General features: G+C 50.3%; 2 protein-coding genes across 5 annotated transcripts; both read right to left on the bottom strand.

Moving 5' to 3' along the window:
- Positions 1–36,691: 36,691 nt before the first annotated feature.
- PHF2 (PHD finger protein 2) lies at positions 36,692–106,445 on the bottom strand. 2 transcript variants are annotated; one of them, XM_080819668.1, is made up of 22 exons: positions 106,335–106,445; positions 74,174–74,259; positions 69,096–69,210; positions 60,401–60,561; positions 58,752–58,893; positions 56,247–56,433; positions 55,352–55,514; positions 54,817–54,904; positions 54,380–54,486; positions 53,187–53,278; positions 52,045–52,134; positions 50,997–51,365; positions 49,593–49,712; positions 49,062–49,177; positions 47,535–47,713; positions 47,389–47,459; positions 46,541–46,701; positions 41,777–42,051; positions 40,482–40,577; positions 39,978–40,087; positions 39,210–39,609; positions 36,692–38,586 (listed from the first exon to the last, which is right to left on the bottom strand). In XM_080819668.1, exons 1-22 carry the CDS (start codon positions 106,430–106,432, stop codon positions 38,498–38,500), a joined length of 3,315 nt encoding a protein of 1,104 aa, XP_080675794.1. In that variant the 5' UTR covers positions 106,433–106,445; the 3' UTR covers positions 36,692–38,497. The 2 variants fall into 2 exon arrangements, with proteins under 2 accessions (XP_080675794.1, XP_080675793.1); XM_080819667.1 differs by having other exon boundaries at positions 46,541–46,704.
- Positions 106,446–115,524: 9,079 nt separating this feature from the next.
- Positions 115,525–212,317, bottom strand: FAM120A (family with sequence similarity 120 member A). 3 transcript variants are annotated; one of them, XM_080819158.1, is made up of 18 exons: positions 211,807–212,317; positions 195,309–195,555; positions 192,261–192,343; positions 176,155–176,283; positions 175,187–175,283; positions 163,830–163,927; positions 163,086–163,366; positions 154,039–154,126; positions 152,186–152,413; positions 149,650–149,824; positions 140,584–140,833; positions 134,022–134,136; positions 128,881–129,090; positions 127,282–127,465; positions 126,631–126,765; positions 124,464–124,605; positions 123,714–123,810; positions 115,525–117,426 (listed from the first exon to the last, which is right to left on the bottom strand). In XM_080819158.1, exons 1-18 carry the CDS (start codon positions 212,278–212,280, stop codon positions 117,115–117,117), a joined length of 3,345 nt encoding a protein of 1,114 aa, XP_080675284.1. In that variant the 5' UTR covers positions 212,281–212,317; the 3' UTR covers positions 115,525–117,114. The 3 variants fall into 3 exon arrangements, with proteins under 3 accessions (XP_080675284.1, XP_080675283.1, XP_080675285.1); XM_080819157.1 differs by having other exon boundaries at positions 126,628–126,765; XM_080819159.1 differs by lacking the exon at positions 126,631–126,765.
- Between the last annotated feature and the right edge of the window lie 76,041 nt (positions 212,318–288,358).

Raw genomic sequence — 288,358 nt, forward strand, 5'->3', positions numbered from 1 at the left:
TACTCTGCACGTTCCGGGGGGAGAGTCCTTGCAGCCCCTCCTGCTCCCGGTGGCCCCCATGGCTGCTGAGGGTCTCACTCTGATCTCTGCCTTCTTCAGCACATGGCCTCTTTCCTCTGCATCCGTGGCCCAGTGGCCGTGTCTCCTTTTCTCAGACGGACACGAGTATTGCATGATTAGGCCCACCCTACTCCAGTGTGACCTCATCTTAACTGACTGCATGTGTAATGACCCCACCTCTACGTAAGGCCACACCTCCTGAGGTCCTGGAGTTCCTTTGGGGTGGGGACACACTGGTGAGAGAACAGCCACCTGTAGCTTATGGGTGGGGGTGGGGGAGGGAGGTAGACCTGCCTGCCCCCCTGGAGGCTGACTCTCCTGTTTTCGGAGAGTCACGGCTGCACTTGGGCCTGGGGGAAGCCCCCGGGCAGGGTCCCAGCTGCAGAGCCACTTCGCAGGAAAGAAGGAGCCTGGGTCCCAGGAGGAACAGCTGGCCATGCCAGGGGAGGCTGGGTCCCTGGCAAGAGGGCGGAGGGCGCCAGGTGGGATCTGACAGCGGGCACTGCTTGTCCACACAGGCAGCCTTGAGCCACGAGGACGACTGCATCCCAGTGGCTGGGGGTTGCTGGGCAAGCTCCAGGGAAAGGGACAAGGAGGGGCAAGGCCCCCAGGACGGGCTGAGGTGCCCCAACATACAGGTATGCTGAAGCAGAATATTTCGTCATGACCCCTTGCTGGGTCTCAAGAGGCCTGGAGTACAGACGCTGGCATTGCCGTGACTAGCGCAGGGTCAGTGGGGTGGTGGAGGGCGTGGAGCCCAGCCTGCTGGTGCACGGACAGATGGCGCAGGGTGTGCATGGCTCAGACTGGAGCATGGGACCCCGGACTCCCCAGATACACCTTCAGAAACTACTTTGTACCAATGCTGTTCGCAGAAGCGATTCTCCATGATGTGTGGGAGGCATGACGGGTACCAAGGACCGTGCGTTGCATACCCCTCGGAGCCTCTGCGTCCCCCCTGGATGGCCGCTGCCTGGGGTGTCATAGCAACCTCCCCGCTTCTGGACACCTGTGCACGCGTCCCTAAGTGCAGAAGCGCCATCTGGCATGCTGCCACACCGGGCACACATGCACATACCTGCTACGTACATTTCTATGATACCTTCCCGGGACGCAGCTAAGTATGGTGCAGCTGTAAAAACTCGTCCTCAGCACCATGAACAGGGGCAGTTCGTCTATCCTCTGGCCAGGGGACATGTGGCTGCCCCACAACGTAACAGCCCCAAGAAAGGTCCTGGGGACACTCTTGCGCCAGGATCCTGGTGCCCATGTGCAGACAACCGGCCAGGAGCCGAGGTCACGCCAGTGAGCAGGTGCCATGGGCATGGAGGGGCAGGGCCCCGTGCTGCGCCGCCCCCTCAGCCTCCTGGCCCACTCAGACACTTGGTTCTACTTCCCTTACTTTTCACAACGGTCACAACGTTGCGCTGGCAAAGGTCACAAAATAACCAGGAAAGCAACAGGAATGGCCTCGTTGGCTGACACTGGCCCGGGCTCCATAGTGAAGAAACACAACCATATTTTTCGTGCTTGTACTTTCCATAAAACCAGCAGCCATGGCCTTTCTCTATGAGGCCCCCGGGGTCCCAGGCCTGGGTGTCCTGCTGGCATCCTGCTGTCTTCCTGCTCCGGCAAGGCTGCCCACCCCGTGACAAGGAAGCTGACTTCTGGGGACATGGCTGGGATGTGGCGGCAAGTCCAGAGGCCTTGGGGCCCCCCACATGGGAGGATGAAGGCAGGCTAAGGGCTCCAGTCAGCAGGCTGGACCAGGGCTCCTGTCCTTGTCCCCCAAAAGGCCGTGACCGTGTTGCTCCCAGACCTCAGGAGCACCGAGGACAGTGGCCGGCACAGACAGGGGCTCAGTCAGTATTCCCCACGGTCCTTGCTCAGCACCAAGGAGCTGCAGTTGCCACTGTCTGGAGGTGTCCGTGGGGAGCCCCTCCCCAACAGTGCCCTCAGATACCTGTCTGTGCAGCAGTGGCTCTGAGGGCCTGAGGGTTGTGCTGAACCTGGCATGGACACAGGGACTGAGGGCAACTCAGTGGGACCTCGCTACCTGGCTGGCCTCAGTGTCCACATCCATTGGGAGTGGCTCAGTGACCTCAGTAGGATCCAGGTCCCTCCCATGACACACAGTGCCTGGTCTACAAATAGCCCTAAAACAAGAAATCTCATCTGTGTGGACAAGTGGAGAGACCCAGAAGAGACACACAGAGGGAAGTCCACTCCAGAGGGGAGGCAGGGGCCCGAGTGGGATCTAGAAGCTTGACAGGGAGAGCAGGGCTGTAGGGAGGGGTCTTCTGAGAGGTCAGGAGGGGACAGCAGGCCAACCTAGGGGCCACACCTGTGGAAGGAAAGGGGGAAGGAGCAGACAGAGGCCCTCAGAGCACCCTGCTGATCTGTAAAGTGTGACCCAAATTCTCGGGGCACCCTGAGACAGAGAGGGTCCCATGGCAGGGCCTTGTGAGCAAACAGCCTGCCCTCCCGGGGCACAGGGAGATCAGGAAAGATGGGGGGGAGCACCCAGTGGGAGGCAGGCAGTTGCCCATGCTCCTCCATGGGCTCATGCCACCACCCCAGGGTCGCTTGAGCATCGACCTGCACATAGTCAAGACCACGGACACTCAGCTGTCTGAACTCCAAGCTGCAATGCTGTATGGCCTTCCAGACCTGGGGGTCCCTCTTCTTCCCCGCCAGCCCCCTGGTGGAACCCTCCTGGATGCACGTGGACACTGCATTACCCCTTCGGGCCCCAGAGGCCTCAGCTCTTTGGGTCAGGGCATGGTCCCTTGAGGGATGGCCTTCTTCATGTCAGTGGGTAGGTGGAGCCTCATGGAGGAAGAAGCAGGGAGAACCCCTGGAGCCAGGAGCGAGGGCAGGGGGCGACCCCCCTGGTGGAGGTGTCAGGTGAGCCTTCCCAGGTGTTCCTATTAACCCCTCCAAGGCAGTCACTGTTATTCCAAGAATGGGACCCTGGCTCTCCAGAGCAGCTTCTCCTTGAGCAGAAAGCCTGGATTTAACCCCGTCGCACAGCACCATCAGGAACCCAGTTGCTGTGGAAATGACCCTGTGTGTGCCCGGGGCAATGGGGTGGCTGGGAGGCCCCAGAGCAGGGAGATGAGGCAGAGTGGAGGATGCGTCCTAGTGGTCAGGCCCGCCTACACTGGCAGGCAGCAAAGGGGGCAGTGGTACCAACTGATGTGCCCACGGGCTCCCTGCGCAGGCACCTTCCAGCGGCTTCACACACCCGTCCACCTGCTGGTCCTGGGGGGATCCTGCGGTGGCAGGAGGGAGCCAGAGCAAGGGCTGACAGCAGGCACCCTTCTTGGGCCCCACCGCCTCGCCCAGCATGGCCCTCACCCTCATGCCTGCCTCTGACGGGCGGGACGGGATCCCCGAGCCCAGAGCCCATGGAAACACAACCCCCTTTCCAGCCACAGGCGCGTGGAGCTCTCGGTGACTTCCACAGGCTGGCTGGGCCTCCAGTCCCTGACGTGCCTCTAACCCTGGCCTCCTGGCTGTTTATCCTCAACCGCGTGAAGAAGGCATAAACCGTGGAGCCTGCCCAGGTATTTATTTTAGTTAGTGAAAATGCCTTGGACTTTGCCAAGAGCCATTTGACTTTAATTGGAAACTTTTGAGGCATTAATACCGCACCAAGGTTTAAGACGTGTCGGAGGCTCTGAAACCATCCATCACGTGAGGGCTGCTTCAGACCAGGTGGAATGAAGACAACCTTTTAGCAAATCCACCTCCCTTAATGGACTCATTTATAACTCTCGGCATCGCTGGGCAGCGTCTCTCCGGCAGAACCCCAGGAGCGCCCGCCAGCGTGTCTGAAAGCAGCCAACATCTGGTGACTGTAAATGAGGAACCCAGAAGAAACAAAACACAACATAAACAAGAGGCCGTTTGGGGAGGGCCAGCTGGACGCCCCCGTTCTGTGCTCAGGGCAGACACTTCCCTGCCATGTGCAGGAAGTGGGGGGGCACCATCTGCACTTCCTCCAAGAAATGTCCCCAACAGCTCTGTTTATGGAGGGTTTCTGGGGCCAGCCTGGTCAGGAAGCCACACCAGCTGCTCCAGCCTCGTCCCTCACACGTTCCCATGGGCGGCTCGGGCCCGCCCCATCACCAGGCCGTGGCTCAGGCTCTTCCCTATGCCTGGAGCACTCCTCCTTGTCCTCAGCTGTACCAGTTAGCTATCACCGTGAGACAAATGGTCCCAAACTTAGCAACGGAGAACAACAAAAGTTCAGAATGTCAAAAAGGAAAGAGCAACATTGAAATGACTCAAAATAGAAGCAAACGCAATTAACTACCTTCTCATGATTGTTTATGTCATATTTGATGATTGAAGTAAAAATTATAATCTAATGTGGTTCTCAGCGTATGGAGAAAAAATACTTAAGGTCTGTTCTTCAGATGGGAAAGGTAATGAATCTAAAGGGAATTAAGTTTTCTACATGCCACAATATATTCAAAAATGTTGCACATAAATTAAGAGAATACTAAAAGATGTTGAAAGAATCTACAGAATGATGTTAAATGATCATATGGTAGTTCTATTTTTAACTTTTTGAGGAGCCTTCATACTATTCTCCAGAGTGGCTGCACCAGTTTGCATTCCCTCCAACAGTGCCCATGGGTTCCTTTTTCTCCATATCCTCCCCAACTCTTATTGTTTCTTATGTTTTTTATTTTAGCCATTCTGACCAGTGTGAGATGACATCTCATTATGATTTTGATTTGCATTTCCCTGATGATGAGTGATGTTGAGCATCTTTTCATGTGTCTGTTGGCCATTTGTATGTCTTTGGAGAAACATCTGTTCATGACTTCAGCCCATTTTTAATAGGGTTATCTAGGGGTTTTTGTGTTGAGTGTATGAGTTCTTAATACATTTTGAGTAGTAACCCCTTGTCAGATATAATGTTGTCATTTGTGACAACATGGATGGACCCAGAAATATTATGCTAGTTGAAAAAGTCAGACAGAGAAAGACAAATAGATATGATTTCATTTACATGTGGAATCAAAACAACAAAACAAATGAATGAACAAATAAACACATAACAACTAAAAAGGGAGAAAGAAACTGATTCCTAGAGAACATACTGGCAGTTGCCCAAGGTGGGGGTGGGGGGAGAAACAGGTGAAAGGGTCTAAGCTATATAGACATCCACTTATAAAATAGATAAGTCATGAGATGAAAAGCACAGCATAGAGAATATAGCCAATAATACTGCCATACATTTATTGTGGAGAGCATTTCATAACATATATAATAGTTGAATCGCTATGTTGTATACCTGAAACTAATTTACTATCATACCTCGGTTATACTTCAATTTAATTTTTTTTAATTCAAAAATATAAAGTAGAGGGGAGCCTGGGTGGCTTAGTTGTTGAGCATCTGCCCTCGGCTTGGGTCATGATCCCAGAGTCCTGGGATCGAGCCCCGCATTGGGTTCCCTGCTCAGTGGGGAGCCTGCTTCTCCCTCTTCCACTCCCCCTGCTTATGTTCCCCCTTTTGCTGTGTCTCTGTCAAATAAATAAAATCTTTAATAAGTAAATAGATAAATAAATAAAAATACAGAGTAGAAATTGATGAAACAGGAAAACAATATAGAAATTTAATGGGGGGAGAAAAGCTGGTTCTTTGAGTAAACAATAAAAGATAATCCTCTAGCAAGACTAAAAATACCCAGAGAGTAGACACAAATGACCAAAATCAGGAATGGAAAAGACACTACCACTCCACCTACTAAAACCACTTACATGGTGATGGGGATTCTACAAACAATTCTAGCCTCATAAATTCAACAACTGAGAAGAAATGGAGAGAAATAACAAGAGTAATTTCTCAAATTCCACAAACTATGAAAACTAACTCAGTCAAATGAGGCAAACTATATAATCCTATAACCTTTAATAAATTGAGTTGGTAAACTGTAAGGTCCTGAGAAAAAAGTTTCCAGGCCCAGATTTTTTGCTAGAGAATTCTAACAAACACTTAAAGAAGAATGGAAACCATTTCTACTCAGTAAGGCTCAGAAAACAGAGCCGGGATAACTTCCCAGCTTCTGTTAGAAGTCCCGTCATGGCCTGACACCAAACCCAGACGAGGACTGCTTGAGAAAGGAGAGAAGGGAAACAATAGACCAATATCTCTCATGAAAATTCAGATGCAAAGATTCTCCACAAAATATGAGCCCAGTGAATCCATCTGTGTAACACAAAAGCATTATATACATTATATATTTTATATATATATATATATATATAGTGAGGTTATATATATATGTATATGTATAGTGAGATTTAGATTTAGATTTAGTTAGAATATATATATATATATATATATATATATATATATATATATAGTGAGATTTAGTCCAGGAATGCAAAGCCGGTTCGATAGTCTATAATCAGTATAGCCAAATAATCACATCAATCAATACAGAAAACAATATTTGATAAAATCCAAGACCCACTCACGATAAAATCTTAAGGAACTAGGAACAGAGGGAGGAACTCCCTCAGCTTGCCCAAGAACACCTACTACAAAATCTTACAACTAACATCATACTCAAAGTGAAGGGTTGGGTTCTTTCACCCTAAATTTGGGGACAATCACCACTGTCATTTCATATAGTCCTGGAAGTTCCAACCACTGCATTAAGGCAAGGGAGAAAGATACACAGACTGGAAAGGAAGAATTTAAACCATCCTTATTTGCAGATGATCTGACTGCATATGTGGAAGCTACAGAAAAATTTCCTACAACAAACTGAGCTCAGCAGGGCCAAAGGACACAAGACCAACATACAATAATCAACTGCACTGCTATATACTAGCAGGAAATATATAAGCATAGAAAAAATACATCATTTGCATGCCTCCAAAAAGGTATAAAGTGTAACATATATGTACAGGACCTGACAATTAAAAAATGTTCGTTGAAAAAATCCAAAAAGACCGAAATAAATTGGAGAGCCATACCATGTTCATGGATTGGAAGACTTAGCACAGTAAAGAAGTCAGTCTCAACTGATCTATAGTACTGATGCAGTTCCTATCAGAACCCCAAATGGGTTTTTGGTCCATGTAAACAAGCTCATTCCAGAATGTATGTGGAGAGCACAGGCTCCAGGGTAGCTAGACAGCTGTGACCAGGAAGGACCATGCAGGAGGAGCCCCTCTCTCTCGTTCACCACAGCAAAGGGCATGGGGTGGTGCTGGGGGAACAGACCCAGGGATCAGCAGGACACAACAGGGACCCAGCATGAGCCCCACTCAGGACAGGGGTGGTTACCAAAGGTGCAAAGAGAGGATAAACAGCCTTTCCATGAATGGCATTGGGGCAATGGGACATCCCCAGGCAAACAAGGAGCCCGACCTAAACTGCACACCTGATACAGATACCAGTTCAAAATGGATTATATATTTAAACATAAAATGTAAATTATAAAATTTCAAGGAAAAAAAAAACTCAGGGGAAAGTCTTAGGACCTAGGACCAGTGAGCCCTTAGTCTGGACACTACTAAATTGATAAATTGAACCCTATCAAATTAAAATTGTTTGCTCTGTAAAAGACTGTTAAGAGCTCTGGAGGCAGCTGGGGCAGTAGCGGTTAGAACTTGTAGGGCCAACCTGAGGGCTAGTAGCCAGGGAAACTGAAGCCCAGAGAGGAGTTGGAGAAAACCATCACAGCAACCGGCCTTTGAGAAGGGGTACAGTGGCCATACTATGGTCACATGCAGTGGGGTGTCAGGAATGTGGAGTTCCCCGAAGTTCATGGATGACAACCTTTGCGTTCTGTCTTCAGAGCACATGTAGAGGGACAGGGATCCATAGAGCCCTCCCTGAGAAATATGAAGCAAGAATGGTAACACCCCTGAGCACTCACGTATCCCAACACTACCCCACTTTACATTACATTACACCATCCCATGCTCTCCTACAGCATTGCCTGTAAGGTGTTTGGCACATAGTAGGTGCTCAGTAACCAAGGTTCCATCTCCTTCTTTCCCTGATGGTTTCTCAGAACCTCACAGCCCTAGCTCAGGGTCACCAGTTCTGTGACTGTCTATTAGGATGGTGTTGCCCACACAGGACAGAACAGCACCTGTCACTGCCCCAACCCCCAGTGTGCCCAAAGCACACGCTCCTCTTTGGCTGCTGAAAAGCCCCTTTTGGAAACTGGTACCAGCTTAAAGAATGAAACTTCCATTGTAAAATCTGGCTGCAAACCCTCGGATACTCCTGCATGGAGTGGCGGTCTCTGTCCGCTCCTTGAAACCAGGTGGGCTGTGGCTGCTTTGAACAAGGACAGGGTAAGTGACATGATGGCTTCAGAGGCCAAGTAATAGGAAGCCATGCAACTTCCACCTTGCTCACTGGGACACCCACCTTGGAATCCTGGTCTGCCATGGAAAAAGTCTCATCACCCTGAGGCCACCATGCTGAGAGGAAGCCTAAGCCACATAGAGAGCCATTGCAGTTGACCTTCCCCCTGGGGCCAGGACCCCAGTCATCTCAGCACTGCTGACAGTAGCATGCTGTCTGCAAATGGACCACCCAGTCCCACTCTTCCAGCCTGTTTTAGTCACATAAAGCCCTTTGAATCTTCCCAGCTGAAGCACTAGACACTACAGAACAGAGAGAAGCTGTCCCCACTGTGTCCTGTTTGAATTTCTGGCCCACAGAATCTGTGGGCATAATAAAACCATTGTTTTAAATTCCAAAGTTTGGGGTGGTTTGCTGTGCAACAATAGGTCATTAGAATACAGGATCATGGAGCACTGGGTTCTGGGTCCAAAGCCCTAATTTGTTATGGACTAGCAGTGGAAATCTCTGAGTTCCATTTCCCCAGAGGAAAAAGGATCTAAGTTGGTCATAGAAGATGATGACAGATATAAGACCCTGCATGCTCTCTGTCCCTTTCAAGGGCAGACATTGCTAATCGAGCACAGCACTGCTCCCACACTCATTGGCAGTCTACTCAAGTAGCCCTCTTGACTTGGACTCACAGTCAATCAGGCATCATGACACCCACTCCTAGAGTTTCCATGGTGAACTCTGTGGAACACGGGTGCTGCTCAAAGGGTCCCTTTCTGCCTCACTGTGGAGCTGGGACATCTCACATCATCTTCTGCAGTCCTCAGACTGGGATTACACTACTGGCTCCCATGCTTCTCAGGCCTTCAGACTTGGAATGAATTACATCTCCAGCTGTCCTGAGTCTCCAGCTTGCAGGCAGCAGATCGTGGGACTTCTCAGCCCCCATAATCACATGAGCCAATTCCACATACCAAATACCTCTCTTGATAGTTAATTTGAGAGGATCCTAGGCTGGTGCATACAATAACTGAACCTTGAAAAATTTACTAGAAGGATTCAACAGTGGATTTGAGCATGCAGAACAAAGAATAAGCGGACCTGAAGTTAGGACAATTGAAATTATTGTGACCAAGAAACAGAAAGAAAAATCAACAGCAAAAAAAAATGAACAGAGCATAGAGGACCTGTGAGATGCCATCAAATAGATCATCATATGCACTGTGTGAATTCCAATATTTTGTAACAAAACTTAAAAACAACCATACCCAGACACATTATAATTAGTCTGTCAAAAGCTTAAGACCAAAAGAAAATACTGAATGCCCCAAAAGAGAAGCAACTTGTCACATACAAGGGATCTACAATAAAATTATCAACTGATTCCTCACCAAAAATCTTGGACGCCAGAAGAAAGTGGGATGATATACTCAAAGTGCTGAATGAAAAAACTGTCAATCAAGATTTTATATTCAGCAAAATTCTTTCCAAATGAGCAAGAAATTAAGACATTCCCAGCTAACCAAAAGCTGAAGGAATTTGCCTCTATTAGACCTGCCCTACAAGAAATGCTAAAGGAAGTTCTTCAGCTGCAAAACATTAGCCTGAAGCTATACAAAGAAATAAAGATTCCTGATAAAGATAAATACATGGAGTTATGTTAAAATGCCAGCATTATTTCAATTTTAGTTTGCAACTCCATTATTTATTTTCCAAAGGATTTAAAAGGCAAATGCATAAAAATTATAAATCTATGCTCTTGGGTGTATAGTGTATAAAGATGTAATCTGTGATATCAATAACATAAAAGGGGGAAAAACATACAAACGCAGATATTTGTATACAATGGAAATTAAGTTTGTATCAGTTCAAATTATATTGTTGTAACTTTAGAATGTTAAATGTAAACTCCATGGTAACCACAAAGAAAATATATATAGAAAATATACATGAAGGACAATGAAAAGACAATAAAAATGTTTCACTTCAAAAAAATCAACTAAACCCAAAAAAAGTCAGTAATGAGGGTATAAGACACAAAAAGCTATAAGACATATAGGAAACAAACATCAAAATGACAGAAGCAAGTCCTCCCTTATCAGTTACTACTTTAAATATAAATGGATTAAATTCTTCAAAGGCAAATTAACAGAACAAATAGAAAGTGATCTAACTATACACTGCCTACAAAAAATTCACTCTAGATCTAAAGATATAAATAGATTAAAAGTCATAGAATGAAGAGATCTTCGATGCAAATAGTAAACAAAACAGAGCTGGGGTAGCTATTATAACACCACAGATGGATTTTAGATCAAACACTGTTACAAGAGACAAGGACATTACATTATATTGATGAAAAAGTCAATTCACCAGTAACGTAAAATAATTACAAATATATATGCACCAAATAACAGAGGTTCCTAATACATGAAGCAAGCAATGACAAATTAAAGGGAAACAGATAGCTCAACAATAACAGCTAGAGACTTCAACACTCAACTTTCCATAGTGGTCAGAACAACCAGACAGAATATCAATAGGAAATGCAGAATTTGAACAACCATAAATCAACTAGTGGTAAAAGATATGAACAGAACACTCCACACAACAACAACAGAATGCAGTCCTCTCAAGTAGACATGGAACATTCTCCATGACAGAACACATGTTAGGCCAAAAAGCAAATCCTGATACATTTTTTAAAACTGAAATCATACCAAGTATCTTTACTCATCACAAAGAATGAAACTAGAAATCAATTAACAAAAGGAAAACTGGAACATTCACAAATAACATGAAAATTAACATACTCCTAAATAACCAATGATCAAAAAAAAAAAAAGGGAAAATACCTTGAGATGAATAAAATAAAAGAAACAACATACCAAAATTTATGGGACACAGAAAGCAGGACTGAAAGGAAAATTTATAGCAACAAACATATATTCTGAAAAGATGTCAAATCAACTCAACTGTACACTTAAAAAAAACTAGAAAAAGAAACACACAATGTGAGAAAAAGGAAGGAAACAATAAACTATAGAATAGAAACACAACAGAGAAAAAAAAATCAATGAAACCAGAAGTTGGTTCTTTGAAAAGATCAACAAAATTGACAGACCTTTAGCTAAAATGACTAAGAGTGAAGATGCAACTTTCAAAATCAGAAACGAAAGTGAAGTTACTACTGATTTTACAGAAACAAAAAGGATTATAAGAATTAGTTTTTAAAAGAATACTATGGAACACCTGGGTGGTTCAGTTGGTTGGGTGTCTGCCTTTGGCTCAGGTCATGATCCCAGGGTCTTGGGATCAAGTCCTGCATTGGGGTCCCTGCTCCATGGGGACCCTGCTTCTCCCTCTGCCTCTGCGTTTCTCTCTCTGTCTCTCATGAATAAGTAAATAAAATCTAAAAAAAAAAAAGAATACTGTAAACAATTATACATCAACATATTGGAAGAAACCTAGAAGAATGGACAAATTCCTAGAAACACAGAACGTACCAAAACTCACTCATAAAGAAATAGAAAATCTAAATAGGACTGTGACCAGTAAAGAGACTGAATCAGTAATTTAAAATCTCCCAACAAAGAAATATCCAGGACTGAATGGCTTCCCTGGTGAATTCTAACAGATATTGAAAGAGGAATTATACCAATCTTTCTCAAACTCCTTCAAAAATTTAAGAGGAGGAAATACTTCCTAACGTATTTGAGGAGGCCAGCATTACCCTGATGCCAAAGCTAGACAAATACACTACAAAACACACACACACACACACACAAAAAACAACAACAACAACAAAAAACCAGAAAGAAAGAAAAAGAAAAGCACAGGCCAATATCCCTTATGAATACAGATGCAAAAATCTTCAACAAAATATAAGCATACAAAATTCAGCAGCATATGAAAATAATTATTACTATGACCAAGAAAGTGGGATTCAACCCAGGAAGGCAAGGGAAGTTCAACATACGAAAACCAATCAATGTAGTACACCACCTTAACAGAATGAAGGGAAAAACCACATGATCATTTCAATCAATGCAGAAAAATCCAATACTCCTTTGTTATTAAAAACACTCAATAAATTAGAAATAAATGGAAGTTCCTCAACATGAAGTATCATATATGAAAAAAAACCCACAGCTTACATAATACTCAATAGTAAAAGACTGAAAGCATTTCCTCTAACATTGGGAATCAGAAAAAATTACCCACTCTTACCACTTTATTGAACCTAAAAAAGGCAAGAACAAGAAGTACAAGTTGTCCAAATTGGGAAAGAAGAAGTGAAATTAGTTCTGTTCTAATATGACATGATGTACTAGGTACAAACACTAAAGAATCCATACAGAAACAATGCTGTCAGAGGTAATAAGTGAATCCAGCAAATTTGCAGTATACCAAACCAACAGGCCAAAATCAGTTGCATTTTTGTATACTAACAATAAAAAGGAAATGATAAAAATAATTCTGTTTAGGGGCGCCTGGGTGGCTCAGTGGGTTAAGCCGCTGCCTTCGGCTCAGGTCATGATCTCAGGGTCCTGGGATCGAGTCCCGCATCGGGCTCTCTGCTCAGCAGGGAGCCTGCTTCCCTCTCTCTCTCTCTGCCTGCCTCCTGCCTACTTGTGATCTCTCTCTGTCAAATAAATAAATAAAATCTTTAAAAAAAATAATTCTGTTTATAAGAGCATCAAAAAGAATAATATATGAACAAATTTGTCTAAGTATACAAAGACTTGTACACAGAGAACTACGAAACCTGGCTGAAAGAAATGTGAGCAGACATCAATGTTATGACATCCCATGTTCATGGATCAGAAACCTTAATATTGTTAAGGTGACAACACTACCAAAAGAATCTACAGATCAATGCAGGTTTTTTGTTTTGTTTTGTTTTGTTTTGTTTTCAGAAATAGAAAAACCCAGCCCAAAATTCACATGGATTCTCAAGTAAGCCCAAACAGCCAAAGAATCTAAACAAGAGGAGCCAAGTTGGAGGACTTACACTTCCTTATTTCAAATCTTACTGAAAAACTACAGCAATCAAAACAGTGTGATCTGGCATAAAGACAGACTTATAGAGCAATGGGATAGAATGGAGAGCCATAAAGAGACCCTCACATATATGGTCAAATGATTTCCAAAAAGGGAGCCAAGACTATTCAATAGGGAAAAGACAGTTTTTTCAACAAACAGTGCTGGAAAACTGCATATCCACAAACAAAGGAATGAAGTTGAACCCTTCCTTTACTCCATATTCAAATATTAACTCAAAACAGATCAAGACATAAACATAAGAGCTGAAAAGTATGAGTCTTAGGAGGAAACATACAGAGGAATCTTCATGACCTTGGGTATGTCGCTAAAAGCACAGGCAACAACAAAAAAAAGTAAGTTGGATCTGTCAAAATTAAAAACTTTTGGTGCATCAAAAGGCAAAATCAGGAGAGTGAAAAGACGATCCGCAGAACGGGAAAAAATATTTGCAAATTATACATCTCATTAGGAACGCATATCAAAAACATATAAAGAACTCCTACCACTCAACAACAAAAATCAAACAATCCACTTCGAAAACGGGCAAAGGATTGATAGATTTTTCAAAGATGTGCACATGGCCAACAAGCACATACAAAAATGTTAAACATTTTGTCGCGTGGCTCTGACCCAAACGACAGCACAAAGAACGTCGCCAGTGTCAGGCTGGGTGGAGTAAGACAGCCACAGAAGGGCACATACTCAGATTCTACTTCTGAGAAGCTCTTACAGAGGGGGGAACGCGGTCCGCAAGGGCTGGTGGGGGGAACAGCAAGTTGTGCTTGGCAGTCCCAGTTTCCGTTTGGGACAGTGAGAGAGCTCTGGAAGCGTGTAGTGGCCACGGTTATGCAACACTGTGAGTGTACTTAATGCCGTCACTGAATTGTCACTTAAAGATGGTTGAAACCGTAAATTTTATGTTATATATATTTGGCCACGATGAAAATAGAAAAGAAAGGAAAGGAGGCTCAGCATCCCAGCCAGCCTGGCTGCTCCCCAGCCTGACGGTGCCAGGCGACTGGACTTCCTTCTTCCTGATCCAGCCTGCATTCGAGTGGGTCTCTTGGGTTGGGGTGCTCATGTCCAGAGTAACCAGAAGGGGGTTTTAATCCGCACAGAAGGAAGGTGAAGGAGGCGCAAGTCTCTCCCCTTCTTCAGGAGAAGGGGAAATGCTCATCCTATTTCCAGATGGGACTCCTAGCCTTTCACCCGGAGAAGTGTACCCTTCTAGAGCCGCTCTAGAAAGAAGGGAGGTCGTGAGCAAGCAGTTACGACTAAGCGTGCATGAGGCTCACACGGCCGGGATTTGTCTCCCCCTTCATGAATGGGGTGCTTGCCCTGCCCTGCGGACAAAGAACCCCAGGCTCGGTGAGGCACTGGGACTGGCCCAGGTCTCATAGGTATGACACATGGGAGAGTCAGGAACAGACTCCATGTCTGCCTGAACCAGGAGGGAGACGTCATCGGCCAGAGGCAGAGAAATGCTGGACAGAGAAGGGGAAGGTTCAGCCTCAGGCTTTGGCCCCAGCGTACTGCACATCTTCGGTCCAGTCCTTCCGTCTCTCTGGGCCTTGTTTCCTTCATCAGCAGGAGGAGGATGCGAACGTCCGCCTTTCAGGGGCTGGTGCTTGAGTCACTGTGATTCTAGCCTGAATGACTCATTCAGGGGAGATTTATGGTGGCTGGTCTGAGTCCTTCCATGTGCTTGAGGTGAGCACCCCGGGAGAGTCACATTCTCTTGGTCTGATACATTTTCCTTCCCAAAATATAATGAAGTAGGCTCCCCAGTGGGAGTGAACACCCAGGAGGGAAGGCGAGGGACTTGTAACTGGACAAACAGCCACTTGGTGGCAGCATACAGGGGTGACTTCTCTTCCGGAAATGAGTAAGACTGAGAATTCTTTAAAAATCTTTGGAAGCCTAATGACCTCTGAGGAAAGCAGGTGGAGAAGCTGGGGAGTTTGGGGTTCCCACGGGGGAGCTGCACAAGGAAATCCCAAGCGTAAAGGTGGGCCCTGGCTTTGACTTCTCGAGGCTGTGAACTGACTGGGGCGCCCCCCAGCCCCAGTCTGAGCCCCTTACCCAGATGCCTAGCACCTCCTTCTGAGCTCTTTCAACAAAATCTTCCCACAGAACTGGAGGAGCCAGCCAGGGGTGTGGCCAGGCTTCCTAGCACTGGCCGGGGTGGGGGGCGCTCCTCCCCAGAGACGATGTCATTCCTGGAGCACGGGGGGGAGGGGGTGTTAGACAGCAGACGTGCTATGAACACCCCCCATCCCCAAGCCACCAGGCAGTGGATGCAGACGTCCCAGGAGGGCAACAGCCCCACACGTCAGGGCAGCTGAGGCTAAGGCTGCCTGTGAAGGAGGAGTTCACAGTCCTGGGGAGACAGGGACAGGCACCCCGAGAGGCCTTTGGGGAAGCAAACGGCGATGCAGGGTGGTAGCATGAGAGAACGCACCAGGGAAACTGAGGCAGAGTGGCGAGGCCTTGCCCCCATATGAAGCTGCCGCTCAGTCCACCCATGGTTGCCATGCGGGAGCCTGGGATCATGTGACCAGAGCTCCTGTTTTTTCCTAGAAATTCCAGTGATCCAGATACTTCCATGACATGTGTGCAGCCGCCAAGACCATCTCGGCTCTGTGGCTGTAACAAGCAGCCCCAGGCCTCAGCAGATGGAAGGAAAAGACTGTCTTCTCGCTCAGCCACACTCTGCGCAGTGTGGGATGCCCCTGGTCACTGGCATCACCTACTGTGACTCAGGTCCTGTGACATTCATGGGGGGACGTGTGGGGGCTGGGCCCGTGGACGCTGCTGGAGGAGCCTCCTTGTCCCAGGTGTCTCCACACCAAGGACAGAGGGCCAGCCCAGCCCCCATATGCCCAGTCCCATAAGAGATGCGTCTCCTCTGCTCCCTGCTGGGCTGACTGTGGAGCTAAGGGTGGCGCTCGGAGGGAGGAAGCCCCTGCAGGCACACAGCGAGCCACCCCATTAAAGTGCTCTGCTCAGCGTGCAGGCCATACAGAGCACCTGCAGGGGGACTGTGTCCTGGGACCGTGAGCCAGCTCTGACTGCCGGCCAGTCGCAAAGCTGGGCACCCAAGGGCACATGCAGGGACCGGCTCCTGGCGCCCGCGCCCCCTCCGCCCTTCCCGGGGCTGCACCTCTCCCAGAGAACCCTGCCCTGTGGGCTCTACACCTGCTGTCCAACACCTTCCTCGGCGCCTCCTGCCCTATCCCTTTCACCCACAGAGCAAGGACTCTGTATTTTGTGTTGTTGCTTTTTTTTAAGATTTTATTTATTTGACAGAGATCACAAGTAGGCAGAGAGGCAGGCAGAGAGAGACAGAGAAGCAGGCTCCCTGCTGAGCAGAGAGCCCAATGCGGGACTCGATCCCAGGACCCTGAGATCACGACCTGAGCCGAAGGCAGAGGCTTTAACCCACTGAGCCACCCAGGTGCCTGAGACTCCATATTTTGGAAGAAACAAGGAATGAATTCATGGGATCCCCATTTTTCAGGTACAAATGACTTCAGACGGCATGATTACCCACTTGCACAAGGCGAGTTCTGCAGCAAGCACTGGCTGATCCCCCCACTAGGCTTGGCACTGCCCCATGGCCAGAAGAGCCCCACTCCATCCTTGGGGCAGCCCTGAGGTCGGCACGCCGGCATCACCACCCCAGTCTACAGATTAGGAAACCGAGTCACAGAGGAATTAGGAGCTTGCCCTCAGCCACCATGGGTCCTGGAAACAAGGTGGGGCACGACTGCCAATGCCTGCAGCCCACTGTGCCATGACCCTTGGGGGTCATGCCCTCCCACCTGGGGCTTGGGGACCGCCCGGTTTGTGTCTCCCTCAATCCCTGGGAACGGCCCTGACTGGGTGCCCCTGGGCATCTGCAGGGGACCTTGGCTCCTGGGAGTCACCCCAGCCCCTTGCAGCCCCTGATACTGGCTGGGGGCCACCCTCACCATCCTCCTCACCCAGTGCCGAGGAGAGTGGCGCCCACCTCACTGACTGGCCATCTGAGACCGCCAGCAGGAGGAGGCCGTGCTCCGGCCAGACCTCCAGACTGTAGCCCCTACGCGAAGCCTCTTGCTGGGGCCCCTGCAACCCAAGGAGTAATGGATTTGGTGAGGAGGAAACACCATCCATTGGATCGTGTGTGTGAAGAGACACAAAACATGAATGTCCTGTTTCAAGTGTTTTTAAGTCGAGGATCATCAAGTACACCCTTGGGATTACACAGCAATGATAAAAACGACATTTTCATCCTGCAAAACTGTGTCCCTAGTAAGCACTCATGCCCCCCTCAGCTCCCCTAGCCCCCAGTGCCTAGCTGACTTTTTACCTCCACAATCTAGTTACTTTAGACACGCCCTGCAATACGTAATTTTGTGGCCGGCTTCCTTCATGAACTGCGGTGTCCTCGAGGTTCCTCCACAACATAGCAGGCAACACGATCCTCCTGCTTACGGCTGCGTGGCACTCCACTGCACACACCACGGCCTGTCCATTCATCCACAGATGTACATACACACGTGCACGCCACGGTTTGTCCTATCGTCCACGTGCATACCACGGCTTGTCTGTTCATCCACAGATACACACACACACATCACAGCTTGTCCGTTCATCCACAGACACATGAACACACATGCATGCCATGGTTTGTCCATTCGTCCTTGGATGCACACACACACGCACACACCACAGCTTGTCCGTTCATCCACAGACGCATACACAAACATGCATGCCACGGTTTGTCCATTCATCCACGGATGCACGCACATGCACGTGCACACCATGGCTTGTCCATTCGTCCACGGATGCACGCACACCACAGTTTGCCCGTTCATCCACAGACACATACACACACATGCATGCCATGGTTTGTCCATGCGTCCACGGATGCACACACACACGTGCATGCCACCGCTTGTCTGTTCATCCACATTGTAGCCATGAAGAGCAGTGGTGCCACGAACGTGCACGTGCAAATGCCTGCCCTCAGTTCCCTTGGGGGTACACCCAGAAATGGGGTTAGAGCATCATCAAACAATTCCATCCCCAATTTGTTGAGGAAGAGAAGCATGTTCTTATATGGTTTTCTAGTAATTTATACTCAATATAGGAAAATGGGAAAAACATAGTCAAGAAAAAAAGAACACCAAAAACGACTGTTTTTTTTTCAGCTTTACAGAAGAAAACTACTACTACCATGTGTGGGGCCCCCTCTGGAGGTGTGAACACGCCTCCACCCCATCCGTCCGGCTCTGCTCCCGTCTTGCCCTCCCCGCGCATGACTGCCCACCAGCCAGGCACCAGGCCCCGCGTGCCTTGCAGGTGCTGGGGCCCAGCCGCTCCAGAGTCATCTAGAGAATATATTCGAGCTGTCGTGTGGAGTTGAGTTTCTTTTGGCACATGCCGGGGACTGACAAAAATATTCACGTCAAAACATTTCTGGTGCAAAATTTATGAAAGCATTTGAATTCGGCCTGGGCATTTTTTCCTTTTTCCCTCTCCTCCTCCCCCGCCTTGTCCCAAGTTGGGGGCGGGGAGAAGAGATAGAGTCCAGATGTTGGTGAGAATGACTCCCTCCTCTCCCTCCCCCAGCCCCTCTGGCCAGAGCGACGTCGGAATCAATGGCCACTGTGTGTCCACAGGAGCACAAAAGGCTGGTGTGGCCGGGCCCGGGGCCCTCCCTGCTGGCCGTGCCCGGCCTGCAGTCTGCCCCTAACCCCGGGGTCGGGGTAATTGTCTGCAGAGGCGGCCTGGGGCGGGGGCAGTAATGATTTAGGCAGGATCTATTTCACTGCAAGCCTTTTCTACTCCGAAGACGCCTAATCGAAAGTAATCTGAAAATTAGGGAAAATAAAAACCATGCCCACCGTTACATAAATACCCATTTCCTTGCACTGGCTGCTTGAAACCACCTCATTCCAGAGCAGCGTGATGTTTCCCTGATGGGTGAGGCCGGGCTGGGGGCTTCTGATCCTCTCCGCCCGCCCGCGGCTCCCACGGGGCTCCCGGAGCAGGGGGTGGGAGCAGCCTTGGCATTGTTGCCCAGGTCCCCGTGGGGCCAGGCCCTGCAGACCTCATGTGTGGCCACGGGGTGGGGTGGGCGGGGGGACAGCTGTGCTGGAAGTGGCCTGTGGGACACCCGGTTACTCTTCCCCCATGACCGCCATCTCGTCAAGACCGTCCAGGCCACCTCTCCTCTGGGGTCACTCCTTGGCTCTCAGACCCTCATAGCCCAGAGGCCCCAAAGGCTTTTGCCAGAGCTGCTCCGGATGCCATGACAGCCCCTGGCCTGGGTCTGTGCTCGCCCCAGGCCTTCTGCCTAGGTCTGGCCCAGGTGAAAAGTCACGCTCTCAGAGCAGCCCTCCCTGACTCCCCATCACAGGATCCCTCCCTGCGAGACTGGCCTGTCCCACCTGGGGTCTTGCTTCTTGAGACATGTCCACAAGCTCCAGGGGACAGGGGCCATGGAAGCCCAATCGCCACAGTAGGCACTCGTCATGCAATAATGGGGTACAGTGGTTTACCAAAGGGGTGGGAGCTCTGGGGCCAGGGAGGAAAACCCGGATCCAGTCCTACGTATACCACCTGCCAGTCGCCTCACGGGCCATTGGGCAGGGACAGGCACAGCACAGCAGATGGTGGGACTCAGCATGACTGCAAATCCTCTGGTGTTCCCTCAGAAAGTGAGATCTCCCCTTGGATGTGCTGCTGGGCTTGTGATAGAGAACTTCCAGAAGGTTCTGGAAGGCCCCAAGTATTCAAGTCTTCCAAGTCAGACCCCACTTGGGATGTTGGGACATGCCCTCTGGGCCAAGCCAAGAGCTGTGCGTGGAGGTGGACAGGCATGCAAGCAAGGGAGGTAGTGCCTGGCTGGGACAGAAGCTTCCAGTGTTGGGTGGAGGCTGGACAAGGGGACCTTCCAGCTCTCTGGCCCCTGGGAGACGGGACAGCTCAGGGGCCCCTGCCTGGGCCACACACAACCCCGTCCTCACCACAGTCACACCCACACCCTGGGATTGCCCCACTTGAAGCACAGTCATCACCCGTCCCGATGTCCCCCACTTGACCAACCCCTTCCCCAGGCTGGCCCAGGGGCTTGGCTCAGAGCAGTCCATGGTCAGGTACACTGGGCATGGGGGGTGCTCCCCAGCCTGGCTGGGTTGGAGCGGTAATGGCAGGGGTTCCAGGAGCCAGCAGCTGTGGAGGGGGGATGACCATTAGGGAGCGGCGAGGGAGGGAGGGAAGGAAGGATCCGTGGGGAAGGGACTGAGGGAGCAAGAGGGGGATGCTGGGTAGGTGTGTACAACATGGCTGCACACCCCCTCCTCTGGGTCCCGGGAGGCCACCCACATCTGTCCCTTTCCATGTCCTCAGGGGACCCTGGCCCGTTCATGCTTCCCCAGGGCCCCAAGGCGGGGCAAGGCATCCTATGGTCCCTCCTATTTCTACTTGGAACCTGACACTGCATCCGGCGGCAGCAGCCAAGGCTGCCCAGAGCAGGGTGTGGGCTCTGGGAAGCCAAGTGGGGTCCTCATGCCAGTCCATTCCTGGCCATTCCTGTGACTCCCCCACTCCGTTCCTTCAGGCTCCCGGGGCAGAGATCAGCCCCTCAATTCCCATGGGAGCCCTGACCCCTCTCCCTGGGGCTTGCTGGGCCACGTTGTGGGAATTCCGATTCTGCCTTTGGAATGGCCCACCTGCAGTATCTGAGGCTTTGGTTAAAATGTCCATCTGAATGCCCTGCGCCCAGGCCAAGGTTCCCCAAGCGGCACAGGCTCCGTCCCAGTCCGGTGAGGGCAAAGGCACACACTGTCAGCACCGGCCTCAGAAGACCCTCCCTGGGAGCTCCGGAAATGCAAATGGCATGTCCCAGGTAAGGCCGGCTGGGGTGTCCCGGAGTGCAGGGCCAGCAGGGAGGCAGCAAAGGGCAGGCCTGGCTGTGGGGCCTGGGTGAGCTGCCCATGGAGCCCAGGCAGGGGGCTTCCCTGAGGGCCCAGGACCCAACACGAGTAAGAGCTAACTGGGAGGGATGGGGTGTCCAAAGGCCGGAGACCCATGGCAGCGGCGAGCTCCCTTTGCCCCTCCGGAAGCCTCACCTCTCCTCCGTCCCCCCCCCCCCAGTGTGGGGACCTGACGGGCTTTGGGGTGGGCGCTGTGGGGCGGGTAGGGGCCTGCGGCTGGGCAGTCGTCAGAGGGAGGGCCACGGGAAGGCCCCCGGAGGCGGCGCTGGGCTGCAATTCCCCGTGAGCCTGGTGTGTACACGGGGTTCCCCGGAGAACTCAGAGCGTACCTTCCTGTTGCTTTGACGGCAAAGGCGCATCCAGTGAGTGTTCAAAAGGGCCGAATCACGTCTGCAAAAATAAAAACCAAATGGCTGAGTAATTTCCACCAGAGGAGAACTCACTCTTGCAATTGCACGGTCTATTTAGCATGCTTTCATAAAACCTTTTAACGAATCAGCCCTGAACCCGCACGCCAGGCCCACCCCACCTGTCAGACTCACGTTTCCAAACATAGGTATGGCTGCCGGGGAGATTGGATGCAGGTTTCCGCCCTCATGGGGAGCGCAAGTCCCCGGCGCCCTTCAGGACAGGCCTGTGCACCGCAGCCACGGTGCTAGCTGGAGGGGTGGTCCCCCCAGAGGAAACCCGGGGGGGGGGGCTGTGACAGGGGGGTACGGGGGGGGCGCTCACTTGGCCTGAGGAATCATGGAGAGCTTCCCGCAGGAGGAAGTGTCTGAGCCACAGACTGCAAGGGAAAGCAGGAGTGGACAGACCAGGAATGAGGGAAGGCCTTGGCGGGGAGAGGGTCCTGAGAGAGGATTGGACACGGGCCCGCGGCGGGTCCGTGTGCCGGGCATAGAGGCCAAAAGGAGACAAGAGGAGACGTGCTTGGCGTGGAAGGTTTCATTCTGGAGAGCCAGGGGGGGCGGCCACCATTAGCAGGGCAGGACGTCGGCCTCCGAGGAGGGGGAGACGCGCCAGGTGTTTTCAGCCCACCTACCACGTGCACGGAACTCACGACACTGACCCACCACAGTGAGGCCGCAGTACTCCCGCCGTCCTGAGACGTGCCCTGTCCCAGCCCCAGGTGCCTGCAAGAGACCTGCACGCAATGTCCGCTACACCCCGGAGTGCCCGGGGCTTGGGAGGGCTTCACTCCTCGTGGTGCCAAGAAGAGTCCCACAGTCCAGACGCACTCACCTGATACCTGGGCTGTTTCCAGTTGGAGCGAGGCACACCCGCAGTGGCTGTGGCCACGTCTGTGGGCGCGTGTCTGAGGACTAAGAAGCTGGCTTGGGTCCTGGGGTCGCTGTGGGTTCGCCTTCGTGAGAAACTACCAGAACGCATACCACCTGCCAGACTCGAGTCCCAGGTGCTCCACGTTCCCTTCAAGCCACGGTGAGTGTCCTGTGACGGCTGTGACCCGGTCACGGTCACACCGCCCCACGTGTGGCTGGGCCCTCAGAACGCCTTCCTCTGAGAAAGGATTTCCAGATCTTTTGCCCCCTTTGCTGTGTCTGTCTTACTGAGTTTAAGACTTCTTTCTATGTTTCGGATATAGAAGTCCTGTTGAGATTTTTTTCCCCTCTGAACTTTGCTTGCCTTTTCTTTTTAACTTCTTACTGTAAAATCATCATAGATTCAAAACAGGTTGCAAAAAAAAACTGTATGAGGAGGAGGTACGGTACACCCTTCACCCAGCCTCCCCCAGCGCCAGCATGTGGCGTGACAGGAACACCTTCCAGAAGCAGGGGGCATCCCGTCTTCCTGCAGAGTGGCCCGCCAAGGCCAGGACGCACCCGCCTCTCCATATCCACATGTGGAAGGCCTCTGGGCTGTTTCCAGATTCTAACTATGACAGATGAAGTTGATATGAACATTCCTGTGCAAATTTCTGTGTGAAAATAGATTTCCATTTTCTGGGATAAGTGCCCGAAAGTGTAATTGCCGGGTCTTCTAGTAATTCCACTAATAGGTTTAACAGAAACTGCCCTCGTACTGCGCAGGGCGGCCGCAGGGTTCCACACTCCCGCCAGGAACGCGAGGGGGCCCCCGTTTCCCAGCCTCCTCGCTGCTCGCGGTGTTGTCACCCGACTTTGTCCTAGCTGTCCTGAGAGGTGTAAGAAGATCACATTTGCCGGCGGACGCTGATGTTGAGCCTTTGCTGACAAGGCTCACTTGCCCTCTGTGTAGTCTTTTGTCGATTTCTGCCCGAGCGTGCGCCTGTCTCCTAACGGATGGTTCGTGTTCACTCTGGGGCACCGAGACGCCTTTCTATGCTGCGGATACTGGTCTTTCCGTCATACATGCGGCTCGCAGGCATTTTCTCCCCATCCGGAGACACCTGCTCTTCCTGGTCATACAGTGTCTTTCAATGGAGGAGACAAAGTTTCTATTTTTGATCAATTTTCCTCTTACGGATCATTTTTTTTGGATCAGTCTTTTGATATGAAGCCTAGGAACGCTTTGACTACTCTAGGTGCCAAAGATTTTCTCCTATTTTTTTCTTGAAGTTTCCTGGTTTACATTTTACATTTAAATCTATGATCCGTTTTGAGCTGGTGTCCGTGTCGGGCATGCGGTCTAGGCTGGGCTCCTTGGCTGCCTGGGGATGTCTCATCACCCCAACATTGTTCATGGAAAGGCTGTTTTTCCCCTCTTTGTTCCTTTGGCAGTCACCCCCGTCCTTGATGGGGCTCCTGCTGGGTTCTTGTTGTGTCCGGTTGATCCCTGGGTCTGTCCCCCCAGGACCACCCCATGCCCTCTGCTGTGGCGACAGAGGCGTGGGCTCTCCTGGTCCTGCTGTATAACCATCGGTATTCATTCCTGGGGGCGGCCGTGACAAAGTGCCACAGACTGGAGGCTTAAACAAGAATTTATTCTGTCTGAGTTCTAGAGGCTGGAAGCCCCAGATCAGGGTGTCACAGGGAGGTTCCTTCTGCAGCTGAGAAGGGGGCTCTGCTCTCCCCTTGGCGTGGGGGTGGCGTCCTCATCCTATGTCTGTCTCCCAAGTTTCCCTGTACACCAGCTGCTGAGGATTAGGGCCACTGTAATCCCCTCTATTTCACTTGGCTTTCACCTCTCTAAAGACCTTATCTCCGAATAAGGGCACATCCTGAGGTACGGGGAGGGGGTGAGGGTGTCAACATGTGAGTCTGAGGGGAAACCAACCAACCCCTAACACTTCTTCAAGGTGTGTGCCTTTCCATGTGAATTTGAGAATGGGCTTGTCTATGTTTCCCAGAAACCGTCTTAAGGCTTTGATAGGAATTGCACCATATCTACAGAGAGGTCTGGGAAAGACTGTACCATGCTGGGTCTCCAATCCCTGAGCGTGGTGTCGCCTTCTCCATTCATGGAGATCATCTTTGGTTTCTTTTATCCACATTTTATCATTACCAGCATTTCAGATCCTGTGCTCCTTCATCAAACTTATACCTAAGTATTTTATTCTCTTTGGAGTGAGTATAAATGGTATCATGGTAATTTCCATTTTCAGATGTTCATCATTACCGTAAAGATATACAGTTGACTTCTGTATTCCGACCTTTATCCTTTGACCTTGCTGAACTCACTTTTTACTCAGAAGGGCTGGTTTGCTTTCTGTAGACTCCTTTCAATTTTTGATGTAGACAATCACGTCATCTGCAAACAGGGACAGTTTAATTTCTTCCCCTCCAGTTGTAGAGACAGTTGAGGGAGATCACCCCTCTAATTCTTAGTTTGCTGAAGTTTTTGTTTTTAATCATGAATTTGTGTTAAATTTTGTCAAATGCTATTCCTGCCTGAATTGGTATCATCGTATGATTTTTCTTCTTTAACCAGTTGATATGGATTGTATTGACTGATTTTAAAATACGGAACCAGCCATGCATTCCCTGAATTATCCTGCTATGAGTGTATGATTTTTGTTTCACATTGCTGGATTTGATTTGGTCATATTTTGTGGATGGTTTTTGCTTCTAAAATCATGAGAGAGATTAGTATTTAGTTGTCTTCTGGTACACTTTCTGTTTGGCTGCCAGGAAGCTCCTGGCCTGGTAAACTGTGCTGGGAAGTGTTCCCTCCTCTTATCTGAAAGAGATTATGTGCAAATGATGTTAGTTCTTCATTAAATGTTTGTTAGAATTTTCCAGTGAAATCATTTTGGCCTAAAGATTTCTTTTTCAGGAACTTTTAAATTACCCATTCAACTTACTCAATGGTTACGGGACTGGTCAGCTTGTCTCATTCATCTTGCTCGGACTTCAGTCATTTGTGGTGTTGAGGAATTGGTGCATTTATTCTAAATTGTCAAATTCATGATTATAAGTTTTATTCAGTATTTCTCTGTTATGTTTCAGTGGCTACAGGACCTCTCGTGATGCCCTGCTTCATTCTTTCTGTCAGAGATGTGGGTCTTCTCTGTGTGTGGCTTAGTCAGTCTTGCTAGAAGAGCTTCAACTTTAATTTTCTGTATTATTTTCCTCTTTGCAGTCTCATAGATTCCTACTCTTACTTTCTTTTCTCTAGATTGCCTTGGATATATCTCGCTCTTCTTTTTGTCATTTCTGGGAGTACAAACGTAGATTATTTCCCTGAGGACTTTTCTCATTCCTAATGTAAGCATTTCGTGTTACAGGTTTCCCTGTCTGCATGGCCTTCCCTGTATCCTGCAAACTTCGGCATGTCACCTTTTTATTTTTCACCTAGTTCCTCTCACTTTTGTATTTTCTTTGAGACTTCCTTTTTGTGGCATGGGTTACCTAGAAATGTACTGATTACTTCCCAAGTGTTTGGACATGTTACTTTTGTCTTCACCTTATTGATTTCCCAAATGAATCAATTATGGTCAAAGAACATGCTCTATGTGATTTCCATTCTTTCAAACGTGTTGAGGTTTGTGTTCTGGCCTGTTCTGGTAAATGCCCACAGCTGTGTGAAAAGGATGTGTATTCCACCATATTGAATGACAGCTCTGTGTCTTGCTGAGTCTCTTTCTCCTTCGGCTCTTCTGGGTTTCGCTCCATGGACTTGGGAGATGTGCTGTTTGGTGCATAAACATTTAGGATTGCTGTATTTTTCTTGGTGCATTGGTGCTTCTCTCATTATGTAATGTCTCTCTTTGTCCCTGGTAAATTTTCCTGCTCTGCATGCCACTTTAGGTGGCACTGATATAGCCAGTTATCTTTTTTGTGAATTAATGCTTGGAATGCATATATCTTTTCCCATCCTTTTATTTTCCACTTATCTGTGTCATTATGTTTCAAGTGAGTTTCTGGAGAACAGCCGGAAACTGGAATGGCTTTTATCCATTCTGCCAATCTGTGTCTTTTAATTGACATATTGAGATCATTTTCATGGAAAGCAATTATTTCTATATCACAGCTTAAGTTTGTCACTGTATTATTATTTTCCATTTGTTCCTTTGGTGTCTGTTCCTCTGCTTTTTTTTTTTTTCTTGTTTTTCTGTGGGTTACTCGAACATTTTTGAGGGCTCCATTGTGATGTTTTATGGTAATTTTGAGTCTGTGTAGCTTTGTTAATGGTTGCTCTGGGTACTAACACGGACATTAGTCATCACAGGCCAGTGGTGGAAATATTTTACCAGATTGGGTGAAGTGCAGAAACCTTATTTCTGTTCAGATTTCCTCTCCTCTCCCAAATTTTAAAATGCGATTTTCCTAATTGTTTCCTCTATACACATGGAGCACCACATCCAAGGGTGCCTGATGAATGAAACCCTTGAGGTGAAGTGATTACTTCTTGTTTACTTGTATTTTTGCCTATTCTGTCATTCCTCCTTCCTTTCTGAAGGTCTGGGCCTCCTTCTGTTGAAGAGCTCCCTCACAGGTGTGCCAACAACAAACCGTCTCTGTCTCTAGCCCTCTGAGAGAGAGTCTTTCTTTCCCTGAAGGAAAGTTTCACTGCCACTAGGATGCGAGGTGGACGGTCCTTTTCTCCATGAGCTCCACTGTCAGTCAGGAACTCTGCTGTTGCCTGAGGAGGCTCTTCTTGGCAGACAACACGCTATTTCTCTCTAACTTCTGAAAAAGACCTTTTCTTTGTATTTTCACAAGTTTAGTTCCAGTGTATCCTGGTTGGTGTCAGTTTCTTTGGGTTTCTCTTGCTTGGCATTTGCTCAGCCTCTTGGATCTACAGGTTTATGTCTTTCATGTGGCTCGTGTTTGCATGTTCTTGTCAGAAACTTACACATAGCAAAATATTTTTATTTTGATGATCAATTTGTCAGTTTTTAGTGTTACGTTTTGTTCCTTTTGTGTCTAAGAACTCTTTGCCTATACAACTATGTGAAGAACTCCGATGCTTTCTTCTAGAAGATGTGTAGTTTTAGCTTCTAAGTTAAGTCTCTGACCCCTTTGGCCTTAATTTTTATGAATGAGATAAGGCCCAGGGTTTAGATATCTAGTTTTCCAGTAACATTTCTTGAAAAGACTCTTTTCCATGTTGAATTGCCATGGCAATTTTGTGGAAAATCAGTTGGACATATATATACATGTAAATTCACTTATAGACATTTCATCCAGTTCCATTTTTCTGTATCTGCTACCTTGTTTTGTTTACTTAGCTGTAAAATAAGGCTTTATAACTTTATGTCAAGTTTTGAAATCAACCAGTGTTAAGTCTAATTTTGTTTGTTCATTCAAGTCTTTGATTTCTCTCAGCAGTTTCTGTAGTTTCCAGTATATAAGTCTTGCAAATATTCTTGTTCAATTTATTCCCAAGTATTATACGTTTTTACACTACTGCGGCAAGTACTGCTTTATGAATTCACTCTCTGGGGAGCCTCTGGGTGGCTTGGTGGGTTAAAGCCTCTGCCCTCTGCTCAGGTCGTGGTCCCGCGGTCCTGGGGTCGAGCCCCGCGTCGGGCTCTCTGTTCAGTGGGGAGCCTACTTCCTCCTCTCTCTCTGCCTGCCTCTCTGCCTACTTGTGATCTCTGTCTGTCAAATAAATAAACAAAATCTTTTAAAAAAATTCACTCTCTGGTAGTTATTGCCAGCACATAAAAAATATAGTTGATTTCTAAACACTGACCTCGTATCTTATGACCTTTGCCAAACTGTCCACTCATCATTTTTTCCTCTTTCTTTTGTTGGGCATTATACAGGAAACTGATTTATGATCTGGGTCTCCACTCAAATGAGTTCCAGTAGCTGTTTTATAGATTCCTGAGGGATTATTAAGGTACATGATCTGTGAATGTTCTCTGGTCTGTAGACCTTTTATTCTCTCTCTTGCCTTATCACAGTTGCTAAGTACACTCCTGAATGAAAGTGGTAAGAGGGTTCCATTCTGTTTTGGGGGGAAATACCCCTTCTCCTCTCTATAAATAGATGTCCTTTATCAGGACATCCACTGAAGACATTACCTTCTATTTCCAGTTTCCTGAAAATTTTTTGTCCTCAATGGGTACTCAATTTTTCCTTTTCTTTTAGTCTACTGAGATAATCATATAGCATATAGTTTTCTTCTTTATTCTTTTAATACAGTGAATTACATTGATTGATTTGAGAATATTAGACCAACATTACCTTCCTGAGATAAACCCCACCTAAACAATGATTTTTTAACACATATTGCTTTGTATTTGGTTGCTAATACTTTATAGAGAATCTTATGTCTGTATTCATAAAGGATATAGAGTTTATAGTTTTCTTTATAATTTCTTTGTAATGTCTCTAATTTTGACATCCAGGCAATGCTGGCCCCCAAAAATGAGATAAGAAGCATTGCCTCATCTTGTATTTTTTGAAAGAGTTTGTAAATCTTTTTGAAATGTCTCTAGAATTCACCAGTAAAGCCATTGGGGCCCGGAAATTTTTTGTGGGGAAAGGCTTTTTAATTACGATTTCAGAGTTTTTATACTCAGAGGACTAATCTGATTTCTTATCTTGTGCAGCTCTGGTTATTTATATCCTTCAAGGGACTTGTCCATGTTAGATGTATAACTTATTTCATAAAGTTGATCATAATATTCTTTCATTCTTTCCATGTCTGTAGGGTCTGTAGTAATGACCACTTTTCCATCTATAATTTTAGGACTTGGTATCTTCTCCATGTTTTTTCTTAGACTGCCTAGCTAGAGGTATATCAATGTTTTTGATCCTTTCAAAGAACCAATATATGGTTTCACTAACGTTCTCTATTGTTTGTCTACTTTCTACTTCATTGCTTTTCCCCTCATTTTTTGTTTAAATTCAATTAATTAACATATGATGTATTATTGATTTCAGAGATAGAGATCAGTGATTCATCAGTCTTATATAATACCCAGTGCTCATTACATCACATGCCTTCCTTAATGTCTATCACTCAGTTACGCCATCCCCCCTGCTTCCCTCCCTTCCAGAAATCCTCAGTTTTTTCTTATGATTAAGAGTCTCTCAGGGTGGGGCGCCTGGGTGGCTCAGTGGGTTGAGGCCTCTGCCTTCGGCTCGGGTCACGATCCCAGGGTCCTGGGATCAAGCCCCGCATCGGGCTCTCTGCTCAGCGGGGAGCCTGCTTCCCTTCCTCTCTCTCTGCCTGCCTCTCTGCCTACTTGTGATCTCTCTCTGTCAAATAAATAAATAAAATCTTTAAAAAAAAAAAAGAGTCTCTCATGGTTTTTCTCACTCTGGTTTCATCTTGTTTTATTTTCTTCTCTTCCCCTATAATCCTCTGTTTTGTTTCTTAAATTCCACATATCAGTGAGATCATGTAATTGTCTTTCTCTGACTTATTTCGCTTAGCATTATACCCTCTAATTTCATTCAACTTCATTGCTTTTTTCCATGTGAATATATAAGGTAAAGCTTAAAGCAGTCTATTAAAGTAAAGTTAAGAATTTAGAAAACTTGCATCACCTGGGTGGCTTGGTTGGCTAAGTGTCCAACTAGTGATTTTGGCTCAGGTCATGATCCCAGGGTCATGGGTTTGGGTCCCACATCAGGCTCTGCACTCAGCAGGAAACCTGCTTGGGATTCTCTCCCTCTGCCCTTCCCCTACTTTCTCTCACTCTCTCAAATAAATAAATCTTAAAAAAAAAATTCAGAACTCAGTCAACACTAGTCACATTTCAAGTGCTCAACTGCATTATATAAACATTTCTATCTTTGCAAATGATTTCACTGGACAGCTCTGTTCTCGGGGGTGGGAGGTCTATTCCTCAACTGGTTCCATCTCTCTTAGCAAGACATTTCTGAAAGCTTCATGGGCAGGCCAAGTAGTTCTCTAACCAATCCTGTTCCCCTGATGAACATAGCCTTGGCTTCAGCTCAGGCCTTATGGCCATCTCCCTTCATCCTGGTCCCTCTGCTTCCTCCCAGCCCTAACTGTCTGTTCTCCACCTCTGCTTCCAGAAGGAGCTTCCAACACAGACATCTGTCCCTGAACCAACCTGCTCAAATGGCAATGCTCCCATTGCCTGGAATCCCAAGAACTTCCCAGTGGGGCATGATCTCTCTCCCTCATAAGCCTGCATGACGGTTTAGATAGGCCACTGAGTCACTGGTGTCACATCTCAGTCATCTACTAGTCTGTAGGCAGACGGAAAGAGGGACAATGCTACCAGCCTCAGAGGTGCTTGCTCACTTCTCTTGGGCCTGGTCCATGTCCTAAGCCCCAGAGCTCAGGCTCCCCACAGCCACCCAGGAAAACAGGTCCCTGCTATTTGAGACCAGCTGAGTTTGGGGTGTGAGACAGAGCATCCAGGAGGGCATGAGCTTCAGGAGTATGAAGGATTGAGGGCACTGGTCTGGAATGGGCTCAGGGACTAAGACATTAGGACCTAGAGTCTTGTACTTTTCCATCTGGGCTTCCAGGGACCCTAAGCCTGCCTGGACATGTCAGCCCAACTCATTACAGAAGGAGTGACTGGCACCTCTCCCTGCCGACCTAGCCATGCCCCTGACAGCCTGCCCTTCAGCCCCCCAGCCATGAATCACAGCGGCCTCACAGGAGGAAGCAGCGATAACCCGAGGTCCCAGAAGGGCCACCCTCTGTTCTGTCCTAATCTACCCTGCAGGGGAGGGCTCAACACAGCCCCTTCCACGCCTGTCACCGGCCTGTCTGCACAGCCCAGCCCCATCCCGAGCACCACACAACCATCTACCTAGAGCCCCCTTCCTCACAATCCCCCTCCCCACTTTCCCATCTCTCTCTCCTCCCAGGTGCCTGGTTTTTCAGCCCACCTGGCTCTCCCACAGCCTGGCAGCCCCTGAGCCCCAGCGCCCAGCAGAGGGTGGGGTTGGAAACTGTCCTCAGGAGGGACATGGGCTGGGACAGGACCACTTTGATCACCCAGCAGATGCCCTGAGAGGATGGAGAGATGTGAGGAACCCCACAGACACTTAGTGGGGAGCCAGAGAAGGTGACTGAGCTGGACAGCAACCAGAGAAGACAATGTATGAGGCTGAACGTGGAAATCAGAAGAAAGGAAATCAGAGACAGAGACAAGGCAGGGCCAGTGTGGGGGGAGGGTCCTGGGGGGCCTGAGGGCTGCTGGTAGGGGGGGTCCCAGGGAGGTAGGTCTGGTGTGGGGGGAGGGTTCCTGGGAGGTTCCTGTAGTGGGGAGGTCCCAGGGAGCCAGGGCTGGGGGGGGGTTCCTGGGGAAAGCTGAGGGTGGCTGGTGTAGGGGGTCCCAGGGAGGGCTAAGGGGGGGCCGATGTGGGGACTTCTGGGACAGCTGAGGGAGCCGGCAGGTGCTGTGGTCTAACAGAGCCAGAACTGACCCAGTCCAAGAGTGCAGGGAGAAGAACAGGTGAGAAGGACCCCCAGGATCCAAAGGACAAGGAGCGGAGGCTTGGAGCAGCTGAGTCGACGTGGCCGCCCTAGAGGAGGGTCCATTTCACAGGGAGGAAGTTGAGGCCCACAGAACCACGATCCTCCCTCTCCTTCCTACAAGCAGGCACATCCGCTGTTTGGGAAATGCAGTTTGCGGGGGGCCAGGAGGGACTGCAATCTTGAAATAACCCTGGCTGGAGCTGGGGGGAGGCCGCCGGGCGCTCAGGCGGACGATTAATTACGAGGATCCCTCTCTGAGCCGGGTGTTTACGTGCATGCTCGTCTGTTTGGGGCCTGCAAATCCGTGTCAGATGTTAATGGAACAGCATCATTTTTCTGCCGAGGTGGCATCCCCAGGGATGTTTGGATGAGGCGGCCGGCGGGACTCGGCCTGGGAAAGGCAGGCCAGCGGCCCAGGAGGGAGGCCATCTGTCAGGCTGCCCGACAGCCCGGCCACCCCACCCAGGTCCCTCTGTCCACCAGGCTCTGGGGATGTGAAAAGTAAGGATCCACTCAGAGAAGGAGGAGACTGCGGGGCGGGGGCGAGTCTAACTGGTCATTGACACAGCAAACACAGGCCCCTGGGCCATGCCGGGCCATGTAAGGCCACCTGCATCCCGCTGGAACCGGACCCCAGCGCGGGCACTCTGCTGCGGGCTGTGGCAGCGAGGATGGAGGGCAGGCTGGTGGGGACACACTCCCAATCAGCTCCAGCTGCCGCCCCCCCTCTGTCCTTCTGCTCGCTGTCAGCCGAAGGAAGAGGCACAGAGACAGGAAGTGACTGGCCAAGATCACATGGCCAACAGGCCCTTGGCGTAGGCAGGCCAGTGGCGCCTCTGTGTGGGGAGGGAGCTGAGGCCCTCCCTGAGGTCCCACAGCCAGGCACAGGGTGCCCCCCGACGGCTCCTCAAGCCAGTGATATTGCTACTCGTCAAGGCAAGCATTTTGGGCCAAGTTCTGGAAGGGATGAGACCTTGCAGGAACCCTGGTCCTGCCAAGCTCTCCACCTACACTGTGCCCCACTATCCTTTAGGAAGATCACTCCTGCCCCAGGGTCTTTGCACAAGCTGTTCCCACAAAACCAACATGTACCTCAGGTCCTCTGCTCAAAGGCCATCTCTCAGCCCCACAGTCCAAGCCTCCCATCAATACGCTGAGGCGGAGGCACAGTGGTAAGCGATTAGCAGTGGGAAAGCTTGAAGCACCCTGCCCAGCACACAGTAGGCACTCAGGAAAGGCAGCCACACTGGCAGTATGGTATTTGATAGGAATTTTACACCACTGTTATCACCGGGAATTATTGTCACGCAGACTTGCTTTCACAGGACAGGGAACCTGCCTGGATTTTTATGCCAGTAGCATCCTTTTTTAAACCCTGGACAGGTTGCCCTCTTGATTCTCCTTCGTACACCCAAGGAGGGCAGAGACCCCCTGCAAAGGATCCGCCTCAGTCTCCCTATCTGCAAAGAGGGCTCTTTGGCTAGGGCTGTGCAGAGTGGGATGGGCAGGGCCCAGAGGGGGAGGCAGGCTTGAAGATCCTTGCGTAGCCTTCAGAACTAGAGACCCTCATGGTGGAGGGGAGAGCCAAGCGAGGGGATGCCAGGTGCCACAGCATGGCCTGGCTGTGCTGCCTTGCCCAGCTTTGAGGCCCCCTGCTCCAGCCGTCATCAGATGGCACCCCACCTTGCCCCAACTTCAGGGCCTTTGCACAGCAGCCCCCTTCTCTCTGCCCTGGCACAGCTCCTCCCCCAGGACCCAGGAACTGTCCTGCCTGGACCTGAATCCCAGCTCCACCAGCTGTGAGACTGTGTGCCTCAGTTTCCCCAGCGTAAGATAAAGACAGTGCTAGGACCTTCCACAGAGAACAGCTGCAAGTGTGAGCCCACCAATACATGGCTGGTGCTGGGACAGGCCCTGGCACACTGGCCGCTTATGCAGTTTAGGACGACGCCGACAAGACCGTGCTTCCCCCTCTTGCCTGCACTGCAGCACGCTGACCACTCACTTCTCTGGATCGGGGGCTGTCCCCTAGGCCAGGAGCTCCAGCGCCAACGCCACCCCCTGCCCCTCGAACACCAGAGATAACCGAGTTCCCGCGTCCATCGCCCGCGGAGGCTGGTTCCCGGCCCTCCCCTGCCCCCTCGTGGTCACTCTCGGTATTTCCCCAAGGCACCAAGGGGGACCCTTCTTTACTGCTCATTTTGGGACTGGCTCCTCCCGAGGCTCCAGACACCCAGGGAGGCAGTGGTGCAAAGCAGACCAGGTTGACCCCAGTGCTGAGGTCCCGCCTGCATGGACACGACTCCCAGGGGAGAGGAGCCCTGGGGGAGGGCGGGAGTCCCACGGGAACGTCTCCTGCCTTGGGGCCTCCGCTCATGTTGCTAAAGACATTTTCGTACGCCCACCCTCCGCCGCAGGCGCTCCAGGAAACCGCTCAGAAGCCCGTCTTACCTGGTGGGTGAGCGGGTCCGGGTGCTGACAAGACCTGGGCTCTCCTCCAGGCGGGGCAGCGGGCCCCTCCTCTGAGCTCGGTGACCTCCTCAGGAAAATGGGCTTCTTGTGGGCCTCGATGATGGCTCCAGAAGGTTCTCAGCACAGCGCCGGGCACGCAGCAGGTGTCTGCGCCCACGGAGTGCAGCTGAACTCCGAAAGCCGAGTTGGGGAGCAGAGTGTGTATTTACAGGAGGCACGGGGCGCGCGACATGGCCCCTGCGCCGCCAGACGGACCCGGCCCACTGCAGTGACCAACAGCTCGGACGGCTCGGACGGCTGGCGTGCAACTTCGTGTTTGCTCTTGCGAAGTCCATGGCAGTCAGGCGGCTCTGTCCAGGACGGTCCTGCCTGGGGCGGGGGGCTCCCCGGGCCCACGTTCCGCTTATGCTGGCCGCGCTTCCGCCAGGCCGCTGGGAAACGGCGGGCCGGGGCCTCGCGTCAGAACGTCGGTGAGCGCGGCCGCACGCGAGGCTCTAGAGGAGCGAGAGGACCCGCCCAACCTCGCGGTGATCCGCACGCACGCACCTGCCCGCGCACGCACGCACCTGCCCGCGCACGCACGCACCTGCCCGCGCACGCACGCACCTGCCCGCGCACGCACGCACCTGTCCGCGCACGCACGCACCTGTCCGCGCACGCACGCACCTGCCATGTCCCAGCCACGGCGCCGGGGGTGGGGCCTCTAACCTCCGGCCGGTGTGGCCGGCGCGTGTGCGCCCGCGTCAGAAAGCCCCGGAAGCCAGTGGTGAAATCTGGAGGGAAGCTCGGTGGCCAGCCAGGCCAGGCCCTCTGTACGAACGGACTAAGCGGGGTCCCTGGGGGCCCCGTGGACGGGCTGGCCAGGCTCCCCAGCCGGCCCTGCTAGGAGGGTCGGCTGTTGGGTGAGGAGCAGGTCTGCAGGCTGTGCTGGGAGCTCGCTCGGCACCCCCCTCCCACTTTATTGTCTGGGGCTATCAGCCACCTACGGAGAAGGGAGAAGACCCCGGGAGGCCAGAGCAGCACCCAGCCCCCGCCGTCCCCGCACAGGCACACCCCCAGAGATGCAGGCCCGGGGTCTGTGCTCAGACACACCCAGCCAGGGACCTTGTGCGGACCTCACACAGGCAGCCGGGGCCCTGGTGAGGGCAGAGGGCAAGGCCTGGGCACCCAGCAACAGGGTTCCCCAAGGGCAGCCCGGGATGGGGCCTGGGGCACAGAGGATGCTGGGTGGCCCCTGGGAGCCTCTCCCTGGGCCTCAGAGCCCAGATCCCAGACAACCTTTGAAGGTCCAGTCCCAAGAGCCGCACAAATGGGCCGGGATGAGGCAGCCGCAAGCAGGATGAGCGTCCAGGCAGGGGGTGTGCAGAGGCTGCCACTTTGTGTGGGATCCAGCAGAGGGAACTGCGGGGTCAGGTACTTGGGGAGAATGCCACGTCCAAGGGCCCAGAGATGTCTGAGATGTCCAACAGAGGGGTAGCCCCTTCCAGGCAGGAGGATGGGTGCCTGGAGCACAACCCTGACCCACCCTGAGCTCCCTTGAGGTCCTGGAGGTGCTCAGCCGCAGTGCAGGATAGAGGATGTCTGCCTGGACACCCAGTAGGCTGGAGGGAACCAAAGCTCAGACAGGAGGGGCGAGGAGGGCACCAGGTGCTACAGTTCTGTACTTCGTGACACACGGCACATAATGAATTCTGCCCCGCCCCCCCAACCCCCATGCTCTCAGCTGTGCCTCTGGAGGCTCCCGGTGGATAGATCCAGGCCTCTGAAGGCCGCCTGTCCCCGCGGGCTCTTCGGGCAGCTCCTGCAGGCTAGTGCCAGGCGCTGCAGCTTTGGGGTGCAGGGCAGAGCACGCTTTCCGAGGGGATGCTGGCCCCCGCATCCCTGGCCTGGGTCTGCGCCCCCAGCCCCTGGGGCTCCCTCCCGCCACCCCCACAATGGGAGCCGCCGCTGGCCGATGAGCAGGAATGACACAGACAGGGTTCTGTACAAAACCTGAAATATTTTTACTCTTTTAAAACTTTGATCTAAGCTGCCTTAGACCTTAGGGACTCGATACAAGAGTAATATGAATTGGGAAATAAAACACTTTAATAGCCACGGTAAACTTTGTTAGAAATGTACATGTTGCCAAATAATAATAATAATAAACTTTAAAAAATAAAAGAGAGAGAACAGCTGGATGGCCGGGTTAGATTATATAAATGTTCAACAAGGACGGGAAAGGAAGCCTCGCGGACGCCAGGACGGCACAGTGAGCGCAGCCGGCGCCCGGCGAGCTCGCCAGCCAGCCTCGGGGCCGGGCCTCGCAGACACGGCCCCCGGGGACAGGCGTATAAACAAAGCTCATAAGAAATGTACAAATATAAAAAGCTACAAACATTAATAAATTACAGCATCACAAAACACAGAAACACTTCACAAGGTGCTAAGTAAAATAACTGCATCCCCACCCCCTTCGCCAACGAGAAGGAAAGAAAGAGCTGGTGTCCGAGTCGAAGAGCCCTCTCCCGTCGCGTCTGGAGCGGGTCTCGCGCACGGCTGCTGCTGCAAAGACAGACAGAAGGCTCCACACACACCCACTTGTTTTTCAGGCAATACCTTAGTTCCTAAAAGAAAAAAGTAACACCAACAGGAACAGTAAACAGAAAGAAGGAAGGCAAAAACCAAGTGTTCATCATACTCGGCAAAAAACTCGTATAAATGTTAATGACGGACTCTCTAGAAAGAAATTCCTAAAGATACTTTTACTCTTATAAAAAAGAAGTTATTGAAAAAGCTATTTACACGCTACATTCTATGAAAAATATGCTTCAGGAGATAGATCTAAAATTAAAATACAGGATTGCCTGAGAAACAACTCCAGCCCCTCTGTGTCGACGGGCGGACATTCGGTCCAGGGTCCACCCAGGGACTCGACACCAAACACGGACAGATGACAGACAGACGTGCCGGGCCCCGCGTCCTCGGGCCGCCCCGCCGCCATCCGCCCCGCCAGGCGGGGTGTCTCAGCTGAGAAGTGCTTCTCGGAGTGTAGCCGGTGGGGCAGCGGGGGCCCACCCTCATGGCTTAGCCCGGGCCCCTAGGCCCCACGTCGTGGCTGGGCCTGACCCTTCCAGGGGGACCCCATCACGGCGCCCCCACCCACTACCACACTGACCCTGCTGCTGGCCCCAGCATCCCAAGAAAGGCCCTGGCCGTTCGGGGCACGACACCCACCATCCGGCCCGCCGGCCACCGGCCGGGGAGCACAGAGGCCCCTCTCCTGGCCGGGCCGCACGCTCTCTGGACTGTCTGAGAATCACTCGGGAAGAGTAGGGGGGCACATAAGACCCCACTTTCTCCTCCTCTTCCTCTCTAGTGTTCTTTGCCTTTTTTAAGCCTCTGGAGGCTACCAGCCTGTGGCCAGCTCAGACTCTGGGCCTGGTGAGCTTTGGCTCACTCCTCCTTCCTCAAAGGACTCGTGCTCCCAGCAGAGCTGCAGAAGCCCTGCGATCACACCCACGCTCAGGGGTGCCCGGAGGCTCTCCTGAAACTGGAATGGTCCTCAAACGGGCAGGGCTGAGTTTCGGGAACTGGTCACTCTAAGCAACTTGAGAAAGGATGTCTGTCCACATCAGTGAGCTCCGCCTGCTGAAGCAACAGATGCTCGTATGGGGGGAGTGGTGGCCGGGAGGGGGCCAGGCCCTCCCCGGGGTGAGGCAGCGTGGCCACCCTCCTGGGGGCTGATGTTCTAGCGGGGCTCCGGGGGTCCTGAGCGGAGCGGAAGGATCCTGGCTTTCCAAACTTTAAAGGAGCAGTTTTCCGTTCCGATGAATTTTCAAAATCTTCCCAAGCCTCTGCTTGGCGGTGGCCATGCCCTTCTTTGTACGTTTTCCTGCAGGCAGGGAAGGAGACGGGAAAATGCCAGGTGAGCGAGAGACCAGAGGAGCCCCTACCAGACCCCCATTGTCTCCGGAAGATGGGCCTCTGAGACCTGAGCCCCGGCCCCTCCAGACCCTGCGGAACCACCAGTGGCCAGAAGAGTGCCCTGCCTGGGGCTGCGCGGACAGGGACAGGGGACAGCATCACTCCAGAGGGAGGGCCACCCTACCACCTGGCAGCAGGAGCCACGCTCCTTGTGTCCATGGTCAGCTGGGTCTTACGGCCAGGATGCAGGCAGATCAGGGGCCTGGGAGAGTGAGGATCCAAGGGACCTAGTCAGCAGTCCCACCGCCAAATTGCGTAGGGGAGCCTGGATTCCCCTCACGCCCTGCCCAGAGAACCCTCAGCAAACAGCTAACTGCACCCCAACTCCAAGCCAGGCTCCAGCGCCGAGGCCACCAGCCCAGCCTCTGCCCCATGAGGGACCGTAGCTTTTGGTCTTGAGAGGGACCGTTTCTTCCCCACGCTGGCCAAGCACGTGGCTACAGACACAGGGCCGCGGTGGGACAGAGCAGGCCCGCGGTCCCTGCAGTGCTGACCGGGAGCAGGGCTGCTCAGGGCGCGCGGGCACAGTACCTTTGGCAGCGGTGTTGTTGGGGGATGACGCAGAGGGCCGCCTCTGCGTGAGGAAGACCCCGGGGGCCATGGGCTGGGAGGCGCGGCCAGCCTGGGCCCCTGAGAAGGCTCCGGCTGCGGTGTACTCGTGATCCGCCAGGCTGCTGCTGTGTGCCTCGGGCGGGGGCTCGGGCGAGCTGCCCTCCTGTGAGGCCTGGCTGCTGGCCGTGCTGGTGGAGGCCGGGGTGGTGGAGGCCGGGGTGGTGGAGGCCGGGGTGGTGGAGGCCGGGGTAGTGGAGGCCGACGTGGTGGAGGCCGATGTGGTGGAGGCCGACGTGGTGGAGGCCGAGGCCGAGGGGGAGGGGGTGTTGGGAGCCGGCTTCCTTTTGGTGTTCTTTTTCTTCCTGCTTTTCTGCTCCTCCTTTGAAGGAAGCATAGGAGCCAACTTCAGATGCCAAAGAGCTGGTCCCCAGTGGCAAAATGGGATGGGCCCACACCCATTCACCGCAAACCCCAGAGAAGCGCCGGGGCCTGTGTGCAGACCAGCATGCCCCCTGCACGAGGGCACGTGTCCTCTGCCCCCTCACCCCCCTCGCCCCCCCCAACAGACTCAGAGCTGCAGGGGGACCCACTGCCAGCTCCCACCTCCCCAGCTGCCCACTGCCAGGGCTCAGCAGTACTCAGACGTCCCCAACCCTGTGACAGCTCCCAGCCTGGGCGGGCTGGCCATAGCGCTGGAAGGAGCAGAGGCATCTGGGGAGCCTGAGCCCAGGCAGGGCCCCTCCTCACCTGCTGGGACAGCTTGGCGGCGGCAGCTGCCAGCCCGGTCTCGATGGAGGCTACTCTGGTGCCCTCACGCACAGGCCTGTCCTGCCTTGGCACCGACGGGCCGACCCTCGCTGTGGGAGAGAACACCACCCTGCCTCGAGCAGCCACCCATCCTCTGAAACACCCCCCAGCCTCCTTGACCCTGCCCCAGTCTGTCCCTGAGTCACGGGGAGGGTCAACATGAGCCCCAGTGGGAAGGGCCCCCATGCCAGCAAGACGGGAGAGCAGGCAGGGGGTCACACAGACAGTGGACCAGACCTCCACCCCACAGGCTGCCATGACCCAGCCCCATGCAAAGACGGGACAAACTAGGTGAAGGGCTGGCCTCCTCAGAGCCCTAGTCAGGCTCCCGCAGGCAGCCAGCCCCACCAGCGCCCCTCACAGTGCCCTCACAGTGCCAGGGGGCCCACAGCTCTCAAGCCAGAGGAATGGGCAGGGGATGCGCTGCCCAGCCCCCGGCACTACCTGTGGGACTGTAGGGAGCATCGTCAGAGCCTTTCCTCCGCTTGGACCGGGACTTGAAGACCGGACTGTCCTCGTCAGACTCCAGGGAGGGGTAAACTAGGGGGGCAGGGGGAGAAAGGCCTGAGCCGGCGGTGCCACTGGGGTGATGGGGGCTTCAGGTAGACCACACGCACAGGCACGGGCACCCCAGGGACGGCAGGGACTGGTCAGACAAGAGGCCCTGGCAGCCCCCACAGGTCCCACCCCACCCTGGCTGCAGTGTCCACTGTGCTTCCTTCTCTGCCGCTGTTAGAGAAGAAAACATCCCAAGTCCATCAGAGGCCGCTGTCCCAGCAAGTCTCCGATGACGGAGCCCCATCCAGGAGCCCTGGACAACTCCCAGGTGCCTCCACTACAGCTGTGTCCTCGCACCCAGGGCCTGCCAGCCCCCCACAGGAGGCCAGAAAAGGGGCTCCCTGCTGTCACTCCATCTGTCCACCAGCTGGGGCCAGGCCAGCCTCTCCTTAGGAGAGCGCTCCAGGGGTAGGAGTGTGAGTGCAGAGCATCAGGACCACACCAAAGGCAGACCCTGCACCCTACACATCCCCGAGGGGAATGTGGGGCACCCTACACATCCGCGAGGGGAAGGCCGAACACACAGGCAGGTGCACATTCCCGAGCCCTGCATGCAGGGCCCGGAGGGCTGGGGTGGGGCGTGAGGGGTCATGCCCCTCAGGGTCCCTGCTCTGCCCCCCTCAGATGTGGGCCACTCTGGGCCTTGGTGTTGTTATCCACACAGAGACACGCAGGGCAGATGGGATCTCAACGTGTCTGTGAGTATATGGTCATGTGGGGGATGGCTGGGCCGGTCCTCAGAAGGCAACATGGGAATGGACCCTCAACCCAGCACGCCCCCTCCCAGGTCCCTGCCCGGGGGCTCCACGGCCACGGGCACACAATGCCCCCTGCACCCGCATTCACAGCAGCAGTGTCCACAGTGGCCAAGAGGAGGAAGCCACCAGGCGTCTCCCGGCAGTGGACATGGGCACGTGTGGGGCCGTGAAGAGCCCGTGAAGGACCGCCTGCCCCCAGGACCCGATGCACGCGGATGGGGAGACTCAGGGCCGGGGCCAGGGCGGATTTCCTTCTGGGTGGGGACTACTACACGCCCTCCACCGAGTTACATGCTTCCTCGGGCCGACTTCTCCATGTCCTAAAGAACGGCTAGGGTCTCGGCACAAGGACGAGCCCCAGAGGCCCCGTGGAGAGGCCCCAGGGGGCCGGCCAGAGCCCGCCCGCACCCCCACAGGGCTCACCGTAGTCTGAGTCCTTGAAGCAGGCGTCTAGGTGGTCCTGCTCCTCTTCATAATCGTCCAGGTCCACGCTGTTCTTGGCCGCCCGCTTCAGCAGCCGCTTGCCCGCACTCTTGCCGCCACCCCCGTTCTTCCGGGCACCGTGGGCCACCAGTGAGCTGCCCTTGGCCTGGCCGGCGCCCCATGTGGTCTGCAGGCAGGAGTCAGAGGCCTGCAGGTTGGCCATGGACAGCATTCCCTGAATGGCTTCCTGCGTGCTGGGGGAGGCTGGGGGCTGGCTGGAGGCACAGAGAGATAGGCACTCAGCCCATGGCCCACGGCACTCAGCCCACGGCCCACGGCACTCGGCCCACAGCACTTGGCCCATGGCCCACGGAACTTGGCCCACAACCCATGGCACTCGGCCCACAGCTCATGGCACTCGGCCCACAGCCCATGGCACTCAGTCCACAGCACTCAGCCCACGGCCCATGGCCCATACCCCATGGCCCAGCCCACAGCCCATGGCCCACAGCATTCAGCCCACAGCCCATGGCACTCAGGCCACAGCCCACGGCCCATGGCACTCAGCCCACAGCACTCGGCCCACGGCATTCAGCCCACAGCCCGTGGCCCATAGCACTCAGCCCACAGCCCATGGCACTCAGCCCACAGCACTCGGCCCATGGCCCATACCCCATGGCCTGGCCCACAGCCCACGGCATTCAGCCCCACAGCCTGTGGCCCATATCACTCAGCCCACAGCCCACGGCACTCAGTCCACAGCCCATAGCCCACAGCACTTGGCCCACGGTACTCAGCCCATAGCCCATGCCCCATAGCACTCAGCCTACAGCCCACAACCCATGCCACTTAGCCCACAGCCCATAGCCCATAGCACTCAGCCAAGCCCACGACACTCAGCCCAGAGCCCACGGCATTCACCGCATATAGCCCAAGGCACTCAGCCCAGAGCCCACAGCTCATGGCTCTCAGTCCATGGCACATATATTCTGCCCACAAACCCACGACCCATAGCATTCAGTCCACAGCCCATAGCACTCAGCTCACAGCCCACATCCATAGCCCACAGCACTCCATCCAGGCCCACAGCCCATGCACCCTCCCACCAAGTGGCCAGAAGAGAGCTTGGGGTACAACATAGTGGTAGCTGATGACTCCCACTTAGAAAAGGCCGGCTCTCTGCCCCCACACTCTACAGGGACAGAGAAGGGCGTGCAGAGGGGACATAAGGAGAAGTGAGGGAGAGGAAGGGGGCAGAGAGAGAGAGATGTCCATTCCTGTCTCTGATCACAACTACTCTCTCCCACCTGTTCCTTACCGGATGGCCACATGATAGCTCAGATCCTTTCCCAATGCCACCTCGGGCTGACCTGACCCCAGCACCCACTGCCCTCTGGCTCCAGGCGCAACTGCCCCCAGTGCCCTGCCATGCCCTCTTTGCCCGCCCCACACCCCCCACCACCTCCTCCCAGCTATACCAGCTCCCCTCCCTCCAGGACCCAGTGAGGTTGTGTCACCACCTGGCCCCATACTCTCTGCTGGCCTGGGCTCTGGGAAGGGGAGGCAGGCCCCCTCCCCACCCCCGTGCACAGCAGCGTCCTGGATATGGCTAGATGGAGAGAGCTCTCCAAGCCCAGGCCCGGGCTCCTCCAGAAGCTTCACTCTCCTTCTCATCCCAGCGGACCCTCCCATGGGATCCTTCTGGGCCTCCTCGGGGGACCTCCTCAGCTTGGCCCAGGAAGCTCCCAGTGGCCCTGGCCCAGCAGGCAGCTCCCCTCGGGGGCCGTTTCTGTCCCTTGTCCTTGCCCATCACCCCAGCCTGTGGGCCACTGGGAATAGGACAGCCCACCCTGGCCTGCAGGGCCCCCAGCCAAACCACTGCATCGAGCACTCCTAAGCAGACCCTCCTTCCACTCCCTGGACCCCTAGGAGACAGGAGCAGGAGCCAGATATGGGGTGCGGGACCCATAGGCCGGCTTAGGCCTCCTCCCCATCACAGACCCAAAAGGCCCAGGGAGCAACTGCAGGCCCCCATCCTATGTCTGACCTCCAGCAACCCCCCACCCTGCCTGCCCCATGTGCCCCCCCAGGGGATCAACCAACTTGCAGGGCTACTGTGACCCCAAAGCAATACCCAAAGTGTCAGTGCACACAGACCCTTCTGGGAGGGGTTCTGCAACATGTACATCTCATCGGCTCTCACGCCACGCCCCCCTGACCCCCACCACCAAGTGCTGGAAGCACGTTTAGTAAGACTGTTAAAATGAAAGGGGCCATGTGTCCCCACTCAGAAATGAGAGCTTCGCAAGCCTGGGGCTGGAGGGCTGGGGGAGACTGAGTTGGCCCCCAGGGAGCACAAACACAGAGCATCCCCCCAGGTCCTGGGGGCCCCGTGAAGCAAGCTGGGACAGTAGCTGTCCTGCCGGTCATACCTGGGGTCCAGGCCAAGGACTCTGGCCTCCTCCCACAGGCAGCCCTCCACAAACACCACCTCCCCAGGCCCCATTCCAGACACACTGGACCACAGTGTTCTGGTTTCTACTGGAACCAAATAGGACTGCAGTTCCAAAGCCAGAAGAGTGGGAAAATCAGTCTGGGCAGACCCCCTGCAGAGTCGGGAGCTCCTGGCCCCTCTGCCCCACCCCCATGATGCAGCCTGCCCCGTCCAAGCCGCGCGGCCAAAGGGCTGTCCAGGTCTGACCAGGAGCACACAGCATCTCATTGCTGCACCAGACCGCCGACCTGCACGGAAACAACGGGAGCCCCCAGCTGGCCCAGCACCCACGACGCTCGGCTCTCGGGCGTGGATGTGGCCCCACCAAGGCTGGGAAGACACCAGGCTTCCCACAGGGACGGGAGGGCAGGGGGCCAGGACACCCACCGCGAGCGTCCCTCCCGCCCCCCGAGCCGTCGTGGTCCCAGCCCAGCTCCGCTACCCCCAAGAGGAGGCCAGTGGAGCCCAGGGCCGCGCGTGGCATGGGCCGCCGGTCTATCCACACTGGGCCGGCGAATCAAGGAGCAAAGTCGAAGCAACACACATGGAAAATAATCTCTTAATCCTCCAATTATCATACCAAAATCCTCTCTCCTCACCCCCAGCAGTAAACACTCCACAAACCATCCACAAGAAATTAACATATTTCCCTCCATTTTTTTTCAGCTGTTCTTTTCACAACAGCGAAAACTTAAAACAGAGCAAATGGACCATCAAAAACTGACCTGCTCTCCAAACGGGAGATTGGGGAGAGGAACTGCCCGAGGCGGGCAGCAGGGGGTGGGCCTGGCCGGCACGTGTGCACACACGCGGGCGGGTGTGAGGGCACATGTGCGTGTCTGCAAAGCTGTGAGCAGCACACCCACATGCCGGCCACCCTCCTCCCTGGGGCTGAGCCCATGCCACAGGGCCTCTCCTGGAAAGGGGGTCACAGGCCGACTGCCCCCAGCACCGGGGCCTCAGGCCAGGGCCCTGGCATAGCACATCTGCCCGAGAGGGGCCCATGTCTGCACATGGACAGAAAGCCCTGGGCACTGAGCGGGAGCGCACACCCAGAGGGCCACCTGGAGGGCTGCCAACACCCCCAGCCCCCTGCCGCAGCCCTAGGGAGAAGGTGTCTCTGGCTGTCCGGGAACCCTGCCCGGCGCACACCACAGACATTCCCGAAAGAAGGCGAGCCGTTTCACCAGCAGAAGCCCTTCACGACACGGCCTAATCCGCCTCCCTGGGCTCCAGTGTGTCTGACGGCGGCTGGGTGTGTGGCCTCCTCGCCAGATCGTGCAGCTCTGGGACCTCGATTCTGGACACAGGTTTGGAGGCAGATTGAGGGGGCCGAGCGAGCCCCACCTTCCTGTGGCAGGTCACCCCTGCCTGACGTCACTGCCCAGCACGGGGGGCCTTCTGGAGTCCCCACCCCGGGGTCTGTCATCAGGCACACAGGGGATTCTGGTCCTGCCTGGGCCGCCTCCTGGCAGCGTGCCCTTGACCCAGCTGTCCTGCGTGGGAGTTGCTGCTGTCCCAAGGACGAGCAGGGCAGTAGAGGTCCCCTGTTGGGGACGCCCTGACCCCTCAGTTATGTCTGTGGTACTTGTGAAAATCCCCTATAAGAAAAAACGACCACAAAGCTTAAAAACCAAGTTTAACTGGATGGAGAGAGACTTCAACCGGGACCACCACCACAGAAACGAGCAGAGGCCCTTCATCCAACAATGCGCGGAGGGGTCCACCATTTCTCTCCCATCAGGGGCCTGGGCTGGGCAGGACTGGGCCGGAGGGACCCTGCCACCCGGGCCTCCCCGGCTGCAGTGAGGGGGCTCCCTGGATGCACCCGTGGCTCGGGGGCCCTCTGGCTTGGGTGTGGTCACCTGGGAACCCAGCAGATCTAGCCCCACCTCTCGGCTCTTCTGTCGCCAAGTTCGGAGGTGACCATCTCCCTTCCTGCAGGGTGAGGTCTCTGCCGCCTTGGGTCCCAGAGACACCAAGTGCCCTTGACCAGAGCCCAGCCCTGCTCCTCCACAGACCCCCAGGGAGGGAAGCCCCTACAGACGTCTCTCAGTCTCCCCCCATGTACGCGTCCAGGAGCTCCACAGACCCTGGGGGCCAGCGGACCCAGCCCCCACTCAGTGCCCTGGCGGTCCGGCACCACCCCTGCTGGGGCAGAGTCCTGCTCTGGCCGCCCTGACTCTGGACGGGGGCCCAGGTTGCCCCCTCATGCCCACTGCCACAACCACCACGCCCTACCTTGCACATTGCCCGGGCCCTCTGCACACCTGTTGGGGTTGTACTCAAGCGCTCCGACCTCCTCGCTGGCCTGCAGCAGGTCCAAGATGCCCGCCGCCGAGCCCACACCCTCCTTCTTCACTTTGGCGTTGCGGGCGGGCTTGGTGTCCGTGTCGATGTGCAGCGAGCCCTCGTCAGAGGAGTCGTCACTCTGCTGCGGGGATGAAGCCACAGGTCGGGGGCAGTTTGGAGGAGAGCTACTGTTTCCCTTTGGCCATAAAAAGACGTTTCTTCAAGTCTGTTAAGGAGCTAGCCCTCGGAATGAGCATCGCGGGCAGGGCTGGAGCCAGGGCTTTCTGCTGGGACTGCCAGCCTGCCCCAAAGGGCAGAGCGATCTTCACACCCTGCCCTATTTCCCCATGAGCCCCAGTTCTGACCACAGATGCAAGAGGAGCTGTGTGGCTGGGCAGGAAGCAGATGGGAGCTCATGCCCACGCTCGGGGACCCCACTCAGGCCCTGGCTGCTGGCTCTGAGGGGACCCTGGCCTCCTTGGAAACAGCCTCCGTGTCCTGGGTTGGAGGTGGCCTGACTTTAGCCCCCACAGCACAGAGCAAGGCCAGGCCCCGCATCTCCCCATTCGTTATCTTCGAGGGCGGGATGGCCACTCACTGAGAGCCACAGACTTCCGTGTGCTCCGTCTTCATCCCTCCTCTGTGGGGCCCATGGCCAGAACCCAGGCCACCCTCCCCATGAAAACGCCTGAGACAAGGCAGAAGATGACCCCTTTTGCAGCCCCCACGCGAAGCCGTGAGCCATGTCCCACTGCATGGCAGGACTGCCCGAGAAAGGGAAGGACACCTGGCTTGGCCTCCCGGGGCCCGGCACCCACGTCCTTACCTTGTAGAGTGCCGAGTCCAGCTTTGGCTTCGTGGCGGGCGTGGGCAGCGGCTCCTTCCCGTCCAGCAAGACTGAAACACAGCAGACGTGCGTCTGGCAGAGGCTCGGGAGGACGGCCCGCTCCCCACCCTCACTCCCTCACTCACAAGACAGATCTCTCCTGGGGGCGCTCCTCTTCCTCCTGATGGGAAACTCGTCGATCTTGAGCTCCCCGTCGTCCGACACGTACTCGTACTCGTCCCGCACCGGCTGGGGCTTGTCCTCCTTGAAGCTCTGCACGGCCCCAAACACGCCTGGGCTGGGCTGCGGCTTGAGGGCCTTGGAGCTGGGGTGGCGCGAGTGAGTCATTCAGTGCCCCCCCCGCACTCCATCCTGGGCGTCAGAGGACCAGCCGCTGGCCACACACGTCCCCATCCCACAGCCTCCTCCCAGCCACTGTGGCCCCAGCGAGGACGGCGCGTGGCCCCGGGGTGCATGCCCGGCCCTTTCTTGGGCTGTTAGAAGGCGTGCCCCTCACCGCCCCCTGCCCTGGGGTCCGGCACCAGCTCAGTTTCAGACGGAGCCGGAGCCAGCGCCGATGGCCTGGGCTCCCCTCATGGCTATTTCAGAAAAATAAATTCTGCTATCTTTCATATGGGCCTCCCTGTCAGCGCGAGGCAGGGCTCTGGCCGCACCCAGCAATGGGGACAGCAGGCCAGGACAGGGCCTGCATCAGCTCCCAACGGGATGGCTCCCACTCCCAGGCAGCAGGCAGCCCTGCGGGATGTGGACTGGAGCAGGAGCACACACAGCTGTCACCAGCTGCTGCCAAATGCATCCTCAAAGCCCCCTGGGGCCCAGCACCTGACCTTCAGATCCATCAACAATGTGCTTAGGGCCACGAGGTCAGGGCAATGGAGCCCTCGGACCATCCCCATCCCACCTGCTCGCGGAGCAGCCTCAGCACGATGCCAAGAGGCCTCCGGTATGACGCCCCATCGCACCCAGCTCTGCAGGGCCCCATTTCCCCACCACCTGCAAGGAGGACACTGGAGCCCATGGCAAAATGCTGGCCCCCTTCCCACTGGGATGCGCCGCTTCCCCGCCAAGGGGCACCCACCCCAACTTCAGACTCAACAAGCAAGTGCATGAGGGACCACGGCTGGCCCGGGCTTCTCAGCAGGCGAGGGGTGGCTGGCTTGCCAAGCTGGTCAGCAGACACACACCCATTCCACAGCCTAGAACGCAGACGTGCCCGCTCCCACACACACACGCCCTGCCGGGCTGGGTGCTCCACCTCTCAGCTCAGTGCCCCCTCCTCCAGGGAGCCCTCCTGATTTCCCAGGCCCCAGAGGCCCCAGAGATTTTTCCTCCACAGCCCCCACCTCAGCCATAATTTTGGGTACATTTGATAACACCGGGTTCACACTGATCTCTGGGCCCAAGGCCAGGACCCTGGCCCACCCTACCCAGCCCAGGACAGCAACTGGGCTAACAGCCACCGAGTCACGTGCTTCCCCTCTGCGCCACCCCCACCCTCACCCACCAGAGCTATCAGCCTGGGAGGCAGGGAAGGGGTCTGCCTGCTCAGGAGGTGAGCCTCGCCTGGGAAGCCCTCTGTGAGGGCATGTGTGTGTGTGGGGGGGGTGCACGTGTGACGGGGGAGGGGCACGTGTGCATGAGGACGCACATACCCCAGCAGTCTCTTGTTGAAGGAGAATGAGAACTTGGGGTCCTTGCCCCCTGACAAAGGGCACTTCTCCAGCCTCTGCTCTTCCTCCATCTTCAGTAGGGAGTCAGGTTTGCTGTTCTGAAAAGCAAACCCAGGACCGTCCTTGAGCCCCACACAGGCAACCAGTGGGCAGAGGTGCTGGGACGGGCCAGCCTCCTCCCTCTGACCGTATCATCCTGGAAACCCCCTTCTCTGCAGCCCCTGCAGGGTTCGGCTCCAGGGAGTGTGAGTTCAAGGCGGGCTATCCATCAACTCAGTGATGCACTTGGCCCCTTCAGCCAGAAGGCACCCGACCCTACGGACGATGGCCCCACAGAAGCCACACTTACACCCACACCTTCACTGCCTGCCCTGGGGAAAGGAGGAAACACGCCTCCACTCATACCACCAAGCCCATGCACACCCCTACACACCCCCTTCTGGAAGAACACAGCCCCCCAGAGGGCAGGTACACACACACACACACACACACGCACGCACGCACATGCCTCACCTTGTACTTCCACTTGGCTTCTGACTTGCTCTTAGTTTGCTCTCGGATTTCTAGCCTCTCCATGTCATTCTGCGAGCTGATTGCCTCCTTGTTGGGCACACTCAGGACACTCTTTGTGGCCTAGGAAACAGCAGTCATGACCCAGCAGTGGACGTGGGAGGGTGTCGAGGATCCCCGAGGCTACAGGGCAAAGCAAGAGCCACACAGCACAGAGCCCCTGCCTCCTGCAGGCTCACATGCAGCAGCCCATCCACCCATGCATCCATCCATCATCCATCCATCCATCCACCCATCCACCATCCCACTCATCCATCCATCCATACACCCATCCATCTATCATCCCATCCACACTTACCCATCCATCCATCCACCCATCCATCCATCCATCCACCCACCCATCCACCCAACCCTTCCATCCACCCATCCATCCATCCATCCATCCACCTACCATCCATCCATCCATCCATCCACCTACCATCCATCCACCCACCCACCCACCCATCCATCCATCCATCCACCCACCCATCCATCCATCCATCCACCTACCATCCATCCATCCATCCATCCACCTACCATCCATCCACCCACCCATCCCTTCCACCCACCCACCCACCCATCCATCCATTCACCCACCCATCCATCCATCCATCCACCTACCATCCATCCACGCACCCATCCCTTCCACCCAACCACCCACCCAACCATCCACCCACCCATTCATGTACTCTCCCCCCCTTCTTTCCTTCCTTCCTCTCTCCCCCTTTCCTGCCATCCGTCCATTTGTTCATTTGTTCGTTCATCCATTCTCTTTGCCTTGAGGATGAGAAAATTGATGTGCCCCCGTGCAGCCCTGTGATGTTGGCCCTAGTGAGCCTGGTAAGCCAGGGCCACCACTGACCCGCCCCCAGCCCCAGCTAAGAAGTGGGTAACAACCTCCTACTAGCAGGAAATCACTCAGTGAGGCTCGGTCTTGGGCTCATGGCCCCGAAGCCCACACTTTAGGGCCTCTGGTCATACTGGTAGGTCCCCAGGGCCAGGTCCGCCTCTCTCACCGCCTGTCGGGGCTCAGGCCCCTCAAGTAACTGCTCACATCATCAGTCCCCTTTCCGCCTCCCTACTACCCTCCACTGGGCGCTGGCCCACCTTCAGATCTCAGCCAGTGCTTGGGCCCCAGAGACGATACAGCCAGCTCGTCCCCACAAGCGACCCTGTGTGGTGCCCCCCCGTCCCAGCACAGACCCCACTGCCTTCCCTGTGAGGCTCTCTCCCCGCTGCGCCAAGCTCCCTGGGGCACAGCCCACCCGCCCCAAGCCTCCAGCACATGGACTCCGCAGCCGCAGCTCCACCCCACAGGGGAGATGTCCGCGGAGCTCTGACCGCAGGTGGCAGGGCGGGGCGACCTACCTTGCCCTTCTTGGGAGGCTCAATCTTGGTCAGCGCCTCCTTGGTGTGGGCCTCCAGCAGGTCCAGGTTGGGGATGGTGGGCGAGGCCGCGCCCCTGCACTTCTTCCCTTTCTTCTTGCCCCCATCCTTGAGCTTCAGTGGCTTGGGGGGCTTCGGAGGTTTGGGGGGTTTGGGGGGCTTGGGAACTTTGGACGGCTTGGGCATCTTCATGGTTTTGGGAGTCTTTTTTTTGGACACTTTCTCCAGGAAGGACCGAGGAGGGCTCGCCTCAATAGGGGACGGGGGCTCCTCTTTCTCCCGATCCCCGAAACAGACTTCATCTGAGGAGACTGCGGGGGTCACTTCGGGTCGGGCGGCCTTGGAGGCATTCTAGGGAAAGGAGAAGGAAAGGTGGCCAGCCGCCTCCCTCCAGCAGGGCCTCAGCCCGGGCTGTGGGAGACGCTCCAACAGAAAGGACCTCCGCCCACACTGTCATACAACACATCTGTCTACACCACCCACTGGACACGCTCACATCTATCCTACAGCTCCCGTGTGACACGCTCACATCTGTCCATACCACTGTGTGACACATTCACATCTGTCTGATCACTGTGTGACACACATTTATCCTATAGCATTGTGTGACACGCTCACATCTATCTACACCCTCGCGACACACTCACATCCGTCTACATCGTGTGACACATTCATTTACATTACCCGTGTGACAAGGTGCCATTTGTCTACACCATCAGCCACTTGACCCCTCTACCTCCTTGGTGGAGACCACCATTCTACCCCATGGCACGAAGAGGCTGGGAGCAGTCAGGCTCACACAGGCAGGGTCTCCGGCGGCTGGAACCGTCCTGCCTCCAGACCCCTCCCCACCCGCCTGGGGAGCTCCGGCTGGGAGGCCACGGGCAGCCACAGGTGCCTCGGAGTCCCCATCACGCCAGTGACACTGCCTTAGAGGGCCTCGGGAGGAGCCATCTCAGACACGGCTGTCCCTGGCAGGCAGGCAGAGGGTCCCCTGGCCCGGGCGGGCAGTCCCCCCGGTCAGTCCTACCTCGCTAAGGCGGATCTCTTTGGCGAGGTCTTTGATGAGCTGGGAAGGTTTGAAGTGCTCTGGGAGCTCGTCCTCATGCTCTGCCAAAGCCTGAAGGGCAGCACACGTGGGGCCAGCAGTCAGCTGCCCAGTCTGAAGCCGACGTCCCCCCATCCCAGGCCATGCTGCCCCAGCCCCTTGTCACTCACAGGGTCCCCAAGCAGGCTCGACAGCCAAGCATCCTGACTCACCCACACTGTCCCTCCAGGTCCTCTCCTGCCTAACAACCCAGGACCCCTGCAGCCCAGACGGGCATGTAAGAAGGGCTGCCGCAGGCAGAGACTGGCTGCATGGGTCCTGCACTAGTCAGCCCCTAGCTGGACATCAGCCCATAAGAGGGCCCTGCCCCCACCCCTCTCCACAGGGGGAGTAACAGAGTCCCAGAGAGAATGAGGTGCCTCAGGCCACCACCAGCTGGGCAGTGACATGGGCCATCCTCTCTTGCCGGGCACAAGGCTGCTACCATTGGCCACATGGCTGAGGTGAGGGAGGAGGGACACCAGATACGGTTCCAGGCCTTGAGGCCAGATATGTGGCTATAGGACAGCCTTGGGAGGTCACCAGACAGCACTGCCGGAGGGCTCTGGGGGGGACAGGACGGTGCTGCTGGGAGGCCATGCTGGGGACAGGGCAGTGGTGCTGGGGGGACCATGGGGAGGACAGGACAGTGCTGCTGGTGGGGGACCGGGGGGGCACTGGGCATACCATCAGGGGTAACTTGGGGGCTAAAATGCCATGTGCTACGGGGGCCACAATGGGGAGACACAGTACAAAGGGAGGCCCACATCAGAGAGTAAAGCCCACTTCTGAGCTGAGGCCTAGGCTAGTCAGGGAAGCCAAGAGGCTCTTCCCTGCCCTGCCCTGAACCTAACCCTGCCCCACCCCTCAGGTGCACTGAGCGCCCTCTCCATGCCACACCCTCCTCGCACGGACTCTCCAGGCCCCCTGGCCTCCATCCCTCAGGCCCTGATCTGCTTCCCAGCACCCTGTCCCTGCTACGAGTGGGCAGGGGACACCCAGCAAAGGAAGGACCAGCACTGGGGAGGGCTCCCCACCAGCCACGCTCCCCTCCAGTTGGGGACACACCTGGCCCACACTCCTACCTGCTTTTTCGTCCATGATCTGAAAGCACCATTGAGAATTTTAGCTCCTTGGACTAAATGAGGGGGCAGCTGCTTCCCAGACTTGTGAGAACCTGGCGGGAGGTAGAGGGGTTGGGTCAGGGGAGTGTGGCCGCCTGTGGGCGACCTCACATGGCGGGTAGGGGGCGGGGTCAGGGCTGGACCTCCACCCACTGCCACCTGCCCAACTGCCAACGGTCCCTCTTGGAACCTCGGGGCCCTGTCCGAGACACCCTGTGCAGGGCAGGACAGCCCTCCCACTGTCCATTCGCCGGGGCCCCCAGGCAGGCAGCCCAGCTCACCCCCTGCCTGTCCCCTGGCCCACCGGAGTGAGGGGCCACGGGTGTACCCACTCCTCATGTGCTCCTGCACAGCTGTGGTGGCTGGGACTCCCACTGTGGCCACCGGGACAAGCATCGCCCCTGAGACACCCTTGGGGGCCGGGTGAGCCCCGCAGAAAAGGAACAAGGCGCCCCCCTTCTGGCCAGGAACTGCAGGCAGAGCCGCCAGATCTCTCAGCCGCCAGGTCACCGGCTGCTTCTCTGGGCCCCTGGCAGAGGGGCGGACCCAGCGGGTCAGCGGTCAGCCTGTCAGACTGTCCCGGGGTGTGGCTCTGCCGTCACTGCTCCCATCCCACCTCCCTGCCATGAGCCCCCAGTGCAGCCCCCGTGGGCTCCCTCCTAGGCACGCCCTCTGCCAGGGTGAAGCCCAGGGATCTCAAGATGGGGACGGACAAGCCTAGATCAAGCTCTGTCTCTTTAGCTTTCCCACCTCAGGCTGGAGCCGGTGTACAAAGAGCTCCAGACCAGGTGGCCTCAGCCTGCAGGGGGAGCGCAGCCCGGCCCCCGGGAGCCACGCACCCACCCTGAAGGCCGGGGAGGAGGGCGGGCATGCCACAGGGGTCCCTCAGCTTGTAGCCAGGGCCTCTCGACTTCCCCAGGGAGTCCCACCAGCCACCTCATGAGGCGACACACGCCAGGCCTGGGAACACACGTCCCAGCCAGTATTCCTAACAAAAGACCAACAGCCCCACGGGCGCCACCCAGCCTCATGCTGCACTGCAGGGCTCAACCCGGACCGGGGTCTGGCCACATGAAGGCCCAGCCATTACCTACCCCCATGCCCCCGAGCTCCGCATGCAAACCAGCCACTCAGAGCCACCGTCACACCCATACCTTTGAACGCCTCCAGCAGGTGCTTTCCCATGTACCAGCAGGCAGTTTCAAAGTTGGGAAACTGAGTCAGGCTGCCCAGTTTCAACCTCCTTTCCACTTCATATGCTCTGGAAACCATAGCAAAGAATTGTCCAGGGCATTCGGCTCTGAGCAGGTGACACTAAAGGTGAACCCACGTCATAGCCACGACAAGGCCACACCAGGCTATGCCACTCAGGCCTCCCCTCTGCGGCAGGGTGGAATAGGGGACCACATGGGAACGAGTGCCCTGTGTGAGGGTGAGCCTGTGGGCCAGTGCCCAGGAAGAGGCCTTTCAACTCACCCGTCACCCTCTAAGGGCCACAGAGGCTGCCCAGGGACCAGGTCACCCAAGGGCAAACTCGGGGGGTGCCACCACGCCGGCCTGGCAACAGGGACCCCAGCAGGTGTGGCCCTACCTCATCTGCATCTCCACGCTCAGGCTGTGCAGGAAATGTCCCGCGAAGGCCAGGCAGTCCACAGGAGTGAGCGTGGCATAAATCCAGCCTGGAAGGCAGGGGCGTGGTTACCCCTGACCTCGCCCTTAGGGCGGTTCCTAACTGCGGCTTGGGCTTAGGTCATCCCGCCTGCCCTGGGGCCCCTGTCCACCCTGGTTGGCTGCCCCCACACCCCGTTCCTGCCCTGTGATGGGGAGCCTGAGTCCATGCTGGCTTTCCTGCCTGGCACCGACCCAGGAGCTGAAGAAACCCGCCCCGCCTGCCCCAGGTCAGCTGCCCAGCAGCCCCGACCCCCACACACAGGGCTAGGAGACAGGGCAGGGTGGCCACAGACCAGGGGGAATGGGCTCGCCCCTAGACTATCGCTGCACACAAGCCTCAGCCAGGAGCGTCCCCCTCCTCTAGTACCACAGGTGACGGCTGAGCGGGAGGCCCAGGGCCAGGGCAAAGGCGGGGAGCCTGGCGGAGTGGACGGGGCGTGGGACAGGGCACTCACCCGAGGGGATGAAGAGTGTCTGGCCCTGCTTGAGGGTGCACTTGTAACATCTGTCCACCTGGTCGGCAAAGAACATCTCGCTGTGGTTCGCAGCCGACTGCCAGCGCTCGTACAGGGAGATGTTGGCTGAAGCCGGCTTGATGAGATAGAAGATCTTTTCCCCCTGCCAACAAGAGGCCATTGGCAGAGCCCGACGCAATGCAAGGACACTGGGGGTCCCCGCGGTGGGTCCAGGCGCACCGGCCCTTCCCTGAAAGGTGGGGCCGCATGGGCTTTGCAATGCATAGTTTGTGAGCAGGGATGAGTGTGGCACAGGAGCCCCAGCATACCACACGCCGTGCTCATGCGACCCTGGGACTGTCACGTGTGCCACGGGGCAGCAAAGGTGGGACCAGCTGTCTGATGAATTTCAAGAAAGCTCTGCTCCTGAGAGCCCTGGGGTCAGGGCTGCTCTGCCCTGCAGGACCCAGGGCCAGAATCATGAGCCGAGCTGCTCACCGCATGTCAGGCTCGGGCAGGTGTGGGGAGACCCCAGTGGGTGGTTGAGCCCAAGCCTTAGGATCCCCTTGTTCGTTTGTCTTCACATCTCCCTTCTTTCCTGGCAGGAGCTTCCAGCCCTGCCCCCACACCCGTGTGGACCCCTCTTCCAGGAAGTCCTCCCACCACCATATTCTCCTCTTTGGGTGTGCATACCACAGAGCCCTGGGCTGCACTCCAGTGGGCCGCCTCCAACTGCTTCATGAACCCCCCCTCCTCAGAAACACGCAACATGTGACCCCACCCCTCTGCCTCCCGAGGGCCAGTCTCCGCGTCCCTCCTGGAGAAGTTGAGCGCTGGCCCAGCTGGGCTCGTGGGGACCGCAGGTGGCCCTACGCGTGGAGCCGGGTGAGCCTACCTTGAGCACGTGGTACCAGGCGGAGGCGCCTCCCGAGTCGATGTGGAAGTCGGTGTAGCTGTCCTTCACACAGATGAGACAGTACTTGGTCACCTTGGGCTTGGCCAGCAGTGCGTCATCGGGCCAGCAGTTCTCCACCCACGACAACTTCTTGACAATGTCAGGCGGCTCCACGAAACTGGACATCCTGGGGCAGACGCAGGAGGAGGGGCACCAGTGACGGGACATCCACCGGGCCACCTGGCGTGAAAGGGGCTCCGGGGTCATGTCCCTCACCTACTTCTCCATCCCGGGCCACGTGGCATCACTCTTGCTCTACAGACAAGCAAACTAAGGTTTCCGGGGGCAGAGGGAGCCTGGCTGCCGGGTGTGGCCATGGCAGGATCTAACACGGGTCTCCCACGGGGAACCAGAGACCGCCACTCCCTGGAGAGCTGGAGGCGACTGTCCGGGCACGGGGGGCGGGGGGCAGACAGCAAATGGCATGACTCGCACACAGCCCAGGCACTCCCCGGCATCGCTCACTGAGAAAAGCGGCCGCTCTCCAGAACGGGCCAAGGGGCTGGGGATCACTGGCAAGCCAGCAGACTCTTTCCAAGGAGAACACAGGAAGGCAAAGGTGGCCTTTCCAATGAAATGTCACCATCCTGATTAAAACGCATGGTGCCGCATCACCACTGCACAGCCCGCAGTCCCTGGCAATGAGAGCCCGGTGTCCTCGCTGCCCCAGGCGGGACAGAACTGCACAGCCCTGCACTGAAGGCCATGCCTGCAGGACAAGACGGTCCTGAACTGCGGGCCTGGTCCAGCGACCCTGACCTCAACAGCCTCATCAGCAGACCCTCTTCCTTTAACTCTCCACCATGTCCCCAGGTAACATCCCCCTCCCCGCTCCCCAGCGCCCTTCTTAACCAGTCCAGGCTCCTGCTGCCCCGGGGCCCTCTTGGTTCTCTGCACACCACCCATCGGGGATTCCCACAACAGCCACGAATGTCCTCTCCCTGCTTAATGGCCCCTCGGGTGCAAAGCTAGCCTGTTCTCCTGCCGCCAAGGCTAGTGGCTCCCTGCAGTCTCCCAGGGCCAAGGGGTGGTGTCCCAAGGCCCCCAGACACCCAAGGCCACCGTGGGTGCTGTGCAGAGGTAACCATGCATGTTCGCATCACTGACAGCAGGCACATCACTCTCCATCTGTCACAGCAATTGCCTCTGGGGCCAGGGGACATGGGAGTCACTGCAGGACCCCTGAGGCCGCATACCCTGAGACCGCCACAGATGATCCGTGTGGTCAGGCCCAGCCCTTGCAGCCCCAGCTGACGTCCCCAGGGACAGACTGCACTGATTAAGTGGAGGCCACCCTCTCCCTCTCTGGTGGTGTAGACCAGAGTCCCAGCTGCTCAACAGCCTCGTGGGAAGTGTGCGTGACCCCCATGGTCCTCTGGTCAGGCCTGAGGACCCTGGAGGCACCGCACGTTCTCTGCCAGCAAAGGGATGGCCCCGAGAGGCCTCAGGGAAAACCCCAAGCCAAAGCACCCAGTCCCCTGGCTCTGCACCCCACAGCTCTCTATGAAGACCCAGGCTGCTCATAGCCCAAGCTGACAGCGATGTTCCCGAGCGTGCTCTCTGGGAGCAAAGCAACATGCCCATCACAACTCAGCCTGTGAGGAAATCCTTCCTGTGAACTCTCAGGCGGTGGCTTTGTCCTGATACCATAAGCCATCCTATTTCCTTTTATGCCTTTGCTGTCAGGAAGCTCACGCAGAACCCAGCAGCCAGTTGCAACATCCTGTAGGGGCTCGTGGCACAGCTCTGTATTCTCCGTCTCCGTGAGGCTTCCAGAAACTCTCCTACCTGCCCTTCTGCACATGAGCTATCTGGCTATGCCCTGAGCTTTCCAGAAGTCAGCAAGACAGGAAGGACCCAAAAGTGAAATCACTTGTAAACGAAACCACTGTCACTGAGTCGGGCCCTGCAGAGCACAAAGGGCCCAGCTGGAGAGCCCCAGGGATTTGGCCGAGGGGTAGGAAAGGGGGGGCCATGCCACACCGGCCTGCCTCCATGACCCAGAAACCTGGACCTTGGTGGGCCCCAGTCAGCCACGGAGCCTCATGCCGGACCCTCCGCCCTGAGAAGAGCCGTGAACTCGGCGGGCCCAGCCGGTGGAGCTCGGGCTGAGATGGCAGGAGGGGCCGGGGCACAGCATGACCCCGCAGGGCTGCGGGTGTGAATTTGAGGCTGCGTCCGTGGACGTGTGCAGGCCCGTGGGCCAGTGGGTACATATGTGTGCGCACGTGGGGACGTGTGTGGCTGTCTGCACAAGGGCGTGAGCATGAGTGTGTGCATTCGGGAAGAATCGACACCACGCTGTTAACTCACAGCTCTTTCCGGGGAGGGGGATGGGCAGCCGGAGGAGGATTCAGCCCCTGGCTGCTCATTTTCTGTTTGAATTTGTCACAGTGCCTAAGAAGAGACCCTGCCGCAGGCGGCCCGGGGCTGGCAGGCGCCCACCTGGTGTCGGAGAACTCGAGGCTGGTGAGGTTGAGCACCCGTTTGCGGTTGGTGCTGTAGTAGTAGTCCACGAACTCCTTCAGCTTCATCTTGCAGTCTTTCTGCTTGGCGACATCTGTCACGTCCACGCTCCGCTCCGGGCCTGCAGGCAGGGCAGGGGGACGGTGAGCGGGGCAGGACGCGCCGGGGAGGCTGCCGAGCAGGGCTGGGCCTGAGGCTCCCGTGCCGACATCCGCCGACACGGGCTGCCCCCGCCCTTCAGCCACGGCGAGGGCCCCAGGGCGCAGGAGGCCGCTGACAGGCGGGCCCCGTGAGGGTGGCCGTGATAGCGAGTAAAAACACAGGACGCGAGGCACCCGTGAACTTCAGACAAGCAAACGACAAATATGTTGTTAGTCTGAGCACATCCCAAATAATGCCCGGAATGTGCTTATGTTTTAAAAATTAAAAAAATCAAAAAACTATGTTTCTAGGGCACCAACTTGTTCTGAAAATGGGTAAGTAAAAGGAAAAACATTTTTCCTGCATTTCCTGTAGTTGACGAGGAAAAGATCAGGTTAAGAATCGCCAGTGACAGGAGGCTCCAGACAGCCCAGGACCTGACGAGGGCGAGCACATCCTGTCTGACTCCTAAGTACTTGTGGGACAAAGATGCCCAGAACTCACGGCCTCGGCCTTCCCGACAGTCCGCTGGGGCCGCGTGGACCCCAGCTGTGGGCACAGAGGAGCTGGGCCCCCGTCACCGCTCAGGCACCTCCCGAGCCCCCAAAGAAGTCCCGCTGTCCACCTGAAGGCAAATCCGAGCATCTGCCCAGGCGGGGCGGGAAGCACTGGGGACACAGGAGCCGGTTACAGGACACCAAGGGCAGGTTGTGGGGCGTTCTAGACCAACAATGTGATCCTCCAGCAACCTCAGGAACAGAGAGAGGCCGAGGGGCATAATCACCAAATGCGGTGTGCGATTCCTGCTGCCCGCCCAGAAGGCGTGCACTGGACCCAGGGGGTAACTGAGGCAGGGCTCTGGTATGAGTCATCAGTGCCATCAGCGCCACCAAGTGCAGGCCCGAGGCCCTGAATGACACTGCTCTTACACCATCTGTCAGAGGCAGGGGGTGATACGGCTGTGGGCAGGATGACACCGGCTCACAGGTGGGGAGAGCTCAGGGAGTGCTCGGCGCCAGGCAGGCAGGCCCTAGACCCTAGCTGTCACTCCAGGGGTGCGGCCTCACCTAGGCACTGGGCATTTCTCCCTCCCTGCCACCGGAGGGGGGGTGGGGCGCAGGCATTCTCAGGGTCTTCCCTCCTCTTGCCCTGGCCACCCTGCCATCCCCGTGAACACCCCGAGCCCCAGCCACCACGAGGGCCTCAGAGCCTAGCCATGGGGGCCGCAGTCACATGGGCTCCGCACCTGCGGGGGGAGACGGCCTCACAGACCAGGGCCAAGCACACACAGGCACTGTCGTCCACCCACAGCCGCCCCAACAAGGGCGTCCACACTGGAAGGGCCTCCCAGCCCCCATTTTGCAGCCAGAATAACTGAGGGGGGACAGCCAGGGTCACACTCCATTTAGTGGGACATGCGTTCTAACTCCCAAAGGGAGCACGTGGCACAGGGACCAGCCGGGGCCTTCGGCAAGCAGGCCACTCACCCACGTAGTTCTCGACGTCGCTGACATAGAAGGTGGGGGCCGGGACCGCCAGGCCCAACCCGTCTTTCTTGGGGACGAGGATGGGCTCAGCGAAGCCGTGCTCCTCCATGTAGCCCAGAGTAAGCTGGCTGCCTGGCACGCGGACCACCACGTCTTCCGCGCTGTGGGAAAAGTGGGGGTCGGGGGTCATGCCGGCCAGCGCCCCGCCCCGCAGCTCCAGGACAGGCCTGGCTGTGGCCTCGGGGCCGGAAACACAAAGCCCCAGCTCCTGCCTCCCGCATGTTGGGAGGAGGCCTTGCCTGCAGCCCCACACCCAGGGCTCCCAGGGCAGCCACAGCGCTCAGACAGGGCCCTCAAGGTCCAGGAGGCCCAGGATGGGGACATCTGAAACCAGAACTCCCGCCGTGGCAGAGAATGGCAGAAGTGTGAGCGAGGTTCTCCCTCTCCTCTCCTGCTCTACCTGCCCACGCTCTACTCCCCGTGACTCCTCCCTAGTGCTCGATGTCACACCCTGCATAGGGCTGGGGTCGGGCCTGAGGACACGGTAGATAGAGACAAACCCCTCTTCAGGGAGAGCCCACCCCCGAGAGAAGCCAAGCATAGGGGCAGCTGTGTGCTGGGCACTGCCCGGGGGACCAGGGACCTTCGGGACCCAGCTGGAACAGCACCAGTGGTGAACCTAGGGACCCTAGAGGGGCATGTGAGGCCGTAAGCCCACAGCTGAGAGCAGACAGAGCTGGGGCAGGCTGGGGTGGGAGGATGGTGGCAGGAGTCCGGGTCAGAGCAGCCCATCCAGGCCTGGAGGGTCAGCAGGGAGCAGCGCAGACCCTGGAGTGGGCAGAATGTGGCCAGGGTGAGCAGGGACGAGGAACCCGGTGGCTGGGGGCCTGTCTGTCCTGGTGGAGGGCTTCCGCCTCATGCCAAGAGCACCGGGAAGCCACGGCACAGCTTAAGCAGGGCAACCATAGCTGGCGGTCAGTCCAGTAGTGGGAATGTGCAGGCGGCAGCCCAGAGCTGAGCTGACACAGACTTGGGCTGAGGCAAGTGTCAGACTTGCCACAGAAGCGCCCATCAGACAGATGGGGCAGGAGCTCAGAGGACTAGAGTCTGGAGAGGGAGGCTGAAGCCGCTGTCCAAGGGGTAGTCTGGGAGGCCAAGGAAATGGACGTGAACTCTGAGTGCAGAGAGACAGCAGGGACCAAAGGGAGAGCAGTCAGCAGGAGAGGAGGCTGGGCAGACGGCGGTATCATAGCTCCAAGGAGGATGGGGCTTGAGAAGGAGCCCCAGGGCCACGTCCCACCAAGGGGCCAGTGAAGGTAAGGATCGAGGAGACCCCCGGGGTTGGAGCACGTGGTGACAGGCCATTAGGCATGGACCAGGCGTGAGTGGCACGTGAGTGAGGAGGAGGAACGCAGTGAGCAGCTCCGAGAGCACGAGAACAGGGCATAGTCCGCTGTGGGAGGCGCCGGACAAACCCGAATCCCCTTGTGTCACACAACCCCATGCACCAGGCAGACAGAACGATCCTGTGGGGACTTGCTGCCGTGGGAAACCACGCACTCTGAAGGCCCCGCCCCACAGACGGAGGCGGACCACGGGCGCACCAGCAGAGCCATCTACCAGCGCGCGGGTCCGTGCACTGAGGACAACAGACAACTGGGAAAGAGGGTTTCAGACAAACACACTGAACACATTCACAGGGTAATGGAAGGATGGGGCAGAGAGCAGGGAGGGAGGAGAAACAGAGCAGGCAGCATGGACAATGTGTGAGCAGAAATTCTAGACACGAAAAACATTTTTGAAAAATTTAAAAAACTCAACGATGCATTCAATGGTAGCTGCCTGGAAAAAAAATGGTGAACTTCATGAAATATCTGAAAAATAAGATAGAGAATGGAGTAGAAGTGCCATTAAAAAAGAAAACAGAACATTTTTTGGAACTGAGGTCAGATATAATTCTTCAAATTTCAAGAACTTACTGAGTCCTGAGTAGAATTAATAAAAACCAAATGCACATCTGGGAGCACTGTAGCATATCTGTGGTACATCAAGGACAAAGGGACAATCTTAACGTTTTCAGAGAAAAAAACCAGATTATTTACCAAGGCAACCCAAACAAACAAAACACCAGCCACTAGACTGACAACAGACATCTCATGAGCAACTAGAGATGCCAAAAGACAATAGAATAGTACCTTCAAAGATTGCAAGGAAAATAAGTTTTACTCTTGAATTTTGGATCCAGTTTAGAAAAATCAGAATCATTTAAGAGTAAGGATGAAATGAAAACATTTTCAAAATGGAGACTATTTCTATAAGCCTTTACTGAACCACCAAAGGACAATAATTCAACAAGAGGGAAATCAAATCTAGAAGAAAGAAATGGGACTCAAGAAATAATGGAAAATTGTACCACGGATTTCTTACAACCCCTATCAAAATACCCATAGACTTCTCTGCAGAAACTGACAAGCTGAACTTGGAATGCTGAATGGAAATGCAAGGCACCCAGATGACCAAAACAGTCTTTTAAAAGAAGAACAAAGTTGAGGACACTTACCAATTTCAAAATTCACTCCAAAGCTACAGTAATCAAGACTGTGTAGTGCTGGCATGAGAAGAGAGAAGAGACATACGGATCAGTGGAGCAGAATCAAGTGTCCAAAAATAAACCCAAACATCTATGGTCAACTGCTTGGCATCAGGAATGCCGAGACAACTCAATAGGGAAAAAGTCATCTCAATAAACGGCACGTGGGAGAACTGGAGGTCCACATGCAAAAGAATGAAGTGCGATCCCTACCTCACACCATATACACAAATTAACTCAAAGCGAGTTGAAGACCTAAATACAAAAGCTAGAACCATAAAACGTTCAGAAGAAAACACAGGCATAAATCTTCATGACCCTGAATTTGGCAGTGGTTTTTCAGAAGCCAAAACCATGAGCAATAACAACAAAACAAATAAATTAGACCCCATCAAAATTATAAACTTTTGTGCTTTAAAGGACACCATCAAGAAAATGGAAAGGCAGCCCACAGAATGGGAGAAAATATCCAATAAATGACAAGTATCCAGAACTATTACAACTCAACAAGAAAAAGACAACCAATTAAATTAGACAGGGTTAGAGTAACTCGGAGTTGACTTCTGGAATCTACTAAGAGCTTGGACATGGTCCCTCCTCTTCTCACAACAAGAAAAAGGCTGAACAAACTGAAAATCAATGAATTTTCCTAGATTCACAGAGAATTAGGGTTATAGGGCAAACAGCCACCCCCGAAATCTGTGGCGACAGGCAAATACAAAAAATCACAACTGAGATAACCTTACCTGAAGTAGAAGCTGCTGGAGGCAGTTAGTGGGAGGAATACTTAAATGGTAATTTTTTTTTTAAAGATTTTTTTTTTTTTTGACAGGCAGAGATTACAAGTAGGCAGAGAGGCAGGCAGAGAGAGAGAGGAGGAAGCAGGCTCCCTGCTGAGCAGAGAGCCCGATGTGGGGCTCGATCCCAGGACCCTGGGACCATGACCTGAGCTGAAGGCAGAGGCTTTAACCCACTGAGCCACCCAGGCACCCCTTAAATGGTAATTTTTGATAAAGTACATAGGTTGAACGTGAACTAGCTTCAGAGTTAAGAACTCATGGGGGCTCCATCTCAGAGGAGACCCACACTTTCATGGGTTTTACCTCAGGATGCTCCTACTTCAGGAAGGGCTGGGGGAAAGTGACTATGTTTTTCCTCTAGAACAAAAGTCTACCTTCCAGGAGAACTGACTTAACCAGGCCCTCATCTGATGAGGGGAAGGGCCAATGGCCTCCACCAGCCCCCACTAGCTTCCCGTCTCAGGAAAGCAGAGAAATGTTTCCAAAGGTAACAGCCCAGAGCCTCAGGGCCCACTGAAGCACTGAGGTTTACTATTCAATTACAGAACACTTCCCCTGCCCAAACCCGGACTGCCATATGACAGCAGAACAGTTGAGCGTAATTGAGAGACTAATTCCATTTAAGAAGGAGTTGTTAGGGAAGCCCAGAGAAAACAGGAGAGGAGGGGAAAACAAGGAAACTACAAGAAAGTGATGTGTCTGGCACCTACAGTTGTAGTGGACATAGCCCAGTCCCTACAGGTCAACATGAAACCTCACTCTAAATGCATGACCACCTCAGCTCATTTGACTCAACACATCAAATGTCCAGCTTTCAACAAGAAAACCCACAAGGCACACTGAAAGGCAAGAAACCCACAGCATGAAGAGACAAAGCAAAGCACCCCCACCAGTCAGAATGGCTAAAAACAAAAAGACAAGAAATAACAGGTGTTGGCGAGGATGTGGAGAAAGGGGAGCCCTCATGCACTGTTGGTGGGAATGCAAACTGGTGTAGGCACTGTGGGAGTCTGTATGGAGGCTCCTTAAAAAATAAGAAACAGGGGGGGCGCCTGGGTGGCTCAGTGAGTTAAAGCTTCTGCCTTCGGCTCGGGTCATGATCCCAGGCCCTGGGATCGAGCCCCGCATCGGGTTCTCTGCTCAGCAGGGAGCCTGCTTCCTCCCTCCCTCTCTGCCTGCCTCTCTGCCTATTTGTGATCTCTGTCTGTCAAATAAGTAAATAAAATCTTTAAAAAAAAAAAAAAAAAGAAGAAGAAACAGGGATACCATACGGTCCAGTAATCTCACTAATGGATATTTACCAAAAGACAATGAAAACACTAATTCAAAAAGGTGCACCCCTAGGTTTATAATGTCACTATTTACAAGAGCCAAGAGATGGAAGCAGCCCAAGTGTCCACCCATTCACGAGTGGGCTATATACACACTGGAATATTACTCAGCCATAAAAAAGAATGAAATCTTGCCATTTGCAATGACACAGATGAAGCTAGAGAGCATTGTGCTAAGAGAAATAAGTCAGAGAAAGACAAATACTGTACGATTTCACTCATATGTAAAATTTAAAAAACAAATGAACACAGGGAGGAAAAGGAAGTGAGACAAATCAAGAAACAGACTCTTCACTATAGAGAACACACTGACGGTTGCAAGATGGGAGGTGGGTGGGGGAAATGGGAGAAATAGGGGATGGGGATCAAGAGTTCACATCCGGATAAGCACTGAAGTGATGTATAGAATTGTTGAATCCCGGGGCGCCTGGAAAGCTTAGTCCATTAAGCACCCAATTTTTGGTTTCAGCTCACGTCATGATCTCAAGGTTCTGGGATTGAGCCTCACATGGGGCTCCTGGCTCAGTGGGGAATCTGCTTCTCCCTCTCCCTCTGCCCCTCCCCACTGCTTGGGCACACATGGGTGCTCTCTCTCAAATAAATTTTTAAAAAATCTTTAAAAAACTAAAACTTCAAAAAATTACGATTCATATGTTAGGAGTGCTAGTGGAAAAAGTGGACAACGTGCAGAGAATGGAAGGGCAATATAAGTAGAGAAATGGACACTCTGAGAATAAAAAAAAATGACAGAAATAAATTAAAAACTGTAACAGAAATGAAGAATGCCTTTGCTGGGCTCATCAGTAGTGGACATGGCTAAGAAAAGAATCCATGAGCTAGAAGTTAAGTCAATAAAATCAGCCCAACCTGCACTGCAAAGAGGAAAAGAATGAAAAAGGCAGGGAACAGGATATCCAAGAAGTGGAGAACTTGCAGAAAGAGTGTATGATGGGAGTCCCAGCAAGAAAACAGAGAGAGGAGCAGAAGAAATGTTTGACATACTAATGGTGGAGAATTCTCCAAAAATAATGACAGACGTGAAACCACAGATCCTGAAAACTCAGACAACACCAAGCAGGATAAGTACCCCAAACTATTCCTAGGCATGCCATAATCAAACTACAAAAAATGAAAGACAGTATCTTGAAAAAAGCCACATGAGAAAGATCTACTTCTGCCATGACAGTGTGAAGGGTGCTGACCCACACTCCAGTGAAATTGGTAAAAATTATTTGGAAAAACATTCAAGACCTCTGGGAATGGTTCTAAGAGCAAACATCAAATGAAGAAACATCTAGTCAAGAAAATCTACGCAAACTTGGTATGAAAGGCAAGAGCATGTAACCACTCCTCCCTTCACGTCCCTGGCTTGGCAAGGAGACTCCTCTCTGGGAAGACTACAGCCAAGGACACATGAATGCTAGATGGGAGGGCTCCCCAGCTTCCAGACAGAGGGCTTTCCTCCTGGAGGAACAGGATGGCCGTCTTTCTCATCCTGCCCCAGTTGTCTATTGCTGATTCTAAGTGTTGGGTGAGGACAGCCAAGACATGGGGGCTCCCTTCTTCCACCTGGCCCACAGGTACTGAGACCATACCCTGAATGGGGCACCCTGAGACTACTGGGGCCCTGGTCCCCCTTGCCCAGCCTCTTCTATTCAACATTCTACTAGGAGTCCTAGCCAGAGAAATTAGGCAAGAAAAAAAAAAGTAACACAGATTGGAAGGGAAGAAAGCAATGATCTATTCGCAGATGACACGATCCTGTATATAGAAAGTTGTAAGGAACCTGCTAAAAAGCTACTCGAAATAATAAACTAGCTCATCAAGGTTGCAGGATACAAGACCAATATACAAAAATCAACTGTATTTCAGTACAGTAGCACTGACATAAAATTAATAATACAGTTCCACTTAAAAGACATCAAGAAGAATAAATTATTTAGGAATAAATTTAACAAAAGAAGTGTAAAACTTTTGATGGAAATTTAAAAGATCTCAATAAGTGGGAAAATGTCCATGGGTCAGAAGACTGAGCATTTTTCAGACGGCAATACTCTGATTCTACTGCTTTACAGATTCACCATAATACTTATCAGCGGACTTCTCTGTAGACTTGACAAGCTAAAACGAAAATTTGCATGGAACTGCAACAGACACAGAGTGGCCAAAACGATCTTTAAAAAGAAAAAGTTGGAGGACTCAACACTTCTTCATTTCAAAACATACTGCAAAGCACAGTAATCCGGACAGTGTGAGACTGGCCTAAGGGTAAACAGAGATTAGCGGAGCAGAACTGAGTGTCCAGAAATAAATGGATACACTTACAGCTAAGGGCCAAGACAATTTAATAGAAAAAGAACTGTCTTCTTATAAATGGTGCAGGGAAAAATGGAGAGCCACATGCACAAAAAAAACCCCCAAAAAATTAGATCCTTATCACACACATATGAGGAAATTAACTCAAAATGTATCAAAGACCAAATTGTAAGACCTAAAAACTATAAAACTCTTAGAAGAAAACATAGGGATAAATCTTCACGACCTTGGGTTTAGACCTGGCAAATGAGCCTCAGCTATGACAACAAAAGCACAAAAAACAAAATAAAAAAATGGATATACTGGACTCCATCAAAATGACAAATGTCTGTGCTTCCAAGAACACAACTGAGAAAGTGAAAAGTCTACAAAACAGGGTAAAGTATTCACAAATCCTATCTGTTAAGAGACTTCTAAAATATGGAAAGAATTCTTATGACTCAATAATAAAAAGCACAAAAAAGTAAAAACAGGCAAAGGGTCTGAACTGACATTTCTCCAAGGAAGACCTACGAATGACCAGTACGCACATGAGAAGATGCTCGAAGTCACTCATCATTAGGGAAATGCCCATCAGAGCAGAGTGAGCCAACACTTCACACCTGGAAGGACGGTTAGAATCAAAGCGCCAGCACCCCCTGCTGGTGGGATCGGAAAGCGGTGTAACCACTTTGGAAAACAGTCTGGCAGTTCATTCCTCAGACAACGGAATGCAGAGCTACTCCTAAAAACATGAAAACATATGTCCAACAAGATCTTGTACAAGAATGTTTACAGTGGAAATATTCACAGTAGCCAAAAATCAGAAATAACCCAAATGTGTCTGCTGGTGAACGGATAAACAAAATGTGGTCCGGCCGTACAACAGAATATTAAACAAAAGCTCAGGCTGATGAAAACGGTCTACAATTGGCTGGTGGCGGCGCCCACATCTGTGAATACACTAAAGACCACTGAATCGGGGGGGCCACAGGGTATGGGAAAGGGGGGGGGAAGCCAGAGGAGGGAAGGACCTTCTCCACACACGGTCACAAGTAAGAGTCACACTAGAACAGAAATCGCGCGTGCAAGAAGACAGGGGAGTGAAATGTTTGAACTGTTAAAAGGAAAAACCCCACCATGTAGGATTCTGTGTTCAGTGAATTACTCTTCAAAAGTTGAGGGAAAAAAGACATTCTCAGACAAACAAAAAAGTCTTCCAGGTGCGAGGGGCCAAGGGGACCCAGAACTCCGACCCCAACCCTGCCCTCCCCCCTTGCGCGGGACACAGGTGCGAGCAGGGAGTGCCCTGAGACGGGGGCCTAGGGACAGCCTGCCAGGCCCAGGGGCACAGAGGAAAGTCCAGGCCCGTGGGGGCTGGGAACTGCCATGCCCAGCGGGGGCTCTTAAGCAGGACCCCAGACCCCACTGCTTGACTGGACATAACCTGAGGACAGCAGCCTCTCCCTCAGGACGGCTCCGTGCCAAGGGCCACAGCAGGTGGGGGAGCTGGATGTGCCCAGAGGGAGGAGGTCCCCAGCACCTGTGTGCGGAGGTGCTGTGAAGGGAGAGGCCGGGCCCCAGAGCCAGGGCTGCCTAGGGTTTCGGGGGGCTACGCCAGGACCCTGGAGGGAAGGCCACGCCCCTGACGCCCAGAGGGTGGGGTCGCTGCCGCCCACCTGGGGAAGGTCCGACTCCGCAGCTCCTTGATGAAGAGTTGGCTGCCATTCTGCACGGGCTTCACGTCGGGCGTCTGCCCCGGACCATGTTTGTGCCAGGCCCTCTTCTTCTTCACTGTGGGGAGACAGGGCAGCTCAGGGACCCAGCCGGGAGGGCAGCCAAGGAGCTGTCAACACCCCAACACTCAAGGCTCCCTACAGGCAGAGTCCTCGCGGTCCCGCAGGGGTCTGGCCCACCCGCCTCCCTCACTGCCCGCCCCCAGCCCCATGATCTCTCCACCCACCCCGCCCTGCACCTGCCAAGCCCCTGGCTCAGTGACCACACCCAGAGCTAGGGCGGCCTGGGACCTTGTCCACCAGCGCCCATCCGCTGAGGGCGTGGCTCGTCAGAGGCACCTACCGGGAAGTCCCACCAAGGTCGGCCTTTGGGACACCTCCCCTCTGACCTCGAATATCACAAACCCTGTCACCTCCCTGCTGGGACCTCTACTGTCCCAATAGCCTGCAGCTGGGACAGAGGCACAGAGAGGCACAGGGAGCTCCCGCCCTCCTCACCCCCGAGCTGTGTGCACCTCACCCTCCCCGGTGTGTCCACCCCTGCGTCCCACCACCCTGCCTGCTCCCTCCGACTCCCATCTCACGCGTGCTCCCAGGACACTGGGCACCGCACATTGGACTTTCTAGAGACAAGTGTGTACACGTGTCCCTACTGGACCGTGACATGTTTGCAGGCACAAGCACAGGTGCGTGTGCACACACGTACACACGCGTGCGCATGCACGCACACACACGCACTCTGGGCCGCAAGACCAGAAGGGGAGGGAAGTGATTTCCTCGTGGCCCTCATCCCCCGCTCAGGGCAGCCACTGGTGATGGGGAGTGAGGACGCACTGGCGCACACACCTGTCCCTGGAGGCTCCGGGGCAGGGTCTGGAACAGCCTGGGTCAGCCTGGCTGTGAGGGACTGCCGCTCGGCCCTCCGGATGCCCTTCCTTCACAGACAAGGACGGGGAGGGGCTCTCACTGTTCCCCAACTCCCATCCAGGCACAGACCCCTGAGACTGTCTCCAACAACGACGCGACATCTCTGTCATGCTTGGCTTGCCCTGGCCAGGGTCTGAGCGGGCGTTACCGAAATCTGGCAAGACCCCGCCGAGGGAGGCCCCCGACCTGAGGCTTCTGGTGGTATCAGGCACACATGGGGGCTCAGAAGGGCCCAGGCGCCTGCCCAAATCTTTCCTGCCCCACCATCCTGTCACTGTGTGACCTTGTGCAAGTCACTGGGCATCTCTGTGCTGTATCTTCAACAGAGAGGAGCCAGTCCCAGCCTCCCGGACTCCTCCTGAGCCACAGGAGGCAAATGACATGCGGCACCCCACCTGCGCAGGAGCTCTCGGGGGGCACACTGTGCAAGCACGGCCCCTCCTCTTGGCAAGGCTGCTTGGGCTGCAGGCCCTTGTTCACAGGGCTCAGTCCTGCTCCAGGCCCCCAGGTTCCCCCAGCTGCACCCACTGCACCTGGCACGGCCCGGCACCAGTGGGCACAGGGCGGAGGGAGGGACGTTTGTGAATGGCAGGTCTCCTGGGCGCTGCACGGGCCCCTCAGTGCCCACTGAGCAGCCCAGCTCTGCACGGGGGTCGCCAAAGCTGTAGGTGGCCTGGGAGTCGTCTCTGCGCCCCAAAGAGCCCAGCAGGCTCAGACGGGGGTGGGGGGCATCACCCTGATGACAGCCCAGGTCACCCGGACCCCGAAACCAGTCTCCACGTCCTCAGCCTTCTCCCAGGCCTGCAGCTGCCTCAGGACACGAGCCCGACCCCACACGCAAGGGGCTCTGGAGTGCACACGGAGCTCCCCGCTGCACGGCCACAGGAGCGTCGTGGGCCTTGGCAATCGGCGGCCCATGCCTGGCAGGGCCTCCCTGCCTGCCCCCGGGGGAGACGAGCCAGACTCTTGGGGAGCCCACTTACCAGGGTTCCAGCGTATCCAGGGCCTTGAGGAAGAGGAGGGGGAAGCCAGGCCGCATGCTGGCAGCCCTGAGCGACACCGCATAGAGGGGAGACCAGTGGAGACAGGCGTCCCCATGAAGTCTGGGGGGGCAGCAGAGGTCCTCACGTGGGCCCCCCAAGGTCCTCCAACACTGGCCCCCGCATCGCCCCGCACTTCCCGAGGTCTCCACGTGGAAGGCATGCAGAGCCCCAAGGATGCAGATGCCTGGCAGGAGGGCCCTGGCCAAGGAGGCCATGTGGGGAAACTGAGTCCTGGAGGGCGGCTGGGGGATGGGGATGCGGGTGTAAAGGGCAGTGTGGGAAAGCAGCAGCACCCCCACATACCCGCCAGGAACTGGACCTGAGAAGCAGGTGCTGCCTGCGGCTGGCGGCCTTCCTGGGCCCTCACTTGGGACGGGGCACCGCGAGCACCTCAAGGACACTACAGCTAACGCACGGGGCGACACAGATCCATAAGGGAGGCAGGCCGAGCATCATGCGGCTCCCCGGGCAGCCCTGGCTGGTGCGCTCCTTCCCTCCCCAGGGCCCAGAACACGCTGAGCCCCAAGGCCGAATGTCCTCCTGCCTGTGCGTCCCCTGACGAGGCAGCCTAGAGACCTCAGCCCAGCAGGAGGCCGGGGCGTGGGGGTGACAGGTACCCCCCCTGTTGCAGCTGCCCTCGGGGCATCACAGCTACAAGGGCCTCAGGGAGGAGGGATGTGGCCAGTCGGGAAGAGGCCTCTGAAGCAGGCCTGCTGGGGTCAGAACTGCTCTTGGGGCCGCGCTGCCCGAGCCTTCCCATCGGTGGGGACTCCTTGCCGAGTTTCCTGGGGACCCCCAAGCCCCAACTCTGTGTAAATTGTGAACCTGTGGGCCCCCGTCCTCATCTCAACGTGCCCACCACAGATCCACAGGGGGCCCCAAGCAGCCCACGGGCTTAGGGGTCCCCTGGGGACATGACACCATGCCGGTCCTCACCGTGGAGCGTCTGACTGCAAAGAACCACCAAACGAACCAGTGTGTCACCGTGACACAGCCCCACTCCAAGGCAGACTGACACACAATTGTGTGCCAGCTCCCAAGCCTCTGACCCCAATGGCCATGCAGCCCCCAGTAACAGCAGGGAGCCCCTGATCCACAGGATTTATGAAGCATGTGTGCACAGCCACACACACGTACACATATAAGCACCAACCTGTGCACATGCGACACTCACGCACACGTGTCCATGCTTGTGTACGCACATGTGTACACATGTCCACACTTGCACACACGCACCTGTCTATACACACTCACGCACATGTGCCAACGCTCGTGCACACGCACCTGTCTACACACGTGTCCACGCACCTGTCTACACACACGTGTCCACACTTGTGCACACACTCCTGTCTATACACACAAATGCACACATGAACATCTGTGCACACACATGTACACAAACACACCCAGCCAGGGAGGGGCTGCCGGCCCCCACCAGGCTGCAGTCCCCACATGTCCTGGGGGTGGCTGGCCACAGGTACCAGGAAGGGTCACCTGTACTTGGCTTTGAGCAGCAGTACGGGGCAGCAGGGACCCCCAGCACAGGGGCGGGGGTCTCAGTCAGCAGACTAAGTTGGGGAACAGCGGACAAGCTCATGGTCAGGGAAAGGTGCTTCCGGGACGTGCAGAGATGCTGGAGAAGTCACACGGTGTGTGACCACCAGCGCCCACCTCAGCACCCCCCTGCAGCCCTACCTGAGCCCCAGAGTGCAGCCCCACCCTCCATCAGGACACTCAGTGCTGTTGTGGGGACAGGCCGGGTCTCCTGGCTCCAGCCCCAGTCTGTCCCTGGCCCTGCCCTAGGGCTGCACGGTGGGACGCCAGTCCCACCTGCTCAACCCCGCTGGCCCTGAGCTTTCCCGTGGCTCAGAAGGGGTTACGGCAGCCATCACCGGCGCGAGCCCGTGGCCGGGCAGGGACCAGAGTGGTCTCTGGGTGATCACAGCAGACCCGCCCTGAGCACAAGCACTGCCGGCCCCTGGGGGTACGAGGGAAGGTAGGAGCCCACGAAGCTTCCTGCTGGTCTCAGGAATTTGGCGATGCTTTACTGCGTGCTGATGCCATGCCACGGTCTGGAGGATGACAGCCGAACCAGGGCGGCCACCTAATCATCTAGTGATGGCGGCACACGGGCCAGGCACACAGAAAGCTCAGCGAGAAGGAGCGGTGACAGCCCACTGGCCTCACACAGCTTCCCGGGTGGTGGGATCATGGCCAGCCTCAGTCCACCGACCAGGGGTGCAGGCACCCTCCCTCAACCCCCACTGGACCCACAGGAGTCGCCCCACAGGAGCTGTGGGGGTCGTCCAGCCTCTGCCCTGTAAATAGACAGTAGGAGGGAGGCTCCCCTTGAAGGAGGGTGACAGGACTTCTGGTGGCCTGGGGCCAGCTGTGGTTGCCCCCCCAGCCCCCCACACAAACACTCAGGGGTCAGCGTCCAGACTGCACCTTTTATGAGCACCCAGGCCCCCTAACCCAGGTCAGAAACCAGAGGCCACATTAACACCCCCGCGCCATCTGCCTTGCCCCCAGGCCCGGACCCCCGCCAAGGTACCTGCAGACCAGGGCATGCCCCATACGTGGGCTCAGCCTTGGAACTCGCCTCCTAGGAGGGATATGAGCCCCCAGTGGAGCCACACTGGATAAGCCTGTTCCCAAGGAGCCCCTCAGGGTGCACCGCACCCCCAGGAGACCAGCAGGCAGTTTGAGATGGGGACTCTCCCTGCAGGTGGTACCAAGGAAGGGACAGCAGATCCCCAACATGGAGTGGGTAGCAGGCAGTGGGCAGGGCCGGGCAGCCTCCCAGACAGCCACAGCACAGTGTCCCCATCTTGGATGGGTCTGGCCCCTGCAGGTGCTGGAATGTGAGGCCCCTGCCCAGGCCTGTGAAAGTCAGAGGCCTTAGCCCCAGCCCTGGACAGGAGCCCCACAGGAGGGGCTGCAGTGATGCGTCCACAGGGACAGTAAGCAAGGCCAGCAGCGGTCCCCAGGCACCAGGGTGCAAGTACCCATGCACCTCCCCCAGCCAGCCAGGCCAGGCCCTGTACTTACAGGTAGACTTCCCGTGGGTTTTCTCGCAGTTCGGGCAGTGGTATATGTCGATGTCTGGGGCCTCCTCCTCTTCTACTCCCACACAGCTGAAATGGAGGAAGCATAGATGTAGCCGGCGGTCAGCAACTGCTCGGGGCGTTCCCCTGTGGAACCCAGACAGCTGCCGTCCACCTCTCAGGAGGGGGCACCATGCGTGCAGGGGGAGCAGAACCTGAGCCAGGACAGCAGCCCACAGGGACAGGAGGGGGCATGAGGAGGAGGGAGGGAGGGAGAGGCAAGGAAGGCCTTGCTGTGCATGACCTGGCTACGCAGAGGGCCGGGCCATCCAGCAGGCCCACCTGCATGACGGCCATTACTGTCCTGTCACCACAGAGTCGGGGAGGGCAAGGGGTCTCGGAGAGGGGCTGCCCCCACCACGTCACCTGGGGCAGCTTAGAGCTACGAGTCAGGGCTCTCCTGACCCCTCGAGGGACCACTGAACCAGGGGGCGGGACCACGGTACCAGGACAACCGGATATCGAAAGAATGAAGTTGAATCCTTACCTCACACCATATACAAAAACTAACTAAAAATGGATTAACCGCTGAAATATAAGGCCTAATGCTATAAGACACTAAGAAGAGGACACAGGAGTACATCTTCATGACCCTGGACTTGGCCATGGATTCCCAGATAGGACACCGAAAACACAAGCAACAAAAGAAAAATTAAACTGTGTATCAGGGAAATGTAAAACGTTTGTGCAGTAAATGACACTAGGAAGAAAGTGAAAAGACAACACGGAGAATGGGAGAGCATTTGCGAATCACGTTTCTGACGGAGGCCTAGTGCCCGAAGTGCATACGGACGTTCTCAGCTGGATGATGGAGACACACACAACAGCATCTAAACGGGCAAAGGACTTGAACAGACTCTTCTCCCAGGATGACGCAAAACAGCCAAGAGGCTCTCGACAGATGCTCTACATGCTTAGCCGTGTGGATGTCCCTGGAACGCACATCCGAACCAATGAAACACCACCCCACAGCCGCCAGGACGGCTACAGTTTTTACAAGAAAAAACACCAGAGACTTGCAAGTGCTGGCCGGGATGTGGGAAACGAGAACCCTCTTCCATCGCTGCTGAGTGTAAAAGTGACGGTTTCTCTGGGAATAGTCTGACGGCTCCTCAGAAAGTTAAGCAGAGACCTACCCCGTGGCCCGGCAATCCCACTCGCAGGCACGTTTCCCAGAGAAGGCAGAGCAGGGCCACGGACAAACCCCACACACCAGTGTTCAAGGCCACATCACCACGGCGACCAAGAGATGGAAACCGGCCAGCGCGCACCGTCTGATGGAGAGCCCAGCCACCTGTCCACGCAACGGAGCGGCCCCCAGCCTGAAGAGGGGGCGGCGCGGACACCTGCCACAGCACGACGGACCCCGGCCACCCAAGGCCACATACGCAGGGCTGCATTCACGCAGAATGCACACCCAGAGGACCCGCCGCTGGAGCCAGGGGCTGGGGGGGATGGGCAGTGACTGCGGAGGGGGCCTGGCGTCTCCTTTCGGACCCAGGTGGAGGCCATGCTTGCACTACAGTGTGGAGGTACTAAGTGCCAAGGAAGGCTCACTTTAAGATGGTTAGTTTTACGTTATGTGAATTTTACCCCAATTGAAAGACAAGGAATGTGCCCCGTGACGGGGGCCCCCGGCCCCACTGCCACTGAGCCCATCCTCGCTAAGGCCGGCCGAGCGCCTGTTCTGCCTGCGGCGGCAGCACAGACCCGACTCGGACCTTCCTGCGACAGCCCTGCTGTAACGGGAGGGTCACCACTCGCCTGCCACGCGAGGGCAGACGAGTGTCTGGACCCCAGGCGTCTCCTCACTGTTCCCTCGTCCCCTGGCCAGGGTCAGCCACCGCCGCTCCGGGCCCCTCGATGGAACACCGCCTGCCACGGCTGCCACGTGCCACGGTCCCAGGAGCGGCGCTGGAGCCCACAAAGCCTCCGGCACGCGTCTTTGGAAACACGAAGTTCACTCTTCTTCTCGGAACGAGCCCCGAACCAAAGTGCGGGCCGCCTGAAGAGGCAGGTGTGAGAGACAAAGCCATCAGAAGCAGATGCGAGGGTCTACGGGTCTGCTCTCGCCATGCAAAGAGACTTTCTAAACAAGCAAAGGACATCAGAGAGAACCCTGACGGACAGAAACAGGGCTCCCTCCGACAGCAAGTACAGGAGCATCCCCCCTCCTGCAGGAACCATGCATGAAGGGCATCTCCCCCTTGGAAGAACAGGGGAAAGCCCAAAGGGGCCCAGGCCTATGGAGAAAGATGCCCCACCCCACGAACCGCCCAGAAAAGGGAGCTAGAATCACATTACTGCATCAGTCACTTGGCAAAGTCACCAAACCAGGCATGATGAGCTGTTAACGCTGCAGGTGGGAGGCACCGTGAGGACAGCAAACACCCGAGCACCACTGCTCTGTCCTGAGAGCTCCACATCCTCAAAACCCCACCACCCCTCCCCCACCCCCCGCTCCTCCCCACCCACAAGGAGGAGTAGCCACTCACCCAGGGCTAGTGCACCCGCCTGACTCCTCCGCTCCCTCCCTCCCAGCCCCCTACACCCCTGCCTGCCACAGGAAGGGCCCTGCTTCCAGGCCTGCTCTGCACCCTGGGCCCTGCGCCAGCTGGCCTCAGTGTGCCCAACCATCAGAGAGCACGCTGGGGGAAGCCCCCATCGCCCACACCCACCCGGAGCTGCGCACTATGGGTGAGAGGCAGAGCCCTGCGTGCATTCAGGACCCACTGGGACTAGTAATTGGACCCAGAATCCACACCCCATGTCCACACCCTGTGTTCACACTCCAGGTCCACACTTCTTGTCTACACCCTAGGTCTACACCCCAGTTCCACATCCTGCATCCACGCCCCACATCCACCCTGTGTCCACACCCCACATCAGCACATATTCCTGCCTGGCCCAGCCACGGGGATCCCAGGGACACACAAGGAGGCAACGCAGCACACGGGATGTCTGAGGTCCGAATGTCAAACTCAGCCCCACAGACTGGGGCCCCTTCAACAGGTCAGGGGGCAGGTGCGCAGTGGCGCGCAGAGGGAACAGCGGCTAAGTCCTAGGCCAGGTGAAGGGAGGAAAATCAGCATGCCCGAATCATCCCGCATCCAAACACCCCTGCCGGTCCCACATGCAGGACACGTGGGGAAGCTGAGGCCCAGGGTCACAAGGCGTGCATGCCAACACCCCTCCCCAGCTCTGGGTGCCCCTTCGGTACGCCAGCACTGGGGCATGCAGGTCTCACCAGAAACCCATTTTGGGCAGGGAGGCCTGTCTAAAAGGGACAGAGAGCGGTGGGGTATGGGTCCCTCGTTCTGCCCAGGACACCTCGGGGCCAGATGCCATCCGTTCCCCCACGACCGACCGGCGTGTGGGCCCGGACTGCCTGGGCCGCCACCCTGACAAGGGCCACCGGATGTATGGAAACTAAGGTCCCAGGAGCAGCCCCCAGCTGTGCTATGTGCGAGGACAGACCTCCTGAGTCCCCGTGTCCCGGGGCCCAAGGACCCTGCGGTTCAGTTTGACCTTCTGGGCAGGGGGCCCTCAGCCACAGCAGCCCCTCCACCCACACAGGGGAAGGCCTTGTGCTGAAACCGCTCCCTATTTACGTTTCTATCCCCAAGTTAAGGCTTTCCCAGTGCCTCCTGAGAAATTACTTGGGAAATCACCCAAAAGACTAGAAGAACAACAGTCACGGGAAAGTCAGAAACATTCCCCCCGCCCTAAGGCCAGGAGCAAAGTGCCTGCGTCTGGAGGAGACGCGTGGGGCCCACACCCTGGGCGCGCCCGCCCCCCCGCCGAGGCCCCAACTGTTCCACCAGCCACCGAGTACCGAGTACAGCAGACAAAGCGAGCCCAGCGCCCTCACAAATCACAAACGGACAGGCAGGTGATCAGAGAGAACCCTAAAGGCGTCCATGCCTGAGGGCGGCACGCGCCCTCCGCGGGAGCCCTGCCCAGGGCCACCTCAGCCCAAGCACCAGTCTTGCCGATTTGGGGGTCACCTCCCTATGGAGACGACAACTGGGTCAGGACAAGAGCGGGGCCCCCAAGCACATCCCCAGACAGAGGGACGGACGTGACGTGGGCTCATCCGCTCATGTCTCAGCAGGACACCTGAGGCCTCGCCCATCCTCCACCGTGGGGTGTGCGGGTGTGCGGGCCAGGAGGGCCCAGAGGATCACCTGGCTCGGCCTTCTCCATCACAGGCAGGCGTGGGGAACAGGCCCCAGAGCAGCCCCACACTCCAAGCCCAAGCAGGGGTTCAGAGTCACCGGCTGAGGCCCAGGGACAGATCCAGGACAAAGGGCGCTGACAGGCTAAGAGCCAGGCCTGACCCCCCATCCCTATTGCCTAATCCTGTCCCTGCATCACCACGTCTGCATGAGGCAGTCACCACAGAGATGGAGACCAGGAGATAGACCAGGCAGAGACCGTGACCCCAGGGGCTGGGAGCCAAGTGAGAGGAGCTGTGGTGCCTTAGGGAGCAGGAAGAGGAGGGGGGGGGGGAGGAAGGGAACCGGGAGGGAGGGGGAAAGACAGAGGGGAAGGGGAGGGAGATGGGAGGAGAGGAAGGAGGAGAAGGAGGGAGAGGGAGAGATAGAGGGGAAGGGGAGGGAGGGAGAGGTGAGGAGGGAGGAGAATGAAGCAGGTGCAGACATGGATCCCGGAGTGTGAAATAAACAGTAGAGATCAAGGTGGGCACTAGGCCTCCTAGCAGACAACCCAGGACAAAACTGCGCTGTGTACTGCGCATGTACCTGCGTGCATGTGTGTGCATGCACCAGTGTGTGCACGTGTATGTGTGCATGCCTGCATGCGTGAGCATGAGTGTGTGCGTGTGTGCCACATGTGCGTGCATGAGTGTGCGCGTGCACGTGTGCCTGTGCTCCTGTCCGAGCTCCTTCGACCACTGGCTTGGAAGGTGAGACCCGTGGGGAGAGGTCATGTTTTCAGGAGCGCACAGCCAGTGGGGCTGGGGGCTGGGCTGGGCTGAGCCCGCAGTAACCTGGCATCCAGCACTGAGCCAACCCCACAAACATTACAGCTCATGTAAGTGCCATGAGCCCAGTAAGCAGAAAGACAGCAGGTGGAGTGCGGAGGGACAAAACGCCACAGAAACTGGCCAAGCAGGAGGGTCCTGAAGGGGTAGGGGTAGGGGTGGGGGCACCACAGCATGAGGGACCTAGAGTGGGGGAACCACAGCACGAGGGACCTGAAGGGGCAGGGGTGGGGGACCGCAGCATGAGGGACCTGAAGGGGGGACGTAGCACAAGGGAACGAGAAGGGAGACCGCTGACACTCGCAGAGGCAGCACGCGCACGAGTCACAGAGGCCGCCACAGCGTATCTGGCAGGGGAGGCCCAGGCTCCTGGCCCCTTGGGCAGAAGCCACATCCACCTCGGAGCTGCAAGGCCCCTGGCAACAAGGTCTGGGGGCCCATGGAGGAAGCGGCTCCTCCAAGGTCATCCCGTGGGAATCCCTGCTCTGCCCTCCAGCCAGGCAGGGCTTTCCGGAACCCCAGGGGGAGGACCCTGCCCTCAGAGGTCCCCAGGGCCCAGGCTCCCGCCCGGCCTGGACACCCCACACCTCACTGTTCACATTGGGAAGCATGTCCTGAATCCCCAATTAAATGGCAGCGTGGCTTTCCCTTTTATTATTGTCAAGAGCATTGATTTAACATAAACTACAACTTCTATAACCCTGTTCTGACATTTACTTATGTTTGAAGTTCTAGGAGGAACCTCAGAAAAAAAATAAAAAAGGAAGTGACCCCTTCCAGAGGGGAGGGACGGGCACCGCCTGCCCTCCGAGATCCCAGGAGCTCAGCGGTGACAGCCGGTCTGTCACAGCAGCAGGACCTGCGGGCCGCCACCTCCGGACTGCTCCACAAGTGCCTCAAGCTGTGCTCAGGGCCGGCGTTCCACACCTGTTGCACACCTATCGTAAGGCAAAGTGTAGGAATGTTCACAAGCTTAATGTGCACAGGGGCCATCTCTGATGACTTGAGAGAGCAAAACTCAGGAGAAGCGACCCCTCCCACCAGGAGGCTGGACACCCGGGCCCTGCAGCTCTCCCACAGCTGAACGTCCTGCTGCCACGAACCCCGGATGGTACGCGTGTTCGAGACTTGACGCTAAGGCCCACACACGCGAGCCACACCCCGGGCAGCGCCCCACGTGAGTTTTCTCTCTCCTCCCCTCCGTGCCTTACTAGGCCACTGGAAACCAGCGAGTCTTCCCTTCGTATAAAGCCCAAAGTCCTGCTTTCTTCGGAAGGTCACGGTGGCTTCCAAGTGCACCTCCTTAGCTCACCTCCTCCCATCTTTCCCAGGTCCTGGTGCCCCATGGAGAAGGCGGCCTGAGCTGTCCACCCTGCGGGGAGCCTGCTGCAGGGGGAGGCCGGGCTGGCAACAGGGGCGGCAAGGGGCAGGCAGATGCTAGTCCGAGTGGCCAGGGAGCACGGAAGGAATAGTGGGGGTGCCCTCCTCGCCCATCACTGGCCATGGCGATTCCCTCCCTCCTTCTGCCCTCTCCCTTGCCAACCTCACCCCTACCTTCGGGCTGCCCCATTCCCCCATTCCTGCCCTGCTGGTCTCCGGAGGACGCCCAGACACCAGTGGTTGACACACTTCACATGGAGCAGCCATGGGGACACACGGGGACAGCGTGGTCATCACTCAGCTTCAGTGCAGTCACTGGCCACGTGTCAGACTCAAGAAGGTCCCTGAGACCCTAACTGTGCCAACAACAGTTAAATCCCGGAGTACCAGCCACCGGCCCAGGCACCACATGAGCTTCTCCACGCGACAGGAAAAGCCATGGTGTTGGAAGTAATATGCCCCAGGCCACACACAGGGAGCAGCCCTTCCCGAGCACGGGCACAGGTGACACATGTGGGCCCACTCAGGATTCTGCTGGTGAGCCACCGTCCATCCAGTTTGCTGATTCCACCCTGAGAGCCTCAGGCCCCAAGTGCAAGGGAGATGGAGGCCCAGAGAGGACCCCATGGGAAGTGGGTGGGGATGGGCACACCAGGCCCCGGAGCCTCTGCAGCTGCCACCCACCATGCAGGGGGGCAGAGGAGGCACAATGACGGGGTGGGGTACAGAGAGGACCAGACCCCCAATGCACCTGAGCTCCCAGAGAATGAGTCACAAAGAGGACTGGAAAGAAAACAGGGGGAATGGCAGGCTTGACCCAGCCAGGAGAGCCTGTCCCCTGCACATGTGCATGGGGTGACGGGACACTGGCCATGGCCCGGGCCTCACTCCCTCCTAGAGGGTTGCCAGTCTGGGGACCCGGTGCCCTGGGACCCTCAGGGGTCACACAGACTGTGTAGTTCCCACCTGGCTCTTGTGAGGATCTGGCCACAGAAAATGATGGGCCTCTGGGGACCCAGGTAAAGTCTGTCTGCTGAGTCCAAGATATAGATTCATAGGAAAAAATGTGATTATTGTCAGAAGCCACTAGGCTTTGGGGTGACTGTTACACACCCACAGATAACCAGGATTCCAAGGAGGAACTGCATGCTCAGAAGAGATGAAAACAGGCTCTGAAACAAGAGCAACTGTTCTCCCGGCCCTTCTGGCAGGTGAGTTCCAGAGGGGCTGCGAGCATAACCACGGCACCGTGTCGGGCACACAGGATGGTCTTACGAGGCCAGCTTCCTGCCTGTCATAGCCACTATCCTCATCACCATCATTGTCATCATCACCCCTCAACCTCAACACCACCACTGTAATTATTGTCACCATCATCGTCACCATCACCACCATCATCACCATCATTGTCACCATCACTGCCATCACCACCATGCTTGCCACCTCATCACCATCATCATCACTGTCACCATCACCATCATCGTCACCACCATCAACACCATCCTCATCACCATCATCACCATCATTGTCACCATCACCGCCATCACCATTCTTGTCACCTCATCACCTTCATCATCACTGTCATCATCACCATCACCGTCACCACCATCAACACCATCCTCATTACCAGCACCACCATCAACACCATCCTCATTACCAGCACCACCATCAACACCATCCTCATCACCTTCACCACCATCACTACTACCCTCGTCACCATCATCATCGTCATGACCACCATCCTGGTCACCTCATCACTGTCCTCATCACTGTCACCATCACCATCATCATAACTACCCTCATCTTCACCATTCTCATCACCACCATCCTCATCACCATCATCGCCATCACCACCATCACCATCACCATCCAACCGTTATCATAGTCGCCCAAGGACCCAAGTCCCTCATGTGAACTTAACTGAAACAACCTCCTAAGGGTTGCCTTCTTAAAACCTTACTCCTAAAGCATTTAAAAGCACAAAACCGCACCCGCAGGTCTAGTTTAGCTAGGTGTTTGGTGGAGAGAAGCAAGTAGGCCACACAGGCTCATGGTTCTAATCAACCAAGGTCTCCTCAGGGCCCAGAGAGGACCAGGGAACCTGGTCCTTCTCACGCCATGCAGAGATACACCCAGTAGAACACCTCCCCATGGCTCTCCGAGGGTGCTCTGCCACCAGCCTCATGGGTGCAAGGATCCAAATAATTCCAAACAATGAAGAGCAGCCCCAGGAGTGAAAATAGCAAGTACCAAACCAATGACTGCTTTCTGCAGTGTCCTATGCGCCTCAGGGAAACCTCAGTCCCCATGCGGACTGCATGTCAAGGATATAGTATACAGTAAGAAGACTCGGGAGGGGAGTGGTGGTTGGGGGAAAAACACAAAACTATGTCTACTTGACCAGGGATTTAAGTCATGACTTTCAGTAGACTCTACAGACAAAACATAACTGGCTTTTAAACATGGAAGGAGAAGAAGCACTTGCAGTAAGACATGAAACCCAACTTTAACAAGGTTTCCACCCAGGTGACTGGGTGGCTCAGTAGGTTAAGCCTCTGCCTTCAGCTCAGGTCATGATCTCGGGGTCCTGGGATCGAGGCCCGAATTGGGCTCTCTGCTCAGCAGGGAGCCTGCTTCCCCCATCCCCCTGCCTACCTCTCTGCCTACTTGTGATCTCTCTCTCTGTCAAGTAAATAAATAAATAAAATCTAAAAAAAAAAGAAAAAAAGAGAGAGAAGATTTCCACCAATCGGTCATACAGCCTAAGGGCTGCAGGGGACTTAGCCTGATGCACAGATAAGCATCCTCATGTGTCCTCAGCAGAACACACTGGCACAGCCTCTAAGGTGGGAGCTGCTGACACAGAAAATACGCTACCCTTGTCTGCAGCTCATCTGTAGGAGAACCAAACTTCTCCTTAGAAACCACGCAAACAGGAAGAATGGAGTGAAACATTTATAGTTTTGAAAGAAAAAAAAACCAACTTAGAATTTTGTATCCTAAAAATTTATCCTTTGGAAGTAAAAAAGAAACAAAGACTTTCTCAGACAAACAACCAAGGGAATCTGTCACCAGTAGGACAGCCTTGGAAGAAATGTTAAAGAAATGCCTTTAGAGAGAAGGAAAGAATATAGGTCACAAATTTGGATCTTCATAAAGAAAAGAAGAATGTTAGAGAAATTAAATTAAGAAAACATGAAATATTTTTCTTATCTTTACTGATATAACAGATAATAGTTTGTGCAAAACAAAACAGCAACAATGTACTTGATTATAGCTTCGGAATAAATGACATGAATGGCAGCACTTGTATAAGGGACAGAGGAAGGATCTGGGAATGCTGTGAGGAGCTTGCACGGTCCTCAATAGCGTACTTGCAAGTGGGTCTGGCTTAGCCATAAGTATATATATTGCAAATGCAAGGGCAACCGTTAAAAACAAACAAACAAATAAATAAATAAGTAAATAGTTTAAAAAGCAGTATTATTGATATACTAGAAGAGGAGAAAAAAATGAAATCATGCAAAATGCTTGATTAAAACCAGAGAAGGCAGAAAAATTGCATTAGACAACACCCGAAACAAAGAACAGGAGCAGCAAAGAGAAAACAGAGACAAACGTGGTAGACATCCACCCAGCATATCAGTGATCGCCTTAAACACCAGTGGTCTCAAATATAAATTAAAAGACAGAGACTCTCAGATAGAGAATAAAACCAAGACCCAGCATACACTGTCTATTAAAAACCTGCTTTAAATATAAAAATATATAGACTAAAACCTGCTTTAAATATAAAAAAATAACCAGACTAAAAATAAAGGCACAGTGTGGGGGAAGGGGAAGAGAAATTCTTTCTACACTGCACTTTCTACACAATTCTGCTGTGAACATAAAACTGTTTTTAAAAAAAAAAAAAAAAAGATCTGTTAAAAAAATGAATAGAAATAAAAAGTTTTTATCTGGGGGGATAAAAAGGGATGAAGAAAGTTATACCATGCTTATGCTAATCAAAAGAAAGCCAAGTAACTATGTTAATTTCAGACCAAGTAAACTTTGAGGCAAGCAAAATAACTGGGATAAACAGGGGAATTACATAATGATAAAGGAGTTGATTTTCCAAGAAGACATTAGAATCCTTAATGCGTATGCACCTAATAACAGAGCATCAAACTACATAAGGCAAAAACTAATAGAACCACAAAGAGAAACAGACAAAGACACTACTAACGGCAATCTCCACATCCTTTATCAACAATTAACAGATTCAATAGACAAAAATCAGTAAGGACATAGTTGAACTGAACAACACCATCAATCAACTAGACCTAATTGATATTTATAGAATACTTCATCCAACAAAAGCAGAATAAACATTCCTCTCAAGCTCACGGAGAACATTTGCCCAAGAAAGATCACATTCTGAGCCCAAACCCTACCTTAACAAATTAAAAAGAAATTGTGCAAAGGATACCGTCACACCACAATGGAATTACATTAGAAATCAATAACAAAAAAATATTTGGAAAACTCTAAAACACTTCGAGATTAAATAATACACTTCTAAATAACATAGAGCTAAAGAAGTTTGAGGAGAAATTTTTAAATATTTCTAACTAAAATGGAAATGAAATACTTATCCAGATTTGTTGGGCTCACTGAAAGCAGTGCTTGGAGCGCGATTTACAGCACTGAATGCATATGTTACAAAACAACATCTAAAACTAGTCATCTCCACTTCCACCTGAGGAAACTAGTAAAAGAAAAGAAAATCCAAAGTAAGCAGAATGCATAATAAAGATGAGAGCAGAAATCAATGAAATTGAAGACAGCAAATAAATAGAAAAAAGTCAAGGACAGCAAAAGATGATTCTTTGAAAAAGTCAGTACAGTGATATGCCTCTATCCAAGTTAACAGAAAAAGATGAAAATATAAATTACTAATATCAGAAATGAGAGAGACGCCATCACTACAGATCCCACAAACATTAAAAGGACAGTAAAGGAATATTATGAACTCTATGCCCACATATTTAATAACCTAGGTGAAAAAAATCTATTCCCTGAAGGATTCAATCTACTGAAAACTCACATGAGGAAAAATAAATAATCTAGTCCACATCTATAAAAGAAACTGAACCAATAATTAATAACTTTCCAAAACAGAAAATACCATGCCCAATGGGTTCACTGATGAATTTTACCAAACCCTTAAGAAAGATATTACCAATTTTCTATAATCTCTTCCAGGAATTAAAAGTAGAGGAAATACTTCCTAACTCATTCTATGAGGCCAGTATTACCTTAATACCAAAGCCAAACAAAGGTATTGTAAGAAAGGAAAACTGTAAACCAATATCTCTCATAGACATAGAAGCAAAAAGGTCTTCTACGAAACATTAGGAAATTGGGGCGCCTGGGTGGTTCAATTGTTGGGTGTCAGCCATCAGGCTCCCCGCTCAGCGGGAAGCCTGCTTCTCCCTCCCCATTCCCTCTGCTTGTGTTCCCTCTCTCACTGTGTCTCTCTCTGTCAAATTAATAAATAAAACCTTTAGGGCGCCTGGGTGGCTCAGTGGGTTAAGCCTCTGCCTTCGGCTCAGGTCATGATCCCAGGGTCCTGGGGTCGAGTCCCGCATCGGGCTCTCTGCTCATCAGGGAGCCTGCTTCCCCCTCTATCTCTGCCTGCCTCTCTGCCTACTTGTGATCTCTCAGTCAAATAAACAAATATAAAGAAAGAAAGAAATAAAGAAAATACCAAACATCTATAAATAAATAAATAAATAAATAAATAAATAAAATCTTTAAAAAAAATATTAGGAAATCGTGGCACCTAGGTGGCTCGGTTGGTCAAGTGTCTGCCTTTGGCTCAGGGATTGAGCCCCCATCTGGCTCCCTGCTCAGTGGGGAGCCTGCTTCTCCCTCTGCCTCTGCCTGCTCCCCCTGCTTGGGTACACTCTCCCTCTCTCTCTCTGTGTCAAATAAATAAATAAAATCTTTTTAAAAATAAAATAAAAATAAATAAAATTCCAATCAAGTTATTTCATGGATATCAACAAATTGATTCTAAAATTTATATGGAGAGATAAAGACCCAGAACAGCCAAACACGATGTTGAAGGAAAAGAACAAAGCTAGAGGACTGACACCACTCGACTTCAAGACTTACTAGAAAGCTACAGCAGGGGTGCCTGGGTGGCTCAGTGCTTAAGCGTCTGTCTTTGGCTCAGGTCGTGATCCCGGGGTCCTGGGATGGAGCCCCTCATCGGGCTCTCTGCTCAGCAGGGAGCCTGCTTCTCTCTCTCTCTCCCACTCCCCCTGCTTGTGCTCTCCCTCTCTCGCTGTGTCTGTCTGTCAAATAAATGAATAAATAAAGTCTTAAAAAAAGAAAGCTGCAGTAATGAAGACAGTGGGGTTTTGATGAGAGAACAGAGAAAGAGATCAATGGACAAGAATGGAGAGCGCAGGAATAGGCCCCCACAGAGACAACCAAGTTACCTCTGACAAAGGAGCAGAGGCAGTGCCACGGAGGAAGACGGTGCTGGAACAACCGGACATCCACACATGCGTGCACATGTGCACACACATACACATGTGCACACATATGCACACTCATACACCAAAACTGGAACAACCGGACATCCACACACACGTGTGCATGCATACACACACAAAGAATGAAAACACAGATCTAACAGCTTACAAAAATTAACTCAAAATGAATCCTAGACCTAAATGTAAAATGCAGAACGATAAATCTCCTAGAAGATGACACAGGAGAAAATCGGAGGGTGCTGATGCCTTTTTAGGTACAAACACCAAAAACACGATCCATGAAGGAAAAAAACTGATAACCTGAACTTGATTGAAATTTTTTTTAACTTCTCCGTGAAAGACACTTTTAAGGGAATGAAAAGATAAGCCACAGACTAAGTGAAAATCTTGGCAAAACATATACCTGGTAAACGACTAGTATCCAAAATATACAACTCTTCAACACACAGTAATAAGGAAACTAACAACCCAGTTTTTTTTTTTTAAAGATTTTATTTATTTGACAGAGAGAGAGAGCACAAACAGAGGAAATGACAGGCAGAGGGAGAGAAAGAAGCAGGCTCCCGTTGAGCACAGAGCCCGATGTAGGACTCGATCCCAGGACCCTGGGACCGTAACCTGAGCTAAAGGCAGAGACTTAACCCTCTGAGCCACACAGGTTCCCCCTAACAACCCAGTTTAAAAATGGGCAAAGGATCGACAGACACCTCCCCAGAGAAGACATACGGACAGCAGAGAAGTGCATGAGAAGCTCCACATCACGCGTCATCAGGGCAATGCAAGTTCAAACGAGATTCCGCTGCACACCTACTAGAACAGCCGAACTCCAGGGCCCTGACACGACCGAGTGCTGGCGAGGCTGCCGAGCGGCAGGAGCCCAGTGACGGCTGCAGGGACGAGGACCGCGCTGCGGCGTCACAGGACAGCTTGGCAGCACCTCACGAAACCAGACACACTTGGGGCGCCTGCATGGCCCGGCCGGTGAAGCATGGCTCAGGTCACAATCCTGGGGTCTCGGGATCGAGTCCCCATCGAGGCTGCTCCCCCTCCCTCTGCCTGCCGCTCCCCCTGCTAATGCGTTCTCTCTCATGCTCTCAAATAAATAAATAAAATCTTTGAAAAGAAAAAGACGAAACACTCTTACCAGTCGATCCACCTAGGCAAACCCTAGGTGTTGATCCAAATGAGCTGAAAACTTAACCGCACCAAATCCTGCCCACGGATGCTTACAGCCGCTCCATTCATCACTGCCAAAAGTTGGAAGGATCCAAGGCGTCCTTCCGTGGGTGGCGGACAAATGAACTGTGGTCCGTCCAGACGAGGAAATATTACTCAGCACTAAAAACAAACGCGCTATGAAGTCACGAGAAGTCGCGGAAGGAACTTAAATGCTCATCACTAAGGGGAAAAAGCCAGTCTGAAAAGGCTGCATGATTCCAGCCGTACGTACGACATGCTGGGAACGACAACTACGAGCCAACGGAAAGAGGAGTGACCGCCAGGGGCTGGGGACAGGGAGGGATGAGGAGGCACAGCACAGAGGATTTCTAGGGGGTGAAAGTACTCTGTAAGACACCACAGCACATTTTCAAAACCCACAGGATACACACAGCGAGAGTGAAGCCCGAAGCCGACCGTGGACTTGGCAGAAAGGACAGTGCGTCCAGCCTGGTTCATCACTTGTAGCCGATGTATCATGCCCGGCGAGGCTTGTGGACACTAAAGGGCTACGCGGGGACCCTCTGCACGTTCCTCTCCATCTTCCTGTCATCTAAAACCACTCTAAAAATAAAGTCTATTTTCTTTTAATCAGAAAGGAAAAGTTCCACACGTCTTTGAGAATCATGAGGGTTCTTATGCTGGAGAAAAGCGGCCACAACAGGAAAACCATGTGATGGGAACATGAAGAAAGCCTGCGGCAACGACATCTGTCGCAGAAACCACTCGAAGCAAGCACACGACGAGCACACGGAGGGGCAGGCATGAGAGGCCCAATGACGGGGTCGGGAGGCTCCGGGCCGCTCCACTTCCGAAGCTCACAGACGCAGAAAAACGCCGGCACTCGGGAAGTAAGGCCTCCTGCTCCCCACAAGCCCGGCCGGCCCCAGGATTTCCAGACACCAGGGGTGGCATCAGGGCCTCAGGCCCTCAGCTGCCCACCGCCACCCACCATCCACCTGCTGGTCTGATCCCCGGAGCACCACCTGCCTTCTCCCACCTCCGAGGGCTCTCCTCATCTCGAGGTCTTCCCCTCGGGGCTCCCGTGCCCTGGCATCTGCTCCCCAGATCAGGGCTGGGGGGTCCTCCCAGTCAGCAGAAATGTCCCCTTGGCCAGCGGGTGTCCAGATGGACCACGAAGAGCCAGGCAGGGTCCTATGAGTCCTGCGCATGCGGCCGGCCCACCCTGGACCCGGCCACGTGTTGCTGGGGCCCATCAGGACCACAACCAGCTGAGGGCTGGGGACCCAGAAGTGGCCAGCCTGCGGCCTGCCGGTGCTGACTAACGAGGTGACTGGAGCTGGGCTCAAAGTGGGTGCGTGTGCCGGACCCACGCAAACCCCCTGGGGAGGCCGCCCGAGAGGCCTTCCTGCAGGACGGGGCCAGGCTCCAGGAGAAGGCCAGCCTGAGGGCAGGGAAGGCTTCCTGCTCCGTGCGGTGTGCAGGTCGGGGCAGGCTGGACAAAGGAGCGGGGGCCTGGCCCGGGACGGGCCAGCAAGGACTCAGGGAGGACCCCGCACGGCCCAACTCGGGCTGCGGGTTTCCACTTGAGTCTGCAGATTACGGGGCATCCCAGGCCCCCTGAGGAGGGCCGTGCAAGCCGGCATTGTCACCAGAAGCTCAAGTGACGGCTGGCTTGGGGAAGCTGAACTAACCGTCCATGACCTCAGCTGTGTGGACAGGAAGAATCCAGCATCAGCAGCACTGGGGGGGGGGGTGGTCATGGACCCTCAGAAACAGCTACAGGACAGGCTGTGTTCCCTGCCTGCGAATGCCGTGTGCTCTGCGGCTGGAAATGCCCGCCCCAGCTAGGAGCCAAGTGTCCCTGCCCTTCACTGGCCAGCCAAGCACTGACGGGCTTGTTGGGGGGAGCGGTATGCACAGCTGGGCTGTGCCCCCCCACCCCCGCCGTGTGACCCAGGGCACCAGTGCCATCAGCCAGCCCAGGGGCCGCCGGGGCGGCAGCAGGCCTGGACACCTGTATCCACTCCTTGCTCCCTTCCCACATCTGTGCTCCCCACCAGTCCAGACAACACAGGGGTCCCCTCCCAGATGAAGAAGCCCAGGCTCCGGGGCAACTAGAAGGCTCTGTCTCCCTGGGGTCCCAGCAGTCCCTACAGCCACCCCTGAGCAACACCACAGGAGGGGACCCAAACCCTCTCTGCTGACTCTGCCCCAAACACACGCTCCCAAGAATGTAGGACGATGTTTCCCAGTGCTTCTAGGTCCCCACTGTCCCACACGGGAGGCCTAAGGGGTGCTGCCACCAACGAGCATGTCCTGGTAATCTGAGGCCAGGGGGAAACAGGAAATGATCGCAGCCTGGGGATCCGTTTCTGGCTGCGTCCTGCAGGCTGGGTCCAAGCAGCCCTCGGGATGGGTGCGCTACGGGGCCTCATTCCCCAGGACACTGCCTGCTGGCCGGCACAGGGCTCGACTGGGACTGGCAGAGGCCGGTCCCCTAGAAGACCTCCTCTGGCAGGCACAGGGGAGGAGCCAGGCCAGCAGAGGAGTGGGGGAGCCCTGGGGGGCCATCCCAGAGGTGCCCCGCCCCCGGGAAGTGCCCCTGAGGGGCAGGTGTGCCACAGACCGCACTCCCCAGCTCAAATTTCCAAACTCAGGAGATGATCTACCCTGAGGGAAAGCAGGACTAAGCCCTCAGCGTGTCCCAGAGCCACCTCACAGGGAACACAAGGTCCTTTTAAACGCCTGCGGGGGCGAAGTGGGGGGGGGCACTCACACTCAGCTCAGCGGAAGAAATGACCAGACAAACCTGCAAACACAAGAACTTTTGGAAATGAACTACGACACTAAAATCTAAAACTCCACGAACACTTTAAGCAACAAATTAGACACATTTGTTTAATACTGCCGTCCTTTAATACTGCCGTTCAGACAGGGTGGACCCGAGTCTTCGGGATCGCACTCTCAGCACATGGTAAAGTGCTGGCCCAGGCCAGCTCGCTCCCGGAGGTGCAGGCTGGGCAGGGCTGGGCAGGACGCCTGAGGTAGCCAGAGACGCTGGGTGCATCCCCCACCACGGAGAGCCCCATGCCTGGATGGCCAGGACACACAATTCTCAAGCTTCGCCCCCACTCCCCCCACCACCCCCCGCACCCCCTCCCCAAGAAGCAGCGCACAGGCCTTGCTCAGGTCCTCCCTGGGCATGGCCCCGCCCTCTGGGTCCTCTGGGGGACCAGGCAGACCCTCCTGCCAGCACACAGCTACCCCTCCCTAGAGCCAAGCAATCCCAAACACTGACTTTGTCCATCCCTAATTGGCTACTTTCTCCTTTACCACATCAACACCCTGAAAGAAACACCAGACCCTCTGTGTGCTGGAGCAGTGAGGGGTGAGGGGCAGACCCCCCACCCCCACCTGCACCCCCACCTGCTCGCAGTGGTGCAGCGCAAGCAAGGTGAGAGGCGAGCCTGGGCTGACCATCAGCTGCCCTCAAACCAGGAGCCCAGAGCTCCCCTTGCTGGGCTGTGGACCCCACCGTTGCCGCCCCCAGCACCACTCCCTTCGCCCCATCACAGCTTGGTCACTTGCAATTAGTCTGGGCCAACCTGGGTCCCACAGGGTGCACTGCTTAGGAAGGGCCTGCTCTGGGGACGCATGGCCACTACGGCCAGGCCAGCGCCGTCTGACCACTGCCCATTCCTGGCACCGGGAGTTGAAGGCGCTGGAGGGTGTCCAGCGGGTCGGTTCACTGAGGCCTATGCTGAGGGGCGAACGGGCCACACAACAACACGGACGAAGAACACACAGAGTAAAGCCAGTTTCCAAGGGCACAGGTGCGAACACACAGCAAAGGTGGGGGGCTCGTGTGGAACCCCCAGTGCTGTGGGGGCAGGGCGAGGCCAACAGGACGGCACGCAATACAGATTCCCAGGGACGTGCCCTCCTGCATCACCCGGAGGCGACCCTAAAGCCCCTGCACGGGACCGTGGCCCTGGGCCCTCCCCTGGGCTCCAGGTGGCCGAGTGGCCCAAACACCCACAGAGCGCACCTGCAGCAACGTCCTGGGAGGCCATCTGGGCCAGCATGGGGACCGTGAGACAAGCCTGACACCCGAGCACCAGACAAGCCACGCGGTGGCCGAGCGCGAGCCAGCCTCGAGGGGGGCCCTGCGCAGGACAGCCAGAGGACACCCACCTCCTCTCAACCCTGTCCACACGCTGGCATGTTTCCTTCAGGTGTGTTTTGTTTTCACTAGTGCACACCAGCTCTGACTTGCACTTTCCTTCCCTCGAACGTCACAGCAGAAACCCTTTCCCCTGAACATGCTTCCTGCGTGTCACTGCGGTCCACTTCAACATCCCCCGACCCGCTCGCCAGCTGGCCTGGGGTCCTTCATATGTTACATCAACATTCAAAACGTCTACGTTTCTGAAACCTGCTCCAGTAGATTTTTAACAGACGTTCCAGATAAAGGGCGCGCGGTCCCTTTAAGAATCAGAAGCCGGTTTTGGAGAGTCTACTCCAGCAGTTTCTAGGGAAACCAGCCTCCTGCAGATGCCGAGCAGATGCCTCTGCCGGGAGCTCCCGGAACTGCAGCCCTCTGTTCCCTAAAGCCCTCGGAGACCCACAAGTGGGCTGGGAAGATAAGGCTGACAGCAAAAGCAGTCAAGGACATATTAACAGAAACAGGACTCCAGAGCAAGGGAGGTAAGGCCCGGTCCTCAGTTCCCACGCCACCACCGGGGGCTTCAGCCCGGAGGGTGTGTGGGGTGGCCCCAGTGGCCAGCTCTGTGCTTGACTGCAGGGAGCAGCCCTCAAGTGACAGGCGGCTTGGTCCTCAGGGCAGCTGGGCCTGTGGGAGACATAGGTGCACCTGGAGGTCCTGTCCCACTGGAACATTCTAGAATCTGTTCTTTGCCATTCATTTTTAACCACATGTGACAAGAAAAGCAAAGACTGGGATATGGCAACCTGGAGGGCCTTACCCCCCCCCCCACGGTGAACTCCAGCGGCTACGACTGTGGGTGTGGGGCGTGGAGCAGGCACACTGAGATATCTCAGCAGTGGCCGGAGTGGCTGGTGGCCGGTGTGGCTGGCGGCCATGAGCTCAGGGAAGGACACGGGCCGCACTCAGCCGCCTCCAGCCCAGCACTGTGTTTGGAACACTGAGCATCAGTGTCCCTCTGTAACTCGGGGACCCTTCCTGACTCACGGAACGGCCCCGAGAGTGAGAGGAGACACACACAGACCACAGCCGTCACCATGTAGAGCGTGCTGGACCCGTGGAACTCACACTGAGGGACACCAGCAAGCACAGAAATAGGCGCGCACACACATGCACGCCCGTGACTTCCAGCGCACACGGCATGCATCCAGCCCTGAAGGGCTCTCTCCAAGCGATGCTAAGGGCAGGTGCCAGGTGCCGTGGGGCCTGTCTGTAGGAGGCTCTTCCTCCTCTAACTAGCAGTGCTCTGATGCAGGTGGCGGCTGCACACTCCCGGGGATGGGACCCTCTTGCACAACAGGTATCCCACAGGACCTTAAAAATGAACCCAAATCCCCAAACCACAGAATGTCAAGAGGGAAGCCCAGGCAAGGGGACAGGCTGCCAGGCGCTGCATTCCCTCCCCCTCGGGTCTCTGGAGGCCGCCGGCTCCCAGAGAGGCTGGCAATACTGGCCTCTGGGGGCCAGCCAGGTCCCTGGGTCATTCAGAGGGCCCGTGGAGAGGGCCTGGGCAGATAACCCGGACAGCCATCCGACCGCTTCCTCCTGCCCAGCTGCCACAGTGGCCCGCTGCAGACAGACGTCTGCCACATGGGAGGTGTCCCAAGTGGGGCTCAGGGCTGCCCGCACTTAGACATGTGCTGCTTGGGACTCGGGCCTTTCTCCAAGGTCAGCACCAACCACAGGGGTTCCAGCCCTTCTGTGAGGGCGCCCCCAGGTCTGGAAACAGCGCTGGCTAAGAGAGGGGCAGACAGCTGTGCAGTCTCCCTCTCCCGTAGCAAAGAGGGGCTTTCGGGCTGGTGCTCCCCAGAGACCACTCACACACCTCACTCTAGGGCAGTGGCACCTGCTCCGAGGCAGAGCCTCGGGCCTGGGCTGCTCTCTTGTTGGCATTTCCAAGGACGTTCCAAAGACCAGTCTAATTACATCCTTCTTTTCCAAACAGCAGATTGAAATCTAATAAACAACATGAGTTTGGGATCTGGAAGAATCCTTGAAGAAAAAGCACCACGACCGTCTGCGGTAGCCCGTGTAACAAGGGCCAGGTGCAGTGTGCCCACAACCGTGCCCCAGGAACCGCCACCATCAGGCTGCCCGTGTCTGAGTGAGGGCACAGCTGGTGGTGTGAAGGCGCCTGGGGAGCACATGAGAGTCAAGGCACAGCTCCTCAGTGGGGCACAAACCACGAAGGGTCTGTGGTGTCAGGATCACAGCACAAAGGGGCCAGTCTGAGAAGCCAGCTTGGGACCAGGAGGCTGAGGAGGCTGGATAGTGGGCAGGTGGGGAGGCCCAGGACAGAGAGTGGCTGCTGAGGGAGCTGTGACCAGGGCACGGTGGTGACACGTGGGGGTGACAGTCAGGGAAACAGGAACAGGGGTACACACAAACTCTATCATGTCTGCAGTTTTTCTGTAAACCTAAAACAAGTCTAAATGAAGAAAGTTTACAGGGGCAAAAAAAGCAAATGAGGCCTGACCTCACAACAGTCCTCAAAAGGCAGGAAGAGGGGATATTTAGTAAACAGGCCAGCTTTCAACCGTTGCCAGCCCTGGAGGTCTGGGGGGCTCAGGGCCACGGGGCAGGAGGCGGGAGGGTCGGGACGCCCCAGCCATCTGGGGAAGGCTGCCTGACACTTCACTTCTCAGGTCCTGCTCTCTCTGGCTTTGTCAGAAACCCCACCGTGGCAAGCAGGAAAGGCTCTGGGGCCACGGGCTCCAGAACGGGCAGCGGCAGACGGAGGGGACAGTGGGAGAACACACCCCACACAAACACGACATCCCCACCCTCCACACTGGAGCGCAGCGCACGGCCTTCCAGACCAAACTGACCACGACAAAAAGGCTCAGGAAACAGTGGCCCAGCGAGCAGGGGGACCAGGACCAGCACAATCCACCTGCCTGTTTCGAAATCTGCAGCCCCGCCTGCACGCTCCGGCTCACGCACTTCAGTCGCGGAACTTGTCCGACATACACAGCTGCTCCCGGGCAGGTAACCGTAGACCTCAGGGCAGTCCCTGAGCGAAGCTGGGAGAGCTCAGGGTGAGAAGCCAGCTGAATGTCAACCAGGAGGCCTGCAGACGGGACGCGGGCACGAAGCCCCAAGGGGCAGGATGAGCCCATTCGGCCGGAGCGCGACAAGCAGTGTCCTGGGACAGCACCGTCCCCAGGCGCCTATGGACTGAGGGGCGGGCGGTGGCCGTACGTCCTGTACAAACAGGAGTCTCTCTCATGTTCTCAAGAAGCTGGAACCAGGCTGGTTCCAGGGAGAAGGCAAGCTTTTCATGACACACTCTCCGCTTCAAAACACCACGTGCTAGTGCTGCATCTGCAAATCCATCCCCTCAACCCTTCCTGAACGAATAAAGGCAGTTATTCCTCATCACGGTAAATAAATACAAGTCAGAAATCCGTTTCCCACCTGATGAAGTTCAGCTGGCGGAGCCCCCCCAGGCCTGTGACCCTAGCGTGTTCCCACACCTCGAGGCGGGCACCCCAGGATGGGGGCAGAGGCCGGAGTGCTGCTCCGCACAGGGCTCCCCGAGCCCCCGACTCCCACCCTGCCCCGCGCTCAGAGCACGGCCAGCCAGCCCTGCCCCGGCAGACACGGTGTCTCCCGAGGTGTCCTGTCTCGGGTCAGTCTCAAATATTTAGGGTCTTTCCTCAGCCTGACCCCAGCTCTGCCTGCCTCCTAACCCCAAGGCTTTAGCCAACAGTCGAGGCGGGGACCACAGGGCGCCCTCCCATCCTACCAACTCCCACCGACCAGTCTGGAGGAGCTCGAGGTGGCCATGGAGGAGAGAGAACGCACGGGGTCGGGGGGAGGGGGGTAACACGGGGTGGGCCAGGCGGGTGGGCAGGGCAGTCCCATGCTCCGGGCCGCACCCCACTCCAGACTACGGGCCAGAGGGGCCCCCTGAAGTGAACCCTGCCAGCCACTGCTGGCACTGCCCTCAGGGCTCCCCAGAAATTTTACAATGAGGTAGGGGGAGACAGGAAGGGACACAGCGCTCGCCCACTGGCCGAGGTCAGGCACAAAGCAGCTGTCCTTTGAGGGGGGGAGGCAAGTGAGGGGCCCTCCGAACCCTAGTCCCGCACCCAGCTGCTGAGATATGGCACGGCCTGTAGGCGCGCGGTCATGCCTCTGCCTTATGCACCCCGGGCCCTGAGCGGGTCACTCACACATCCACCTCCACATCCTGGGCCCAAAACTCACACACCTGATCCCGGCACCGGCAGCACACAGCACAGACGGAGGGGACCCCAGCCGCTGGGGGAGCTGGAGAGCTCGCGCATACACCCGCAGCAAGCTGGGGCCTGTTCCAAGAGCATCCAGACTGGGATCCAAGGGTCACCGCCCCTCCCCCATTCTTTCCCCAGAGCCCCCTTCCCTCCCCCAGGACCCCCATCTCCCCCCAGGACCTCACCCCCCAACTCCCCACTTCCTCCCCCCAGGGCTCCCACCTCCGCACTCTCCCTCCCCACCAGTGTTTCCCCCATCCCTGCAGCTGTCTCCGATCTCTCCCCATCTTGCCCCCCCATCCACAGCCTGCAGCACTAGGACAGGATCTGGTTAACTAGATGGACACTAGAGAACATCCCGCTCTGTCCTGATCCCACTGAGTTGAGAATAAAATGGGAACTCCCGTCCCTGGCCCACATCCCAGGGCGCCTCCCCACCCATATCCCCTCCCAGACAGGGTACTCTGGGGGGCCTCTGACCAGAAGCAGGCTGCCCCAGCACGAGGGTGCCCAGCACTGCCTGCAGGGCCTAGAACGAGCCCGGGGCCTGAGGTGCCCACTTTTGACCTGACAGCTGCCTCACTTGGCAAGCGAGCAGCTGCCCCAACGCCCATCGCCTCCAGCGTCTGAAATCTGGGGAATCCTCGCGGCCTGCAGCACAAAACGAGCATGGCTTTCACCGGCTGGAGCGCAGCGGGGGCTGGGTGGCCCGTGGCCGTGGGCCCTCTCCCAGCCAGATTCTCCTAAGCAGACCTGGGTCCTCAGGAGTCGCTGGGAGTCACTGGGAGAACAAGGGACCCCAGTCAGGAAGTGCCCAGCACTGGGTGCAAACCAGTGGCAGGAAACGCCCTCACCTCCCAGGTGTCCCTGTGGTCACAAGCCTCTTCAAAACAGCTGGGGAGATTGGCACAGGGTGCCAGACAGCTGGGAAAGACACTCCACAAACGCCAACAGGAACCAACCCTGGAGCTTCCAGACTCCAACAGAAGGTTCCAACGTGGCCCCATGTGGCATGCCCCTCCCCGAAGGTCTGGGAGCTTCTCAGGAAGCCCCACGGCACCCTCCCCAGGCCTGTTCATCCAGGAGGCAGACTACATCAGGCTACAGTTTCTGGATTTTTCCAGGATGTCAAATGTCATGCTGCAGGACCCCCAGCCTTAGTCACTCCTGCAGGGAGATGGGACCTGCACCCCCGAATCCGTGTCCTCTCTCCAGCTGGTGGCAGGTCAGCCCAGGAAGATGGTGAGTTGGGCCTGGACAGGAAGGGCCCTGTGTCTCCAGGGATGTGCTACCATTCCCTGGAAGCACTTTCTCGAGACCCTCTGCTCAGCCCAGCCTCCCGATATCCGAACCCAGACTAGGTCTTGACAGGGTGTCCACGGGGAAGCAAAATGAGGGCCACAGCAGGCAAGTGACAAGAAGAGCTCCGAGTATCGGAGTTCCTGTCATCGGGCTAGGTGCACTGTGGTCTGGGACTGCTGGCCACAGTGGGGATGGAGGGTCCCCAAGCCGCAGACTGGCCCCAGGGCACTCTCCAGGCACCATCTGGACACTCACACTTGTCCACGCTATGTTAGGCACGAGAAGGAATGAGGGCCACCTTGTATCTCCGTGTGAAGCAGAAAGCGGCACCCCACTCGGAGGACCCAGTCCGGGTGCACAGGGCCAGAGACCATGGCCACAGCTTCCCGGGGATGCCGGACACCCCAGCACGAACTCACGGTTCCGTCAACAGCCCAGGCTACTGTCCCAGGGGCTCCCTCACTGTCCTCATGGCCCACTCCCCCCAGGGAGCAGAGCAGAGCCATGCTGCAGGCATAGGCCTGCCTGCCTTCTGGGGTCCTGAGCAGCACCCCCGTCTCTGGGGGCACGGCACTGCTGTCCTACCCATCACACTGTGGTGTCAGCCTCAGCGAGCTGGTCTTTCATGCCTCGGTTGGCTTCCCTCCCAGTCAGCACTGCCCATCACCACCGCTCCGGGGGCACTCAGAAGGTCAGCAAGGCCGAGTGCGACACGGACCCAGCAGCAGGCCTCGCCTGCCCCACCACGGTTTCCTCAAAGGGGAGGCCAAAGGAGGTAGAGACCCGCACATGCGCCCCTCCCGCCCCCCCCCCGCAACAAGTGTCTGGAAAATGCCAGGATATGACAGAGGCAAGGCCCAACAAACACGGTGACAAAGGACAGCACCCCACCCCATGTGTGTGGACACATGGGCACAAGATGTCCACAGGCGCGCCGCTACATGTGTGCGTGCCCCAGCACACCCACGAACACCTGCGCCCTGCACACACCTCATTCTGAACATTCAGCTGCTAAAAGGTGATTTCTTTAAAAAGGGTATAAAAGTACCAGCAATGAATGATCCAAAAAGTAAGTTCCAGAAATGGTCCCACCTACCATTGCACCCAGAGGAATAAGATGTGTAACAATAAGCTTAACAAAGGGAAGAAGGATTTACAAAATACCGCCGAAGAAATCAGACTAAGTAAACGGAAAGACACTCCAAGCTCAGGGATCAGAACACGCAACGTCGTTCAGATGTCAGCGCTACCTACGGCAGGAACCTACAGATTCAGGGCAATCCCCGTCAAAACCCCACCAGCCCCTTCCCAAGAAACAGGGGCCGATCCTTAAACCCCTGTGGGATAGCAAGGCGTCCTGAGAGGCTGAAACAGGATTTTAAAAAGAACAAAGCTGGAGGTCTCACGCCTTCTGGTTTCAAAACCCACCACAAAGCTGCCATCCCCGACACAGCACGGCTCTGACATTAAGGAAAGACACACGGACCACGGAACAGAATAGGGTTCAGAAAGAAATACCCGTGCGCGAGGTCAAATGCTTTTCAATAAGGCTACCGACTTTCAATAGGGAAAGAACAGTTTCTAAGCAAGAGGTACTGGGATGACTGGATGTCCACTTGCAAACAAACGCAGGTGATCCCTGCCCCAGATCACACAGAAATGAACTAAATCAGAAACCAAACAGGAGAGCTAAAATTCTTAAACTCTTAGAAGAAATCAAAGGGGCCAATCTTTGTGACCTTGGATTTGACACTGGATTCTTAGATACGACGCCAAAAGCGCAGGCAACAGAAGAAAAAGGGTAAGTTGGATGTCACCAAGATTAAAACTTTGGTGGATCCACAGACACAAACACAGAAGTGAAAAGACACCTCCCAGAATGGGCAAATACTGGCAAATCATGTATCTGATAAATGTCCAAAACATATAAAACACTCTTACAATTCAACAATAAAAGGACAAATAACCAAATTTAAATATGGGCAAAGTGTCTCAACAGACCTTTCTCCCATGAAAGCAGACAAAGGGACGACGAGTACATGAACCCACACTCGACATTGTCACCCATTAGGAAAATGTGTATCAAAATGATAATGAGATTCAACTTCACAGCCACGCGGAGGCCTGTGACTTAAAGAGTGGGAAAAAACGGGTGTTAGCAAGGATGAAGCCCTATCAGACGGCTCCCACGTCGCCGGCGGCTCGCGGAACAGGGCAGCCACTGTGGAAGCCAGTTAAACACAGAATAACCACAGGACACAGTAATTCCCCAAAGAGACAAAAAGAGGTCTTCAAACAAATATCCGTACACGAGTGCTCGCGGCAGCGCCGCTGACAATGGCCACGGGAAAACCCCAAGTCCGTCGCCAGGCGAGCGGGTACAGAAACGCGGTCCGCCTGCCCGGTGGAGTACTTACAGCAACATCCGTGAAGCCCGGACACCCGCCACGACACGGAGGGCCCTAAAAACCACGCTACGTGTTAGAAGCCACACACACAGGTTCCACGCTGTAGGGCCATTTGTCGGAAACGTCCAGAACAGTGAAATCCACTGGGGCAGAGCAAACACGGGGACGGCTGTCCGGGGCTGCGGAGGCGTGCGGGGGGTGTGGAGCTGCTGAGTAAAGGGTTCGGAGTTTTCTTCCGGGGTGATGAAAATGTTTGAGAACCAGACCGAAGCAACACTAGATACCATAACCCACGCACTTTAAAATACTCACGGTCACGACGTGGACTTTCACTCCCAATTTAAAAGAACAAAAGATAAAAGGCCAGTTCTCCGCTCGCTCGCCGGGACGAACACCACAAGGACCTTTCAGTCCTTATGTTCTGCGATCACAGCCAGCCACTGGCTGGAATCCCGTGTTTTCTCGCAGGTGACCACGCGCACTGGGGGGAAGTGGACAGACTCTACAGCACGGTGAGGGTCTCCCACACCAAGCCAAGGAGCTGAGGACCAAGGCGGATAGGAAAGAAGATGGAGCGGGAGGGAGGGGGGCAGAGGTGGAGACTCGGCTGTGAGCAGGGCGGTGGGGCGCCAGGCACACCTGGGACTTGGTTGGGGTGGGGGGCTGCCAGGAAGAGCCCAGCTTGCCCACCTGGCGGCACGAGTGAGTCCCGGCCGCAAGGGCATTTCCTTCGGTGCGGGTCTGCGAAACCGTGGACATGAATGGGGTTGTCGGTGCCCGGTGGTTTTTCCGGCCCTTGAGCCAAAGGAACCCAAACTGAACGTGTGCACCTGCTGGTCGAGAGGAGCCAAGTCCCCGTCTCTGCTTGAAGTGAGAGGACGAGGTGGCCGGCCCCATGACCAGCCAGGCCACCACGGGAACCAATGAGGAGAAGGAAGCCCCATGCCAAAGAGCAGCCCCAGGGGGGCCCTGCAGCCACTCGGCCAGTTAGAAGCCAACTGGGGGCTTCGCTCTTCCCACACCAGGTGTTTTAGGAGCTGGATTCTCCCAGCACAGCCCCATTTCCTGGCCGACACTGACGCTCAGTGCCCTTATTCTTTTGGGGTACAGCCCTGCCACATGGCCAGGCGCCGTGAGTGCAGAGGCGAGGGGATGGCCCCAGAGGATGGGGTGTCGAGGCGCCGTCCGCAGCCAGGCCCGAACCCGAGCGACCCCGACCGGTGCCAGCCGCGGGACTGAGGCTCACACCCAGCACACTTCCAGCTACTGCTTCCAGTTAAAAGCAAACATTCTGGCCATCTCAGTGAGCCCAACTCCAAGCCTAAGGACCAAGGGACAGGGGCCTCCTCTCTGCCCTCTAGACGCAGGAGGTCTCCCCAACCTTCTCAGCGCTTCTTAAACTCACGCACAGAGAATTTCTTGTTCTAATCCATCGCCTTCCCCACAAACCCACCAAACGCACCTCGATTCCACCTTCTCCCACATTCAGGAATCTGGTTCAAGGACTTAACAGCCCCCTCCGGTTGTGCGTTGGCCCTCGTGGGCCTTCCTTTCCCTCCAAGGACACATACTCCACGGGCCAAGAGGGCCGGCCTGGAGCTCTGCTCGGTGTCACCTGGCACCTATGGGGGCCGAGGACCCCAACACGGCTCTGCCCCAAGAAGCTTATGGCTGGGTGGGATGGGGGGCATAGCCAGAGCCCACACAAGCCAACCAGTCCCGGGAAGGGGAGCCCAGAGACAGGGCCCTCCTGTGACAAGGAGCCCAGACAGAGGGAATCCACACCAGAACGCACCCCAGCCCCACCCCTGCTGTGCCCATCATCTCCCATCTGGGGACTGGCTCCTGGCCCCTCCGTCATCCCCCCTCCTCATCTCCCCACCCCCCCAACACCCCCCCTCCCCGCCCCGTGTCTCCATGAGAGCCAGAGGAGCCCTATCAAATTCACCCTCCACTCCTGGGCTCGGAGACTCAACAGGCTCCCCCTTCTGGATATACCGGAGGCCATCCCTGATGAGGCCTCCTTGTCCCATGCCTGCTCTTGCCCCCATGGGGCTTCCTCAGGACGGGACAGGGCCCCCCAGGCTGCCACGGAGCTCGTCATGTGCAAGTCTGACTCTGGTGGAAGGAACCCCAAGAGGAGACAGCTCTGCCTTGCAAGCCCAGGAACCTCTCCAACCCACACAGAACACGCACCCAGAAACATTTACCAAGAAATCAGTGAAACTTCTGTCGCCGAAGGGCTCGCACTGTACCTCCAGCCTCCGAGCTCCTTAAAATCAATTTTACCGACTGCCTCCAAAGCCCCTTGGAATCGACAGAACAGGTGACTGAAAGAGGACCAGAAAGCTTTGGGATGTCTGACACTTCAACAGAATCATTCCTGTCGCCCAGAGACAGGGACTCTCTGCACCCAGGTGGTGACAAGGGGAGATGCTGGTCACTACAGCGACCAGCCCCGGCAGCCACATGCCTCGCTGCAGGCCGGGGTGGAGGACACACGGGGTCTGGTGGAAGACACAGGCCACCCAGTGCCTGCCCCACCCAGGAGAAGGACAGTCCCCAGTGCCCATGGGTGCCACACCTGCCCATCAGACACACAGACGAGACAGTTCGGAAGGTGGCTGGCCACAACTCCATCCCTCCCTAGTCAAAGCCAGCTTCCCAGGCAACGCCAGTCGGTGCAGGTGAAGACCGGCGGGGCTGACAAGGTGCTCCAGCCCCAGGGGATGGGGTGCCACCCCGGCTCCTGCCTTCCTGGCTAACCGCGCTTCCAGCCCAGCCCAGCCCAGCCCAGCAGAGAGGCCTCCCTAGGGACCAGTAGGATGGCAGCTCAGGGTGCCTCAGGCCTCCTGCAGAGGCAAACGCACTCTGGGAGCAGGCTCTGCCTCTAGAATGGGGCTGCCCCCAACCACGCCCTGGCCTGGGGACACTGCTGGAGTCCTCCCGGCAAAGACTGGGCCACTAGGAGTGTGGGTAACCACAGAGACCCTTCCCAGTCCTCCCAAAATAAGGTGCCCTGGAGAGATGTGACGGATCACAGGTGGGACAAGACTGAGCCTGTTATTTTAACAGTTATGTTTACTTTTACAGGTACTGTCTACAGCGAGTTCCACTAATGTGCTATTTCAGGGATGATACGAAGTTTCCTTCTCAAAGAAATATTCAGGAGACTGAAATGCACCTTGGGGTCCTGGAACAGGAAAAGGACAGCACAGGGAACACCTGCCCCAATAACTTGCTAGGGCCTGCAGTTTGCTTAACAGCCCCACGCCTCTTTCTGCCTCAGTTGCCCTGTTTGTAGCATGGTCCGGGAAGGGGCTGCCTTCAGAGGAGGCAGCGTGACATGTATAGGGACACTGAACCATTTCTGTAACTGAACCATTTCTGTAGCTCTATAAGCCCAAAATTCTCTAAAATAAAAAGTTACAAAGTATTTAAACTTAAAAAAAAAAAAAAAAAAGAGTCAAGGGGCGCCTGGGTGGCTCAGTTGGCTAAGTGTCCGAGTCTTGATTTCAGCTCAGGTCATGAGTTCAAGCCTTGTGTCGGGCTCCACCCTGGGCATGGAGCCTGCTTAGGATTTCCCCCACTCCCTCCCTCTCTCAAAAAAATAAAGATAAATAAAATAAAATAAAACAAAACAAAATAAAATAGTCAAGCTGTTGAACACAAAGTCCCCCACAAGGTGGGACGTGGATCTAAAAAGTCTGGGTCAGCCAGGACTACCTGCAGATGGGACAGCACAGGGATCATCACGTCGCACACCCTCCTGGTACAGAAGAAGGGTCCATGCAGGGATGGGGAGGGAGGGTGCCCAGGGCTGTGAGGGCCACACATGGCCCAGGCCTGACCCCAAACCGGCGTGCCCCATCTGGGCACCTGCCCTGAGCGACCTGGGAAAGCTACAGCCTCAGGGGTCCCTCCTGCAAGGGGCCCTTGATTAGATGCACAGAAAACATGCCCACGGGAGGGGGAAAAACACAGCCCCTTGCAGACCCCAGGGCCCACCCCACATGGATGGAAATGAATCTGTGATGAAACGGCCTGTGCCTACGCTGGATCAAATCAAAGACTTCCACTGAAAACTGAGAAATAAGGAATAAGGCCTCCCCAAACGTACGTCTCCCCAACTCTGTCCTAGCCCGTCCGCCAAATGCCACCCACCAGGCACCAGCCCTCAGCCCCTCTCCCCTGCCTGCCCTTCACGGCTGGGTTCCCCCCCACACCCAATCTCAAAGTCTAGCTCAGACCTCGCCTGCCTTCCCAACCCAGTGGAGTGGGCCCCTGGGCAGCCCAAGGTCCTCCCAGGCCCTCCCCAGGCCTGGGCAGGTAGGGAGCTCAGCAGGCTCCAGGTGAGGTGGGGGAAGAGAGGGAGGACCCCTCCCCACCCCCCAACATGCAGGGCGTTCAGGGTCAGCTTCCCAGCATCTCTGGAACAGAGCAACCCTGAAGGATCAGATGGCAGCTTTCACCCTTGGTCCGGCCATGAACTTCAAGGGGATACCAGCTGGTGGGTGCACAGCAGCACAGTTCGGGAGAGTCCCATGTTCAGGCCCCGGGGGCTCTGCAGCCCTGGGCATCCACAGGCAGGAAGGCAGCCTGTTAGGCCCAGGGGATTTCAGGAGTTGTGCCTGCTGGGAACAGTCCCAACCCCTCCTCACCTGGTCCCTGTCATAGGCACTGAGCTGGGACCCGGGCCTGGCGCTGACCCAGCTGAGCAGCTCCTGTCACATCTGGCTGCCGGGGGTCCCCAACATGGGAACTGGCAGGGCCACCGGCCCATCTACCCTTAAACAAGCAGGAGGTTCCCCTCTGGGGGCTCGGGGACCACCCACGGCACACACGGCCCTTCCGCCCCCAGCTCCTCTGGCTTTGGGTCCAAGGGGGCAGCCACGGAGGGCACACAGCCCTGGCCAGCCCCTGGCCAACCCCTGGCCAGCCCCCGGACCCGTCCTGTCCAGGCCCAAACACGTGAGAACCTGTTGGAGCAGTTTGGGCACCGCGGGCACCTCCTCTTCCTCCTCCCCGTTTACTTCTGGTTGGGAAGGGGCCTTGCTTTGAAAACTAGGCACAGGGCCAGGTCACGGCCACGGGCCAAGGCCCAACTCTACCTCCCCCCACCCCACGGCCCCCAGAGAGCATAAGGTCAAGTCAAACCCTGGGCGTCCCTGTCTGGAGCAGAGAAGGGGGGAACCGGGCACCATGCCGGCCGGGGAGGAGGCGGCGGAGCCCCAACACCCCCACCCCCACCGACGCCGTTCTGTCACCCACCCCCGCGGGGCGGAGAGAGAAGGGAAGGGAGGTTGGGGGGTGGGGGAACCGGCGGGGGTCCCCCCACCCCACCCGGCCCTGACCGCGTCCCGGGGCTCGGGGGCCGCGACGGAGGGTGGGCGCGCCGGTCGCCCCCCTGGCCGGGCCCGCCGGCGTCCGGGCCGCCGCTCGCGCCTCTCCGGGGCCCGCGCGGGGAAAGTTCCTGCAACTTCGCGGGGGAGGCGGCGGGCCGGGCCTGGGCCTGGAGCCGGCCTCCCCGCGGCCCCCGCTGTCAGCCGCCCGGCCCGCGGCGCCCCAACTTCCCCGCGCGGCCCCCGGGCCCGCTTTGTGCGGCGCGCGAGGGGCGCCCGCCCCGGCCCCGGCCCCCGCCCCGGGCACAAAAGGGCGCGCGGCCGGCGGGCGGCAGGCGGCGGCGGCGGCGGCGGGGGCCTGCGGCGGGCGCGCACCGGGGCCAGGGCCGGGGCAGGGCTGGCGGGGGGAGGGAGCCGCCGGGCGGCCGGGGGGCGGCCGGGGGCCGGGGCCGGGGCCGGCGGGCCGCGCGCTCACCTGCCGTGGAACCAGTCCTTGCAGGCGTCGCACTCGATCATGAAGCGGGTAACGTCGTAGGGGAGCCGGCACACGCAGTACACGGGCACCGTCGCCATGTTCGCGCGCCGCCCGCCCGCCCTCGGCCCGCGCTGCGCTCCGGGTCGGGCCGGGCGGGCCGGGCGGGCCGGGCGGGGGGCCGCGCCGGGCCGGGGCCGGGACGGGGCCGGGGGCGCACGACAGCCCGCGCGCACCCGGCCGGCGCGTCCACACAAAGCGGGGCGCGCGGAGCAGGGCCGCGCCGGGAGCCGCCCGCCGGCCCCGGGGCGCAGGGCGCGAGTGTGCGCGGGGCCGGGCCGCGCGCGGGACACAAAAGGGAATGGACGCGCGGGGGCGGCGGGCGGGGAGCCGCGGCCCCACCGAAGGGACCCCCGGCCGCCGAGCGGCCTCTACGTCAGCGCCCCGGGTGGCGCCGCCTCCGCCCGCCGGCCTGGGCCGCCGCTCCCGCCGAGGGAAGGCGGGCCGGGGACCGCGGGGAGAAGGCGGGCCGGGGACCGCGGGGAGAAGGCGGGCCGGGGGACCTGCCGGGGAGAAGGTGGGCCGGAGGACCCCTCTGGGGGAGAAGGTGGGCTGGGGGGGCCTGCCTGGGAGAAGGTGGGCTGGGGAGAAGGAGGGCCGGGGGACCCCCTGGGGGAGAAGGAGGCCTGGGGGCACCTGTCGGGGAGGGCCAGGGGACCCTAATGGGGGAGAAGGCGGCCCGGGGGATCCCTCTCGGGGAATGTGGGCCAGGGAGGAGAGCAGGGGGTCCCCCGTGGGGGAGATGGGCTGGGACACCCCTCTGGAGGAAGAGGTAGTCTGGGGGACCTGCCAGGGAGAAGGTGGGCAGAGGGATCCCTTGGGGGAGAACGTGGGCTGGGGGGCCCGCAGGGGAGAAGGCGACCAGGACCTCTGCCTGGAGTAAGTGGGCCAGGGAGACCCCCTGTGGGGGAGGATGGATAAGGAACCAAGTCAGCACAAGGTGGTTCAGGGAATGGGGGAATGCAAGGGAAGGGGGGGCACCACGAAAGAAAGTGAGCTGAGGATACAGGGGTAGGCAGGCCCTGGAGACCCCCCGGGTATGGGATGAGACCCTCAGGATGTCCTTCCCATTTAGATGGCCAAGGAACAACTACTTGGCTCAACTCTCTTCTTACCCAGCAGAGGGACAGGGGGCAGATGGGGTTTTCTCTCGCTTTTCCTGCCTTCTCCTTTTTGGGCTGGGTACAGCCAGTCGTCCCGTACAGGATCCTTGACTCTCCTGATGCTCAGCCCCCAGAGGAGGACAGAATTCAGGGGAGCCAGGAGTGCGCTGGCACAGGTCAGCTCATAAAGACCAAGTGATTATGTGGAGTTGGAGCCCCGCCCCCATCCCTGGTCAGAGCCTCAGGCCTCCGGTCCATGTCAGCAATGCGGCTATAGGGCAGCCGGAGCTAGAGGGGTGGGCAGGAGGTGCTGCTGCCTTGCTCTGAGCCCTGCAGCCTCAGCCGGGTGGTCAGGGTCTGGGATGGGGGGCCTCTGAGGGCTCCTTCCACCCACCTGTCCCCTGTCCCCTCCCAGCAGCCTGCACACTCCTCTGGGGGTGCGGGAGCAGAGGGGCTCCTGATGTGCAGTAGGGAGCCTGCATGTGTCCCCGTGCTCTGCCCCCTCCTCCTGGGGGAGGCTGGCCACCCGAAGCCCAGAATTCCAGCCTGGACAGAAAGCCTGGTCCAGGCTGCCTGGCAGCAGCCGCCCTGACAGGCAGGTTAGGGCCTGCAGCCTCTCAAGGCCACCTTTCCTGCCTGCAGGCCGCTCAGTGGAGGTGCTCCCCCATCTTGAGCCAAAACCCGGCCCAGCGTGGCCAGCCACCCTTCCCCAGCAGATGACCCCCGGACCACAGCTCAGCAGTGCCGGCGGCAGGGCCTTAGCTGGAAGGCTTCAGCATGAGGAGTGAGAGTGGAAAAGACACTGGGCGATGGGGGGAGGGGGGAGGAGGGGTAAGCTCCCATCCCCCAGCCCCTGTGCAGCAGCTCAGTGCCTTCCTACCTGAATTGCAGCTGTCACCCTCCCCTCTGGAGTCCTCCTCCCCAGACCTGGTGCGGAAGGCTCTGGGAAGCACTGTCCACCATTAACACCCTAGTGTGAATTAGTGCAGATGAATGGTCCTGGGTCTGCAGGGGGCCCAGGGCGCCAGCCTGGCACCGCTGAGTGACAGCCCCCCCGCGGCAGTGCTGTGGTGCTCACTGCCCACCTCCACCCCCCTCTCGGTCCAGCGAGGCCGGCCCTGTGCTGCAGCCCTCCAAACAAGGACAGCACCCGAGCATTTAGCTCACCAGGGGCTGGCTTAGCTCCTCACAGGCCCCAGCAGGCACCCCCCCCGCCCCGTGCTGCCTGGGCAGCACTCGGCATCAGCCCTGGACGGCCGGCGGCCCCCTGCTCCACAAACAGGTACCCAGATGGGTGCCATTCTCCGGAACACCAAGGCGGCGGGAGGGAGGAGCAGGCCCGGAGCTCAGACTTCCGGGGGCCTGAGGTCATTCCGCCCGCTCTGCCCTCCCCGTCTGCACGTGTCCACTGCACCTGGAAGTGTCCGCAGAGATGCTTTCCTGTTACCCGAGGCTCTTCCGAGGCTACGGGCTGACTACAGACTCAAGTAAGCATCCTGTGGGTCCCAAATTCTCCCTGTGGGCACCCTCCAGAAAGCCCACCTTTTCCTCCTCCCTCTCCTTCATTTCCTTAGGTGTGCACTGAGCACCTGCTGTGTGCTCTGTCGAAGCTCCTCTTGCTGTAAGGGGGATAGTGACACATGCCCCACCGTGCCCTGGGGAGACCGGGCAGCAGGTGGGGGGGGTGGGTAGGGAACAAGGGCCCTTTAAAGCGACCTGGGCTCAGAGGCCATGCAGAGAGGGGAAGTGCACAGGGCCAGACTCAAGGACCCAGGAAGCAGGGGGCAGTGGCCTTAAGATGCCAGTGTCCCTTCTGGCTGCCCACCCACACTCTGCCCCTTCCATGCAGTCTGCCCTTGGCCTCGATGCCCACCAAGTGCACACCATTCCTGGGGGGGCAGTCCATGTGAGCGTCAAGAGCTCCCCACCTGCCTGCGTGGCCGGGCCTGTGGCAAGGCCGAGAGGGGGGCTCCCAGCAGCACACACCCCGCAGCCAGCCTCAAGGGTGGGACCTGTTTTATTTGCCTTGTTTCATTTTCCTTGTTGCCCAGTGGACACACAGCATGTTTCAGGTCACGCTGATTTCCCTCCCTGTCCACAAAGTACCCTGAAGGCTAGCACAGACTTTTCTTTTAATGGTAGCAACATACACAAGATAACCTTTACCATTTTGCCCAAATCTAAGAGCACAGCTCTGTGGCATTAAGTATGTTCACGCTGTCGTGCAGCCATCATGGTGCACCTCTGCAATCCTGGCCCCAGTAGACGGGAGTCCCCCACCGCCCCTCCCCCAGCTCCTGGTGCCCACTGTTCTGCTTCCTGTCTTCGAGAGCTGGACTGTTCCAGGGACCTGCGTGTCAGTGGACTCCTGCGGAGTTGGACCCTCTGTGACTGGCTTACTTTACCTGGCACGGTGTCCTCCAGGTTCAGCTGTGCTGTAACAGGTGTCAGGATTCCTTGCTTTGAAAGACTCAGTACTGTTCCATTCCGTGTATAACCCACGTCTGATTTGTCCATTCACTGCCGGAGGACTCTTGAGTTGTTCCCACCTTTCGGCTGTTGTGAGTAATGCTGCTATGAATGTGGGTGTGCAAATATCTGTTCATGTCCCTGCTTTTACTTCTGGGTGTATACGCAGAAGTGGGATCGGTGAACCATGGGGTAGCTGTATTTCTAACTTTTTGAGAACCCTCCACACTGTTTTCCAGGGTGGCTGCACCTGTTTGCTTTCCCACCAACAGTGCACGAGGGTTCCCGTTTCGCCATATCCTCACCAACCTTGTTGTTTTCTGGTTGTGTGTGTGTGTGTTCATTGTAGCTGTCCTAATGTGCGGCTCACTGTGGGTTTTGGTTTTTTTTTTTAACTGTGAAGTAAAGATTTTTATTTTGATTCAATATAATGCTAGCTTTTGATAGCAAAAACTTGTTTTCAGTGCCACTCCCTGATCATTATGGGTTTGATTTGCATTTTAAATGTTGGGCCATCTGTATGTTTTCTTTGGAGCAATGTCCATTTGAGGATTTTCCTCATTTTTTATTTTATTTATTTCCTCATATTTTATTTTATTTCCTCATTTTATTTATTTATCCCATATTTTATTTTATTTTTTATTCCTCATTTTTTATTTTTATCTGGGTTTTTTTTGTTGTTGACTTGTAGGTGGTCTTTGTATATTCTGGGTATTAATTCCTAATCAAAGAGACGATTTGCAAATGTTTCCTTGCATTCTAGCAGTTGTCTTTGCACTCTTTTGATCAGTTGTGTCCTTTGACGCACGAACATTTTTAATTTTGAGGAAATCCAGTTCAACTCTTTTTTTTTTTTCTTTTGTTGCCTGTGCATTTTGATGTCATATCCAAGAAGTCATTACCAAATCTAGTATCATGAAGATTTCACCCTGTGTTTTAGGTTTGGGCTTTTGATCCATTTTGAGTTAATTTTTGTATTTGGTGTTAGTAAGGCTCAGGGTCCTGCTTTCGCATGTGGACATGCAGTTTTCCCAGTGCCACGTGTTGAAAGCACAGTTCTTTCCCCCATTAAATGGTCATGGCACCCTTGTCGAAATCATTTGACCAAGTGGGCAAGGGTTTATTTCCGGGCTTTTTATTTCTTTCATTGGTCAGTATGTCTAGGTTTATGCCACACTATGTTGATTGCTGTAGCTTTGTAGTAAATTTCAGAATCAGGAAGTGTGAGGCCTCCAACTCTGCTTTTTTCAGGATCATCTCAGTTCTTCTAGGCCCCTTACAACTATCTATGAATTTGATAATTGGCTTCTCCATTTCTGCAAAAAGGGCTAAGATCATTTCGACAGGATTGTGTTGAATGTGTAGGTCATTTCGGGTACTATTGCCATCTTAGCAATGTTAATATTCTGACCCACGAACACGGGAGGTGTTTACACTTATTTGTGTCTTGTTGCCTTCAGCGATGTTTCAGTTTTCAGCTCATGAGTCTTGTCCCCTCGCTGAAGTATATTCCTAAGTATTTTTTTTTTTATGTTGTTGTAAATGGAATGGTGTTCCTGATTTCCTTTTGGGATTATTTTTTCTTAGTGTATGGAAACAAAACTGATTTCTGTGTGTTGATTTAGTATTCTGCAACTTTGCTGAATTTATTACTTTTAACAGTATTTTGTGGAATCTTTAGAGTGTGTAAGTCTTGAGATTGTATATAAAAGCATGTCATTGGTGAACAGATAACTTTACTTCTTTCTGTTTAATTAAGATGGTTTTTTTTTTTATGCATGCCCAATTTCTCTGGCTAGAACTTCCAATACTGTGTTGAGTAGAAGTGGTAAAAGTGGAATCTTTCTTGTTTCTGATCTTGTTTTGTTTTGTTTTTAACTTTTTCACCATTGAGTATGATGTTTGCTTTGGACTTTTTGTATGTGGCCTTACTATGCTGAAAAAGTGTCTTTCTATTCCTTGTTATTTTTATCATGAAAGTGTGTTAAATTTTGTGAAGTGCTTTCTCTGCATCAGTTGAGATGATCCTGTGGGTTTTCCGCCCTTCATCCTGTTAGGGCGGCATCTCACAGGGCTTGATCTTGAGACAGAACCGTCCTTGCATTCCAGGAACTAATCCCACTCGGTTGTGGTGTACCATCTTTCTAACTCACAGGTGCATGCAGTTTCCCAGTATTTTGCTGAGAATGTCGCATCGGGGTCTTGAGGGTTCTTATTTCCATAGTTCACTTTTCTTGTAGAGTCTTTGTCTGGCTCTGGTATCAGGGCAGTGCTGGCTTCAACACTGCTCCCTCCTCCTCAACAATGGGGAAGAATTTAAGGATTGGTATTCATTTTTCTCTAAATCCATGGTAGAATTCACTGGTGAAGCTTTTCTTTATTGGGAGGCTTTTGGTTATCGATTCAGTCGCGGTAATAGCTACAAGTCTGTGAGATGTCCTGTTTCTTCATAATTCAGCTTTGTGGGTTGTGTGTGTCAAGGAGTTTGTCCTTTCCACCCAGGCTGTCCAGCGTGTCAGTGCGCAACCAGGGCAGGTCTTATGGCCAGGAACCAGGCAGACACATTCCACCGCTGAGGAGCTCGTGTGCCAGAACAGATGACAGACGAGAACGGTCTGGAGGGTGGGAGAAGTCAGGAAGGAGGTACTAGTCTGGGGTTGGATGTGTGCTCTCAGAACACAGGAAGCCATCTGGTGAATGCCAAGAGAGTTCTAAGAGCAGGCCCTTGGGAGACCTGGACCAAACTGATCTGCTCCAGAATGCAGTGAGATGAACAGTGACCCATGGGCACTTCGGAAACCTTCTGGGTTTTCCTGATACTGTGTGAGAGTGCCCTTCTTTCTGAGCCTCTCTAGGATGACCCTGTGATGTTTGGAAGCAGTGAGCTTGTAGATAAGAGCTTCTCAGCCCAGTGACTATCTAATTTCCCATCCAGAGGAGGGCTGTTCATAAAACACCAACACAGGGCAAACGGGCTGCTCTGGGAGAGCCAGCCCCAGGTGATACTTACACAACCTATACCTGGATCAGTCAGGTCTGAGGAGCTGGATCTGCACAAATGCCAGGACTGGCCGCGGTGGGATGAGACCTGGGTCGGTCTGCTGCAGTACCACCAGTGGCTTGCTTCATGAGCTGCTGGGGCCTGCTGGGCACAATGGGCCGAGGCCATCCCAGGTGCCGGCCCAAAGTGGCTAGCGCTCTGCCTGGGTCATTTCCACCCAGCCCCCAGGTTGTCCCTCCTGGGGTCCCCGAGACATCACCTGCACAGTCCAGCACACAACACAGGGTGAAGCGCCTGGTGCAGGTCCATGGGGTCCCTGGCTCTGCTGGGGAAGCTGTGAGGACAGGAGCAGAGGCCCAGCCCGCAGCAGCCAGATGCCCCCCCATGGGGAGGGCAAAGCAACCTCTGCAAGTCTCACTCCACCAAGTGGGGAACAAGGAGCAAAGGGGAAAGGGCGGTGAATCGGACATTGTGCAAAGAATTCACGGCAGAATAAGATGGCAGGAGAGAGCCGGTCCTGAGGGGACCACATCAGGAGAGAGCTGGTGTCCTCATGCCCACCCACAGAGGGTGCTGAGAGGGATGTGTGCCCTGGCCTGGGTTTTTAGAATAAAAAAAGCCAGGATATTAACAATCTGTTGACTGGAGCGTGGACAGACTGAGGTCACATTAATGTACAAATGGAGATGTCACCCTCACGGACAACTGAAGCAATGCAGGTGAAAACCAGAAACCCACTTTCCTGCCCCAGTGGCCAAGAGCGGGGCTAGTCAGTGCTGAGGACCAACACGCCCTTCGCTCCCCTTGGCTTTCCTTCCAGTGAGAGGCTAATCCCCCGGGGGCTGTGCACCCACCTGGAGACTGCTCCCCATCTCCCAGGTGCCAGCAGCACCCAAGAACCCTGTGTAGTGGCTTCTCCCCTCACCTGTGGGTTCTCTCTCCACTGATGCCTGCCCTGGACCTGAGCCCAACCTTGCTCTGCAGACAACGTTCGTCCCCAGCCCCAGCAGCCCTCCCTGCCACAGGCCCTTGCCCTATATGTTCCTTGTGTTCTTACCTGATACAGCCTCACATACACATCCCTGGACTGCACCCTGGACCGAAAGTGCCATGAAGAGCTGGCCCCTGCCGCCCTCTAAGTCTGGTACTAAGTCTAATTCTGAACACCGGCACAACCATTGTGTGGGGCCTACGTCGCAGCTGAACGTAGTGGCGGGAAGACACTGCGATGGTGCTGGGTGGTGCTGGGCTCAGTGCTCGGCTCGGTGGTGCTGGTGGCGGTGGACCTGGGCGCAGTGGCGCTAGGTGCAATGCCGGGCAGTGGTGCGAGGGGCAGTGGTCCTGGGCACAATGGTGCTGGGCGCGGTGCCCCGCACGCAGACCCCTCACCAAGCGTGCTTGGGAGCTGGAGTCCGCTGTAAAGTTCCCGCAGACGTCTGTGGGCTGCGGAGAGGGACAGATGCAGGTGAGCCAGGAGGCGAGCATCGCGAGTGATTTCTGTTCCTTTCTGTCTAGCTGCCCTCTCGGAAGTTACTACAATAAACGTGTTACTTTTGAGACAAGCAAACATGATCAACAAAAGCTCTTTTTACAAAGAAAAACAAGTGTTTGACCTGCCCCAGAGCAGCGGCTAGGCCGTGGGGCTCTGCGCCCTCGCAAGCCGTCCTCACCCTCACCGGCGCCGGTGCCCGCGGTGGCGCTCGGCCCAGCCAGCCGCGGGGCGGGGACGGTGCGCGCGCAGCGCCCGCGCGAGTGGGGCGGGGCCCGCTCCGCCCCGGCACAAGCCAGAGGTGCTCACGGCCCCGCCCCGTCCTGCGCACAACGGAAGTGCTCACGGCCCCGCCCCGCCCCGAGCACAGGCCGGAAGAGCTCGCGGCCCCGCGCCGTCCCGAGCACAGGCCGGAAGTGCTCGCCGCCCCGCCCCGAATACAGGCCGGAAGTGCTCATGGCCCCGCCCTGCGCCGTCCAGACCATAGGCCGGAAGTGCTCGCGGCCGGGCCTAAGTACAGGCCGGAAGCAGCTCAGGCCCCGCCCCCGCGCACAGGCCGGAAGCAGCCCAGGCCCCGCCCCCGCGCACAGGCCGGAAGTGAACAGGTCGTCCCCCCTCGCGAGTAGCTGGTGGTGTGGACGGCGTTTCCCCAAGTGCTGGTTCAGGCTTGTCCTCAGCGCTGCCGGCTGAGCGACCCTGGAGAGGCCACAGCGGCGGATGGGCAGAGCCGCGGGGGAGCCGCGATGATGCCTGACGTGGGCAGTAATAGCAACAGCAGCAGCACTCAGTGCGCTGTCTTTGGTCTCGAGCCTGCGTTCCGACCATCGGCCCGCGTGTCTTGTGTTGTCCGCGGGGCTCGGATCGCCACCCGCCCCGAATCTCGGGTGCTCGCGAGCCTGCGGTCCGAGGACCAGCCCGGTGTGTATTGTCGGCTGGGCTCGGACCCCCACCCACCCCGCACCCTGGGCGCCCCCAGCCGGCGGTCCGACGACCAGCCCGGGTGTGTGTATTGTCCGTGGGGCTCGGACACCCCACCCCGGCCCCCGGCTGAATCTGGAAGCCACGCTGCGTTTATACTAAAAGAATAAAGATTTTTATTAAGCATTGTAAGTTGCATTCAATAGCCTTCGGTACAGCACGCCACAACCCACCTACAATCAGTCAGACCCAACAGCAGTTCATTCTTGCACAATCCATGAGTTAGGGCAGAACTCCCTTCAACTTACAGTAAGATCCTACTCAGGTCTCGCGGGCAGGGATTGGGGAATTACATCTCATTTCTGATCACTAATGTGTGATGAAGAGCATCAGGAGAATTATATGAAAACGAATAAGAAGTGATTCTGATTTCAAAGTACATTGTTTGGAAACAGTAACAAAAACATCAAAATGATATAAGTATACCTGCTTCTACTAAATTCTTGATGGGAAAGTTCTCAAGAACAAGCAATTTGTTTCCTGCTACAGAAAGGGGGGTTTTTTTTTGTTTTTTTTTTTAAAGATCAAAGGGATTTTTTTTTGTTTTTCACAGAATTTCATATTTTGCTAATATGAAGGCATAAAACAGCAACAAAGAACAATAATGCATACAGCAGTGAATACACCAGGGTAATGTTGATATTTGAAACAGCTAGATAATTTTTGGGGAGTTTTTAGAATAAATGCAACAGAGGTCAATAATCACAAAATTTTAAGGTTAGAGCAAGATCAGTCAATGACTAAACAGAGTTAACATCTTTTATAGGACTATTACTGATTATTAGCATTTTGTTTTGCAAATGGGCACATACTGGTAAGAATGGAAGGACAATAACATGCATAATATTAACTACACACTTTAAAAATTATGAACCATGCAGAAGGTTAGCTCAAGTAGTAGCACTAATGGTCTACGTCCGATCAAAACCACATAGTTCATTGATCACAGATGCATGGTATTAAGTCACGAAAAGTTTCAGAACACATTGTGTTGATTTTGAAAGGTCATTTGCATCTTCTATGATTTCAACTTTATCTCCATTTAACTTGCTTGTAAAGTAAGTATGATGTACTGCATATTTAAAATCAGCAGAACGGCAATATTACTCTATAATTTTTTAGTTTTGATAGTTGCACTTTTTTTTTTTAACACAAAAGAACCACATCAACAGTGATGAGATTTAAGTAAGAAAGAAAAACCGTGGTGTGCCTTATTTCTTTCATAATCATAAAATCAAAGCCTTAGACAAAGCTTTCTTGTGAACAGTAATGCAAAATCAAAGATAATGGCATACATATGGTGCCAAATGCTAAAAATGATATTTTAAGCTATATATACTTAAAGACTGCCAAAATTTGTTTTCTTTATAGTTCAAGAAACACAACTATAGGCTTTTGTCATAACCAGTTTAAACTTTGTGTGTACTTCATTTTAAGTGTGGGAGTCAAATGCTCTTCATTTTCTTTCTCTCTTTTTGTTTTATTGTAGCATTTTGACTACAACTGGTTAAAACTAAAAATGTGTTGTTTAAATCTCTGATATCAAAGAGGGATCCGAATTTCCAAAGTCCTCATTTTTCTCTTACGGAAAGGAAAAAATGTACATAACTGTAGGCTCTCTTTCTCTCCAGATATTCCTGAATCCTACCCTTCCAGCATCCTTCACCCTCTATAAAAATAAGTTTACTCTTCTTTCTTTAAGACAGCAGCGTCCAGAGCGTCAGCCCTGCGGCAAGCACTGTCTGTACTTAGTGCATTTAAGTGAGGATTTGTATTGCACGTCTTAGAGTCATTGTTCAAGGCACTTTCCGAGTGGCTGGGGGCCCTGGCGTCGCCCGCGCTCCCGTTCATCTGGGGAGCAGGCTTCTCCTCAGCCACCGCTCCGTTTTCAGCCAGGGACCCATCTGAAGACACGGCGGACGACTTGGATTCCCCGGATCTTGACTTCAGTTCTTTAGCCACTTCCTCTGCTGAAGCAGCATAGGGAGGCTTGCCCTGGTCAAAATCAAGGACAACAAGCAAGAGAGCAGCTTTGATCCACAGCGGGAGAGGAGGAACGCCCACGAGCCCAGACGGCGCGGCGCACCCCGCCCGGGCGCGCTCCTCACGGAGTGTCCGCTCTGCCCTCGAGCGCTCGGCGGGCTGCGCCGTCCGCGCTCGCTCTACTCTTCCCTCCGTCCGCCCCAGCGCTCTCCACAGCCTGTCCGGAGTATCTGCTCTACACACCTGCATACTCCGGCCTGTACCTCACGACGGCCGCAGGCTCCCCGTGTACACTCTAGTCGTGCACATTCCATACTCTACAGTCCCTACCGGCTACACTCCGTCCTCTCTCGAGTCTGTGGCCTCTACAGTCCACACTCGAATACACTCTGTCTTGCTTCTGCCTGACCTGCTGCGGGGAGAAGCTCGGCTCGGCAGGTTCGTCCTGGAGCCCCTTCCCTCCACATCTCTGTAGGTAATATCCTGACCTGCAGGAGGCCCCCACCCGAGGAGCTCTTCCCAATCCTTCTGGATAGTACCAGCTGCAGCTTACCACCACCCCTATACATCCAGCTGAAGTTTCAGACCACGACTCCCTCCATGTTTACCAACTCACACGTCCGCCTGTCACAGTCTGGGGGAGGCCCGCTTCTACAGGGAAATGGAGGCAAACCTAAGTCCTCTCAAGGACAAGCCCACAAGAAGCGAGTCTAAGCTGATAATCGCCACAAAGGTTTGATACTTGTCTCTTCTGAATGGGCCTCTCTGCTCCTCTTAACGGATTTAAAAGTAATTCTGGAAAAATATGTACTTTTAGAGTGATTCAGCTCATGTCCTGAAAGATAAGACCTCTTGGTCAGGGACAAGGAAGACACCCGAGATCTTCCAGGTGCTTACATCTTAGACCGCGGGTTTCTCAGCCTGGCACCGTGAATTTTGGACCTGATTGTACTGTCATGGGCTGTCTTGTGTGCCGCAGAGTGGTGGGCATCGCTGGCCTCTGACCATCAGAAGCCAGAAGCACTTGCAAACCGAGCTGGGGGGGGGGGGCACATCATCAGGGCCGAGAACCACTGTCAGAGGCAGACTCATTGATGAAGAAAACCTTAATGGTCTTTGCCTTTGAACGGTCATTTTTCAGTGAAGAACAGGAGACCCAGGACCAGAAAGCTGCCTACAGAACTTCCAGCTCTGCATTCCTTCCCTTTCAACCCCAGATGGCAGTGTGTCTGGTCTCCAGTCTTTCCCACTCTGAAAACCATGTCTGCCTGGTTGAAAAGAAAGGCACCCCCTCCCCAGCCACGCAGGGCTGGAGGTGCCTGTCGCCCTCGCCTCCACCAGTGCTTCCAGTGTTGGTTCCCCTCTGGGCTCAAATCCCACGGGTCTTCTCACTTTAGTGTTCAGTCCCAGAGTTCAGAAATACGAATGTGAGCTTTTCCACAACCCAATACCACTGTCATTTTGTTAGAACCTTGAGAAAAATAATACAAAAATGTAAGAGGGTAAAGCGGGGAAAAAGGTAACATCAAAGATTTCCAAGTACGTGCTTTCAGACCTCCAAGGGCTCACTCTCTGAGGGAAACATCCACTTGCCACTAAACAAACACCTCCAGCAGTGTCGCTGGGGCTGGCGGAGGCACCACCCCACGGCAGGGGACCCAGCAGGGGTCTGCGTGTTGGGGAAGCCACCACAGTCCCTCTCTGCTCCTGGGGGCAGGAACAGAGGATGCTGGCGAGGGAACATGAAAGCGGACTGTACCTGTTCAGAATAGACATCTGCTCTCTATACAGCCAATTCTTCCCATAAGCCTTGGCCACCATGAGCCCCTCCCACCCACGCCGCCACAAAGGGCACCCCGAGCACAGGGCACATCCCCAGAAGGCCAAGACCTGTCCTCTGGCTCCAGCACAGAGCAGACCAAGAAAAGCCCGGAGGTGAGGTGGGAAACAGGCAGAGGATCCAAAACAGAAGCAAAGGCTGCTCCAGAAATGGAGACCCGACTAGAGAGACACAGTAGCACGTGGACATCGTAATACATGAAGATGGTGAAGAGAAAGAAAAGCTTAAAATCAGAAAGAAGGGGCGCCTGGGTGGCTCAGAGGATTAGGCCTCTGCCTTCAGCTTGGGTCATGGTCCCAGGGTCCTGGGATCGAGCCCCGCATCGGGCTCTCTGCTCAGCAGAGAGCCTGCTTCCTCCTCTCTCTCTCTGTCTGCCTCTCTGCCTACTTGTGATCTGTCAAATAAATAAATAAAATGTTAAAAAAAAAAATCAGAAAGAAACAAAGACAGGGAAACGCGGATCAAACCACACTGAGATACCCAGCCAGAAAGCTAACTTCAAAGACAGTAAGAGGAGCTGGCGAGGGTGCAGGGAAATCCACAGCCTCACGCACCACGGGCGGGAGGGGAAAACCAGGCAGCCGGTGTGGAGTCTAGCTGTTCCTCAAGGGCATGAATGCAGAACGACCACGGCACCCAGGAATTCACTCCCAGAGGAATGAAATGTGTATCCGCACAAACACGTGAAGGCAAGGCCTGTAATGAATTATACTGCTGCGTATCTGAAAGCTGCTAAGAGGGATCTCAAAAGTTCTCATCACAAGAAAATCCATTTTTGTAACTATCTGAGGTAATGCAGGTTACCTAGACTTACTGTGGTGACCACTGTGCAGTATATACAAGCATAAAATCGCACTCTGTCCGCCTGTGACTGATACAATGCTACACGCTGATTACATCTCAATAAAGCTGGGTAACAGCCTCCATGTCCATCAGCTGGTAAACGGGTACACAAAATGTGTCCCATCCCCACGGTGGAGCATCGGGAAGCGACAGAAGGGAGAGACGAGCTGGTGCGCACCATAACACGCACACAGAGCAAGGCCACAGCCATGGAAACCAGATCCGTGGCCGTCAGGGGCTGGGAGGTGGCTTTGTAAGGGGTTTCTTCTTGGGTGAATGTTCTGGAATCAGCAATGTTGCTGCACAACAGTAAGAACAGATTGCACTGTCCACCTGAAGCAGGTGAGTTCTGTCTCAAAAGAAGACCTCAAAGGGAGTGGAGAACATGCCAAACGCTGACAACGGACCCAGGACAAGCTCAGTCGGAGCGCCAGAGATGAAAACCAAGCAAGGAGAAACAACAGAAATGAAAAAACAGGAATCCAAGAAAACTTTCTGATGTAAGACACGATCTGAAACCCCGTTTGGAAAAGAGCATGGTGTATGCGGAGCACACCAACCCAGAACGACCAGCAATGGGGCCGCATCACTAAAGCTTGGCAGAGCAACAAAAACAGTTTGGGCCTTTGCACCAAAACCGCGAACAACTTCCAAGGGAAAGACGATTCTTTTACTGTCAGTCTTCAACGCAAAGCTTTATGAAAGAAGAAAATGAGAGAACATCCATGAGACACCTGAGTGGGAGGTAAGAACCACTGCTTTCAACTGTTAGGAAAGCAAAGTGCTTTCAAACGTCCCCTCATCTCCATGGGGTCCCCTCTGGGGTCTGCTGAGGAGAGCCTCGAGGGACAATGCTCGCAGGCAGAGGACACGCTTCCACAGAAGCTGGGCAAATGAGGCACAGGTAGGGTGGCAAGTCAAGACTGTGTGCTGGGATGACCTAGTCGGTAACAGCCCAGCTACCATCAGAAATGCGAGAGCTGGGGGACTGAGGCACTGTGCACACAGCTGAGACAAAATCAGTGACAAGTCCAAGGCCATCTAACTTATCAACCCTGGGTTCTCGGGGTGGAAGAAGAGACATACCGATACCAACAGTAAAGTTTAGGTCAAATTCCCAAGGTCTTAAATTTGAATCAGAAGAGTCCATATAAAGCCTGGAAGTATTTTACTGAAGAAAAGCAATGGCATACACATGTGTGTGTCTGTGTGTGCACGTTATACCGGAATGCATGGCAGCGTAGGTGTGTGCGTGTCTGTGGGCATGATACATATGAGTACACGTCCTTCTTCTAGCTCTGTTCACAGGAAAAGCCCAGAAACAGTGACTTGGTGTGAGGAGAGACAGAGATCCACATGCAGATGTAACATGAGAGATTCAACACAAGTCCTGTAAGCAAACGCCCTCGGTTTATATTAGAAACAGTGTGGGGCGCCTGGGTGGCTCAGTGGGTTAAGGCCTCTGCCTTGGGCTCAGGTCATGATCTCAGGGTCCTGGGATCGAGCCGCACATCACGCTCTCTGCACGGCGGGGAGCCTGCTTTCTCCTCTCTCTGCCCGCCTCTCTGCCTACTTGTGATCTCTGTCAAATAAATAAAATCTTTAATAAATAAATAAATAAATAAATAAATAAATAAGAAACAGTGTGAATTCAGGAGGATTGTATCTCAAAAAAAAAAAAAAAACACCAAAACAATAAAAAGCAGGCATGTCACTTGTGTGTTTCTGCACGAACAAACAGGACTGTGTGTCTAGGTGAGGAACAGTGACCGAGCCATGGCATCAGGGTCCATGGGCACCCAGACAGTGGTCTTGAAATGCCATTTCCCACTAAAGAGCCCAAGTAACTAAAGAAATGTGGTGCTGGGCCAGGTGATGCCCTCAAAGGAAGCCACCACGGACCAGATGCCATACCAAAGGCCCATGGCCAAGGCAGGCAACGTGTCTGTCCTGCCAGGACTGTCATAATCAGGTACCAAATAGGAGGCAAGGGGAAGAAGCATCTCTTTATACAAATTCCCCAATAAACAATGAAAAAAGAAATGATGGAGTGAGAACATCTTCCTTTTGCAATTTCCAGTGAATGAATGGATCCGGTCAGTGGCGCATCAGTACAATAGGTCCTAACAAGCAGACATGTGTGCCCCTGACAGAAGTGCATGTGTCCACCTCAGTCTTGTCACAGGGACAGAGACCCATGACTGGCACAGCACCCAGATCCACTACCAGGATGCAAGAAGAGGAGGTCGGGTCATGGGGAGCCAGCCCCTCAGAACACACCCGGCCAGACGCAGAGTCTGTGGGTGACACACTGCATCGTCCCTCCTTCAAAAAGTGAAGGAAATAGGCAGGGAGGGAGGGAAGCTGGCGGATTCAGCACACCATGGAGACAAGGAAGAGGCTATGCCACACAGCTGTCTTGTGCTGGCTCTGGTGTCTGTGTTTTATATCAAAAGCCCCATAACCAGTAGGGCTGAAGGCTCCATGAGGGCTCTCTGCACAGGACAGGCTCTGGGTTGGAGCACAGCAAGGCCAGGTTCCCCTCCCTCTCGTAAACCTGTTCAGAGGCTGAGTGCTTTCCACTCAGAAGGGTGTCTCTGAAGACAGAGGAAGGTTGGGGTGGACCTGGGGGGGCCAAAGTGAGCGGAGCACACTCCCCACCCCGGGGGACACTGCACGGCAGATGGGCTGCCTGGACCCTGCTTCTAGGGAGGGGCCGCCTTTGTATCTGACTTGCTAAATGTATTTAATCAAAACAGAAATTCCTGTTGGTGCAGTTGGTTGGGCATTTTGGTTTCAGCTCAGGTCATAATCTCAGCGTCTCGAGATCAAGCCTCGTGTTGGGCTCTGTGCTCGGCAGGGAGTCTGCTTGAGATTCTCTCTCTGCCCCTCTCCCCCAAAATAAAATGAATCTTAGAAAAAAACAAAGAGAAGTTTTTACGATGCTGAGGTCAGCCGGTAAAGGCAGGCGTTTTAGTTTCTCTTGGCCAATTAAATTTCCGCGTGTGATTATTGGTACACGAGTCACTGGAGAGTCCTGAGGTTTGCGTGCACAGCATGGACAGAAAAGCACACTTTGATGAAATGCCGTAACTCGAGAAGTAGGCTGACTGGCATTTCTAAAAGATCCTTCTCAACAGGAAATTCATCAGGATCTAGGTTCTAAAGTGGTAGTATCCAAAGCAGGAAGAAACCCCAGCTCTTTCCTGGAGACATGTTCATGACCCTGTCCCCTCAAAGGCTGAGCCTCTCAGGGAAGAGCTAGTCAAGATGGTCCAGGAGAAGAAAAAGATACCAGTTTTCTTTTTAAAACCTAGCTGCTATTTACCTAAACAACGTTTTATAACATAAACGGCCGCTAACACCCTAGGAATGTTCCCCATGCAGCTGTGACTAGGAGACCATACTCCTCAGCACTGTGGCCACCGCCGCCGGCCCAACTGGGCTGAAGAGTCACAGCCCGCAGGCACCTCATGCGCTCAACAGCTGCAGAACCCCCCCACCGGCACCTCCCCCCCCCCCCCCCCCCCCGCCGCCGGTCTGGACGCAGGCTCCGAAGGACTAGCCCGGAAGCCCGGGCCCTCAGAGTGCGCCACCGCCCCTCGCTGCGGATTACCTGAATCACACCCTGGTTTTTATAGCCTCTGCCGTAGTACCGTCCACCTCTTCCAAACGTTCTGATCACCGGGGTGGAAATCACTCCCCTTGGACGCCTGAACAAAGAGAAGATGACAGAAGCACACAGGCTTGAGTCTGCTGAAGACAGCTGACACGTGTACAATAATGTCGCTCTCCCGCAGCAGCACTGTCTAGTAAATCACGGTCATACCACAGACTAATTCTAACATTCCAAGATATCAATTGTTTGGGTCCATATCCAGTGTATTCGATTTGAAAAACCATACACTTCAAAAATGCTACTTTTTAAATACTAAAAAATGGTTAATTAAATAATGTGTTGATAATTACTTAATAATGGTTGAAAGAACTACCTAATACCATATATAATGGAATCCTATGTAACCACAAACAGTGACATCAATGAAGATGTATCTAATGATATAAAAATGTTCCTAGGAAAGTCCTAATAATTGAAAGAAGAGGCTAGGGGCGCCTGGGTGGCTCAGTGATTGAGTCTCTGCCTTCGGCTCGGGTCATGGTCTCAGGGTCCTGGGATTGAGGCCCGCATCGGGCTCTCTGCTCAGCAGGGAGCCTGCTTCCCCCCCCTCTCTGCCTGCTGCTCTGCCTACTTGTGATCTTTATCTGTCAAGTGAATAAGTAAAATCTTAAAAAAAAAAAAAAGAGAGAGAGAAGAAAGAAGGAAGAGGCTGTTTTCTATTAATACAAATACACTTTCAGAACTTACCCCCGTGCTGGTCCTCCAACAGAAACCACCTGCAGGGGGAAAGGCCCTCGGCCCCCGCGGCCCCGTCTGCTCCCAGCCCAGTGGCCGACCACAGTGCCGGCTATTTCTAGCTTCCCTCCCTGAGAAGGTATAGGCTGCAGTCCTGCATAAAAAATAGAACAAATCTTAACAATCACATAATTAAAAATTGCAAAAAGGAACAAGCAAGCACTTTCTTTTCAACTGTGGCTTATATTTCAGAGAAAGGCCCCTTCCCTTGCTTTGGGAAGACTTATTTATGACATAAAGTATTAATGCACCCATCATTTGATTTTAATGGTTTTAGCTGCTGTTAAAAATACACCTGAGAGTAAGCAAACGTGCTGGCTACACAGAACTAACAATTAAAAGGAGTTACAGATGCAAACTGTGCGAGGCTTTTAGACTGAAATAGGCTCAGTAAACCGCTGCCGCCGGGCGGTCCCCGCGCGCTGCCTCCACTGCAGAGGTGGTCACCTGCAAACTCGGAGCGTTTTCTCTTCGAGTAACTGCTTCCAGGGTTCCCGCCTTCACCAAACATTACGGAAGCTAACCAGGGAATGCGGCTTTAGTTCTCACTGTACTGTTAAATCAGAATTCCCTCATGTGGGGTCACAAACATCCACTGTATTCACTAACTTCTATTAGCTGTGTATAGCCTGCATTTTCTAAGGTTTTCTGACTAAAGAAAGAAAATTCTCAGTTAACTGAGAGCAAAACTTCTGATAAAAACCAAACAGAAACTCAAGCTTCTGATTTCCTGGCAGATGGAACGGACCCTAATCCACTCTCTATGATCCAGATTTTCAACACGACAACTAGCTGCCAGCCAGCACTGCCCAGCAAGCACATCTATGACAAGCCTCATGTTCCTAATAGCCACACTGAAAAAATACAACAACAGATGAAATAGGTTTTGATAATATGTTTTATTTGACCCAATATATCAAAACACTATTATTTCAACATGTAACCAATATAAAAACTATTAATTAGCTATCTTGTATTCCTTTTTCCACATGAGGTCTAAAACTGGATGTGTGTTTTGTGTTTCGGGCCCAGCTCAGATTGGACAAGCACAGGTCAAGCGCTCAAGAGCACGGTGGCTGCCGGTCACTTCGCTGGACAGCAGAGCTGAGCTCAGACACAATTTGGGAGTAGTCAGGAAACAGGTTCCTCTTGCCATTTCAGCCCAAGAACTACTTCTGACCTCACAGTGTCCACAGCCACCACCCCACCCAGAGCTGTATCCCAACTGCACACTGATGTGAGTGTCCAGACAAGGGGTGCAAGGAGCTGAAGCCAGTGGCGAAGCACCGAGCACGCGTCACTGCACGTTGCATGGCGTGGGCAGGAAGAAAAGCGCCGGTGGGAGGCAGGAGAGGGGCATGCAGGGTTGGTGAGGGGGAGAAATGGCCCCAGAGCCCCTCTGGGGGTTGGGGGATGGGGTCTGCGCTGGCCTGCGAGTCTTTACTGCTCCAGAAGAGGTTTCCCTCCAGCCCCAAGGAGCTGAGCTGGAAAAACATTCCTGGGCGGGAGAGGAAGACTTGCCTATCCTGAAGTTATTTGAAAATGTATCTGAAGGGCCCTGTGACGTGGATGGGATGGCCGGGCCTAACTCTGCAGTCCCAAAATACAGGACATGTGACACAGCTACGAGTCACAGACTCTAATTACAGCAAAATCATAAGACATTCTTTCAAAACTAAATGTTAAGACTTTTTTCTCTCTTGTAAGGCTAACACATACAAGAAGAGAAGCAAAGGGAATTTAAAATAAGTGTATCTATGTACGTGGTTACTAGAACTTGCTTTAAAAACGTTTCCTACGGGAACAGTCTGTGGAACGTTTGTGTGCCAGGAGTTCTGCTACAACCTCAGAACCTTCTACGCCAGCTCATCCCCTCTCGTCAGGGGAGTAGCCCACCAACGGGCACCGCCAGGCAGCCTGTCCCAGCACAGGAGGTGACACTGGGGCCAGGCACACATGGCCGCGTGGACACCCGATGGCCCCACTGCCAGGCCGAGACCTGGGGGCAGACGGGGCTGGGAGGGGGCCTAGCAGAAAGGATGCAGTGTTGGGCCAGGACAGCAGAGGGGGACCAGGTGGGGCAGCGAAGCTCTAGGAGAAGGCACGGCATAATTACCACCCTGCGACTTGCTAGTCCTGCTGCTGTCACCGCCGGAGAAGGCTCCGCAGTGTCCCGCTGCCGTTGCCACTCGGAAGGCACGGTAAGCGCCTGTCGCTACAGTCTCCCCATAGGGGCCTCCAAAGCCACAGACTCCTGTGGGACCCGGGTGGAGAGAGACGGAGAAGCCATGAGGAGCGGGTTCGGAGGGAGCCACCGATGGGCCTCTGGGCAGAGTGACCCTGTCTCCTTCAGCTGCTGCTTCCGTACCATCAGCTGCCAGGGAGGGGTCTCCCAGCCCCTCTTGCCAGCAATGAACAACTCTGAAGTGTCAACCATGGGGGCTCAGCCTCTGGCCTGGGGGGTGGTGGGGGTGGCCTTGGCAGAGAGGACTCCTCTGGCCCCCAGACTTGAGCCGACCAACTGTTAACACCTAGTCTCTCCAGCAGCCTCTGTATCTCCCTCTCTCCCTTCCCCATCACGGCTTCGGGAGTCGAGTCTGCACCCTGTCTATCCTGAAAAGCTGATGCTGCAAACGTCATCGTAAGCCTGATGATTAATTACAAGGTCCCAGTGCAGCAAGATGTGGACCAGGGCTACACAGGGTGCCCGTGGCATGTGTGCCTGTCCCCTCACACCGCCAGTCCCTCCCGACAGTGCCTGCACACTCACCTGCAAAGCCCCGCCCTCGGCCCTGAGCTGGGGGGACGGGCCCGAAGTGCCGGGGGTACACGGAGGCAGGGTAGAAGGGCAGCGCCGTGGGTGGCGGGAAGGGAAGTGGGTGGCTCTGCCGGGAGAGGTTCAGCCCTTCCAGGATGCTCTGCCGCATCTTCTCTACCTTGGCAGCTTGCTCGGCCTGCAAGTCAAGTGCCGGCATGTGAAAACGTGGTTCACGAGGCTTTGCTCGAGTTGGAATGGACACGACAAAGTGAGACACACTGACGGCTAGGATGCATCTCCACACTTCCTCCCAAGTCACAGTCCTGGTCTGCGGAGCCATGCTTGGTACAGAAGGCAAGCAAGACGGAAAACGCAAACAACGAATAGATCCCTCTCACTCCCATGACCTCAACCCCAGACAAACATCAACTTAAAAACTTAAACCCCAGCTTTGCTGGCTCATCTCCAGGTGAGAACCATTTCCTATAGGAGTTCTTAACTGAAAGTGTAGTTTTGGTCCTGGAAACCAGTGGTTGAGTCCAAACAGTGCAGACGATGTCTGCGGACCGAGCGCTTGGCCCGGCGTGTGCTGCGCGTGACACAGAAGGCGACAGCTACCCGCACAGATGCACAGCACACTGCCCGTGTGCATCAAATCCACTGTGAGAAAACACCTACAACGTTCACCTGGAGTGTCTTTTGTTAATAAATATGAAAAGACATAAAACGACACTAATTCTTAATCCGAGAATCTGAAAACCCATGTATCCCATCAATCCGTCTTTAGACTGAGCCTGACTTGGGAGCCACAGCAGCTCAGGGAGAGCATGTAGTTAGAAGCCTGAAGCAAATGTGAGGCTCTTTCACGCAATGGGACAAGATCACCTGACGGCTGACTTCACCAGGATTTCCAACAAGCATGGTCCCTCCACATTCAGGGGCTGCACGTCTGTGGAGTCACCTATTGCTGAAATGTATCCTGTAACCCCATGTAAGTGCTCATGGCATTCTCGCGGCGCTCCGCAGACCCGTGCAGCGTGGGGCGAGGTGGGAGTCGCTGCCGAGGCTCTGCCGTCCTGTTTCAGACTTTACACTGTAAACAAGTGTCCTGTTCACCATCTACTTAGTGCCACGTTTTCATGTTTCTGTGGGTGACTCTGCTGTTGGAAATGGGCCTGAGCATCGTGCCGGGTGCTGGCTCGTGTCCCTAAGTGCCAGGCTGTGGGATGCGCCTTGTGGAGAAAGCCAGTGTGCCACGTGCATGTTCAGGCTGTTACCGTGCTGCTGGCCACGAGGACAATGTGAGTAAGTGAATAATGTATGTCCATCGAGATGTCGTGCCAGAAACACACAAAACAAGGCAGGGTACTGAGCTGCTGAGAAAGGTGTGGCCAGACGCCGGGAGGAACCCAGCCCCATCTGTCCCCCAGGAGCAAGCTTCAGTGTGTGGTGACTTAGCGCTCAGGTGAGTGCAGCTCGGCACCCGCAGCCGGCACGAACACTTGTGCACACGTGGGGCCAGGCCCAGGCTCACTAGCCAGCACACGTTCCCGCATCCCACTCCGAGGTGGCCAGCCGCTCCTCCCTGCCCCCCGCTGCTCCTGCACTGACCTGACCATCACAGAGGTCGATGAGTGGGGTCTTTTCCCGGCTTGCTTTGAGGAGTTTGGACTGGAAGAGCTTCCCGTCAAAATACATCCAAGGGCAGCAGTGCTCCCAGGGCACCGGCTGGCCACACGCGTCGTTTGCAAACAGGGCCATGTCCACACCACTCATGAAGAGAGCTGACAGCTGAATGCCTCGGGGGTCGAGGTTCTCGATCTTAAAATGGAAAAGAGTGATTTCCATGGAGTAAGAGCACCACAGTACCTGCTTCTCACAACATCTGACTAAATCTCTCCACAGTTAATGTGGACACCCCTCCACCAAATGCCCCCTAAGCACACCTGTTACTACCTCTTAGTGACCCTAGCGCTGGGCTATCTGAACACAGACGTTTTATGTTCCTTAACAGATCAGCATTTAAGAAACTGCCTATTTCAACGTGGAATCTGTAGAGTGTTGTACAAGTGCAGAGACACCACGTTGCAGCTCACATGACCCAGTAACAGATTACTGGGAGTCTCCTTAGCGCTCAGGAAGGCCACAACTCACGCATGAAAACAAGTCACACTGCAGATTCTACAAGCTGGTAACGGAGGAACAGAAAGATCATAACAAGGAGCAATTCTAGTAAGATTCTGCATTTTCCAAGTCGTTATATTAAAAAGCACTCCTTATAATTTCATTCTAAAACCTATACTTCATGTTTACATCATTTTATACGTTAATGTTTTAGATAGCAACTCATTAATGAGACTGTCGAATGTTTCGGGAGAAATGGATAGCTTATAAATGGAGAACACAACAACAAAAACACTGTGTCTGGACCATGCAGACTATCTCTCCTGGCTCCCCCCACTGGCGCTGCCGCCCTCCTGTACCCACGCACAGCCCTCTCTGCTCGCACCTGGTGCACTGGGCAAGGAACACTGACAGATACAGTCAACTCTTGATTGTTTACGAAGGACCTGGTTTGTGGATTATCCGGAACCGAGTTCTCACTGCCTGGCTTCTGTCTTCCTGCCCTGCACATGTACTTTGGAAGGTGATGGTGTCCCAAGAATGCAGTCTTCACGGGGCACCCACCTAAGCAATGCCTAAATGTGGCAGGTGCCCTGGCTTTGCATGAAAAAGGAAAAAGGCCATTCCCGTGCCAGATATTGATGAATGTATGAGCATCTGTTATTTTGCGCTCGGTGCCAACATCCCACAATCAGCTAACGCTGTTTTCCAACCTCTTTTTTTTTTTATTTTTCCAAACCTGGAAAAGCCTATCCCGGCTCGCAGCCCAACCCCACCAGCCCGTGCCTTGGGTGCTGCTTCTCCAAGCCTTCAGCCTCACTGGGACGGACACTGTGCTGGGCTGAGGGCAGGCGGGGCTGGGGGATGGGACCACGAGCATTTCCTTATGAGAAGAAAACAGAGAAACAGAGGGGAAAAATGGAGAAAGAATTCACTTGAAGTGAAAAGTCCCTTCTTCTCTGAGAGTCTCACACGCCTTCTAGAAAGCTGACCCTGGGAACGTGGCCTCGCATGGAGCAGGCCAAGGGGAAGCCAGGGGTGGCCTGGAGGCTGCTCCATCACCCAGTGCCATCCTGCAGCCCGGCAGCGCCTTCTGGGGAAGCCGCTGCCAGCACCTGGTTTCCCACGCCAGCCCTCACATGGAAGACGGAGCCCCCTGCGTGCAGGTGGGCAGACGTGGAGCGCTCTCCCAGGGAGCTGACGGGAGGCGTAGGGAAGTCAGCCTCACCCACACACACATCCACCTGTTCTAAACGGACTCAACATCAGTGAAGGAACCATTTGTATGGGTTTCAAAAATGATTATCGAGTCATTTAGTTTTACTAATGACAACTACCCTAACTTCACAGAAAAAATTCCCAAAATAAAAGCTGCTCAAATAACGTAAATAGAATCTCAACTGGCGTGTAGATCTTGCCTCATCCAAACAATTTCTAAACTACCTCGCAGAGTGTTTTCTATTTCTCTCTCTATACGCTAATTACACAAAAACCACTATGCATCACCCACAGGGACCGCGACACACATGTACTGCGTGCCGCTGTGTGCACTTTCACGTGCATTACCTCGTTTACATCTCGACCACTGTGCGACACACACACTGCTCCTAGCACTCCACTCCACAGAGGGGGACACGCAGTCACAGAGCGCTCAGGGTCTTAACACCGGTCACTGGTATCACCGGAGTCTGGGCCCCTGCTTGCGGGTGAGGCTGTGATACCTGTATCCCAGCCTCGCTCTCTGACCCAGGAAGAGAAAATCATCTGCAGTATCCAAAGTCCCTCAACTAGAGAAAGTGACACAGTTCCCTGACTTTCTAGGAAATACAAATATGGAATTCACTCTCTGTCCAATTAGCTCAAGAGCCAAATGCCGGGGAGGCTGCCCGCCCAGCATTTCTCTGCTGGGCCGCTGACCCCTCCTTTGACTGACCACGCTCACCTGCACACACCCTGATGCTTTCAGGAGCCACAGGGCCCTGATAGGGTCTTAGAGCTCCTACTCCTCCATCTTTTATATTGTGCACTGAGTAGGTGAAACTGTTACAAGAATTTAAAGCAATTACAGGGACGTCAAGAGCAGGGGAGAGACGAACTGGACAAATATTGAGCCTATACAAATGTCCTTCTCCCGACCCTTTCCTTGGTCTCCTCCAGACACAGGGTCGGTGCTGATTAACCTTCACCACGACCTTCACGCGGGTACCCTAGGAGAAGCACCTAAAAAATACAGCAGGGAAAACAAGGTCCATGGATCCCTGTCATGTCTGCGATGAGCCATGCCGGACACGCAGCTGTTCATGGTCATGGCGGGCAGATGGAGTGCGCACAGACAAGATGCACTCTTCCAAGTCATTCTGAATTAACGCTTTCAACATCTTTCCCCACCACACCTCCCATCAGAAAACCCAACGAGAGGCCAAAGTCGGAATTGGGTCTTGCTCTTTTCTCCTCCTCTTTATTCTAAAAAGCATAGAATGGACAAAAATGAGCGAAGAAAAACAGGGTCTGGGCAATCCACAAACTGGACAAAGGCCCCTAAGACAACCACCAAAATCAAGAGTTGACTATATCCCAAACAGGGAAATGGCATTTCATGGAAAAGCATCATCCTTGCTTTTGATATATATAAAAAATTTAATGTTAAATGAAAAAGCAGTTTAAAATTTACTTTTCTGTCACTGAATTTTGGGACTCTCAGCTCTGCCTAGGGATTTCTGTAGCATTTAAATAATGACTATTCCTGCCAGCTCTCAATCTGATAGCTGAGAGAATCCTCAATCTTAAAAAATAAATAAATAAATAAAAACCTACCTAGCCCCCACCGGCCCCATGAATGCTGTTTCCCCCTTCTAGCTCTCCGGAACCTGGGCTGCTTGTGAATGAACTACCAGAGGTGCAGGCCATCCTCGAAGGGAAGGCGAACCTCCAGACCAGCAAGAGCCAAAGGGATAGTGGCGGGCCTCAAGTCACTGCACATAAAATCGGTCTTTCTAAACACAGCTCTCGAAACACCTGGCTTCAGAGGAAGGATCAGGAGAAAACCATGAAAGCACTAAGATCTCAAAAGAACCAAAATGAAAGCTTAGAGTGTGGCTGTCTTTCAAAAGTTACACCCTGTGTGTTGATCCAAAATGAAAAGGATATGGGAGAGAAGATGAACTTTGAGGAAAAGCAACTTGATGGTGAGTAAGGCTTGGTGGGCATACCTGATACCTGGCGGTCTGATTTTCAGAACTGGGATGTCAATACTGATGTAATAATCTAAATAAGAGAAACAGGAAGTAGAGGTAGAGGGATGGCAGCACACGCTAGTCAAAGTATTCACAACACCCCTGAGCACAGGCTGGGGACGAAGACAGAGCTGATGGCACCACCAGCCGGGGGCACGGGAGCGAGAGCCTGCGCTGAGGGCCAGCCTTTCGGGGACACCCAGCCAAATACTCTAGAACGAAAACTTAAATTCGAAAACATTACAAATGAAAATAATTTCTGTCTAACAAACAGAAAAGCTTGATCTGCAAAGTAAAGAATATAATTTGGGGCAGGTTCTAAGTTTTGTTGTCTCATTTAGCTCGTGCTGAAGTCATCAGAAGCTTAGGGTGACCAAATGTGACCTGGGCTCCGCATGGTCGAGGGCCACTCAACACCAAATTACTGAATTTAACTCAATAATTCAGGGGAACCAGACATTGATTGGGCCCCAACTGTGGAATACTGAAAATCTATACAGTGAGCCTCGAACACCCCTCCAGGGAAAGAATGCCTTCATAAAGAATGGCAAAAAGATCTAAAAGTGAAGGCAATTTGTCAAAAGAGATTATCGGATTACAAATCAAATATTAAAAAAACAAAAACAAAAACAAAAAACAAAACAAAACAAAAAACTATGTCAAAGAAAAAACATACCCTGTACATTAAAAATAAAGGCAAATCCACTGATTTAGCTAACTCTGGAAAGTCTTAAACTTTCTAAAGTTTAGCCCAGACATTACAGAAAGCAAGTACAGCCGTGCGAACACAGCGACTAACCCAAGTGCACTGAAAAGATAAGCACCCCGAAAAATCAGGGGACCACTTGGAGAAAATTAACGTTGCCAAAACAATAAAGAACAAAAGGAGTTACTGGAAGGAAAAATTAAAAGGAATACGATGTTAAACGCTAAGTAAAAGGGGTGCAGGGATGATGGTGTAACACTGTTCTTCAAGTGGCTTTTAAAGGGGTTTACAATTGAGGAGGGCCAAGACTACTTTTTAGAGAAAATGAATGCTGTTATTAGGAACAACAGAACGAAATGAGGAAAGAATCCTGGCCAGATGTGAGACAATCCTGAAGACCAAGCCCTCCCCAGGGTTCAGGGTCCCCACCTGAAACAAGCAAGTTCACTTCCTGATGTGAAAATAAGAGTAAACGCCCCCTGGTGACGAGGGAAAACCTCCATTGGACAGAAGTAGACTTGACCGTTTCCATCACCGGGAAGGATACTGCCTCTGCCCTGAAGGCTCCCAAGTCTGCGGCTCAGTTTTCTAGTCTAGCGCTCTGAGCGGCTCCGCCCGGTGAGGTCAGCCCTCATCACAGAACTCCAAAGCAACACTTCCCAACACAAGGAATGAGGCTTGTCCATTACCTTGAGCTCCTGCAGCTGGTCAGGCTCATAGAGTTTGGGGGACAGCGCCTGAGCCAGGAAGGCGTCCAGCTCCTGGCGACGCAGGATCCGTGCTCCAGGCCACTGCACCATATACCTACAGGTGGACAGAGAGGGTCTGGTGTCAGGATGGAGCAGTCACTGGTCACACGCACAACCTGGCGTCCAGGTTCTAAGGACTCTCAGATGACATGCGCTGTGGAGGGTACCACCAAGAGTTCTCCCCCAGTGTCTATGTGCACTGTAGGACACCAGCTACAAATGCATGTAAGGCACCTGGGCTTGACACAATGTTTGCTTTCAGAGTGATTAAAACAGCACAGCACATCTGCACGTGCTGCAAAGCCACTGCTCGGGGATTTCTGACGCGGCTTCTCTTCGGTATTCAAACCCTGAAAATACATTTCAAGCACTAATTTACACGATTTATTTATTTCAATTCAAGACCAGACACCTGGGAGGCAGACTCGAGGTACAAATAAAAAAGACACAGCTCCCGGTGAGGAGCGAGTGTATGTGAGACACGTGCACAGAAGAGGCTCGGGCCCTGGCATGTGGGCACCAGAGGAAGGGACAGGCAGGGGCCCAAGGGTCCAGAACTGATGTCACGGACTCCACCACCAGAGCCCACAACCCTTGGACACCCTGGCCTCTGGGGGGCAGCCCTGGTGTGAGCAGCTGGAGTGAAATTGACTTTCAAATTTGAAACATCCATCCGTGCTGTCTGCCTGGGATCCACCAGCATCCACGGTCTTCCTCCTTACTTGCCTTGCCACATGCCCTGCCTCCGTGACAACCCCAGGCCACCGAGCCAAGGCATGGCTGCCATGGCCCCAGCCCAAGTCTCCCCGAGAGCCCAATGGCCCCAGCCCTGCACCTGGCAAACCTGAAGGATGACTCAGTCAAGTTGCTGCTGGTCGCTAAAAATAACCTGGGGTGACAGACCCCTCTGTGACCTCTGACGGGCAATTAAAACACAGCCACAAGAGCCATGACATGCACAAAGCTCTTCCCAGGCCTGTCTGCTGAGGAAGTTCTCTCCAAGCTAAAAATCTAAGTCAATAAAAGCAGGAGCAAGTTGGTGTGGAGCCCTGAGTCAGTAATAATCAGTATTTGTCCACGGGAATGTGCATGAATAGGCAAAGCAGGAGGTTCTGCCCAGTAGATCAGGAGAAGTATTTTCAATGAAAACCTCAAGAGAACACCATAAGTTCTCGGCAGGTGCCAGGCACTGGTCTACACGGGCACATCCCACCTCCCAGCCCCACGGCCCTGGCAACCCCAGGCCAGGGGCCACCCTGCCCCACCTCAGAGATGGGGACCCACGGCAGAGCTTCCACGTTCTCAGAACAGGACGTGGTGTGAGGAGGAAGTACGGGTAATGTCCAGGCAAATGAGTGGTAGACACTGCATCTGTGGAAACTCAGGTTAGCGGGGTGTCTTTAACAGACATGTAAGTATCACTTCATGGAACTGTCGATGGCCACAGTGACAAAGGCCGAACCCATACAGCTGTAGGGACAACAGTCTGAGTCAGCGCTTGATGTGAGACACAGCAAGTGTGAACAAGGCCCCCAGTCCAACAACAGTGGCTGTGGGAAACACTGGGGTCTGTGTATGGCCTCTTCCTGCATATCGGCCGCACCTGGATGGTGACGAAACGCGCAGAACACGAGAGCTGTTGTCTCGAACACATGCACATGGACAGCACTGGCTCAGGATGTGCTTGGTGCTGTGCAGCCTTCCGGTGTCACCCTGCACGCCCACAAGACATGAATGCCTCCCCCCGCACACCCTCCCATGTTCCTTTTAAAATGATGAATGAGAAAAAAACGCCGTCCCGGGTGCAGGCTGGTTTTGTTAGCAGCAAAGACTCCTAGGAGTCAGTTTAGCTGAACAACAGTGTTTTTGGTTAGAATACCCGTATCTCCTCCGTTTGGCTTTCCAGTCCCATTTACACAAAACCATCGTTCACCTCTTTCTGGATGCACAAGGGTGCGACGCATGAGCGGAAAGGTCGGACTAAACCACACCACACAGGCCATCCCCACGGCATCACGGTCAAAAGTGACGGTGACGGGCAGCGGCCTGGCCTGCCCCGCTACCTGCCACACTGCTCCACCCAAGCAGACAGTAGGAAGCTATCTTCGAGGCCAGGCAGGGGCAGGTCCCAGTGCGACGCCCCCGGGAAGGCTATGATCCCCAGGGTGTGGACACAGGTACCACCAACTGCCTGCGTCTCGCTCCAGGGCTTAAGCCCTCCATCCCCTTATCTACCTACTGACCTGAGTCCCACCAGGACGGAACCCAGCCTGGGGCTCAGAACATGAGCTCTCTGGGATGAGGGCCGTCTGTCTCAGCTGTAGACTGGGAAGGCCGCCTACTGCCCTATTCTGGACACTCGTTCCACCCCCACACTGAACCTCGGCTCAGGTCTGCATCCCACCTCCACCCTACCCCCCTTGCAAGGATGGTTCTAGAGATCTGGCTGCTATCCTCCCACTCACCGCTGCTGTCACAGTGCTGACTGCCCCAGAAGGGACACAGGCATCAAGTCCACAACCACCACCACATTGCCGGAGCACCTGCCCAGAGGCAGGAACAGACCTTACTGCAGAGAGACACTGGTACACACGGACCGAGAAACAGTCCAGTCGGGGGCAGACAAGCAGCAGCCAGTGTCCGGGAGCTCGTTTGTATGGACAGCTTCCTGGAGCTGCCACCCCATTACTTCATGTGCTGTCTACAAGATGGACTATCTGCAGACAAGCCAGTGTTCGCTCCGCATCAGAGGAAGCCTGGAAGCTTCAAGGACTAGGAGAGACTTGGCAGCTGAATGCCAGCACGAGTTGAGGTCACCTGCTGCTGACACAGGACATCCCTGGGACAACCGGCAAAATCTCAGAAAAACATATACATGAGCTGTACTAAGAGGAGTTTTCTGATTTTGACAATGTCTTTGTTTTTAGAAACACACACCCAAGAGCTCAGGGGTAGAGGCCCACAGTTTCCACTCAAGGGCCAGGACACATGGACAGAACAAGAAAAAACTGCTGCAGTAAAATGAGCATGTCGGCAGTCTGGGTGAAGGACCGCCACAGAGTCCTCGAACTCCTCTCACAATCTGCTCAAGTCTGAAGTTATGCAAAACAAACAAAATCCAAAAAGTAAAGACAAAGAAAAAAGAAAACTAATGAAAGGGAAACCCCGTGGCTTACCACCAGCCCTGCCCCGAGCAGCCACCACAGCCAGGGGTCGGCAGCTGCACTCCCGCGGCCTCGGCAGTGAGCTGGCCTCACGCCTACCAGTGCCTGCTCACCGCCCGACGTCCCCGCCCACGGCAAACTAACCCTCTCTCCTTGGATTTGCAGACCATTGGCCTTGAGAGTGAAGGACCAGACTCCCTGGAGACAAGGCCTCACCACATTCGAAAACACCTGCCACAGAGGACAGCAAGTCCGTAAGGGTCCCATGGACACGGAGCCAACGGCCTGGGCACTGCGTCCCCCACTCGCAGCCCCGTCCCCATTTCCCGCACCTCCCCCTCCAACACCCTCCCGCTAGGCCTGGACAGGGATGGTGGCCTTCCAGACATTAGTCGACCCTCTTCCCCAGTTGCCAGCTTCCTGAATAAAGCAACCTCTCACTTCCCTCACCCATCTTTCGAGTGTTGATTTTCAAGAGGTGAGCTGCCATACCTGATTCTATCTGGCAACAGTCATCCGCTGGGCACCCACAGGGCCTCACTGCCTCCCCTCCCGGGACCTAAGCCCGAGCCCAGGGCCTCAGAGGCACCCATCAACCCTGACCCCTCCTCCTGGCTCCTCCATGCACCACCCCCTCCAAAATGTGAGGCCTCCGACTCAGCCTACCCCCACGACCCGAAGTCGTGCCATGGAGCCAAAGGGGCTGTGCAGTGTGCCGAACACCTGCCTGTCCCCAAGCCTAAAATGCAGAAGGTAGAACAGACTCTCTTAGTGGGAGTGGACCAGGCTGTTTACTGGTGTCCTGGCCCCCAAGCCCCCAGGTACTTGCCCTGTGAACCGCAGTCCCTCACCTCCACCTGACTGTCTCCTCAACCAGCTCCACCTCCTCAGGACCTGAAACTGTGAGAGGCTCTCCGCACCAGAAACCTCAGGTGTCCGCCCATCTCCACAGCCAAGCAGGTCACCTGCCTCCCACCAGAGTGCTAGAGCCTCTCATGACAGTCACATTTAATAATCTTCCCAAGTTCTAAAATGAGTATATTTTCTATAAACAATCACACACACACAAAAAATCAACCATAAAGACTGTCTTAAAAACGGGGACCAGGACAATCCTGAAATCTGGAAGACTTTACAAAGGCCTAAGAGTGATGGTCAAGGAGGGGCCACGGGGACAAGGACGGAGACCAGGTGAGGAGGGTGGCCTCAGGCGCAGCAGGCGGCAAGACAGCCTCTCTCCAGGATGGCGGACAGTCAGCTCTCTGCTGGGGTAAAAGGCCACACACCGATTTAAACTTGGAAGAGAGAAACACAATCAACTAAATTTATTCTTGCTAATTTGATCTCAGAACATCCAAAATCATCACTGATATAAAGAGGTCCATAAATGAATTTTCCATTCGAGGAAAAAAGGAGATTTGAAACAAAGATCTAGTCTCTCCCACAAAGCAATCCTCCGTACGCTTGTGTCAGCCAACCTCAGTCTGGTGAAGCAGAGGCTTCTACATGAGTCACTGACCTTAAAGCCTATGATGAATGTAAGAAATGTCAGGAACCGAACACTCGACTGAAGCTCTGTCCCATGATCTGCCCAGGGGGAGAAACAGGGGAGTCGGGGGCCAGGCAGGAGGGATACACAGGGCTGGGCCCGCAGGCTGAGAGGCCGCCATGCGGTATGCGAGGGCCTGGGAGACCTGACCGTCTGTACCCATAGGAAGGAGGGCTACCTGGAGAAAGAGAAGAAGGAAGGTGCTCCCAGGATGATGGAGACCCGTCAGGAGAACACACAGCCCAGCTCGACACAGCCCCAGCTGGTGACAACACAGCACCAGACTTAGCGATGGCAGGAATAGCCCGGGGGCCACTGAAGAAGGCAGAAGCTGGGAGTCCGCGGAGGTCTGAGGAAGGGTGGAGTGTTCACACAAATAGCCTCCCATGAAACAAAGGCCCCACCGCAGAGGTCTGCCGACACCCACCCCGCCTCATGGTTGGGGCGCAGGCACACAGCCCGCAAGAGACCACAGCGACAGAGGGGCAGCTGGACCTCCCAGCACTTGGCAGAAAAAACAACAGGACTTTACCTCCAAACACAAAGAGAGGGTCTTAAATGGATTCTGAAGTTAAGACAGAAATAAGGCATGATGTTGATTGATTCTGGTGAATACATTGTGCTTCTATCAGCAAATGTCCTTGTTTGTTCGAAAACCACACTCCAATATGTGGGTTAAAAAAAGGCTCTATTTTGCCCACCCCCCATCACCTCCCACTCTGCAACCACCAGTTTCTACTCTGTACTGGGGAGTCTGTGTGTGGTGAGCACTGGAAATGCACGTGACTATTGTATCAATATGCTGTACAACTGAAACTAATGTAATGCATATTATATAATTCAATTTAAAAAAAAATTAAAACTCTTGGGGTGCCCGGGTGGCTCAGTGGGTTGAGCCTCTGCCTTCGGCTCAGGTCATGATCTCAGGGTCCTGGGATCAAGCTCCATGTCGGGCTCTCTGTTGGGCAGGGAGCCTGCTTCCCTCTCTCTGTCTGCCTCTCTGCCTACTTGTGATCTCTCTGTCAAATAAATAAAATCTTTAAAAAAAACTAAACTCTTAAACAAAAAAAGCTCTTTATACAGTACTTGCAACTTTTTCCCAAGTTGGAAATTGGTTCAAAAAAACCCCTCAAAAAAGTAATGAAGCTAACTGAGGTAATGCCAACACAACTTCACTCCCAGCACCAATGGTGCCCTCATGGGGCCTGTCGGCTGAGGGCACGGCAGCACGCAGCGCCCAGATCCGGGTTTTCGATCCCTCTCCAAGGGCAGGAGCCAGCCCCCTGGAGAGGACAGGATCCGGGGCAAAACAGGGAAGATACAGGATGAGCCCCGGCATCTTGTGGTGCTAGAAAGCAAGAGTGTGCTGGGGGAGAAGGGACACAAGGGCCCACTGAATGAGCCCCCGAGGCCTGAGCTGGAACAATCTGAGCCACCAAATAAACAAGGACACAGCAGGAATAAAACCAATAACACAAGTCCATACCAATCTGCAAATGATTAAAAGAGGTACATTCTCCCTACAGAACTCCAAATAACACATAACACAACATGTACAGCCTTCAAAATCGCTAATATTTAAAGGACAGAGTATGTTTAAAATCAGTATGATATTTACACACAAAACACTCACCAAATGCACCCATTCCATAAATATACCACGCAGAATCAACCCAAATGCACAGCGCATTTCCATCACAGACATGACTACGAGACAAGGACAACTTCATCGGACACAGCCATGCACGTTCCACACGGAAGGCACCTGGGGGCGCCCGGCCGCACCTACCGTAGGACGCAGCACAGCACCGTGAGGTGGGTGGGCACGCTGGCCGGGTTGAGCATGGCTGGCGTGTCTGACCTCATGCAGGCCAGGAAGGCCCTCATCCTGCGGTTCTTGTCCTCCACCGCCTTCCCCAGCCACAGCCTCTTCAGGTTGGGGCAGGTCCACTCCCTGAAGGCAAGCGCTTCCACCAGCTCCGGCGTCTGTGGAGACTTCCCTTTGTAAGCTGCCCACTCTTTAATGATCACAGGTGGAACTGGAGGAGGGAAGAGCAGAGGACCATTTACGACCAGCTCAGCCACCAGAAGCCAAAACAAACCCAACCCTCCAATAACTACAGTCTGAAGAAACCATCGCTCACACCACACACTCTCTCATCAGCAAGCCACCGGCCACCAGTCCTCAGGTCTAGAACGTTCTGTCCCCTACGCACTTTCATGGTTCAATCAGATTTCCATTCAGGCCACGGATAAGTTTCTCCTCAGTCAAATCATGATTCGATTTCCCCATATAACTCATGTATAAATCAAGGATACTGGAAAACACGAAGTCTGTTAAGTTTTAATAATAACTCCTAAAATTCACAGAAATGTGTGATTACCACGGAAATCCAAAGGAAATCCAATTTAGATAGCTAATCTTTTCTATACAGATATCTTCACGAATCAGATTTGAGAAATAACCTGCACTCGGTGCCAGTCTGCTGAGGGCACCCTCAGGCACCCCTCTAAACTGTGTTTTGAGATGAGCAAGACCAAGTTTCCTGCAGTGAGACCCCAAAAGCCTAAGGCGGCAAACTGAGGCAAGATTCAGTGTTTTGAAATCCCAGGTGGTATCAGCACACAATAATTCTATTCAGGAAGACTGAAGACAAAGAATAAAATTCCCCATTTCACCTCCAAAAAAGTAAGAAGGTCTACACTATCTAATCCAAAACAACGGCCTCTTCTCCTTAGCTGTCTTACTACTATTCGAGTCTGTTAATTCCTAAAGCACCAACAAGCACCTCTTCCCATGTAAGTTTGAATCCAGTAAGATAAAATGCGACGGGGGAGTTGCAGCGAAGACATGGCACGCCACCACAGGGACTGTGTTCCAGTGTCTCCTCACGGCACTGACGGGACAGGCCGATGCTGGGCTCTGGGTGTGCATTTCCTAGGCAATGCCAGCTCACTTGGGCCCAAGAGTACCGGAGTACAAGTGGGGCCCAACCAGAACCAAGATGGCACTGGAACTCCACTGTCCTCTTCCACAGGCTCCTTCTACCCAAATGACAGCAGCCCAGATAGGCTCACTTTCCCGAAAGTACCTCCTCCCAAGGCAGACAGGAGACTGAAGGCCCACATTCTGACTGGTGGAATGACCAAACGACCACCTGCAGCTCCACCCCGTCCCACCTGCACAAGGTCCTGGAGAATGTGGGCAGCCAGACACCCGGACACACAGGACGTCAGCAACAGGACAGCCAGCTCCGCACACCCAGCCGCAGACAAGGCAGTGCACAAGGTGTGCTGCTGCGGAGCCCTGAGACCCCACCCCCAGGAGCAGGCTGCTGGAGTAGGGTACAGGTCGAGATAGCTCCCCAGAACTGTCTTCTTCCAAAAAAGTTACTGTTCTGTCACTGGGGAAATCCCTTTCATTCACATTTGAGTATCTTAACATTTAAGCACTAAAAAAATCTAAAACGCGTAAAATACTTAAAGTCCATCAAGTGCAAGCAGATACACACGTATATATAAACACATGCATCTTTGTAGTCATCCATGTTTTGAGACGCCAGACACGCACCCACGCAGTCCCTGTCCTAGGACTCACAATCTAGCTCCACGCCTGCCAAGTCTTGGCACATGCAGCACGCACACCAGGCAGTATAACCACAAGGCACCCTCGGCCCAACTAGTATCAGAGGCTGGCAGTCGTCAGCCCCGAATAAGCAGGCCAAGGCTGGTCACAAAATAAGCCCTTAAACAGCAGGCTGCTGTGTGTGTCTACTGGTTAATCCACAAGTACATTTCCATGCCAAAAAAGCAAAAACGCACAAATGTACTTTGTAACATGTTCATTTTGGCGGCAAAATATTAAAGGTACTGGTTAGATTTTATCTTTGGTTGTAGGATTAGCTCATCTAGGTTCTTTCACTTTCTCCCCACCACACATGCACACCTACACACATGCACGCATGCTCACATGAGGTGGCTGCCTGGCGCCAGGTCCCCGATCTGAGTCCACTCTGGGAGGCATCCCCACTAAGTCCATCTCCACTTCTGACCCCGCTGCTCGCTAACACCTACCAAGGTCATTTTACTTTATCGTGTCTTGCTTTCATCTGGAAATAGGTTTGGGTAGCACACTCTTGTTCTTGAGGCCCAGGCCCCACATGGAAGGCGGGTGGGGGACATGGAGCCAGCCTCTCACGCCCACCTGTCCCCACCTCATCCCCCAGGCTCCGAGACAGCGGTGCGCACAGAGGGCTCAGAGGGTCCCACATGTGTCCCAATCTCCAGGAGAGCTGCTGCGCGCACATCCTTCCAGCTGGCAGCGGCTGCCGGGAACTGCCTGGAGACACTGCTGGGGACACACTCTGCACTCACGAGGAGCGAGGGGGGGAGGGGCTGTGCTCCCTCTGAAAGAGGGGTCCCGTGTATTCACTTCCTCTTGTTGTTCTAAGTACTTTTGTTGCCCATCTCTACTACTCATGAACAGCTCAAATCTAATTTAGGAAATGCAAGTGTAGGAACACAAAACTTTGTTCCGAGAGCAAAGCATCTCCCAACTTGTTTTATCTTTAACATGTGTGTATCTGGTTCTGGAAATCTTTCTGCATACCACTAATAGTGGTGGAACCCACGGCCAATCACCTCATATGTATTTACTGAGCACCTTCTATGTACCAGGTAGGGGTGGGGAGCTGGGGAGGCCGGGGAGCCTCAGGGGCCAATCCCCACATGCCATGTCACACCCAGGGTATCCTTAAACCCTGAGGCCCAGCCCTGGGGCCAGGTACCACGGAAAGGGGCCAAGGACTCACTGGAACGCAATCTTGGGAAGGAAACATAGGCACCTCCTGCCTGTTAACATGGCTACAGGCTACAAGCGTGTGAGGTCGACCACAGTTAACTTGTGAAAGCCTAGTGTTGATAAAGGACCCCAAGGATGTCAGTTTCCAGGGTGACATGCGATAGCCCATGTGCACATACGCGTACATGCCCCTGCCCGGGAGGACAGAGGGCTCAGGCTCTGTGACTCCACTCACAGGGACAAACAGAGGCAGAGGAGCTAACAGCACATCCGCTGGGCTCCTGTGTTTGCAAAAAGCACTGGTTACGTGGGGATCACCCATGGGGAAGCTGGGGTATTACACACCCCTTGAACACACACATGTAGAACTCAGACAAGAGCATGGCCATGACAAGCCCATGTTGTAAGACATGACCTCATGCCCAGAGGTCAGCAGACCCAGCTGTGCCATCAGCAAACACTCAACTCAGCTTTTCCACCAAGAGAAAAACTCACTCTTTCAGGCAGACCTGCAAACACTGAACAGGAGACTATCTTCCTTCTCTTGTGTTAAAGCAACATTTACATCGGCAAAAACAACTCCAGGGTGTTGGTTTTCTGTACTGCTAGAGGCTACGTTTATGATGCACCTTCTTTACCAAAGTGCCCCTTCAAAACACAGCCTGGGACCCACTACATGTTTACACTTAAGCTGCCGGTGAGAACCCAGCATTTCCTTCAAATGGGAGTCATTGTCTTTGGTGTCACATGGAAACACAGGGAGGCCAGCTACCTTGCAAATCTGCTATAACTGACTGGGATCCATCCCTGACCAGGAATAATGAAAATGGTTCATTTTGTAAGCCAATTCCAACCAACCGGAGGTGGCTGCTGACAGAGCCGCGTGATGAAGAACACCTAAGCCCAGGGTCGGTGCACCGTGAGCACGAGCCATGTCCGCTACAGGCTGAGGGTGCGAGGGGGGCACGCACACATCACGGATACGGCTGAGGGAGAAGATGGACACAAGCTGCTCCCACGACGTGGCCCACTGGGCCTGCAGCCTGTGAGCAGATATGCGTGCGTGTGCGCACGTCGGGAGGAGGAATGCTACACTTGCTGAGCCTCACAGTAGAGAAAAACAACACAACCACACAAGTGAAAACAAAATCTGGTTCTTCGGTATCTACACAGAAACAGAACACTGGGCACAACGGCGGCTGGGCCTTCCTTCCCACAGGAAGGAGACGCATGAGGCGGCGGGGTCCAGCCGGCTCTCCACTCCCCTGTTGTGAACGCGTGTGTGGGTGCCCTCTCCGCAGGCCCCAGAGCCTGGTGCTCCCAACACATCAGAACCCAGGAGGGCAAGGACCTACGATGGACGTGAAGGAGGCCCACAGACTGCCGCATGGAGCTGTCTGCCCGTGCAGCTGCCCCTCAGGCTCAGCTGCTCGCAGGCCGGTGAGGAAAAGGCGGTAGCCAAGGCTACTCCTGGAAAGCTTTGTAGAGTAAGGAAATTCAGATAAATATAAACAGCCTTCACAAAATCACAGGGGAAATGTGTATGATAACCAAATTTCACACATATTAAAACAATACACTAATATGGGTCATGTTATTCTGTTTTATAATATAATCCATAGTGAAACAATTTAATTTTACTCCTTTCTAATTAGCAGAACCAATTACTTGGCACAAACAAAATTTCTAAAGTAAAAAGCAAACTGGGCCACGAAAAAATCTATATTCTCTTGGCTTTTCTTGACTATTTAGAAAGTGGAGATTTTCATCTTTTGTCTATACCTTATGTCCCTTCACTGTGTATAAGCCTGTTTCTTTTACCTAATTTTGAGGTCCTGGGGAGTCTTGTTGAAGAAAACAGAGGCCAGTTTTCATAAGGGAACAATAATTGGAAAATGCGCCCATCACTGAGCTTTACCTCCTGGACTTCTACCTCTTCTACAGTGGCCAAGGAGCCTTGTTACCCTGCAGTCCTTTTGGAACCAGGCCCCCTTTCTTCCCACCCCTCCTGCTGACCCTGGGGTGCTGAAGGGCAGCTGAGGGGAACCCCGGGGGGCAGCAAGGCTGGAGCCACCAGCAAGGTGGGAGCTTCATGCTCCAAACCTCCGGCCTGGCGACTGTCCCTGGGCCCCGCCCAAGTGCCGGCAACAACAAAGACAGATCTCTGCACCCACCTCACCCCAAAGCAACTGTCTCTGTCCCCATTCAGAACCCGGGGTTAATCGCTTGGGCGATCTTCTGCGTGGGCCCCCCCCGTTGGTGACTTTGAGCATCTTATTGTCCTATAAAACAAGCTTCTGATGGATCTCCTAACAGCAAAACAATGGAATCCAGGGATGGATGCACGGAAAACAGTCTGCCAGCACATAACTCAGTAGGACTTTCACAGGCCAGAGTTTTTAAGGATCTGAGGGTGGATATCCCCCACTTTAACCATATGACTTTAAAAATGAACCTTTGCTAAATCACACAAGCACTAAAGCACTCATTATAGACTATGAAACATTTTATCCTGTGTCTTGATTAAGAGACTACATTTCCGGGGTGGCTGAGTGGCTCAGTCAGTTAAGTGTCTGACTCTTGATCTTGGCTTAGGTCTTGATCTCAGGGTCATGAGTTCAGGCCCTGGACTGGACTCCACACTGGGCCTGAAGCCTCCTTAAAAAAAGAGAGAGAGATACTACATTTCCAAATGGATACATGTCTTCAATGTGGTGAGAGTTCAATATTTTTAAACAACCCCTTAGACTTCCATGTGCCCTCTGACTGTTTCTCTCTGACAACAAAGCCCTCCCAGGGATCCCCCAGCTGTCACAGTGAGCGTGTCAAACCTGCATCTGTACACCCAGCATGCTGACACCATGCTGGGCCCGAAGCCTCCTCACCTGCTTCAGACGGCTGGCTCACCTGGGACCCACGGCGCAGACCTCGGGGCCAGGTGGCATCTGAGAAACAAACCTGTCCCAAAGACCTCATGGTGCACGGTCAGTGCTTTATGACTCTCATGCAAAGTGCCACTGACTTCATTCCATCCACAGATGGTCTAAGAGTGGCCAGGGGTAAATCAAGGTTTCAGCAGACTCAACTCTCAAACCCTGCCGACCAGGAACTTTGGAGCAACTGCTGCCAGCACGACCACGGCCATCCTCACCTCATCCACAGCCCCAAGGACTTCCTCCCTAAGAGCACTGAAATGCACTATCACTTACGACCTGGTTCAGGCAGGAAACCCATGGCAGGGGCATCTCACATTAGCACCGAGAGTCAGCTGGGATCTAAGAGCGGGCCTCAGTGAGCAGTCCTCGGAGAACCACCGTAATGCACTATTCGTGAGAGATGTAAGGTCACCAATGCGCACGTTCCTCCCTCACACAAGGTTTGCTCTAGGAAAGCTGCCAGTGTTCCGGCTCAAGGCTCCCAACAGCGCCTAAGGACACAACTCCACCCTGTAGGGAGCGGGCTCTTGGTTACCATGATAGTCAGCAACTAAAGGCAGGCATTACTGACCTAAAAACCTTTTCTAACGCTGTTTTCCCCTCATTAAGACAACCAATGCATGAAACAAATTCAAGCGTATCAGGTCCCCAAGACCAAACAGACCTGGATTCTAAAGCCACTCATTACAGAGCTAACCACAGTCTCTTAAACCGTGGACTCAGAGGTCAAATGGACACATCTTTCCACCTAGAGGTTCACCGTTACCTGTAATGCACGTGAATCACACACTTCTCTAGGTGCCACTGACGTCCCAGGGCTGGTTCACAGCTCCCTTCCCTCTGTCTCAGTTCGGCTGCCTGTCCCTACCCAACCCACTCCCCTGAACAGAAACGTCCTACCCTCCCCCACCCTTCGGTGGTTTTCCCGTGACGGACAGAGAAGTCAGAACCCACTTTCTTCCATCACCTGAGCAAAAAGACCAATGCGCAGCACCATCCTCCCCCAGAAACTCAGGCAGGGGGCACCTGGGTGGCACATTCAGTTAAGTGTTCAACTCTTGGTTTCGGCTCAGGACATGATCTCAGGGTTGTGAGATCGAGCCCCGCATCGGGCTCTGTGCTTAGTGCACAGCCTACTCAAGATTCTCTCTCTCCTTCTGCTCCACCTCCCCAGCTCCCTCTCTCTCAAAATAAATAAATAAATCTTTAAAAAAAAGAACATATATATACACACACGGACTGGTTGAGTTTCTTTTGTATATATACAAAAGAAACTCAACCAGTCCACATGCTCCCATGTACAAGAGCTTTAGAAAAGCTTGGAGTCTGTCTGTGCCACTTCTCTCTCCCTCTTCACCATCCTGTCCCTACGCTACCCCACCTGTCCTCTCTCTGCATGCCCAGCCCTGCACCACAGTGCACTGCTCTCGTTTATGCCCCGAGGGTGCTGGTTTGTGCAGTGAGTGCCATCCCATGACCCCTGCATCCCCTACTGCCTGCTCAGAGGCCAGACAGACATCTGCACCGCCCAGGTATGGAACAAGCACCGAGAGGGTGAGCATGCCGTGTGCCACGGGGGCACCGCACACCTGCAGCAGGGCAGAGACCAACGCTTACTTCCTGCCGTCCCTGGCACCTGCAGCTCACCCGTGACGCAGAACTCCCTAGATGAGAGGAGCACACACTGCCCACCACTGGGGGTGCGCACGGAGCACAGCCCACCCGGACGGCTCTACAAAGCTGTGGCTGCTGCAGACGGCACCCATCCTGGAAAACTCCCAGGAGCGTGCTAAGTAAAGATAACTGTCTCTGGAATATAACCAAACGAGAAAAAGAACAGCCTTCACCACAAAAGCCAAAACGGTGCTCCAGAGCCAAGGACATGGCAGAAAGTGGGGCTGCCCAGAGCTCTGTGGCACCTGGCAGTCTAGGCCAAGGCAGAAGCAAGGGGCCATGGCCCTGGAAGGGAGGTCACAGCTGCAGGCCCGGGCCAGCCAGTGCCGAAGAGTGGCTGACCCTGTGTAAAGTGAGAAAGAGGATGTGTCCACCAGGAACGTCCTGGCCTTGCAGCGTCCACTGACAACACTGAGTGTTTCCACGGAGCCTCCAGCCCCAGTCAAGGCGGCCGACGATCAGCTAGAGGCAGCCTCAGAGTTCAGTGGCCACCCTCCAGCCAGGGCACTGGCAGGCACTTCATTCTAAAGCTTACCAAACCACGTAATCAGAAACAGAAAAAATCAGAACCTATGGAACAAGCTTTCAGAATTGCTAGAATCTCTCTAGTTCAGAGTCCAAAGATAAGACCTACTGTCATATGTGTCCCTAAGCCACCACGCCTGCACCAAGCCACTGCACACGCAGGGGATCTGTCCCTAAACAGTCTTAGTTGAGGGGATGATCTGGTCTACGACATCCACAGTTCAGGATATTCTTATTTTAAACTGTACGTTTTGGGAAACTTTTCTGTATTTTCTAACAGATATACAGTGACTTTTACATTTCCCACATTAGTAGATAAAATAACCTAAAACAAAAAGACACGGTTCTCCCCAAATATTATGCTGGCCATTGGAAGATGGAAACGCATGCTCTGACCTCAGCTTTTGCCGACATGTCAAACAGCACCTTCTGTCTTTCCACTTCCCCTCCACCCCAGGGTCGATCAGCTGGAGTCCTCGAGGGGGACGGTGACCAGGGCCCTGTCTGCCGCAGGCCGTGTGCACGCACACGCCACCCGCACAGACGCAGCCACACGCAGGGAGGGCCTCCCCAGGAATACAGACTTTGCAGCGCAGATGCACTCGCGGACACCGGAGCAGACGCCGCTGTCGCCCTGCCTGGGACGCACTTGCCACAGGAGAGGCTGCCCATCCGGACCATTTCCAGATCAACATCCAGTTTAAAGTGCACACGTTTTACCAAATACACAGCACGACTGGAATGTTACTGAGGAAAACAGCCCATGGCTGGTCCTCCTGTCCTAAGGGCCCCGTGGAGCCCACTGTCTCGCGTGGGGACACTCGGGTCAGATTCAGTCACGATCCTCTAAGGCTTTGGAAAATGCACAAGAGATTACGAGGTACTGAGGAAAACAAACAATGGATTTCACAGTACATACATTCTGGTGGAAGTCTGTTCTTTCTAAAAGCAAGTCTCTCAGTTTTCTTTCTGCTTTCTGCCAAGCTAAACAGCACTCCGTAAACATACTGGCGAACTGGCCTATAGAGCAGGGCGGCGGGAGGCAGGTCTTTGCTGGCTTCATCTTCAATAGAAACAGCAATTTTGATTTCACCCTTTGCATGGAAGAAAGCAGAATAATATTGCACATTTTTCATGTTGAATTTACAACAAACTCACAGAAATATACTGCATTATCTCCAGTTAATGACATTGCAATTCTATTCCAAATCAATTGCTTAACCACTTGCGTGCAGTGGGGTGTCAGGGCGAATTTATTTAGTGGGCTGTCAAAACATGCTCAAAGAGCCAAAATAAAATCTACATGGTTTCATCTTTAAATTGGAACCAAGAGCATAAGGAAACCACATAGACGACCCCGAAGTCGTTGAAACAATCTGGACAGGTAACAGCAGACAACAAATAGACTAGAAAATGCTGAGAACTTGCAAATTTTACTTAAGAGTCAAGATGGTCATATGCAATGAAATTCATAAATTTTAATGACCTATGTGAAATCCAAGAAATGAGTGTCCTGAAAACAAAATGGTCAAATTGTCTTTACCAAGCTCTTCCATAAAACACGAGCACGTGCATACATGGTCTCCCGAAGAGCACGCCCTGCAGCGCCCCTCATTCTGCACGGTTTCGGCACGTGCCAGGACTGGGGGGGGGCGTGACTCCTGAATGAGGGGCACGCACAGCCGCTGGGGTGGCCCTCGAAGGAAGCCCCACTCTGCTCACAATCCACGGCCAACACGGCACAAGACAAGGGGCTGCGCGTCTGCACCTGAGGCGGTGGCAAGACCTCTGGGGCCCCGTCTCGGACATTCTATGGCATCAAGGTGCATCTCAAGAGATTTTGCACAGAACTTTATTTAGGGATGTTCATGACATAAGAGTATACATATGACCTTCAACGTCTGTTAAATTAATCACTACTTACTCTTTCAATAACTGCATGGCATTTGCTCTTTCTTCATAGATCTACGTGAGAGAGAGTGCAGTGGGAACTCTCTCCCGGTCCCTGGCTCGGCCAGCTGCCTGCGTGAGTGTGAAGCCTTGCCTCACCACAGGCGTGTCGGCCTGACAATTTAACACCAGAGCCACGTAGCTCACAGCAAACAGCATGTCTGACACTCTAAGCTTTCCCTAACGTACAGAAAAATAATAGAAGCATTTTAAAATTGAAGAGATAATCATTTACTTTTCTCAACCATAGTCACTTTACCAATATTTGCCCTTGAGATGAGGGAGTGGTGGAGGAGGACAGGCCATCTGTCGCTCAGCTCGCCACTGAGCAGACCACAGTGGGCAGGGCAGAAGCACAGGGGTCTAGGACCTCGCAGCCCACACAACCCCACAGGGAAAAGGTGCAATCTCCCCCGAACCTGGGTCCCTTTAAACTCAGCAAATCCTTCTCCCGTGAGAGGAACTTTCCACTTACCCTTACTTATAACATGCGATGCCGCTGAAAAATAAAATGTTTACCTCACAACCATAATCTGAAAAGTGATACCATACGTGCAGACCCATATCACATTGTGCATGACACCTGGAGGCGACTGTGGTTTAAACATAAAACTCGTGGTGCCCTTGGACTGACACGAGGGAGCGATGCTCGGGTTAGCCAGCTAACGGTCGCTGTCCAGCTCGGGGTGCTGTGGGGCAGGGGGCTTGTGTACTTACTGACCCCACCGTACAAACCACAGACGGATTGCAGAAGCAGAGAGAAAAATGTCTGATTATCTGTGGTGGTGCAGACACTGATGAAAACATGTTAAAAATACATGATGGCAATAAACCCATCCACATGAGAAATCTGGTCACCAAAGTTACATCTTAAATCTTGGGTGTAGGGCCGTAAACATCAACAGAAAGACTACAAGTCACTGAGGAAGTTTAAATGGACACATAGATCCATTCAAGACACCAAGATTCAAAAACAATGCCACACTGGCTGTCCACTGAAGCATACGTTTGGTAAGACACTAATAAAGTGAAATCCTGACACTACGTAAACACAAAATCGCATTTTCTGACTGTTAGCATGTCACACAGTCCTGTGTTCGATTTTCTGCTGAAGGGCTCTAAGAGCCACACTCGACAAGTCCAAGGATGCCGAGCGCTGTCTGCCACTCCGCAGGGGCACTCTAGGACAGAGGACAGAGAAGACAGGCAGGGCACGTGACAGCTCATTAAACCTGACAGTATGGCATAAACATGGTACAAGAAATTTTAAAATTAGAAAGTAAATAAATAAATAAAATCACAAGTCAGAAAATTAACATGATGTGCCACTAACTAGAAATCTCAAAACTATTTTCTATCAAACTGAAGGGGAAAATAAGGCTTTCCCACGTTCTTCTCTTACTGCGTTTATAGGTACGCATTTTCGCCTTTTCTCTCAATGTTTACGAAGGCGGAAATGCACTCCATTTCAGGTGCCTGGTCAGACAGAAAACAGCCACCCGTACCTTCGTCAGGACGTGGAAGATATAGGGGTACATCAGCCCCTTCTTGTGCCGGTGCTCTGCCACTCTCAGTACCTCAGGTGCCACCGGGGGCAAGGGCGGTGTGGTGATGTCCATGTGGTTGCGGGTGGGCATGGACAGGAGGCAAGGGATCGGCTGCACAGTGCCCAGCTGGCTCCCCTTTCCTTCAGCAAGCTGGCTGCCTGAGGAGGCAGTGGACGAGCCTTCCGTCTGCAGAGCCACGGGCGAGAGGGGAAAACAGGTCAGGTCATGTTTCCACACAGTCCTTTCGCTGTGTGTCCCGTGCAGAGGACCCTCCCCAAAGACAGGGAGTGGCAGTGGCCCCCTGAGCCTGTGTGAGGGTGGGCCCCACCACAACTACTCCCAGGGGCCCCTGTGGGCAGGAATGGCATTCGATGCTTGCTGGCCCCCCGGAAGCCACCGTGTGCTCTGCTCTCTGTGTGAAATGGGAGGGGATGCTCAGAGAGGCTGTGTCACTGCCCAGGAACTCACTCGCAGCACAGAGGCTCACACCCCTCCTCACCACCACTGCTGGCATTTGGAGAACAAAGACCCAAACTCAGGCATTCCCTCTCATCATCAAAAAGTCCCAAATTAAGTACACACAGAGAACTGCTTACTAAAAATTAAAGAAAGAAACAAGCTAATTCCATTGAAACTGATGATCAGATCTATATATGATGACAAAGAAATATGTACGTAGAACAGCATTAAGTGAAAAATACCCATCCTGTAACAACCAATCACCAAAACATAGAACATGTACGAGCTGCAGAGGAGGAGTGGTCCCCACGTGGGGCTCAGGGATGGAAAGTTGTAGGCAGCAGACTGGGGAAAGGGAAGGCAGAGGGATATCCTTCACCTCCTCTTTATGAATTTTAGCAAAGTCCAAAGTGTTTACTGAGATCAATTATTATTTGCACAATTAACGGTTTTATTCTTTCTCATGACAAATGCTGGAAATAATAATTCCCCATTACTTAATTTCATGCCAATCTAGGGAACATACATTTCTCTGTTCTGAAACAAGATGTGTTCTTTACAGTATGTACTTATGTGCTTAATTTTACCCTTTAAAACACAAAGTACCAAAACTGATCTTAAAAAAAAACTCAAGGATAATCCACAAGTGTTTTCTATACTCTCCATTCACAGAATGTAGACACAAGCAGCTGAAAATTTTGGAAAGTACTTTGCAAAGAATAGGCAACCACAAAGCATTTGTTACTTCTTCACGAGACAATCCTTCAACAGAAGGAGTATTCCAGAGTCTTAAATGAATTTCCGACACGGTGTCCCCATATGTAGAGACAAGCCCTCTTCCAGCTAGAGATGTGGTGCATCCTAAGGAACCACACGCCGGGGACAGGCTCTACAGTTGAAAGGTATTGCGAGGGATCACTAGTAACAGGGAGAGGCAGATAAAAGGGGGAATGGAATGTACTTTATTTTCATTTTTAATCTGTACATTTGAAGTGATTCCTTATTCAACCCTGCAGTCTGTGCCCACAGACGGGGGTGCTTTCCAGAAGGTTCCACCCAGCCTGGGAAGACATGAGTTGTCTCCCTCCCCTCCCCGTGCATCTGGGACCCCCTCCCCTGCACCAATGTCTGGGACCCATCTCCCCGTCAACGTCCTCAACACACCTCCCCCGCCAACATGTGACCCCTTCCCCTCCCATTCCCAAAGTGGGTGACACCCCCTTGCCTTCCCACCCTCCCTGTGTCTATTACTCATAACATGCTTTAAAAAAAACAGCACTTTGCTTTGAACAAATTCCTAACATCACATGCTCAAAGAGTCAATATCTGAAGAATAAAAGCCGACCTACTACCTTTGTTTGGTCTCCTGGGTCTCCCCGCGCTTGCGGCTCTGAGTGGCTTCCCGTCTTCTCCCAGCCTATTTTGTTCCCACTGATATGGCTAAACATAAACAAAAGGAACACGGTCAGATTAGCGTCTGCTTTCCCCCACACCAGCCCCGACAAGCCGGCCTGCACTGAGCCTACAGACTCAGCTTTCCCGACCTGGCCGCCCCCAACAGACCACCTCCAGAGAGAACCCTGCGCTGGGAGCACATTCTGCCTGCTCAGGCCAGCAGTGACATCACACTCCAGAAGAGAAACACAGAGCACTAAGCCAGCACAGGGCCCAAAGACGGCCAGGGATGGCCACAGAGGGGTCTGATGCAGCCCTGCCTTGCAGCAGGCTCAGCCGTCACGAAGAAACAGGATAAAACAAGCCCACTGAACCGACGGCTATCAGGCAGGGGAGGATTCAGTGTTATGCGGATCAAGTGTTACTCATAATTCATACAGACGTGTCAGCTACAAGGTGCCGAGAGACGGTACACGGGGCGCTCAGCACTATTCTTGGAGAGGCTGCCGGAGCGCAGGCGAGGGTGACTCATCAGGGAAGGCAGAGGTGGGTTCAGAGAACAGATGGACGGCACAAACTTCTCTGGGAATGGCCTCAAGTGACAAAGTGGTAACTAGGGTGTGGGAAGGGATGGGGAAGAGCAGGAGGGGCTCACGGGCCAGACTCATCAATCAGCGGCTGGAAAACACTGTAGGTTGTGACCCGTTAACAGCTCAGTTAAGACAATTCAACGGGCTTAACCAGCACTATTTTAGAAGATTCTATTTATTTGTCAGAGAGAGCAAGACAGCAAGAAAGAGCAAGCATACAAGCAGGGGGAGTGGCAGGCAGAGCGAGAAGCGAGTTCCCTGCTATGCAGGGAGCCCAATGCAGGGCTCGATCTCAGGACCCTGGGATCATGACTTAAGCCAAAGGCAGACGCTTCACTGAGTCACCCAGGCACCCCAACCAGCATTTTTAAAAACATTTTAAAATGGAACAGAATGCAGTAAATGTGAGACACATGGCATTATCTCATACGTTATTTTTCCGCTTGTTATCATAGACCACAGCACCGAAGTTCACTGTGGTCCCGGGGCAAACTTGTGAAGAGCGCTACCCTGGAGGGAGCTGGGAGTCTGGAGGCGCCTGAGGCACAGCCCTGCAGACAGGGGCTTTCCGTCATCCCCCCCCCACACCAAAACCAGTTTCTAAAGCCAGTGCTGGCCATAAGGTCTGCCAGGGAAGACTGCTTTTACTGGACTTGCCTTTCTAACTGACCCACGGGACAGATGGAGAGTTGTCAAGACCCATAATTCTCCTGGGACGCCTCGGCAGCTCAGTCGGTTAAACGTCCAACTTTTGATTTTGGCTCAAGTCATGATCTCAGGGTCCTAGGATGGAGCCCCTCATCAGCTCTGCAGTTAGCAAGGTGCCTGCGTCTCCCTCTGCCCCCCTCGACCCCACTCGTGTGTGTGATCTCTCTCTCAGGCAAATAAATAAATCTTAAAAAAAAAAAAAGGACCCACTATTTTCCTATCTTCCTCATTTCAGTCATTACCAAAACAAAACAATGCAAAAAGGAGAGAGGAGGAGCAGGCTGTCCATCGTAAGCCAAGAGTCGCGCCCCACATTGTTCCTCTCAGAGCCCATTCGGCTCCTCAGTCCCAGCATGGGATGGGGCCCCGGGATGCTGCCCGGTGTGTGGGTTCCTGGTCATCTGCAAGGACTCAAAGCGCTGCTCTGTCCGGGTCTGCTCGTCCCCTGCGCCCTCTCTGACCACAGCTCTGCCAAACCACAAGGAGCCCTACTGATGAGGAGACGGCACCACGGTACATGCAAGCAGTCCAAGAGCCTAACGATCATTCTGTTTCAACCTGAGACCAAAGCAGCCACGGCGAGGGGCTCAGGACGTGAGTCCGCAAACCTGACACCTGAGTGGGAGTCAGAGGGGACGGTCCCACCACACACACGTCTAGCACGTGCACTCCAAGCACTGGGAAGGGAAGGCTGGCCGCACTCAAGTGGTCTAGAACATAGCATGAGAAGAGCAGCTTATGTAATTTTTCACTAAAAAGTCAGTGACCTTTGTTTAGTGAAACTTTGGAACAAGTTATTTAAATCCTTAAAAGTTTCATAAAGAGATGTAACATCTATTAATTACAATTTTAAATAATTAAGTACAACACACCTGTAAAAAACCACCAAGTTACAAGTGAACGGCTTAATGGACGTCCACATTCTGAGTGGGGTAGCCCCACTGAGACGGGGCTGACACGCCGGGAGGTCTCTCCTGGCCCCACTCCAGACCTCCTCCCCAAGGACAATGGCTGTGAGACCGCTAACAGCAAACATGGCCTTCCCTGGGCCTCGAACGCCACAGAAACATATCCGCGCAACTGCCCAGCGGTTTGGGCTCAACCACGCTCCTGCCCGCTGTGCTGTTCAGCCCCACTGCTGGACACATTCTGGGGACAGCAAACCACAGTCAGGTCTCCAGTCCAGCCCCCCAAACACCCCAGGAGCTCCCGCCCTGGACACGCAGGGTCTCCTGCGGCGCCCGCCACAGCCCTTCTCCGGATGTGCCGACCCCCACACGGTCTGGTTTGCGTTTCCCTGATGACAATGGAGATGAACACTTCTCCACATGTGACGTCTTCTCTCGGCGCTGCTTGTACAAATAACGCACATACTTTGTCTCCACTGCAGACAGTGTGCAAAATGCTCTTCTTACAGACTTCTAGGCAGTCCTACGTTGTGGACACCAGTCCTCGGTAAGGCAGCGGAGTCTCGCACCCTGGTGGACTTCAGCCCTTCTCTTCGAGATAAACAGGTCCTTGTTTGTGACGTCTCATCACGCAGGCCTTAGTGGCAGCATCACCACAGCACAGGCTTCTCTAGCCACCCGGTCCCTGCTCTTCTCATGGCTGTGTCCCTCCTGGCGTGCGCCACATTGGCACTGAATTCCTGTCCATCTCCATCACTCAAGAATACATTCCATGAAGATAAGCGCTCACAGCCACCACCGACCGGGAGCCCAGCTGCTAAAGGAATGAATCATATAACCGCAGCCTAAAGGTATGTGGAGAAGACAGCATAAACCGGACTTCTCCATGCGACACAAAGCTCAACACGGGGACTCGTTAGGCATACAGCCCCATAAGCACGCAAACCTCACGATGGGTCCCAGGCCAGCGAGCACCCGGGCAGAGTGGCAGGGAGACCATGCTGACCGAAGATCGCACAGAACCTACATTTACAAACACTGGTTTTGTTGTATATGGATAATTACCAAAGTAACAGTAATGTCATAATCTAGACGACCTTACAGACTCCTAATAATCATACCATAAACCTGAAATTCTGCCTGAAAAGCATCTTGACAATAGCCAGTTTCTCTAAAGTCCCGAACACTTCACTAGGATGACTATGTCGCTTTACAACTTAAATCAAACTCTTGACATATGACAGACGCCTTGCCTTGAAGAACACGCGCTTTGGTTTCACTCCTCACAACTGCTCAGAACGGCACCCTATCGCGGGCCATGCCCTGCAAAGACCTGTTGGCACCCACACAGGCCACAGGACGCCTGCATGCTCATGCCAAATCCTGCTGACAGGAGTCAGTCTCAGGGAGAAGGGACCCATGCACGGCACAGGTGCTGCACACAGGCTGAGCTGCAGCAGGCCTACCACACCCCCAGAACGGCGGCGAGGACGAAGGCCGGCACCGCACGCAGGGGCTCTGTGGGCCTCACTCTGCAGCTGGACATTTGGGGCTATCCTGCACTAGAGCTGGTGGGAGACGGCAAAGCGCTCTTCCCACTGTGCTCCCTCCTACGCGCGGGTCTGGTTGGTGGGGTGGGGGTGCTGGGGTGCGTGTGCACACCGTGGGTGAGGGCGGTGGGCCCACCACACTGACTTCTCACTCACGCCTCCGCTGCACGGGCACATGCTGTGCTGATGGGACACTGACCACGAGCTGACTGACATGTCAACAGAAAGAAAGAGCAAGGGCAAATGAAACCACACGGGAAGCAACAAAACAGAGAGAAAGGTGAGCGATCAACCCCCCCTGAAGAAATACCCAGTGTGCGCGGGAAGTCACAGACGGGGTCCCGGAGTGCAGCCGGCCTGCGACAAGCATGCGTAGTCCGTTTTCACGTCTGTGAGCACCCCGGTTCCGGGTGGAAGGATTCTGGATGCGCACCTGTCCCATCCGGACCTGCAGAGCTCTGAGGAAGCCCAAGGCCAGGGACTCCCACCGCAAAGCACGGAGGGCAGGGCTCTGCGACAGGGGACCCGCGAGTCGGACCCAAGACACTGCCGCAGGCGCAGTCTCCTTATGCTCCGATTTAAGCTCCTGTCACATATTCAGGTTTTCTCACAAGAAATTGGGAACAGAGGAAGTGGTGGTCCAATTCCTACGCAGCAGTGAGACGGTGCTGGCATCCGTGTGCGCCTCTCGTGCACTTGCCAGGACTACTCACACCTCTCCCCGACGAGGGAGGGCTCCGACACCAAACGGAGGCAGACGAGCGCCACACAGAATGCCCACCCGGGTCTTTGCACAGCCAGGACACGTGCAGACCCCCTCCGCTGATGGCACAGAGGATTACTAGATCTTACCGACATGGAAGAGTACCTCAGATTGGTTTCCACAAGGAGAGAGAAGGTATGCTACTCTATCGGGCACAACACAGAGCACAAGGCTCCAGCCATAGTCAGCCTGTCTGACTATGAACCACCCGTGTCTTAGGGAAAGAGCCTGAGAGGACACAGGGTAGAAGACGAACAGCCCAAAAAAAAAAAAAAAAAAAAAAAAAAGCAGACGACGAACAGCCCGAGAGGACCACCGCTTCGTGGCCAAAGGTGCCCTGAAGGACACGGGCCACTGGTTTCTTCAGCACTTCACTGACACGGACTCAGTGCCCCAAGAGGGACACTGTCTATCCCTCACTGCACTTACACACCAGCTGATGTGGTTCCCAAACAACCCAGACACCTCCCATCCACGCCCGGCCCAGCGTGACCCGCCACGGGAAGTCCGGGCCTGAGTCCCCATACTGGTGCACAAGCCCTCGGCACCGACAGGGACCTTCCACGGCCCCGACCAGGTCCCACAGGGTCCAGAGCGGGCCGGCAAGCTCACCCGACAGATGCTGCTTTGACCTGATAAGTGGGGTCAAAGGAACACGTGCACAGGAACATGGAACAGCAATCCCCCCCTCCACCGACGACCCCATACAGCACAGAAATTACATTCCCGTTCTCTCCTGACAGACTTCCAGACATCCATTTAAAAACGTCAGTGATTACAGCCAAACACTGAGGCGACATGTGGAGGGAGCACACACAGGCACACAGGTGCACACACACCCTCATGTAAGCATGCTGTGTGTACACAAAGGAGAGGAAGGAGGACAAGCTGCTGTCCCTGAGACCAGGTCCCGCGAGCGGGGAGCCGTGTCAGGACACACACTGGAAGATCTTCGCCCATCTTTGTAGAGCGCTGTCTGTCCAGAGGGCTCACGACAGGCTCCCTGGACCGTATTTTCTGATGTGTCAGTTCTCTAACTTTGCGCTGAGATGGAAATTAGAGATACATACACAACAAAGAGCTAAAAACTTTAAATTAGCTAGCAAACTCAAATCAGATTCAGGATCCAAAAGCTGATGAATCTATGAAAATAGTGTAAGATTAACACTCCATAAGGATTCAATTGTATTTCTAAATTCAACCAAAATAACACTACAAAGATCTGACAAAGGCCAGGAAAGAAGGAAAACACGTGCATTACTGTTTATAAAGATTTGCACCAAGAATAGAGCAAAAGGACACACTAATGATACTCTAAGAAAGCAGAAAGCAGAAGGGAGAGCATGCGGATAGAAAGCAGTACACTTCTTTCTTTGGTCACTTGAAAATGATAGTCAGGGTCTGGAATAACTGCTACAGGTACCGGCCTCCGGCCTCTGACAGACACACAGGGCCACAGCCAGACAAAGCTGCGAGTCTACAGCCAAGGGAGTGGGGGCAGCAAAGCCAGGACAGCCACGGCGCTGGCCACGGCCAGAGGAGATGCCCAGTGCCACAGTGTGCACGGCAGCCTCGGTGGCCCCAGGACTCCTCGGCCAGCAGAGACTCAGACTGGAGGGGTCATGAGGAGCCGGGTGAGCAACAGTACTGGACTCCCACTCCAGCTCCAGGGCCAAAAGGCCGTTGAAGTACTCAAGCAGGGTTGATGGGGCAGGCTCTCCGAGCATGCCTGGCATCACACACATGCGTGTGCACGGCGCGTGTGCCGCCACGTGAAGCTGAGCATCACCAGGAGGCATGTTCCTGCCTCAGGATTCCTGAGACACCCTCTCCTGTGAGCGTGTGCTCGCGGGGCTCCTGCTCACCCCTCTGTCCATATTCAGGACACAGAGCACACCTCACACCCACCTCAGGGCAGGGAGCCGCACCCTGGGGAACGTGCCAGGAGAGCCAAAATCTTGCATCTACTGAACTTTATCTTCAAATAGAGCCTGGGTGGCTCAGTTGGTGAAGCGTCTGCCTTCAGCTCAGGTCATGATCTCGGTCCTGGGATGAGTCCTGCACTGGGGCTCCTGCTCAGCGGGGAGTTTGCTTCTCCCTCTGCCTGCTTGTGCTCTCTCTCTTAAATGAATAAATAAAATCTTAAAAAATAAATAAACAAAAAATAAAAATATATGTTTTCCAACTTTGTTTCATAAAAATGTTAAGTCTTAACATTCCTTTTTTTCTAAAGTTAGGGTGAACATCCTTTTATGTTTCCTGACCATCTGTGTTTCTTTCGTGAACTGCATGTTTATGTTACTTAAAATACTTAAAATACTTGTCTTTTTCATTTGTAGGATGCTTTGGGGGAGGGGAGAGATCACTTCATTCAGTAATCATTCTGTCTCCTATCAGCACCATCCTTTAAAAACATGCCACCAACACAGGCCACGCCAGCCTGACCCCATGCCTGGTCTGTGCTGCGGGCTGCTGTGCTCACGGCAAGCGCTCAGGGGGTGCCTGGCTAAGTGCACGGCCTTCCCTTCAGAGCATCCTGAGAGTAGATGTAGGTCCAGAGCTCCCGACTCAAGTCCAAACCAAGGTAAAGCAGGTCACGGCTTCCTGCTCCAACCCAGTGTTTGGGCCAGCAGGGTGACACCCTGCCCCGGGCACAGCGAGTGCACGCACACAGCATGCTCGGCAGGCCGGCGTCCACACCCAGGAAACCCAGGAACACGGGCCAGAGTCGTCACGAGGGCTGGTCCCAGGTCCTGCTCTGCCTGGCGTATGGCCCCAAAGCCTCTCCCTACCCCCACCCCACCGTTTTCACATATCTATTGATCATGATAACTGGGGAGTGAAGAACACTAAAGTGCTGACAGGCCCACAAGGCTACCCAATGTCTGGATTCGAGGCTGGGGGTGCTCAGCCCTCTTCACCACATTTCACATCACCCGACATGCGAGCCCACTTTCCAGCAGTTCCTCCAGAGAGTACCGTGAGAACGCCGAGGTGGGGCAGAGCCAGACAGGCGATGAGGTCTGAACCTTTGGGAACAGGGCAGAGCTGAGGGCACACAAGGGAAGCAAGGGGCCCTCCAGCAACTACCACCCCCACAGAGCCAAGCTATGTGGGGGACCCCCATAGGCAGCTCAGGGCCCAGGCACACAGTACAGGCCCTCCTGCTTTGGTCCTTGCTCCCAGCTCTCTAGGAAGAGCGTCTCTCGCCAGACCAAGCGTGTGCCACATAGACATAGTCATCATGCTGGTGCGAGGTGATTTTCCATAGAAAACATTCAGTGCCTTCGAATTCCAGAGGGGAAGAGCTTCCGAGACATGACCAGCTGTTCTCATTTGCACACGCACGAGCCTGGGCTCGTCACACTCAGCAGATCTTCACTCTACTCCCTTTCCAGAAGGTAAACTTGGAAGTGTAAATGTAAAGGCAGAACTTGTTATTCGCCTCAGGATTTTAGACTTGTAAGACTGCAACAAGCATTTACATCCAGAGTTATGCTCCACTACTCCACGGAGCACACACGCCGTGCACGGCAGCAAAGCCCTCCGTAGCTGCCACCCAAGGTCAGCGGACACTTGCGCCCACTCCACAGATGAGGAGAGGGGACGTCCTGCCTCAGGCTTCACGCCCAGTGAGAATTTGCAGAAGACGAGAAACCATCTCCATTGACAGAGCACCCAGGAGCCCTGGCCACCCAGTCATGAGCCAGAGAGCAACGAGGAAGAGGACAGCAGCAGAACGGTAGGCCGTTTCTTCCATTTGTGAATCAGGTTTCTTAAAACGTAACGGTCGGTATTTGAGGGGAGGAGGAAGACAGTGCATTTAAGACTTTATTGATCAGATTCTAACAAATCACGTATTTGAATATTCATTTACTCAGGGACACACGTTTAAAATGCTGCTCTCCAGTGAAAGTTCCAGCCCGGACAGCCGCTTTCTCTGCTCTGGCCAGGTGAACGGCGTGATTTCAGGAACCTCACAGGCTGCTGAGCTGAGATGTGACTTGCCAGATTCAATTCAGGAGAGGAGGAGATCCACAGTTTCCCTCAATCCAGGAGCCAAGACGGAAAGCCACCAGCATCTAACTTAAAATGCTTTCCGAGGGTGGGACTGGGGTCTCAAAGCCCAGGGGACAGTAAGGGTCGGCAGCACTTGACCAGATAACTTCACCATATCTAAGGGTCACATAAACCAATTTTCCCAAACCTCCACCCCAACAGAGGAGTGGCCCAAGGGCACAGCTGGAACGGTGCAGATTTTCAGCCTGGGAAGCCCCGAGGAGGCGTATAACCTCCACTCCTCCATTTCCAAGAAGTCCTAGTCTGTGCACAGTGACGTCCCCTTCCTACAACAAATGACACCTCTGCACACAACCCTCGGCCTCGGGAGGACAGAAGGCAGCTTCCCAGGGGACCAAGCTACCTGATGGGCCTCGAGTCGCTGATACAAATGCACAAGTGCCAGCTGCACCACACCCCACTCACTTTGCAGCTGCTCCACTGCCCTCATCGTTGTCGGAAGACGACGACGTAGAAGACCCTGGAAAGTATGCTGAGTCCACGTGGTTGGGGCTGCCGCCTGGAGCTGGATGAATTGGGGACGACCGTTCGTACAGCGGGGTATGCTTTCCTTCGTGAGGAATGTTGCTGTAGGTGCTGTGCTCAGTCAGACTCTTTCCACTCGTTTCCAAAGTGAGGGCCGGCTCAGCGAGGCTGTACGGGTGTGGACCCTGGCCCGCGGCACCTGGGCTGGGCACCTGTGGGGCCTGAAATAGAGGGCAGGTGTTATGTGCGCACCCGAGGCCTATAGGCCCAGGTCCCATCAGCGCTGCCTGGTTTTGTTTTGTTTTGTTTAAAGATTTTATTTATTTATTTGACATATAGGGATATCAAGTAGGCAGAGAGGCAGACAGAGAGAGAGAGAGAGAGAGAGAGAGAGAGAGAGAGGAGGAGGAAACAGGCTCTCTGCTGAGCAGAGAGCTGGATGTGGGGCTTGATCCCAGGACCCTGGGATCATGACCTGAGCCAAAGGCAGAGGCTTTAACCCACTGAGCTACCCAGGCGCCCCAGCGCTGCCTGGTTTTAACTCAAGGAACACTGGCACCTGCTTCACATATTAGCTCAACAGCTTAAGAAATTATTTTAGCTTTTGCTAAAATCTGATACGTGCACAGCACCTCCTACAACCAGGCAGGCAGACCCGCTGCAGGAGGTGGGGGAGGGTCTTACCACAGGCTTGGCTTGCAGAGGGGTCTGTGGAATGTTGAGCATCTGGGGGGGGACATACGGTGGCACGATCCCAGGCATTCCGAACGGATTTGGTCTGGCTGTTTCGTCGACAAGGGAAAAAAGCGGTACACTGGTTAGCAGAGGACATGCCCCGGGACACCACAGTGGCCAGCACATGCCCCCATCTGCCCTGTCCCCCCTCAGGTGACAATACACCACTGATCCCTACCTTCAAAAATTCATGTTTCACATGAAAAAATACTTCATTTTATGATGATCAACTTTATACACTGGAGCTAGGATTTTAACTTCCAGGCATCTGGGCCACCTTCTCTCTCTGTCCCTGTCAGCTTCTCAAAGCCCTAAGACTGCGATGTAGGGACAAAGCAGGGACAGATACTTCCCCTCATGTAAGTGAGGCAAGGGAATCTGCCTACTGAGACTAAAACTCAGTTCTTGGCTATTAAACAGAAACAGTGAAGTGTGGAAGTTGCTGCCAGAACCTTTCGGTTTTCCACTGCTAAGCAAAACCATGATGGGGCTGCGTGTACCAATGTGTGTTCCGGGGCCAGTCACCTGGCTCTCTGTGCTCTGAGAACGTGACTCCCTAAGCCTGCTCTGACGTACACTGTGCTCGCTCTGCTGCCCTGTGCTGATGGGAGCCAGAGCAGCCAGAAGAGAAGTGTGTGGAGAAGCGGCTATGGACACACGTCAGGACTGGGCTAGGTACTAAATCGGGACACACAGCCATCAGCTCAGCCCATGGACCTGCACGCCCAAGACCTCAGTGCTGTCACCTGGCACATGTGGTGACTGACAGGTGGTGCTGGGGACTGTGGCCTCAACATCAGAACACTTCCAAATACCATGAACTAGTTACTAATGCAAGAAAAATGGGAACGAGACCCTTTGCAGCTTTGCTCCTCCGTTGAACATTCAGGTACGGGGCGCCTGTGAGGTCAGGCTGCAAGGCCAGGCCTGGGGCACCTGAGCCCCAAATGTTCCCACAACCCAAATGGTGGGAACAAACAGCAGACCTGGGGGCCACCAAGCTACACGATCTCCTCCTTAGGCTTCTTTTAGAGAGTGAACAAAACCAAGCCTAGACACCCCTGAACGCCAACATCCTTTACCAGGAAGGGTGTTCCTCTAACTTCAGAATCTGGGCAACTCCAAGCCAAACAAGGAGCCCACAGACCACCACCTCTCACCCCAACAACTTGCCAAGATAAACACATTTAAATTTTAAAAAATAATAATAAAGCATCCCAAAACCCAAACCTTCCCTCTCATTCTCTGAAAGAAAACTCCCACTGGTATATAACCTGAGCTCCGAGAGCCACCCAGTCCTGGTGGAGCAGGGAGAGAAGGGCCACACACAGCTCACTTCTCCCCACCCAAGAGAACCCATGTGCCTGGAAGCCACAGCCCACTGCACAAGCCCATCTCCAAGTGCCCAGCAAACAGCCAGCACCGAGAAGCTGGGGGCACAACTTCCACAACTGTGGGACAAGTAGCTGGGAATGATGACGCTGGCACATGTGCACATGCACTCACACGTTCACCCCACACATGCATGCATGCACACCACACACAAACACGCACTCACATGCACATGCATGCATACTGGCCACACATACATGTGCATACACACGTGTTCACTACCTTCACCATACTCACCCCACACACACATGCTCACCACACACACGTGCACACACTCTACACATATGTACACACAGTCGCACATGCATGTTCACCACAAACGTGCACTCACCCATACACGTGCACGTGTCTATTGCACACGTGTGCATTCACCCCAAATATACCTGCACACATTTACCACACGCACACATAAACACAGCCCACATATACACACATGTATGTACATGCAAACACACAGGGAAACATTCCTGATCAAACAGTTCTGACCCAGGGGATTGGAACCTCTGAGTGTGAGACACAAGACACTGGTTGTGTGCCTTCTCAGGAGATTCTGAATCATGGCCAGGACACCATGAACTCCATTCAAGCTCTAACGCTACAATTTAATCACCGTGAAAAGAGCAGTTTACAACCTCTTGTGGCTGACCCGACCCATGTAACTTCTGAGTAACTGCACAGAAAGTCGGCCATGCCAATTCCCAGCATTCCAGGGAAGGGGATCCTTTTGTCTCTATTTTTGGCCATTACGTGCTACCAACTTCCTGAAAAGCACAAACTTTCCTTAAAAACAAAAATAAACTATAACTTAAAAGCAAAGATTTCCAAAGTAAGGACAGTTTCTAAAATCACACTATAATCACTGACCTCAAACAAACCTTTAAGAACCTACAAAGCTACTTGCTAATCTATCAGAACCTGGTCCAGTAAGTGAATTAACCTGTCTATACTTCTGGGAAGGCTGGAGGACGGCCCGATGAGCCAGGCCTGCCTCGGGATGTGGCGTGCGTCCCTGTGCAGGAGTTCTGGTCGGCAGCACCCCCGAGCCAGTATGCAGAGCACAGTGTACCCCGTGACAAGGCCGCCTTTCTCGGGACCTACCCCAGCTCGTGCGTGGAGGTTAACACCGCCAGCCTGTCACTCTTCTTTCACAGACACTCTACTAAGAGAGAAGGGCTGTCAGCCAACTACGCCGACGGAGACAGACAAGTGGAAACAGTGTTTAAATACTATATGAAAAATATTTCCACAATTAAAAAATTTTTCAAAGACTTCTTTGTGCATAAGGAGAAAAGCACACGCACGACGCGGCCTGACAGCTACACTAAGTGAGCAGTGCTGCGGGCGAGCCACACCCGCACCCCTGTGCTCCGGCGGAGCTGTTCAGCCGCTCCCTGAAGCAAGAGAAGACACATGTTAACGAAGGATGGTGTTGACCAAGAAGCCCCGCTTAGAGCCAGTCAGCCTACCCGTGGCCCGGCCCGCCCAGCACAGACTCATCGACCACCAGGCATGGCGCTGCAGAGACATTAGGCCAACCAAAGAAATGACAAAGTCATGAACTCTTAAAAATCTCTAATGCCAAGGGATGCATGATTTCAAGCACAAAAAACAGCTCTGACAATTCAGATTCAAAGATAAGTCACTATGTTCCCTACCACCAATACTAATCTTGAATACCTACAAAAAAGATCAAATTTTCCAATGACATTAACCGTATTGAAACGGATGTATTTATTCAGCACTGATATTCTACAGAAGTTAAGACAGAAAGCCACATGGAGAATTTTATGTCACTTGCTTCCATTGTCTTCCAGATGAGTAGCTTCCGAAAGGCAGGCCACAGGCCAAAGACCGTGAGGGCAGAGGCAGGATGAGTGGAAGTTGGCCAGCTCTGAGGGACTGAACCCAGTCGCTTTCCAAGAGCACCAGCTCCCAGGGGCTCCCAGAGCTGTGACACACAGTCAGGGCCCCTGAGAGGAGCCAGGAGCCACCATGTGGACAAAGAAGCATGGGCAGGAGAAAGGCAGGGCTGAGAATCAAGCAAGTAGGTACCTGAACGAACCACAGACCTCGAGGAAGCACACTCACGCCAGCAGGAGTAAGAATTCCGGGAATTGGGGCAGTTCACCGCAACGAAGACAGCCTTCCTGATCGTGGGACCGTGGGCACAGAGCGTTGCATGGCCGGGAGCCAGCGGGCTGCTCCCCAGCCCCTCTGCTGCCCCGGGGTCTGGGCAGCGCACGTGGACCTCACAGTATGGCATCACTCAAGCCCACAAAGTGCCTGAGTCTTCAAGAGCAGGAGTCTGATAAGTGATGGGTGTGTCCCAAGTTGTATGCAAATCTGTCCAACTCCCCACTCACCCACTCCAAGCTAGAATGGTGGGGTCCCACAGCAAAGGCTGCTGTGCACACGGGCTGGCAGAGATGGGGGCAGGAAGGAGCACCAGTACCTCACCAGGCTGCCCACATGGCTTCAGGAGCCCAACACAACAAATCAGTCTCTGTCCACTGTGGATTTCAGAAATGCACAACCTGCAGGGACAGTCCCCGCCAACTGAAGTGGCCGTGCCCTTCTGTCACCACACCCTGAGAAACCGCCAACAGATCTGACCATGCGCTGGTCATCCTGCAAAGACACACCTTGTCGAATGGCTGCCGAGTTACCCCAAAATGACTGCTCACGTTTTTTTTTAGAAAATGACCTTTCAAAAAGCCATGAGACCAGACAGCCTATATCACTTCATAGTACAAGGACTAAAATAAACTCACAAAAATCTGAATGAAAGGTCATGGGAACAGATGTCGAGCCTGAGGATGACGCTCAGGAATCGGAAGGAAGGGAGATGAGGCTCCATGTGAGAGCGCCGTGGCTTCTCCCTGGGGGCCTGACATCACTACCATGTGCACCAGCTTGAGATAAAAATGGGAACAGACGGACACACAGACACATCTCCAAAACCAGCAAGGGCAGAATAATGTGTGTAACACAGCCTCTCATGAACAATGAAAACAGCACCACTGATTACTGCACACATATGAGGTAAGAAAACACGAAGACCTATTTGAGGGGACAAATGGGACCTCAGAAAAGTCTAATGTCTTTCTTTAAATGAAGAAAGATGTGAAACAAACACTGCCGTTTGCTGACCCTGTTTCGTGGGCACACTGCTGCTTGTAGCACTGCTCTCTATACTGACGGTTATATCGCGTTTTTCCACAATAAAAAAGCTTAAACAGACACCATGGAAATGGTGGCTTTAGTAAGCGAACTGTAAGGCCGAACACCATGTACACTTTAAATGCCAAATTTCAAAAACCTACTAATAACATGCAACAGCCGTATAATGTGGAGTATCTGGACCAAAAACGTAAAAAGCTATCATTCCAACGGCCGAACAGCGGGAATACCGCAGACGACGAGCACAGGCAGCAGCCAGGATGACGCAGCACCTATACTGTGGCCTGGGGCAAACCCGATAGGGCGAGGATGGTGATGGGCCTCCGGCGCGGGCAGCCGAGTGGTAGTAGGCAGGCTGTCGGCAGCGTGCGTGGCCGTCCGGCCATGCTTCCGCGGAGCCAGCACCGACAGAGCAGGACGAAGCAGCACAGGCAGTGCTGGTCCTCACTTGAGCTCGCTTGCACGAGCATCCACGAACCTGTCATCACCCTCTGCTCCGGGCAGGCTGTGCGACCACTGCACCCGCAGTGTCCCACCTGGGCAACCCTGCTCTCCTGGAGATGGCCCTGTCCCGTCAGCCAAAGCAGCTTCACAGGAGCTGCGTCCTTCCTCCCAGGCTGTCTCTCCATTTCCGGGGTGACACCTGATGATATGCCCTGACAGGCTGGGAGGCACCCTGTGGGGAGGCAGAGCTGTATTTCCAGAGAGCCTGTTAACCTAGAAACCCCAGCGACAGTTGATAGGACAGTCTGGTGACACAAGTGACACAGGCTGTGTGGCCACAGGCTCCCCTTTAGTCACCAGAAAGGGACGCCTGCCAGCACAGCCAACAGCCCAGAACCAGGGAACACGGACCAACCCTCGTCCCTCCTTGCATTTATACCTACACCTTCCTGAGCCCTGGCCCCGACAGCTGGGTCCAGAAGGCCGGTGACAGGGTCCTCCTTCCAGCTGAGACAGCAATCCAGTATGCTCTCCTGTGACCCGGTCTGGTAGAAGGGGACCAGTGAGGATGCAGGCACCCAGGGGCCCCTTCCTATGGTAGCTGTTGGTCTGGTCTTGGCTTCCTGGGAGCAGCTCCCGTCCCCAGGCAACCTGTGCACCAGCCTGTTCCTGCAGGCTCCTCCCCAGCCTTCACGCTCTGGGGCCCGGTGTGTTCTGAAACCCTCTGAGCTCTCTCAGTGCCTTGCCAAAGTCCCCACATGTGTGCCAGGCACCTCCAGACCCCTATTTCTGACAGTGCAAGCCCAGTCAATCCCTCCTGCTTTAAGCCCTACCCTTCACGAAAGCCACGAAAGTAGGCTGCCACCAACACCCATCCAAACCTGTTCTGTGCCTGTAGGGGTGGCAGCAGCTGCAGCACTAAAAACCGTCTCTCCTCGGATTCCCTGCACCTCGCTGAGGACCATGCAGCCACAGGAGCCACAGAGTCCCCTCCTCACTCTGGAAGACAGACGTTCCTCCACACTGCTCCTGTCTCCCACCCTGACCTCGCTCCTGCCTCCACCTCCTCTCCGACCGAGCCACGAGGGAAGCCCGCCTACTTCTACATATCCACTTAGCACTAGGGGTACAGACACGATAAAGAAAAGGGGACAATGGACACAGAATTCAGGGAGCTGGTGGGCAGGGAAACCTGAGGGGGAGATGTGGAGAGGGCTACTGGTCATGTTCCACTGAGGCTGGCTTCATTAATTGTACGCAGGCTATTGGTCATGTTCCACATGCCCTGGGTGTGCAAAAAAGTTACCAAGTAACAACTTCTAACACTATAAACCCTTCAATGAGCTTCCAGAGCCCCTAGAGTAAATCCAAAGCCTCAGGCTGTGTTCGGATGGCCACTGCCCGCAGCCGCACCAGCACCCCTGCCTTCCCCTGCATCCTGGTCTCCAGCCACTCCCTTCCACTCCTTCCACGGCCAGAGCGGCCACCTCGGGGTCTCCTCCACGTGGAACAGACTTCCTCCCCATTGTCACCTCGCTCAACTCCTGCTCTACCCTAAGGCCTCAGCTCAAACATTAATTCAGTCAGGCAGAATCAAGTCCTGATTTAATCAGTACCAGCTCACTGTCCCGTCTTCCTGGATCTGCCCTGTACTGTTTGAGTCCACGTCTCAGTCATGTGCAAGGCCCAGGACGACACGTCTGCTCTGCCACACCATCCAGAACCTGGCAGGTGCTGGCATGGGCCGGACACAGAAAGGTTTTTGGGTTTTTTAACTAATAGATGATGTTTTCTGAGCAGTTTTAAGTCTGTAGAAAACCTACGCAGAAAACACACCCCTTGCATTCATAGGATACATGGTCAACCAATGGCCTAATTCTGCGACATGACAATTGTGAAGGAGAGCCCACAGTTCCCAACAGGATTCCTCTCGGTGCTCATTCTACGGGTCTGGACGAATTTATAAAGACACATATCCACCACTATAGTGTCACACAAAATAGTTTCATGGTCCTAAAAATCCTCCATGCTCTGCCTATATTCATCTCTCCGCTGACTTTCCACTGGCCCCATGGTTGTGCTTTTTCCAGAACGTCATGCAGTTTGAATCACAGAGTATGGAGCCTGGCAGAGTGGCTTCTCTCACTGAATGTATGCAAGGTCTTCATAAGTTGAAAACCCTTTTTTTTTTTTAGCATTGAATAATACGTCATTGCCTGCATGGACCGCAGTTTACTTGTCCATCACCCACTGAAGGACGTCTTGGACGCTTCCACATTTTGGCAGTGATGACTAAAGCTGCTGTAAGCATCCCATGCAGAGTTCTGTGTGGACGTAAGTTTTTAATTCCTTGGGGTAAACACGGAGGAGCGTGGTTGCTGGAGCACATGGAAAGAGCGTGTTGTGTTTTCTGAGACACCATCACACTGTCTCCTGCAGCAGTAGTGCCAGTCTGCGCTCCCCACAGCCGAGACCGCACGCCCCCACTGCTCTGGTCCTCGCCAGCAGCCGGTGGTGTTGGCATTCCGGATGCTGGCCATTCTGACGGCCTTTGTGGGAGCTTGGCTACTTCTCACTGCAGAGGCCAAGAGGACAGCGTATGCACCTTCAGAGTCACTGGGCCTCGGTTTCACCTGGGCAGCTTTTTACAAGTACACCAGGGTGAGCTCAAGCCCACTGTATCCATTCACGGGCCTGAGGTGGGCCTCCGGCACCCGGGAGCCACACAGAGCCGACAATTTTCCATTCTGCCCCTTCTTATGTGTGCCTCGCTTCAGACTGGGACTTTGTGGACGTGGGAGGCATCGTGTGCTGGGACAGAAAGCACAGAATTATAACTGTCTCTAGGTCCCCGGTCCCAACACGGTGTTTCTGATGCAGTAAATGCTTTCCCAGTGAATACTAATCTCACCTGCAACTGATTTTAAAAACCCATCTCAAAACAGGTCACTTCCAGGGGTCTACTGTGCAAAGACAGGAGGGCCTGGCACCCATTCTTTACCCTGAATAAGACCATGCACCGTGCAGACCAGGCCTCCCAGCACCGTGGAGCAACAGGGCCGACAGGTGTGCAGGTCACTTCCACACCCTCCACATGGGTGCAGGGAGCAGAGGCTCCCTCGGAGCCACAGAGGCCCAGGGGCTCAGAAGACACACCCACAGAGCAGCCCCGCCAGGGCCAGTCCCAGACCAGGCCAGGAAGGCGCTCCTCTGGAAGACACAGATTCCTGAGGCCCACGGAAGATGCTGAGGTAACAGTTCTGCCTAGAACCGCGGCTCCAGTCAGGTTTAGAAACCCCCGGTTAGAGTCAACTCTCCCAATTTTTACTCCCAAAAGGCTCCAAGGGGCTAATACGATGCTTTAAAAGCCTTTAAAACGACACATACTTCAGTTTCTAAAACAATTCATAAGACAAGTTCTAACGAACAAGAAAGTATGTTCCAACCCTGGCAGTCAAATGCTGAATGCATCTTCCCAGAAGGCAACATAACGGACCCAAGTCAGAAAAGACCGCTTAGGACCTACCTACTGCTCACAAAAACATTTTTACGGGAAATGTGTCTCAGGTTCTCACACAGGATGCCAAGAAAGCCTCTCCCCAATTCCACTTTGCTCCTTCTAGGCTCTCCATTCCCCGCTCAGCGCCATGGTGGGAGCGGAACAGCACATACAGGCAAGCGGGATGGCCACCATCTCCACATTCCTCTGTTTCTTTATACTTGTCAGGAAAATAACGAACGCGATTTTACACGAATCTCTTTCTGCCGGCTCCAAATTGTGTATCTGTAACTTGAAATACACCTTCTTCCCAGTCTTGACCCGAACTCTGACCCAGGTCACCCCATATTCCAGGCCACACAGCTGTCGGCCTGCACTTCCAGCCGCCCCAAACTCTGTGCCCAATGGCTCAGGTCTCCACCACAGTCAGCAGCACCAGGAGACCCTGCAGAAAAGGCTTTAATGAACACACGGTAGTTATCGCCCATACGGATCTGCTTAAAAATACTGCCCCAAACACCACAAATTCTTCCCCAACCCACCACCATTCCCCAAAACCCACAGACAGGAAGTGAAACTAAATTCCAGGAGTGTCACCTTCATCCATAAAATACTTCCCTCACATGTTGTTTGACGATGTAAGAACACAAGAGCACTTTGTACAACATTATAAGGTTTTAAGAAGCTCAAATTTAAGAAGCTCAAATTTAGGGGTGCCTGGGTGGCTCGGTCAGTTGAGTGTCCGCCTTCAGCTCAGGTCATGATCTCAGGATCCTGGGATCGAGCTTCCCATCGGGCTCCTGTTCAGCAGGGAATCTGCTTCTTCCTCTGCCCCTCCCCCTGCTTGTGTGTTCTCTCTCTCTCTCCCCTGCCAAATAAAATCTTCAAAAAAAAAAAAGGCGGCAGCAGCTCAAATTTAAAAATGCATTTAAAGCCCATCTCATCTCATCTCTTCAACATATTACCAACCCTGTTAGCAGCTCAGACCAGTGCCAAATACAGCCTCAGGCTCTTTTCCACCCTGACCTTACTGCTTGTCTCCTCCTGAGTAGAAGTTCTAGTCCCCAGTGCACTACAGTGACTATTTCAACTAACATGTCACACAAGGACCAGGTGTCACCTCAGACACACGAGGAGCCAAGATGCCCTCCGGGAGCTCCTGCCAGGCTCTGTGGCTACAGGCTGTTCCTTGCCTTTCCCAGCCACTCTCCCTCTGAGAACAAAGACAGCGTCTGCCCTGTGACAAGTGGTCATAGAGCATGTCACATACACCCATCTCCATAACCAGGAAGCCTGAGGCCGGAGGCCATAGGGTCAGGATGTCCACCCCTGGTGTCAGACCTTGCCTGTCACCTGTCTCAACAGTGTCCACTGGGTGCCCCTGCCATAGAAATAAAGCAACACACACGACCTGCCCTGCCACATGTCCCTCTGCCTAGCACAGTGACCTCAAATCACGATCTTCTCACGGTCCCAGTTTAATAGCTTTTCCTGGTTCAAGTCACTTAGTCAAATACTTTCCCAGAGGGGCACAAGGGTGAAGGTGGCAGGTGGGGCCTTGGTTGCCCCAGACCTGACATTCCTGTGGGAGGGGTGGGAGGCAGTGTACAGAGAATTAAAGCCAGGTGCTGAGACATGATGGCCTGTGGCTGATGGCCTCAGACAGGTGACAGTGAAGCCAGGACCTCAGGAACTGGAGGGTCCCAGGCACAGGAGGTCAGGAATCACTCTTGGCTGCAGGGCGCTGAGGCCCTAAGATAGGAGCTAGCACGGCACATCCCTGGTGAAAGTCAGCAGGGCCTGAACAACACAGGGTCGAGGCTGCAGGACCAAGCCATGGGGAAAGCAGGGGCACAGCTCAGAGTTTGTCCCAAGCATGAACAGACTGCACATGCCAAGTAGTTTTCAACAGCACCATGGCTGTGGGGGGCCAGAGTACCAGCTGTGAGCCCCAACCTGTCAGAAGCCCCGACTGTGCGTCCTAGTGGCCAGGCCAGTGAAGCCACCATGCCTGCAGCCCGGCCCTCCTTGGGCACTGGGCACCCACAGAGACCACCACCAGCAGCCAGCACTCCTCTGTGACCTGTGGGCCCCACACACACACTGCAGCTCTATGTCTGAGTGAGCTGATGAACATACCACATGAGGGACAACTCTCTGGGACATTTCAAACCTGGGACTAACCTTCTGAAACCAGTACAAAGTGGTGCTCTCTAACCACACCAGGAACAAGGAAGCAAACACAACAGAAACAACAGTGGGCAGCATGATCTCTGAGTTTCATGGCTCCAGACGCAGAGAGGCGATCAGGGAGAAATCTGGCACGTAGGCTCAGGGCTTCACAGCCTCCCACGAGAGCACCACCAGACAGGCTTCAAGCAAACAGCTTATAATTACTTTTATTCCCCAATTTCAAATCTCTGAGTTAAATTTGGTCTTTTGCAAACAAAATACAAAAAAAAAAAAAAAAAAAAGGTAGCAAAGGAGAAGACACCTATTCACTTTTCTGAGTTGAATTTAAAAAAGGGTCTGCAGGTCCAGAGGCCTCCCCGCAGAGCATCCCGTGGACATCCCCTGGCCCACCCCCAACTCCAGAAGGTCGGTTTGTCCTGCTCCTCAACCCTTTCAGGGGCTACTGCGAGTCTGCCCAGGAGGCACAGCTCCACACGCTCGAGCCGGCTGCAGAAACCTCACTTCAGATGAATAAAACTACATGACCACTGGGCCCACGTTTTCATCTCTCTGGTGACTGCATGGTCAGCGTCCATCACAGAGGCTTGGATTTACTTACCTAAGTAATGTGCTGGGTGAAATGCCATAGGCTTACTAGTCGCTGAGTAATATCCAATTGCTCTCTTAAATCGAATAACTTTGTCATCTGTTCTAGACTGAAATAAACGTAGGAAAACCTTTGTAAATTGCATGCCACTGGTCGTGTGCATGAACATACTTTCACAATTCAGCACATGTATCATCTACAGCTTTTCAAGTTAGAGAAGAGTTTAGAGTGACATTAAAATCTTCCAGGAATGGTGCCTGGGTGGCTCAGTTGGTTGGGTGATTGCCTTAGGCTCAGGTCATGATCCCAGAGTCTGGGATCAAGCCCTGCTTCAGGCTCCCTGCTCAACGGACAGCCTGCTTTTCCCTCTGACCCTCCCCCTCCTCGTGCTCTCTCACTCTCTCTCTCAAATAAATAAATAAAATCTTTAATAAGTAAATAAATAAACAAACAAAACTTTATTTTAAAAAATTATCTTCCGGGAAAACCAACACATCAGATACTAATCCTCTCAGAGTGACGTGGGTAACACAGACTGGCACCCACGAGGAATCCCAGCCTTCTCTGGGCCACATCCCTGGTGCTGCCTGGGGAAGTTTTCTGTCTTATCTCCAGCAAGCAGGACAGTGGTTTCAGCTTTCCAGAGAGACATGGGAGGTCACACCAACCTCATGTCCTCTATTAACCCCGACCTGCTCACATTTCCTACTTTACGAAAAAAAAAAAAAAGGAAGAAGAAATCCCTGACCATCACCTGAAGGGATGGATAAGTCATGTTCACGATTCCACTTGGCCCATGTGATAGGTCTGTCTTCTCAGGAGAAATGTTATCGATCATGATGGAGAACGGAGGAGCGCAGACCTCCCAGGCATCTACCTCGAGCCCTCCCGGTGCAGCCGCAGGGGAGGCTGGGAGCCAGGTGCCGGGCCCCTGCCACCCCCACCCCCACTGTGCAGAGTGCTCCGAGCCTGCGCTGTACCTGAGAATGCTGGAACACGTCTTTAGCTACGGCATCCAAGTCCGAGGGGTCCTGGATGTTGCGGACGTAGTCGGCCACAGCCTTGATCACCACATCGCATGGCGGCAGGACTAGCTGGTGGGCCCGGACCTGAGAAACAAGTGCACAGGTCAGTAGGTGAGTCCCAAGGGCAGGGCCCAGAAGCTGCATGCCCTATCATGACCCCTCTGTGAGTCCTGGCCCCAAGACGCTGGGGCTGGGGCTCAAGCCCTGGCTCCCCATGGGTATTAAGTACAGCTCAGCCACTTCCACTGACCTAGGTCATGGAGCACCTGGCAGTCCTGCGTCACTTCTGACACGTCTGCAGCCTGCTCACCGTCAGTCCTGGACCGCAAACCCCATGCCCCACAGCAGCGAACATGGCACAAGAAGTCATGGGCTGCAGACACTTCCACTCTTCCTATGCCAGCCAACAGAAGGCCATGACAGGTGGATGCAGCCCAGGCACCAGAGTGCCAAGAAAGCCAAGTCAGCTCTGAACGGAAAGAAAAGATGGACCCCTGACTGCTGATGCTGACGGTCGTGGCTAGTGGAAGATACATGGAATAAGTGTCGGAGTATTTCATTGTCCCAGAATAGCTCATTCCACGAAAAGGTAAGTAAACGGACTGTTTTTTTAAAAAAGGTTTTATGCTCTTTAATAAAAACTAAAACACTATGAAAAAAAGATATAATTTCAGCCATAACTAGAGTTTTGCTCTTTTCTTAGAAACAACAATGAATCAGGCCCAACAATGAATCAGGCCCAATTAAAAAAAGTCAAATGATTGCAAATTTCCCATATAGCCACAAAGATCACAAAGAAAACAGGGCACAGAACCCAAAAAGCCCTCTGCCTCCAGAGCTGTCTGCTCCTGTCTGCCGCCCTGTGACTGTCCAGGTGGGCCCAGTGTCACCTCAGGGTCTTCTGGGGTGGATGGGGAGCAGGGGAGCTGGCTTCACAGATGAGGAGTAAGGAAGGGTCACAAGCCATGGACTGCAGTGGCCCCCGAATGTGGAAGAGGCAGGAAACACCCTTCCAGAGCTTCCAGAAGGACTGTGGCTTTTAGAATGTTACAATGATAAATCTGAGTTGGGTTTTTATTTTTAAGATTTTTATTTATTTATTTGACAGAGAAAGAAGGATCACAAGTAGGCAGAGAGGCAGGCAGACAGAGAGAGGGAAGCAGGCCCTCCGCCGAGCAGAGAGCCCGACGCGGGGCTTGATCCCAGGACCCCAAGATCATGACCCGAGCCGAAGGCAGAGGCCCAACCCACTGAGCCACCCAGGTGCCCCATAATCTGAGTTGTTTTAAGACATGCACACACACACACACAAAGACAGAGAAAAACAAAGAAAAAAATCAGAAAACCTGAGCCTGAGCATATGACATAGAAGACCCACCAGAAAACAGACACTGATACTTTTAAGTCACCATCAAGATTTTCAGATGTGCAGACTACATTCTCTCTTTTCACAGAAGGAACAGATTTTCTTTCTTTTCTTTTTTTTTAAGATTTTATTTATTTATTTGACAGACAGAGATCACAAGTAAGCAGAGAGGCAGGCAGAGAGAGAGGGGAAGCAGGCTCCTTGCTGAGCAGAGAGCCCAAAGCGGAGCTCGATTCCAGGACCCTGAGATCATGACCTGAACCAAAGGCAGAGGCTTATTAACCCACTGAGCCACCCAGGCACCCAGGGAACAGATTTTCTTGAAGCACCATTCCTCGTGTCCGAGTCGCAGTTCTCAGCCCCTGTGTGCCGGTCATTAGTGCTCATGAAAGGACACCCCATCACGAGGCCTCTAGAGAGCCACACACATCTATGCGCGCACATCCCAAGCTCAGGCCCAGAAACCCAACTCCCCCATGAAGACAAAAGCCCACAGGGGCACACGTTCCATGGGGACGAAGCCTGGCAAACACCACGTGCCAGTCAGTCTGCGAGGAACTCAAGTCCCATCTGTGCTCCCCCTTCTGGGTGTCTGGTCCCATGGCCGGGCAGGAGCAGGGCCAGCTGGTGGCAGCCCAGGAGGGAAGAGTCAGAACAAAAACCCTGCACGGTCCTCATGGAACAGGGACGGGGCCAGGGACAGCCGTGCCTGAGGGTCCAGGGCCTCAACTCCCGGCCTCAGCAGTGTGGGCCTGGCTGACCAGGTGTGCCCCTGGCTCCCTGAGAGCCTACGAGGCCCTCAAGGTTTCACGCCATACTGGCAAGGCTGGCTGTTGTACGAGGAGTTCAGACACAGAACAGAGTGATAACAACATGGTGAGAACAGAACCTATAGGATATAAAATGGCCAAGTTTGAAAAGGGCTATCCCCCAGGGCAGGGAGCTAACAGGCGGAGCACCTCTGCTGGGGTGCACAAGCTGCCACTGGGACTCTGCCGATGATGGGTAGTCACTCAGGGTCTGTCCCGCCTTGAGTGAAAACGACCATCTGTCACTTTCGTTCCTGTGGACATCCCTGCTTCACTCCCACCCTGACTGCTATGCTGAACAAGCCTTGAAGGAAACGGACGCTACCAGTGAAGGCTCCTGAGCGCCAACCCCCCAGCCCCGAATGGCACCGAAGTCCCCAGGGCCCTGACTTCCTCACCCCAGCCGCCCCTGGCCCTGCAGCTTCATTCAGAATCAAGCCTGACCTAAACCACCTCAGTGAGAAACCGGGGACAGCGGCAAGGGCCAGGGGACAGCCTAAGCGCACTCATAGCTCGGGGTACATCCCGAGGGCCTCGGTGCACACAAGAGGCTTTAACTCAGGAAGAAAGAGTACACAAAGTAATTTCTACAACTCAGACGGCACTGTTAGAACCTCGAAACATTTGGCAAAAGATTATACACGTTTCAAAACGATTTACCACAGTATTCCTTTCATGAGAAAGATTCCTGGTACATTCACTTATGCCTATATCTGCAAACAACCAATTTATTAAACTTCTGACATTCCCGACAACTTTTAATTTGTACTTCTTTAAAACCTTGCCGCGCTGCACTGGGGAGGAATCGAGTATTCCTGCGATCTGGGAAACAGAGCTGAGAGCGACAATCCGGAGGAGAAAGCCAACAATCCCTGAAGATCCCAGCCACCTCGAACACCGCCCGTGGCTCTCCTCCACACACACCACACGAAGGAGTTTCTCTGCCGACTCTCGGCTGGTACAAAACGATGACTTGCTGTCCCTCAAAAAGCGCAAAATCCTCCCGAAGATGCTGGAGGAGCACGGGGACCCCCCGCCCCCCAGCCACAGAAGCGACTGCAGGGAACTTACAGCAATCCCTCACTGTCCACTCAAAAAAACAAAATCACACTCAAACCCCAACTCAAACTTGCTCCTTGGAGAGAGGCTTCAAGGTATTTTTCCGGAAGTCCTACTTCTCCCTTTTTTTCTTTTCTTTGAGCAGTTGTACTTTTATTTTAGCCCAAAGCTTAACAGTAGGAGAAAAAAACAAAACTTAAATTGCAATATATCTAAGTTAAAGGTTGAAAAATGTACTTTTTGTCTCCAAGGATAGAAAGTAAATTCTGTTTAATTAAAAACCAAATGTTTGCTATCATCTGCCTTTTTGGAGCACTTTGTAGCAATTGCAGTAATTGTTAGTTACACACTTTGCAAGTAAAAAGACAAAATCTGTTAGTGGAGAGGACCTCCCAGTGTGTGCAGCATCCCAGTGTGCAGACAGGACAACTGGTGGCAGACAGACACAGCCTGGTGGGAGCTGGCAGGCACAGCCTCAGACGAGGCTATCAGCACGGAACCCCATCCTGCTCCAAGGTCTCATTTCCTACTGAAGACCATGTGCTGCTATCTCCTGTGGGTCATGGGCAGGTGGTGGCTGCAAAAGGCACTCAGCCAGGTGGCCCCCATGATGGCCCTTCCTGTACCCTCCGGCTTCCCCTCTGGGACCCCTCAGACCCGCAACCCAGCAGCCCCCCCCCCATTTTGCCAGCCGTGATAATCCTGTTCCATGTGCCTCTCTTGACACCCTTTACCTTGTATTTTCTTCTGCACCCTGGCCCAGTGTTGGAGCTGTCACGAACTCGGTGTGGTGTGAGCACAGGACAAACCCACTCCGCAGGGATGTGACCAGGTCCATGAAAGCCCCAGCACAGCCAGCACCAGCCGCCACAAGCAGCAACAGGCTCCCACTCTTTAGGGCCCCATTCCCATCCATACCTAGCAATTCAAGGGCCACAACGCAAGTTCACGTCTGTCTCCCCAAGGAGACAATCTCTTCCCACCCCTAAAGGTGAAATAATGCGGGTCCTGCCACAGAATCTACTTGTGGCTGCCACGTTCCAGTATTCCACTACTTCCGTGATTCTGTCGCCTTCCCTTGGCTCCGTTTCAAAATCAAAAACTTGTCCACAAATTAATTTAAATGGCACAATGCAGTTACCACATGACATTTTAACTGTGAAACCCACGACGCCACAGCAGCAAAGGATTCCACTAAAATCCAAGATTCTCTCCCAGACAGTATGGAGACTACGTCAAAGGCCCTTCTAAAGCTTTCTAAAATGTGCCACAAAAAAGGATAATTTGACAGGGTCTTAATGTTCACATGATGGAATAAAATGTTTCTACTAAAACAGCAACACCCTTCCTGAGGCAATGACGCCCTGGCCGGGGAGCATCCTGTGAGCCACAATCGCAGGGACGCATTGGCCTCGCAGACCTGGGGCGTCCCACGTGGACACAGCGGCACAACCGAGGAAGCCAGGGGAAGCTGGTGCGCACACGGAAGTCGTCTCTTCCATGAGGTCAAAGCACTGGCGCACGTTCCACTTCCAAACAGATCTGTTCCAGCTCTAAGTGGTGTCAATTCCATTTTCAACACTTTTGTTGGCTTTTTAAGACAAAAAAAAATGGGTGTTCTCCAAATCAATAGATCACATTTTTATGTTATATAATTTTTTACCTCCTTTTTAAAGAACAGATATTCTCACTGAGAATTTGTCTTCACTTCAGTACCCTCCTCTTTAAGCCTCAGGCCGGGGTACTGACAACAACCAGAACACATTAACAGCGTTTCATGCCTGCCGCCCCATGAACAGCACCCAGCAAGTGCATCTGCGTTGCCTCTTTTTTTTTTTTTTTTAAGATTTTATTTATTTGAGAGAGAGAGAGATCATGAGCAGAGGAAGGGGCAGAGGGAGAAGCAGGCTCCCCCCGAGCAAGGAGCCTGATGCAGGACTCGATCCCAGGACCTCGGGATCATGACCTGAGCCAAAAGCAGATGCTTCACCAACTGAGCCAGGTGGCCACCCAGGCACCCCCCGCAACTTTTTTATAAAGATCTTACATGTTGCATCTTTAGGAAAAGAGCATCAGGATACTGACACACAATTTAGCTGAACATATTTATATGTTCCTTATAACATATAAGGAACATCCTTAACACGAAAATTCAGCCCCCGCACACACCCAGGGAACCAGCCAGTCAAAAGCCGGGTAAACCGCATTTGGAAGTGCGTGCACACCAAAAGGGACGTTGGCCAGGCAGGGCTCCCAGCCTGGGGAAGGGAGCCCACAGTGAAGTTTCACCTGCTGTTAAATGATCTTTCTCCTGTGCCTTTTCTTCACACAGAATAGATCATCTGGGGCCACTTAAGTCTTTTTGTTCATGTTGACTGGAATCTGAAATCCTCAGATGCTTGGGAAGACATAAATGGGGCCCCTGCAGCAGCGACCGTGTGGGGACGCATACGGGACCCACCGTCCATCACACCCCCACCTGCATGAAGGAGCTGCACGCCTGACTTCAGTGACATTTATAAAGCTGACACTGGAAGGGAAGACAGATGCACAGAGCCAGACCATGTCTGACTTCACAGCACATCAGTTTATGGTAAACAATACAGTTTGTGACTTGAAGTATTTTCTTTACAAAGATACTTAGGAAATAGAAATGTTAGAAATCCAAATGCTTTAAAATGAAGCAAAGTTAAAAATAAGATGTAAAGTGTAACAGATTCACATTGGTTTTGTTTGAAAACCACTGCAGTTGTATTTTAATTCTGCTGACAATTATGTCATCTTAAGTACATCAAAGTTCACTGGTATCTTATTTTGCTTTTAAAAATCTTATAGTACACTCTTAGGGATTAAATAATAATATCAACATTTTCAAAACACTTTATATGAAGTTTTTACATAGGAAATTACAGTGCTACTATTTTGGTTAGTCTGAAATAAATTTTAACTAAGTGAAAAAAGAACAAAAAACCCTTACGATCTCTTCCAGCTTGTATCCAAACTTTGCATAAATGCTACCCACTCATCACGGACATTTCTGTGAGCGCAGGGCTCTTCCACTCTTTATCCTCTCGTCTAATGAACTGCTCAGCGCGAGGCTATGAGCAAGCTGGAACGCGCACCACTCTCACGTCAATGACTGGGACAGCGCAACCGTCACGGCCACTCAGTCCCCCTCAGGCCGGTCGTCAGCGCATCTGGCTTGAGCTCTCTACAGGACTCCCCGCTAACTGAACAAACACACCACAAAACCAGGATTCTGGAGCTTGGTGCTGCTGCTCCCACACAGCCTCCCAGCCGCTCACTGGAACACGGGTGAGCAAGACATAAGTTCCACACAACGGCTCTGCTGAAGCAGAACCTGACCCCTCCATCACCATTAGGAAAGCCACAAGATGTGATGGCAGCAAGTCTGAATTCTGGCAGTGACAGGGAAGGAAACCAGAAAGCCACTTCGCCAACATTCATTCACTCGCGCATGAACACGGGACGTCAGAGGCTCATGTTCTTGTTGGAGACAAACTGCTAACCCAGGAGGGCCCCTTGGAGGGCCGTGCAGAAGAGCATCGCTGCGTTTTACCCTCACGCCACTACCGTGTGGTCCACTCTGGACATCCCGAGGGGACAGAGGGCCCTACTAAGGTGCTCACTTGTAGGACCACCCAGGTGAGCAGCGCGCCCACCGCCCCAAGGCAGACCATACTCCCACCTTCTAAGTGACACCGCTCCTAGGGTGGAGATGTCAGCAGGGATGGCTGTTTCTGAGAATGAGAATACAGGGCGGTAAACCCACTTAGACAAGTAGGAACACCTTAACCAGTGTGCAGGTGGAGCGTCCTGGTGGAGATGCCTTGGCAGATGGTGGGCTATACCCTGCAGTCAGGGAAGGGGTCTCATGGTTGAGCTACACTGGACAGAGATCAACACAGCGATGGCAGCTGAAACCCTAAGAGCAGATGAGATGTGTCGGAAAGCCCGAGGCCGCAGCAAGATGTGAATGGACCACAGGGAACACACACCCAGTGTGGTGGCCCAAATTCACTGCAGGGTTAAGCCGCTGGGCATGTTACTAGAGGCCACCCTCCGGAGATCTACAGAGGAGCAGTGGGGCTGGGGGAATGTGGGAAAGACGGAAGCACATTTACAAACTGAGGGCTATGAGAGCACAGGGGTGACAGGGCAGGGCCCCAGACATGTCTGGTGACAATAGCTTGGCTCAAGAACACAGCACAGACCAGTCTCAGACCAAAGAAGGCAGTGGCAATGGGCCTGGCCAGGGAGAAGAGGCAGTGGGGAGGGGGCTGCGGGGACAGGAGCCCCAGCGCTGGGACGAAGGGTCTGTAAGTGGGAGCAGTGTGAGACCAGGAGAGCCCAGAAGACAGAGATGAATGTTCGTGACACATTCAGGAGGAGGGATTTTACCTGCCGGCACGGGCAGCCTGGTTCGTGATGGGGACCCTAATGTTTAAATCTGCTTTACGGAAGCATTTTATACGCAGTGAAACCTGTCGACCTCAGGCACACAATCCACTGAGTTCTGAGGAAGGCGCACCTTAGCAAAGCCAGCACTGCCATGGGGAACAGAGCCCAAGATGCCCCCAGTCCCCAGCGCCCCCTCCCAGCCAGCCCAGGCAGCAGCTGCACACAGCGCCCTCTCTCGAGTTCTACCCTCCCTGGAATCTACCCAGAGGCGGCCTCAGAGATTTCCTTGTGTCTGAGATCTCGCTGAAGAGAAGTTTGTTCCCTCCCCACTCCCGGGCCTTCCCGTGTGACTCTATTCCACCAATCATTCACTGGCCGGCCAAGGGGTGGTTCTGAGGCCCCACATAAAGCCACAGGGACACTGAGGCCTAAGTGTATGCGAACACACAGTTTCATTTGGGGCGAGTGCCGCCAAGTGGCCATGTGGCTCACAAGGGAGTTGTATGTTCAGTGTTGTGAGAAGCTGCCAGGCTGCTCTCCAGGTAGCCACTCGGGCACACTCCCGTGGAAGCCACCTGGAGAGCGACAGGCTGTGCCATCCTGCCTCCTCCCCTGGCTATGGATGGCATTCCCTAAGTATGTGGAGGGCCTCTGCGCACCTACTGAACAGTCCGGAAAATGCCTGTTCAAACTGTCCCCATCCCTTTTTTGCCGGGTCCTATCTTCTTACTGTGCCTTCCTTTATAAATTCTGGACACGGGTCTGTTAACAGAAATACACTCTGACCCCCTCCCTCAGCCACTTGCTTTTCATTCTTTTCACTAAGAAATCTTTGCCTCAATCAAGGTCGTAAAGATTTCTTATGTTTTTTCTAGACTTGATTTTAATATTCTTTTCATTTTTGCTCATGGATATCCAATTACTGTAAAAACTATCCCTTCCCCATTTTATTGGGGCTTCTAACACGAAAGCCCTCCAACTCTGTTCTTCCTTCTCCACATTCTTGTTGTTATTCTAGGTCCTTTACAGTTCCACATGTATTTTAAAACAGTTTTCAATTACTTAAAAAAAAAAAAAGCTTGCTAGTGTTCTGATAGGGAAGGAATAAAATCTAAGTAAGTCTTTTAATCCATGAATGCAGTGCTTTTTTCCATCTGTTTAGGTCCTCCTTTGACCACAATTGTAACTCACCGCCTGCTCAGGTGGGCAGTTCCCAGGTGGGCAGAAGAGATGGTGTGGCACCATCGAGGGGGGAGGGTTTGCTAGGCAGGGGGTGGACGTGAAGCCTGAGGCAGGTGGTGCTGGCATAACCAGCTTGAGAGGGCACCCCGGAAGGGAGATACTGAGAGGAGGGGAGCAGAGAGCCCCCGGAGGCCCAGGAGCAAGTGTCCACACTGAGAACTAGCACCGGCAGAAGGTGGTGGTGACAGAGGGTGAGGGCTAGTGAAGTTTAAAGTTTACGAGCAGAGACGGAGCTCTTCTGGGAGGACACCCAGGGCAGGCCTCTGGGCCCAGGAGGCCGTGGTCCAGCTGGGCCAACCGCACACCTGACGGGAGGTGAAGGACGTGCAGCCAAGCTGTCCAGTAGCCCCAGTGTGCTGAGCTCACATGGGCTCTGGAAGGTAAAGGAGAAGACTGGCAAGGTCCCCAAGGCTTTCCCAAGTGACAAAAACTGAGTACAGCCACTAGGAGCAGTAAGAGGTGGTATTTCGATGGCTTGACTCTTCAAAGAGTTACCAAAGAGCCAGATCAGGAAAGAAAAGCACAGCCCACAGAATGGGGGAGAGTATTTGCAGATCATGTGTCTGCTAAGAGACAGAATCTGGAATACAGAACAAAAACACACACACACACACACACACAAAAAGCCCTTACAACTCAATAATAAAGACACAAATCACCCAACTTAAAAATGGATGAAGAACTTGAACAGACATCTCTCAAAAAAAGCTAAACGAATGGTCAGCGAGTACAGGAAAAGATGCTCACAACACCATCATTCATCAGAGAAATGCAAATCCAAACCACCTCACACCCACTGGGGCAAGTGAAAATCCAACAGACAACAGCAAGTGCTGGCGAGGACGTGAGGAAATCAGAACCCTCCCAGGGTTCTGCTGGGAGTGTGAACGGTGCAGCCACCGCAGGAAGCCTTCTGGTCACTCCTCAAGGAGAGCAGGAGCAGCAACTCTGGCCCGAGGCACCCATCGGAGAGCAAGGAAAGTACGTCCGCACAGACATGGGCGCAGATGCTCACGGCAACTGAACTGTAGGCACAACCCGAATGTCCACCAGGTGCTCGTTTCGGCAGCACATATACTGAATGTCCACCAGCTGATGAGTCCACCCCCAGGGAAACAGTGTCCTCCTGGCAGGAAGAGGAGTGAGCGCCAACAGCTGCTCCCCCATGGATGAACCGTGCAGAGTTATGCTCAGTGAGAGAAGCCAGACACAAAAGGATATGTACGTCTACTTGTATCAAGTGTCTAGAAGAAGTACTTCCAGAGACAGATGTAGATCAGTGGCTGCCGTGGGCAGGGAGGTGGAAAAGCAGGCAGTGACTGCCAACGAGCACTGGGTTTCTTTTTTTTTTTTTCTTTTAAGATTTATTTATTTATTTATTTGACACAGAGAGAGAGATCACAAGTAGGCAGAGAGAGAAGGGGAAGCAGGCTCCCTGCTGCACAGAGTCCGATGTAGGGCTCGATCCCAGGACCCCAAGATCATGACCTGAGCCGAAGGCAGAGGCTTAACCCACTGAGCCACTGAGGCACCCCCGAGCACTGCGTTTCTTTTGGGGTGATGAAAACATTCCAAAATTAGACAGTTGCACAACTCTGTGAAAGCTAAAAATCACTGAACTGTATACTTTGAAAACACAGATTTTATATGACATATGAATTATAACTCAATAAAACTGTTACAAAAAGAAAAACAAGCTTTCTAAGCAAGTGGCACTCGTGGAGTAACTACAGGGCAAACCCCGGCTTCATCACAGATCTCTCTGGTCCCGTACTCAGCTGGTCTCAGGAAGGGAGAGGTCTCTGGTTGAGCAGCTTATAGCGCTGGCCGTGCAGAGGTCGCCGGCGGGGCACAGGGTGTGCGTATGTGTGCGCGCACACGTAGGTCACATGGTGTGTGTGCACATGCGTGGGTCGCAGGCTTGTGTGTGTGCGCACACGCCCGCACTCATGGGCTCTGACATGAAGATATTAACAAGCACCCACTTTCCAAGTTCAATTTTTCATTTTCCCTGTAAGGATTCCACATAGACTCAAACTGAGCAAAGAAGAGAACTTCTGAGCAGAGCAGGTTCTGATGACCTACAAGCAGGGCGCCCAGCATGGTGACTGTGCACGCAAGTTCCGTATAGACAGCTGCACACATGCTGCTCCCATGCAGATGACCGTGATGTGAGCAGGATACACTTGTAAATCCTGGAAGACCTAGTACCAGCCTGCCAAGAGGGGCCATCCCCCTGGAACAGGGCTGCAAGCAGCTCCCCCCTCCATGCCACACGATGGGTGATGCTTTCAAACTTTAGGCGCCTGATGTGATTTATCTCCAGAGCAAATGAGAGCTTCTCAGAACCCTAGGATAACTTCCTCGTAAGTTAACTTAAGTTACTGTGAAGGTGCAAAACAGGAACTCCTTCTCTGAAAGGCCCACCACGCCCAAACCGCCCTCCTTTGCAATGCCTCTCAAGGTGGAATTCAGAGTAAACAAGCCCAACCTTCTATTTATGCAGAATTTATACCCAACCTACTTTAAAAATGATTTCAGAAAGGACCTGACTGCCAACCTTGTTCTAGTAAGGTTGCACAGTATGTTAGCTGCACCATAAAACCTCACCAGGCCTGAAACGCTACTGCTCCACGCCGGTGTGAAACCCACACGGGGCCAGGCACCGCACCGAGAGGGCCCAGGCTGGCCAGACAACTGGCCTCCTGGTGCTTCAGCAAGGAAGACAGGATGGGGAGAACTGCGGAGCCATACTTCATCCCGAGGGGCCTGCCACGAGCCCCACTGTGTTCCAGCCTCGGGAGCGCTACGGTTGTGTGCGCTGCATGGTGAGACACAGACGGCCCCTCCGTCCACCCCATGATCCAGGGGACCTTTCCCGGCCACTCTTCCAGAACCAGACTCCCACCTCCCTGCGGTCGACTGCTTCACCCTCTCCTTAAAGACCCCTGTACAAAGGATTACTCGGTGACTTTTGGCAGCAGACAGTGACACATAAAAAATATGAAGTTAGAGATAACTTTGAGGAAAATTCTAGGAACATTTTAAAACTGGGTGTTCCTGGTGTGACCTGACACATCATCCTGGTGTCCAGCCATCTCAGTGACAGGTACTGCTGATTAAAGGTAGGTGGGGTTACAAACACAAGGAAATATGAATCAGAAAGGGAGGTGTGCACAGGCTAACCTGGAGGGAGCTCCGAGAAGAGGCAGAAGCCGAGGAGCTCTGGGGGTGCGCCAACAGCCACCCAGGGAGCGGGGGTCGGGGAACACTGGCACTCTGCCTGCTCACAACAGGGGCACGGCTGGAGCACAGAACAGAGACCCACCAATCATGTGGGAGACCAGTGCGTGCAGGAGGTCTGGGGACAAGAGAGGCCGTCAAAGACTTGCAAAGGGGCACACCCAAGCAAGAGGTGGACAAGGGACTCTGTGGCAGGAGACGCTTGGTGGTCACAGCACCTAATGGGGATAAAAACTCCAAATAAATGAAACTAAACACAAAAACCATGAAAATGAATACAAAGACCTATAACTAATGGTCCAACCTAAGAACATTTTTTAAAATTAAAACTCGGGGCGCTTGGGTGGCTCAGTGGGTTAAAGCCTCTGCCTTCAGCTCAGGTCATGATCTCAGGGTCCTGGGATCAAGCCCTGCATTGGGCTCTCTGCTCAGCGGGGAGCCTGCTTCCCTTCCTCTCTCTCTGCCTACTTGTGATCTCTGTCTGTCAAATAAATAAATAAATAAATCTTAAAACAAAACAAAACTAAATGCTTACCCAAAATAAAAATTCTAGCACTTACTAGGACTCAAAATCATACAGCAATAAAAATCCAAAAAAAGGGAACGCACTCAGCATGTGCTTATGGCCAGGAGGTGCTCCCACCGTGGCTGACCACCCCACGTCCCGAAGGCCCTGCCCCTATTACTAGAATTTTCTGTCACATAACATGCTGTCCTGAACACATATGAAGTATTTTTTACTTCCAAATCAAACCTAAGACATTTGATGCCACCTTACCAGCACCTCTTTGCATGGAAACTGAAGAACTAAAAAGCTCAACACCTCCCTGGCTACCTCATCTCCTCTTTTCTGCCACCCCTGTGAGATTCTAGGTTCTAAGTGTGTGCAGCACTACCCTCCCACCCCAGTGGGCACAACCCTGATGAACAATGTGGCACATGGAGTCTGTTCCCCTCCCAGCCCACTGTCTGTAGGTATCACCCCTCGACATGGCGGCCTGCACTGCTCTGCACCCACAGGCCCAGCCCAGATGCACTTTCCTAGCACACGCAGAGCTGTGGATAAGGAGGTCACCACAGAGGTGAAGACGATGGTGCTCCACAGCAAAGGGTACTCTGGGCTCATCAGGTTAGGAGTTCACAGAATACCCACCTCCTGGAAACAGCAATCCACTGGGAATGACTTTGAAAAACGCAACACGGTAGGACAAGAAAAGGCCAGGAACATCTGCACTTGGGGACATGAATCAGATGTCCGTGAATGCTGTGTATACTATAGACTGTCAAAAATCATAAGAAAGTGTCAAAACAACAACTAATCAAATTTTTAAAACATGTGGTTACTTTTATGAGCGGGGTGAAGCAAACAGGATTAAGAACAGTGCAAGGGGGGGTGCCTGGGTGGCTCAGTGGGTTAAAAAACAAAAAGAACAGTGCAAGACAGCAGGGATGTTCATGAGAAAGGACCCCATCACGTCCAACTTCCCCACATCTGCCACGATACTAAAATGTCGCTGCACACAGGACATGTGCACAAAAGGCCAAAACATAAACACTGTGCCACATCTGAACAAAGCCAGATGTGCCTGCTTTTTAGAACATGACTTTGAAACACTTAGAACTTACCAAGTCATTGAAAAATTATTGTAGATTGCTTCTCCATCATACCACAAAAACCCCTAGCTGATATTTACAATACATATGATGATAATACGAAAAACCTGATTGGATCCTGACTTAAAAAACAAAAACAAAAACAACACATACAGCATAAATGACTTGCAGGAACAAGTGAAAAATGTGAATATGAACTTGACCTTACAGAACGTTAGGAACTACTACTGACGTAGTTGGTATGCTAATAGTAGGATCAGTAGAAAGAAATCAGCCTATTGTTAGGGAATCGGGATATAAACTGAAGTTTTCACAGGTGAAGTGTTAGGATATCTGCAAGTTACTTCCAAATAGTGGAGTTAAAAAACAAAGATGGGGTGCCTAGGTGGCTCAATCATTAAGCACCTGCCTTTGGCTCAGGTCATGATCCCAGGGTCCTGGGACTGTACCCCACATTGGGCTCCCCGCTCAGTAGGGAGCCTGCTTCTCCCTCTTTCTCTGTCGGACGCTCCCCGTTTATGCTCTCTGTCAAATAAATAAAAATCTTTAAAAAAAAAAAAAAGTAGATGTAAATATACCTTATGGCAAAATGTTAACTGCAGAATCAAGCAGATACATGGATGGACACTGTATATTTCAACTTTTCACATACTTAATATTTTTCTTAAAACCAAGTCGGGGGCACCTGGGTGGTGCAGTCTTTAAGCATCTGCCTTCGGCTCGGGTCATGATCCCAGGGTCCTAGGACTGAGCCCTGCACTGGGTTTCCTGATCAGCGGGAAACCTGTTTCTCCCTCTCCCACTCCCCATGTTTGTGTTCCCTCTCTCGTTGTGCCTCTGTCAGATAAATAAAATCTTTAAAAATAAATAAATAAACAAACAAAGTTAGGAAATGCACATGCTAATGACATGAGTGACCTGCCAGATTGAGCTGGCTCCCACTAAGCCCACAAACAGTGCTGCTGTCTAACATCTGACACTGACCAAGACTAGCTCGGCTGAAGTGCACATGTGGTCTGGGGTCCCAGGAGCCTCTCTGCTGCTATCCAAAACTGCCTGAACCTTGTAAGAAGCCAGACTTCCCTTCGTTTCCACCTACAGAAGCTCACTGCCAGGCAACCCTGATGAGCACAACACCTCATCCAAGTGCACCTGCCTCCAGGCTGCATGTCCGCAGGGGGACCACAGGACCATAAACTGCAGCACTTCATCTGCGAGGACATAGGAATGACACCAAGGCCAACAGTAGGAAGAAAGCTTCTCTCCTTCAAGGATGAAAAACATGAAGAAAACAAGTAGTTCCCAATGAGAGGAGAAGCTGAAAACCCCAGGCCCAAGAACTGTTAGAACGAGGAAAGCTTCCCACCAGCCAGCATGCTGGGAGGGAGGGGAGGCAAGGAGCTGGAGGAAAGAAGCAGGAAAAAGATGTGCTTGAATGATCCGGCTTCTCCAAAGTTCACTCAAAGTTACACAAAATCCACTCTGAAACTAACCACCACGGAAGAAGGTTTACAGCGGGAGGGTCAACCTGACAGCAGACAGAATTTCACAGAAATGCCTCTGGGAACCATTCGGAGCAGCCCCTTCACTACAGGAACTGAGGCCCAGGCTGCCCAACTGGCTTCCCACCTGCCCCCGACAATAGTGACTGTGGTCACAGCAAAAGGGACTCAAAATCCCAGAAGGCTACTGGCCAGTACACACCAGGCGTCCTCATGGCCCTCCCACTTTAGAAAACCGTGCATGTTTCTGATGCTCCTCACTTTCAACAGGAAGGCAAGAAAGATAAAAAATATCAAGTGTTAATAAACCAGTACAAAGGGAACATTTCTCTAATGAACTTGGTCGGTTCCCCTCCATCACCCAAACACTAAAACCTTAATTATTAATTAGACTTCAATAATTTTAGAAAATTATTGGACATTATGAAATTTATCAAAGTATGCTAAGTCATGATCCAAGCAACAGCTGACTATATTACCTCTTGAAAATACATTTGTAAAATGATATAAAAAACCTTTAGCTAAAAGATTTCCACCTACCTAGGAACACAGCCTCAATTCCTCTAAGGAAACTTTAAAGGGCGTTCATAAGTGTTCATAAGACAGCATAAGTGTCAGGAACAAGATGAGGCAGGTCTGTGGGTTTTTCAAGGCAGTGCTGATCCTGAAGTCAGGGGAAGCATGGTACCCCTAACTCTGTGGCCTATTTCCTTCTACAACAATGGAACATCATTCACATTACTAAAGAAACAGCAAACTCAACAGCTGATGGTCACCAGTGTTGGAGATGAAACGAACTTGTACCTTCAGTGAGGCTAGTGGATGCTCTGGACCAAGTAAGCTCCAGTGGAAGGAAGCCAGGTCTTCGTCAGGCAGAATGTGATTCCCTGCAACACAGACACGGCATGGTGAGAAACACTGCGTCAGTGACATGGGCGTGCTGACAACACTGCACATCATCATCCGCGGGCTCCCGAGGGGCTTCGTTTAAGACTCTGTGTACCTTAGGACCGCCTCCTTTCACACACCACATAGAGCTTCCACACAAAAACTGGAAATACCTCTTCATCTTTTCATATAAAGCCACACAGAGCAGGCAGACCTCTTGCCGCTGCCTCAGTACGACGCACATTTCCTGGACAGTTCCAACAGCATTCCAACTGAACCATCTGCATGAGACAAGTGACATCACTGGGCAGCGTTAAGGTCGGTCTGACAATGCTGGGGTATCGGGACACAAGCTTTCGTTTGCCCACGAGACCCTAGGCTTCAAACTGCACCCTGTCAACTAGGTTCCACAGGAGAGGCAGACCAGACCGCACACTTCCAGGATCTCTCTAAGCAAGGTTACGTGACTTGTGACATGGGTCACACCTCTCCCGTCACTTCCACCGTCACCCACAGACGACGAAGCACAGGCCACACCAGCACCAGGAATGCCACTTGGCTGGACGCCCTGTCACCAGGGCTGCATCAACAGTAAGAACTGCACTCGGCTGAGAAACTGTGTTTTGGGAAACACTCTCCCTTCACTGCAGCGCTTGGAGGCCAACATACTAACATCTCCAGTGTGTCAGTTCTCTCGATGCAAATTAAGTGTCAACTTCCTGAATAATTCTCTGATTTTTATATCATGATTTAGTCCCCTCCACACTGAGAAGGCAGGTTCATTAATTAGCTACTAAGAGAATGCAAAACAAAGTGAGTTCAGGGCGCCTAGGTGGCTCAGTTGGTTAAGCGTCTGCCTTTGGTTTGGGTCATGATCTCAGGGTCCTGGGATCGAGCCCCACATCGGGCTCCCTGCTCAGCAGGCAAGTTCTCCCTCTCCCCTCTGTCCCTCTCCCCTGCTTGTAGATGCACTCTCTCTCAAATAAATAAAATCTTAAAAAAAAACAAACAGTGAGTTCTTAGTAACTAACTGATTAATCTTAATATTCTAAACATGCAACTACTCAACATGTGAACACTGAATTGCCTTGACGCCCAGAGGAGCAAAGTTATGTCCTCACAGTCTTACTGAGCTTTGCACTGCCTTCCTGAGTTCACAGACTGCACAGAACTTTACTGTGAGGTATGATGCATCTTAGATTTTTTTTGAAGCTTCTATCTGAAAAAATATGAAGCCAATTCCAACATCAGTAATAGTCTGTTAAAATTTGGGTCACATACTTAATTGAATATTCTGCCCAACCTCTCTAAAACAAAATAACTCATATAGCTACAGTCCCATTACAAAAAGGAAAAGGAAAAGAAAAATAATCTTTCTCCTTTGAGGACACTGAAACTTTTACACTAAATCTAAAACAAAAATGTCCGTCCAATTAAGACTTCTTAAAGAAGTTCTAAGCCCTAAATTCGTTACTATTGTTTTTCACTCATTTTAAGACTTCACAGGGCAATTTAGCTACAAGAGTACAGAGTTTACACTGTCTCCTAAGAAATAGATTCAATATTCCTTAAATACAATAAACAAATATCCTCCATATCTCAGATTAGCTGGGGAATCCCAATATTCTGAAAGCATACAATTTTCCAGTTCATTTAAGGTCAATTAATATGCCAAAGCCATTTTGTGTAACATTTAAGTAAATAGCAAACTTTTCACAATATCCCCATTTACATAATCACTTCAGAGAAAGTACATTTTTTAATATTTGAAAATATGAAAGTATATTTAGAAAATTGGTTTTAATTCTCCAAATCCCAAGTCATAAGAGTTCCCTGAGAAAATGGACAGAAAACAGCCACATGCTGAATAACACAGAGTTGAGATGTGATTCAAACAAGGATAATTTGCAAAATGAGAACTGTTGACTGACTGGTGGTTACATGGAGTGAAATGCTATCACCAAATACAACACAAAAAAATTGTGACTCCCTCGGTGTAATTTCTGTGTAAAACTTTTTGGAATGCTTATAAAATCTGGTAAGTAGAAACTTCTAAACACAGCCCACAACATGACTGCCATCGTACACACTCCAGAGAAGACAAATGGAGAACACGGTAAGATCTCACTCACTATCTGGAGACCACGGAGCATTTAAATGGCCTGCATGTCCCTAGCAGCCTCCCACCTGTCACTGCGGCCACTAGGCTGTGATCCCAGGAGAGCTCGGCTTGGAGAATGCCCATTCACGCTGTGGGCACAATTCTTACAAAACCAGCCACTACAGCTGGCTGTCTCAGCAGCTTTAAACGTGCACGCTATAAGCACAAGACCAGGAATGGACAGAAAAGAAAGAAAAAACTGCAAAGTGCATATTAAAGTGATACATGAATATCTAACTATTGGAAAGCCATTTTTACATGAAATGAATTAAAATATAAAACTTCCATCAAAACAAGATTTCATCTTTTCTAGGAATCCAGCATGAGGAATTCCTCCAAGGGAGTTTCTAAAGACATTTAAAATGCAGGTACTGGTGGTGAGCTCTGTTTGTTGTTTTTCTTTCCAAGCAGTGAGTGTCCCCAACATGCAAGAACCTATGACAGAGCCAAGTTCACAACACATTTTCTTCTCTAATGAACACGATTTATGACAAAGGATTAATTGTCTAATTTTCATAGTAAGGATGTGACTAACATTTGTGATTTTAAAATATAATTTCCCCCACAGTATTAGTGAATTTATTCACAAAATTAGTTTTCCGCCCCGGGTGGAACAACACATAAATGAGTACTTATGAATAAAAGAAGCACATTATCAGCCACACCAAAAAATAATACTGGGTAAGGAACACCACCGAGGAGGGGCACACTCCACAACACTCCAGCACTGACATTTAAAAATACCAGTGTGTTCCCAGCGTGGAACCCTATCAAACGAAGCAATTTTCACACTGCCCACCTACCTAACAGAGCAGCAAAGATAGGGAAGCGGTTTGGGTTCAGGTCCAGCTGCTTGGCGACCTCATGCATCAGATACTGGCTCGTGGTGAGACTTTTCCCGTTCCGGCTCAATTTGAGGGCGTGGGCACTGAAGTAGTAAGGGATGTTGCACAGCGCGTAGTCGGAGTCGTAGGCGACCAAGCCATGGAAGCCGTTCTCTCTGCAGAAACCGATCACCTCCTGATGATGGTCCTCAATGCTCTGCGCCACCTGTGCAAGCGAGAGGAGCATGTGGTCAGAGCCACGGCGCCCAAGCCGACGCCTCTGGGAGGACCCTGCAAATCCCAGATAAAGAAGCACCCAAAAGCGCCAAAGAATCAAAGAACCATAAAATGGGTGTGGCACACCGCTCACGTGAGCAAGCTCTGTGGGAGCCATCTCCAGGGCAGTGACGATAATCCCATCCAGACTACAAATTAACTGCCCGTTTCTTGTCAAATTCAAAGACTGCCCTGCCTAAAAATACACAATGTCAGCTGATCCCCGAAATAGTGTTCTGAGGGAAAAGAAGGAGGGGAAACGGGGACAGAAGAGGAAAAGAAACAAGTGTCAAAGCAGGAGACAGAAGCCAGCCACGCTGGTAAAAGCAGATAATTTCTTGCAAGTAGAAATATGTCAAATAGGTAAAGTAATCAAAAGGATTTTTTTTTTTTTACACAAAGGCCAAGCATTACCCTTCACCCACAGATCTCCTAAGCACTTAGCATATGGGGACAGTAGTAAGGGTGAACGTTTACCCCGAACACCACTGCCACATGGTTATCCTGCGCAAAGGACCAGCCATGGTGGTGCAGCCCCAGGCTCAGGACCACAGCAGGGACCAGGCCCAAACTCAGTGCCTGCTTAGTGATGAAGACGACAAGCCGCAGCTTTCTTCCTTGTCCCGGCTCTCCCAGCATGAGTGGACCGCTGCAGGTATCCCGGAGACCCAGGGATCTCGGGGACTGTAGCGACCTAAGGGCAGGCAGTGGGCAATACCCACGGAGAGGTAAAAGGCTCTGGGAATCTACTTCCAAAAACACACCAAGAGGCATGTGAAAAACACTTTCCTAAAATATATATAGTCAGAGACAATCAATTCTTCTCCTGCTGTTTCCCAAACTCATTCAACCAACTGAAATCTGGCAGATTTTCTGTTTCTACAATAGGTAAGGTATTTGAGAAAACAGAATTTTAAAACTAAGTCAGGTGACTCGGCAAACGGTGGAAAGTTAACTCCCCAAAGAGCCCTGAAGTTGAAAACCACGTGCCCTTAAACGTTAAGCGTCTAGAACTATACTGCCCAATGTGCGGCTCTGTTGAATTGAAATAAAAACTAAATTACATCCCAAAAGTAAGTACGAGCGTTCAGGGGTCACCGGTGGGGCACTGTGGAGTTGCTCCCATTTCTTGCAGAATTTCACAGGCCAAGTGGACACCATATTTTGTTGGAAAGTTAGTTATAATGAAAGCTCACATAGAAACAAGGCAAACCCTTTGAAGATGCATATTTAAAGGGAAAGTAACTTCCTGTATTCTCTTTATATTTTTATAAAAACATTCTACTTCATAAGAAAAATATAAACATTTAGTCAATTTATTTCTATTTCTTAGAATAGAAGAATGCACTTTCATCCCTTAGTCTAAAAACACTGTACCCTTCACTAAAATAGAAAAGTATAGTTTAAGAAAATTCTGAAATGAGGCCAGCTCCATTTCTCCCAGCCCAAGTCCCCAGCCTCCCACCACTTCAGAACACTGAACTTCATAACGACAGCAACATCTTAAAGCATTTCTAAATCACCAACAACCCCTGGCTGTCATCCAGACATCCTTAATCATAAATCTGCAAAATCTCCCCAAAAGCCCTGAAATGAGAGGGGACCGTGAGTAACCACCCCTCACTCCCCACACCTCCCAGGAGTTCCAGAAAAGGCAGCGTGGCCACTTGCTCCAGAGCCAGGCGTCCTGTGGAGATGGGGCAGAATTAAGTGTAGGAGCTGCACACTGTACACTCAATCTGTGTATTTTGTGAGAGTTTATTAAACCACTCTCCGAGGACACTGAGGCCAATGCTGTCATCCTCCCTGCGCGCCCCCGTGCCAGTCACTGGGCTGCACGCCTCCCAGCCCCTCAGGAAGGGGAGCTGGGCCAGCCCTGGGGAAGCACAGGGCACAGGCCCAAGGTGAGCACGGAGGAGAGGTGCCGTGGTAGATTCAGAGGAAGCAGAGACAGGGTCTCATCTGGCAGTTCTCAAGGAAGGCTTTGGCGTCCTTCAACAATCAGCACTGTACTTCCAGAACTGTAAAACGTTCGTGCTCTTTGACCGGGTGATCTCACTCCAGGAAATGAAGCCTAAGAAACCAGGGCACTGGTAACAAATGCTGGGGCATCAGAAGGGTCAGAGCACGCTCCCGTGGGAGAACATAAGCTAACATCCAGGAGCTGGGTAAACACAGCAGCCCACAGTGATGTGCAGAAACATGGGGAAAGCTTTCGACATAACACTAAGCAAACTGCTCGGAATCAATCCCCTGTACACAGAGCCTCGCAAAGCTGCATCTGTGGGGAAACACTGAAAGGGACAAAGCAAACGCCAAGAGTTGTGTCAGGATGGTGCAATTATGCTTAATGAAAACTTCCTTAAGAGAAAAAAAATGAATAAAAAAGCTGAAGCAGCACTAGGATAATCCACACCCACACTGGCCCCTCGGTGTCACCACACTGGGGACAGATGCTCTTCCTTCCCCAAGGATGACAAGGCACGCACTTACTCACCTGCCAACCAAGGGTCTAGCCTGGCATCTGGCACATGGTAAACTCCAAAAGAGAGAAGAACACTGGGGGCCCCATTACAGGTCTCCAGGAGTCTTTAAGCTACCCGCACAGACAGGTGAGGTCTACTCTATCCAGCAGAAGTCGGCAGGCAGAGGGCCTCACAGAGGGCAGACGTGGGGCTCTCCACCATCGCCTCCTTCCGCCATCCCAAATCACAGTTCCCTGTTCTTTCAGAACATCTGGTTTCAGTTGGCATTAAAAAGCAAAGTGAATGAGCTTTTATTAATCCACTAAAACACTAATTTGCAAATGATAAACAATACCTTAATCCTCCCTCAAAGCACACCCAGCATTAAATAAATAGCTGCCCCCTAGAATTAACGCCTGAAAACAAAAGATGGAGGAACCAAGCCCCGTGAGCACGGACTTCAAGCCTAGAGGCAAGGTGGGCTGACCTGCGCCCCTGTCTTGCTCATCTTTCCCACCTCGGTGCAGGCAAAGGGGACAGAAACAGAACACCTAAGCCCCCATTCTGGCTTGACGCCCACCTGCCCAGCCAGGACTGTACAATTCATGGGTCTTTAAGTTTCCTTCAACTTCCAAATTTCCAGTATTCTCTCCCACCTGTACCAAAGGAAAGGCAACATGGCCTTAAAACCATAAGGTAACAGAGACACGACCCTCCCCTGGCAGGCAGGTAATGGAAGTGGGGTGGGGTAATACCACAAAACCCTGAGGCCAGAGTTCGGAGCTGGGGGTCTAGGTGGTGGACACACATGACTCTACACACTGTCCAAACTCACACAACTGCATGTCTCACACGGAGAATGAACTTTAATGTATGCAAATTAAAAACAAATCAGCCAGGACACCACGGGGGCCAGGAATGAATGCAGACTGGCTAAGGTACAGAACTGTACTAGAAAAGTCTGAAAAGACCTCTGAGTAGGGTGGGGTCTGCTGCCCTAGGTAACTCTGGAACACAATGTTTTGAGTGGCAGCTCGGACTCCTGAGGACAGGCACCACACAGATGCTGACCTCTCCTGGTAATGTGTATCCTGAGGGTGCAGGGGTGCAGGTGACAGCACCGAGACCACTTCATGAATGGTGGACAAGCCAGGTGTCTCACTGTCAGAGAACAAGGTTACACATGGGCAAAGGCATGAGGCTGGCACGACCTTTTGGTGTCAGCTTAACCATGGAGACATCCTTATGAACTGATGTGTAGGTGACAACACAGGCACAGAAATCATCAGAGGTGACATGTGCACACACACAGACAGCTGAAAAGCAGCGACACCCCAGGAGCAAGAACACCTGCACCCCAATGTGGTCTCTAAATTCCGTTCTCCACGAAGTGGAACCAGGGCCCTTGAGAAAAATGGGTGATGCCAAGGCAGGGAAATCCAAGACAGCCCTTGAGCATGTCTCTGTAGTGCCAGAAAGGAAGGTGCCCACAAAATGAAGGAGGGGTGTGTGAGGACACAGGAACCCCTCCAGAGACTCCCAATGGACAAAGCTGGAAAAATTTATGCAACAAAATAAAGAACATCATATCAGGGCATCACCCAAAGTATAAAACAAATACCTGAGCCCATATTAGTCTAAACAAATGATTACATAAACACAGTCTGCCCTACACAAGAATTCCAACAATAATGTGAAATCCCTCCCAGGAGCTGAACCTCACCACCACAGTCCCCCACAACGGGCGCGAGCCTAAAGGACCACTTCCGAAGCAGGAAACCAGCAACAGGATGAAGTTGTGCCACGGAGCAGATAGCAGCAGACTCCAACACCGTGCGGTATGGCAAAGGGCACTGCACCCAAAACACAAGAAACCATCAGGCAGCCCAAACTGGAGGCCAGTCTACAAAATACCTGCTCAGTAATCCAAAGTGCCAAGGTCACCGAAGCAGCAGAGGCTGAGGAGCTGTCCTGGACCAGAGGGGCCTGAGGAGATGAGACACCTGAAGCCGCAGGGCCCGGAGATCGGGCCCGGAGCCGAAAAGAACGCCAGTGGAAGGAGGGATGAGAACTGAAGAACACAGTGAGGCTCACGACACTGCACCAGTGCGAGCTTCTTAGTTTTGATAACTGTGCTCGCTCACAAGCTGTCACCATGCACGGAAGCGGAGTGAAGGATATTCGGGAACCCTCTGTACCATCTTGGCAACTTTTCTATAAACCTAAAAATTATTCCACAGTAAGAAGTTTATTTTAAAAAGAAAAAAGTCAACAGTCTACAAGACACCAGCTGGAAGACTATTTTAAGCTACTTCACCAGGTGAACACAGCATTAATGGGCATGAACAGCACAGTCTAAGATCCTATTATATGAAAACACATCTCTCCGCAGATCGTGGGGCTTCGGTAAATAGGAGAGCCCACCGCAGGTGAGACGGGTCCCTACAGACCTGTGAATAAATGAACCAGTTCCGCTTGCCAGAGGGCCCAGGGACAAAGCCTCAAGACGAGCACTACAGAGCCCGCTCAAAGAGCAGGTGCTGGGACTGGGTCGGCACAAGATTTGCTAGGGGACAGGAGAAGGGTCTAGGCTGCCTCAAAACAGGACTTGAAAAGCAATGATTTAATTAAAGATAAAAATTAAATGTCAGAGTTAAGCTCCAGGGAAAGAGGGTCTGACAGGTGCTGGCTGTCCTTCTCTTTTGAGCATCTTCTCTCCAGGACAGTAAGCCCTCTGCTCCAGGGCTCGTCTCCCACCTCACCTGCCCGAGGAGCACCCTGCTTCTCCAATTCCCTGGCCTCCAGCTCCAGGTGCAAACTAGGCACAATACAACAAAATTGGTACCCCTGGTTCTTAATTCTAATTTTAGAAGTGAGGAAAAACTATGACATATGATACTGGGATGATTATTTCAAGCTAAAAACGTGAAGCCCTGAGATCTACCTTCCTACCAGCAGTAGTAGAGGGGTAAAGCCTCCCTCCCCAGAGAGCCAAACCTAGAATTCTGCACGGCCTCAGTAAGGAGAACCGCAGGCTGGATACCATAAACCACGGCCACCATAGAGGCGCTGGGCCTTCGCAGTCTCCCTGCGGCTACCACTGCTCAGCAGATGCAGGGGTGTGCCCGAGTGCCCCCCGACACACAGCCTGAGAGCCACCTCTGGCTCCTGGCTGCAGGACTCATGACCACACCACACAGCAGAAACACCTCGCCTGCCTCCATACCCACCTGGCCCCAGAAACACAGGCCACCGGCATGGAAAGGCCTCGGCAGCGGGGACACCGCAGGAGCCTCGGTGACTGTCTGCTACTGCGTGCCGCTCCAGACCCCTGCTGAATCTTCTCAGCTCACACATGCGTGAGTGTCACTGAAAATTTCAGGCAGTATTTTCACGAGGAACAGTGACTAAAAATTCCCCAAGCTTACTGTGCAAATATGGCCACTTATTAATGCTGACTACTATTATGGGGACAGTCCTGTCGGATGACAAGGCCATACTGTTACCCCAATCTCTAGGGGCAAGGCACTAGCACAGGAAGGTTTCTGTCTCTGGTGCCAGGTGGGTGAACCCCACTGCCCACTTCAACACTTTCTGCACTTCCACTTCTTCACCTGCAAAAATAACGCCATCCCTACCTCACAGGACGGCTGCGACGCTTAGTGAGCTGCTGCACGTCAACAGTTTAGTCCATCAGTAATAAACGCTGATGAAAGTCGGCCACCATTTGTCTTTAAGAAAGCTGCACGAGAAAGGATCTGCTTCTTCATACTTTTCAAACATATGGGACCTGAAACACTATGAGTTGTCATAAATAGATCTTCCAACATCAAGAAAAAAATATTGTGTGAGGTTTTTCTTTAGAACAGTTTTACACCAGCTCAGGGAATGATATGACACGCCCGCCAGCCAGCCATGAGATTTAAAAGATGTAAGTTAACCTGAACAAAAGAGGATAGGAGTCGACCTAAACTCCTTTTTTTTTTCTTTTCTTAAGGGACACCTTGATCTTGAACTCTAGTGGCCAGGTCCTGGGTGGGTGAGATTAGGCAGGCTACTCACTCCTGCTCTAGTCCAACAGAGGAATGAGGACATAAAAGTCAACTCCAATCTGGTGGCAGATTCTTCTTGTTGTTGTTGACTTTAAAAGGGCAATTTAAAGTTAGGACATATTTTAGCTATGTCTCTAAAAACTAAGCCTCTCCCCCTCAGGAAATCTGGAATCAGAGCTAAATAGCTTCTTACCTTACACATCTCTTGCCTAGTCTTTAAAAACTGGTTACTGTGGTCTTAAAAGCAAGGAAAAATAATTTATTTTAAAATAAGGGAGTGGAGGAGCACCTGGGCAGCTCGGTGGGTTAAGTCTCTGCCTTTGGCTCAGGTCATGATCTCAGGGTCCTGGGATTGAGCCCCGAATCAGGCTTTCTGCTCAGCAGGGAGCCTGCTCCCCCCTCTCTCTGCTTGCCTCTCTACTTGTGATCTCTCTCTGTCAAATAAATAAATAAAATCTTAAAAAATAATAATAATAAAGGAGGAGATGGGGAACCTGGGTAGCTCACTCATTGGGCGTCTGCCTTCGGCTCAGGTCATGATCCTGGGGTCCCAGGATTGAGCCCCACATCAGGCTCCCTGCTGGGCAGAGAGCCTGGTTCTCCTTCTCCCACTCCCCTTGCTTGTGTTCCCTCTCTGTCAAATAAATAAATATATTTATTTTTTTTTTTTTTTTTTTAAAGATTTTTATTTATTTATTTGACAGACGCAAGTAGGCAGAGAGGCAGGCAGAGAGAGAGGAGGAAGCAGGCTCCCTGCCGAGCAGAGAGCCCGATGCGGGGCTTGATCCCAGGACTCTAGGATCATGACCTGAGCCGAAGGCAGAGGCTTTAACCCACTGAGCCACCCAGGCGCCCCTAAATAAATATATTTAAAACTAATTATATAATTAAGGGAGATTATTGACTTCATTAATCATAAAGGAAATGCAAATCAAAACCCCAATGAGATAACATTCAACACCCATAAGGATGGCTACTATAAAAAAATTAATAAATAAACATCAAGAAGCAGGTGTTGGCAAGGATGTGAAGAAATTGGAGCCTCATACATTGGTGGCAGGAATGTAAAAGGGTATAGCTACTATGGCAAACAGTACGACCATTCCTCAAAAAATTACCCAGAGAACTACCCTGTGATCTAGCAATTCTACTTCCAGATATATACCAAAAGAACTGAAAGAAAGAACTCAAATAGATATTTGTACACCCATTTTCATAGTAATATTATTCACAACAGCCAAAAAGTGGAAGCAACCATCGACAGATGAATGGATAAAGAAAATATGTATAGGGGCACCTGGGTGGCTCAGTGGGTTAAAGCCTCTGCCTTCGGCTTGGGTCATGATCTCAGGGTCCTGGGATCGAGCCCCACATCGGGCTTTCTGCTCAGCAGGGAGCCTGCTTCCTCCTCTCTCTCTCTCTGCCTGCCTCTCAGCCTACTTGTGATCTTTGTCTGTCAAATAAATAAATAAAATCTTAAAAAAAAAAAAAGAAAATATGTATAGACACAGTAGAATATTACTCAGCCTTGAAAAAGAATACAATCCTGTTACACAACATGAATGAACCTTGAGGACACTATACTAAGTGAAATAAGGTGGTCACAAAAGGACAAATGTACGATTCCACTTAACATGAAGTCCCTACAGCAGCGAAATTCTGAGACTGAGTAGGTAGTGGGCACCAGTGGCTGGGGTGGGGTGCGGGTTAGAGTTTAGTGGAGATAGTTTCAGTTTGGGAAGGTGAGAAAGTTCTGGAAACAGATGGTGGGGACGGCTGCACAACAGTGTGAATGTACTTAATGCCACTGCACTGTACACTTAACAATGGTTAAAACAGTAAAATCTGTTATAGTTTACCACAATTTAAAAAATAAAATTAAGACTATATAATAATAAAAAGAAGGTTGCGCCCCATCTCCCTGTCTTCTTAGGAGGCCTAAGCGCTTGGCTCCAAGAGGTAACTTCCTACTTGTCAAAAGACAGAGGTTTTACTTTGTCCCTCAGATGATGACATTAGTGAGCATCATTAGCACAGACTGTGGCTGCCAGGCTATATAACAGGCTGAGACTTCTTTTTTCTTTGCAATCTTTTTAATAGATTGCCTTAATGCCATTGCTTATTCAATAATAAAACAATTTTCTTTCTCCACTCAAAAAACAAATGAGAGGGGAGCCTGGGTGGTGCAGTTTGGGTGTCCAACTCTTGGTTTCAGCTCAGGCCATGACCTCAGAGCTGTGGGATGGAGCCCTGTGATGGGCTCCACACTCAGCAGGGAGTCTGCTTGAGATTCTCTCCTTCTCTCTTGGCACCACCCCACATGCACGCCTCTCTCTCTCTCTAAAATAAATAATCTTTGAAAATAAAAAATAAATGAGTGGATACCATAACAAAATGCAAATTAAACTTTATTAACTTGAAAATTAAAGAAATGACAAAAGGAGAAGAGGGAAAACCAGCATTATTTGTCCTCAGTGTCTGGTTAGCCTACTATATTACTCTCCTCATACTTCGCTAATTCCGAACAACGCTGCCCTTGTTAGAAATCTAATTACAAAACACAATACATCAAAATTTAAGTTTCAGAATTTATGAAGCTGAATCTCAGATTGATCTAATTTATTTCAAGATGGCGACACCTGCCAAGTCTTCAGGGAACAAGCCCCCTGTCCTCACTGGACTGAGTTCCTTGGAGGATTCCACGCTTTCCTGTTACATTCACTCCTCCATGCCTGGCCAGTAACCCGTACTCAATTTTTGCTAAAGGGAGGATGGGTCATTGCTGGGAACCAGTCAGAAAAGACAGCATCATGAATTTAAGGTGACAAAATAAATCTTACATAATGGCCACTGATCCAGGTGTTGAAAGAAAACAATTAAATGTGTCTGTCTATATAAATAGAACAAAGCAAATATCTGATTTAAAAATTCAGCACCTATACGACACACACGCAGGAGGAGTAAACTGAGTCCCCGGCCTCCAGAAGCTTCCAGTTAGCTGGGGGTGCACACCCCAGCAGCTAGAACAAAGTGGAACACAGGAAGCACCGAGGCACTGGCGCACCGTGTGGATCCCTGGTCCACCTGTGGTATCGTCAGAAGAGGCTCCATGTGGGCCGCCTGGCTGGCTCAGCCAGTGGAGCCTCTGCCTTCGGCTCAGGTCATGATCTCAGGGTCCTGGGATCAAGCCCCACATTGGGTCCCTGCTCAGCGGGGAGTCTGCTTCTCCTTCTTCCTCTGCCCCCACCCCTGCTCGTTCACTCTCTCTCAAATAAATCAATAAAATTAAAAAAAAAAAAAAAAGAGCTCCATGGAGGAAGCTGACGCCTGAGATGGACTTCAAAGTGTGAGCAAAATTCTGACCAGCAGAAGTGGTAGTTCAACAAGAAGGAGCAACACAGAGTGGGGGAGCGGGGAGTGGAAGGGCTGCAGCGCTGACCAGGTACAGCAGAACTGTGCGCCACGCAGTCAGGCAGAGGGAGCACACATCAGGGGGGTCTGAGCCCCTCACAGAGCATGGATTCATGGTTTTGTTCGAGCTGCTGGCAGGAATGACTAACCGAGGAGCCCGCAGGCTGCACTGACAAGGTGTGCAGAAGAGTTCCACCAGTGAGGTAGCAGGTGTGCGGTGCAGACAGATGCAGAAACAATTCTGGCGGCGGCCCACACTCAGGCACTGGGGACCAAAATGGTACCCTTGGTTAAGTCTAGCAGTGTACTTTTCGTTCTAGTTTATTATTCTATATCATTTTTTCTAAATGCTGGTAAATACCCAATAATTTGGTTTCACAACCACCAACAGGTTTGCACAATCACTTGTTAGGCCTATTGGCTCCACTTTGGTGAGTTTACACGGTAGGGGTACTAGAGTAAGGAAGGGCACATGGGAGACTGGGCTTGCAGAGGGACCGGCAGGCTGGGCGATAGACTGCGGGTTGGGGGGGGCAACACGACGACATTATGGGGCCAGGGAGTGTAACCCTGAAGTAGATGACAAGGCTCAAACCAGTGAGGGCTACAGGCAAAATCAGAGCAGCCCAAGTGCACAGAGGATGAACGGAAACAGAATGAAGACCAGCTCAGAAGGGGCTGGGCTATAGAGGGGAGACATTTGAAAGTCTTAACAGTGAAGTTTCCTGCTAATTACAGGGTCCCGCTCTGGGGTGGTGAAGCACAAACACAATGGCCACTCAGTGTGAGGGACAGGAGGCGGCAGGGCAGTGCTGAGTGGTCAGCTGTGTACTAAATAGGGGGTCAGCAGACATGGTGTCAAGCACGGAACACCAGCAGCCCGTCAAGCTCCTGTAGGCAGGCTGTGGGACTGGTCAGAAGCTGTGTGCACACGTGGACAGCAGTAACTTCAAAGAGGTGATCCTGGGATTATAAGAAGGAAGAGTGCATTATGGAGAACAGTGGCAATGATGGGAAGACTTATTTCGGTAGCTCCAGGAAATGGAAGCACTCTGATCATGGAAAAGGGTTCAATAAGGCAGATGAAGAAGAAAAGCTGGCTTTGATCAGTCTAACTTCAAGAAAAGGGAAGAGATTTAGATAAGGTGAATGAGTGTTACAGAAGTCAGTGTGGAAATCACAAATTGGAGGCTCTAGAGCGGAATCCAACCCACAACTTATTTTGTTTGGCTTAAATAGTATCTTTTCAATGGGATAATTTCTAATAAAAACCTGGATTTCTGGCTTTCTTGAAAAACGTGAAGACTGGTAATGATGGCTCTGTAGTCCTGTAAGGTTTTTAAAACATCTTTTTAAAAGATCTACCAAGTTTGTGTGTGCACCAGTAGCAGGAGGTTGGATAAACTATGGAACACTATGCAGGCATTAAAAAAAATTAGAATTATATAAACATAAAAAGATTTTTTACATCCTTACTTAAAAAAGCAAATTGCTGAATAATGCATTGTGTGATCACATTAATGTTAAAAATTAAAACCATATTGTGATAGTATATAATATATTCTGTAACGTATCATACAAAACATACGTAGGCAGCTGCTACAGAAAACAGCATAGCAATTCCTCGAGAAATTCACCATGGAATTACAATGATTCACCAATTCCACTTCCAAACATCTCCAGAAGAACTATAACTCGGGCTCGAACAGAGCACACCCAAGTTCAGAGCAGCATGATTCATTATTCACAACAGAGAGAAGGGGAAGCAACCCAAGCATCCATGGACAGATGGAGGGATAAACCAAATGTGGTCCGTGGAATATTATGCAGCCTTTAAAAAAGGAGGGAAACTGACACAATGTCACAACATGGATGAACCTTGAAGACATCAGGCTGAGAAAGCCAGTCAAAAATTGGTACACTGCAAGAAAATAAATATTTTAAAATAAGTATTTTAAATGGATGGCTGGTTTTGGCTTTAATGTGGTCAATTTTGAACCTAAGTATTCCCTGGTCAATTCAAGGTCTTAAAGGACAAGGTGTAACTAGTTTACGGCCTCTCCTGGACAGAAACCGTGCCACTCCCACTGTAGCTGGAAAACACCACAGAGGCACTGTGCTACCCAGATCTGACCTGGGAGTGAAGTGCAGGTAGGCACACCCCTGAGGCATTCTTACACAAAGCAACTGAACTTTGCCTTCAGCTTGCCACTTCCCTCTTGAGAAGGTTACTGGTTACTTGTCCCCAGATGTTGCCCACTCAGCAATCCTGTCCTGTCCTGTCCCATAACAAAACCCCGTGCAGGCCAAATGAGACAAAGCTGTGAAAGGACCCAGCGAGGGCAGGCACCCCGTAAGTCAGTCCCTGCCCCATCAGGTACATACACATCATCATCCCAAAATCCAAAGCCACAGCCAAATCTCACAGACTTCCAGTGACATAAAGCAGGACAACGGCTTTACTATGTCAGACCTAAGCAAATATGCCACAGCACCAACTCAGGGTAAGATCTGAAGGTCTTGGGGCGCCTGGGTGGCTCAGTTGGTTAAGCAGCTGCCTTCGGCTCAGGTCATGATCCCGGAGTCCGAGGATCAAGTCCCGCATCGTGCTCCCAGCTCCACGGGGGGGTCTACCTGTCCCTCTGACCTACCCTCTCATGCTCTCTCACTCTCCCTCTCAAATAAAAATAAATAAAATCTTAAAAAAAAAAAAAAGATCTGAAGGTCTTCATTATAAACCCACACACCGACTCAACCCTTGTGGCAAGAACATTTAGGAAAGCTCCAGGGATTTAATGCCACTAAGATTTTTAAATAAATATCAGTCCCTCCCTGAAGTTTCAAAGGTTGTGATGACTCAAAGCACACAAGAGGAAACACTCCCAGTAACTGGCAGAGGCCAAGCTCAGGCCAGGCAGTTCAGTGACCTGAACAAAATTAGCAGATTCATGGGCCAACTTCAAATGGTTAAAGAAATATAATTATTACTGTAACAAAAAAATTACAATTATCACTCTACCAAAGACACATTCTTCTAAGTCAAAAAAGATTTCTCCAACCCAAGCTCACAGGAAAGTAAGACTTTCTGCCAGTTTACAGAAGCCTAGAGAAGGTCAACAAGATGGCAGATTTTTTTTTTAATATTTTATTTATTTATTTGACAGACAGAGATCACAAGCAGGCAGAGAGGCAGGCAGAGAGAGAGGAGGAAGCAGGCTCCCTGCTGAGCAGAGAGCCCGATGTGGGGCTCGATCCCAGGACCCTGAGATCATGACCTGAGCCGAAGGCAGAGGCTTTAACCCACTGAGCCACCCAGGCGCCCAAGATGGCAGATTTTTATAAGACACATGCCTCAAGGACCCAACATAACACATAGTAACATTTCATGTCCATTTTGTCAATTCCTTTGTCAATTTTATATAATACTGTAGGAAAAAAAAACTACTGATTATCATACAGTAAAATTAACTTTTATTTACTTCTTATGTGTGGTTCTAAGGTTCTAAAATTGCATTCCCACCATGGCCATCAGAGTACATAACAGTTCCATCACCCCAAAAAGCTCCATCCCCAGGCCCTCCCCAGACCCCTGCCCTCTGGCAACCACTGACCTGGTCAGGAGAATGTCACAGAAAGAGTATCACACCTTTGAGCCTGGCTTCCTTCACTCAACATAAAACCTTAGAGATTCATCCCTCTAGTTGCCTGGACCAGTACTTCCTCCCTGATACTAAGGGGTAGGACGACAGGGTAGGGACAAACCCGTTTGTTTAGTCACCTCCTAAAGGATATTTCAGCTGTTTCTAGTTCTAGCTGTTATGAATACAACTGCTGTGCACACTGGTACAGTCTTTGTGTGAACAAAAGTTTCATTAGGTAATTACCCAGGAGCAGCACTGCCAGAGCACATGGTAAATGCATACTTAACTCCGTGGGCCAGCCTGCATTCCCACCAGCCACGTGGCCCGCTTCCGGCTGCTCAGCATTCTTGCCAGCACTTAGCATTGCTGGTAGTGCTTGTTTTAGCCATTCTAACAGGTATACAGCGATATATTATCATGGTTTTAATTTACTTTACCATTTTAATGAACATCTTTTAAAAACGGTACACACTGCCTCATTCCCTTAGGGAATGCTGACCATAAATCTCTGACTCAAAATCATCCTTGTAGAATAAACACTGTGCCACCCTCAGGGGCTACTCAAATACATAGGATTGTCTTCCTGATAGGCCCCAGAATTATGTCTGGTTTTTACAGCTTGTTCTTTTTTTTTTTTTTTTTTTTTTTAATCTTCTCCCTTACAAAGTGTCGCTTCTTGCTATTAATGGCGCTCCTGCCTCTGGCCGACTTTCCCCTGCACCCTTTTCTCATGCTTAGTTTAGAAATGCATTACCAAGCTTCTCAGAACCAAATCTGAGAAGGAGAGGATTTGATTCTACAGTGAGGAAAAAGAAAGCTTTTGTTTTTTTCTTCTCAGGTCACTGTACCAAAACTTCCTGACCTCACGTTTGGCTCCTGAGAAACTTCCAGTAGCTAAATTTCTTAGATGTTTTCCCAAAAAGTGAGGATGCCAGGTTAAGTGAGCACTAGGTAACTGAGCCATTACTGTATTAATCTGTGCAACTAGCACTATGCTATGCTTCTACACCAGGGGTTAAAGCCTACCTAAAGCAAAATAGCCCTACAAAAAATCATCTTGTGTCTGGAAACCTAAGTGGGAGAAATCATCTTAAATCCAAACACTCACACGTTGGTCAAAATCCTGAGTACCTAGTGCGTAAGCCACACATTCAGAGAGGCGCAGAGATAAACATAAAGACACTTCTTTATAGTTAGGAAAGAATTCAGCAGTTCTTTCAAAAGATACAAAGACTGTGTACACACTGAATCTAATCCTTCATAATATTTAGTGTTCCTTTGAAAGTCATTTGACCAGAAAGCTCATCCTGTCTTGTCAGTGCTAGTCTCCACCCCTGAATACCTTTTCAAAATATTCTGGAGGTGGATAGGCGCTGGGAACCAACACTGCCTTACTTCACAGGGAGCCCGGGCTCCAGGGCAGAAAATGCCAGCAGCTCCAGGCTCTCACACAAACTCCCAGGGGACGCTTGCTGTGCCTGTGCCAGGCCCACAGACCAATCCCCGCTCTCCCAGCCAACACGACCGGCAGACTTAGAAGGCCTGTCACCAATTACAACAGGATTGGGGTGGGACTTCCGCTATCACATTAGGCTTACCCACCACCATCTCAGCTCAGGCAGGCAGGAAGAGTGAATTTCACAAACTTTGGGCTCAAGCACTTTCAAGCAGAAATAAAGGAAGGGCAAACAAGCTGGAAGTCACAGTGGCAAGAGCCAGAAAACCAAAACAGCCCCCTAAGTTTTTAACAAAAAACCAGTGAAAAAAGAAGCAATCAAAACTTAAGTCGAGGGTCATTGATTTGCATGTTATCTCTGCAGTGGCTGCTGGGTCCTGAAGCTGTCCTTGGCCCCAGCTCAGCGAGGAGCCCTCTGCCAAGGGGACAGCGGACCGGCCGGCAGCAAAAGCTCTGATTACCTGGGTGCACAGCCTGAAGTGGCGGAGTCCTCCCTGTGCAGAGACATCAATCCCGAAAACTCAGATTCACTTTCCCCTTTGCCCTGACTCTGAGCTACACCTTTCACAGCAGACACAAAACCCAGACTTGAAGTCACAGAACTAACAAAATTCCGTCATGCCAAATCTTGCAATTCTGGACATTCTAACTCACACAAAAATCGGACAATTTCTCTAAACACTGTCATCTTAGAGGGAACCTGGACACAGCCCTGTGTTCTCAAAAGGCGGGCCACCTCGGCAGGCCTTGGGCAGCTGGCCCCCCCGGCTGGGACGTGGTGACAGCAGCGCACAGTTGCCGTCACCCCCGCTCAGGACCCCTTCCCGTCGCTGTGCAGCCCACTCGCTTGCACGGAAAACCTGTTGCTGTGCGAGCACTGCCACAGGGGCAGGGAGTATCCGGAGCAAGTTCAGGCCGGCGACCTGCCCGCCTCGGAGGGGGAGGGCACCCGCGCGATGCCGGGGCGGGGGCGCCGCGCCCTGCACGCCCCGGGCCAGCCCGGTGCGCGCCCGGGGCTCCAGGCCTGCCGGGGCTCCAGGCCGCGCGTCCATCTTGTGGCCCCCGGCCCGGCGCCCCCGGCCCCCGCGCCCTCTGACCCCCGGCTCCGGGATCCGACGGGCCCGGGCCCAGCCCGCGCCCACCCCTGCCCCCCACCCCGGCCCCCGCCGACCGCACCTTGACGTGGAAGCGGATGAGCGCCAGGCGGATGCAGTGCGCCATGCAGACGGGCGGCAGGAACCAGACCTTGGGCGGCGGGGTGCCCTTGTTCTGGACATGGCTGACGATCTGCTGCGCCGTCTGGCGCTCGTTGCCCTGCCGCTTGACCCACTCGTGCAGCCGCGCCTTCTCGAGCGCGCCGTTGAAGAAGACGAAGAGCTCGATGTTACCGCCGAAGCAGGCCTTGGCCAGCGCGGCCAGGTAGCCGAGCATGTGGTTCCACTGGCCGCCGCTCACCCAGTCGGTGTAGAAGCCGCCGTAGAGGCGGTGCAGGCAGTTGTCGGCGTCCACCAGCAGGCGCAGCGGCGTGTGCGGGGGCCGCTGCCGCCCGCCGCCCACCAGGCTGCCCCGGGCCAGCTTCTGCAGCTCCACCGGCACCACGGCGCTCGGGCAGTGCTTCTCGATGTAGTCCTGGAAGCCCTGCACGCCCATGGCGGCGGCGGCGGCGGGCGCGGGGCGGCGGGGCGGCGGGGCCGGGGGCGGCGGGGCCGGGGGCGGCGGGGCCGTGGCGCGGCCGGGGCGGCGGCGGGCTCTAGGGGGGGCCGGGGCGGGCCGCGGGCGCGCTCATGGCCGCTGCGGCCGCCATGTGCTGCCGCCTCCCAGGGCCATGGCGGGAGGGACCTGCGCCGTGCGCCGCTCGAGGCCCGGGCCAGGCTGAGGCGGCCTCGCGCGGGCGGCGGCGGCGGCGGGGCGGGGCGGCGCAGGCTGACGCACGCGGGCCGGCGGAGGGCGGAAGAGGCGGCGCCGCGGCCTGCCGGGCCCGCACCCAGTCGGGATCCCGGTCCTGGCAGGGAAGCCCACCCGTCGGTAGAGGCAGCGCGGCCGGCTCGAGGGAGGGGGCGCCGGGTGGTGAGGGTGGGGGGCTCGCGGTGCTGGCTGCGGATCCCGTCACCGCGGGGAGACCCCGTCCCCGGGACGCGGTTAGACTGAGGAGATCCGTCCTCGTCCCCGTCCGCGGGTCCAGTCACCTGAGGAGACCCGGTCCAGTCCGCGGGTCCCGTTACCTGTGGAGACCCCGTCCCGTCCGCGGGTCCCGTCACCCCGAGGAGACCCCGCCCCATCCGTGGGTCCTTTCACCCCGAAGAGACCCCCGTCCGGTCCGCGGGTCCCGTCACCGCCGGGAGACCTCGTCCTCTTCCGCGGGTCGCGTCGCCGCGGGGAGACCCCATTCTCGTCCGCGGGAGCCTGTCAGGCTGAGGAGATCCGTCCTCATCCTCCGTCCGTGGTTCCCGTCACCCCGAGGAGACACCGTCCCCGTCCGCGGGTCCCGTCACCACAGGGAGACCCTGTCCCCGGGAGCCGGTCAGGCTGAGGGGATCCGTCCTCGTCCCCGGGTCCCGTCATCCCTGGGAGACCCCGTCCCCTGTTCTCGGGTCCCGTCAACCAGAAGAGACCCCGTCCCGTCCTCGGGTCCCGTCATCCCTAGGAGTCCCCGTCCCCGTTTCCCGGGTCCAGTCACCCCGAGGCGACCCCGACCGGTCCACGGGTCTCATCACCCCGAGGAGACCCGTCCCCGTCCCCGGGTCCCGTCAACCCGAGAAGACCTGTCCCCCATCCTCGGGTCCCGTCACCCCGAAGAGACCCCGCCCCCGGGAGCCTGAGGAGGATTCGTCAGGCTGAGGAGATTCAGGCTGAGGAGATTCGTCCTCATCCCCCATCCGAGGTTCGCGTCACCCCGAGGGGCCCACGTCCCTGGGGTCCCACTATCCGGAAAAGGCGGCGCGTCCCGACCCCGAAGCGGGTCAGCCCGCGGAGGGAAAGGGGGCAGGCTGGTCAGGCTCTCGGAAGCGGGGGTGCGTCTGGGAGGGAGGGGCAGCAGATGGCACTGGTCCTTGCACTGCCGCGTGTCGTCAGGGGTGGCTGCCAGAGTGCTGGCACTTCGGTTAGCAGGGCACACACAGCCCCTCCAGACTCCGGTCGTCCCAGGACTGGGGTCCTAGGTGTGGGCAGCGGATGGGGGTCGCCTGGCCCGAGCCCAGGCCCCGGGCCCTCGGGAGGGCGGCGTGGGACCCAAGGCTTCCCCACGGGCACCGCCGCGCAGCCCTCCCCACGCCGAGCCCGCTTCCACGCGGACCCGCGCTGCGGCCCAGGCCCGCCGGCCGCCCGGGCCGTCCTGTCGCGAGGCCGCTGCGCACCCCGGAAGGACCACGGGCCCCTCGCAGCGCCCACTCTAGTTAGCTCCAGCCGCGAGCCGCCCTGTCGGGCTTTCCCGGGGCCGGGCAGCCCCTCCTGAGGACAGCCCGTTCAGCCTTGCTGCTTTGGTGGCATCTGCTTTGGTGCCTTTGCCGCAATTGCTTTCAAAATGAGGTTAATCCTGTACGTAAATCATGCTTCAATAAGACGTTTTTTAAAAAACAGATTAATGTGTTGCAGAAGGAAGCGTTTAGAAACTCAGAACTCTTAGGAGTTTGCAAGTGGCATTTTTACTTACCTCCAGCCCTCCCATCTGTTCTTTTTCTGAAGAAACCTCCATGGAGGAGCGGGCCCAGACAGCAGGTGCAAAGCAGATGGAGCCTGCGCCCAAGCCGGCTCCAAGAAGCCCCCATACTCTCTGTCCCTGAAAAGGCAAGTTGAAATTTTTCATGTCTTTTCTTATAACTTCACCTCAAATACAAGCCAGTGTGATACATATAGAAGTAAAATGTTCTTGGTATTTTGATAAGTATGTTTAATTTTTTTAAAACAGACTGTGTAGCAAGTTAAGCCACTTACCCATGCACAAAATGAGTTAAGAAGCCAGGATTATGTGTTACTTAGAAATGCGATTAGCCATTTAGGGCCACATTAAATGCTGACACTCCAGAAATATCCACATTTCCTCTGTAACCCACTGCAGGCTCACAAGATTAAGAAGAAGAACAGTTTTAATCACTCATTGTATTTTCATTTATAGCATTGCATTCTGTATATTTACATTCACCATGTACTGTTGACTAATGTACTAATATTATTAATGGCTGCCAAGATATTTGGATGACCAATATTTTATGCATCCTCAGCTCAAATTCAGGGGCTGGTTGAAGTTAAAATTTTTAAAATATCATTACTTTTGGGACACCTGGGTGGCTCAGTGGGTTAAGCCGCTGTCTTCGGCTCAGGTCATGGTCTCAGGGTCCTGGGATCCAGCCTGGCATCGGGTTCTCTGCTCAGTGGGGAGCCTGCTTCCCCCTCTTTCTCTGCCTGCCTTTCGCCTACTTGTGATCTCTCTCTGTCAAATAAATAAATAAAATAAAAATAAAAAATAAAAATATTACTTTTACAGTAAATATCTGTATTTAAAATTCAGTAAAAAGTTATAAATATATTCTTGGGTTCACAGCACGTGACAACTAATGATGGGGAACTTTCATTTCCAGCGACTTTAACCTTGGACGATTCACTTAGAATGTATGATAAAACTTTTAATTTCGCCAAGAGATTGCCACACAAGTGAGGAAAAAATTTTTAAAAATGCTGAAAAGGGGGCGCCTGGGTGGCTCAGTGGGTTAAAGCCTCTGCCTTTGGCTCAAGTCATGATCCCAGGATCCTGGGATCAAGCCCCACATCGGGCTCTCTTCTCCATGGGGAGCCTGCTTTCTCCTCTCTGCCTGTCTCTCTGCCTACTTGTGATCTTTGTCTGTCAAACAAATAAATAAAATCTTTAAAAAAAAAAATGCTGAAAAGGACATGGTCCTATGCTTCACAAAAATTACAAAATGAAATCTCGGGAAAAATGTTGTGATTAATACACAAAGAGAACCAGCCCATGGTGTGCAAAAATTATCAATCGGTGGAAAACCAATCACAGAAATACTATTTTCAGCTCGTTTACATTTCAACCAATCTGTTATTGATCAATTCATCTATAACTCAAAGTAGGAAAATATTGTCTAATTTACATGACCCTTCCAAAGTAAAGTGCTTTATAGTAGAATAACACCTTTAATTAATATTCTACTTAGTTGAGGCTTCTGCTTCAAGGAAGGTAAAAGGGAGCTCTGCTCCCACCCCTGTTATCACTAGCATGTATTGGGAGAACAGTAGGCTGGAACAGCTAAGCATGGAATCCGTGACCTGAGAAAAGAAATAGATTAATCCCTGCTTGGGATTTGAACCTATAATGTTTACCTTGCACTAAGGCTCTAGTCTGATTAATTGTCAACTTAAATAACCTGGGAGAGCACACAGATATCTCTGCAGTCTTGAAGATTTTGTTGTTGCTATTGTGTTATTCTGGAATTAGAAAGTGCTTTCGTTTTTAGTCATGTGGATTAAAAGTCCTTTTTCTTCACAGCTGTGGATTTATTTTCTCTCTCAACCATAACTTTTATGAACAGGTATACAGTTATAGTTTTAAATCATAACTCACTGGGAAAGTATAAGCAGATTTCTATAAATTCACATTTCTGGCAGTCTTCAAGTTCAGCTGGAGTTCCCACATGCCTGGCGACATTTTAAATAGTTGATGACCATCTCCGCTGAACGGCTACTGCACTCTTCCCTATCTACAACAGTTATTAGTCTCTTCTTTCTGAAGTCTGCAAAGGACTGACTGCCTGTGTCCCCTCCCCACCACTTGTGGAAATGCATGCCCGTCTTCCTCACACTTCCTGGGCATCTAAGGCCTCTTTCTCCCGACATTTGTACTTCCTAACGTAAGACACTCAAGCATCACACTCTGTTTTCACTCCCAACTCACCACTGGGAGCTGCTGAGGAGGAGGAGACAAACATCCAAGGAATGCTTTGGAAGACAATACTCAGTCGGCATATAGTCTCTTATTTGAATAAAACGCCTTCATAGTCATCCCTTAAATGGTTCTGATGGATTCTTCAAAATTCTTCAAGATTCTGATGGAATCTTCAAAATTCTTTTTTTTTTTTTGTAAACTAAATTTTATTTCTCAATATGATATGAATCCAATTCCCATTCACAGTACAAAACCATTTTAAGATTTAATTATTTAGAGTCTAGTTATCATTAAATGGTCTGTTACATTTGTGCAAACCATAAAAAATGTTTCTGGAAGGAACACTTCTCTCATACCAGTATAGGAAGAGCACCCAGGCCTGACCAGTCTAGCACACATGAACCTCACCTCCTCCAGGGACGCTGTAGCCTCAAACACAGGAACACACAGTCATTCTTTGGCAAGTGACTTGAGGTTCCCCACATGGACTCTGCTGTCTAGGGAAGAGATCAGAGTTGCCTGAGGAGCTATAGGAGCACAAGTGCCTTGGGAAGGCAGGGAGAAAGTTCTGCCTTTAATGCAGATGTCCTCAGGGTGGAGCAATAGCCTGAGCTTGGGAAAGAGCTAGAAGCAAAAAACAGCTGCTCCTTCTCTGCTCACCTCTGCCTGCTCCCATCCCTCCCTGCAGCAGGTCCTAGATGGGGGTGCATATAGCACCAGCCCTAGCTGAGGGGCTAGTGCATCCGTCTCCTCATCAGTGCAACTGGGAATAAGGATTTCAGCACAGATTTGTTTTGTTAAACTAGGAAACCCCATATATCAAAATAAACAGAAATAAAATGAACAAAATAAAAGATTAGGGATGCCTGGGTGGCTCATTCGGTTAAGCGTGTGCCCTCAGCTCTGGTCATGATCTGATGGAGTCCCGCATTGGGCTCCCTGCTCAGCTGGAAGCCTGCTTCTTTCTCTGCCTGCTGTTCCCCCCACTTCTGCACTCTCTCTCTCTTTCTCTCTGACACATAAATAAAATCTTTTTAAAAATAGAAAAGATTATAGACTCAGTAATCTTTTTTTTTTTTTTTAAAGAGAGAGAGAGCAAGCATGCACAAGCAGGAAGAGGGGAGGGGCAGAGGGAGAGAAAGAGAGATTCTTAAGCAGGCTCCATACTTAGTGCAGAGCCCAACATAGGGCTTGATTTCACAATCCCAAGATCATGACCTGAGCTAAAATCAAGAGTTAGACACTTTAACCAACTAAGCTACCCAGGCGCCCCTAGACTCGGTAATCTTATCCTAGCATTTACTTTTCTTGAGATGTACTGTTCAGTAGAACTTTCTGTGATGGAGGAAAACTGAACTGTGACATCCACTATGGTAGCTGCTAGCTATATGTAGCTATTGAGCACTTAATGTATACAACTGAGGAACTAAATTTTTTATTTCATTTCGTTTTCCTTAAATAACTGCATGTGGCTAGTGGCTACTATATCAAAAGATCTTAATTCCTAAAGAGCTGAGCAATTGCATCACCCTTGCCTCATATTGGCTTACATTTAATGAAATTTATTCAGTAGATTACTTCATAACACTTCAACTTAACATCACATTTGTTCAGTGCTTTATAGATTATAAATGGCTTTCTCAAAAAAGTTTTTTCGGGAGCGGCTGGGTGGCTCAGTCAGTTAAATGTCTGCCTTCAGCTCAGGTCATGATCCCAGGATCCTGGGATCAAGCCCTGCATTGGGCTCTCTAGTGGGAAGCCTGCTTCTCCCTCTCCCACACCCCTGCTTGTGTTCTCTCTCTTGCTGTCTCTCTCTGTGTCAAATAAATAAATAAAATTTTTAAAAACTCTCTTCAGCTCTGATGGATAGCTAGCTACTTGCAGAAATATAGAAATTATAAGATAAGGGCCCTACCCTGCAGTTTTAATTTCCCAGCACACACAAATTCTATCACATAGTTTGTAGAGTTCTTACCACCTAGGACATATACAAGAGATGCCTTTCCAGTATGTAGTCTTAGGAATACTTTGTTCACACCAGATGCCATACCCAAGTTATTGCCTGATCAGCACAGTATACATCAAGACCAGCTTCCTGAGGTCCGAGTAGGTCTGTGAGTGCAGCCCAAGCCTGTGTTAACCATTGTAGCAGACCTCTCTCTCACATTGCTCACATTGACTTACAACCAATTGCACAGCCCGGTCAACTGAAAAGACTGTCTAAAACCCTAGCCCTGATGGGCAAGATAGCATGTTACACTGTATAGGTTTTGGCTCTTATGTCACAAGCAGAAGAAACAACTCTCTCTTATATAAGCAAAATGGCATATATTATAAGGATGTTAGGAACTCATAAATCAACAAAAGTTGAGGAACCAGGATTAGAAGTGGGCAGAAATGAGGGAGGCCAGGCACTAGTACATTTAAAAATACCCCTGAGGTGCTGAAGATGACATAAGGAATAGCAATATTCCCTTGTCCTGTGGTCACTTGCTTAAAATTCAAAGTTATAGAAAAAAAAGTGTAGAATAGAATAAGCTTAAGTAAAATGTCTCCAGTCTCACAATGAAAAGAATATGGCTCCTTCAGTTTTATTATGAAGCAACATGTACCTGGACTGATCACCTCACCAAAACCATATGCAGCTTTGAGAAAGATATCTATGTGCCTTTAGGAAGGGAAAAAGAATGCTGAATGTCCAAAATAGACATGTGTCAATGATATACATGATAAGACCCTTCCTGTACACTGTCCTTAAAGGACACAGATACTATAAAATCATGCCTTCTAAATCTTAAGCCAGTGATTATATACTGAATCACCACTGAGCCACATGTCTGAAGAACTGGCCAGTTCTAATTTGATCCATCTGTCTTTTTTTAAAATTTATTTAACTCATCACAAATTCGCTTAATTAACTAAGAAACTAAGACCTGTATTTTATCACAAAAGTTCTCCTAAGAAACATCATGGAACTCCTTTCAGCTATCAACATATGCTATATTTCCATGACATTTCCATGACCTATAACTCTAGCAATCCTGTGATAAATAAGGTTAACTCTTAATATTTTAATCCATCAGATACTTATTAAGCACTTATATTTTTAATTTTGTCAAGTACCTATTGGTACTCAGATTTATATCTTCCTCTCCTAGTCTACTAAGAAAAGATAGAGATAACTTGTATTACCAAGAAAGATACTGATTAGTACAAATTAGTACCGTTAGTACATTCATGTGAGAAAGACACTAATTTTAAAGTGGAGCTTCAGCCTCACTGTCAGCCAAGATATACTGACAGGGACTGACCACCCTCCTGCCTGAAACAACAACAACAACAAAGAGACAAAATAAGTGAGACAACCTGAGACTGAGCACTGTGTTGGGCTCCACACTGGTTGTGGAGCCTGCTTAAGATTCTCTCTCTCTCCGTCTGCCCCTTCTGCTCACCTTAGCACTCTAAGAAATTAACTAATTAATTAAATGAGACAATGTTTCTTAAACATTGAAGATCAGTCAATGATGAACAGAGATTTTTGAAAGATGGGAAACAAAGGGTGTGAACCCTACAACTGACCCAGCTCACTGCCTGGTAGAAGGTTCAGGGCCATGATGTGAGGAAGGCCTGGTAGCCTCCTCAAGTCAAGGGAATGGAACTGGGAATCTGAGTTGGACAAAGTGGCTAGGATTTGTAGGGCAGAGTACTGGAGAGAGGAATTCTGTAAAGAGAGATCTGCAGATGATCCTCCTGAAATATCCACCTGAGAACTGATTAGTGCATGCATGTGAGCAAGCTACCCAAAGCAGAGGAAAAAATGTTTGGAAAGGATGAGATGGTACAGTGCCCATTTTCAACAGATTGGAAAATCACATCATTCAAAAAGTCATCAGCTAGAGTACTAAAAAAGGTCTTCCCTCAATAGTTAGATAAAATTAACCTAGACAAGGATTCTGGGAAGATGGTGGAGTAGGAAGCACCAGGAATCTGTCTCCCATTTAGACAAAAATGGCACTGGCAGAATCTGTCTGATGTAACTATTTTGGAACTTTGGAATGTGTTGAAGCATTGCAACTTCCAGAGGAAGGCTTGGATGGTAAATTTTTGTTAATTTTGGTCAGCTCTTAACACAGCAGCAGCTACCCATCCCCACTCCCAGCACCATGGCAGGTAGCTGTACACATGATCCTTGAGCTGTTTACATAAAGTCTCCAGGAGCAAGGCTAGGAAAAAAGGACACTGTCTGCCAAATATTGGTGATCTGTGCTCTCACTGCTGATTGCTGCTTCTGATCACAGAGGTGCAAAGACATGGGTAGCCATTATTGTTGAAACTTTCCCCATTGCAAACCCCTCCTTACCCCCCCTCCCACTGATCTGACTTCCAGGAAATGTATAGGGAAGTGTCTTTTACTCACCCCTTCATTTTTCACCTTTCCCCTTTCGTAAGCCAGACATTAAAGGCTGGGTATTCAAAAACAGCTGCATGTACAGAGAAAATTTAAAAGTGACTGCACTTTCCCAAGGAAAGTCTCAGAAAAGACCTAAGAAGACATTGTGTTTACACCTTGGGCTGATCTCTGGTTGTTTGAGAAAACCTCAAACAAACAAACAAAACAAATACAATAACAACAACAACAACAAAAAGAAACCAAAAAAACCTTGGAGGTGGGGAGAACCTGATTGCCAGACTTACCACATTATTAGATTTAAAATTCCAGTGTTCAACCAAAAACCACACAAAGCACAGAAAGAATTGGAGAAGTATGGCCCATTCAAAGGTAAAACCATTCAACAGAAACCATGCAACAGAATAAATGCAAATGATGCATTTATTAAACTTAATAAAAGATATACGAAACAAATACTTTAAGACAACTGTCTTAATGTGTCCAGAGAACTAGAGGAAGATGTAGGGAAAGTCAAGAAAACAAGGTATGAACAAAATAGGAGTATCAATAAAAAGAAAACCTAGGAAAGAGACAAATTCTGAAGCTGAAAAATAAAATAATTAAAATTTTAAAATTCACTAGAGACATTCAAAAGCCGATTTCAGCAGACAAGAGAAATAATCAGTGAACTTGAAGATAGAACAATGGAAATTATCCAGGCTGTAGAAAGAAAAAAGACTGAAGGAAAGGAATGGAACCTAAGGGAAATACGGGACAACACAAAATGTACCCACATACTCATCATGGGAGTCCCAGAAGCGGAAGAGAAAGAAGCAGAGAGAACATTTGAATAGTAGCTGAAAACTTCTCAAATTTGATGAAAGATATGAATATAAACATCCAAGAAGCTCAACAAACTCCAAGTAAGATGAAGTCACACACCCATGCTGAGACATTCGAACTTTCAAAGGACAAAGGCAACAAATATTGAAAGCAGCAAGATGTGATGAGCACTGGGCTACACACAACTGATGAATTATTGAACACTACATCTGAAACTAATGTTGTACTATATGTTGGCCAATTGAATTTAAATAATAAATAAAAGAAAGCAGCAAGAGAGAAGCAAATCATCACATACAAGAGATCCTCAATAAGATTATCTACAGATTTCTTACCAGAAACCATAGAGGCCATCGGACAGTGGGCCAACATATTCAAAGTACTCAAAGAAAAATAATATCAGCCAAGAATCCTATAGTCAGCAAAACTGTTCTTTAAAAATGAGGGAGAAATCAACACATTCTGAGATAAGCAAAAGCTAAGGGGCTTTCAAGAGCACTAGACCTGCCCTTCGAGTACTGCTCAAAGGTATCCTGCAAAGTGAAACAAAATGATATTAGACTGTAACTCAAAGCCATATGGAGAAATAAAGATCTCAATAAAAGTAAATACAAGGGCATCTTAGTGTTATTGGGCTCCTGGGTGGCTCAGATGGTTCATGTCTGCCTTCAGCTCAGGTCACAATCCTGGGGTCCTGGGATCAAGTCCCGCATCGAGCTCCCTGTTCAGTGGGCAGCCTGCTTCTCCCTCTGCCTCACTTTCTCTCTGTCTCTCATGAATAAATAAATAGAATCTTTAAAAAAAAAACATAGTGCTATTGTAAGAATGGTTTGTAACTGTAATTTTTGTTTCCTACATTAGTTAAGAGACTGATGCATTAAAATAAAAAAGTTTTTAATGTAAAAGCTAGTACTTGGTTCTTTCCACAGTTTGGCGACCGTGGCCATTGCTGCTATAAACATTGGGGTACAGATGGCCCTTCTTTTCACTACATCTGTATCTTTGGGGTAAATACCCAGCAGTGCAATTGCAGGGTCATAGGGAAGCTCTATTTTTAATTTCCTGAGGAATCTCCACACTGTTCTCCAAAGTGGCTGCACCAGTTTGCATTCCCACCAACAGTGTAAGAGGGTTCCCCTTTCTCCACATCCTCTCCAACACACGTTGTTTCCTGTCTTGCTAATTTTGGCCATTCTAACTGGTGTAAGGTGGTATCTCAATGTGGTTTTGATTTGAATCTCCCTGATGGCTAGTGATGATGAACATTTTTTCATGTGTCTGGTAGCCATTTGTATGTCTTCATTGGAGAAGTGTCTGTTCATATCTTCTGCCCATTTTTTAATATGATTATCTGTTTTGTGTGTGTTGAGTTTGAGGAGTTCTTTATAGATCCTGGATATCAACCTTTTATCTGTACTGTCATTTGCAAATATCTTCTCCCATTCCGTGGGTTGCCTCTTTGTTTTGATGACTGTTTCTTTTGCTGTGCAGAAGCTTTTTATCTTGATGAAGTCCCAGAAGTTCATCTTTGCCTTTATTTCCTTCACCTTTGGAGACATATCTTGAAAGAAGTTGCTATGGCTGATATCAAAGAGGTTACTCCCTATGTTCTCCTTCAACGGATGAATGGATAAGGAAGATGTGGTCCATATACACTATGGAGTATTATGCCTCCATCAGAAAGGACGAATACCCAACTTTTGTAGCAACATGGACAGGACTGGAAGAGATTATGCTGAGTGAAATAAGTCAAACAGAGAAAGTCAAGTATCATATGGTTTCACTTATTGGTGGAGCATATCAAATAATATAGAGGACAAGGGTAGATGGAGAGGAGAAGGGAGTTGAGGGAAATTGGAAGGGGAGGTGAACCATGAGAGACTATGGACTCTGAAAAACAACCTGAGGGTTTTGAAGGGGCGGGGTGGGAGGGTGGGGGAACCAGGTGGTGGGTATTAGGGAGGGCACAGATTGCATGGAGCACTGGGTGTGGTGAAAAAACAATGAATACTGTTACGCTGAAAATAAATAAAAAATTTAAAAAAAAAAAAAAAAAAAAAAAAAAGCTAGTACTACTGTACCATTGATTTGCAACTCCACATAATCTTTTCCATATGATTGAGGAAAGTAATGCATTTAAAAGAATTATGTTTTGGGGCAGGCAATGTATGAAGATGTAATTTTGTGACATCAACAACTAAATGAGGCTGAAGTTTTAAAAGAGCAGAGAGTTTTATTGGAGTTAAACTGTTATAAACTACAATTAGAAAGTCACGACTTTAGGATGGGGAATGTAATCTCCATGGTAACTGCACAAAAAGAAATACAGAATTCAAGAATTTTACAACAACAAAAATCCAAAACACAGAAGAAGGAAGCAATGCAGAAAATGACAAAAAAAAAAAAAAGTCCAACCCTATAGAGCATATACAAAACAGGTACCATAATGAAAGAAGTTAAGTGCCTTTCTATCAATAATTACTTTAAATGTAAATGGATTAAAGTCTCCATACACCAGAGACTAGAAGAATGATAAAAACACATATTCTAACTATATGCTTCTATAAGAGACTCACTTGAGATCCAAAGACACAGCTTGGAAGTGAAAAAGTGGAAAAGATAGTACATGCAAACAGTAATGAAAAGAGAGCAGCGGTGGCTATACAAATAGCAGACAAAATAGACTTTTAATCAAAAGGTATACTTTCCTGCTTTGTCAAAGATTAGTTGACATATAGTTGTGGGTCCAGTTCTGGGTTCTCTACTCTTCCATTGATTTGTGTCTGTTTTTGTGCCACTATCATACTGTCTTGATGACTATGGCTTTGTAATATGGCTTGAAATCTGGACTCATGGTGCCTCCAGTTTTGTTTTTCTTTTTCAGGATTACATTGGCTATTTGGGATCTTTTGTAGTTCCATACAGATTTTAGGATGGTTTGTTCTAGCTCTGTGAAAAATGCTGGTGTTTTTCTGATAGGGATTGCATTAAATGTGTGTATTGCTTTGGGTAGTACAGACATTTTAATGATGTTTATTCTTCCAATCCATGAGCATGGAATGCTTCTCCATCTCTTATCCTCTTCAATTTCTTTCATAAGTGTTCTTTAGTTTTCAGAATACAGATCTTTTACCTCTTTAGTTAGATTTATTCTTAGACATCTTATTGATTTTGGTGCAATTGCAAATGGGATAAATTCCTTGATTTCTTTTTCTGCTGCTTCATTATTGGTGCATAGAAAAAGACAGTCTCTTCAACAAGTGGTGTTGGGCTTAGGGCACCTGTGTGGCTCAGGCAGTTAAGATCTGCCTTCAACTCAGGTTCAGGGTCCTGGGATTGAGCCCCACGTTGGGCTCCCTGTTCAGTGGGGAGTCTCCTTCTCCCCATTTCTCTGTTGAGCCCCTGCAACTTGTGCTCTCTCTGTCTCTCTCAAATAAATAAAATCTAAAAAAAAAAAAAAAAAAGACCAAATGGTGTTGAGCAAACTGGACAGCAACATGAAACAAAATGAAACTGGACCACTTTAGTATACCATACACAAAAATAAATCAAAATGGATCAAAGATCTAAATGTGAGACAGGAAACCATCAAAATCCTAGAGGAGAATACAGGCAGAAACCTTTGGACCTCGGCAATAGCAACTTCTTACTAGACACATCATCAGAGGCAAGGGAAACAAAAGCAAAAATGAACTACTGGGACTTCATCAAGTTAAAATCTTCTGCACGGTGAAGTAAACAATCAACAAAATTTAAAGGTAGCCTATGGAATGGGAGAAGGTATTTGCAAATGACATATCAGTTAAAGAGTTAGTATCCAAAATCTATAGAGAACTTCTCAGAGTCAACATCCAAAAAACAAATAATTCAGTTAAGAAATGGGCAGAAGACATGAATAGACACTTTTCCAAAGAAGACATCCAGATGGCTAACAGACACATGAGAAGATGCCCAAGGGGCGCCTGGGTGACTCAGTGGGTTAAAGCCTCTGCCTTCAGCTCAGTTCATGATCTCAGGGTCCTGGGATCGAGCCCCACATCGGGCTCTCTGCTCAGCAGGGAGCCTGCTTCCTCCTCTCTCTCTGCCTGCCTGCCTCTCTGCCTACTTGTGATCTCTGTCTCTGTCAAATAAATAAATAAGATCTTTTTAAAAAAATAAAGAAAAGATGCCCAATATCACTTACCTTCAGGGAAATACAAATCAAAACAACCTACACCTGTTAGAACGGCTAAAAACTTTTTTTAAAGATTTATTTATTTATTTACTTATTTGAGAGAAAGAGACAACGAGCACCATGAAGGAGCAAGGGAGAAGCAGACTCTCTGCTGACCAGGGAGGCTGATGTGGGGCTCGATCTCAGGACCTCAAGATCATGACCTGAGCTGAAAGCACTCAGCCAACTGAGCCACCCATGTGCCCCCAGAATGGCTCTTAGTAACAGCACAAGAAACAACAGGTGTTGGTGAGGATGTAGAGAAAGAGAACTTTCTTACACTGTTCGTGGGAATGCAAAGTGGTGCAGCCACTCTGGAGAACAGTATGGAGGTTCCTCAAAAAGTTAAAAATAGAATTGCCCACCAATTGCACTACTAAGTCTTTAACCAAAGGATACAAAAATACTGATTCCGAAAGACACATGCACCCCCATGTTTAAAAAAAATTATCAACAATAGCCAAATTATGGAATGAGACCAAATGCCCCTCAAGTGATGAACGGGTTAAAAAGGTGTGATATATATACACAAAGGAGTATTATTTCAGCCATAAAAAAGAATGAAATCTTACCATTTGCAATGACATGGATGGAGCTAGAGACTATTATGTTAAGTGAAATAAGTCAGAGAAAGACAAATACCATATGATCTTGCTCATATGTGGAATTTAAGAAAGAAAACAGATGAACATATGGGAAGGGTGGGGGGAAGGACAGAAGGAAATAAACCATAAGAGACTCTTAACAATAGAGAACAAACTGAGGGTTGATGGAAAGGGAGGATGGGTTAGATGGGTGAAGGGTATTAAGGAGGCCACTTGTTCTGATGAGTACTGGGTGTTGCATGTAAGTGATGAATCACTGAATTCTACTCCAGAAGCTAGCATTGGAATGTATGTTGACTAAGTAAAATTTAAATGAAAGATGAAAGAAAGAAAGAAAGATAGATAGATTATATGCTAATAAAAGCTTCAATATAATAAGAAGATATAATATTTATGTACCTAATAACAGATCATCAATATCTATAAAGAAAAAATTCAGAGAAATGAAAGGAGATATAGAGAATTCTATGGTAATGAGTAGAGACTCCAATATCCCACTCACAATAAGGGACAGAATAACCAGACAGAAGATAAGTAAGAAAATAGAGGACTTAATACAATGTATTAAATAGATCTGACAAACACAGAATACTCCACCCAACAAGAAGAATATACACATTCTTCTCAAGTACACTGGAGACATTTTCCAGGACAGACGATATACTAGGCCATAAATTCAGTAGATTTTAGAAGATAAATATCATGCAAAGTATCTTCTCCAACCACAACAGGTTAGAGATAGAAATCAATAGTATAAGGAAAATTGGAAAATTCACAAAATGTGGATTATATAAACATAACAACACACTTGTCAGCAAACAATGGATCAAACAAGTCACAAGGGAAATTAAGAGACGTTTAGAGAGTAATATAAATGAAAACACAACACACTGAAACTTATGGGACACAACAAAAACGGTATTAAGGAATTAGAAAATATAGGGGCACCTGGGTTGCTCAATTGGCTAAGGGTCCAGCTCTTGATCTCATCTAAGGTCTTGATCTCACACTCATGAGTTTAAACCCTGCATTGGGCTCTTCAGTGGGCATGGAGTCTACTTTAAAAAGAAAGAAAGAAAGAAATGAATTACAAAATTAGGAAAACCAAGAGTAGTCTCAGCAGAGGAAGACAGTGATGTAGTAGGATGGCCCTAGGCTTGCCTCCTCCCACAAACATAACCAGATAACTATCAAATCATCCTAAGTACCCCAGAAATCCAGCTGAACCCTGAAAGAACAAACTCCACAACTAAAGGGAGAGAAGAGGCCACATCACAGAAGGTAAGAAGCATGTAGATATGGTTTAAGGGAGAAACAGATAGCAGATGCTCCAGAGAGGAGAGGAGGGAGCTGTGGTCATGGAGAGAAGGGCAAGGGAGAGAGGAGCACAGAGGGGAATGCACAAGAGAACATTTCCCCAAAACCATTAACTTGGAAAATGAGAGGGTCTGGATTTCATGTGTTCTTGGAACCAGTGGGGCTTAAAGCCTGGAGTTTTAAAGGTCAGTGAGCTTGAATGAGATAGATCCCTGAGGGCAATGGACTGCTCCTGGAAGGAAGGCAAACAAACAACCCAGGAGCAGACAGCATGGAAACAGCGATCTGAAAAGCACCTGGTGCACACACTGGGGAGATTATTCACTCTTCTTGGAGTGTTTCCCTGAGAGTTAGCATACACAGAGATGCCTCTCCGTGAACAAAGGGGAAGACTGGCACCATCTTCCTCCCCCACCTCTCAACATAAACACAGAACTACCAGTGGGAAGCACTTCGGTGCCAACACTGGCTGCCTAACTGGTTTACATCAAGTCCCACCCACCTGTGCTCTGGCAGGACTGCCCTTCTTGGTCAAGCTTGCCTCAGTCCCAGTGTGGCAGACTCCTCCCCCCGAAAACCAGCACAAACCCCTGCCCACATCTCTCCTCCAACCAAACAGTTCTGTAGGGCCTCAGTTCTGGTAGAGGTAGTCAGATCTCATTTCACAAGAAGACCAGAGCACACCTAGTTAAAATTCACAACATTCAGAGGGAAGCAAACTATAAGAGTCTATTAACCACAGAGAAAAAACCAAAGGTTGATGGATGGAGGTGCGGGGGCAGGGTGGGGGGTGGGCTAAATGAGTGATGGGTGTTAAGGAGACCATTTATTGTGATGAGCACTGGGTGTTATATGTAAGCGATGAATCACTAAATTCTACTCTGAAACTAATATTACATTATATGTTAACTCACTTACATTTCAATAAAAACTTGAAACAAAAAAAGAAAGCAATCCTATTTACAATTACACCAAAGATAATAAAATACTTTGGAATAAACCTAACCAAAGAAATGAAAGACTTATACTCTGAAAACTATAAAATACTAATGAAAGGAATTGAAGATGACACAAGGAATGGAAAAACATTCCATGCTCATGAATAAGAAGAACAGTTATTATTAAAATATGTATACCATCCAAAACAATCTACACATTTAATGCAATACCTATCAAAATACAAACAGCATTTTGCACAGAACTAGAACAAACAATTCTAAACTTTGTGTGGAACCACAAAAGACCCTGGATATCCAAAGCAATCTTGAAAAGCAAAGCTGGAGGCATTACAATTCCAGACTTACAGTTATATTACAAAGCTGTAGTGATCAAGATAGTATGGTACTGGCACAAAAACAGACACATGAATCAATGGAAGAGAATAGAAAACCCAAAAATAAACCCACAGCTATATGGTCAATTAATCTTTGACGAAGAAAGAAAGAAAATCCAGTGGGAAAAAGACAGCCTCCTCAACAAATGGTGCTGGAAAAACTGGACAGCCACATGAAAAAGAATGAAACTGGACCACTTTCTTATACGATATAAAAAAATAAACTCAAAATGGATTAAAGACCTAAATGTGAGACATGAAACCACGAATATCCTAGAAGAGGACACAAGCAGTAATTTCTTTGACATTAGCCATAGCAACTTCTTACTAGATATGTCTCTTGAAGGAAAGGAAACAAAAGCAAAAATAAACTATTGGGACTACATCAAAATAAAAGGCCTCCCCACAATGAAAGAAACAACGAACAAAACTAAAAGTCAGCCTGGTAAATGGGAGAAAATATTTGCAAATGACATATCTGATAAAGGGTTAGTGTCCAAAATCTATAAAGAACTTATCAAACTCAACATCCCAAAAATAAATAATCCAGTTAAGAAATGGCAGAAGAGGGGCACCTGAATGTCTCAGTTGGTTAAGCGACTGCCTTCGGCTCAGGTCATGATCCCGGGGTCCTGGAATTGAGTCCCGCATTGGGCTCCCCGCTCAGCAGGGAGCCTGTTTCCCCGGCCCTCTCTGCCTGCCTCTCTGCCTACTTGTAATCTCTGTCTGTCAAATAAATAAACAAAATCTTAAAAAAAAAAAAAAAAGAAAAGAAATGGGCAGAAGACACGAATAGACATTTTTCCAAAGAAGACATATATGTGACCAAGAGACACATGAAAAGATGCTCAATATCACTGATCATCAGGGAAATACAAATCAAAACCACTATGAGATACCGCCTCACACCTCTCAGAATGACTAGAATCAAAAACACAAGAAACAACAAGTATAGGTGAGGATATGGAGAAAGGGGTCATGTACTGTTGGAGGGAATGCAAACTGGAGCAGCCACTCTGGAAAACAGTATGGAGTTTCCTCAAAAAGTTAAAGATGGGGGTGCCTGGGTGGTTCAATGGGTTAAGCCTCTGCCTTTGGCTCTGGTCATGATCTCAGGGTCCTGGGATCAAGCCCCACATTGGGCTCTCTGCTTAGTGGGGAGCCTGCTTTCCACCCCCCACCCCCGCCTGCCTCTCTGCCTATTTGTGATCTCTCTCTGTCAAGTAAATAAATAAAATCTTTTTTAAAAAAGTTAAAAATGGAACTACCCTATAATCCAGCTATTTACTACTAGCTATTTACCCAAAGGATATAAAAATACAGATTCAGAGGAGTACATGCACCCTGATATTTATAGCAGCATTATCTACAATACCCAAACTATGGAAACAGCCCAAGTGTTCATCAACTGGTGAATGGATAAAGAAGATGTGAGAAGGGCACCTGGGTGGCTCAGTGGGTTAAGCCTCTGCCTTCGGCTCAGGTCAAGATCTCAGAGTCCTGGGATCGAGCCCCGCATCAGGCTCTCTGCTCTGCAGGGAGCCTGCTTCCCCCTCTCTCTCTCTGCCTGCCTCTCTGCCTACTTGTGATCACTCTCTCTGTCAAATAAATAAACAATATCTTTAAAAAAAAAAAAAAGAAGATGTGAGATATGTGTGCGTATGTGATCAAATTGTGTGTGATTTGATTATGCCATCAAAAAGAATGAAATCCTTCAAATAAATAAACAAAATCTTTAAAAATTTTTAAAAATAAGAATGAAATCTTACCATTTGCAATGACACAGATGGAGCTAGAGAGTATTATTCAAGTGAAATAAGTCAGTCAGAGAAAGACAAATACCATAGGATTTCACTCATATGTGGAATTTAAGGAACAAAACAAAAAGCAAAGGAAAAAGAGAGAGAGAGACAAACCAAGAAACAGACACTTAACTGATTACCAGAGGAGAGGTGGTGGGGGAGTGGGGGAAATAGGGGATCAAATGGGATTAAAGAGTGCACTGGTGATGAGCACCAGGTGATGTATGGAAGTGTTGAATCACTATGTCATACATCCAAAACTAACATTACACTGTATGTGACCTAACTGGAATGTAAATAAAAACTTAAAAAAAAAAAAAAGCCTCCTACAACTCAACAACAAAACACCCAAACACAATTCAAAAGTTAAAAATGATTTGACTAGATTTTCTCCAAAGAAGATGTACAAATGGAAAATAAGCATGAAAAGATTCCACGTCACTTGTCATTCTGGAAATGCAATCCAAAACCACATTGAGATAACCACACTAGAATGGTTACAATTTTTAAGAACGGAAAATATTACATGTTGATGTGAATGTAGGGAAATCAGAACTCTCATATATATCTGGTGGGAATCTAAATGTAGCAGCCACAATGGAAAACAATTGTTGGTTCCTTAAAAAGGTAAAAATAGAATTACCATATGACTCAGCATTCCACTTCTATGTATTTACCCAAAAGAATTCAAAGCATGAACTCAAACAGATATGCCAATGTTCACAATAGCATCATTCAAAAGAGATAAAAGGTGGAAACAATACAAGTGTCCATCAACAAGTGAAAGGATTGATAAAATGTGGTAAATAAATACAATGGAATATTATTCTGCTATAAAAAGGAATGAAGTATGGAAATGCACTACAATAGAGACAAACCTAGAAAACATTACGCTGGGGCGCCTGGGTGGTTCAGTGGGTTAAGCCTCTGCCTTCGGCTCCGGTCATGATCTCAGGGTCCTGGGATTGAGTCCCGCATCGGGCTCTCTGCTCAGTGGGGAGCCTGCTTCCTCTCTCTCTGCCTGCCTCTCTGCCTACTTGTGATTTCTCTTTCTGTGTGTCGAATAAATAAAAATCTTTAAAAAAAAAAAAGAAAACATTATGCTAAGTGAAAGTAGGGAGACATAAACAGATAGTTTAAATTCCTCTTGTATGAAGTATAAATAATGATCATATATAGAAATTAAATCAGAGGTTACCAGGAGCGAGGAATTGGATGTTATTGCTTAACAGTACAGTTTCTTTTGGGGGTGATGAAAGTCTTAGAAGCAGACAATGGTGTTGACTGCAGGTACCATGAATGTAATTAAAGCTAGCCAACTGTACACTTAAAAATGGTTAAATGAAAAATGGTATATGTTATGTATTTTACCATACCACAATTTTATTTTTTTTTTAAAGATTTTGTCCATTTATTTGAGAGAGAGAGAGAGAGCATGAGAGGAGAGAGGTCAGCAGGAGAAGCAGACTCCCTGCCAAGCAGGGAGCCCGATGCAGGACTCGATCCTGGGACTCCAGGATCATGACCTGAGCCGAAGGCTGTCGCTTAACCAACTGAGCCACCCAGGCACCCCACCATACCACAATTTTAAAAAGTTATATTGTAATGTACCAAAACCATTACAATTCAAGCTGTAAGTGGATGAATCATATGTGAATTATGTTCAATAAAGCCTTTTAAAAACCACAAGGAGATCCTACCTGAACATACCTATTAGAATGGCTAAAATTAAGAGTGCTTATTTCTAAGTGCTGATGAGGATGTGGAGGAACAGGGACTCTCACACTGTTGATATGAAAATAGTCTGGAACTTTCTTTAAAAAGTCTGGTAATGAGGCCCCTATAAGTCAGAGAGTGTGTCTGTAATTCCTGTTTTTTGTTTTTTGTTTTAAAGATTTTATTTATTTATTTGACAGACAGAAATCACAAATAGGCAGAGAGGCAGGCAGAGAGAGAGAGGAGGAAACAGGCTCCCCACTGAGCAGAGAGCCCGACGCGGGGCTTGATCCCAGGACCCTGGGATCATGACCTGAACAGAAGGCAGAGGCTTTAACCACTGAGCCACCCAGGCGCCCCAATCCCTGTTTTTTTTTTCCCTAATTTTTTTTCTCTCTCAGTCCTGACCTGAACTTTACCCTAGTCGTGGAGAAACACTGCAGAGACCAAAGAGATAGCAGTAAGGTCAACCCTGAGAAAAACCTTGTCTCTTTAGCCTGGAAGCAGGAAAAACTGACCTTGTGGCCTGAAGAATGTGGAGGAAATGTATGCTTATTTTTTTCTGTTTTCTCTTATTTTTGTCTGAGAGCTGTTCCTTTTGGCAAAATCGTGGGGCATATTGGCAGGTAATAATCAGAGAGAAACCTATCTTTCTAGCCAGAACACGAGGAAAATGGTCCCTGGGAGCCAGAGAGTCTGGGTGACATCCTGGAGAGGACAGAGCTGGAAAGGGGGGTCTCCAATTCTGTGTATGAGCAGACATATGTCCACACTCAGCCCAGAGCTGCATGTGTGAGGCAAAGGAGCAGCACTTTGAAAATTAAGTGACACTGCAGCCACGACCAAGAGAGGGCAAGACAGGTTTGTATGTGTGAGGCTAACCTAGTGATTGCCTGCTAAAATGAAAATAGCCACATCCTCCAGAGAATTGTTTAGACTTCTAGCACATAGAGTCTCCCAACTTAAAGAAGACAGTTTTTGCTTTGCACAGTAGTATGAAACTATAAAAATGACCAGGCAGGTATGCTAAAACTGTGTCATACAATCTTTAATCAATGAGTAAAATTATGGCTTTCTGTGATTTCTAGAAATTTTCATCAAAACCTTAAAAACATATACTCAGTTACAAATGTGTAAGGAAATAAACAAAATAATAAAATTAATATTTATCTTGTACCCCACAATTGTAAATATTAGCAACACAGAGAATTAAAGTGCTTTTCATCTTTGTAAAAAGTATATCAAGCGTCTTGAAAAAAAAAAAAGTCTTTTGAGCAGTACTTGCCTTTTTCATAAGTTGTAGGGCTTATTTGACAACTTTTCACAAACCTTTCTAAGTCTGGATCAACTTTCAACATTTTCTCCTTTGTGCTTTTAATGTCATGAAAGATCTCCAAGTGCCTTGACTGTGTTTTTGCTGGTTCCCTTTCCTCTGGGACATCTTCACCCTTGTCATCACAGCACATTTGATAAACCTGCCATGACTCATGCTTCTGACTGCACATCTGAGAGTCTGCAATACAGCATGCTAACATGTTGCAGTAAGGTACTTCTTCAATGACCCCATTTATGTTGGATTGCAAGTCCTGCTTTCACTGGTCCACTTTGTAAACTGTCATGTGGATTAACCACTGGAGACAAGGAGGCAACACAGCTACATATTTTGCTGTCTGTGCATGAACTGAGCTGTGCAGTGACCAGCCACCAACAGACTCTGCAAGAAGTGACATCACTGGTCACTGAGCAGGATGCCATCTATTATTTACACAGTGACTGGTGGACTGAATGTTGTCAAAAACTGACCTCTGTTCTTCAGAGCCTAAATACAACACAAAGACAGAGTTTAAGATGAAGAGAAACAATAGCATTATTGCTTTGCCAGCAAAACAGGCTCTAGGCAGTTTCAGGCCTTCAAAACTGGAAGCCTGCCTGGAGGAAGGGGCTACAGGGTTTTACTGGGAAATACAGTCTAGCTGGTTTTGACAGGAATTGTGTACTTGCTGGCAGCCTCATTCATCCTGTCTCCAGGGTGGTGCCGGGTTCCTGCAACAAAAGTCTATGAAGGGAGATGGGGAGATTTGCAGAAGAGAGGGAGAAGGTTGCTTAGTTTGAAATCAAGCTTCACTGAAGCTTTAGTACAGCTATTTTGGTTTTTGTTTAACTTCATGCTTTTAAGTGGTTTCATGAGGAGCTAGAGCAGCTTGCAGCAAGCTTGCATTTTATGTAGTTACTCAGTTAATACCTGGTGGTAACTGAAACTTGAACCATGTACTTGGGATACTACTGCCAGCTAAAGGGTGGTACCTGACACTTCACAAAGTGTCACTTCTACCATATAATACTCATGAGATATGAGTCACTAGTACTGGATTTCTCCCAAGGGGGTGGGAATTAGGCTGCAAGGTAAGGGACCTGTGGATGTATTTTTAGAACCACGATATTCCTAAAATATATTTTCATGGCATGTAAAATTCTGGGTTGATGTTTTTTCTACTGATACTCTAGAGATATTGTTTCATTGTGTTCTATCCTACCTGATTTTTTATTAATATCCCTGTATTGAATATGTTCTTTTGTTTCTCTGGTTATATTCAGGATTTTTTTGTCTTTGGTTTTTATCAATTAGATTATGACATACTGGGCATTTTGCTGGATTTTGCTGAGTCTCTTGAACCTGTATATTTATTTTGTTCACCAGATTTTAACTTTTCAGCAATTATTTCTTCAAAATATTTTTTAAAAGATTTTATTTATTTGAGAGAGAGAGAGAAAGCACAGAGGGAGAGGGAGAAGCATGCTTCCTGCTGAGCAGGGAGCCCGATGTGGGGCTTGATCCCAGGACCCTGGGATCATGACCTGAGCCAAAGGCAGACAGCCAATCGACTGAGCCACCCAGGTGCCCCCTCTTCAAAATATTTTTTTCTGCACCATCTCTTTCTGAGACTCAAATGACAACATTAGAATTTTTTCTTCAAGATTTTATTTAAATTGAAGTTAGTTCACACATATTATTAGTTTCAGGGGTAGAATTTAGCGTTTTAACAGTTACATATAACACCCAGTGCTCACCACACCGAGTGCCCTCCTTAATGCTCGTTACCCAGTTACCCCATGCCCCCACCCTCCTCTAGGAATCCTCAGTTTGTTCCCTAGAGTTAAGAGTCTTTTGTGGCTTGTCTTCCTCTCTGTCTTTAAATTATTTCATTTTTCCTTCCCTTCCCCATGTTCATCTGTTTTGTTTCTTAAACACTCGGCTTTTGATAATATCTCACAGATCCTGAAGCTCTGTTCATTTTGTCTTATCTTTTTTTCTGTGTTTCTCAGATTGGTTAATTTGTATCAATCTGTCTTGAATTCATGACTCTCTCTTGTGTTACATCCATTCTGCTATGAAACCCATCTATTACATTTTTTTAATTTCAGAAATTACATTTTTCTGTTCTAAAATTTCCACTTGTCATATCTATGTCTCTGCCAAGAATTCTTCCCATTTACCTTAAGAACTTATAATATTGTAATTATAATAGCTGCTTTTATCTGATAATCCAACATCGGGATTGTTTTTGGCTCGATATGTATTGTCTTTTCCCTTATAAATAAGTGATCTATGCCTGGTTCCTTGTGTGTCCAGGAATTTTGTATTATATCTTGGACGTTTTGAATACAGTGTTGTGAGACTCTGTAACCTGTTATAATCCTCTAGAGAACATTGATTTTAAGCAGGCAATTAACCCAGGTAGATACAGGCTGAAAATTATGTCTCTCCTTCCCTGGATGGTAGCTCCAATGGCAGCTCTGGTTTCAAAGCTTTCACTTGTGTCTTTGGGTCTGTCCATGCGTGTCCAGCTTAGGTCTGAGCCAGGACTTGCACCCGTTCATGCGCAGCATTGAGGGCTCCTCTTCTCTAGCTCTCTTCCCTAATTCCCCAACATACACTGTTTGAATCACAGGAACTTTGGGGAGTTTTTGGTGCCCACCATGTCTTTTCATAGTTCCAGGACTGAGGTCTCCCTCAAACAGGGCTGAGAAAGAAACAAGAGCAAGCTATCTAATCTCTACCTTTATCTCCATCTCTAATCTAATCTATATATCTATATATCCACCTGTGTGTCCATCTATCTATGTGTCTACCTACCTTCCTATTGAAGGGAGAGAGGTAGGGGGAGACAGAACACTCAGGGATTTCCCCCTGAAATCTCTGGCCCACAGAAAAACCAGTTTCCTGGTCCTCCAGCCAGAAAGACAGGGATTTTATCGGAGTTCTTGCAACACATCTCAACTGGGGATAGTTCTGTTACTGGAGCCACTTTCATTTCAAAGCTAGAAGATTTAACAATATTGGGAACCTCATTCCTGTACAGGATGTTTCTTCTTGATTTTTGATTCACACTGCCCAATTTTCCTGTCATTATTTACTTCTCAGAGTCCACTGGCAGTTGAATTTTGTCCAGAAATTAATTCTAATGACTGGGAGAAATACACTGTATTGTGCTTACACTATCTTGGCCAGCACAAGAAGTTGCAAACTCTTTAGCTCTTACAAAATTTAAGCTCTAGTTTATTAATTATTTTTTAGATAATAAAGTATTTTTTCCAAGTGGCTTCAGCATTCTTTTTTATGTCCTTCCCTGGCAACAGGGATTTTTAGAACACTTTGTCTGGCAAGTGAATCCTCAATGTTGTTACATTTTATTACTAAATGAGAGAATACCAGACTTTCCCTTTGCTTCCTTTGCTCCCCAGTTCAGTTGAACTTAACTTAGCATTTCCTAAAGATGCTTCTGAAAAGTTTTTGAAAAGTACGAAGTATCGTGTATTGCATTTCCAAGTCCCTAACTGGCTTCTGCTGTATATTTAAATTCAAAGTGAGACATATGAGGAGTAATTTGTCGCTACACTGTTTATTCAAAATGCTGTTTATATGAAGCAGACTTTGGTAAGAAAAGGTATCCTGGAAGAGTTTTTGTAATCAGCTTAAAATCATGTCTGCTTTCTTTGGTTTAGATGTAGAGAAAAAAGATTTAGCTTATTTCAATGAAAAGGAATCTTTTTAAGCACAGACTGTTTTAAACTTGAGTCAAACAAGTTACATAAAAGGAAACATTTGACTTTAAAACATACATTTTCTATCTTGCTGCAGTTAAAAGATAGACAAAATTATACAATCCTTCAGTAATACAGCATAAGAAACGGTGTCTGTGGTCGTTTGATGAGTAAGTGTGTGGAGGTTCTGATCAACTCTTTTGTAGTGTGGCATAGAAAAGAGGAGCTCGTTCACCTGTTGCTAAGCAACAATGCTTCCTAGACCAGAACTTGTGGAAACCGAAGACAGGGCAGGGGTATGAATTGTCCAATTTAACAAAGAGAAAGAGAGGGTGAGTATACAAGTGAATAGAGATCCAGGAAACCACTTTTTGAAAACTAAGCAAAGGCAACTCAAGTGAATATTGGAGAAATAAACCCAAAGCCCAATTCTCTAGTTCTTCCATGCACAAAACACACACTGAACCCTAAGGAGTTCTGCATGTATAAGGGCCAAAAGATTAACTTCCACATAGTTCAATGAACTCAGAGTAAAAAATAATAATGAAGACAGTTTTTTATTAACACATCTGAGGCATTTTGCTAAAAATGCCACCTTTCATATGTAGTAAAAGAAAGTAACACTATAATTTTACTAATAGATTGTTAAGTTTCAGATATGAAGCACAAAGGATTCAGCAAAATTGAATGGTAAGGTTAGTATTCTTATAGATTTAAAGAATTAGACTTTCTTTAAATTGCTATAGAGAAAAGTGTTTAAAGAAAAATAATCCTGTTTTATCTCAGTTGTGAAGAGATTAAAAGTTCTAGCTGTTTTTAGGAAATCTTAAATATAGATGTAAATATAGATTCTTTATAGGTGGAACCGCCACATAGCTTTGGCCCATAGCCTTTCTAAACTTAAAGAAAATATTGAATTAAAACCCAGAAGAATAGTTGGAATGGGAAACACCATTATCCCAAGTCCAGTGACAACCAAGGAATTTTCTTTTCTTTTATTTAGTTTTGTAGTTTTATTTTAAATATTTTTTCTAACATTATTAAGGAAAAATGGACACATAAAATTGTAATATGTTTAAAATATTCAATGAGATGGTTTGATATACATATACATTGTCGAAGGAGTCCCACAATCATATCCATCACCTCACATAGCTCCCTTTTTGTGTGTGTGAGACAATGCTTAAGGTTTACCTTCTGAGCAAATTTCACATATATAACACAGTATCATTAGCTATAGTCATCATGCTATACACTAAATCCTCAGGATTTACTCATCTCCTAACTAATATTTATATCCTTTACCAACTTCTCCAACTTCCCTACCTCTTAGTCCTTGACAATCACCATTCTATTCTGTTTCTTTGAGTTCAACTTTTTTTTTTAAGATTCCACATATAGGTGACGCCATACAGTATTTGTCTTTCTCTGTCTGGCTCATTTCACCTAACATAATGCCCTCTAGTTTCATCCTTGGCAGCGTAACATCTCACATTTCCTTTGTCCATTTCAATTCTTTTTTTTTTTTTTTTTAAGATTTTATTTAGGGGTCCCTGGGTGGCTCAGTGGGTTAAAGCCTCTGCCTTTGGCTCGGGTCATGATCCCAGAGTCCTGGGATCAAGCCCCACGGCGAGCTCTCCGCTCAGCGGGGAGCCTGCTTCCTCCTCTGTCTCTGCCTGCCTCTCTGCCAACTTGTGATCTCTGTCAAATAAATAAACAAAAGCGGAGAGCCCAACGCAGGGCTGATTCCAGGACCCTCGGATCATGACCCAAGCGGAAGGCAGAGGTTTTAACCCACTGAGCCACCCAGGCGCCCATCCATTTCAATTCTTGATGGACACTTGTTTCTATACCTTGACTATTATAATAATGCTGTAGTGGACATGGAAGTACTGATATATCTTTAAGGTATTAATTTTGTTTCCCTTGGATATATTTCCCAAAATGGGAATCCTGGAAAATATGGTAGTTTTATTTTTATTTTCTTGAGGAAGCGCCATAATGTTTTCTTTTTTAAAAAAAGATTTTATGTATTATTTATTTGAGAGAGAGAAAGCAAGAGAGGGCATACGTGAGGGGAGGGGCAGAGGGAGAGAGAGAATCTCAAGCAGACTTCCCGCTGAGCACAGAGCCCAGTGTTGGGCTCAATCTCATGAACCATGAGATCGTGACCAGAGCTGAAATCATGACTTGGAAACTTCACCAACTGAGCCACCCAGGCACCCCCTCCATACTGTTTTCTTTGGTAACTGTATTGGTTGACATTCCTACCAACAGTGTACAAGGGTTTCCTGTTCTCTGCATCCTCAACAGAATTGATCTCTTGTCTTTCTGATGATAGACCACCTAACATAATGTGAATTGATATCTCCTTTTGATTTGCATTTCACTGATTAGTGCAGTTGGGCACATTTTCATGTACCCATTGGCCATGTGTATGTCTTCCTTGGAAAAATGTCTGTTTAGGTTCTTTGCCTGTTTTAATTGGATGATGATGATGATGATGATGATGATGGTGATTACTATTGAGTGGTGTGAGTTATTTTTATATTTTGGATATTAACTCCATATCAGGTATGAGGTTTGCAAATATTTTCCCCCATTCCATCGGTTGCCTTTTTATTTTGTTGCTTCCTTTGCTGTACAGAAGCCGTTTAGTTTGATGTAGTTCACTTGTTTATTTTTGCTTTTGTTGCTTGTGGTTTTGGTGTCAAATCCAGAAACTCATTGCCTAGACCAATATCAAAATCTTATCTCCTATAAACATAAGATTTTCATGGTTTCAATTCTTACATTCAAGTTTTTAATCCATTTTTGACTTGACTTTTTATAAGATAGGGATTCAGTGCTATTGTTTTGCATATGGATATCCAGTTTTCCCAACACCATTTACTGAAGAAGCTATTCTTCGCCTGTGTATTCTGAGTGTCTTTTTTGAAAATTAATTGACCCTATATTTCTGAGTTTACTTCTGGGCTCTCTATTGTGTTTCATTGATTTTTGCATCTGCTTTTTGCAAATACAAAACTGTTTTGATTACTGTAGCTTTGCAATATACCTTGAAGCAGAAGGAGTGATGCCTTCAGCTCTGCTCTTCTTCTCAAGATTACTTCAAATGTTTGGGGTCTTTCCTGGTTTCATATGAATTTTAGATTTTTAAAATTTCTATAGAAAATGCCATTGGAATTTTGATAAGGACTTCTTTGTTAAGAATGGGAATTTATTTCTTTTGTTAGGGATTGTAGATTGCTTTGAATGGTATGGATATTTTAACAATATTAATTCTTCCAATCACAAATACAGAATATCATTCCATTTCTTTGTGTCTTCTTCAATTTCTTTCATTGGCATTTTATAGTTTCAGTGTACAGATCTTTCACCTCCTTAGTTTAAGTATTATATTGCTTTTGATCCCACTGTATGTGGGATTATTTTAATTTCTCTCTCTAATAGTTTGTTGTTAGTGTATAGAAACACAACTGATTTTTGTATATTGATCTTCTATCTTGCAACATTATGGAGTTTATTAGTTCTAACAGGTTTTTGGTGGAGTCTTTAGAGTTTTCTATATACAAAATCATGTCTTATGCAATCAGAGACAATTTTACTTCTTCCTTTTAGATTTGGATGCCTTTCATTTTTCTTCCCTAACTTCTCTGGCTAGAACTTCCAGTACTATGTTGAATAGAAGTAGTAAGAGGGGGTGTCCTTGTCTGGTTCCTGGTCTTAGAAGAAATGTCTTTAGCTTTTCACCAAACTGTAGGCTTCTCATATATGACCTTTATTATCTTGCGATACATTCCATCTACCTAATGTACTGAGTTTTTATCATTAAAGAATGTTGCATTTTGTCAAATGCCTTTTCTGCATCTATTGAGACAATCATCTGATTTTTGTTCCTTATTTTGTTACTTCTATTGATTTGCATACCTTAAACCACCCTTGCATCCCAGGGTTAAATCCCACTTGATCACAGTGTATAATTCTTTAAATGTATTGTTGGATTTGGTTTCTTAGTATACTGTTGAAGATTTTTTTTGCAACTATGTTCAACAGAGATACTGATCTATGATTTTCTTTATTATAGTGTCTTTGTCTAGTTTGGTATCAGGGTAATGCTGACCTCATAAAATGACATCAGAAGTGTGCCCTCCTCAAGTTTTTGGAACAGTTTGAGAAGAATTGATATTAATTTTATTGTCTTTGGGCTTCTTAAATCTAAATGTCTATTTTCCCCCCTTGGTTTAGAAAGTTTTTAGCCATTATTTCTTTGAATAAGCTCCCTTCTGCTTTCTCTTCATCTTCTCCTTCTGGGACACATATCATGCATGTACTGGTCCATTTCATAGTGTTCCATAAGTTCCTTAGCTACCTTCTTGACTTTTTATTTTTTTCTTTCTTTTTCCTCCCCTCCTTGATGAGTGATCACCATTGGATTATCTTTGAGTTCACTGACCCTTTCTTCAACTTGATCTAATCTGCTGTTGAACATCTACTGAATTTTTTTTAAAGATTTTATTTATTTATTTGACACAGAGAGAGAGAGAGAGAGATCACAAGTAGGCAGAGAGGCAGACAGAGAAAGAGGGGGATGTAAGCTCTCTGCTGAGCAGAGAGCCTGACAGGGGCTTGATCCCAGGACCCTGAGATCATGACCTGAGCCAAAGGCAGAGACTTAGCCCACTGAGCCACTCAGGCACCCCTCTATTGAATTTTTCAATGTAGTTTTTATCCTTTAGTTCTATAGTTTCTGTTGGTACTTTTTAATATTTTCTATATCTTTATTTAAATTCTCACTTTGTTTAGGCATTGCTCTCCTTACCTTGATGAGCATCTTTATGACTGTTAACTTAGACTCTGTTAGGTAAACTACTTATCTCCATTTCATTAAGGTCAGTTTTTAGATATTTCCTACTCTATTATTTATAACATATTCATTTTGTTTCTTTTTTTTTAAAGATTTTATTTATTTATCTGAGAGAGAGAGAGTTAGAAAGCATGAGAGGGGAGAAGGTCAGAGGGAGAAGCAGACTCCCCATGGAGCAGGGAGCCTGATGCGGGACTCGATCCCGGGACTCCAGGATCATGACCTGAGCCAAATGCAGTTGCTCAACCAACTGAGCCACCCAGGTGCCCCCATTTTGTTTCTTCATTTAGATAGCAGCCATAACATGTTGGGTGCTAGATGCATGGACAAGCTTTTTCTAGGGAGAAGCTGGAGGCTTGGTTTTACTGTTGGGATGAGCCAGGAGAAGATGAGGTTGACCACCAGTTCTCTCAGTTTCCTAAGTGATCTGAGGGAGCTCCACACACAGGCAGATCAGAAGCCTGATCCTCAGTCAGCAGCTTAAAAAGTATGCAGTCAATTCCTTTCCAGGGAGAAATAGGGAGATGAACATTTTTGTCAGTTCCCTCTGCACTGAGCCCACGGTTATAGGTGCAGGCAGTACTCCCATGGCCATTTAAAAACTACTTCTTGGAGTGCCTGGGTGGCTCAGTTGTTAAGCATCTGCCTTCAGCTAAGGTCACCACACCCTGCATTGGGCTCCCTGCTCTGCAGGAAGCCTGCTTCTCCCTCTCCCACTCACCCTGCTTGTGTTCCCTCTCTAACTGTGTCTCTCTCTGTGTCAAATAAATAAATAGATAAAATCTTTTTAAAAAACTTAAAAAGTAAATAAAAGCTTTTCTTTATACCTGAAACTGATATGATCTTATATGTCAGGTAGAGCTCAACAACAACAACAAACTTCTTTGTTTTCTATGGTCCTGTGGGATTCATGAATGCAAGCCCTGTTGGGTATCAGAGCTGGTGATTTGACGCCCCATATCTTAGGTGGTAACCTTAAAAGTTAGGTGCTTAAAGTGTGATCCAAACTCTTCACTCCTCAGGTAGATGCTGGGAGTTGTGGGTTCCATCCTGACTATAAGGCACTGTGTTAGGAGTAGGGTTCATGGCAAGAGTGTGTCTCATCTTTTCCTACCCATTTCAATGTGGGTATTTTCTCAATATCTTGATATGTAGGAGTCAGTCAGTTAGTTTCTGAATTTCTCCTAAACGGAATTTCTTTGTGTGTATTTGGTGCTTCAAGGGAGGAGGAATAATCAGGAGCTGCCTAGGACACCATCTTGGTAATATCCACCTAATAATTTTCAAAATCTCTCATATCAAGCCCACAGAAATAACTATGTATTGTAACATAGCTTACTATACTCCTTTTGTCTCTCCCTGCTCCATTCATTATCTATCCTTCTCTACTTTACTCGGTGCATCTAGGGCTGACCTTTGTGGACTGCATTGCATGGCTTTACTTCCTTGCTTTGGTTAGATTTTGTAAAAAAAAAAAAAAAAAAAAAAAAAAAAAAGTCAAAGGGAAAGAGGAAAGAGATGGCAGCGTCAGTCTCCCCTCCTTCCCTATCTATCAGGGACTGAATCCCACTCAGATAGTAACTCTCCCCAATAGCTCTAGCACTCACTGGCCAATAACATTATTTTCCACCCTTGTCCTTTTGGGCTTGGTTTGGTAACAGCTTCCTACTCTTACTAGTCCCTGAGTTCCTCAACATCCTTTTTTCACTTCTGTAGCACTCACCACACCTCACTAAATAAGCCCTGAAATTCTCTTCTAGATCCCAGAAGAGTATACCCTCTGTTTAATGAAGATTGACAAGAATATAAAGAGGATTTAATTATTACATAAAAATAAAATAAATAAAATAGTAAATAAATGATATAAATAAAATAACATGTTATTTAATTTTTCATAAGAGAAAGCTACAATTTTTTGTTTATATTTTTTTAAATGTAGGAAAAAAATCCCAGAAAGCACAATGAACCAATCAAATTACATTATCAATTATGAGGGGAAAATAATCAGGTCTATTAGTTTTTTTGATATTGGTTATACCTGTCTTTCAAAGAAGACATACTCATCTATTATCTCTCCATTAAATAATTGTGCTGAAAAATTTCATATTGTATTGGTTTTTGTATACTGTACTAAATATAATTACAGACTATTTTGCAAATTATATTGGAATGTATAGATGTGGATTTAATAATGAATACTACAATAATTACTTTTCATTTTTTCCAAGTTTTTTATTTAAATCCCAGCTAGTTAACATACAGTGCAATATTAGTTTTAGGTGTAGAACTTAGTGATTCATCACTTATATACAATACCTAAGCGCTCATCACAGCAAGTGCCCTCCCTAATACCCATTGCCCGTCCATCCGCCTGTCCAACTCTCATCCGGTAACCATCAGTTTGTTCTCTATTAGTTAAAACTCTGTTTCGTGGTTTGCCCCTCTTTTTCCCCATATTCATTTGTTTTGTATCTGAAATTCAGCGTATGAGTGAAATCATATGGTATTTGTCTTTCTCTGACTTATTTCATTTAGCATAATACTCCTTAGCTCCAGCCATATCATTGCAAATGGCAAGATTTCGCTCTTTTTCATGTCTGAGGAATATTCCATTATATATGCGTGTGTGTGTGTGCATATAAATGGTATATATATGGCATATATATGTGGCAAATATATATAATATATATATGCTCCATACATTCTGTATGTACGTGTGTGTGTGTGTGTATATAGGGTGTGCACATATATATGTATAGGTACATATATATGATGTGGAGTGTGCATTTATACATTTTTGTGGGTATTTTATATATATATATGTATATATATACACATATATGATCTTCCACATCTTCTTTATCCATTTATCAGTCAATGGACTGATTTGTGGTGCATATATCCATTTGAATCAATATTTTTATATTATCCTTTGGGTAAATACCTAGTAATTCAGTTGTTGGATTTTAGCATAGTTTCATTTTTAACTTTTTGAGGAACCTCCATATTGTTTTCCTCAGTGAATGCATCAGTTTGCATTCCTGCCAACAGTGCAAGAGATTTTCCTTTTCTCCACATCCCCACCAACACCTGTTGTTTCTGACAGGTGTGAGGTGATACCTCATGTAGTTTTGATTTGTATTTCCCTGAAGATAAGTGACATTGAGCATCCTGTGTCTGTTAGCCATCTGGATGTCTTCTTTGGAAAAATGTCTATTCATGCCTTCTGACATTTCTTAACTGGATTATTTATTTTTTAGGTATTGAGTTTGATAAGTTCTTTATAGATTTTGGATACTAACCCTTTATCAGATAAGTCATTTGCAAATTTCTTCTCCCATTTACTAGGTTGCCTTTTACTTTTGTTGATTATTTCATTCACTGTACTTTTTATTTTGATGAAGTCCCAATAGTTTATTTTTTCTTTTGTTTCCCTTCCCTCAAGAGACAAATCTAGTAAGAAGCTGCTATGGCCAATGTCAAAGAAGTTACTGCCTGTGTTCTCCTCTAAGATTCTGATGGTTTCCTGTTTCACATTTAGGTATTTAATCCATTTTGAATTTATTTCTTTTATGGTGTAAGGAAGTAGTCCAGCTTTATTCTTTTGCATATTGCTGTCCAGTTTTCCAAACATCATTTGTTGAAAAGAGTGACTTTCTCCCCTTTGGATTTTTGTTCTTGCTTTGTCAAAGATTAATTGACCATATAGTTGTGGATTCTTTTCTGGGTTTTCTATTCTCTTCCATTGACCTATGTATCTGTTTTGTGCCAGTACCATACTATCTTGATCACTACAGCTTTGTAATATAACTGTAAGTCTGGAATTGTGATGCCTCCAGGTTTGCTTTTCTTTCTCAAGATTGCTTTGCATATTCAGGGTCTTTTGTGGTTCCATACAAATTTTAGAATTGTTGGTTCTAGTTCTGTGCAAAATGCTGTTGGTATTTTGATAGGGATTGCATTACATATGTAGATTGCTTTGAGTAGTATAGACATTTTAATAATATTTGTTCTTTCAATCAATGAACACAGATTGCCTTTGCATTTCTTTGTGTCCTCTTCATTTCTTTCATTAGTGTTTTATAGTTTTCAGAGTACAGATCTTTTACTTCTTTGGTTAGGTTTATTCCTAGGTATTTAATGGATGTTATAAAGAGAGACTTTTTAAAGCAGCAAGAGAAAAGAAGGCAGTTACATACAAGGGGAATCCATAAGGCTACCATCTGATTTTCAGCAGAAAATTTGCAGGCCAGAAGAGAGTGGCATAATATATTCAAAATGCAACCAAGAATACTCTGTCTAGCAAGGCTATCATTCAGAGTAGAAGGAGAGGTAAAGAATTTCCCAAACAAAAGTTAAAGGAGTTCCTCACCACCAACTTTATAAGAATTATATTAAATTGAATTATTCGAGTACAAAAAAAGGCCATAATCAGGAGTAATCAGGAGTAAAGAAAATTATGTAAGGAAAAAAAATCACAAATAGATACAAACATAATAAGTGTACTAGATTAATCACTTATAAAACTAGTACAGGGGTTAAAGCACAAGAGTAGTAGAATCAATTATATTTATAAAAATCAGACAAATGACTCACAAAATCAAAGGATCTAAAGTATGACATCATATACATAAAATGTGGATGGGGAAGAGTAAAAATGTAGTGCTTTTAGAATGGATTCAAACTTAAGCTACCATCAACTTAATATAGACTGGTATATGCATACAGTGTTATATATGAACCAAATGGTGACCACAAATCAAAAACCTGTAGTAGACCTACAAAATATTAAGAGAAAGGAATCCAAACATATCACAAGAAAAATCACTCAAACCACAAGGGAAGAGAGCAAGAGAAGAACTACAAAAACAACCATAAAGCAAGTAACAAAATGACAATATATACATGCCTATCAACAATTACTTTAAATATGTATGAACTAAATGCTCCAATCAAAATACATGGAGGTTGGGGCGCCTGGGTGGCTCAGTGGGTTAAGCATCTGCCTTCGGCTCGGGTCATGATCTCAGGGTCCTGGGATCGAGCCCCACATCGGGCTCTCTGCTCAGCAGGGAGCCTGCTTCCCCCTCTCTCTATGACTGCCTCTCTGCCTACTTGTGATCTGTCTGTCAAATAAATAAATAAAATTTAAAAAAAAAACAGACTCATCAAGAAAAAAAAAAAGATGACATAAATAAATAAAATTAGAAAGGAAATAGTAAGAACTGACACCACAAAAACCGGAGGATTATAAGAGACTGCTATGAAAAATTGAATGCTAACAAATTGGTCAACCTAGAAGAAACATAAATTCCCAGAAGCATACAATCTTATAAGAATAAATTAAAAAGAAATAGAAAAAAAAGTGTGGGCCATGTGGGTGGCTCAGTCAGTCTGCCTTTGGCTCAGGTCATGATCCCAGGGTCCTGGGATCAAGCCCTGCATTGGGCTCCATGTTCAGCAAGGAGTCTGCTTCTCCCTCTCTCTGCCCTTCCCCCAACTAATGCTCTCTCTCTTTCTCTCTCTAAAATAAATAAATAAAATCTTAAAAAAACAGAGAAATAGATGGGGTGCCTGGGTGGCTCAGTGGGTTAAAGCCTCTTCCTTCAGCTCAGGTCATGATTCCATCTTTAAAAATAAAAAATAAAAAACAGAGAAATAGAAAATTTGAACTGATTACTAGTAACAAAATTAATCATTAATCAAAAAAATCCCAACAAAAAGCCAGGATCAGATGGCTTCACAAGAGAATTCTACCAAATATTTAAAGAAGAATTAATCCTTATTTTTCTCAAATAAGTCCCAAAAATAGAATAGGAAGGAAATCTTCCAAATTCATCCTATTAGGTCAGCATTACCTTGCTACCAAAACCAGATAAAGACTTCACAAAAAAAGAAAGTAAAAGGCCAATATCCCTAATGAACATAGATGTAAAATCCTCAATAAAATATTAGCAAACCAAATTTACTAATATGATTAAAAGGCTCATTCACCATGATCAAGTGGTATTTATTCCAGGGATGCAAAATTGTTCAATATCTACAAATCAATCAATGTAGTACACCACATTAACAAAATGAAGGATAAAAACAATTTCATCTCCTCAGTAAATGCAGAAAAAGCATTTCACAAAATTCAACATTTGTTCATGACAAAAACTGTCAACAATGCAAATTTAGAGGGAACATATCTCAACATAATAAATGCCATTTATTACTAGATAGCTTATGGTTTTCGGTGCAATTGTAAATGGGATCAGTTCCTTGATTTCTCTTCCTATTATTTCATTATTGGTATATAGAAATGCGACAGATTTCTGTTTGTTGATTTTGTACCCTGTGACTTTACTGAATACATATATCAGTTTCAGCAACTTTTGGTAGAGTCTTTTGGGTTGTCTATATAGGGTATCATGTCATTTGCAAATAGTAAAACAATTACACCAGTGAGAATGGACATCATTGTGTTGTTCCTGACCATAGAGGGAAAGCTCTCATTTCTTCTTCACTGAGGTTGAAATTAGCCATAGGTCTTTCATATATGGCCTTTGTTATATTAAGGTATGTTCCTTCTAAACCTACTTTGTTGAGGGTTTATAAAGAATAGGTGGTGTGCTTTGTCAAATGCTTTTTTCTGCATCTATTGAGAGGATCATATGGTTTTGTTGTTTTTGTTTAGGATCATATGGTTCTTATCCTTTCTTTTATTAATGTGGTGTATCATCACATTGATTGATTTGCAAATATTGGACCACTGGCAACCAGACGTAAATCCCACATGATCATGGTAAATGATTTGATGTACCGTTGGATTTAATTTGTTAGTGTTTTATTGAGAATTTTTGCATCCATGTTCATCAGAGATATTGGCCTATAGTTCTCTTTTTTAGTGAAGTCGTTATTGGTTTTGGTTTAGGGTAATGCTGGCCTTGTAGAATGAATTTGGAAGTTTTCTTTACATTTCAATTTTTTGGGAGCAGTTTGAGAAGAATAGGCATCAACTCCTCTTTAAATCTTTGGTAGAATTCCCCTGGGAAGCCATCTGGTCCTGGACTTTCATTTGTTGGGAGCTGTTTTATTACTCATTCAATTTCTTTGCTGGTTACAGTCTATTAAAGTTTTCCACTTCCTGTTTCAGTTTGGAAGTTTGTGGGTTTCTAGGAATTTATCCATTTCTTCCAGATTGCCCAATTTGTTTGCATATAGTTTTTTTTTTATATTCTCTTATAATTTTTTATATATCCATGGTATTGGCTCTGATCTCTCCTCTCTCATTCATGATTTTATTTCTTTGGGTCTCTTTCCTTTTTTCTTGTAAGTTTGGCTAAGGGGTTATCAATTTTATTACTTTTTTCAAAGAACAAGCTCCTGGTTTCATGGATCTGTTCTACTGGGGTTTTCTTGTTTGTTTGTTTCCATATCATTTATTTCTGCTCTAATCTTTACTATTTCCCTTCTTCTGCTGGCTTTAGTATCATTTGTTGTTCTTTTTCCAGATCCTTTAGGTGTAAGGTTAGGTTGCGTATTTGAGATTTTTCTTGTTTCTTGAGGTAGGTTTGTATTGCTATATACTTCCCTCTTAGAACTGCTTTTGCTGGATTCCAAGGTTTGGGACCATTGTGTTTTCATTTTCATTTGTTTTTATGTATTTTTTAAAATATTTTATTTAGGGGCACCTGGGTGGCTCATGGGGTGCCTGGTTGGCTCATGGGGCACCTGGGTGGCTTAGTGGGCTAAAGCCTCTGCCTTCAGCTCAGGTTATGATCCCAGGGTCCTGGGATCGAGCCATGCATCAAGCTCTCTGCTCCGCAGGGACCCTGCTTCCTCCTCTCTCTCTGCCTGCCTCTCTGCCTAGTTGTGATTTCTCTCTGTCAAATATATTAATAAAATATTTTATTTATTTATCTGAGAGAGAGAGAGAGAGAACACAGAGGGAGAGAGCACAGAGGGAGAGGGAGAGGCAGACTCTCCACTGAGCAGAGAGCCTGATGCGGGACTGGATCCCAGAACCCTGAGATCATGACCTGAGCCAAACACAGATGCTTAACTGACTGAGCCACCCTGGCAACCCTGCTATAATTTTTTAAAGATAATAAGTGTCTTGGGGCAACTGGGTGGTTCAGTTGGTTAAGCAACTGCCTTCAGTTCAGGTCCTGATCCCAGGGTTCTGGCATGGAGTCCTGCATCATGGTCCCTGCTCAGCAGGGAGCCTACTTCTCCCTCTCCCTTTGCTGCTCCCCTTGTTTATGCTCTCTCTCAAATAAATAAGTAAAATCTTTTTAAAAAAATGATAATAGGGGCACCTGGGTGGATCAGTCGATTAAGTGTCTGCCTTCTGCTCAGGTCATGATCACAGGGTTCTGGAATGAGCCCCTGATCAGCAGGGAAAGGGTAGGCTGTTTCTCCTTCTGCCTCTGCCATCCACCCACCCCCACACTGCTTGTGCTCTTTGGTTCTCTCTAACTCTCTGTCAAATAAATAGAAAAATCTTTTTTAAAAAGATAATAGATGTCTTTGGGGAGGTAGTTAAATGGTATGCTTAAGAAGAAATTTATATTATTTAATATTTATATCTTAATATAATAATGGCTAAATATTAAAATAAGACAACATTGATAAATTACACAATGGTTTTCTTTCCCTACAGGAATATTTCAGTGAGTTTTCTGACCAAAAAGGAATTCCTTGGGGACAATTTTGGGAAGCTCCACATCACTACATGAGGTCACCCTCCTCATTGGAAAGCTGAGAGATAGTTCAGGGGCTTCTCTCCCACATAATTAAGGTGGGGTCCCCACAACTAATAGTTTTCATCACAAATGATGTCCCCTCACCAAGAGATGAGCACAAACTAACAGCTATTATGGTGGAAGAGGAGTAACTAGAGACAATTTATGACTGGTGCCTGGGAAGTCACAGGAGGCATGTGACAGGGGCAGCATTGTGAGAAGCTGGATCGTCTCTTCTCACAATTGGTAAAGAAGCCCCTGCTTGGGCCTAGAGAGAGAGCAGTGAAGAGGCCTATTTCAGAGGAATGCAGATGTTAAGGAAATTAAATAGCAGAGATGACATGTCACCTGATAATGTGGGTTCCGGAGTAGAAAAAACAGGTGGGTGGGGAATGATGGGGGTGGGTCAGGAGACTCTGTGAAGTCAGGGAAGGCCTCTCTGAGTGGGGGGTCACATAAGCAGTGAGGGCACCTCAGGAAGAATTCTGTAGAATGAAAGATACAATGGGTGGCGGCTCTGAAGTGGGCAAGGAGGGGTTGGGGTAAGGACTGGTTGGGAGCCAGGTCTGGAGCTCAGAGGAGCAACCACAGCTGCAGCTGTAAGTGTAAAGGGTCATTGGGGAGTGAACCTGCTACATAAGAGAAGATGTCTATGGACTGCAGATTCCAGTGGACAACTTCAATAGGCCTGTTTATGGCCACAGCCATAACCTCATTAGGTTTCCCTTTGTCAACAGTGCCACAAAAAGTGTCAATGGTGACCTACCTCAGTCTGTCACCACATACTGGGCCTTAAGTTGTACAAGATCTCCTTGGGGAGGAAAACCTCAGGTATGCACAGAGCCTGAGGAGAGCAACAGAATGTGGTCTGGATCTCCCAGAGAGTCATGGTGCAGGAAAGAAGTGCTTCACTTCTCCTTGGCCCTGGGAAGATGATGCCAACTAAGGTTTGAACTGGAGACTCAGCCTGTGGTTGGGTTTTTAACTCTGGGTTTGCCTCCAGGTCCCCTGTCAGGTGACTTTAGGACAGTTAGACATCCTTCCAAGTCCTCCTGCTTCCGAGGGTCATTTTGAGCCCAAATACACTACAGATCCACTATTGAATTCATCACTCTCTTGCTCAAGGCTGAAGTTCTTCATTCTGCTATTTATTATCTTGCAAATGTGCTTGTTATATGTTTTTATTTAAATATTTTACTTATTTGACAGACAGAGAGAGAGAGAATAGGAGGGAGTGGCAGAGGAAGAGGGAGAAGCAGACTTCCTGCTGAGCAGGGAGCCCAACACAGGGCTCAATCCCAGGACCCTGGGATCATGACCTGGGCCAAAGGCAGATGCTTAACAAACTGAGGCACCCAGGGGACACCACATGTGTCCATTTTAAGTCTGTATGAGAATCATGATTTTAACTTGCTTTAAAAATTGTCCTTTAACAGGTGTCTCTGCTGGTTAGAAGGTCATGTCTAAAGAAATGTATTAGAGAAAAACCAAACATATTTTTAAAATGATTATCTGGTCACAGAATTTTTTTTTAAAGATTTTATTAATTCATTTGACAGGCAGAGATCACAAGTAAGCAGAGAGGCAGGCAGAGAGAGAGGGGGAAGCAGGCTCCCCGCTAAGCAGAGAGCCCGATGCGGGACTCGATCCCAGGACCCTGAGATCATGACCTGAGATAAAGGCAGAGGCTTTAACCCACTGAGCCACCCAGGCGCCCTGGTCACAGAATTTTTTAAGTGTGGCAAGATATATATAATGTAAAACTTATAATTATCGTCATGTAAAAATTTAATCACAAGTGTACAGGTAAATGACATTAAGTACATTCATACTACTGTACTGTTGTGCAAACATTACTGCCATCCATCTCCAGAACTTTTTCACCACCCCAAATGGAATAACTCCCCATTATTTCCTACCCTACATTCCTGTAACCTTTGCTTTACTTTCTGTCCCTAAGAATGAGGATGATGTTAGCTGAGTTTTTCACATATAGCCTTTTATATGTTCAGGTACTTTCCTTCTATTCCTAGTTTGTTGAATGTTGGTTTTTTTAATTATTATAAAAGGGTGTTGAATTGTGTCAAATGTCTTCTCTGCATCACCTGAGATGATTACATGGGTCTTTTTCTTTTATTCTGTTAATGTGGTATATTGGTCACTTTTCCTATGTTAAACCATCCCTGCATTCCAAGAATAAACTCCCTTTGGTCATGGTGTATAATCTTTCTAATACATTACTGAATTTCTTTTCCTAGTATTATGTGGAGAATTTCTGCATTACTTTTCATGAAGGGATCTTGTTGCATAGTTTTCTTTTAATACCTTTGCCTGGCTTTGGTAGCAGGGTAATGATGGCATAATAGCATAAGTTAAGAAGTGTTCTTTTCTCTCCAATTTTCTAGAAGGATTTCATAAGGATTTGTGTTAGTTCTTCTTTACATATTTGGTAGAATTAATCAGTGAAATCATCCAGTCTTTTGCTTTTTTCTGAGTTTTTTTTCTTGTTCTGTTGTTGTTTATACTGACTCAATCTCTTTACTAGGTACAGGTCTATTCCGTTCTTCCATTTTTTCATGATTCAGTCTTGGTACATTTTGTGCTTCTAAGAATTGGTCCATTTCATATAGATTTTAATTTTTAGGCACATAATTTTTCTTGTAGTGATAGTAATTTTCATTTTTGTAGAATCATTAGTCATGTCACCACTTTTTCTATTTTAGTAATTTGAGTCTTCTTTTTTTCTTTGTCAGTCTTGGCTATCACTTGCAAATTTTGCGAATCTTTTCAAATTAACAAATTTTGGTTTGTTGATTTTATCTATTACTTTTTCTAGTCTCTATTTTATTTATCCCTGCTCTGGCTTGTATTATTTCCTTCCTTCTGCTAGATTTAATTTAGTTTATCTTCTTTTTATAAAAATGTATATATTTATCAACACATTTACCATTTCTTTTTGAAAGATTTTATTTATTGAGATACAGAGTGAGAAAGCATGAGTTGGGGGAAGAAGCAGAAGGAGAGGGAGAAGCAGGCTCTCCACTGAGCAGGGAGCCTGATGCAGGGCTCTAACCCAGGACCCTGGGATCATGACTTAAGCTAAGGGCATATGCTTAACCCACTGAGTCATTCAGATGCCTCTTTCTTCTTTTCCTAGTAGTTCCTGAAATTATAAAGATAGGTTGACTTGAGATCATTCGTTTTAAAAATGTAGACATTTATAGCTATAAATTCCCCTCCTTGCACAGGTTTCACTATGTATCACAGGTTCATTTTCATTTATTTGAAATACCCTCTAATTTCCTCACCATTTCTTCTTTGACCCATTGGTTATTTAAGAATGTGTTGTTTACTTTCCACAAATTGGTTGGGTTTCCCATTTTCCTTCTGTTATTAGTTTCTAAGTTCATTTTCCTGTGGTTGGAGAAGATTCTTTGCATGATCTCTGTTTTAATTTATTGGTTTTTAATCTGAAAACATCTTAATTTATCACTCATTTTAAATAGGTTTTGGTGGATACAGAATTCTTGGCTGAGCCTTTTTTCTTTCAGCATTTTGAGTATATCAACCTACTGTCCTCCAGCCTCCAAGATTTCTGATGAGAATTCTGCTTATAGTCTTACTGTGTATTTCTCATATGTAATGAATCCCTTCTCTTCTGCTGCTTTCAAGATTCTTTCTTTGTCTTTGCCTATTGATAATTTGACTATAATGTATCTTGGTGTAGATCTCTTGAAGTTTATCCTACTTATAGTTCATTTATTGTCATGGGTTTATAAATCCACATCATCCATTAAATTTGGGAAATAATTGGCCATTAATTTTTCAAATAATCTCACTGCCTCCTTTTCTCTTTCCTTCTTCTGGAACTCCCACATGGGTATATTTGTCCACTTGATTGTGTCCCAGATACTGCTGGCACTGTTCAATTTTTTGGAAAAAAATTTAATTCAGGGGTGCCTGGGTGGCTCAGTCGGTTAAGTGTCCAACTCTTCACATCAGCTCAGGTCATGAACTCAGGGTGGTGGGATCGAGCCCTGTGTCAGGCTCCATGCTCACTGGGGAGTCTGCCTGAAATCCTGTCCCTCTCTCTCTCTCTCTCCCTTTCCCCCTCCCCCCTCTCACTCTCTCTCTCCCTCTCTAAAAATAAATATGTCTTTAAAATAATTTTTTTGCTCAATTCTTTCTTTTATTTTTTTTGGAATTTATCCTTCTTGGTATACTCTGATTCTCCTGGATCTGTGGTTTAACATCTGACATCAATTTGAGACAAATATCAGGCATTATTTCTTTAAATTTATCTTTTGCTGCCTTTTCTCATTCTTCTCTGTCTGGTATTAACATGACACTTAGGAATTCTCTTCCATATTTTTCATTTTGTTTCTCTTTCCTTGTGAGTTGTAAAGTTTCTATTAATATATATTGCAACTCAGATATATCACTTGGTCTTTACCCATTCTTCTATCAATGGACACTTGGATTGCTTCCAAAATTTGGCTATTGTAAATAATGTTGCTGTAAACATAGGGGTGCATGTATATTTTTGAATTAGTGTTTTTGTATTTTTTAAAAGATTTATTTATCTATTTCAGAGAGAGAGCACAGGCAGCGTGGTGGCAGGGGGGGAGAGGGAGAGAAAATCTCAAGCAGACTCCCAGTGAGAGTGGAGCATGACACAGGGCTCAATCTCTTGATGCTGAGATCATCACCTGAGCCAAAACCAAGAGCCAAAGACTCAACCAACTGAACCATTCAGGTGGCCCAGGTTTTTTGTTTGTTTGTTTGTTTGTTTGTATTTGGGGATAAATACCCTGTAGCTCAATTACTGTATCAAAAGGTAGTTCTATTTTTAATTTTTGGGGGAAACTCCATACTGTTTTCCACAGTGGGTGCAACAGTTGGCATTCCCACCAACAGTGCACTGAGATTCCTTTTTCTCCACATCCTTGACAACACTTTTTTCTTGTGATTTTGATTTTAGCCATTCAGACAGGCGTGAGATGGCATCTCATTGTAGTTTTGATTAGCATTTCCCTGATGATGAGTGATATTAAGCATCTTTTCATGTATCTGTTGGCCATCTAGTTTTCTTCTTTGGAGAAATGTCTGTTCATGTCTTCTGCCCATTTTATAATTGGAATGTGTGTGTGCGCGCGCGTGCGCACGCGTACGCACGTGTGCATGCGCGCATGTGTATTGAGTTGTATCAGTTCTTTATACGGTTTGGATACTAACCCCTTATCAGATACATCATTTGCAAATAGCTTCTCCCACTGAGGTTGCCTCTTGCTTTTGTTCGTTGTTTTGATGGTTTCCTTCACTGTGCAGAAGCTTGTTATTTTAATGTAGTCCTAATAGTTTATTTTTGCTTTTATTTCCCTTGCCTCAGGAGACAGATCTAGAAAAATGTTGCTACTGCTGGTGTCAAGGACATTATTGTTTGTGCTCTCCTATAGGATTTTTATATTTTCAGGTTTCACATTTAGGTCTTTAATTCCTTTTGAGGTTATATTTGTATATGATGTAAGAAAGTCACCTAGTTCATTCTTTTCCATGTAACTGTACAGTTTTAAAAATAGCATGTGCTGAAGAGACCATATTTTTCCCATTGTATATTCTTTCCTCTTTTGTTGAAATCAATTGACCATATAATTGTGGGTTTATTTCTGGGCTCTCTATTCTGTTTCATTGATCTGTGTGTCTATTTAATGCCAGTTAGTCTACTGTTTTGATTTCTACAGTTTTGTAATATAACTTGAAGTCTGGAATTATAACTCTACCTTTTTCTCTCTCTTTCTTAAAGATTTTATTTATTTATTTGACAGACAGAGATGACAAGCAGGCAGAGAGGCAGACAGAGAGAGAGGGGGGAAGCAGGCTCCCTGCTGATCAGAGAGCCCAATGTGGGGCTCGATCCCAGGACCCTGGGATCATGACCTGAGCTGAAGGTAGAGGCTTTAACCCACTGAGCCACCCAGGCGCCCCTACCTTTGTTTTTCTATTTCAAGATGTTTTGGGTATGTAGGGCCTTTTGTGGTTCCATACAAACTTAAGCCTATTTATTCTATTTCTTTGAAAAATGTTGTAGGTATTTTGATAGGAATTGCATTAAATGTGTAGATTGCTTTGGGTAGCATAGACATTTTAACAATATTTGTTCTTCCAATCCATGAGCATGGAATATCATTCCTTTCTTGTGTCATCTTCAATTTTGTTCACCAGTGTTTCATTGTTTTCAGAGTATAGGTTTTTCACTACTTTGGTTAAATTTATTCCTAGGTGGGTTTTTGTATGTGTGTGTGTGTGCAATTATAAATGGGATATCCTTAATTTCTCTTTCTCCTGATTCATTATTAATGCATAGAAATGCAACAGATTTCAGTACATTGATTTTATATCCTGTGATTTTACTGAATTCATTTATCAATTCTGGTATTTTTTGTGGAGTCTTTAGGGTGTTCTTTATACAGTATCATGTCATATGCAAATAGTGGAAGTTTTACTTCTTCCTTACCAATTTGGATGCTTTGTATTTATTTTGTTGTTATTTGATTGCTGTGGTTATTGACTTCCAGTACAATGTTGAGCCAAATGATGAGAGTGGATATGTTTGATTTGTTCCTAACTTTAGTAGAAAAGCTCTTAGCTTTTCTTCGTTGAGTATGTTAGATGTGGGTTTTTCATATATGGCCTAAATTATCTTGAGGTTTATTCTCTCTAGACCTACTTTGCTGAGGATTTTTTAATTTTTTTACCATGAATGTATGTTACACTTTGTCAAATGCTTTTTCTGCACCTATTAAAGCAATCATATGTTTTTTGGGCCTTTTCTAATTTGATGTGATGTATCATAACATTGATTTGCAGGATACCAAATACATACCTTAACCCCTAATCCCTAACCCTAACAATAATCCTCTGGAAAAGTCTTTGAACTGCAGGATACCAGGCACATACATTAACCTCAAACACAAACCTGAACACACATGCACAGACCCTGTTTCTCTTTCCAGCATTTCCCTGTGACACCCTGAGGATTTTCCACATCTCCCCCCCACATCGTCCATCCCTTCTCATAGCTTCTGCATGATTGATTCACTAGAGCCTGTAGCAGATTTACCATATTGTTTAAGTTCCCAATCAGAATTCCAAAATCTTCGTCCTATAGAAATCTGCTTCTGATGCTTGTTCTCTTTGAACTGCTTGCCTTGACTTTTACTGTGCCTTGTCTCAGTGTCTCAGTGCCTGTAAGGTGGGCAGGGTTAGGGATAGAGGCGCGGAGGCAAACAGATGTTACCATGAGATTCACATTTTCCCGGTGAGGAGTCAGGCTGCCTTTATTATCTTGACTTCCCTCTGAAGATGTTCGCCACAGACACAGAAAGAGAGCAGGAGAACCCAGCACGCCTTGCCCTCCTGGGCGCTTTTGCTCCTGCGGTCTTTGCTCCTGAGTCTCCTTTGTTCCTCTCCAGGGCTGAAACCTGCCGATGGGTCTGGCCGGCATGCCCAGAGACATGTTCCGCAGTGACTGGCAGGTCCTTTTGAACAGGGAGTTCTATTTGCAAACCCATACTCCAGGGAGCAGCCGCGGGAAAGTCTGAGGCTTTTCCCCCCAGAGGTCCTACTTCGTGTGCTCCCTCCGAGGCTGCACATTGTATGTGCGGTTTCCAGGAGACTCTGCAATGATGTGCGTTCACAGTCCTTCTGAACACTTCACTGGAACCCATTGCCGCCATCAGAGCAAACTTTGGGACCCAGAGGAGCAACTCAATCTGCAAAGTTAGTGGCAAACCCTAAGTGACATGATCTAGTTCAGTCCCTGTCCTGTGGCAGGGCTCGTCCTCAGGGACATCATGGCAGCACCCAGCACTGTCTTTTCCTGGGAGTGGGAAAAAACCTCTTGTCCCCGTTCCTGGCTCCTCCTCATACCATGTTCTCTGACCCCCGTCACCCAAACTCTGGGTCTCTGACCCCTGGACTGGTCGGCTACAGCTGACCCAGAGGGCATGCAGCAGGGCTGAACCCGACCCCTGACCTCTCCCTGACCTTGAGGTATCACTCTAGAGAAGGTGACTGCAGAGTCCTCTCTGACTCTCTCAAGTCCCCCATGGAAGAGACTGTGGGGTGGGGTCAGCAGGGACGTCACCCTCCCCCTTCAGGGTAGTAGAGCCTGACTGTCCAAACGCAACTGCTTCATCCTTGAAGGGGCTCAGAAACGGGCGGAGGACATGACAGTCTTCCAAAATACCAAGTCAGCCCTGAAGAAAGAGAAGTGGAGATGAAATCATTGGCCCGAAGTGGAGACAGTCTGTTGTGTGAAAGACCACATTCCAAACAGGGAGGGTTCCAGAAGTTCTGGAATGGCAGCTCCAACTCCTCCTTTGAGGAGTGATCTGACCTTTCACAGGATCGGTCTGAGGGGCTGGTTGTAGACTGAGGGGACAGGACAGGTTGTTCACGTCAGATGCAGCCGTTCTACAGAGAACGTTGCCTTCATTGGCAGCTCTTGAGCTGTGGCTCGTGCCTGACTCCTTCCATTTGCCCACCAGTCGTGCAGCCGTCGGTCGGGTCCCTAGTGTCTGAGTTCATTCCCGCTGCTGTAACAGAGCATCGGAGAAGGGCTGCTTCGACAACAGCAATTACTTCTAGTTCTGGAGGCTGGAAATCCCAGACTGTGGAGGCAGCGCGGTCGGCTGCCAGGGAGGCCCCCTTCCCAGGCTGCATCTCGTGACCGGGAGAGAGGGAGAGAAGTTTTCTGGGGTCCCTTTCTTGAAGGCGCTCATTTGTTTCATGAGGGCTTCACCCTCGGGACCCTGTTGACCCCCAAAGGCCTTACCTCCTAACAAGACCAGACCGGGAGCTAGGTTTCATCATAGGATTTGGGGTGGGGGGGCAGTCAGTCTGTAACACCCAGCATCCTCCACAAGCAACTAGTGGGGTTTTGGGTTAATATTTCAAAACACTCATCTTTCCGATGTCGGAGGTGTTTCAGACCATTGCAGTTATCGTTGTTCCCGTGATCCCAGATCTGGCAAGTGGAAGCGCCACCTCATTGGCCCCTGGGTCCTTCCCACGTGTGCCCACAAGTAGTCCCTGTCGCTTCCTTGCTTTGGGTTATAGGAAGATGCTCCAGGATCACGACGCACACTTCCTTCCCCCAACAGAGCATGGCCACTTCTTACTGAAGGATGTCTGGTTTCTTTGGAGGGAAGTGCTACTTAGCGTCCTCAGTGAGGGCAGTACCTGTGCTCATTGCTACCGGCTTTATTGTTCCCAGCCACTGGCAGCAGATCCAACGAGAACACACAAATTTTTAATGAGCGTCTTGATTCCGAGATAAACTCCAGATTCACGTGCAGCGTTATGAATGTATTACTTACTGAGGTCCCGTGTAAACTCGATTCCAGTCACACCTCTGAAACTATACTACAACAGCACAACCAGGAGAAGGGCATTCCCACAGTCAGGATCCATTTCCAGCCTTAGAAGGATCCGTCAGATCTCTCTTTCAGAGCTACACCACTTACCCTGTCCCCAGCCCATCCCGCACTCCTGAAAGCCACTGTACTCCATTTGTCTAACTTTGTCCTTTGAGGAATGTCGTATAAATGGAATCCTACACTGAGTGATCTTTTGGATTGGCTTGTTTCACTGTGTAATTCTGTGGCGACTGGTCCACGCTGTGTGTGAACCGCGGTGTGCTCCTCCTAGTGTCTACACAGTGCTCTGTGCCTCCGGTGCTACACGGTCTGAGTCATTCACCCCCTGAAGCACCTCTGGGACTTTGTCCCCCAGCTGCTGGTTGATACAAGCAAACCTGCTACAGACGTTGGTGTACAGGCTTCTGGGTGAACGCGTCTTCCCTGCTGTGAGAAATGCCCAGGACTCCATGGCTGGGGTGTACGGTAGCAGCTCTTTGAGAGTTTAAAGGAAGTGCAGAACTACTTTCCCGTGTGGCCCCGCCATCTTGCATCTATAAGAGTAGTGAAGGAACGATGCATTTCTGTATACCTTTGTTCCCTGTGCCATTGTCAGCATTTTCTCGTTCAGCCATTCTGACAGACGTGTGGTGAGAGTACCTAAGGACTTTAACTTTCATTATGCAATAGCTAATGGTGTGGACATCCTTCCATCGGCAACACTTCCCATCTCTGCACGCTTTCTGGTCACTGGCTAGTTTCCTTGGTTTTCCCGTGGAGACTGGGTCGGCAGGTTCCTTTAGCCCTGGAGCGCAGGTGGAGCCTTTCTAGACCAGGCGGGCTGCCCTCACCTAATGGCAGCTGACCATTAATCTGCAACCTGGACGGCGGTGCACGAGGCCATGACAACTTCCCGGGAAGTACCCGCTCAGTCCCCAGTACACCGTGGACATCGTCTGCAGTGGACAGGTGCGTCCCAGAACTCTCGCCCAGCGTCCACTGCGTCCGGGTCCGGCGCCAGAGGATCTCCACCCAGCTTCCTTTGCCTCCTTGATGGCACCTGTGGAAAACCCAACAGCGGTTGCGGAGTCCTGGCAAGCACCTGCGGCCACCCAGCCCCACAACAACGTCATTGGCCAAGGTCCCTCCCAGCATCCTCTGCGCCCTGTACGGCCCCTGTGGCAGCTGCCCAGGCTACGGACTCCTGGAGGATGTCTGCAGAAGTGCCGCCCGGAGTACGGATTCCTAGACAGCGCCCTCCGTGGACCCGCCCTGCGTCCGTGGCTTCCCAAACTGCGCCTGAGGCCACTTCCCCCTACGACGAAGTCTTAGAGGAGAATCCAGCATCCACTGTGTCCTGGAAGGCGCCTGCGGCCTCTAGCCCCTCGACGACATCCTTGGAGGAGGTCCCTCCCAGCCTCTCAGGCGTACCAGAGGGTGCCTGCGCAGGACCCTCCCACGACAAAGGCGCCGGAGGAATCCTCGCCCCCTGGGAGCTAGGCATGCTGGAAGCCCCTCAGAGCGTCTGGAGGGCCCTGTAAGGCGCTTGCGGAAGCCCCGCCCATCGTCACCTGCGCCTTGAATGGCACCTGCGTCCCACTGGACGTCCTTGGAGGCCGCAATCAGTGTCTGTGGCCTGTTGGATGATGAGTTCCACCTGCCCCTGGATGAAGTCCTTGGAGGCCCCGCCCAGAATCCACGGCTTCCTCGACCACGCCCCAGGAAGTCCCGCCCCACGGCGACGCCCTTGTAGAAGGCCCCCTCGCCCCTCACCTTTCCCCTCATCCTGGGTGGCGGCTGAGGAAGCCCTGCCCCATGACGACGTCCTTTTAGAAGGGTTTCCCCCACCATCTTTTCCCTCATCCTCATTGGCGGCTGAGGAAGCCCCGCCACATGGCGACCTCCTTTTGTCTGGGGCGGTGCCTGAGGAATTCCCACCCAGGTTCCATTGCCTCCTGGAAGGAGATCAGGCCCATCGTCTACGGCGTCCTGGATGGCGCTTGTGGAAGCCCCACCCCGCGACGACGTTCTTGGAGGAGGTCCGCCCAGCGTCTCCAAGCTCCTGGTCGGCGTCTGTGGAAGCCCCGTGCAAGGACGACGTCTTTGGAGGAGCACCCCCCGCCCACCGTCTATGGGGCTCTGGACAGCGCTTGTGGAAGCCCCCCCTACGCCGGTGCTCGTGGAGGAGCGATCGTCCAGCGTCTGAGCGTTTCCGGATGGCGTCTGTGGAAGCCCCGCCCCACAATGGCGTTCTCGTAGGAGGCCCGCGGAGCGGCTGGGGGTTCGCGACGGCGTTTGTGGAGGCCCCGCCCCACGACGACGTTTTCGTAGGGGCCCCCGCCCAGCGTCTTCGAGTCCTGGACGGCTTCAGTAGAGGCGAGGCTCGGGTTTCTGTGCGGTCCTGGACCACGGCGCTGGAGTATTCCCACCCACGCCGCCCGCCCTCCCGAGCCCCAGCTCTCGCGGGCCCGTTAGTGCGGGTCCCGTCGGGTTTGGATGTGTGGCGAGTCTAGAGCTGCCCGTCCGCGCCTGGGTGTTCCCGCGGGCGCGCAGCCGGCCCTGAAGGCCGTCGGGGTTTGTTTCGGGGGGCGCCGCTGGCGTCCCCCGCCCACTGTTGGCCTGCCTCGCGGTCCCGAGAGGTGTCTAGTAGGAACCTCTCCGCAAGTTTCGCTCCTTCGGTGGACTTCGGCGTGGTACTCGGAGTTCCTTGAACGGGCCGAGCGTTGGTGCGGGGACGGCCTTTGGGCTGCGGACTTGGAAACGCGTCGGCAGCGCCCGTGGGGAGGAGAGTCGTGGGAGCCCCGCGATGCCGTCATGTGTGTGAATGTGGCGCTTCTCGCCTCCGACGGCGCTGGCGAACGTGGGGGCAGCGTCGCCATGTCCCTGTCTGCGGAGGAGCTTCCCTGGGACGCGCCGGGAACTGCAGGGAAGACGTGCATCCGTTCCAGGAGGATTGGCGTCTTCTCCCCCGCGCACCAGGTGTGTCTTTGCGTTTCTTTTGATGCTGGTTGATGTCATTCACCTGCGTTCCGTAGTTCTCAGGATTCAAGTCCTTTTGAGTGTTTTATGAGACGGAGAGCTCACATTCCAAGTTTTGAAAAATTATAAATGATACCATATGTGTAACTAACATGTTCTTGAGTTGTTCACTGCTGTCTACAGCAGTGCGTGGTTTTTTTTTTTTTTTTTTTGGATTTTATGTATTTGAAAAGTGCGTGTAGGAGCGGTGGATGGCGGAGAGGGAGAAGCAGGCTCCCCAGTGAGCTGGGGGCCCGGGTGCTGAACGTGATCCCAGGACCTCAGGATCATGACTTGAGCTGAAGGCAGACGCTTCACTGACTGAGCCACCGGGCGCCCCATATTTTTTCCTTTTTTATGTCAATCTTGTATCATGCGACTTTGCAGAACTCTATTTGCATCTAAGGGTTTGGTGGTGGTGTTGCTTTGGATGTTTTTTTGTTTTGTCTTGGATTGTTTGGTAGGTTCTTGTTTTTTTTCCTACATAGTCAATCACACTGTCTGCAAATAAGAATAGTTTGATTTTTTTTGTTGTTCATTTCACGTGTTTGTATTTCCTTTCCTTGATTGATTTTATTGGCCATGTTGAAGTCCGGTGGTGAGAGCAGACATTCATACCTTATTTCATGTCTCGGGGGAAAAGCATTCTGTCTCACCTAGTAGGTGAATTAGGCCTTCTTACGGATGAATTTTATCAAGTCTAGAAAGTTCCTTCTACTCTTCTGTTGCTGAGGGGGCGTGGTTTGTCGTGAATGGGTATTGAGTTTTGTTAAATGAATTGCCTGCATGGGTGAATGCAGTCATGTACTCTTCTTAGGCTGTTTCTTAGGAGGTGGTGAAGTACGTTGAATTTCACTTAGGAAACAAGCCTCGCAACCTGGAACAAACTCCATCTGTTCATGCCGTGTAATCCTTTTTATTTATTGGTGGATTGTGTTTACTCAGATTTTGTGGAGGATGTTTGAGTCTGTATTAGGTCTGTTGGCCTGCAGAATTTTTGAGGTACAGTCTTCGTCAGGTTTTAGTATTTCAAGGTTACATTAGCTTCAAGTACTTTGAGAAGTATTTTTTTGCTGTTGTTTTGGAAAAAGTATATATACATTGGCACTGATTATTTTTAAAAAGTTTTTTTTAAGATCTTGAGAGAGAGAGCACGAGTCAGCGGGAACATCATTGGAGGCGGGGATGGGGGGGTGGTGAAGGGCAGAGGGGGAGGAAGAGGGAGATTGAGAATCTCTTAAGTAGACTCTGCTTTGAGCGGGAGCCTGACCCGGGACTCCATCCCACAACCCTGAGATCAGACCTGAGCAGAAACCAAGAATCGAACACTTGACCGACTGAGCCACTCAGGTGCCCCCTGATTATTCTTTAAACTTTTGGCGCAATTTTCCAGTGAGACCATCAGAGAGTGAGGGCCTTTTTTTGAATTTTCAAAGTTATGGAATAAATTTGCATAATAGTTGTTGAGCTATTTATATTATTTTTATTATCCTTCCCTTCCTCTCCTATAACCCAAGGCAACCACTCTCTCCGTAGTTCTGCCTTTTCTGGGATGTTGTACAGTTGGAATCATAGGAAATGGAGCCTTCTCAGATGGGCTTCTTTCACTTAGTAATACGCATTTAAGATCACTCCGTGTCTCGTCATGGCTTGATATTCCCCCCTTTAAAAAAATTATTTACTTGTTTTAGTTTCATAGGTAGAGCTTAGTGATTCGTCAGTTGCATATAACACAGAGTGCTCATTACATCATGTGCCCTCCTTAATGCCCATCGCCCAGTTACCCCATCCCCTCACCTATATCCCCTCCAGCAACCCTCAGTTTGTTTTTTTATAGTTAAGAGGCTTTTATGGATTGTGTCCCTCTCTGATTTTGTCTTATTTTTCCTTCCCTTACCCTCTGTTCATCCATTTTGTTTCTTAAATTCCCCATATGAGTGAAATCATGTATTTGTTTTTCTCTGACTTGCTTCACTTAGCATAATACTTTCTAGTTCCATCCATGTTCTTGCAAATGGCAAGTATTTTATTCTTATTGTTGGCTGTGTAGTATTAACTTTCATGTTTATATACCACATCTTTATCCATTCATTTGTGGATGGACATCTGGATTCTTTTTTTTTTTTCTTCCTTTTTTTTCTTTTTAAAGATTTTATTTATTTATTTGACAGACAGAGATTACAAGTAGGCAGAGAGGCAGGCAGAGAGAGAGGAGGAAGCAGGCTCCCTGCTGAGCAGAGAGCCCGATGCGGGGCTCGATCCCAGGACCCTGGGATCATGACCTGAACAGAAGGCAGAGGCTTTAACCACTGAGCCACCCAGGCGCCCCGAATATCTGGATTCTTTCCATGTTTTGGCTGTTGTGGATATTGATGCTGTAAACACTGGGGTGCTTTTGCCCCTTGGAACACACTTGTATCCTTTGGATAAATACTTAGTAGTACACTTGCTGGGTCATAGGGTAGTCTTATCAGATAAAAGGCAAGTATCCAAAATCTGTAAGGAAACTCAACCCCCAAAAAACAAATAATCTAGTCAAAAATGGTCAGAAGACATGAACAGATATTTCTCCAAAGAACACATAGAAACAGCCAACAGACACGTGAAAAACTGCTCAAAATCACTTGGCATCAGGGAAATACAAATCAAAACCAACAGTGAGATACCACCTCACACTAGTCACAATGCCTAAAACTAGCTACTCAGGAAACAACAGATGTTGGCAGGGATGTGGAGAAAGGGAAACTCTCTTACACTCTTGGTGGAAATGCAAACTGGTACAGCCACTCTGGAAAACAGTATGGAGGATCCTCAAAAAGTTAAAAATAGAGTTGTTTTTTTTTTTTTTTTCGGAGATTTTATTTATTTGAGAGAGAGCATGTGAAAGAGAATGGGGTGAGGTGGGGGGTGTAAGGGCCTATTTAGCCAGAGCAGCTCCATCCTGACCCTCCCCCCCCCCCTTTCAGGGAACTTACTTAAAAACAAGTTCTGGAAACCAGTCCCAGGTAACAAAGCCCAAATACAAGGGTGGGTCAGGCCAGGTGGAGGTATTCAATCAGTGGGGGCGCATACTGTCTCCTAGTTACCAAGGAGTATGGGCCCCGCCCTTTGGGTGCCTTTTGGGCACCCATTCTGACCCAGGTGATAGGCTAGTTCAAATATCTATTATAGGGTAAATTGTAATTCAGTTGGTCACTTATGTGTGACCTAGCAGGACTGTGCAGCTTTCTCTGTGTTAAAATCTCATTGGCCACCTGTGCGTGGCCAGGCCCAACCACATGGCCTTTGCCCTTAAAAGCTAGTCTGTAAGGCAGAGGGTCGTTGCCTCTTTGCAAGAGATGGCCCTGGCCGGTCAGTTTGATTCTTGATGCTTGGTGCGAAATGAAACTTTGCTTGACCTTCGCTTTGTAGCAGTCTTGCTCCTTTGACCATGGACCCAACAGGGGGGACAGAGGAAGAGAGAGAAGCAGACTTGAGCAGGGAGCCTGTCAGGGAACCTGATCGCAGAATCCCGAAATTATGACCTGAGCCAAAGGTAGACGCTTAACTGACTGACCCATCCAGGCGCCCTCCCTCCTTTTGGGGGGGGATGGCACTGAATGACATGCCATTGTATGGATTTGTCAGCTTGTTTATTCATTCATTTACTGACTGATACTTTGGATGGTTCTTGGCGGTAAAGCTGCTATAGACACTTGGGTGCAGGTTTTTGTATGGATTTAAGTTTTGGAGTTGTGTTTGACTACCAAGAAGTGTGATTGCAGGGTTGTATGATTAAGAGTACATTTAATTTGATAAGAAGCTGCCATATTGCCTTCCCTTGAGGTTGTAGTGTTGTGCATTGATACCAGCAGTGAATGGGAGTTTGTCACCCTCCATCCTGTCAGCTGTTTGTGCGATCAGTGTTTTGTATTTTTGTGGTTGCATAAGTAGGTAGATGCGTGGTAGTAGTTATTGTTGATTCAGTTTGAAATTCTCTAAAGACAGGTAAAACTGATCATATTTTATATGCTTATTTGTTATTTGTATGTCTTTTTAGGTGAGATGTGTGTTTGGATTTTATAAGATTACGTTTTTAGTTGTTTTTTATTGTGGGTGATCACATAAGCTGAGATCTATTCTGTCAGAAAGTTTTTGAAGTGTATAGTGCAGTATTAGTTAACTGTAAGCAAAAATGATGTACAGCAGAGTTCTTGAACTTCATGTTGTGTAACCAAAACTTTCTACCTGTTGACGGCAACTCTTCATTTTCCCCTCCCCAGCCCCTGCCAACCAACATTCTACCTTCTACTTCTAGGAGTTTGACTAATTGAGATCCCCTCATGCAAGTGGAATCATGCAGTAGTCCTCCTTTTGTGACTTAGTTTGAGCATAATGTCCCTCAGGCTCATCTCTTGAAAATGCCATGGTTTCTTCCATTCAAGGCTGAGTAATATTCCATTGTGTGTAAATGCCACGTTCTTTTTATCCATTCATCTGCCAGCAGACTTTTAGATTATCTCCCCTTCTTGCCTGTTGTGAATAATACTACAATGAATGCAAGAGAGCAGATGTTTCTTTGAGATCGTGATTTCAATTCTTGGATAATTACTTTGACTTGGGACTGCTGGATCATATGGTAATTGTGATTTTAATTTGGGGGACCTCCATACTGTTTTTTTTTATACTGTTTTTTTCCCAACATTTACTTTTTGTTATTTTTTAAAAGGTTTTATTTATTTATTTGAGAAAGAGGGAGAGAATGAGTGGTGGGGCAGGGCAGATCGGGAGAGAGAGAGAGAGAAGCAGACTCCCTGTTTAGCAGGAAACCTGATATGGGGCTCTATCCCAGGACCTGGAAATCACTATCTGAGCTGAAGGCAGCCACCCAACCAACTGAGGCACCTGGGCACCCTCTATTTTTTGTTGTTTTTCTTTTTACTTTTCTTTTTATTTATTTTTTAAAAGATTTTGTTTATTTGACGTGGGGGTGGGGGGAATGTGTGCAAGCACGCACAAACAAGGGGACTAGCAGGGAGGAGGAGAAGAAGCAGGCTCCCAGCTGAGCAAGGACCTCTGCTATGTGGGGCTCAATCTCATGACCCTGGGGTCATGACCTGAGCTGAAGGCAGATGCTTAATTGACTGATCCACACAGGCACCTCTATTACTGCTAGTTTCTTATTTAAATTCAATTAGCCAACGTATAATACATCATTTGTTTCAGATGTAGAGTTCAGTAATTGGTTGCGTATAACACCCAGTGCTCATCACATCACGTGCCCTCCGTATTGCCTGTCACCCAATTACTCCATCCCACCTTTCCGCCAGCAACCCTGTTTGTTTCCTATAATTGAGAGTCTCTTACGGTTTTTCTCCCTCTCTGTTGACTTCCCATACAGTTTTCCCTCCCTTCCCCCATGATCCATACTCTTTTCCATGGTGGATGCACCTGTCTCCACAACAGCACAAAGATTCCAGTTTCCTCACATCCTCATCAACACTGGTTATTTTTTTTTATAATGGTCATTCTGCAGTGTGGGAGATGATACCTCATTGTGCTTTTCATTTGCATTTTCCTGATGATTAGAGATATTGAGCATCTTTTCATGTATGTGTTGAGTATTTGTCTTTTTTGGAAACATGTCCATTCAAGGTCTTTGGCCATTTTCAAATTGGGTGGGTTTTTTTGTTTGTTTTGTGTGTGTGTGTGTGTGTTTGCAGTTCAGTTGTCTGTGTTTATATGTTTTTAAGGGTGTTTTTTTTTTTAAAGATTTTATTTATTTATTTGACAGAGATCACAAGTAGGCAGAGAGGCAGGCAGAGAGAGAGGAGGAAGCAGGCTCACCGTCGAGCAGAGAGCCCCATGCGAGGCTTGATCCCAGGACCCTAAGATCACAACCGGAGCCGAAAGCAGAGGCTTTAACCCACTGAGCCACCCAGGCGCCCCTATGTTTTTAAGGTTTTGATCCCTTATCAGATACCTGGTTCCTGGTTCAAAAATGTTTTTCCCACTCCATAGGTTGCCAGTACTCCCTGTTGGTTGTTTCCTCTGCTTTGTAGTTTGATGTAGTCCCACTTACCATTTTTGGTTTTGGTGTGTGCTTTTTGTGTCGTATCCAAGAAATCATTGCCAAGACCACTATCATGCAGCTTTTCACCTTTATTCCCATCCAAGAGATGTATGGTTTCAGGTCTTTTGTTTATAACTTCAGTTCATTTTTAGTTGATTTCTATGTGTGGCATCAGAGAGGGTTCCTTTCTTATTCTTTCCCATTTAAAAATCAGGTTTTCCCAGCATCAATTTATTGAACAGATCTTCCTTTTTCCAATTGTGTGTTGGTGCCATTCTTGTTGAAGATGAGCTGACTGTAAATGTTTTGGTTTATTTCTGAGCTGTTGTGTTCCATTGGTCTAGGTGTCTGTTTTTACGCCAGTACCATACTGTTTTAATTACTGTAAGTTTATGATAATTTTTAAAATTAAAAAAGTGTGAGGCCTTTAGCTTTGTTTTTCTTTGTCAGTATAGTTTGGGATCTTCAGGGTCCTGTGTAGTTCTGTATGATTTTCAGGGGTTTTCTCTATTTCTGTACAAGTGCCATTGGGATTTTGATAGGGACTACGTAGATTCTCTGGACTGCTTTGGATAGCTTTGACATTTTAATAATAGTAAGTCTCTGATCCATGAACATTGGCTATCTTTCCACTTATGTGTCTTCTCTGATCTCTTTCACCAATGTTTTGTACTTTTTCAGTGGGCAAGTCTTTCTCCCCCTTGGTTTACTCCTAAGTATTTAATTTTATTGGATGCTCTTGCAAATGGGATTATTTTCTGAATTGCTTTTTGGCATAGTTTGTTGACAGTGTGTAGAAACCAAACTGATTTTATTTTTATCTCCTACTTCTTTACTGACGTTGTTTATTAGTTCAGATTGTTGCTGGTGCTTTTTCTGGCCTCATTAGGGTGTTTTATTTAAAAGGTGCTCATTGTCAATGCAGAAAAGTTTTTGTCTTCCTTCTTAATGTGAATATTGTATAGCTGTTTCATATGTTATTTTTCTGGCTAGTGTTTGGAGTACTATGTTGAATATAAGCGGTGGAAATGAGTGTCCTTGCCTTATTCCTGATGAGAGAAAAAGTTTTCAGTTTTTCACAAGTGAGTGTGATGTTTAGTGTGGGATTTTCACCCATAAACTTTCTTATGTCGAGGTAATTTCTTTCTGTTCTTCGTTCAGAATTTGTATCATCAGATATGCTGAAATTTGCCAGAGCTTTTTCTTCATCCGTCAAGATGATCATATGAATTTTTATCCTTCATTCTGTAAAGGGCCAATGGTCACATTGATTGCTCTTCATATGTTGAACTGTCTTCACACCCCAGGGACAAATCCCACATGGCCCTGGTGTATGATCCTTTAATGTGCTGTTGAATTCTGTTTGTTAGTATTTTGTTCAGGATTTTCCATCTATGTCCATCTAGGATATCAGCCTGTAGATTTCTTTGTGGTGTTTTTGGTTTTGGTATCAAGGTAATGCTGACATCATAAAATGAGTCTGGAAGTGTGCTCACCTTCAGTTTTCTTTGGAAGAGTTAGAGAAGGATTGGTGTTAATTCTTAAGTGATAGGTAAGATTCACAAGGGAAGCCATCGGGAGCTGGCTTTCCCCCGTTCAGAGGTATTTGATACGGGATTCAGTCTTCCTGTTAGTTATAGATCTGGTCAAATTTGTATTTTTTCATTATTCCACTTGGGTATATTTTACATTTTTTTGAAATTTATCTATTTTATCTAGGTTATCCATGTAATTTTTGTAATGGTCTCTTGTGATCCTTTATATTTGTGTGTCATCGTTTTTAGTTTGTAGTTTTAGTTGTACATTTCTGATTTTATTTGAATCTTGTCTTTTTTTCTTATTTGGTATAGCTAAAGGTTTATCACTTGTGATAATCTGGGGTGCCTGGGTGGTTCAGTTGGTTAAGTGTCTGCCTTTGGCTCAAATCATGATCCCAGGGTCCTGGGATCAAGACCCACATCAGGCTCCCTGCTAAGCAGGGAGTCTGCTGCTCCCTCTGCTCCTCCCCCATGCCTTGTTCTTACTTGTGTGAGCTCTCTCTCTCTCTCTCACAAAAATAAATAAATCCTTTTTTTATTTTAAAGATTTTTATTTACTTATTTGACAGAGAGAGAGAGAGATCACAAGTAGTCAGGCAGGCACAGAGAGAGGGGGAAGTAGGCTCCCTGCTGAGCGGAGAGCCTGATGCGGGGCTCGATCCCAGGACCCTGAGATCATGACCTGAGCCAAAGGCAGAGGCTTAACCCACTGAGCCACCCAGGTGCCCCATCTTTTTTAAAAATTGGAGGGGAAAAAAGAGACTATTCTTTCTTGAGGTTGATCTGGCTGTTTAGAGTCTTTTGTAGTTCCATACCCATTTTGAGATTGTTCTATTTTTGTGGACAGTGCCATTGGAATTTTGATAGAGATTGCATGGAATCTGTAGATTACTTTGGTAGTGGGGACATTTAATAAATGTTAATTCTTCCAGTCCATGAGCTCATGATATCTTTCCATTTATTTGTTTCCTTCAATTCCTTTCACTGATGTCTTAGAATTTGCCGGATACAGGTCTGTTCTCTCCTTGGTACAATTTATTCTTATGTATTTTATTCTTTCTGATGCACTCATAAATAGGATCACTTTCTTGGTCTTTTTCTTTGATAGTTCATTATTAGTGTATAAAAACGCAGTAGATTTTTATATATTGACTTTGCTGCAATTTTGAATTCCTTTCTTCATTGTGGCAGTTTTTTAGTAGCATTGTTAGGATTTTCTATGTATGATATGTAATTCGGAAATATAGTTTGCCACTTTCTTTTTTATTTGTATGCCTCATTTCTTTTTCTTTTTTTTTTTTAAGATTTTATTTATTTATTTGACAGACAGAGATCACAAATAGGCAGAGAGGCAGGCAGAGAGAGAGGGGGGGAAGCAGGCTCCCCGCTGAGCAGAGATCCCGATGCGGGGCTCGATCTCAGGACCCTGAGATCATGACCTGAGCTGAAGGCAGAGCTTAAACCACTGAGCCACCCAGGCGCCCCCTCATTTCTTTTTCTTGTCTAACTTCTCTGACTAGAACTTCTAGTACTATATTAAATAAAAGTGTCAAGATTGGGCATCCTTGTCTTGTTCCTCATCTTGCAGAAGAAACTCCACTTCTTTGTTGGGTTGTCATTCAGTGACTTTGTTATTGAGTTAAGTTCTCTCTGTACCCACTTTGTTGACTTTTTTTTAAAATCATAAATGGTTGTTGAATTTTGTCAGATGCTTTTTCTGCATTTATTGAGAAGATCACCTGGTATAATGTGGTTAATGTTAATTGGTTTATGTTGTTAATGTGGTATATCTCATTGATATTTTTTGGATGTTAAATCTTCCTTGCATCCCTAAAATAAATCCTTCTTAATCAGGTGTTATGGTCCCTTTAACATACTGTTGAATCAGTTTACCAATATTTGGTTGAGGATTTTGGCATCGATTTTCTTTATGGATATTGGTCTGTAATTTTCTTTTCTGGCATCCTTGCCTAGATTTGTCATCAGGGTCTCAGAAAATGAGTTCGGAGGTATTACTTATTCTTGTATTTTGTTTAGTTTCTTGATTTTTTTTTCTGTTGTCTTTTGGGTTTCTGTTTTATTTCCACTGTGATCTGTATCGTTTTCTTCCTTTTACTGACTCTGGGCTTTGTTCTCCTTTTTCTAGTTCTTTGTGGTGCAGTGTTAGATTGTTTATTTGAGATTTTTCCTGGTTTTGTGACTTAAGCATTTATCTTGATTACTATTCCTCTTAGAGCTGCTTTTGCTGCATCCCATAAGTTTTGTTTAGTTGTGTTTCCTTTATTGATCATCTCCAGATATTTTCTGACCTCTTTTGATTTCTTCTTTGACCCAATGGTTGTTCAGTAGCATATGATCTAATCCGCAGTTACTGGTGAATTTTCCAGTTTTCTTGTAATTTCTAGTTTCATGCCATTGTGGTTGGAAAAGATTCTTGATATGATTTCAGTCCTCTCAAATTTGTAAATTTTTGTTTTGTGGCCAACATGATCTGTCCTGGAAAATGTTTCATGTACGATTGAGAAGATTGTGTCTTCTCTTGCTTCTTGACGGAATGATCTGTGTATGTCTAGAAAGGCTCACTTGGTCTGAAGTGTCATTTAAGTCTCATGTTTCCTTACTGACTTTTCTGTCTGGATGATGTATCCATTGATGAAAGTGGGATATTGAAGTACCCTTTTATTATTTTATTGTTTTATTTATTTTATTGTTTATATTATATTGTTTATGTTTATTATTTTATTTCTCCTTTTAGGCCTGTTAATACTCTTTTTGTATATTAGGTGCTCCTCTTTTGGGTGCATAACTATTTACAAATGTTATATCCTTATGTTGGATTGACCACTTTGTCACTGCATATTGCCCTTCTTTGTTTCTTATTACATACAGTCATGTCTTACAGAGTAATTGTCTGATAGAAGTATTGCTATCTGAGCTTTGTCTTGGTTTCTGGTTGCATGGAATATATTTTTTCAGTTTGTGTGTGTCCTGACATCTGAAGTGAGTCTTCTGTAGGCCATTATGGGTATGGATGGGTAATGTTTTTGTGCTTTAATTTTTGTAATTTTCTTCTTTTTATAACATTGGGATGACTTTTTTCTTCCAGCTTCTTGAATGTAAATTGGGATTGAGATGTTTTTTAAATTTTTATTATTCATGGAAACAAATGAAAATGAAATTACAACTGTTCAAAATCTTTGGGATGCAGTAAAGGTGGTCATAATAGGGAAATATATGGCAATACAAGCAAGAAGGGTCTCAAATACACAACCTAACCCTACACCCAAAGGAGCTGGAGAAAGAACAGCAAATAAAGCCTAAACCCAGAAGGAGATGAGAAAATCCCAGTCTCCAGCCTGGAGGAGCCGAGAGCTTGGGGCCCCGCTCCTCAGTGCGCCCTCAGAGAAAAGCAGTCAGTCCCTCCCGTCACCCTGGTCTCTGTCCGCACTCCATGCTCACCTGGCCTGTGACTGAGCTTTTCTATCCCTGGCACATGACCCCATTTGGAGTCTCCAAACCCAGCAGATTCCTGCAGTGTGCTGCTCCTCCCCAGGGAGGAAGGGGAGTCTCCCCAGATCTGCCACTCCTGGGGCTGCTGGAAGAGCAGTGGCCCGACTGTGCCTTTGTTCTCGTTTTATGGCAACCCTGAGCTGACAGACCACTCCTCGGCTCTGTCTCTGCAGCCACTTCTCCACTGCAATACCTGGGAGCTCTGCCACACACTCAGGCATCCATGGTCGTTCTGTGACCCTGAGGGTCCTGAGACCACACTGTCCCAGCAGGGATTCCACTCCCCACTTAGCCACTGGAGCGAGGTCCCTCCACGGAGCAGACTTCTAAAAGTTCAGATTTTGTGCTGTGCTGCTCTCTCACTTGCCGGTAGCTGGCTGACAGGCTCCCTGCCCACCGCGGTCTGTCTTCCAGTATGTCGCCTCAGATTCACTTCTCTGCACGTCCTATCTTCCAGAAAGTGGTCACTTTTCTGTTCATAGAGTTGCTGCTATTCTTTTTTTCGATCTCCTGTTGAATTTGTAGGTGTTCAGAGTGGTTTGATCTGTCTAGCTGAATTCCTGGGACCACTTGAAACTTAGGTCTCCTACTCCTGTGCCATCTTGCTCCTCCCTTAGACTTCTGTGGTTTTGCACTTTGCATTTCGGTCTGTGATCCAGTTTGGGTTGACTTTTTGTGACAGGTGTAAAGTCCATGTGTAGATTAACTTTTTTTGCATGTGAATGTCCAATTGTTTGAACACCATTTGATGAAAAGAGTATCTTTGCTCTATTGCCTTGCTTTTTTTCTTTTTCCCTCGTTTTCACTTACAACTTTTCTTGACTCATTATCCTCTCTTGCTGTCTGCTTTTGTGTGTTCTGTTGATTTTTGAATGAGATATTTTGGTTGCTTTCTTATTGTTTTTGTGTGTGTCTCTTGTGTGGCCATTTTTGTGGTTGTCATTGGGTTTACATACAAGATGAACTAGTCATAGCAATCTATATTAATAACTATATACTTAAATATACTTAAATCTGATCACACAAAAACCTTACACTTGTACTGCTTCCTTCCCATACTTTATGTTATTGATGTCACAAATCACATCCTTTTAAAAAATATTTATTTATTTTATAGAGAGAGTGGGGGATGTGGGAGAGGCAAAGGGAGAGAAAAATTTAAGTAGACTCTGCACTGAGTGCAGAGCTCAAGCTTACGACCCTGAGATAGTGACCCTGTGCCAAAACCAAGAGTTGGACTCTTCACCAGCTTCACCCAGGCACCCCTCAAATTTCGTCCTTCTATCTTTTACCATGTTCCACTTATGGGTACTACTTATACCTTTGTGTTCTAGTTTCTATGTCGGAATTAACAGGAGATTTATAACACCGTTATGGAATTACGGTATTTTGTATTTGTTTAAATCCCTCACTCTACCAGTGAGCTTTATCTTTCATATGCCTTTGTGCTGTGATTTCACATCCTTTCATTGTTTCTTGAAGGACACCCTTTAACATTTTTTGAAAGGCAGGTCTAAGGATGGTAAATGCCCTCAACTTTGGGATCTTCCTGTTTTCTCCTTTATTTTGAAGGACACTTTGCTATTTAAAACATTCTTCTTGGCAGTTTTTCTGTCACACTTTGTATTCCATCTCACTGTCTCTGGGCCTGCACAGTTTCTGCTGAGAAATCTCTTGGTAGTCTTCAGGGAATTCCCTAGTATGTGGCAGTCACTTTCTTTTGCTGTTTTGAAAACTCTTTTCTTTGATTTCTGTCACATTGATTCTAATGTGTTTTGTTGTGATTTCTTTTGGGTTCATCCACTTGGAGCCTTTGGGCTTCTAGAACCTGAATGTACAGGTCTTTCCCGGATTTGGGAAGTTTGGGGCCATTCCTTTTTTCCCTTTTGGAACACCTGTTAAGTTCATATAGCAGTCAGTTTGATAAGAATTCTGTACGTGCCTTAAATTTTTTTCACTGTAAAGTTCCTTTTCATTTTGCTTCTGTGACTATATAATTTTATATGACCTGCGTGAGTCCACTTACTGTTTTTTTCTGCTTCATTGTGTCTATTGCCGGGCTGCTCTGGTAAAAATTTTCAATTAACTTACTGTATTTCTTAGCTAAAATTCTGTTTTAAGCATTTTTTGATCTTCTTTTAAATACCCAATTTGTGTGTCAGTTTGTTGAACTTCTAGCACTTTTATGATGGTTATTCTGAATTATTTGTTAAGTCCATATGTCACCATTTTCTTTGTGTCCGTTGGTGAAGATTAATTTTGTTCCTTTGTTTGGGCTGTGTTGGTCTGCTTTTCCAGATTTTTTGGACACTTCGCGTTGGTGTCAGTGTATTTAATCAAAGTTGCCTGTCTAGCCTGTACAGACTGGCTTCTTAATTGGGAAGACCCGCAGCAAAGGAGACTGTGCCCACTTGCTCCCTCTGGTGTTTGGTAGCTGTAGTGCAGGTCCTCGAGCAAGGGCATACTGCCCAGATCTTTCCTTGTGTTGTGTTCTCGGTGGCCTTTAGACATCCAGATTGCACCTGGTCCTGTTGACACTCTGACAGGCTTGAGAGAAGCTGGTGTCTCAAGTAGTCCCTGCACAGTTCTGAGCATAGGATGGATGCTTCAGTGCTGTCTTTCCCTCCCCAGGGAAAATTCAGGCGCTGAGAGTCTTTCTAACTCTGTTGCACTGAGCTGGGAAGAGGCTATGGCCAGTCCATTCCCAATACCCCAACCATTGCCTCTGTTCTCAGAGGATCCCCGTCTTTGCTGCCCTAAAGTGTGAAGAGAACATGCGTAGCTCTGCCATTCTTTTTTATTTTGATTTTTGTTCTTTTTGTAGACATTTTTCCTGCTTGGTATTCTCTGAGCCTGGCTTCTTTTGTGTGTGTGTTGGGGGCCTGGTGAGGGAATTTGTCAAAAAGCTTCTGTTCTGGAAAGCCACCAAGATTCTCATTTTCACTTTGGATATTTCCATAGGGTAGGATACCTTATGTTGTCAATAAAATACTATAATGTATTTATTTTGGGGAGGAAGGTGTTTGTTAAAGTGTTAAATTAGTTTACCTTCTCAATCCAGCACTGAAATAAGAGCTAAGGATGACAGACATGGTCAGGGAGACATAGCACATTGGAATGGGTTACTTTTATGAGGCTTCATATTAGGGACTGCTTAGAAACTTAGAGCTGGGGGAAATGCAGTGCATAAGGCCTTGTGTAGTAGACAGAATAACACACCCCCCAACAATGTCCATATCCTAATCCACAGAGTCCGTGAATCTGCCACTATATATCAAAAAAGAGATTTTTCAGATGTGATTAAATTCTGGAAAGGATTCTGAAATGGTGAGATGATAGGGGTTACCTGAGTGAGCTCAGTGTCCTTGTAGGAAGGAGGCAGGACAGTGAAGAAGGAGATGTGATGACAGAAGCAGAGATCATAGGGGAGACAGGATGGTGTTTATGGTCCTTATGGAGGAAGGGTATTCAGATGAGCAATGTTGGAAGCTCTAGAAGTTGGAAAGGAACAGCCCCAAAAAGATGCATCCCTGCTGCCACATGACTTTCTCAATGAGAATGACATAGGAATTCTGTTCTCCAAGACGACAATGAATTTCAGCTACCAGGTTTGTTGGAGTATTTTACAGCAAGAAATAAGAACCAAACATAAGAATTAACCCAGGGCTGGTGGTGGTCCAGCCATTACATGTCCTATCCTGAAGGGACACAGGGTGTGTTTGGTGGAGGAACCCCAGGGAGACACTTTGTAGACTCAGCCCTGAAGAGAAGCATGGCCTGAAGCCCATGGATGGAGCCAGCTTGAGGTGATCTCATCAGGAAAGAGCCAGAAGATAAATGTCCTGAGTCATATGCCTTCCCTCACCTTCATCCTGGCTTCGCCAGCAGTTGAACACAAAGAAAGCTGAAGAGATGGGAACCTCTTGGAGGTCAACACTTCATGGGCTCTGCTTGTGGCTCTGCCCTCCCACCTGAGTCCTGGGCTCCAGACAGGAATTGCACACACGAGGCACCTGACCCCTCGACAAGGTTGTTTGTGACATTGTGTCTCTTCCTGCACGGTGACTCCTGTCAGAAATGTCCCTGCTCTCTTCATTTTTAACTCACTCCTGCACCATAATCATCCTAACATCGTGGAGAGTCCATGTCTGCAACTGGGGCTGACATCAGCTGGGCAAGGGGAGTGGGCAGCCGGTGCTAGAAGACCCCACCGCCTGCCTTGACTCTGTTCGCTGCATAGACATAAAGGGAGACCACTTACACAGTGCATGGGGGACGTGGACTGGGCTGGTTGCAGCCTGGAGCTAGGGGCACTCTTAGCCATTCCCCTCCTCTGCCAATGTGTCAGGCTCGGGGGACCTCTTCCTGGGTGAGGCTCAATCCCCCATTCACAGAAGCTTGGTCCTGCTACAGAGATCCCAGCGGTCTCCCCCTCTGAGGCTCTGTCTGTCCTTGTCTTTGGTGGATGCTGGGGGAGCTGGCGCTCTGGACGGAAGGGTGTCCCCAGAGGTACCAACCAAGAGTGTAGGTTTTCAGGTATAACAACACACAAGACAACAGTGGGACCAGCAGGGTTGGAGAGTTTTGTGGATGTTTGTTCGGTGCAGCCTGTTTTCCACATTGAATCCAAGTGTTCTGGGAGGGCGTGATCCGCTCCTCTGGAGGTGACACAGTGATCCACCCTCTTTCTTGACTGTGGCCCTGCTGTCTTCAACTCGTTCTTTTCCAGGTGTCCCTGGGGATAGTCTCAGTTCACGGAGTCATCTTCCAGGTGGCCTCTGCGCAGGACCCGGGCCCTCTTTGCCTAAATTTGCCACCTCTCATTTGATTCAGTCACATCTCCTGTGCTCCTGCCTCTAAGGCAGACCCAGGCTCAGAGCCTCCTGACCCATCCCCGGGACTCTGCTGTGAGTGTCTCATCCCCAGAACCCTGCCTGCAGACGAAACGAGAGAGGCCCTCGCTGAGGCCATGTGGGTGCATGCATGAGAGGCGGGTCTGCCCAGTGGGGCCAGGGGAGGAGGGCAGAGCCAAAGGGACAGGTGTTTCTCCCTTTTTGTGTCAGAAGACTGTTCTTAACAGCAGCTTTAGCTGTAAATGCGAATGGAGGGAGAAGTACAGTGTTGCCATCTAACACTGCACTTCCTCAGACCATGGGACACCTTGCGTTGGAGTACTCCATCCCTGTCAGTGGCGGATTAGCTCGCGTCCCTACTGTGTAGTAGGGTTTGCTGCTTGTGTTGTGCAGTGCAGGGAGTTTGACAAAAACGTAACATGTTTGTCCACAGTGATGACATCAGGGGGAAAAGGTTCACTGGTGCTGTGCTGCTTCTTCCCTGCTCTCTCTTCTGCACCCCGACCCTCTCCCTGTTGGGGAGGCTTGATCTGATGATGACGCAGCCCCTGCAGCATTCTCCGGGTTGAGGTGAGCATGGCAGAGCTCTCTCTATCCCTGTACCTTCCCTTTAACTGTGTCTTTGTGTTAAAGTGGGTTTCTTCCAGATAACAAATTGTTGGCTCTTGTTTTCTGGTCCTCTCTGACATCTCCTTTCTTTTGATTCTTGTGTTTAGAATGTTGATGTGTACACTAATTATTGGTCTGTTTGGGTGAATACCTACTATATTTTCACTTTTCCTATGAGTTGTCTTTGTCCTTTGCTTCTTATTCTGGGTCCCACCACTTTCTTTCCTTGTCTGCTTGAGTTCAGCATTTCACAAGAATCCTGTTTATATCTCCCCTCTTAGCCCAGTCATTATATTTCGTTTGAGAACATTTCTTTGCAGTCCCTGTAGTTAACCACTGACCCAGTCTACTTCCCGATAACGCTGTACCCGTCCGTGGATGGTGCAGATGCCACGGAGTGGGGCATCCCCTCCTCCCTACCTGTTCTTACAGCGCTGCGGTCATTCAGTTCACTTGTGTGTAGGCTGTGACCACCAGTACCTTAGTTGGAGGCGAGTCATCTGTTAGGTCAGTGAAAAGTTTTGATTGCATGCATCCTTCTCCTAGTGCTCTCTTAGACAGATCTGAGTCTCTGATGCACAGCATTTTCCTTCATGGGAAGAAAAGCTTTCAACAATTCGTGCAAGACTAGTCTGCTGGGGACAATTGCCGTCATCTGTTTGTCTGAGAAAGTCTCTTTCTCCCTCACTTTAATTTCCCAGGATGCAGCATCCAACTTGTAGATTATTTCTTTCAACATTATATAGTCCATTGCACTCTCTTCTTGCTTCCACAGTTTTCTCAAGACAAGTCTGATGAAGTCTGAGCCTTGTTCTCTGTAGGTGATATGTTCTTTCCCTTCATCTGTTCGGTATTTTATCTGTGTCCTTGATTTCCGGCAGTTTGAATGTGATATGTCTAGATATACCTTATTTTATATTAGCCCTACTTGGTGTTTTCTTGGCTACCTGGGTCTCTGATTAATTTTGGAAAATTCTCAATCCTTATTTTTCAAATATTTTACCTGTTTTCTTTCTCTTTCTTCTCTTTCTGTTGTTGTCACATTTATGTCACAGTACTCCCACATTTGTAGATACTCTCCTCTCTCCATGGTGTGACCAGTCTTCTGGTGAACCCATCAAGATGCTCTCCATTTCTTATAAAAACAGAAGGTCCAATATCTATTTAAAGAGTATTTAGAGCCGCAAATCCCCTCCTTGCCTCAGCTCAGTAGATGGCAGTCATGTCTGTTTTCACCCTCGCTGATGTCTAGGGTTTATTCTCTGGAGAACTCTCTGAACTGCAGAATACCAGGCATGTGCCTTAACCCCAAACCCCAACCTGAAAACACACACACACGCACACACACACACACAGACACTGTTTCTCTTTCCAGCATTTCCCTGTGACACCCTGAGGAGTTTTCACATCTCCCCCCACATTGTCCATCCCTTCTCATAGCTTCTGCATGATTGATTCACTAGAGCCTGTAGCAGATTTACCATGTTGTTTAAGTTCCCAGTCAGAATTCCAAAATCTTTGTCGTATACAAATTTGCTTCTGATGCTTGTTCTCTCTTTGAACTGCTTGCCTTGACTTTTACTTGTCTTGTCTCAGTGCCTGTAAGGCGGGCAGGGTTAGGGATAGAGGCGCGGAGGCAAACAGATGTTACCATGAGATTCACATTTTCCCGGTGAGGAGTCAGGCTGCCTTTATTATCTTGACTTCCCTCTGAAGATGTTCGCCACAGACAGAGACAGAGAGCAGGAGAACCCAGCACACCTTGCCCTCCTGGGCGCTTTTGCTCCTGCGGTCTTTGCTCCTGAGTCTCCCTTGGTCCTCTCCAGGGCTGAAACCTGCCGATGGGTCTGGCCGGCATTCCACAGTGACCGGCAGGTCCTTTTGAACAGGGAGTTCTATTTGCAAACCCATACTCCAGGGAGCAGCCGCGGGAAAGTCTCAGAGGCTTTTCCCCCCAGAGGTCCTACTTCGTGTGCTCCCTCCGAGGCTGCACATTGTATGTGCGGTTTCCAGGAGACTCTGCAATGATGTGCGTTCACAGTCCTTCTGAACACTTCACTGGAACCCATTGCCGCCATCAGAGCAAACTTTGGGACCCAGAGGAGCAACTCAATCTGCAAAGTTAGTGGCAAACCCTAAGTGACATGATCTAGTTCAGTCCCTGTCCTGTGGCAGGGCTCGTCCTCAGGGACATCATGGCAGCACCCAGCACTGTCTTTTCCTGGGAGTGGGAAAAAACCTCTTGTCCCCGTTCCTGGCTCCTCCTCATACCATGTTCTCTGACCCCCGTCACCCAAACTCTGGGTCTCTGACCCCTGGACTGGTCGGCTACAGCTGACCCAGAGGGCATGCAGCAGGGCTGAACCCGACCCCTGACCTCTCCCTGACCTTGAGGTATCACTCTAGAGAAGGTGACTGCAGAGTCCTCTCTGACTCTCTCAAGTCCCCCATGGAAGAGACTGTGGGGTGGGGTCAGCAGGGACGTCACCCTCCCCCTTCAGGGTAGTAGAGCCTGACTGTCCAAACGCAACTGCTTCATCCTTGAAGGGGCTCAGAAACGGGCGGAGGACATGACAGTCTTCCAAAATACCAAGTCAGCCCTGAAGAAAGAGAAGTGGAGATGAAATCATTGGCCCGAAGTGGAGACAGTCTGTTGTGTGAAAGACCACATTCCAAACAGGGAGGGTTCCAGAAGTTCTGGAATGGCAGCTCCAACTCCTCCTTTGAGGAGTGATCTGACCTTTCACAGGATCGGTCTGAGGGGCTGGTTGTAGACTGAGGGGACAGGACAGGTTGTTCACGTCAGATGCAGCCGTTCTACAGAGAACGTTGCCTTCATTGGCAGCTCTTGAGCTGTGGCTCGTGCCTGACTCCTTCCATTTGCCCACCAGTCGTGCAGCCGTCGGTCGGGTCCCTAGTGTCTGAGTTCATTCCCGCTGCTGTAACAGAGCATCGGAGAAGGGCTGCTTCGACAACAGCAATTACTTCTAGTTCTGGAGGCTGGAAATCCCAGACTGTGGAGGCAGCGCAGTCGGCTGCCAGGGAGGCCCCCTTCCCAGGCTGCATCTCGTGACCGGGAGAGAGGGAGAGAAGTTTTCTGGGGTCCCTTTCTTGAAGGCGCTCATTTGTTTCATGAGGGCTTCACCCTCGGGACCCTGTTGACCCCCAAAGGCCTTACCTCCTAACAAGACCAGACCGGGAGCTAGGTTTCATCATAGGATTTGGGGTGGGGGGGCAGTCAGTCTGTAACACCCAGCATCCTCCACAAGCAACTAGTGGGGTTTTGGGTTAATATTTCAAAACACTCATCTTTCCGATGTCGGAGGTGTTTCAGACCATTGCAGTTATCGTTGTTCCCGTGATCCCAGATCTGGCAAGTGGAAGCGCCACCTCATTGGCCCCTGGGTCCTTCCCACGTGTGCCCACAAGTAGTCCCTGTCGCTTCCTTGCTTTGGGTTATAGGAAGATGCTCCAGGATCACGACGCACACTTCCTTCCCCCAACAGAGCATGGCCACTTCTTACTGAAGGATGTCTGGTTTCTTTGGAGGGAAGTGCTACTTAGCGTCCTCAGTGAGGGCAGTACCTGTGCTCATTGCTACCGGCTTTATTGTTCCCAGCCACTGGCAGCAGATCCAACGAGAACACACAAATGTTTAATGAGCGTCTTGATTCCGAGATAAACTCCAGATTCACGTGCAGCGTTATGAATGTATTACTTACTGAGGTCCCGTGTAAACTCGATTCCAGTCACACCTCCGAAACTATACTACAACAGCACAACCAGGAGAAGGGCATTCCCACAGTCAGGATCCATTTCCAGCCTTAGAAGGATCCGTCAGATCTCTCTTTCAGAGCTACACCACTTACCCTGTCCCCAGCCCATCCCGCACTCCTGAAAGCCACTGTACTCCATTTGTCTAACTTTGTCCTTTGAGGAATGTCGTATAAATGGAATCCTACACTGAGTGATCTTTTGGATTGGCTTGTTTCACTGTGTAATTCTGTGGCGATTGGTCCACGCTGTGTGTGAACCGCGGTGTGCCCCTCCTAGTGTCTGCACAGTGCTCCGTGCCTCCGGTGTGGCACGGTCTGAGTCCTGCTGGCTGATACAAGCAAACCTGCTACAGACGTGTACAGGCTTCTGGGTAAACACCAGTCTTCCCTGCTGTGAGAAAAATTCAGGGACTCCGTGGCTGGGTTGTACGGTAGCGGCTCTTTGAGTGTTTAGAGGAAGCTCATAACTACTTTGCAGAGTGGCCCCGCCATCTTGCATCACATATGCTAGTTGGAATATTGTTGAGCAGAAATAGGAACCAAGGAAGAAATAACCTGGGGCTAGTGCCAGTACATCTATTATGCCTCCCTGCCCAAAGAGAACAGAGAAGTTTTGGTGGAAGAGAGGCCTGTGTATGTCCTGGGCAGAGCAAGGGTCAGTGATGTGTTTGTCCTGAGGGGAGGAGGGGGTTGAATGTGTCCTGTGGGGAGGTGGGGGGATAGTGTGTCCTGAAGGGAGAAGGGGGATGTGGTGTGTCCTGAGGGGAGGAGGGGGGATGAGTGTGTCCTGAAGGGAGAGGGGGATGTGGTGTCCTGAGGGGAGGAGTGTGGATGTGTGTGTCCTGAGGGAAGGGTGGGTGATGTGTGTGTTCTGAGAGGAGGAAGGGAGGGATGTGTGTGCTGGGGACTCAACAGGGGTCCTCTTTCCCACTCAAACCAAAGGCCTGAGGACTTAATGTCAGGAGCCTTAGTTTTGATTTGCATGAGCTCATCTTGGACATTCCCGGTGTACCTCCTGGGGTCGTTGCTGAGAGTCTGGGAACACTTTGCACCCTCAGGGGCCAGAGAGAGCCTGGCACCCCACTTCTTTTCTAACAATGGCAGCACTTCTGCTCAGCACTGATGGTTCCCACTGCTTATAAAAAGCAAATATAAAAGAAGCTGTCTACAGGAATGTTCTATTGCATAGTGGAACGTGGGTTAGTGGGGAATCCCTGACTCAGTTTCCCCTGTGGTAAAATGAAACAGGTGTGCTGTGAGTGCTGTCCTTATAGGGTCAGAGCATCAGCTGAGGTTCTGGGTGCTTAAAAGCCCATCCCAGGTCCCACCTCTGATTTTCCTAAGACTTCACATTGAGATGTGGATAAGGGCTCCATTGTGGTATAGACGGAAGCATGTAATTTTCTTCTGATGACCACATAATTGTACAGAACGAACAAGAGCCTGTGACAGTTGGAGGCCCATTCCTTCTTTTGAGCTCAGCATCTAAGAAGTTTTCAAAATACACTCTGAAGTTATTTTCAGAGTTTGCCAAACACTTTTGGAAAGAAAAGACATCAGAACCAGAGGATATATTTGTTATAGTTCTAAGTGACACCCATTAAAAACAGGGCTCATCCTCCCCACAAAGGCTCCCCAGCCCTCAAGGGAATCAGGAGTGTGGCCTTCTACTGCCTATAGTCCTGGCCCCTCTAAGCTGGGCAGGCATGGGGCATTTGTCTGCTGGTTATGATGGGTTGGCCTTCATGTCACACACAGGGAACAAAGACTTTTTTAGTTTTCCATATGGGTGAGTGGTATCTCTTTCCCAGGCCAAGGGAAGCAAGCAGGAGGACCCTCAGATTTCTCATCAGAAGGTTTGGCAGGGTACAGACCTGGCTGGCTTCCACAGTGAACATGACAGCCTTGTTGCTGAGGTCACAGGGTAAAGCTTGTGGCCCAGGCCAGCCTACAGACAGTCTGCAAACAGGCTGGAAGAAAGTCTTGGTTTGTTTGGGGGAAATGTTCAGATATCTGTAAAGGGGAGAGTACAGTATAATGAGCCCCACGGACTCATGATCAGCTCCACAATGACCAGCTAATGGCCCGTTTTACCACCTGCTACAGGCTGACCTGCATTCTCTCAAAAATCCGTTTGCTGAAGTGCTGACCCCCCAAACTCCAGAATGTGACTTTCTGTGGAGATGGGGCCTTTACTGAGGTGATTAAGGTAACATGAGGCCATACGTGTGGGCCCTAATGCAGTGTGACTGGTGTCCTTGTAAGAAGAAGAGATGAGGACACAGACACTCACAGAGGGATGACCAGGTGAGGACACGGGGAGAGGACAATTGTCTGTAAGGCCAGGAGAGAGGCTTCAGGGGATACCAGCCCTGTTCACCCCTGGATCTTAGGCTTCTAGATTCTGGAACTGTGAGAAATACATGTCCATTTTTTAAAATGCCCCATCTGTGTTTTGACAGCCCAAGCTGACTGACATGGTCTCTGCTGTCACCTGTGCCCTTGAGAGTGTTTCTGAAGCACATCACAAACTTCGTGATTTTTTTTCTTGCCTGTGGTGTTTTTAAAGGGTTCCAGTATTCTGTGGGGCTTGTTGTGGCTTGTGCCAGACCGAGGGCCTGGGCTTCCCTGAGAGGGGAAGGTGGGCCCTAGAGGGGATCAGGTTAGAAATGACACACCTCCCACCATCCACATTAAGAGCACGCAGTGTGGTGTGTTCACAGAGACACACACACATGGGCAACAGCACTACTAAGAGAGGGACTCCTCCCTCACCAGCAGCAGTACCTTCTTGCCCCCCTGCCATCTCCTGCCCCCACCGTAGGCAGCTGCTCCTGGGCTCCCCATCACCGTCGGTTCATGTTTGCCTGAGTCCTGGATGCAGGGAAGCACCAGCCACTGCTCTGCGGTCCAGCGGCTTCACTCTGCACATCCTGAGATGTGTCCATGGAGCTGGGCACAGCAGTGGGTGATTCGGCCCGGCTGCTGGGTTGGTGCCCTGCGTCTGTGACCTCACCTGCGGGTGGCTCTCGGTCTTCCTGGCCCTGGCTAATCGAGAGAAAGCTGGTGTGAACCGTGGTAATCAAGTTGCTGTGCAGATTGGTGCTTGCATTTCTCTTAGGGGGCATGCTCAGGCGATGACTGGCTGGGTCACAGGGTAAATAGCTCTTTCAGGAGCGGCAGATCATTTCCTAGCTGCTCCGCTCTGCACTGCCACCTGCCGTGTGAGAGCCCCACCTCCTTCACGTGCTTCCAAACTTGGTGTGGCCAGTGTTCTGCTTTTAAGCCATTGCAGTGGTGTGCAGTGGTATCTTACTGGGTTTTTATCTGCATTTCAGTGATGAGTATTGGTTGAGAAACATTTTTATGTGCCTGTTTGCCATTTGTATCTTTGGTGAAGTATCACTTTAAATTCTTTTCTCATTTAAAAAAATTTTTAGAATTCACATGTCAGTCTGTGTCTTGTCTTTCAGTCTTTTACCACTATCTTTGGAATGTTTAACTTTGATAAATTCCAGTTTATCAGTTTCTTTTTTTAATTTGCCATATTTAATAAACCTTTGCCTGGCTTCTCATTTCTTTTAAAGTCTGACACTTTCAGATTTTATATTTGGAACTGACCCATTCTGACTTGATTTTTGTACTTGGTCAAGTATGGATCGAAGTTTTGTTTTTTTTTTAACATGTGGGTATGCAACTAATCCAGTACTATTTATTGAAAAATTTATCCTTTCTTCACTGAATTGCCTTTGTGACTTATGTCATACATGTGCAGGTCTGTTTCTGAATTCCTTGCTTTGCTCCATTGGTTTATTCTCTTGCTGCCAATAGTGTTGTAGATTCATGATAGGTTTTAAAATCCAGTAGTGTTAATCCTCCAACTTTGCTCTACTTCAAAGTTGCTTTGGCTGTTCTAGGTCCTTTGCACATTCCTACGTGAATTTTAGAATCAGCTTTTTAATTTCTACATAAAGGTCTAATGGGAGTTTGGTTGGGATTGCATTGAATCCGTAGATCAATTTGGAAAGAATTAGCATTTTAACAACACTGAGTCTTCCAACCGTGAACTCAGGATGTTTCTCATTTGTTAGAGTTTTTTGTTGCGGCTTTATCCTTCAACTCAATGTTAGTTATATAGGGCTTTCACATCTTCTGTCAGACTTATCCCTAAATATTTCATAGTTTTTGGTGTTATTATTACATGGTAA

Source organism: Martes martes (genome assembly GCF_963455335.1).
Source record: "Martes martes genome assembly, chromosome: 12".
Lineage (NCBI taxonomy): Eukaryota > Metazoa > Chordata > Mammalia > Carnivora > Mustelidae > Martes > Martes martes.

Bases quoted from the DNA above. Each gene is read 5' to 3' on its own strand.
- PHF2 (XM_080819667.1), bottom strand. From the start codon at position 106,432: ATGGCGACGGTGCCCGTGTACTGCGTGTGCCGGCTCCCCTACGACGTT. The intron at 53,279-54,379 runs GTATGGGTGTGA...ACCTCCCGCCAG, and splicing joins CCTGCTGGAGGCGTTCAAAG to GTTCTCACAAGTCTGGGAAG. The intron at 42,052-46,540 runs GTGTGCAGAGGG...CTGTGCCTCCAG, and splicing joins CTTGAGTACAACCCCAACAG to CCAGCCCCCAGCCTCCCCCA.
- FAM120A (XM_080819157.1), bottom strand. From the start codon at position 212,280: ATGGGCGTGCAGGGCTTCCAGGACTACATCGAGAAGCACTGCCCGAGC. The intron at 140,834-149,649 runs GTATGTACTGTG...TCCCTCCTCCAG, and splicing joins GAACAGACTTCCACCAGAAT to TTCCACCTGTGATCATTAAA. The intron at 129,091-134,021 runs GTAATGGACAAG...TTCCATTTTAAG, and splicing joins ACCAGCTGCAGGAGCTCAAG to ATCGAGAACCTCGACCCCCG.